Source organism: Acinonyx jubatus, chromosome B3 (assembly GCF_027475565.1).
Source record: "Acinonyx jubatus isolate Ajub_Pintada_27869175 chromosome B3, VMU_Ajub_asm_v1.0, whole genome shotgun sequence".
Lineage (NCBI taxonomy): Eukaryota > Metazoa > Chordata > Mammalia > Carnivora > Felidae > Acinonyx > Acinonyx jubatus.
In genome coordinates this window covers 107,610,175-107,842,380 of record NC_069386.1, presented here as the reverse complement: position 1 = coordinate 107,842,380, position 232,206 = coordinate 107,610,175, and the positions used below count along the sequence as shown (strand labels likewise).

The window sequence follows — 232,206 nt, the reverse complement described above, 5'->3', positions numbered from 1 at the left end:
ATAAAGAACCTACACTATCAGGGTGCCTGGCTGGCTCAGCGGATACAGCACACAACTCTTGATCTTGGGGTTGTTGAGTTCGAGCCCCATGCAGGGTGCGGAGATTACTCAAAAATAAAATCTTAAGAAAGTCTACACTAAAATTTTAAAGTCTTGTTTTTATTAAATAACTAGATTGATGAGGGGCACCTGGGTGGCTCAGTCAGTTAAGCATCAACTTTGGCTCAGGTCATGATTTCACGATTTGTGGGTTCAAGCCCTGCATCAGGCTCTGGGCTGCCAATGCAGAGGATTCAGTTTTCTCTCTCTGCCCTCCCACACGCTCTTGCTCTTTCTCAAAATAAACTCTTTATTAAAAAAAAAAAAAAAAAAAAAAAGGACAGGTTGGGGCACCTGGGTGGCTCAGTCAGTTAAGTGTCTGACTTCAGCTCAGGTCATGATCTCATGGGTCATAGGTTCAAGTCCTGCATCGGGCTCTGTGCTGACAGCTCAGAGCCTGGAGCCTGCTTCGGATTCTGTGTCTCCCCGTCTCTCTGCCCCCCCCCCGCCCCCCCCGCCCTGAGCTCTCTGTCTCTCAAAAATAAACATTAAAAACAGGTTTTCTTAAATAACCAGATTGATGACATTCTGCAGAAGTTTGTATAGTCTGACTCCAACTATCTTTTTATTATATCCTGCCAGTGATGAATCCCATGATTTAATATCACATGTGTCATTAGCACTGTAACCATATTCCAGAAAATTCATTTATTCTAGTGAAGTCAGTTGCCCCACTAAAACTAAAAAAAGTCAGTTTTGTTTTCCCATGAAAAATTTTTATTAAAGAAGTCATTTACTATTAAAAACATAATCTCTCTGAGATAGCTTTTTTGTAATGGCTTAAGAAAAACAGTTCTTCCCATGTTTCATTATTGACTCAGAATTGAATAAATACCATAAGCTGAGACATGTTAGAAACACTTTTATTTTCATCCAAATTAATAGGAACCTCTCGCACCACATAATTTTTTCTAATATTTGTTCCTTCAACTTTCCACAATAGTTTCTATTCATATTCTTTTTAGTGTATGTTACCTAAAGGAATGTGTTTTAGGGGTGCCTGGGTGGCTCAGTCGGTTAAGCGTCAGACCGTTGATTTTGACTTAGGTCACAATCTCACAGTTCTTGAGTTCAGGCTCCACATCTGGCTGTGCACGGCCAGGGCAGACTGCTCTGCCCCTCCCCTGCTCGTGCTCTCTTTCTCTCTCTCTCTCAAAATAAGCATAAATTAAAAAAATATATGTTTTGTCCCTTTTTAAAATTCTTTAAATTATTTTAGCTATTTAACTGTGGTAGAAGAATGATGTGTAATTAGTGGTAAATTGGTTTCTTTTTAGTTGTTGCTATTTTTTTGTTTTGTCTTTCATTGTTAGGAAACCTGGGAAGAAATCTTAGAATTCTAAACATTTATCACTTAATGTTACGTGAAATTGTATAAAGTATTGCATGGTCACATAATTTTAAACATCACTGAAAAGACTGCTGAGATTTAAGCTTCATATTCTGGATGCATAGATTTTAAATACCTTGCTGACAGTGTTTTACTTATTAGCTAATATTTCAAACCATTCTAGTCACTAAGGCAAGATTCACTTGCTAGAAAAGTGAATAGAAATCCATATTTCAAATAGTCTTCTTTATAATTTTACCTGACTTCTTATTAGATCTCATCAAGCTGCCATTTTTACCACATATTTTGACTAAGAAGAGACTGTGCTGGAAGTAAGAAAAATCTAGTTTGCCATTTTGTTGTTGCTTTTGTACTATTGATCTTTTCTTGTCTTCTTTTTGTGACTTTTATTTTTTTATTTTTAAATGTGTAAAAATGTTTATTTATTTTTGAGAGAGAGAGAAAGACAGAGCATGATAGGGGGAGGGCAGAGAGAGTGGGAGACACAGAATCCGAAGCAGGCTCCAGGCTCTGAGGTGTCACTACAGAGCCCGACTCGGAGCTTGAACTCACAAACCGGGAGATTATGAACTGAGGCCAAGTCAGATGCTTAACCAACTGTGCCACCCAGGCAGTCCATGAGTATTTCAAAAGTGTATGCTTATTGTCTTAGGCCAGGTTCTTAAGAAGCAGAGTTTGAGATGAGGATTCCAGTGATTCTTTTGAGAGTGATGTTATGATGAAACCTGTAAGGCAGTGAGAAAAAGAGAACAGCGTATGAGAAAGGGCTAGGCAAAGGTGTGGCAAACTTCAATTGAAGTTTATCCTCAGTCTGATCCCACAAGGAGCTTTGGGGTACGGATGGCAACAGGGAGTCATCTCACTTTGAGGAAAGGAGGCAAGCCTTACGTTTGGTCATCAGCTCCAGGTCTCCTGGGGTGTGGGTGGGAAGGCAGTGGTAGTGTCCAACCTCTCTGATTAGGTGGCCCCCATCATTTCAGGGCAATTCCCCCAGGCAGGAGGGATACCTATGAGTTGTTAGCAGCCAAGAACAGACAGCATATGGGGAATGGGTGCAATGACCAGGAAAGAGATCTTGCACCAATACCCATTTTGTGAGGTTAGTGTAGTTAGATGTTATGATTGGTAAATCTTTTTCTGTACCATTGTACAATGTATCGCAATGTGCTAAAAAGGAGCAAACACAGAAGAGTGACACCTGAATTCTTGTTCCTGGATACCTGCCACCTCATGTGACCATCTGACCTTTGGACTGAATGCAAGTGGCATTCTATTTATTAAATATTAGTAAAAATTAATTTCCTGTTTTTAGGTAAAAGGGAAATGTAATATTTATTTGGGGGGGGGGGAGGCAGAGAGAGAGAGAGGGGGAGACACAGACTCCAAAGCAGGCTTCAGGCTCTGAGCTGTCAGCACAGAGCCCGACGTGGGGCTCGAACCCATAGATTGCGAGATCATGACCTGAGCCGAAGTGGGACGCTTAACCGACTGAGCCACCCAGGTGCCCCTAATCTTTTTTTTTTTTAACACTTATTTGAGAGCGAGAGAGAGAGAGCAAGCAGGGGATGGGCAGAGAGAGGGAGACAGAGGATCCAAAGCAGGCTCCACACTGTAAGCACAGAGCCTGATGTGAGGCTTGAACTCACGACCAGCCATGAGATCATGACCTGAGATGAAATCAAAAGTTGGCTACTTAACCAACTGAGTCACCCAGGCACCCCTAGAACTGCCTATTTCCAGCATTGCCTTCCTATATAAAGTTTCTACAAATCGGGGGGAGGAGCTGGGTGACTCAGTTGGTTAAGCATCTGACTCTTGATTTTGGCTCAGGTCATGATCTCACAGTTGTGAGACTGAGCCCTGCATTGGGCTCCGGGCTGAGTGTGGAACCTGGTTAAGAGTCTCTCTTTCTCCCACTCCCTCTGTCCCTCCCTCCCTTGCTCTCTTTCTTTATTAATTTTTTTTAACGTTTTTATTTATTTTTGAGACAGAGAGAGATAGACCATGAACGGGGAGGGACAGAGAGAGAGGGAGACACAGAATCGGAAGCAGGCTCCAGGCTCTGAGCCATCAGCCCAGAGCCCGACGTGGGGCTCGAACTCACGGACCGCGAGATCGTGACCTGAGTGAAGTCAGACGCTTAACCGACTGAGCCACCCAGGCGCCCCATGCTCTCTCTCTTTCAAAAAAAAAAAAAAAGAGAGAGAGAGAAAAAAAGATTTTATATCTAAGTAATCTCTACAGCCAGCGTGGAGCCTGAACTCACAACCCTGAGATCAAGAGTCGCACGCTCCACCGACTAAGCCAGCTATGTTCCCCATTACTACATATCTTAAAATATATTATTCATAAAATGTTACTTAGGTTAACATGCAATAGGTTTAATATTGTTACTTAAAAATAGGCAAATATTTAAAATTTTTATTTTAATTTCAAATACAAAAGTATCGATAGACATATAAACAACAGCTCCGTGGGGTCCTCAATAATTTTTGAGTGTAGAGGGGTCCTGAGTACAAAAGTTTCAGAACTACTGGTCTGAAATGCTCTGTTCTTTACTCATCTTCTCTCTCTCCCAGCAACAGCACGTTCCTTCCTGTACATGGAGATTTGTGTACCTGTATTATTGCCTCTACCTGAAGAGAGAGCTCTTTGTATTCACCACGGTACTCAGCAATGCTCTGCATGTAACAGAAGCTCAGTAAGTATTTTTTTCAATAGGTATTTGCTGAATTCAAAAGATGAATGTTGCCTCCCAGTTTTCTTCTAAAATCTGCTCTCCTTTCCAAATTTATCTTTGCTTGACTCCACTGCTCCGTATAGGCAGCCATCGAATCATCTCTCATTTCCTTTTCATAAAACTCAGATGCATGCTTTTCACTTAGCTCCAAACCAACTGCGGTGACTCATCAGGTGTGGTGAGTCCAAGAGGGAGCCTTGCGCTCCTGCCAACTTACACACTAACCTTCCTTAAGTATTGGTATTGTTGCATTACTCTTAAGAGCCTACCGAGTCCCTGTTTACCACCTCAGGTCCAAATACCTCTGCCTGTTTATGCTCACAACTTTATCCCACGTACCATCCTCATCTCCCATTCACCCAACCTTATCTCTCATTCACCCAACGTACACCCTCTTTGTAAGCAAACTGATTCCCACACACTCTTTCCCAATGACAGACTTTTTGCACTGGCCACTCCCACCACCTGGCTAGATGTTATCCATCCTTTACCACCAGTTCAGTTCCCACAATCTCCATTAAATCTGCTTAGACCAATGTCTTCTTTCTTCCTGTATCATCAGAGCAAACAGGTGCCTTGCAGGTTTCAAGCTCTGAACTGGACCTCAGTGACAGAAGTTGAATCAAATACAATCCTTGTCCTCCTCAGGACTGCAGCCAATAGGGGAGGTTGACATGACCATCATAAACACTATGTTCTAAGTATTTACAGTGAATTATCTCATGTAATATTCAAAACAACCTATTCTATCTTATTTTCCCATCTAAGAAATGAAGCAGGTGGACACAAAGATATGTAGCCTGCCCTGTCACAAAGCTAGGAAGTGCCAGAGTCTTCTCCACTCCAGAACTGGAGTTCTTAATTGTTATCTCACAACGCTTGCTGAGTAAGAGAATCAAAGCACAATGGACAGAGTGATTGGAGAGCAAGAAAGAAAAAGCCTTTGTTTCTGGGAGGAGGGAGAGGGCAGGCCCAATAAGAGGAAGTTTCATGTTGTCCTTCTGCATGGCCAAAACAACCTCAAACACACAAATCAGCATCATCAAGGGCATGGAGCTCTAAGAAACAAACTTGTGCAACATGTTGCTCTTTCTTTTGGATTCCCATGGAACAGGTAGTTGTCTATACTTTTGTTTAAGCATCAAATGCATGGAAGTGCTTCTTTTTTATGCATCTGTTTCTGCTATTAGACCATTCAGTGAGGATGGAGAAAGCATCTTATTCGTCTTTCTACAGCCACTAGCTCACAGTAGGTGCTCAATCCATGTTCATAAAGGAATACATGATGGGTGTGCAGGATGTGTGAGGCTGGGAAGAGAGGGCTGATAAAGAGATCAGAAGGCAGGAGGAGGCCTGATTTTAGAAAGCAGGCTGTGGACATTTAAGGCATATTTGCAGGCAAAAGGGAGCAGGGAAGCTAGAGAGGTTTCTTGTTAATATTATTTACTGTTTTCCAAAGCAATAAAAGTCTATAGTTTTAGGGATGCCTGGCTGGCTCAGTTGGTAGAACATGGGACTCTTGATCTCAAGGTTATGAGTTCAAGCCCCACATTGGGTGTAGAGCTTACTAAAATAAAATAAAATAAAATAAAATAAAATAAAATAAAATAAAAGGCTATAGTTTTAAAAAGACATAATACTAAAAGGCTCACAATTCTAACAGTAGTTCCCTGCTGTGATCCCAGTCCTGCTTACCAGGTAACTATCTTAAATTCTTTTAGCTGTTTACCCAAATTTACAACCATATTTCTAAACAATGCTCTTATAAAGTTATTTTAAAATTAATTTTATTTATTTATTTTTAATTTATTTATTTAGCAGGCTCCTCACTACCAGTGCAGAGTCTGACATGGGGCTCAAACCCACGAAACTGGGAAACCATGACCGGAGCCAAAACCAGGAGTTGGAGGTTTAACTGACTGAGCCACCCAGGCACCCCTAAAATTAATTTTAGATATTGACTTCCCATCACAGTGGAGGAAGACTTCATTCCACCACAGTCCACCTCCCTCATTACTGTGGATCTTCTCCGTAGGCCCAGGATACTGACATTTCTCCATAACATACCTTAGTTGTGCTTTCTCTTTCCTCTTTGGGAGACACAACAATGACTCATATCCTTCTGTTCTAGGACATGTTTTTGTATTATTTCTTTGATAAATGGCAGCCTTCCATTTTCTTTCTTCTCTTTCTATACTTCATATTAACTGAAATTTCTGAATTCTTTAGAAAATTTTTTCATCTAAAGACAAATACCATAGGACTTCATTCATATATGGCATTTAAAAAACAAAACAAACAGGGGCACCTGGGTGGCTCAGTCAGTTAAGCATCTGACTCTTGACCTCTGCTCGGGTCATGATCTCACGGTTTGTGAATTTGAGCCCTGAGGCAGGCTCTGCGCTGACAGCGTGGAGCCTGCTTGGGATTTTGTCTCTCCTCTCTGCTCCTCCCTCTCTCTCAACATAAATAAATAAAATTTAAAAAGAAGAAAAGAGGGGTACCTGGGTGGCTCAGTTGGTTAAAGAAGCTGACTCTTGCTTTCAGCTCAGGTCATGATCTCGTGGTTCATGAGTTTGAGCTCCATATCGGGCTCTATACTCTGATAGTGTAGAACCTGCTTGGGATTCTCCATCTCTCTCTCCCTCTCTCTCTGCCCCTTCCGTGGCTGTCTCTCTCAAAATAAACAAACTTTAAAAAATTTAAAAAAAAGAAAAAAGAAACGAGTGAACAAAGGAGAAAAAAGAGACAGACTAAAAACCAGACTGTTAGCTATAAACAACAACCACATGGTTACCAGATGGGAGGTGGGTAGGGGGATGGGTGAAGCAGGTGAAACGGGGATTGAGGAGCGCACTTGTGATGAGTACGGAGTATTGTATAGAACTGCTGGATCACTGCACTGTACACTTGACACGAATACGCTTCCTGTCTTGTCCTCGGCGCTGCCTGTGGAGGTGGCAGCCATCTCTTACTCGGCATCACGGCTGCCCTTAACCTCTGGTGAAGCCCAAGATTGCTAAAAAGAGGACCAAGAAGTTCATCCGGCACCAGTCAGACCGACATGTCAAAATCAAGCGCAACCGGCGGAAACCCAGAGGCATTGACAATAGAGTGCGCAGAAGACTCAAGGGCCAGATCTTGATGCCCAACGTTGGTTACCGGAGCAACAAGAAGACAAAGCACATGCTGCCCCGTGGCTTCCGGAAGTTCCTAGTCCACAATGTCAAGGAGCTTGAGGTGCTGCTGATGTGCAATAAATCTTACTGTGCAGAGACTGCTCACAAGGTCTCCTCCAAGAATCAAAAAGCCATTGTAGAAAGAGCAGCCCAACTGGCCATCAGAGTCACGAATCCCAATGCCAGATTGTGCAGCGAAGAAAATGAATAGACAGCTTATGTGCATGTCATATTTGTGTTAAATAAAACCATAAAACTACGAAAGACAGACAGAAAGAAAGAAAGAAAGAAAGAAAGAAAGAAAGAAAGAAAGAAAAAGAAACAAAGAAACAAAGAAAGAAACTAATATAACACTGTAAGGGTGCCTGGGTGGCTCAGTTGGTTAAGCATCCAACTTTTGCTTTTGGCTCAGCTCATGATCTCACAGTTTGTGAGTTCAAGCCCTGGGTTGGGTGCCAGGCTGACAGCACAGAGCCTGCCTGGAATTTTCTCTCTCTCTGCCCCTCCCCTGCTCTCTCCCAAAATAAATAAACATTTAATATAATACTGTATGTTAACTATACTGGCATTAAAATTAAAAGCTTAATGAAAATGTTTTTTCTTCAACTTTCCATTTCATTGCTTTTTATTCTACTTTCTGTGAGATTTTTTTTTTCATTTTCAAGGGCTCTTTCTTGTTAACTAACATATACATTTTAAATATATCTAACATACATCTACATATTATATATGTTTAATGCAAATTATATAATGAATATCTATATATAATGTATATCGAACTCTTACTTGTTAACTGATATGTGTAGATATTATTACTTTTTAAAGTTTTATTTTATTTATTTTGAGAGAGAGAGAGAGAGTGCGTGTGGGTGCACACGAGCAGGGAAAGGGCAGAGAGAGAAAGACTCCCAAGCAGGCTCCAGCACTGTCGGATGGGAACCCGACATGGGGCTGGAACTCATGAACTGTGAGATCATGGCCCAGAGCTGAAATCAAGAATCAGACACTTAACTGACTGAGCCACCCACGCACTCCCATGTAATTAAATATTATATATTACATATACAGTTATATGTAACATTTATTAATAAGCTTGTTAAACATTTTATGAAATATACACCATATAACACATACACACATACCTTATTCTTTTATGGATGCAAACTCTTTATAATAGTAATTATTTTATAGTGTTCCCTACAGTGACCCTATTTTCTCCACATCCACTTTGGTTTTTGTTGGAGGTTTTCCTACAATGTCTGTAATTTTGGGCTGTCTGTTCATTTTTACGCATGAGGATCTGTAGGATGGGAGAGGGGAACTAGGATTTCAATGCCAGACTTTTGATGCTCGGTCTAATGCCATCTTGTGGACTTGGTACCTGTAAGTACTGAGTCTCTGAGGGATTCTTCAGAGTTAACTGTCTTGCTCTTCATGAACATTTCTCTCTTTTTTTAAATGTTTTTATTTGTTTTTGAAAAAGAGAGCATGAGCAGGGGAGGGAAAGAGAGAGAGGGGGACCAAGGATCTGAAGTGGGCTCTGTGCTGACAGCAGTGAGCCCAACGTGGGGCTCTAACTCACAAACTCCAAGATCATGACCTGAGCTGACGTGGGATGCTTAACCGATTGAGCAACCCAGGTGCCCCATTCTGATTTTTGTTCCTTAAATTGTTAGCTCCACCACCATGCTAAATCAAGTACCACTCTTCCATTCATTTTCCATCCTCTATAAATCCATTAGAATTTCTTTTCTTTTTTTTTTAACGTTTATTTATTTATTTTTTGGGGGGGGAGAGAGTGAGAGAGACAGAGAGAGAAAGAACACAAGCAGGGGAGGGGCAGGGAGAGAGGGAGACACAGAATTGGAAGCAGGCTCCAGGCTCTGAGCTGTTAGCATAGAGCCCAACATGGGGCCAGAAGCCACGAACACCGAGATCATGACCTGGGCTGAAGTTGTGACGCTTAACCGACTGAGCCACCCAGGCACCCCTAGAATCTCTTTTCTTCTCACTTGTTTGCTTGGTCCTTCTGAGTTAATAACTTTTTTCATTCCTTTACAACACTTTAGAAAATGTGAGGAAACAGAGTGAAACTTGTGTTACTCCACCTTTTAAAACCAAAGTCCACTGAAGGTTTAAGGAGAGTTAAGGATTTGCTTGTTTTAAAAGCTAAATAAAACACTGGTGGCTTTATAGAAAAGAGGCTGACAGAGAAAGAAAGAGGACCAAAGTTGGTTTGAGGCTACTGCAAAGTTAGAACAAACCATGAGGAACTGAGTTAGGACATTAGCAGTGGGGAAAACAAGGGTATGTGAAAATGTGGTTTCTTCCCCCAGATACTATCAATGTGTGACTGAACGAAGCGGGTTGAGGGTCAAAAATTACGTTAAGGCTTTCAGTGTGGGTGACTGAGACAGTGCAGCCATTGAGAAAGGGAACACAGAAGGTGGAGAAAATCTTATGTGGACCTTTGGTGACATTTACTTCAGGAGGCGGCAAAGGAACTGAAAAAGGACTAGGATGAAAGATGAGCAAAGGAGAGTGGTGTTTCACAAGATGGTGGGAGGGGTCAATGTTCTCAAATGGTAGGGATGTCCTCTCAGACAAAAAGACAGAAAGTCCTTGGATTTGGCAAGTAAGAGTTGACTTGTGACCTATGAGAGAAAGGTTTTCATGGGAGCCTAGAGAGTAAAACTATGTTACAGCAGATTGAAGGATGAAGGTGAGATGAAATAGAGGCAGTATAGAAAGTATTATAGAAAGTGGAGTAAATCAGGGGCACCTGGGTGGCTCAGTCGGTTGAGCGTCCAACTTCGGCTCAGGTCATGATCTCACGGTCTGGGAGTTCGAGCCCTGTGTCGGGCTCTGTGCTGACAGCTCAGAGCCTGGAGCCTGTTTCAGATTCTGTGTCTCCCTCTTTCTCTCTCCTCCCCCGCTCATGCTCTGTCTCTCTCTTCTCAAAAATAAATAAAGGTTAAAAAAAAAACCTAAAAAAAAAAGAAAGAGGAGTAAATCCATGGGTTGTCAGAGTCACAGTAAAAGTATTCTATAGAACAGAGGAGACTTACATATTGGTAGGAAGAAGGAAAAGGTAGAACTGGAGAAAAGGTGGAAAATAAAGTGAGGATACAATTGATTCAAGGCCTTGGCAGACATGTGATTAAATACATGGGCAGAGATCAACCTCAGAAAGAAGGGCACTCCTGAACTTCCTAGAATCTCCTAGCAACCTCTGCTCCCCTTAAAACACACACAGAGAACACTCACCCAAAGGTTTTTGTCTTGCACTAGGATCTGTCTCTCTATCCTACCAGTTCCATCTGTAGGAAACAATAACTCATTGTAACAAATATCCTAAAATATGAATTATTCGGGCCAGAACAGCACAAAGGAGGCTTCATCAGAGGAGTGTAAGGTTGCTGGGGGCGCCTGGGTGGCTCAGTCAGTTGAACATGCAACGTCGGCTCAGATCATGATCTCACAATCCGCGAGTTCAAGCCCCGAACCGGGCTCTGTGCTGACAGCTCAGAGCCTGGAGCCTGCTTCAGATTCTGCGTCTACCTCTCTCTCTGCCCCTCCCCTGCTCATGTTCTGTCTCTCTATGTCTCAAAAATAAATAAAAACATTAAAAAAAAATTTTTTTTTAATAAAAAAAGAAAAAGAAAAGAAGAGTGTAAGGTTGGCTTTGGCATTCCTAGTTCATGTCCCCACTGAAGCCTCTCCATCAGGGTGGGGTAAAGAGACATCTTCCATGCTCTCTGGTCATCCAATAGACAACTGTTGTAGAAATATCCACGTGTGTGTGCGTGCGCGCGCATAGAGACACTTCCCAAGGACACTGCCTTCTCAGAAAGAATACAGAGTTAATACAGCATTACTCGATCACTCTCCATCCTCTTAGCCTGCCCTATTTGTCTCCAAAGCACCAGGGCTGATTTTCAGCAGATATACTTTAGCATGGCTCTATCAATTGCTATAATATTGAAATGCTCTACTTCTGTACTGGCAAGGAAATAGCTGCTGCCCCAGACCCTGATGCATCCACTGTTTTTGCTATCCTAGCATCTCCCAGATCTTCCCATGATCCAGCAACTCAAGGCATAACACCAGCCACAACAAGGGTTAAGGCTGGCCCATGTTCCAACCGGGAGTGGAACACTCTATTGGGAAGTTCAATATCAAGGAAGTTAGAGTGTGCAGGAAAGGGAAGTAAGGTGGAGAAGGAAGAGAAAATACAAGGGAACACAAGGGGATGTGAAACCATACCAAATATCACAAGCTGGCCATACCAGTGTTAGATATTTGAATATTCCACCATGCATAGTACTTACAATTAGCTGAAATTACACTATATACTTTTTAATATATAGTTATTTGTCTGCCAACTAGAAAGTAAGCTGTATGAAGGCAGGGACTTTTTTTTAATATTATATGTTCAGGACCTAAGATATGCCAGGCATATATTAGGTGAGCAATGATATTTGTTCAATGAATGAATCATTTCATATCAAGGAGAAACATTTTCTAAATAAAACACATTTTTATGTAAGTTCCTAGCCATAACAGATTTAGTTCTTTATAATATTTTTGCAGAATGGTTTCCATTCCTCATTTTTTTATCCTCCAGTTTCCTTATCTTGCCCAGAGGCTGTCTTGTGCATAAGAAATGACCACATGGTGACCATTCCACGTTGGAGTCATCTGCCATCTGTCTACTCAAAGACAGTAAAACTTGGAAATCTTTGCTTTTCCTTTTCTTAGCTCTGATCAAACAGGCAGGCAAGGCACTGTAAGGGAAAAGGGAGATTTGTTTTCTCCTGCCCAGAGCTTTCTCCCAGGGATGGGGGGGGGCGAAGGTTCTAATTCATCTCACTTATACTTGGTATTTATGATTTTTCTTTTCCCTTTTTTTTTTGGTCTTTTTCTTTTATTAAAGTTTTTATTTCAATTCCAGTTAGTTCACATACAGTGTCATATTAGTTTCAGGTACACAATACAGTGATTCAATACATTCCATACAATACCTGGTACTCATCACAACAAACACACTCCTTAATCCCCATTCCCTACGTAACCCGTCCTCCCAGCCACCTTCCCTCTCGTAACCTTCAGTTTGTTCTCTATGGTTAAGAGCCTATTTCTTGGGTTACCTCTCCTTTTTCCCCCTTTGCTCGTTTGTTTTGTTTTCTAAATTCCACATATGAGTGAAATCATATGGCATTTGCTTTCTCTGACTTATTTTGCTTGTAATTATGATTTTGCTTTTTGAAAGAAACAGTTTTCTTTTCACTGGTCATGCTGCTCTGAGTAGTACTGTAAGTTTTAAAGAGTAGTTTGGTGTAATGTAAAAAATGATACGAAAAATTATCACATGCTACAAGTTTCAGTGGGAAATGATTATTGAAAGTAGCCACTTAAAAAAACAAAGTAGTCACTTTGTCGTACAAACCAGCAACTACCAAGTATTGATTTTCAATATTTGAATTTAAGGGTGGGAAATGCTAATTACATTAATATATTCATGACTGAGACTTAATCTACTTAATGTTCCTTTTCTCTTCTAAAATTTCACTTCATCAGCCTGAGGGCAATCATCTGTAATCATTTGTAATCATCTAATTACAAACTTATTCAAGCTGCCAGCTCTTGCTGTGACTGTATTTTATCTCCTTCATCATTACCCTGTATTTTTTAAAATGAAAGAAAACATGACTTCTTTGCAATGTGACACTATTATTGTTGCTCAGACATTAAGATGCTGGTAATCATGATCAGATTTATCTTTATAATGTTCAGCACAACTTAGGATATTCTATTATCTGGCAAGGAAATTTATTTAATAGAATGCTTAGAAAATTAAATCCAGCCTCCTACTGAATACTTTTCTAGAATAGAAGAGAAAGTAAATAGGTAATTCCAATATGTGAATCCAAAAAGATGAAGACAATGAGTAAGAACACTGCTATTTGAGTATGGGGGGGCTGAAAGTTCCAGAAATCCTACAAAAGAAAAGAGAAGGCTTTCATATTTCTTTATAGCTCAGAAAATTGTTTTTAATTTTTTTTAATGTTTATTTATTTTTGAGAGAGAGAGAGAGAGAGAGAGAGAGAGACAGACAGACAGACAGACAGACAGACAGAATGTGAGCAGGGGAGGGGCAGAGAGAGAGGGAGACACAGAATCCAAAGCAGGCTCCAGGCTCTGAGCTGTCAGAACAGAGCCCAACGCGGGGCTCCAACTCACAAGCTGTGAGATCATGACCTGAGCTGAAGTCAGACGTTCAACCAACTGGGCCACCCAGGCGCCCCAAGGAAATTGTTTTTGTATTATATCGTCACATACATTAGTTGGAGATCACATAAGAAATTCTAAGATAGTCATATAGTCTGTATTTCACATAAGTTCACATCAATTGTCTTTTTATTACTGGGCTTTACTTCGCTCATAACTTTGATCTACCTCATGTAAATGTCTTTGATTCTTGAGGTGCCTGGATGGCTCAGTTGGTTAAGCACCCAACTTTGGCTCATGTCATGATCTCACCACTCATGAGTTCAAGCCCTACTACCTGCTGTCAGCACAGAGCCCACTTCGGACCCTCTGTCTCCCTCTCTCTCTGACCGTCCCCTGCTCGCACTCTCTCTCTCAAAAATAAATAAACATTAAAAAGATTTTTTCCCAAGGATCATTTCAACAGTTAAAGAGCTCAGCAAACATCCTTTTTTTGGTCATTTTTTCCTATAGCTTCTCAGAGCAAGTAGTATAAGCCACCTAAGGCCAGAACTTGAATGTCTGCAATGTGGCGAGCACTGTGTTAGGTGTTTCAGTGATGTTACGTTAATCTTCAGAAAACCCCTGAAAGGGAGACATTGTCAACTGATGAGTAATTTGAGGTTTAGGGAGATTAAAGAACTTGCTCAAAATCACACACCTCGTTTTGAGTAACAGTCCTTATTAAAATATCTGCCTATTGAGGTTATGTTTGGAGAAAAAAAATCTGTTATTATTTAGTGATAAAAAGAGATACTTATAAGCCAAATGATGTCTGGGATAGGAGATCTAACAGGAATGTGGGTGCAATCGAAGTAAGTCTAGCCATCAGTTAAACTTGGGTGAATGGGGTCATATACGTAAGGGTTTGTGTATCATTTTTTCTACCTTTGTGTATGACGGAACTTTCCCAAACTGAACAGTTTTTAAAAGTAAGTAACCTGAAAAGTAAAATTAGTATAAATTGGGGGCAAGGAGGAGGAAAAATGAGGATGTAAATGTGTAATGACATTCACCTTAGCCTTCAGCTATGTCCATTTAGAGCTAATCTTGCGGCCATATGCTCTGAATCACTTCATATGCACAAGCAAATAGGTACTTTGGTATCTTATTCAAGAAAAAAGTGAACTTGTTTCTTAGCAATTATTAGATCCCAAGCTGTTGGTTTCAATCCTAATCATACTTGTCTGTGTAAAATAAACTATAATCATAATTATTAATTAAATAAAAAACCCAGACTAGTTTATCAAATACTCTGGCCTCTCTCTCTTCCCAACTTGATTTAGTGTGCTATTTCACTATCTGTTCATTCTTTTTAACGTCAAAGTGGCAGGAAGAGAACATACAGCTTAAACCAGCCAATTCACTTTTAAGCAACTCTGTCAAGAGGTTTTTTGGCAGTAGGTGCTGTTTCTGATTAACAGATAATTAACATGATTATCTGTTTTAATACTTTTCCTGCCTCGTCCCCAACTTTCATCAGTCTAAAGTAAAAGGAGAAACAGTAAAGCCCATCTAAAAACTAAGTTAAAATAGCACCACTGAAAAAAATTTGTCATGGTGACTGGTATAAATCAGCGGGCACCTATCCCAGGATGTCCTCATCGCCACCCCACCCTCTGGCTTCAATGGCAGTCTTGTTGCCATTTTCAAAAGCTCCACAGCTGGTAGCTGCCAGGAAGTACTCCTTACATGTTAGAGGCATGCATGCCTAGGCACATATATATTATTGGGAAACCTCCAAGGAGCTCTGGGATTCAAAAGTTGGACAAAGGAATATGGTGCTTAGGAATGAAACCAGAAGCTTCAGATACAGGCTGTTAGGCCAAGGTCTCAAGGACTAGCCAGTCAAATGAGGCAGAGAGTTAGAGAAGCAGGCTGGAACGAAGCTTGAAGGAGAGCTGTTCTTTTTAGACATATTTTACCAGAGTTGAAAAGCGGGTTTGATTTGTACCTTCTGTATGCTTAAATTAATCCACTCCCACAAATACAAGACACAATATCAAACACGGTTCTCTGGAATGACTTCCAAGCCTGAAACCCCCACTCTCAAAGGAGTGATTTGAAGTTCTTCATCTATGTGTTGCTGCGAAGGCATTTTGTAGATGTAATTAACATTCATAATCAGTAGACTTTAAATAAAGATTATCCTGGGTAATCTGGATGGGCCTGACTCAGGTGGTTTTCCAGAAGTTCTGCCTGTGGACTACAACTTCAGCTCATGCCCGAGAATTTCAGTTTGCCTTTCTTCACAGCCAGCTCTACAGATTTCACACTTGCCCCCTAGCCAGTCCCCAACATTGTGCAAGTCAATTCCTTGCAAAAAATTTAATATATATTTCCTAATGGTTCCATGTCTTTGGTTGAGCCTTGGTATAGTGATTGAACATAAGTATTTCTAAGTATTATGCATAATTTGTATTTAAAAAAATTTTTAACTTATTTGAGAGAGAGAGCCCAAGCAGGGGAGGGAGGAGCAGCGACAGAGGGGGAGAGAGAATCCCAAGCAGGCTCCATGCCATCAGTGCAGAGCCTGATGTGGGGCTTGAACTCACGAACTGTGAGATCATGACCTGAGCTGAGATGAAGAGTCATGGATGCTTAACCGACGGAGCCACCCAGGTGCCCCTGGACTTTGTATTTTAATAGCAAATACAAATATTTTTGTGTGTATATAGGAGAGTGTCTGTGGGGTTATACACATATACGTGTTCTTTTTTTGAGTAGGCCTGACCTTGGGCTCCCATGTCCTTCCTTATAATGTCCAATTCTAGTAAGAATGCTAAGTCAGTTTAACCCTATCTGACTGGGTTCCTCGCCTTCACTATCCCCCAGGTGAGGTCTGATTACCCTAGCCTGTTTTCAGCAAGAACACTGCTGATTCAATCTAGCAATAATCCTCCACACCCCAATGTTTCTTCTTCATAATTTTCCATCCACTGACCTCCACACCCTGCTCACTGGCTATAAATTCCTACTTATGCATTCAGAGTTGAGCTCAATTCTCTCCCATATTACAAAACCCCACCACAATAGCCCCCCACGAATAAAGTATGTCTTCCTGTCTTTAATAGTATCGTGAATATTTTTTTCTTTAACACTTCCAGACTATTTTGATCACATAATTCCCAGTAAAAAAAAATTTTTTTACCATTCATTCCAAACTGGATAAGCTAGATTTCAAGAAGTCTATACTGTTATATCATGTGCACAATTTTTTAAGACACAAAAATGGAAAGAAAAAAGTTGAGATTAAAAAGTAAATACAAACAGGTAGTAGTATTCTCTTCCTGTACCTCAAGACTCCTCTTGCATTTATCTCCCTTTGAGGCCATTGTTTAACCTACTTCCCATATAGACACTATATAAAAAGGATTCCAAGGTTCACATCTTAAAAGGCAGTAATGGCACCTGTTTCAATTTCTATCCTTACATTCTCAACAAATAACGATTTAAGCTCTTTAAGTGGGACACTCTGGGAGCTTCCCAAAGAGTGAGCACTTAGGACAGTTAATACAGATTAGCCAAAAGTGCTCACGATTCAGTCACTCAGTTGACTCATCACTCAGTTAAACACTGCTCCTCACCACACTAGTAGTCTTGACACCTGCAGTTCTTAATGCTTTTTTTTTCTTGGTCATCTGAATTTCATTTATATCCCAAATGTGAACCACTAATTTGAATTAGGAGGCAGGGGCACCTGGGTCGCTCAGTCGGTTTAGCGTCCGACTGCTGATATTAGCTCAGGTCATGATCCCACAGTCGTGAGACTGAGCCTTGTGTCGAATTCCATGCTTAGTGTGGAGCCTGCCTGGGATTCTTTCTCTCTCTGCCCCTCCCTCACTCACACATGCGCGCGCGCGCTCTCTCTCCTAAAATACATAATAAACTTAAAAGTAATAAATTAGGAGGCAAAAGGAAAAATAACACTAAAATGCTAGATAATGGAAAGCATTAAAACTTATAATTCTGAATTTTTGCCTCAGGGTAACTTTTATATTCACAGATTTCACTTAGTACATGATATAGAGTATTAAAAGGAGAAATGTTGATTACACTCAGTTTGGCTCTTCATTTACTGTGAATAAAAAGAAATATTATCTTCCATGGTGTATTTACAAACAATCTGATACTCTTGGTCATTTAGAAACAAGACACACAAAAAAATGATAAAAATAATTTGATTTTTTTAAAACAAAAATGTAATAATTCCAAACATCAGTCATAAAAGCAGTTTTTGCTTGGCTTTAAAATGTACTTAACTTTAAATCCAGAATGTGGAACTATTATACATCATAAAATCGTGTTTTTTTCTTACACAAATTAAACACTTCACATTACCTATTAATTAGGGTAAAAAATGTCGAAAGGGAAAAGGCCACTCAGGAGAAGTTTTTGGTATTTATACGTTGATTTTTACTTTTGCCAAACACAAAAGTGATGTAATATTACCAAATGGGCCCAGGGAAGTGAAAGTTCATGATTCAATAAATGTAGCGAAACCCTGCCTTAAACAAACATAATGTTTCCATGAAGATTGAAAATGGACTTCATAACGCAATCTTGAATAATGCACAATGCGTGTAACCTTCTGAGATTGGTCATGCTTAACATTTTAAACTATAGCACTATTTTCCTGTCATGACGGCAGCCAGTTCTTCTTGTCCTATCAACACTTGATTTATGTGAGCAGCTGCTACCCACACCGAAACAGTATATTAACTGCCAAATTTAGGGTACTTTTCAAATATTCGCGAATGTAGACTAATATGAAAATCAAAGACCGTTTTGTGGCAATGGCAAAATTTTTACAAACCAACAATCTTACTATTCACTTAATACGGTATTTACGAACATCTAGCACAGCGCCCAAGCACAAGCTGTAAAATGTTTCAAACACTACTATTTATCTTTACAACACACATCAAGTCTTTTCAGTTTCTCTAAGTGTCTTTCAGCTTTAACGGTGCTGATCGGTGAAAAGATAAAAAGCACAACGGAACACATCAAAACCACAGTAAACGTCAGTGGGTGTTAATCATAAGGAAGAACCTAGCAGCAACAACCACATTTAAAGCGACAGAACTTGAGCGTCCGGGACTACAAATCCTAGAGTTCCTTGGGGCGGAGGCAGAGCTACTTTCAAATTGATAGCTCTTTCGGCCAATGACACAGCCGACGCAAAAGGTGCAAAAGAGCAGTTTCTTTGCGTTCAAACACTTAAGTCATACTTAGAAGTTATGAGAGTACGTGGGTATTTCAGGACCCTAACTATTAAGTATTTCTTACTCACAGTAAAATCTTCGTAGTCATTGTAACAATTTCTCTACCTGAATTTGGCTCAGTGGAAGTTACAGCATCCAAAAGAAGGAAGTCACGTTGTCCAAAGTCAACTGAATGGCTCAGTCGCCCGAAAAAGAGGCGGAAACCGCTTTATTCTTGCCCTTTATTGGCCACGCAGCCAGGAGGCGTAAACCATCACAACCAATGAATCGTTGAAACTTCCGTTAACGTAACGTAAAAGGGGCCGTACTGTGCGGGGCTATACGTAAACTGAGTTTACTCGCAGTCGTCCTGTTTTCGCCCAATCCGGAGAGAGGCTGGCTCCTGGCACTTCGTTGTCCCTCCCCCCCTCCTCTTACGCTTCCCCGGAGCTATGGCCCGCCTCTCTGCTGCTGACCAATGCTCTGCATTTTCCTTTGCGCGTTTAGCCTATCGGAGACGTAGGGGGTGGAGTTCCGGTCGTAACGCTGTGCGCCTTGACAGACCTCGCGTTTCCTCCCGCGCCGGTTGAGGGCTTGCAGTTGAGGTATATTTCACCGGGACCGGTCGGGCTCTTTGACGGGCAGGTCTCTGACGGACGGCGACAGTGTAGGTTGAGTCTAGAAAGCCACAGTCGCTGATTCTGTAGCACGAGGAGTTCTGAGGGAAGTGGGGAGGGCCTGGGAGGAGAGAGACACGTGTTGAAGCTTCTGGTGCGGGGTGGGAGCCCCTGGACCGCACCCGTGCTGTCCCTGCTCCGCGTCCTTAACGCGGGTTAGGTTTTGGGATCGCTGGCCCCAGCGTCTCCTGTAGGTTATCTTTCGGTAAAAGCGAAGCGCCGTTCACCTAGTGTTCAAGAAAGGGTACCCAGGGCCTGTTTTTATTTTTCTCCTGTGCCTCACTCTTTTGTTACCTCTCGAGTTTGTTAATTTTCGAGGTCGGAAAGCAAATTTTAATTTGGGAAGAGCCGTCCTGTAACATATAACACAGACTGTGAGACCAGCTATGTTAAGCACTGTGCGTATATTTCATATAATCCACACAGTAATCTAAGGGGTAGTAGTATTACTGTTCTCATTTTCACGCAAAGGAACAGACTGCTTAGTAACTCGTCCACATGTTTTCTTCAGCCCGTCTCTTGACAAACTTGAGTGTGGCATTCGGTTTGCGAGGACATAAAATTAAAATATGCTGTTGTAAAATGTGGCATCTGTTTTCTTTCCGAGCTTGAAGTTATTTCAGAAGCCAGTGCAACAGACCCATAGGTATATTGATATTATCGATGTAAAAGATCATCTGGTAGAAGACCTTGGACTAGGAGCCGCTTCCACCTTTTCAGCCACATCTTCCTCAACTGCAGAATTGAAATCAATACCAGACATGACTACTATCTAGAGTTGTAAGGACCAAATTAGAGACTGGATATAATATATAAATTACTGATGTTAAGTTTCTATGTTTTTCTGCTTTTCAGATTCTTTCCTGTGGAGGCCAGACTAGCATTAAATAGCATAGATTTTTTTGATAGATATTTTTATATATTCTGTATGTGGTACAGTGGTAATATGCAGTGGTAATATGCAGCCTGCTATCACGTAAGCGTGAGCTATTTTTTTTTTTTAAGATTTCCCCCCCCCCCCCATTTAGTCTGCTGTTTTCAATCCCACTGAACCCTCAGCCTTCATAAATCATTTAGGTAGCACTTGATTAGGAATGGGAAGACCATTGAGAAAGACCAGGATGCTTTCAACCAGATTTTCCATCATCTGTTGTCTGGCTTGATGAGTAACACTTGCAATGCGAGGTGTCCATGATATTCTTCATCATCAACAAAGGATGACCCTGGCAGAGGCTTTGGTTGCATGGCTTCCAGCACTGTAGGCTTTAATAACCCCTGCTTGAAGAGCTTCCACCAGTGTCTCTCTTGATCGACTTCACAAACATTTATCAGCTTATTCATTTGACGTTTGTTTTGAAAGAGAAGGTGCGGGGGAGGGGCAGAGGGAGAGAGAATCCCAAGCAGGCTCCGTGCTGGCAGCGCAGACCCAGACTTAGGGCTCGAGCTCACCAACCGTGAGATCATGGCCTGAGCCAAAATCGAGACGCTTAACCGACTGAGCCACCGAGGCACCCCCATTTATCAGCTTATTGAGGATATGATAAAGCATATGACCTAACAGCCAGATGGAAGAGATGCATAGAGCAAGGTGTGCAGAAAGGGTGCGAAGCTTCCATGCCCTTTCTAGGTATATTACTGTCTCCAGTCTTCTCATGGTCACCAGTCTGGAAACTCCAAAATTCGTCTTAAGCCTGTATGGCCCCTCTTACCTATTTATTCAGAGTTCAGGACAGTGTTTCCTATAAATGCAAGTGTGTTACTCATCTGGTTTGTATTCTACCTTGGATGGGCATAGATAGCATAAAGTGAAAATAGCTCAGCTCACATAACTACTTTTCTCAGTGCCAGTTCCTCCTGGAAGATCTGAGCAGAAGATTCATTTCCTTGCCCTTTTCAGCTTCTTGTGGCTGCTTATATTACTTGGGCTTACGGTGCCTTCATCTTCCAAGCACGGAACTCCAATCTCTGCTTCCATCATCACGCTGTCTTCTGTGGTCAAATCTTTCTCTGCCTTCCTCTTATGAGGGCACTTGTGCTTACATTTAGGTTCACCTAGATAATCCAAAATAATCTCTCCATCCCAAGATCTTAGTTACATAACTCCTTAAGGATGGAACCATTTATAGGAATCAGGTTTTGGGTATCTTTGAGGGCCATCTTTTAGGTTTACTACAAAGGATATAAAGAAGGGTAAAACATCCTATTCTAGTGTGGCTTAAAGTCTAACAGGATGTGCTATAAGGGGGGAAAAAAAGACTTCCAGATTGCTGTGAAATGAACTAAGTTCATTTCATATAGGTTGGTACTTCTCCAACTTTTCCTCAGGAAAATAGTGGTAAATGAATATTCCAGTGATAGCTGAACACAAAGCCTGCATTAACACCTTCAAAGAATGAAATTTCTTTGAATTTTACCCTTCTATTTTAAAAATTCATGTGATTTTTGTATTCCACTTCATAATATGCCGTGTTTGATATTCTTCTGAATTAGTTGCCACATCATAACTTTGCTATTCTAGGGATTTAGACTTGTGGCTTATAATAGCCAGTTTACTCTAGTCATTGGTGTGTCCTCCAGTTTAAGAAGCATGACCTCAGATGATGGGGATTCATTATAAGGAAGCCATTTAAGCAACCCGGTAACTACTCTAGGTCCCATTGTTCCTATGGCTAGAATGTGCACTCGGCTTCATGGAGAACTGGACTGACAGTCCCTCATCATTGATTCTCTCCAATTCCCCCAGCAAGACAGCAGCTCTGATGACTTTAGGCTTTGGTCATATCTTCAGAAGAAGATAGCCCAACTGTTGCTCTTGTGTCTCCTTAGGAATCATAATTAGGAGACAGGATCTCATGAGTCAGGTTTGTTACCATTCAGTATGAATGAAGATGAAAAAGAGCCCAGCTCTGAGTAGGCATTCATTACGTAAGAACTATTCAGTAAAGATCTCTGTGCCTTGTGTATGGAGTTGGAAGGAGAAGCACATGTGGGCCATCTATATGGGCAAGGCCTGGAAGTTACCTATATTACTTTTTCTCATGTTGCTTGGGCTAGAACTCTGATACAAAGTGACACCTAATGTCTAGTTGTGTGCCTCACTAGTGATCTGCTGATGAATTAGTCTCTGCTATGATACTTAGTCAGCTGCTTAAGATTTGTTCTCAGCCCGCAGCGTTTAGTTTCTTCACCCTGTGAGCTCTCCATGGCAGCCACATGTCTCTAGACCTTATTGGACAAAGTACTTTTTAAGCTGGCCCCATACCAATGCTATCATAGGTCCGCAGGAAAAAGCTTCGTATCCTTTGCCCTGACAAAGTCTAGATGTACAGACCAATAACCATGTAATGCAGCCATTTTCTTTTGTTCTCTGAGTAGGTAGCCAGCCACAGTCTTAGACTTTGCCAAGTGTGGATTCTATATCCATAGTCTACAGGGGACCAGATCAAGATCTGAGTTTGAGCTACTCATGCTTGGGTAAAATGGGAACAAGGAGAGAATTCCACAATACTTTTTCACAAATAACTTCTAAAGAAATTCTTTTTTAAGCGTTTTCACTTTGGTGATTTTATTCCCTGTAAATGGACGTCAAGCTAGTGGTTGCAAAACTAGTTTTAGGTCATCTTCTTTGCGAGTCCAATGCGTGTCACCTGACTTAGGGATGTGAGGGTATAGTATACAGTTTATAGGCTAGAAAAAAAAATTTTTAATGTCTATTTTTGAAGAAGACAGAGAGAGACAGAGTGTGGTCAGGGAGGGTCAGAGAGAGGGAGACACAGAATGTGAAATTGGCCCAGGCTCTGAGTTGTCAGCACAGAGCCCGACTTAAGACCAGAACTCACAAACTATGAGATCATGACCTGAGCTGAAGTCGGATGCCCCAGGCACGTAGGCTATGAAATTTTTATTTTTTGTACAAAGTACAGTTTATTGGGCATTTTCCTGATGACTAATTATGTAACTGATGTTTTAAAAAATTCTCCCAGTAGGGCACTGAGTGACTCAGTCGGTTAAGCATCCAACTTCGTCATGATCTCATGGTTCATGAGTTCGAACCCTACATTGGGCTCTCTGCTGTTAGCACAGAGCCCACTTTGGATCCTCTGTCCCTCTGTCTCTGCCCCTCCCCCATTTGTACTATCTCTCTCTCTCTCTCTCTCTCAAAAATAAAAAGAATTAAAAGAGAATTATCCCAGTAATCCATTTTAAGTAATTTCACTTGTTGAATGTTCCTATTTGGTTCCCCCGCCCTTTCTGTGCCTTGGTTTGGTAATAATCAAATCTAGGTGAACTATCTTTGAAACTGATCATCTCTGGGAAGCTAGCATTTCTCAGAAAATAAAAACTTCCTTGGGTTTCCCAATCATCAAACAGAATCATTTGATTTTATAAGTTGCCTTATTTGGTGTAGAAGAAACTTAAATGATTGAGGTAAATGGTGGTTAGAAGTGATTTTTGTTTTTTACTCTTGAAAAATAGTACTATTTCAGGGTCACATTATTTCCCATTTAAGCATTTAAAATTGGATTCACTTAGTGTTTTTTTATTACGTTTTTTATTTTAATTCCAGTATAGTTAACAGTGTTCTATTAGTTTCAGTGTACAGTGTGCTGATTCAACAATTCTATACCCGGTGCTCATCACGATACGTATGTGGATTTATCTAACTTTAAATGCAGATTTTTTTTCTTGGATTTCAAGTCCATTTTGGCTGAGTTAACTGGTTCATCATTTCAGCTAGATATACTGTACATCATAAAACAAGATCTTTAGGAAAACTCTTACATTTTAAGGATCATAACCTTCATTATGTGCTCTTTATTATTTTCCAAATTTTCTTGCCTAAGCATTAATTGTCATGAAACAACTTGAAAAGCATAAGCATAAAGTTGTTGGCAGCATGATGTGATAGAAGAAGCACATGGAGTCAGACATCTTTCTATTGGGGTGCCTGAGGGGCTCAGTCGATTAAGTGTCTGACTTCGGCTCAGGTCATGATCTCACGGTTCGTGATTTCGAGCCCTGCATTGGGCTGTCTGCTGTCAGCACAGAGCTCACTTCAGATCCTCTCTCCCCCTCTCTTTCTGCCCCTCCCCATCTCTCTCTCTCTCTCTCTCTCTCTCTCTCTCTCTCTCTCTCTCAAAATAAATAAATAAACTGAAAAAAAAAAAAAAAAAGCTCTGGGGCACTCTGGGTGGCTCAGTCAGTTAAGCGTCCAACTTCAGCTCAGGTTGTGATCTCACAGTTTGTGGGTTCGAGCCCTGCGTTGGGTTCTGTGCTGACAGCTCGGAGCCTGGAGCCGGTTTCAGATTCTTTGTTTCCCTTTCTCTTTCTGCCCCTTTCCCACTCACGCTCTGTCTCCCTCTCTCAAAAATAAATAAACATTAAAAATTAAAAAAAAAAGAAAGAAAAAGCTCTTTTTATCTAGAGCATACAAAATGTTTAACTTTGCTGAACTTTAATTTACTTATTTGTAAGTATAATACTACTACTTGTCTTACTTAAACTCTCACAATTGTGACAATCTCATGAAATGACAAATACTATAGTCCTTCGCAAAATGTGATTCTTTTATTAAGATCATATTAAGTATTTACTGTACTTTTTTTAAGTAGGCTCTATTCCCAACATGGAGCCCAACATAGGACTTGACCTCACGACCCTGAAATCAAGGCCTGAGATCAAGAGTTGGACTTAGCTGACTGAGCCACCTAGATGCCCTCTGTTGTACTTTTAAAGGGTTCAAATTTATCATTAATTCTGTTGTGAGCTCCACTAGCTCATGTGATTTTTTTTTTTTTTTTTAGAGCTCTACCACAGTTTTTTTGCCTCTTCATATGTTGAATGGACCAAGAAATGATAAAAATCCTGTTGAGCAAGTCTCTTAAGTTAATGTTAACGAATATTAGTCTCCAAATGTCATTTGCTAACAATATCATTTCATAGGAAATTTTTTTAATATTTATTTTTTTATTTTTGAGAGAGAGAGAGGGAGAGAGTACATGCATGCGAGCAGGGGAGGGACAGAGAGAGAGGAAGACAGGATCCAAAGTGGGCTCTGTGCTAACAGCAGAGAGCCCAGTGCAGGCCTCAAACTCATGAACCATGAGATCATGACCTGAGCCAAAGTCAGATACCTAACCAACTGAGCCACAGGTATCCCAGTCTCACATGAAAATTAAAAGAAACCTCTTCTTTCAAAGACTAGTAAGCTTAGTGTGCCATTATAACTAAAACTGATAATTTATATTACTTCATTTATCATGTCAGTTAATATTTATTTTACATTTTCCTTAGTGTTAGTGTGGATGCCGAGATAGGTGATGACTCTATTCTCTTTGTGGGCATTCTTCGTGATCATTGTTATGATTACTTTTTATTGTCTTTTAAAAAAAAATTTTCACCATTTCTTGAATTATAGCAGAGCTAGCGGTTAAGAGCACAGATTTTTAAACCAAACTGCCTGAATTGAGCACTGACTGCAATTAGTAGCTCTATAATCTCGGGCTGTTTACATGTAACCCTTCTGCGTTTCAGTTATCTGTCCATGAAATGGGATAATTGCAAGTACTTCATAGGCTGTTCTGAGAATTACATGAGTAAATATTTGTGCAGTGCTTAAAACAGTGCCTGACAAACCCTATTAAATATCTTTCTCTGATTTTATTCCATATCATTCATCAAGTAGGAATGTGAAATAATAGCTAGGAGAGAAAAAGCTCTAGGTCAAGGCTTATGTGTTAAATTTACTATATCTTATAGCATATATAGATTTTAAATCCTTTTTTAAGCTTGTAGAAGTACTTGGAAATTTGCATGTCCAGACAACTAAAAGTTATGCTGAACTTCACATCATTTGATACTGCTTTTTATCTTAAATTTTTGCTGGTATTAAGACTTTCCACATGTGTATGCTTTAAACATTTTAACTGTATGTTGCTTGGTTATATAAATGATATTGATCCATTTGGTGCAGATGAGAATTATAATAACAACCTTACATTTGAGTGGCCATTTAAAAATGCTTTGTAGACCATGTCTTTTATATCATTTGGGGGTCAGCGTAAGAAAGCATTTAAGAGTGTGGGCTCTAAAATCAGATTTCAGTTCCAGTCCCTGCTATGCATTTGTGAACCATGTGATCTTTGGCAAATCACCTGCTGTTTCTAAGCCCCACTTTCCTAATTATGGGTAAATAAGGTACTTACTGTATAGGGCTGTCCCCAGGATTAAATGAGATATAATGCATAGAAAGCATTCAGAATAGCACCTTGGATACAACAAGAGTTCAATATATCTTAGTTACTATTAATATCGTTGATGGATACAAAAGAGCCAGTAAGAAGAATAAGTGGAAGTGTGAGAAAACCAAGATGCAGAATAGATTCAGTGATTTACTAAAGGTCATGTGCAAAAAAAAACCCCCCCAAAACAAAACAAACAAAAACATGCTCCCTCACTTCCAGTGCAGGTCTTTTCCCATAACCCCTTTTCAGCTCACTCATATCAACCAAGTTCACCACAAAGACATGTTCCTTTATTTCCCACTGTGTTTCCAATTCTTGGCCACTTGTCAGGATATTTTCATCTTGGTTCTTATTCAATTAGAGTCTTTCCCTTTCTTCGTGAATCCTTCAGCCCTGTGTTACTTGGGCTTTTAAGTTGTTACCATGCATGACAGGCATCTATTTTCAGGAAAGGAAGAAAGGAGATATTGAAGCTAAAGTTTTCGTAATGGTTAGGTTTTTTAAACTTGTGATTCCATTAGCCTATCATTTATTTGTATTTAACGTAGCACTGAATTATTTTTACAGAGCTACTTTATTCCCTGTAAATTCTCCCCTCTTTTTTCCCCCTAAGATTGTAAAATCAAATTGAACTTTTTCTTAGGAATTAAGAAAGGAGTTTGAGAATCACACAAATCCCTTGAGCCATTCTAAAAATAGGAAGAATACAATTTATGAATCATTGGGTTATTTTGGAAATCTTGAATGATTAAAATGTGGATGTATCTCTTTTTGGCATCAAAAACGTATGTATATAAGCAAAGCACATAGTATTTACTGCATTATTCTGGAAATTTGAGATAATTTGATCCTATAACTCATTTCGTGCAAGAATAGCATTTTGAACATAGTTTAATTCCAGAATTTGGGTATGTAAGAATATCTATTAAATTACATTCACACCAGCAGGTGTTTATTGAATGCTTTCTGCTTCTAGGGTACTATGTGCGATGGTAAAGTGATGTTCCCAAATCCCAAGCCTTTTCTTAGCTTCCTCAGTTCTCCCTTCATGGTGTTTTCTGTAACTTTATAGGTTGAGATGAATTGATCTCAAAGCTGTGGTTATGGGTATCATGGATGTCAGTGTTGATACTGTTTGATTTATTTCTTTTTCTTTATTTCTTTGCTTTCTCCAGAAAAGGGATGGCTGCCTCTGTGGCTTGTGTGTGTGTGTGTGTGTGTGTGTGTGTGTGTGTGCGCGCGTGCATCCTACCTTTGTTGTTGTTTTACATATCTGTGTAGTTCCTTATCCTTGCCTCTTTGTCCTCTATGGAGTGTGTTTTGTGTGTGTTTGTATTTTTATATACCTCTCACAGGAAGTAGGACTTTGTGAGGTAGGCTATAGAGTTAGCCTCAGGCTGGTAGAGGATTGATACTAGAGAATTGGAAAACATGGTTCATGTCCTTAAGAGATATATACTCTATAGTAGACAGAAACGAATATAAATATGTAAAACAGCTAGGGATAAATAACACTTCAATATATTTGGTATGCGATTACTGCTATGTAAATAACAGACAATATTTTGGCATTCAGAGTAAGTATAAACCTACTTTAGGTTAAGAAAAATGTACTGGTAGAATCTGAGCTTGATCTTGAAGCATGGGTATGACCTAGATAACTCAAGAAAACAATATAGGATTCTTGGAGAGAATGGCAACCTTTTTTGCAGTTTTATTATTGTAGGGAAGATATTTTACCCGTTAAAATACTGATATGTCTGGGGCTGCTGTAAAATACAGCATGGGATTCACAAGTTCAAACGACTGCAGCCCATGCAAAAACAAAAGAATGTATATGTCACTTTATAAAAATTAAGTAGTTTTATGTACTTAAAAAATGTTTGTGGCATCGCATGTTTACTTTTATTTTCCACTTTGTGTCAGGCTGAATGTCAGTGTTTTTTACAACATGAAAATAATTTCTAAGAACAGCGTTTTTTTATATGATCTTACTCTCATAGGAAGTAAAATTTGTCCTATTCTTGCCATCTTTTTCCAGGAATTAGAGGTTAAATTGAGTATTTCCTGTCCTGTGTGTGTGTCAGGGGTGTAGAGAAAACATATTTCAGTTGCAGATGAGGGGTAATGAAAACTGGATAAAAAATGGAGGATAATGGCAGGGTGAACAGTGATGAGATAGATGTGAAGGGCGATTTTCAAGGGAGGTTTTTTTAGTTCCTTGAGTCTTGTCCTGTGACTTTCTTTAATCAAAGATGATTCTGTGATGTTGGGCCTAGGTGGCTGAGAATACCATATCGTTAACAGAGATGAAGAATACAGGTGTTTGAGTTATATTTTGGGTATATTCATTTATTTTTTCTTTAATTTTTTTTCAACGTTTATTTATTTTTGGGACAGAGAGAGACAGAGCATGAACGGGGGAGGGGCAGAGAGAGAGGGAGACACAGAATCGGAAACAGGCTCCAGGCTCTGAGCCATCAGCCCAGAGCCTGACGCGGGGCTCGAACTGCCAGACCGCGAGATCATGACCTGGCTGAAGTCGGACGCTTAACCGACTGCGCCACCCAGGCGCCCCTATTTTGGGTATATTTAACTTGGAGTTTTGGCAGCATGTTCAGGGGTAGAGGTCTGGGCAAACATTAGAGCTATGGGGTTGGAATTTTGGAGAGAGATCAGGGTTGAAGATAAAATCCAGGAGTTCACATAGAGGTGATAATTTATGTTGCATGGGGAAGAGAGGAAAGAACAAGTAAGGAAAATTCAGTCTCACTTGTCATGATTAACAACAGAAATTTGAATAATTACTAATAAGTTATAGCATCTTTCTCTTTAGACTGTAGCTAAGTCCTGAATGATAAATATTTTTTTCCGTTCTCTAATTTTTGGACCTCTTGCTAGAGGGCAGTAGTAGTTAATTCCAAGGGCAAGGAAGGCAAGTATTAAAAGAGTTTGATGGCTTAAGTCTAAGCTAAACATATTCCTGTGTTTCCTAAACTTACATTCGACAGTACATTATTTTCAGTCCTTTTTATCCTTCACGTCAGATCTGTTAAGTGTGAAATTTTTTTTCTCTTAATATCCGGCTTTTGCAGGATGGTTCAAGAATTATGCCTTTTGTTGGTTATCTCTGATATCAGGATCTTTCAACATGTTCAGAAGAGAGGAAATGAGTTTAGAATTTAACTACATTCTGATCTTCCCACGATATGGCACAATGTAGTTAGGAAATCTCATCTGTTCTACTGTAACTTTACACAAGTACAAGACTATAAATAGTTATGTTCAGGGTTTTGCCATTATTTTGATTTCATTTCAGCAGATCCCTTTTGGACATTCACCCAATTTGGAGTATTAAATAGTGAATCTACCTTAAAATGTAAAGGAAAGTGTCAATCTATAAATATTTATAAGATATTGTCTGATTGTGTGAGATACATTGACATGATTGTAAGATATCCAGTGTCGGAATAACACTGGTTAACAGTGGAAACTTAAAGAATTATTAATATGTTAAAGTATCTTTCTGTTTGGAGACTTTTTTGGGGAACATTTCATTTTGTGAATTCACCTTAGAAGTATCTAGTCTTTCTCACTCTCCTGCCCCGTGTGTGCACATGCGCACGCACGCCCGTATGTGTATGCATTTTCACTTCAATCTCAGTTGTCATGATTAACAGCAGGGGTGTGTGTGTATTTGTTTACTTATACATAGTAGAATTTATATCTGATAGTGTACTCTGCAGGTTTGTTATTTGACACTATTGTATTTCTTTGAAATTTTCTTCTAGGGGAGCCTGGGTAGCTCAGTCGGTTGAGCGTCCGACTTCAGCTCAGGTCACGATCTCACGGTCCGTGAGTTCGAGCCCCGTGTCGGGCTCTGGGCTGATGGCTCAGAGCCTGGAGCCTGCTTCCAATTCTGTGTCTCCCTCTCTCTGCCCCTCCCCCGTTCATGCTCCGTCTCTCTCTGTCTCAAAAATAAATAAATGAAAAAAATTTTTTTTTCTTCTAGGTCACTTACTGGTCTTCTTCTGTATCAGGCATCATTCTGAGCATTTAGGATGTAGTAATTAAGTTATTCTTTTTAACAACCCTCTGAGGTTGCAACTGTTACCCCTGTTTGAAGAATAGGAAGCTGAAAGACATGTCTTGTGACACCAGGATTTGAACCTGGGCATATACCCATTCTTTTAAACTACCATGCAAGGCCTATTTCTCTAAGCCTCAGTCTCCTAGTCTAAAAAGCAGTAATAAACAGACCTAGCTTTTAGGGTTTTGGGTAGGGTTAAATGAAGCAATGCATATGAAGAGGCCGATGCTGGATCTAGATATTAATGATCAGTTACTATTAGCTGTTGGTTGGCCACTTTTCTGATTTTCCTCTGGTGCTTTTGTTCTTTGTCTCCCTTGTAGTTTATTCTTCGTCGGCCCGTTCTTTAAACAATGGTATTCTAGAGTTCCACTTTTGACCTGCTGTTTTATAGCATTCTGCATAATTTCCCTTCAGAAGGTTTATCCACTTTCCTAGTTTTTAACTACTGCCTACTACCTGTAATCTGATGACCCAATTCCATACATTTCCGCCAAGCTATAGCCTGTTGTAGCCAAATGTCTGCTGTGCATCCACCTTTGGGCATCCCCACGTGTCCCTTGCGCTTGATGTAGATAAAACTGGAAAATTTTTAATGTAAAATGGAACTGAAGGATACGAAGTGGAGAACCTCACACATGCACCCGCAGAAAATGGAACTCAAAAGACTGAGACTGACTTCTCACAAATAATCTGATTTATAGAGGGTTGAAATTTATCCTCTGACCAATGAGCATCCACCAAGAATGTCTTCCATCTTCAAGCCAGTGAACTTGCTGCTTGGCCCCTTGCTGGTCTTTCCCCTCTTACACTCCTTGCCCATAAAAGCAACCCAAGTAAAACCTTCAGCGGACTCCTACAGCTCGCTGACGTTTGAATGTCCCAAGTTGTAGTTCCTCTACTATTCCTGAATAAACTCCATTTCTGGCAACTCGACTTTGCCTTAGTTTATCTCTCTTCTCTTAGGTAGACATTACATGGTATCAAAGTGAGATCTGAAGAAGGTGATCACCAGGAACACCAACCTCCAGAAATAAGTGAGTTTCCTGCACTTGAGCCCTTTGCACTCATAGCTTGTACAAGTCAAGGTAACTTTCAGTTTGGTAAGTTTCCTCTCAGGTCTTGAGCTGCCTCCTTTGGTGGAGCTCTCTCACTTTATTTGGGATCTGGAGAAGGGCGGATTGTCCTTCTGGTATGTACTCTTATTTCTGATAATGGGATCCCAGTCATCTGAGTTTTCTAAGGGTGGCCCCCCCTTGGGGAACCCTCGCTGGTTTTATGTTAAAAAATTACAGCCCTTCCTCACACATGTTTGACTAAATCAGTTTTACTAAGGACAACCTAGAACTCCAGTGACCATTATGTGGAAACTTTGATCTCCCCAAACTTATTTTTCTCTGAACTGATTTAGAAGACCATGTTTACAATACTAAACAATCCAAGCGGGATGGTTATTTTAATTGGTATCTGGAAGCTTCCAAATGTGTTCAGGATTCTAAAATTGCTTCCTTACAAAATACTGTTGCTAAATTAAAGCAAATAAATAACTAACAATGTGTAAGAAGAAAACACCAGAGGCCTGTTCCTGCTGCTAACCAAGGTCTTTCCTAACCTTACTATTCTACCTCCTCTATCTTCCTGTTTGCCTTCTCTTAACCCTTTACCCTCTCTCTAAACTTCCTTTCTTTCCTATTATTGAAACCTCATCCACTGATCTCATTAAAACCTTCCCTTTCAAAATTAAACCTGAGGATTCTAAACCACCCCAGATTTCCTACACTCCATGGACAAAGGCCAAAGTTAGGACTATAAGAATTTTCCCAAGGTAACTGGGGTCTCCATGCATTTGTTGAGGAATTCATTATTGAAAGTATAACTCGCCAAACTGCTCTTCCATTTCTTATCAGTTAGCCCACATGCGTATCAGAGAAGGTCAAAGTGTAGCAATGGATTAAAACTGCTGTTTGGGGAAATCCCAAACAATCTCTAGAGTTTAAACTAAGTCAACCACCAACCCTTTTATATGATCAGGCTTGCAGACTGGACAAAAGGCCACATGAAGCCATTCCTAGGGCCTTCCCCAAACCCGTGGACTGGAACAAAATTCAGGCACACACTCAAAAGCCTACTAAATCTGTCCATGACTAATAAAGCAGACTCTACATCATTTTTTAAAATTCTGGACTTTCCATAGATGTTGAATCCACGCTGGTGGCTTTTAATTCCATGTTTGTGAATGGCCCAAACAAGGACTTCTTCTTGTTGCTCAAAAGAACCCATATAGAACGGGAGACAGTGTGCATCCCTGACTTTGTCAATCTGGCTAATCAATTACTTGCACCCTAGAGGATGACACCAGAAAAAAAGACAACTAATATTTTGAGTCTTTACCTTGGAAAGGTAACTTCCAAGGTTTCCAGTATGGAAACTCCAAAGCCATCTTCTAGAACTGTGTCATTACTGCAAAAAACCTGGCCATTGGAAAACAGATTGCTAGAAATGGACTCAGGAGCTACACTATCAGTAGCTACACTGAAAGAGTACACTACAATTAAAGAGTCTTCCTCTAAAATATGTATGCTCACCCAGGGGGCGCCTGGGTGGCTCAGTTGGTTAAGCGTCTGACTTCGGCGCAGGTCATGATCTCACGGTTCGTGAGTTCAAGCCCTGCATCAGGCTCTGTGCTGACAGCTCGGAGCCTGGAGCCTGCTTCAGATTCAGAGCTAGCCCCCTCCCTAGCTCACGCTTGCTCTCTCTCTCTCTCTCTGTCAAAAATAAATAAACTTAAGAAAAATCAAAATAATTAAAATATGTATGCTCAGTGAGGGTCTTTTGTTTTTTAAATTTTTTTAACATTTATTCATTTTTTTGAGAGTCAGAGACAGTGCAAGCAGGGGAGGGGCAGAGAGAGAGGGAGACACGGAATCTGAAGCAGGCTCCAGGCTCTGAGCTGTTAGCACACAGCCTGAATCGGGACTCGAACCCATGAACTGTGAAGTCATGACCTGAGCTGAAGTCAGACGCTTAACTGACTGAGCCACCCAGGTGCCCCAGATAGTGGGGGTCTTAAATAAACCACAATGTGTGCCTATTTCTAAGCCCATATGTTTTTGTCTGGGACTTTGGCAAGTTGAGCTACCCATTTCTCCTCAATGATTTAGTTTCCACACATTAGAAGGAGATTTTCTGGAGAAATCTAATGTTGCCATTTTTTTTCTCTCAAAAGGGAAATAACCATTGAGTTTGAATCCCAACACTTAGGAAAATTCCATCCTCTTTGCCCTTCCTTGCACTCTACAAGCCAAGGAAATCTAAACTTCAGACTCGTCCCCGCTGTTAAACCTGGTAACCCCCACTTTTTGGGCAAAATCGTTAACAGATGTAGGCAGAGTTCATATTGCCCCTCCCATTAAGATCCAGATTGACCCCTCAAAAAACTCTCCCAGCAAAAAAAACAATATCCTATAAATAAAGCTTACAGGGCATAAGGCTTATTACAGAGGATGGTAAGTCTCAAGGACTCGTTATCCTTTGCACCAGTCCTCGTAATACCCTATTTTGCCTGCAAAAAATCGAGTGGCTGAGGATGGAGATTTGTCTAAGACCTAGGGCAATAAATAACATTCTAAGTCCCTGTCTCCCCGTCATCCTTAATCTCCACATGCTATTGGTATCCATTCCTACTAGAAGCATTTTTTTTTTAACTTCGATTGACTTATGCAATGGATTTTAAAAGATCCTTGTTGGTAGGGATAATTAATATCTTTTTGCCTTTACCTGGGAAGGATAACTGTATTCCTAGACAGTCATGCCTCAGGGCTTCACTGAGAGTCTATCTTCTCACAAGTTTTAGAAGCTGACTTAAATGACAAAATTCTCTGAAGGCTCCATTACTACAATATGTGGACGATTTGCTTTTTTGCTTGCCCTTCCAATGCTCCTCACAAAAAGAGAGTGTTTACGTGTTGAAAATCTTAGCCATTGAAGGACATAGGGTCTCAAAGGAAAAATTACAATTTTTCCAAACTGAGGTTTGATATTTAGGACATTTAATCTCATAACAGGGACTGTACCTAGTTTAAAGGTTTCAAGACATTTTCAACTTTCCAAACCCTAAAGGCAAATGTCACTTACAGGTTTTTTTTTGGGCTGGCTGGCTATTGTCATAATTGGACCCCAAATTTCTCCTTGTTGGTTCATTAAGGAGTATTCCACATATACCCCATTGTTTGGGATGACCAAGATAGTTTGATCTTTAAGACCTTGAAGGAAAGCTTAATAAATCCCCCTGCCCTTGGATACACAAATTATCAGCTACCCTCTTTCCTTTTTGTATATGAGAGAGAAGGGAATGCCCTTAAAGTACTTACCCAAAAACGCAGGGGCTATCACTGACATCTGAGTTACTACACCCAAAAATTAGATTCATTTCCCTGAAGACACCCACCACACCTTACTTACCTACTACTGCCGCTTTAGTTAAAGCTACCAAAGAGATAGTTATGGGATCCTCTTTGACCATCTTTGTACCCTGGTCTGTCAGGACACTCTCACATTCACACCACACTTAACACCTTTCAGCAAACTATCTCACCTCCTGTGAAATCTTCATATGCACTGTCCCCCATATCACTCTTGTTCAAAAAGCAGAAGTTTTAAATTTCAATTAACAAGTTTTTCTTTTCTAGTACATGCTTTTTGTATTCTAAGAAATCTCCACCGATCTTATGGTCATAGGTTCCCTATGTTTTTCCTTGGAATTCTGTAGTTCTTGCTCTCATGTTTACATCTATGATCAATTTTGAGTCAATTTCTTATTCTGACTTCTCCTTTGTCTGGTATTAAGAAGCCACTGTAGCTTTCCTTTTATTAATGTTTGCATGGTATATCCTTTTCTATCCATTTACTTTTAATCTGCTTTATATTTAAAATAGTTTTCCTTTGGACAGCATATGGTTGGGTCTTGCCTCTTTCCCCTGAGAATCTCTGCCTTTCAATTGAGATGTTCAGATCATTTATATTTAATGTAATTGCTGATATGGTTGGATTTAAATCTACCATCTTGCTAGTTGTTTCTAGATTTTTTTATTTTTCTCTTTAGTTTTTTGTTCCTTTTTTCTTCTTTCTTGCTGTCTTTTGGATTAAGTGTTTTTATAATTACATTTTATCTCTACTATTAGTTTGCTAATTTTACCTGTTTTTTCCTTTAGTTGTTGCTCTAGGGTTTACAATGCACTTCTTTAACTTGTGTAAAGTCTACCTTCAAATAATGTATAATATCATATATATAATATAGTTATATATATAATATAATATGATGTCATATGTGTTATATAATATATATAATAATGTACTTCTTTAACTTCTATAAAGTCTGCCTTTAGATAATGTGATAACAAATTGTGGTGTAAGAACATATATTGCAGCATATGTTTCCATTTCTTCCCTCCCGTCCTCTTACTAATGCTGTCATGTATTTGACTTTTAATAACACTCTAATATGTTGTTAGTATTTTTTGCTTTAAACAGCCAATTGTTTTTTAAGGAGATTTTTAAAAGAAGAGCAGGGTCTTAAATTTACCCTCATATTTACCATTTTCAGTTCTCTTTATTCCTTCATGTCAATCTAGATTTCCAGTACTTGTCTGGCTGAATAACTTTCTTTAACATTTCTTATTTTGCACACTACTGGCAATGATTCCTCTCAGCTTTTTTCTGATTGTTTTTCTTTTAGCCTTTTTTTTTTTTTTTTTTGGAAAGGTATTTTTGCTGGGTATAGAGCTTTGTGTTGACAAATTTTCCTTTTCTTTGAATGCTTTAAATGTCACTCTTTGTCCACTGACTCCCATAGTTTTTTATATCTCTTAGCAGTCACTTCAAATTTCCCTCTTCCCCCAGCCCCTGGCAACCGTTAATCTTTTAGATGTACAAGTTTGCCTCTTCTAGACATTTCATATAAATGGAATCATACAATATGTGGTCTTTTGTGTTAAATATATGGTCTTAGCATAATGTTTTCAAGGTTTATCCATGTTGTAACATTTAGCAGGACTTCATTCCTTTTTATGGCAGAATAATGTTCCATTGCATGGGTATGCCATATATTGTTTATTCACTCATCCATCAATAAACACTTGGGTTGTTTTTTGCTATTATGAATAGTGCTACTGTGAACAATCCTATACAAATATTTGCATGAACATATGTTGAACTTTATGAGAAACTACCAAACTTTTTCACAGGCTGCTACATTTCACATTCCCACTGATATTGTATAAGGGTTCCAATTGCTTCACATTCTCACCATCATTTATTGTTTTTTGTTTGTTTTGTTTTTAATAGCCAATTCATGATCATTTTAAAGTCCATTATTTGGGTGATCTCCATGTCTTTTCTAGTCATTGCCTTATTTCTTGACAATTTGTTTTTTTCTTGCTTGTGTGCATCTCTTTTTTTTTTTTTCTTTTTTTACTTTTTTTTTTTTAATTGAATTCTGGGTATTGTATGTAGAAGAATAGTAGATACTGAGGTAAAAAATATTTATTCCTGGAAGTGGACACATCTCTGCTTCTATCAGACTGTTAGTGTTAAGGATTGAATAGTCTAATCAGTAGGTGAGCTGGCTTGGGTTTTGTTGTTGCTATGGTTACCTTTAGTACACTACAGACTTGAAATTCTTCAGCGGTGGGCTGTTAATATCTTGTGCTTAGTATTGCGCCTGGTATGCTGAAGAGTTTTCCTCATTGTTCCTCCTCCACTGTCAACTTTTAGCAGGCCCTGCTTACCTATGCCAAATAAGGGATTTCATGACACTTCTTCCTCTTTCAGCCATTGATGCTTTTCACTCAAGGTGAGAATCATGGTGGAAGCAGGGGGTCATTCTCCTCCATGATGGTTTGTTTGTTTTTCAAATGCATATATCTGTGCATAATCACCACCCACAAAGTTCTCCTGTTGTCCTTCCCAGTCCGTATCCCCCTCAAAAGATAACCAGTATTGTGATTTCTACCATTTTAGACTTGTTTTGCCTGTTTTTAAATTCTGTGTAAGTGACATTATAATAGTATCCTTCTGTTTCAGGCTTCTGTCACTAAACAGTTCTGAGATTCTTCCATTATCGTTGCATGTACCAGTAGTATATGGTTTTTTATTGCCATGTAGAATTCCAGTGTATTAATATACCATGGTCGATCAGTAAAGACTATTTAAGCAATTGGATACTTGTCTAATTATCTAATTAACCATCTTGTAATTTTCTTAAAAACTTGTGATTACCCTAAAAGTAACATGCCAACATTGGCCTTGTTGCTCAGGCCAGAAACCTAAGAATCATCCATCTTTGTCACCTCTCCCCATACCCTACTTGCAGTCTAATCAGGAAATTCTGTTTATTTCTCTTTCATAATTGTGGCCTGTATCCAGCCATTTCTCTCTTTTATATCTGCTGCCCAGAATTTTGCACAAACCTTTCACTTACTTCCATTCTTCCCCCAAGGTCTATGCTCTAGGCAGCAGCCAGAGGAATCCCTCCACAAACATCTCTCACGCTCTCAACTGGCTTTCCTTCTCGCTTAAGAATAAAATATACGGGTGCCTGGGTGGCTCCTTCAGTTAAGCATCTGATTTCGGCTCGGGTCATGACCTCACAGTTCATGAGGTCAAGCCCTGCGTTGGGCTCTGTGCTGACAGCTCAGAGCCTGGAGCCTGCTTTGGATTCTCCCCCCCCCCCCAACCCCCACCCCCGCCTCTCTCTCTCTCTTTCAAAATAAATAAACGTTAAAGATAAATAAAATTGAATGTTCCGACTGTGGCCCTGCAAAGCCCTTATTTGTCTCCAGCTACCTCTTTAACCTTATTTCCTGTACCACTTTCCTTCTCTGACTCATCTTCAGCTGCTGTGGACCACTTGCTGTTTCTCTCTGCCCAGGAGGCTTTTAGCCCACACCCTCATTTCCTTCTGGTCTCAGCTGAAATGTCACCTCATGGGAGAGATTTTCCTTTATTTATTTTTTGAAGTTTATTTATTTATTTTGAGCAGGGGATGAACAGGGGAAGGGCAGAGAGAGAGAGAATCCCAAACAGGCTCTGTGCTGTCAGTGCAGAGCCTGAAGCGCCAGGGCTCAGTCTCACTGAGTGTGAGATCATGACCTGGGCTGAAACAAGAGTCAGACCCTTGACTGACTGGGCCACCCAGACACCCCGAGATTTTCCTTTAATGACTGAATCCAAAAGGCTTGTCCTGCCTCATTTTCCTGGCCTTAACCAGTATTATTTTTCATACCACTTTGACTTTTCATTATTATAATTAGTTATTTGTCTAATAGCTGTCTGTCACCCCACTGGCCTCAATGAAAGCTAGGACTTTGCCTGTGTTCTTTGCTGAATCCAGTGTGTTCTAGGCCTTCATGTCATTCCCATCCTTCAAGATTTGGTTTTGAATTATTGAAAAGGGTCATTCTTTAGGACTTCTGAGCAGATTTAATGTTGATATTGCTTATCAATTTCTAACTATAATATAATATGCAAGTGGCCGGTTCTTAGATGTTAACATCATTCTGTTATGGCCTCTAGGCATTGGTTCTTTTTATCCCCCACCTTTTTTTGCAGTTATTAAAGAGAATGCATGTGCTTAATTTTTAAAAACGTCTATTCAGACTTATAAAAAGAAGTAGTAAACATATAGTACCAACTCAAAATTTTGGATTATTCCACACTGCTACTAACTGTTCCAAATTAAGACATCTGGTGACTGGGGAAGTTTGGTTTCTGTCTCTATTTGGTTAACCAGCTGGTTGTTCTGGAAAGGCAAACACAGTTAATTGTTCTTGTTGAAAGAAGCAGGGCGTTCATAGATTTACTTCAAAGCGTGACTTTTCGGTGGAAGATTTACTTGAGAAATTAGACAGCGCAGGATGTTACTGAGAAAAATGTCTTTGTTTTTAAAAAGATACTTGAATGTTATATCTGGAACTTGATACTTGAATGTTGTATCCCCGACTGCATGAGAAAGTGTGTGTGTCATTCCCTCATCCCCCTCCCCCTTTTCCTTGGTAACAGATTCCTGCACTTTAAAAACTCTGCTTTCTCTACGAATTTTAGTGTATTTAATGCATGAGATGCCATATGTTGTTGCAGCCAGTATCTTTGAACATTCCTGTGAATAAGAATAGCATATTCAGACTCACTAAGCAGGATTAATTTACAAAGACATTTAGTCTCAGTCATTAATGAATATGATATTTAAAATTACATCGAAGTTGTAGCAGATGTCAGTTTAGCATACCTTCCACTCAATATTCAGCACTTCTTCCCAATTGAAAACAAATGGCTCTTTGGCAAATTGTTTCAAAGCCAGTTCTGTGTTAGTTTAAAATACACACACAAATTTGTCTAAATTTTTGACATAAACGTTTTCTGAGAGATGTTCTGCTGAAGTTAAACCAATGCATACTTTTTATCCCAAGGTATTGTTTCCTCTAAGACATACTGATACTGAATAGGAGTGACTGTTACTATTTCACTCTTCCTGGTTTTTCTGAAATAAATATTAATAACCAGCTTCCTAAGTTTTACTTGTGCAGTTTTGCTTCAGATAGGCTGACATTAGGGGCACCTGGGTGGCTCAGTCGGTTAAGCGTCCGACTTCAGCTCAGGTCACGATCTCGCGGTCCGTGAGTTCGAGCCCCACGTCGGGCTCTGGGCTGATGCCTCAGAGCCTGGAGCCTGCTTCCGATTCTGTGTCTCTCTCTCTCTCTCTCTGCCCCTCCCCCATTCATGCTCTGTCTCTCTCTGTCTCAAAAATAAATAAATGTTAAAAAAAAAATTTTAACAGATACGCTGACATTAGATATGCTTGATAACTAATAAGCTTCTTTAATATCCAGCATAGAGATTTTTGTGGCTCCCATTAGATTTTTCATGTTTGCCATTAATATATGACAGTAGTAGCTACTCCTTCCAAGTGCTCTATTAATATAGTCTGTCCCCTTTTTAAAAAATAACTATGATATATGCTTACTATACAGCTAACATCATCTACCCATATTGTTTTTAAGTTTATTTATTTTGAGAGAGAGAGAGAGAGCATGTGTGCATGCACGCACTAGTGGGGCAAGAGCAGAGAGAGGGGCAGAGCCAGCACAGAGCCCGACATGTGGCCCAAACCCACGAACCATGAAATCATGACCTAAGCCAAAGTCAGGAGGTAGACACTTAACCAACTGAGTCACCCAGCCGCCCCCACCCTTATTTTTTAAAAATATGATATGTACTTGGGATGCCTGGCTGGCTCAGTTGGTAAAGCATGTGACTCTTGGAGTTGTGTGTTCAAGCCCCACACTGGGCATAGAAATTACTAAATAAATAAATAAAATCTGATGTATACTTATTATACATACGTCTATGAATAATGCACATATATGTATAATGTTACATATCTGTAGGTGTGCCTTATTATAGGGGAAGTATAATATAGGAGTTAATACTGTGGGCTCTGGAACAAGAATGCTTGAGTTCAGAAACCAGCCTTACTGTATATTAGTTGTTCATTATTAAAAATTTTAGCAACATATGGGGTGCCTGGGTTGCTCAGTTGGTTGAGCGACCGACTTTGGCTCAGGTCATGATCTCACAGTTTGTGAGTTTGAGCCCCGTGTCAAGCCCTGTGCTGACAGCTCAGAGTTTGGAGCCTGCTTCGGATTCTGTGTCTCCCTCTGTCTCTGCCCCTCTCCTACTTGCGCTCTGTCTCAGTCTCTCTCTCAAAAATAAATGAACATTAAAAAAAAAATTTAGCAATAAAGTACTAGAAAGACAACACACACCCCCATGTGCGTGCACATGTACACATATGCACTCCAGATATTTGAAATACATTTTACGAACATTATTCTGGAGATCTTTCTGCACATATATACAGATAGAGTGAGCAGAAATGTGCATAGGAATGATTTTATTAAAATGGGATGGTATATTATACATTTTCTCTAAGTAGTATTACATTTAATGTGGATTTAATAAAAAATAAATAAAATGTAAGTGCTGAAGGTCTGGTGTTTCTTTAGTATAAGAAATTAATTGCCCTTTTATTTTTAAGTTTATTTATTTTGAGAGAGAGAGAATCCCAAGCGGGCTCTGTGTTGTCAGCATGAGCCCAATGTGGGGCTCAGTCTCATAAACCACGAGATCATGACCTGAGCCGAAATCAGGAGTCGGTCGCTTAACTGACTGAGCCACCCAGGCGCCCTCCCCCCCACTTTGGATTTCACCTAAAGAAAATGTGAATAGTATTATGAGGTTGGGGTCATTTTGTTTTTCAGTTTTTTAAACTATATGTTTCAGATATCTACACAACTGATGGATATACTCAGACGTAGGTTTTTCTGGTGAGCAGGTAGCCTTTCATGTGATGACTGGAGGGCTCAGACCCTTTCATTTTATGGCTCAACCAGAGGGCTCTGAAGTCCTCTGCATCCAGCCAGCAGTTAGGTGAAGAGAAGGTGAAGACACACCACGGCCGGATCACCTGGCCCAAACATGACACGATGTACTTCCACTTGCAAAAACTAGTCACTTAGACTGAGGCAAACCTTGGGGGCCCTGGTCTCTGTTTTCTCCTCTGAGATCCGTACCAAGTCCTGGGTATATCCCACTCCTGTGAGCTGTTTCTCATTTCCCACAAGTAGCATAGACTTTAGAAATACAGTAAGCCCTAGCAGCCCTCTTTGCTGAGCTCCTGTGGTTTAGTAAGTAAGGGTATTTACTTCTTAGAGTGTTTCTGAGGTTGCCTACCTTCCTCCTCAATTGACTTCTTTCCAAATCTGGGAGTGTTAGATTTTATTTTTTATATTTTTATAATGAAAAGAGAGAGCTGACTGGGGGAGAGGTTGGTGGTGGCCTTCATGACTGGCCTGAGTTATCTCAGGTCTGGAATTGAGACTGACATAAGAGCTTTTTGGCATAGCAACATTCCTAGCACGTATGTATGCAAAATCCTTTCTTATTCCTCCAAACGTCCATGATGTGTATCAAGAACATTTTAAAAAAGTGTTTTTTGAATAAGATTTGGTTTCTAGGAGAGTTGCAAAGATACTACAGTTTCTATATACCCTTCACCCTAATGTTAATGTCTCCAAACCAAATTTGGTAACATTTACCCAAACTAAGAAATTAACACTGGTACAATACTATTGACTAAACTATACAGTTTGTTTGGATTTCACCAGCTTTTCCATTAATATCCTTTTTCTGGTCAGTCCAGTCAAGGATACCACATCCACATTTAGTTGTCAAACCTCCTTAGTCTCCTCCGGCCTGTGACAGTCTCTCAGATCTTGCTTATTTTTCATGACCTTGAAACTTTTGAAGAATACCAACCAGGTGTTTGTAGGATATCCCTGAATGTAGGTTTGTGTGATGTTTTCTCATGATTCCACCGGGGTGATGGATTAGGGGGAAGAATACCACAGAAGCGAAGGATCTTTCCCATCATGTCACACCAGGGGCACGTGACATCAACACGATTTAACCTTCATCAGTTGGGTAAGGTGAAATCTTCCAGGTTCCTCTACTTAAAGTTACTATTTTTTACTCTTTTCATACCCTATTCTTTGAAGCAAGTAATTAAGACTAGTCTGTACTGGAGGGGAGGAGAATTAAGCTCCACCTCCTGGAGGAGGTATATCTTCTTAAATTACTTAGAATTCTTCCCTTGTTTTAAAAAAAATTTTTTTTAACGTTTTATTCATTTTTGAGACAAGGAGAGACAGAGCATGAACAGGGGAGGGTCAGAGAGAGAGGGAGACACAGAATCTGAAACAGGCTCCAGGCTCTGAGCTGTCAGCACAGAGCCCGACACGGGGCTCGAAATCAGGGACCGCGAGATCATGACCTGAGCCGAAGTCGGACGCTTAACCGACTGAGCCACCCAGGCGCCCCTCTTCCCTTGTTTATTTACTTATATAGGCATTTATTTTTATCCGTATGGATTCATGACTATTTTATTCTTGAGATTATAATCCAATGTAACTGTTATTTTGCTGTTCAAATTAGTCTAGTGTGACCAGTGGGAGACCTTGGCTCTTGTGCCTTATTTATTTATTTACTTACTTACTTACTTATGTATTTAGCACTACTTTACTTTCTGGCATTATTTGATGCTCTCTGCTGATCTTCAATTTTCCCTGCCCCAGACCTAGAATCAGCCATTTGTTCAAGGAGCTCAGAGGGTATTTTTAATAGGTTAGATCTTAAGCTTTTCTGACTAGTACCTAACTAAAAGATAAACTTATAGCAGTGAAACTGTATCGTCTTATAAAACATGTTGAAGTTTATTTGCTCTTTACAAGTGTACTTTTCATTATAAGGTGAAAAATAAAATCTTAAAAAGCACCAGCTCAGTTTGATATATTAGTAGTTTATTCAGATTTGAGAATTATTTGTTTGATACTAGCGTTCATGAAATTTTGCATATTGATTCATTTTTTAAAAAAAGTTTTAATGTAAAAGTAACTGAGACTGCTTACCTATTTTAAAAGCTTTAAGAATTATAAATTTTTAAAATTTGAATGTAAAATGAAATAAAATGAATGCAAAGCACATGAAAGTTCATTAGAAGAAAGGAAATTAACATTTGTTGCTCATTTTCTTAATGCCAAGAATTGTGCCCTCTAATACTTGTGTGTTCCTGTATTCTGTGATTACCCCTGTTCTTATACTATATTGTAATTGTTTACTGTTCAGTCTCCTAACTTCTTAAAGACAGCAAATATGTTTTTGATCTGAATCTCCAGCATTTAGCATAGTACTTAGCCATAATAGGTACTCAATATTGAGAGTGTCCATTTTTATCTCCACGTTATTTTTTTTTTTTAATTTATTTAAGTGATCTCTGTATCCAACATTAGGCTTGAACTTACGACCCCAAGATCAAGAGCTGCATGCTCTTCTGACAGCCAGCCAAGCACTGCTCTATCCCTACTTAAAGATGGGGAAACTGAGGCTTAGAGAGTTCAGGTAATTTGTACTATGATGACTTTGCTAGTTTGTGGCAGAACTAGAGCATGAAATTAGGATGTTTGATTCTTTTTTTATTTTATTTTTTTTAAGTTTGTTTATTTTGAGAGTGAGAGAGACAGGTGGGGACAGAGAGGGAGGGATGGAGGGAGAGAGAGAGAGAGACAGACAGAGAGAGAGAGAGGAAGAGAATTCCAAGCAGGCTCTGCACTAACAGTGCAGTGATGCAGGGCTCGAACCCATGAACTGTGAGATTATGACCTGAGCTAAAACCAAGAATTGAATGCTTAACCGACTGAGCCACCGGGTGCCCCTGATTCTTTTTTTTTTTTCCCTTCTAATTTTTAATTTTTTTTTTTTTTTGAGAGAGAGGGATAGAGAATCTGAAGCAGGCTCTGTGCTCAGCGGGGCTTGATTTCATGACTGAAATCATGACCTGAGCTGAAATCAAAAGTCAGATGCTTAACTGACTGAGCCACCCAGGCACCCCAAAATGTTTGATTCTTTTTTTTTTAATGTTTATTTATTTAAGGGGGGGCGGGGGAGGGGCAGAGAGAGAGAGGTAGACACAGAATCTGAAGCAGGCTCCAGGTTCTGAGCTGTCCGCACAGAGCCTGACGTGGGACTCGAACTCATGAGCTGTGAGATCATGACCTGAGCCGAAGTCAGATGCTTAACTGACTGAGCCCCCCAGGATGTTTAATTCTTAAGCCTATTGCTTTTTCTGTTGTACCACACTCACAGTTTTTTGATAAGCTGAAAATAACTTCACTGCATTATTTTCAAATTGATAATCTCTGAAAGTATTCAGAAGAAACTGGCAATATTTGTTGCCTCCAGGGAGAGGAAAGGGGCTTGAGGACGAGCCAAGACATTAGTTTTGGAACCTTTTGAATTTTAAACCATATGACTATTTTAGATATTAAAAAATATAAATACATTTAAAAAATATACAGAAACTTACCAGATGGAGTTTTACATTGTTTTTAAACATTGTATCATTTCAATGGTTGTTTTTTTATTTTGTAGAGCAAATATAGATTTGCTCTGTATTAATGGTAGGATCCCTGATTCTAAAGATATCTTTTGTAGAGTCTTCTGGGAAGTTTTTTGTGTATTTTATTTTTTCCCTTTATTTTTGGACAAGAAATTTGAAAGATGGGGTGTGGGAGAGGATAGATGTTTTAAAGGGAACAGAAGATCAAGGTCCCTCTGTTCAGTGTGAATGAAATTTGACTTCTTAAAATATGTTCCCTAAATCTTCCTTTATAGAAGCCTCTTACCTTAAGTGAGTACTCGGTGATACACCCAAGACTTTATTTGATTATATTTAATTAGTTAGAGTGGTTTCGGCTGCATTAATAAAAACTCTGCTACAAACTGACTTAAGTAGAAAATGTAGAATCTCATTAACATGGACTAATGGAAGAAAAGTTCTTCCCATCAGTTGAATTGGGTCCACTTTAGAATTAGTGTTGCACATCTGAACAAACTATAGTTGGAAGGAGAATACTGAATAGATTGGCAAGAATATAAGTTTCTGAACCAAGGATAGAATTAAAAGGATAGAATTACTGGTTTAAAAGGATAGAATTACTGTGATTGGTTTAGGCTAATCAGGATCTGCCCCTGGAGCTAGGGTCAAGTCTTCAAACCATGTTGATGCCACATGGAGGAGGGAGAGAAGGATGAGTTGGAGAGGTTCCATCATACTGTCCACTAGAGCTCCTTAACTGCCTTTCAAATAATATATGATGTATAAGGGACCCTCCAATCCTAATCACAACTTTTGAGGAATGTAATTGTTCATGCTGGCTGATGGGTGCATATTCTCTACTCCATACAAATTCCATAATAAGAAGTTTAAAAAGAAAGAAAAGGGGGACACACAAAAATAATGAGTAAGTGATGGTTGCTTATTGTAATATTTTTCCAGGCCAGTATGTGTTTTTTTAATCCTCCTGCTCCCTTTCTTTCTCCGCTGCTTATATGTGGGGTTAACATGTAATTCCCCCTCTCAAAGGCTAATAGGCATGTTCCTTAATTATAGTTGACATTAATGCTTCAGTACTTATATTGAAGAGCAACAGCATAGTATTAGAGTGAGCACAGGTTCTCAGGTTTTTGTAGTTACAACTTGGGTTTCGAACCAAACTCCCCCCACATCCTCACCTTAGTGGCTGTGAGAGCATTGACAAGTACTCAGTCCCTCGGAGCTTCAATTTCCTCTGTAAAATGGGGATAATGAGTTCCTGGGTGGCTCAGCTGCTTAAGTGTCTGACTTTGGCTCAGGCCATGATTTTCATGGTTCGTGAGCTGGAGCCTCGCCATCGGGCTCTCTGCTGACAGCACAGAGCCCGCTTCAGGTCCTCTGTCTCCCTCCCTCAAAAATAAGTAAACATTTTTAAAAAATGAGGATAATAATCCCTATCCTGTAAGGTTAAATGATTATGATTTAAAAAAAGAAAAAACTAGTAAGTTGGTAGCACAGAGCCCAGCATTCGTTGAACTCCAGTTACGATTATTTTCTTCTCTGTGAGGCTCAGTTATCCTTGCCTAATTTGATAAATGCAGTGTAGCATTGTAGTTAAATTGTAAGTGTAGATTGTGAACTTATTAATGCCCATTCCTGAATGCCTTTTCCCCATTAAACTTTTCCCTACATTTGGGACATTTGCCGGACCTCTGCATCCCAGTCATCATAGCTAATTCCTTATAGTAAGTGGGCAATACTAAGTTTCAGCTGTGGGGAATTAAGTTTTTCTGACTCAAGTCTGATAAATTGTCTCAAAAGAAAACTAGTCTTATGTCCAACATATACTTCCCATACAACTGTTACTCTTCAGTAGTAAAAGTATAAAAGTATATATGCTTATGCTGTCAAATCTTTCACGTATGGTGAACATTCATACCTGCAAGATAGAAATACATGTATTTTTTTTTTTTAATGTTTATTTATCTTGAGAGAGAGACAGGGAGCACAAGCCAAGCTTGGAGGGCCAGAGAGAGAAAGAGAGAATCCCAAGCAGGCTCTGTGCTGTCAATGCAGAGCCTGATGCCGGGCTCAGTCCCACGAACCGCGAGATCATGACCTGAGCCGAAATCAAGAGTTGGACGCTTAAACAACTGAGCCACCTAGGTGCCCCAGAAATATATGTATTTCTAAGGATACCTCCATTTCTGATTTCATGCAAAATAATATGCAGAAGACCTTTGGTATAGTGCCTTTCATAGTCAATAGTTTCTTTTCTTTCTTTTTTTTTTTTGTAGTTTTTTGGTTTTATTAACACAAATATGATATGCACATAAGCTGTCTATTCATTTTCTTCGCTGCACAGTCTGGCATTGGGATTCGTGACTCTGATGGCCAACTGAGCTGCTCTTTCCACAATGGCTTTATGGTTCTTGGAGGAGACCTTGTGAGCAGTCTCTGCACAGTAAGATTTGTTGCACATCAGCAGCACCTCAAGCTCCTTGACATTGTGGACTAGGAACTTCCGGAAGCCACGGGGCAGCATGTGCTTTGTCTTCTTGTTGCTCCCGTAACCAACGTTGGGCATCAAGATCTGGCCCTTGAGTCTTCTGCGCACTCTATTGTCAATGCCTCTGGGTTTCCGCCGGTTGCGCTTGATTTTGACATGTCGGTCTGACTGGTGCCGGATGAACTTCTTGGTCCTCTTTTTAGCAATCTTGGGCTTCACCAGAGGTCTGAGGACAGCCATGATGCCGAGGTACAGATGGCTGCCACCCCATAGTCAATAGTTTAAGAGATGTAAAATATATGTTATTTTCTTTTTTTGCTTTTTATTTAAGTGGAAAAGAAAGCTACTTCCTCTTCCATTATAGAAATATTTAAGCTAGGCTGTCCTTCAGATTTCATACTTAAACTTAGCCAGCTTAGAATAAGAGCAATACCTAGTTGCAGCTAGATACGTTTGGGATGCACTTCATATACAGAAAGAACATTTTGTTGGTTTTATTTTAATAGGAAATAAAGTGAAATAGTATTTCAATTGATTAAAGAACTTAAATCTTATTAAGACACAAGTGATGAGGAATTCATACTTATGTTTAGGGATTTTGCTATTAAGTAAACAACTGTTAATTATCTCAGGACAATTTTTATTATTTTTTAATTTGAGAGAGAGAATCCCAAGAATCCCACAATCCTGGGATCATGACCTGAGCCGAAATCCAGGATCGGACGCTCAACCAACTGAGCCACCCCAGTGCCCCTAAGGATAATTGTTGAGATAAGAGATTGGTCAGCACTTCCATCTAATGTGTTCCAAGATGGCAGTTCATCAAGAATTTAATATTCTCACCCCCTTAAAACTCGTCCTGAGATGTTTGTTTTGGGTCGTCTTTATAAACATCTTCCACCCTCTGCATCATATTCAGACGTGAGAACTCTGTATCCCAGCAAGAACCACAACAGCAGTTTTGAGGTCCTGCCGTTTCCTGATCTGCACTAGGTGGTTCAAGATGAGATATTAGTAATTGTTCTACCTCCGTTCTCAGCATCCTTAGGCCCATATTTAAAGTGGCTATGATTGCTAGCTAACTGTAACAGGCAATCTTTGTAAAATGAAGAAAACTTCTTTTTAGCCATGCATAGCTTTAGACTTTACTAAACTTCCATTATCTGGATCTCTTCTTAGATTGTCTCACCTCACCTGTGTATGACTCCAGAGCTGGGGCAGTACCTCCCCCCTTCCCCCGCCTTTTTTGTACATTCCTTTTTCTCTGTTGTTCCCTTGTGGCTTATTTTCATTTCTTTTCTCCTCCATATTCTTTAGTACTCTTGTCTGTCCCCTTCTTTTTGCACCCCTTTCCACTTGGGTGTGTGTGTGTATATATGTTGACATAAGAAAGGCTCACGCGGCTGTCACTAGCCTGTTGAAATCTAGAATGCTAATCTTCCTTTTATGCATCTAATAGAAACAAATAGAGAAAAATTATGGTTAATCTTGTGTGTTCTTTTCATATGTTTTTGTTAGATTGAATCATATGAGGTTGTCAATATTGTTTTGATCTACAGAAATAGATTTAACTTAATACTTCCCTAAGCATCCTGCAGCCCAAAAGTAGGATTTGGAAATTGTTTGGATGAGAGGCCTGAGCAATGAGAATTAGATATCGCAGAGGTTCTGGCTTAACTGAGTAGATGAGAATGCTGTCATGCTGTTAATACCGTCGACCAAAGTGGAGACAATTGTGAAGTGTACGTTGTGTTTGTTTTTAAGGGGAAGGCTTGGCGGGGTTGGGAGGGGGAGCATAAATAATCACTTTTATTTTGGGGTGTAGTGGGATACAGTAAGGAGAAATGGCCAGTAGACAGAAATATAGATTTGTAAATAGATGAGATCATTAACATGTAGTGGTGCTTGAAATGTGAATGTGACAGGAGTTACCCAGCGAGAGTATAGAGTGGGAAGAAAAGATCCTATGGCTTCTCTTCAGGACTGGGAAGTGGGTCATGCCAAGAAACCTCAGATAAGGGCTATACGTAGAAGAAAAAGTATACATCATCTTAGAATGATTCATTAGTATGTAAAATTAAGAATTAACTACCTAGCCTTGGAAGGTTATATTTCAAATATGATTCACTTGCATATGAATGTGTTAAAACATAAGTAGAGGTTTTCATGTTTCCCCATAAGAGATTGAATTATTTTACTGTTTGTATCTGTGAATGAATATAAGCTCTATAGTTTGAGATTGTTGTAAGATATACCTACCTTACTTCTAATATCTTTCTTCTTCCTTCTCCTCCCTCCCTTTTTCTTCCTTTCTTCCTCTTCCTTCCTTCTTTCCTTCCTCCCTCCCTCTCTCCCTCCCTCCATTCCTTCCTTCCTTCTATCCTTATTTGAACAGTGTATCATGTGGACAACCACTGTGATTATTATCATTGCTACAGTCTTAAAGTGTTAAGTTCGCTGTAGTATTTAATCTGGGGTCCGCTCTGCCTGTCCCATCAACCCCCAGAATCCGTTGAATTAAAGCCACACAGGGAACTTTTCCAATGTGAAACAGACTCTCCAGGCAATGTACTGGAGGGAAGGAGTACAGCACTACTGTTCTGCTTGAGAGCATGGTCATAGTCCTACAAATTACTGTTAGCTAAAAGGCATGATAAACTTGGTTATTTAAAATTCTCATCAACCTAGGACACCTGGGTGGCTCAGTTGGTTGAGCATCTGACTCATGATTTTGGCTTAGATCATGATCCCAGGGTCATGGGATTGAACCCTGTGTTGGGCTCTGTGCTGAGCATGGAGCCTGCTTAAAATTAAAATTCTCTCTCTCTCTCTCCCTTCCCCCTCTGCCTGTCTTCCCTGCCTGTGCACTCTGTCTCTCTCTAAAATAAAAAAATAGCAGTGCTTGGGTGGCTCAGTCCATTGAGCAGCTAGCTGACTCTTGGTTTCAGCTCAGGTCAAGATCTCACAGTTTGTGGGTTTGAGCCCTGCATCAGGCTCTGTGCTGATAGCTCAGAGCCTGGAGCCTGCTTTGGATTCTGTCTCTCTCTCTCTCTCTCTCTCTCTCTCTCTCTCTCTGTCCCTCCCCTGCTCTCGTTCTGTCTCTCTCTCTCAAAAGTAAACCTTAAGAAAGAAAGAAAGAAAGAAAGAAACAAAGAAAGGGGAGGAAAGAAAAAAATAGACAATCTAGCGTGGTCATGAAGAGCACAGTCCTTGGACAGAGTGCCTAGGTCCACATTCCAGCTCCACCATTTACAAGCTACTACAGCCTGAGAAGTACTTCTCCAGAATTTCATACTGGGAACCCCTGTTGTATTGTTTCCTATTGTTGCTGTAACAGGTTACTACAAACTTGGTGGCTTGAAACAACACAAGTTTATTATATTATAATTCCGGGGTTCAGAAACCCAAATTAGATTTCACTGGGTGAAAATGGTGGTGTTAGCCAGGGCTGCATTTCCATCTGGAGGCTCTAAAGGGGAACAAGTCTTGGCCTTTTCTAGGTTCTAGAGGCCACCCATTAATTTTTTTGTAAATGTTTATTTATTTTGAGGGGGAGAGAGCAGCAATGGGGCAGAGACTCCCAGACAGGTTCTGTACCGTCAGTGCAGAGCCCTACTCAGGGCGCCATCTCACAAACCGTGAGATCATGACCTGAGCTGAAACCAAGAGTTGGATGCTTAACTGAGTGAGCCAACCAGGCACCCTGAGTCCAGCCACTTCTTGACCTTCTTCACCCAAACCAGCAATGTATCTTTCTGTAGCTGTAACATAGCAACACCTATCTCTGATTCTCATCATGTTCTGCCTCCTCCATTTACTTTTTTTTGTTTTTAATTTTAGAGTGGGTGGGGGAGGGGGGGAGAGAGAGAGAGAGAGAGAGAGAGAGAGAGGGAGAGGGAGAGGAGAGGGAGAGAGAGAGAGAGAATTTTAAGCAGGCTCCATGCTCAGCATGGAGCCCGACATGGGGCTTGATCCCACAACCCTGGAATCATTTCCTGAGCTGAAATCAAGAGTGGGACACTCAACCACCTGGGCCACCCAGGTGGCTCCTTCTACTTTTAAGAACACTGGTGGGGAGCCTGAGTGGCTCAGGCTCCTTCTACTTTTAAGAACACTGAGTGGCTCAGTGTCCATCTTTGGCTCAGGTCATGATCTCACAGTTTGTGGGTTTGAGCCCCACGTTGGGCTCTGTGCTGACAGCTCAGAGCCTGGAGCTGCTTTGGATTCTGTGTCTCCCTCTCCCTCTGCCCCTCCCCAGCTCTTGCTCTGTCTCTCTCACTTAAAAATAAGCATTAAAAAAAATTAAAAAAAAAACAAAACACTAGTGATTACATTGGCTCCACCCAGCTAATCCAGAATAATCTCCCTATTATAAGATCAGCTATAAGCACAACTCAGCACAGAAGCCAAATAATCCAAATGAAATGAGCAGAAGATCTGAATAGGCATTTTTGCAAAGAAGACGTACAGATGGCAAATGAATACAGGAAATGATGCTCAACATCACTAATCACCGGGAAATGCAAATCAAAACCACAACAAGATATCACCTTACACCTGTCAGAATGGCTAGAGTCAAAAAGACATGAAATAACAAGTGTTGGTAAGGACGTGGAGAAAAAGAAACCCTCATGCACTTTTTTTTTTTAATTCATTTTTTAAATAGAGATAGTGTGTGCAGGCAGGGGAGGAGGGACAGAGAGAAGAGAGGTGAGAGGAGAGAGAGAATTTTAAGTAGGCTCCACACTCTGCACAGAGCCCAACTTGGGGCTTGATCCCAAAACCTGGGATCATAACCTGAGCCGAAATCAAGAGTCAGGCACTCAACCGACTGAATCACCCACGTGTCTCCCTCACATACTACTATCGGGGGGAATGAAACTGGTGCAGCCACTGTACAAGACAGTATGGAGGTTCCTTTAAAAATGTAAAATATGAATACCAAATGACCCAATAATTCTACTACTGGGTATTTACCCAAAGAAAATGAAAACACTCATTTAAAAAGATATGTGCTCCCCTGTGTTTGTTGCAGCATCATTTACAATACTACCGAGCTACAAAAAAGGGAATGAGATCTTGTCATTCATGACAACATGGATGGATCCAGGGGCTATTATGCTAAGTGAAATAGGTCCAACAGAGAAGACAGATACCATATGATTTCACGTATATGTGGAATTTTAAAAACAAAAAGCAGAAACAGATCATAAATACACAGAACAAACTGATGGTTGCCAGAGGGGAGCGGTGGAGAGAGGTAGGCAACATGGATAGAGGGGAGTGGGAGATACAGGCTTCCACTTATGGAATGAGTAAGTGACAGAGGTAAAAAAGCATGGGGAATATATATAGTCCGTGGTATTGTAACAATGTATGGTGACAGATGGTAGCTACACTTGGGGTGAGCATAAGATACAGACTTGTGAGTCACTGTGTTGTACACCTGAAATTAATGTAACATTGTGTGCCAATTTTTTTAAAGGTCAGCTGATTAGCTGCCTCAATTCCTCTTTGCCAGGAAACCTCTAACATTCACAGGTTCCAGGGATGAAGGCTTAGACATCTTTGGAGGACCACTTTTCTGCGTTCACAACTAGATTTAAATTCTAAAAGTTACATTAAGGCAGCTAGGGCCAGGAGAAGATGATCCCAAAGTGGAGAATGCTGAGAATTAGGAGTACGACCAATAATTGAGTTTAAGCTGAAAGGAACTGCTGAGCAACACATATATATGTTGTAAAATTCTCTTACTGGCGTAAAGCATATATGGTAGATTCAGTATTCAAGACCGATTGAATCAGAAGGAGGCAACTAAGTTTTAGCCATATCATGGCAGGGAAAGATTAAAATATTAGAATAGATTTTATTTTTTTTTCTTTTGTTTTGTGCCAGCCCTAAAAGGGAAATGTTCTTGATTTAATCATAATTTTGAGAAGCTTTGGGTTTAATTTTAATTCTTTGTATTTTTCTTACAGATTTGTACTGCACTTTGAATACTCCTCCTGACATGGAGAGGATTGAGGAACAATTCGCTAACCTGAACATTGTTAAACGTTCCTCGGGGACTACAGAGCCTACTTACCTGCTGGGTATAGATGCATCAAAAACCGTACAAGCAGAAAAAGAAAGCTTGATTGCTGTTTTATGTTCTAACGGATCAATCAGAATCTATGATAAAGAGAGGTTATACATACTACGAGAATTTCGTGGCTATCCTGGGCTTCTCAATGGAGTCAGATTTGCAAATTCTTGTGACAATATATATTCATCATGTACTGACGGCACTGTAAAATGTTGGGATGCTCGATTAGCCAGTGAAAAACCTGTCCAGCTGTTCAAGGGTTACCCTTCCAATATTTTCATTAGTTTTGATATCAGCTGTAATGATCACGTCATTTGCGCTGGTACAGAAAAAGTTGATGATGATGCATTGCTGGTATTTTGGGATGCAAGAATTAATTCTCAGGATTTGTCTACTTCTAAAGACCCACTTGGAGCATATTCAGAGACACACAGTGATGATGTCACTCAAGTACGCTTCCATCCCAGCAATCCCAACATGGTGGTCTCCGGTTCAACTGATGGCCTGGTGAATGTATTTGATATTAGTATTGATAATGAAGAAGATGCACTGGTTACGACCTGTAACTCTGTTTCTTCCGTAAGCTGTATTGGTTGGTCTGGGAAGGACTATAAACAGATTTATTGCATGACGCACGATGAAGGATTTTGTTGGTGGGATCTTAATCATCTGGATACTGATGAACCAATTACACGTTTGAACATCCAGGATGTCAGAGAAGTAATTAATGTAAAAGGAGGCATTTTGGACTATTTGGTTGGTGGCCTGTATCACGAAAAAATGGACAAATTGTTTGTTGTTGGGGGAACAAACACAGGAATTATTCACTTACTGAGCTGTACTACAGCAGGATTGATTCATGTGACCAGCCTTCACGGAGGGCATGCTGCTACAGTCCGTTCTTTCTGTTGGAATATGCAGGATGATTCTTTGCTAACCGGAGGGGAAGATGCACAGTTGTTACTTTGGAAACCTGGAGCATTAGACAAGACATTTACAAAGAAAGACAGCATGAAAATAGCATCCTCTGTGTACCAGCGAGTTCGAGTTCACAGTAATGATTCTTACAAGAAAAGGAAGAAGCAGTGATGTGATGTTGGGAGCTTCCTTGAAAGGTTTTATAGTCGCAAGTAATTATCTTTGTGTTCTACCTGTGATAGATCTGTTTAAAGCTCATATGTAAAAACAAGCCAGTTAGCAAACAATCCTGGAAAAACGCTGAAAATGGTTTAATTCAGGTCTTCATGTATTCTAAAATTATTTTTTTTTAAGCTGCCAGTTGAGTATATAATCAGTGAGTTGAAAGTAAAATTACATTCCTCATTTTTAAAACCCATCTGTTGAGTTAGTAAATGTTGGGTTTCAAGAAATAGCTTTGATAAGGACTTTTTAGAAGTAGATGGCTGATATGACTTTAAAAAATCAGGTGGTTTGAGCTATATTTTGTAAGCTCAGTTTTTTACATTTTAAATCATCTTCATTATTTATAAAACCAAATCAGACTGTTTTCTGTCAGAGCTCCTACTTGCTTAATACACATAGATTATGTTGGAGTATTTAAATGTAAATATTCTAATGATTCTAAATAGTACTAAGCTTTTTTAGAAATAAAATGATTTGCATCTATTTAAAAATATATATTTAGTAAATATTTGCATCTATATTTTAAAATGGTTAAATAGTAAGCAGGTATTTCATTGAGGAAAAAGAAATTATCTTGCAAAATTCATTTTGGGTCCGTGGAAATATAACAATGAAAGTATAATAGCAGAATGACTTTTTTATTTCAAAGTAGTCTATTATTTTGTGATAAAATTTTCTTTCATAGTGCTTTAATCATATTTTTAAACATAAGAGCCCATGGGGAGTGGGGGCCATGCAAGAGTTGGCCGCCAGAGTTTAAAGGGGGACACCACCATAATCTAATTTAAACGTGAATTTTTGTTTACTGCTAATTTTTTCATCCTTCTACGTATTTTTCCAAGGTATCCTAATAAAAAGCTGGTCACTCTAAAGGTTTAGTATGTTCTTACGTTTAATTAAAAATAAAAATATCTTTTTATAGATAAAAATATTTATAAAAATATTTTAGAACGTTTTTATCTTTTGAACTAAAAATATGCTTGAAAAATACAAGCATTACTTTAGAACCTTTTACATTTCTCTTTAAATGTTAATAGTGACTTATCTCTGCAAGTAGCAGTGGGGGAACTTTTTATTCCATAGAACGATGCAACTTCTATTTAGGTATGATCTTGCTTAACTCACTTGAGACTGAACAATACGCATAGTTAAGTCACTCTTAAACATATTCAAAATGGCGTCTGGGTGGCTCAGTCGGTTGGGCGGCCGACTGCGGCTCAGGTCATGATCTCGCGGTCTGTGGGTTCGGACCCCATGTTGGGCTCTGTGCTGGCTGCTCAGAGTCGGGAGCCTGCTTCCGATTCTGTATCTCCCTTTCTCTCTGCCCTTCCGCTGCTTGTTCTCTGTCTCTGTCTCTGGCTCCGTCTCTCTCTTTCAAATAATAAACGTTTAAAAAAATTTTAAAAACATATTCAAAATAGATAATTCTTATTTGGAAAAATTCAGCTCTTCTTGCTGTTGTTCAAACCATAACCCGGTGGTTAATTCTGGACTTTATTCTTTCCCCCTAACCAGACGATCACCAAATCCTTTGCCATTCCACCTCTTAAAATCTGTCTTCTGTTCTTTTGCCTTTACCCCACCACTATCGCCTTAAATAAGAGTTTCATCATTTCTCACCTAGATTACAGACCCTGTCTCTCCAGTTTGTTCTTCCCACTGTTTCTAGGCTGACCAGAGAAAACACAGATTTGATAATGCCTCATGCTGCTTAAAATCTTTGGTACATTTTGATCTTTTGATGGAGTAAGCACTATATAAAAATGAAAAACCATATTTCTAAGATACTTAGGATTTGAGACAGTGCTGACGATGTAAGAGACCTTGCATGTATAACACAACAGGAAATGAAACAGTTATCAAAACAGTATAAGCTTTCAAAAATATTTAAAATTTAAAAGTAATTAATAGGGGGCCGCCCGAGTGGCTCAGTCAGTTGGGCGTCTGACTTCGGCTCAGGTCATGATCTCACGGTCGGTGAGTTCGAGCCCCACGTCGGGCTGTGTGCCGACAGCTCGGAGCCTGGAGCCTGCTTCGGTTTCTGTGTTTCCCCCTCTCTCTGCCCCTCCCCTGCTCATGCTCTGTCTCTCTCTGTCTCAAAAATAAATAAAAACATTAAAAAAAAAATTTTTTTTTTAAGTAATTAATAGGGTTGGAAGATGGAGATGAGGAAATGTCTTCGAAAGTAGACCCTCAGGGGCGCCTGGGTGGCGCAGTCGGTTAAGCGTCCGACTTCAGCCAGGTCATGATCTCGCGGTCCGTGAGTTCGAGCCCTGCGTCGGGCTCTGGGCTGATGGCTCGGAGCCTGGAGCCTGTTTCCGATTCTGTGTCTCCCTCTCTCTCTGCCCCTCCCCCATTCATCCTCTGTCTCTCTCTGTCCCAAAAATAAAATAAACGTTGAAAAAAAAATTAAAAAAAAAAAGAAAGAAAGAAAGTAGACCCTCAAAGAGACAGCAAGTGAGAGAAAAGGCAAAAGCCACAGAAAGTAAATGTAGGGGTCTAATATCAGGCTATCGGTGTTTACAATGTGGAAAAAACGTTTTTAAGGGAGTGGGAGGGATTATTAAAACGAAATAATATTAGAAGCTATCCCCAGAACTTTGTCTGTAGATTAGAAGGCCAACAGAGTGTCAAATGTAATGAATGAAAAAGACCCACACCAAGGCATAACACAGTGAAGTTTCAGAACTCCAAGAAGAAAGAGAAAATTGTAGAAGTTCCCAAAGGGAGGGGAGAAAAATACAATCATTAGGTACAAAGATAACATGTGCATTAGACTCTTCATTAGCAAATCTGGATGACACAAAATGCTGGATCAAAGTCTTCAAAGTCCTGAGGATAGTTTCCTGCTATCTGAACTTACGCTCTCCAAACTCACGAATCAAGTAGATGACCGTAAATCTTTTTGAGATATCCTTTACTAAGTGAATGTTTCCTATTTCCTCTCTGAAACTCAGGAACCAAATTTACTTAGCTAACCAGAATATCCATGGCTAAACAGACTCATTGGCCACTGAGGAATTAAAAGATTTGGATTTCAGGAGGTACTTGCCTTTTCAACCTATAATTCTGTAGGTCAAATTGTCCTCACATGTGAGGTTTAAAACAATTTTTCTTAAACATTTATTTATTTTTGAGAGACAGGGCAAGACAGAGCATGAGTGGGGGAGGAATGAAGAGAGGAGGCGGGGGCGGGGGGTGGGGGTGGACACAGAATCTGAAGCAGGCTCCAGGCTCTGTGCTGACAGCACAGAGCGGGGCTCAAACCCACGGACCATGAGATCATGACCTGAGACAAAGTCAGATGCTTAACCGACTGAGCCACCCAGGCGCCCCCTCACAGGTGAGGTTTAAAACACTTTCAGACATAAAAATTTCAGACTTTACTGTCTGTGGAGCTTTTTAAAAAGGATACTGAAAGATGTACTCCACAAAGGATAAGGGAGAAAATCAAGGAAGACAAGAGATACCAAGAATCAGGGCACCAACCCAACATAGTGGCAGGATAACAGCCTTATAGCAGGCCTGCAGTATTGAGTCCAGGTCGGAACAAGAGGACATAAGCTATCAGGAGGGAGATGTCCAGGGAGGAAAATAAACTTGACAGAGGTTTTCCAGTGCATTTGACCATGTGGAAAATGGTTATGTGCCTTAAACTCACCAATTGAAAGAAACCCTCATATTGAAAATGATTTAAAAATAAAAGTTTTTAAAAGATTAAAAAATAGAGGCTCCTGGGTGGCTCAGATGGTTAAGCATCTGACTCTTCAGTTCAGGTCATGATCTCACGGTTGTGAGATCGAGCCCCATGTCGGGCTCTGTGCTGAGTGTGGAGCCTGCTTAAGACTCTCTCTCTCTCTCTCTCTCTCTCTCTCTCTCTCTCTCTCTCTCTCTCTCCCCCCCCCCCCAAAATATAAAAAATAATCTTAAAGGGTTAAAAAATAAATACTTTCAGCGGTGCCTGGATGGCTCAGCTGGTTAAGTGGCCAACTCTTAATCTCAGGATCATGAGTTCAAGCCCCCTGTTGCACCCCACATTGGGCCCCGCCCTGGGAGTAGAGCCTGGGTGGCTCAGTCGGTTAAGTGCCCGGCTCTTGATTTCAGCTCAGGTCATGATCTCATGGGTTTGTGAGTTTGAGCCCCACGTGGGGCTCCCTTGTGGTTCTCTCTCTCTCTCCCTCTCTTTCTGCCCCTCCTCTCTCTCTCTCTCTCTCTCTCTCTCAGAATTAAATAAATTTCCAAAAAAAAAAAAAATAAAGACATAGGTTTTAAAACTTGAAGAATGAAGAAAGGCATACCAACCCCCAGAATGGGAGAAAATATTTGCAAATAATATATCACATGAGAACTTGTATTCAAAACATTTTTAAAAAATGTCACCACTCAATAAGAGAACACAGTTTTTTAAATGGTCAAGGGTGTGAATAGACTTTTCTCCAAAGAAGATACAGAAATAGTCAATAAACACACACTAAGATGCTTAGCATTATCAGTCCGCAGAGAAATGCAAACCAAAACCACAATGAGATACCACTGGGTATCTATAATGGGATGGCTATAATAAAAAAAAATGTTGGTGAGGATATGGAGAAATGGAAAGCTTCATATTCTGCTGTTAGGAATGTAAAAGAGTTTAGCTACAGTCTGTCAATTCCTCAAACAGTTACTATTTGACCCAGCAGTTCCACTCCTCGCCTTTTGCCGAAGGGACCTGAAAACAGAAGTCCACACAAAAACTGGTACACGAGTCTTCGTAATAGCATTGTTCATAATGGCCAAACACTCCAAATATCCATCAATTGATGGAGGGGTAAATTATGGTCTGTCCGTACAATGGAATATTATTCAGTCATAAAAAGAAAAGAAGTGCAAATACATGCTACAAGTTGGATGAACCTTGAAAACATGCTAGGTAAAAACAGCCGCAAAAGACCACGTATCATAGGATCCCATGTACATCAAATGTCCAGGATAGTCAAGTCTATAAAGAACACATTTGAGTGGTTACCTAGGGCTGAGAGGTGGAGGGGAAATGGGAGAGTTGGATGATTTGGAGGGGAAGGGGTGGTGATCAAAATTGATGGCGATTTTAGTTGCACAACTCTAAAAACCAATGAATTGTACACTTCAAATAAACGAATTGCACCTGAATGTTACCGACATGAAACTACTACCAAAAAAGAAAAAAAAAACAACTATTACCAAAAAACTGTTTGTCATACCAGACAAATATGAACCAAAAAGCCAGGGTGACAGTCTTAATAGTGACAAAATGGAATTTAAGGCTAATACAACCTTAATTCCAAAGCCAGATGAATATGAAAAAAAAAGTGAATCCACTTTGTTTAAGAATATATATTCCCCGTTAAAAATATTAGCTAACCAGGGGCACCTGGATGGCTCAGTTGGTTAAGCATCCGACTTCAGCTTGGGTCATGAGCTCACAGTTCATGAGTTCACGCCCTGTGTTGGACTCTGTGCTGACAGCTCAGGGCCTGGAGCCTGCTTTGGATTCTTTGTCTCCCTCTCTCTCTGTTCCTCCCCTACTTGCACTCTCTCTCAAAAATAAATAAAGAGTCAAAAAAAATTTTTTTAAATAAAAAATATTAGCTAACCAAATTCAATGGTGCATTTTAAAAAATATGACTAACTAAGATGGATCTCAGGATGACTCAACATCAGAAAATCTATGACAGTAATAGACAAAAAGGGGAAAAAAAATCATGATTATCTTAATTGAGATAGAAAAACGCAGTGTGGTTTTGCACCTATTTATGAAAAATGTAAACATCATGCTATTGAAAGAATAGTTTTTTAACTTGGTTAAAGTTAACATATCAAAATCCAGGGGAGACATTATTCTTAGTGGAGAAATGTTAAATTAAATACATTCCCTTTAAGACCAAGACTCAGGAAGTCTATCACAATAGTATGAATTCTGGCTAATACTATAAGGAAAGAAAAAGTATGACAATGTGTATGGATTGGAAGAAGAAAGGGGAAAAAAAAAACTCCTTTGCAAATGATATACACCTAGAAAATCCAATATGCAAATGACCTATACCTGGGTATATACCTAGACTTGTGTTTTCAATTCTCTTTGAACTATTAAAAGAGATTCAGCAAAGCTGCCAGGACAAGGTCAGCCTACAGAAATCTAAAGGATATTATTTTATGATAGCAGGAAATGTAAAAACTATCAAGGAATTAACAGAAATACCCAAGATCTATTTAGAAAAACTTTAAAATTCCGGTAAAGACATAGAAGATGTCCTAAGAAATACTCCTTGCTTCCAATGATGATAATATTTTAAAAATGACCATTCTGAATTTAATCTGAAAAATCAATATAATCCCCACCAAATTCTAGTTGGATTTTTTTGAGGAACTGAAACTTACTTTAAAATTTGTATGGACTAATGAGGTCCACAAATAAAAATAAACTTAGAAAAGGGGAACTTTCTCTACCAGACATTAAGACTATCGGATTCCACAAAATCATAGAAAAACTGTGATGTGTCCTTAGAACAATGTCGATGAATAGAGCTCAGAGAGCATGGGTATATAACAACTTAATACCTTAGAAAGGTGACAATGTAAAAGGGAGTTTTTTATTAGATGGTATTGGGAATAGTAGCTCACTAGATGGAGAAAAATAAAACTAGATTCCTTAAAAAAAATTTTTTTTTTAACCTTTATTTATTTTTGAGACAGACAGAGACAGAGCGTGAACGGGGGAGGGTCGGAGAGAGGGAGACACAGAATCTGAAACAGGCTCCAGGCTCTGAGTTGTCAGCACAGAGCCCGATGCGGGGCTTGAACCCACAGACCTCGAGATCACGACCTGAGCTGAAGTCGGACGCTCAACCGACTGAGCCACCCAGGCGCCCCACTAGATTCCTTTTTAAAAAAAATTTTCGGGGTGCCTAGGTGGCTCAGTCGGTTAAGCATCTGACTTCAACTCAGGTCATGATCAGTGAGTTTGAGCCCTGCGTTGGCTCTGTGCTGACAGCTCAGAGCCTGGAGCCTGCTTCAGATTCTGTCTCCCTCTTTCTCTGCCCCTCCCCCCCTCACACTCTGTCTCTCAAAAATGAATAAATGTTTAAAAAAATTGTAAAAAAATTTTGTTTAATATTTATTTTTGGGAGAGAGAGCACAAGGGGGAAGGGGCAGAGAGAGAGGGAGACACAGAATTGGAAGCAAGCTCCAACTGTCAGCATAAAGCCCAACTCGGGGCTCGAACCCACGAATCATGAGATCATGACTTGAGCCAGAGTCCGATATTTAACCGACTGAGCCACCCAGGTGCCCCAAAACTAGGTTCCTTAAATGGTAGATTTAAACGATAAAAGATGAAACCTATAAATTTAATACGAGGAAGTATGGGAAAATGCCTCTGTGGCCTGCAGGTGGCAAATGACTTTCTCAACTTCAAAAGTATGAAGTATAAGGCAAAAAAGAAATTCTATATCAAAATTAAGCATTTCTCGTCCCCCCAAATGTATAGATAAACAACAGGATGGGAGAAAATATATATGAAATCAACAAGTGGTTCCATTAGACTATAGACGGCATTGTAGATCTATATGGGAACACAGTGGCAATGGGAAAATGAGCAAAGAATATGCAAAGGCAAATTTCAGAAGAAACTAAAACGGTGGCCAAACTCCCTAGAAATTAGAGAAACGGAGACTCACAAAAATCACTTCATCCCTTTTAGAACTACAAAAATTAGAAAACTAAATGATGCCAAATGTTGGAAGCATTTGGGCATATAGGAACCATCCTGTACTGGTGATGGGAATGTAGGCACAGAGGCAGCTATTCTGGAGAGCCAACACATGTGTGTTGATGTACTCTCTGACCTAGCGATTGTACTGCTTGGTGTAATGTCTCAAAGATATTTTCATATAGGCCCATTACTGGGCATCATTTGTGATGTTATAGCGTTGGAAACAAAGTGGACATCCATCCCTGAGAGACAGGATAGGTAAAAACGTGTCGGTTTACACAATGAAGTACTCTGCAGTATTTACAAGCCACAGTTGAGATGTATACTGGGCCATATGGCTTGATCATAAAAATATAGCATCCAATGAAAACAGCAGGAAACCATGCATGTGTGGGGAAAGCCATTTATATAAATTTAAAATATACAAAGAGCTTCACATTTTGCACAAACAGAAAAGTTGTACATATTAATGACAATAGAGTGGTTGTGGGTATTGGGGGAGAAGGGACTGGAAGTAGATTTAGAAATAAAAGAGGAGGGGCCCCTGGGTGGCTAAGTCGGTTGGGCATCTGATTTCGGCTTAAGTCATGATCTCGCGGTTCGTGAGTTCTAGCCCCGTGTCTGGCTCTGTGCTGACAGCTCAGAGCCTGGAGTCTGCTTCAGATTCTGTGTCTCCCTCTCTCTCTGCCCCTCCCCTGCTTGCGCTCTGTCTCTGCCTCTCAAAAATGAATAAACGTTAAAAAAAATGATTAGAAATAAAAGAGGAATGCCGAATGAGCGAGGGAGGGAAGGGAGAAAGATAGACAAGAAATTTTAATGGGAAAGAAAAAAATCACGTTCAAAGGGTATTACAAATCGGTTGGAGAGTTTAAGAACTAATACCAGCCACTCAGAAAGCCATGCGTATGGGCAGGGGTGGAAGATTATTTTTAACTCCATAAGGTAAAAAATTGTGTAAGAAAAGAAATGCACTCAGTGCACTACGTAACTCTTAACCAGTGAATAATATTTATGAGGTCATGATGTAAGCACAGTGCTGATTTAATCAAACATTGTAAAACTATCGAGAGCAGGGAAGAGACAAGGAAGAGGTGTGCAAGTGTTGAACTACTACTCCCATAGTAGAAAGTCAATACTCTTTCTGTAGATAAATCAAACAAATAGCACTACGAACACATTATTTAGAAGCATGTAAGTAAACTGCCTGCCAAAAAGCTAAACAAAGTGAAAGGGATTCCCTTCCAGAGAAGAGCTAGGCAGGAGAGATGGGGGAGGAGACTGCTGTTTTTGTTCTTTGATATTTGTTATGTACTTACCTTGTGTACTTCTGGCTGCAAATACCAGCTCAATTCAAACGAACCATATAAGGAAACTAATACCTCACATAAGTTCAGGAGTGGAACATTTCCAGGGTTGGTTGTTAGGAAGAATGCAAATTCTTTCCATTTTTCTGCTCTGCCAATCTTCATCTTGTCAGCTTCAAGTTCACAAGATTGCTATAATCGGTAAATGATCACATCCACATTCAACAATGCCCAATGGAAAACAGACTGTTTCTTCGTCTGTGATCCTTTTTATTAATGATCACACACACACACACACACACACACTTTCTGAGAAGCCTCATAGCAAGTGTCATTGGTTGGAATTTCATTATGTGCCCATGCCTAAAATAGTCACTAGCAGGAGAAATGTGATCGCCACCAATTGGTCCAATCGTGATTCATTGCCTGTGGGGCTGAGAATAACATAGGCTCCTCTGAAGCTTGTGGGTTCAGGGAAGGATATAGAAATTAGATTGGGGTTAATGAGTAGTTGTTGACAAGGTGGCCACAGTGTCTCCTACAGGTACTACTTGACCTTGGTCATGTGTATGTATTTCCTCACAATATTTTTCATCTGAACATTGACTCAAATAAATGTAAGATATTTGTGAGGCAATAATTCGCCCGCACTGTGTTGCTTTTCCCTAATCACTGTGCACTAAATGCAAACTATTCTACCTTTACCGGATGATTGTTTAGAGGAGAGGTCGACATTTTACAAAAATTAAAAGGCAAAATTGAAAAATGTGAGTCAGATGATATTTGTTGTCCTTTCGGCAAAATTTATATAATCTTCTGCCACGGCAGTCAGCACTGTCATATTGAATCAATTTACTGTTCAATTACTGACCCATTTTACTAATCCATCTCTCAGATCCACACTCCAACTCAATTATCTAGCTTTGAGATTACTCACACATTATGCCTTTTGCACTTTAGCACTGCCTGGGTTTTGTGCATTTCACTGCCCGTTCTCCTTTTGATCATGTAAGGGGTCAGAATTAAAATCATATAACTTTGTAGCGCCATCCTCCTCCTTCATTCTTCCCACCTCACACTTTATGCATAAGCAAAACAAACAAACAAAAAACAAACAAAAAAAACTACTTGAAATCCTTGAATGCATCATTGGTTTCATTATCTGAAAAATAGAGGGAGACAAGAGGAAGAAACTCCTGTCTTCCATTATCTGTTCTCCCTTTCCATAGTTATCAAACTCCAAATCAGAGATGGTGATGTAATATCCAGAATAAGGACTATTTCCCAGAGTATTTTACAAGTCTTTGTGGTTACAAGACTATGTTAGGCGTAATGAGGTATATGTGGAAACTTCTAAGAATCTGCACAAAATGACGGTTGTTGAGTTCCCTGTGTCCCCTCTCCTGCTGTCTATGGATGTGATAGCTGGAGTTCTAGACAGCATCTTGGACTGTGAGGGAGGATAAAGGCCATGACTAGCTTCTAGACTACTTGGCTAAAATTAGTCTGGGACCCTGAGGTTTTGTAAAGAAAGAAAGAAACTGCTCTATTGTTTAAGCCACTGTTATTTTATTTTATTGTTTTAAGCTTATTTATTTTGAGAGAGAGAGAGAGGTGGGGAGGGGCAGAGAGAGAGGGAGAGAGAATCCCAAGCAGGTTCTGTGGTGTCAGCTCAGAGCCCAACGTGGGACTCAATCTTACAAACCGTGAGATACATGAACTGACCTGGGATCAAGAGTCAGATGCTTAACCGACTGGGCCACCCAGGGTCCTCAAAAACCATTGTTATTTTAAGTCTGTGTTACAAGCAGTGGAATCTAATTGATAGCATTGTTTAAACGTTTTAAGATTGTTGGCAATGTTACATGAGCTGACCCATGTAAAAGCTCTGAGAACAGTGGGGGTAAAGTAAGCACTAAGTAGTATTTATATATGTTATGCTATTTCCATGCTTTGATAAAGTTGCTTCCTCTGCCTGGTAGTTTGTTTCACTCCTGTTTGTCCTTATGACCCAGATCAATCATTTCCTCCTCTGTGAAACTGTTTCTGATCCTTCTTTCACTTTATACTAGCGCTTAATCTTGTGTTTACCTTTATAGCAACTTGGATATTTTTATTTACACATTTGTCTCCCTACTAAACCTCTCTTCCTCATTAAAAAAAAAAAAAGACAGCAAGAGTTTTCTTTCTTTCTTTCATTTTTTTAAGATTTTATTTTTAAGTAGTCTCTATACCCAATGTGCAGCTGGAACTTGCAACCCCAAGATCAAGAGCCACACACTCCACCAACTGAGCCAGTCAGGCGCCCCTACAGTTGTCTTTCAAGAAGCACATAAATTTCATGGCTCACATAGATTCTGATAGTGCCCCTAAACCTATGACAATATTCAATTTGCCAGTCTGGCAAACCACCACATCCTGATGCACACAAGGAGATGCCACAAAGGAGAAGAGAAAAGAGGGGTGGTGCCTGGGTGGCTCAGTCGGGTAAGCATTGGACTCTTACTCTCGGCTCAGGTCATAATCTCACAGTTTGTGGGTTCAAGCCCCATATCGGGCTCTGAGCTGACAGCACAGAGCCTGCTTGGGATTCTGTCTCTCCCTCTCTCTTTGCCCCCTGCCCCCTCATGTTCCCTCTCCTCTTTCTTTCTCTCAGAATAAATAAATAAACTTAGAAGAAAGATACTGACGCACCCCGAAGTTCCCGATGCATGCCAAAGATTCCTGTGCACCAGTCCTAGAGGAGACATATCTTTCCTCCCCTCTCCTGGCCCACTCATTTGATCAGCTGAGATACATATCTGTTGGGCTGGGCACTGTAGTGGATGATGCTGGAGAAAGAGGTTTGGGCTGGGCACTGTAGTGGACGATGCTGGAGAAAGAGGTTTGATCTCTGTCCTCCAAGAGTCTGCGATGTGCTAAGAGACACAGAGTTTCAAAATAATAACAATAGAAATATGAACAGAGTGCAAACTAGGAAGGAGGAAACCATTCATTCTGTTCTGAGCACAGGTTAAGAGAAGATGATGCCCGGAATGTATTTTGAATGAAAACTAGTTTACCCGATAGTCTGGAGAAAGAGAAAAAAGAGCAACAGAATATAACATGGTCAGAAGGAACAACATGTGCAAAAGCGCAGAGGCATAAGATACGTGCTTAATTTTCGTCCTGAGCATCGGACTCCGGTCCTTCCCAAGTTTCTGTGCAAACATATTCCTGAAACGTTTCTTAGGGTGATTTACCTCTGCAGATGGCTCCCTGCATCTATTATGTCTTGATTTCTCACTGTTTTAATTCTGAGGACAATGTTGCCCTGAGCTGTTGTCTAGACTCCGTACCACGAGGTGTGGCCAACGTGGTTAATATTATTATTCTAAAGAATCTCTCCTCGGAGCCACTTCAAGGCCCCACCGTTGACTCACCCTGCAGTTGTGGGCTTTAAGGAGCTCTTGCCTCTTAAAGGCCCATTCTTTTCTCTGACATTTGCAAGACTGCCTTGGAAAAACTTCTTGGTTAGTTTTTAGCTACTCATTTCTAGTTAACAGCACATTTGTCAGTTTTCTACCTTCTGTCTTTAGTACCTAGCCTAGGGGCAATGCTGCATTAATTTAACTTGAGTCTGGGTTGGTTTTTTTTTTTTTTTTTTTTTTTTTTTGTTCCAGTAACTTCCCTCGTTGATTAAAGTAGATTGTATGAAGTTGCCATCTGTGCCTTCATTTCTCTTCTCTAGGACAGAGGAAAAGCTCCATATAGCCTTAGGGGCTTTACAAATAATGCAGCTTGGCCCAGGAGTTGAATGAGATCCAAACAGGGGGTTTAACCAAGTGGTCTTTTCCCTGGAGACCCTCAGTAGCTCTGATTCCCACAGCGTCCTGAGCCTGGCGTCATTGTACTGCCTCTTGGCTGGATGGAGCCGTAGCACTCTGCCTGGCAATTCCTTTTAAAGTTGGATTGAGTGTCCTACCAGCCTTGAAGGCTGTTCCAGATCCATGCACTATCTGTAGGCACCTGCCAGGGCAGTTCTCTCCCTGCTTCCACAGGACTCAACACACATGCCTCTGCTGTTACACGTTTCGTTTCCATTTCTGTCTGTTCTGTCTGGTGTATGTAGCCATCAGCTTCCTGCCATTAGTATTGACCAAAGCCAAAGAACTGAATTAAAAAGAAGGCGGTGTCCCGTCTTGCGAATGCCCTTTCTCTTCACAACAACCTGCTTACTTGGCCACAGAGTCTTGGATTGAAAAGGCCTGAGTGCTGATTCTCAGCATCCATCCGCCGGCAAATACGCTCATTAATAGATGCTGAGCTCCTCCTAGATGAGGATTACCGTGCTCTGCCCCCATGCGGTCTTTTTGTTTTCCTTTACTGCTGCATCTGTTGCAATGTGATCAGTCACTGGCCCTGGGCTCTAGGTTTGATCCCCTTCCTGGCTTGGCTCCCTGATGCAGACTTGGAGATAATCCTCACAAACAACTCAGTGAAATAGGAGCCATCAATATACCCATTTTACATATGAGGAAACAGAGGTTGACAGAGGTAAAGTTACTTCTGACTCTACAACTGGCCCAAGAAGCAGTGTCAGCTTTGTGAGGTCAGTGGCAGCCTACTTCGACTCGTGCCTGAAGACGAATATTCTGTACTACTTTCATCCTTGCTGGCATTTTGGTGGCTCAGGTATTTGCTTATGGAAGTAAGTCATATATGTTACTCTTAGTTTCGGTCCTTAGCCCACAGAATGATAGACGCCACATAAACTACTTTAAGTATGGTACGGGGTACTTTATTGGCAAAGCAACTAAATCACCGTTCTTAAGATGTGTTAACGTGGCATGAGGAGCAATGTGGAAAACGTGGTAGAGTTTAGTAGGACTGGATAGAATGCCACAAATGAGCACCGTAGGGAAGACCAAGTCAAGGAGATCTATTCGTGGTGACAGAACAAGTATATATACATTTTGAGAAAGAAGGTGTTTTCCTGGTCATGATAACAATTAAAACAATGTTAAATGTTTTACGTTTGCTTCCCTGTATTTGGTATTTCAAATCAACAAAATTTAAACTGAAGAAGAAGAAGGAGGAGAAGGAGGAGGGCAAGGGGAAGGGGAAGAAGAAGGAGGAGGAGGAGAAAGAGGAGAGGGGGAGGTAACTGGCTCCTGTTAATGACGTCAGGGTTGTTTATAGGAGGCACCAGGTGATGTGGTTAAGAGTGTGGATCCAGCTGCCAGATTCCCTGGGTTAAATCCTGACTGTATTACTCTTTGCCTCTGTGATTTTGGAGGGCAAGTTACATAACGTTTTGTACTTTGGCTTCCTCATCTGAAAAAGTGGGGAAATTAATAGTCTTATAAGAATTAAATGAGTTAATATATGTAAAGCACTTAGGACAGTGCTTCAGACATGAAAATTGCACCGTAAGTGTTATTATTATTATTTTTTATCAGCAGCAGCAGCATCGTTGAAAACAAGGAGCCGGATAAAATGAAGTCCAGAGTCATTAGTCATTTTTTCACACCATTTTGTACTTGTGTTATGCTTTCCAGTGTTCAAAGAACTTTCATATTCATTATCCTGCGTGATTCCACCACCATAATACACTGTTGGCTGGTACAGCCAGTTATGCCGTCTTCATTTTAGAGATTCATTCATTTAGCTCTATTTATTGAGGCCCCTTATGTGCCTGGCACTGCTATGTTCTGAAAATTCACAGGAAACTTGTGGTTCCTGCTCTTTTGTTAATAAGAACTGTCTTGGGGAGTAGGTTTTGAGGGGGCCTTTCACTTTCTTTTAAAAAAATGGTTTTTTTGTTCTTTTTATTTTTTGAGAGAGAGAGAGAGAGAGTGTTTGAACGTAAGCGAGGGAGGAGGAGAGAGACGGGGAGAGACAGAATCCCGAGCAGGCTCCATGCTGTCAGTGCAGAGCCCAAAGCAGAGCTTGATCTCACGAACCATGAGATCATGACCTGAACCAAAATCAAGAGTCAGGAGCTTAACTGACTGAGCCACTCAGGCGCCCCTTACCCTCTATAGTTTGTTTGAATTTATATGATAAAATATATCACTTTTATGGTGGTGGGGGAAGAGTCTAATGGGAAGGCAGGCATGCAAATTACTAATCATAATACAATTGTCATTATGGCAGTATAGACAAGGGTCAGTGGACACATAGGAGTTCTAAGAAGAAAGTCTGAGTAGTGGCATTTAAGGCATGTTGAATAGAAGTTAGCCAAATTAAAAAAAGAAAAAAAAGGGAGAAGGGCGTTCAAGCAGAGAAAGCCTGAATGAGTGTGGTATACCTTGAGGAAATTACATATCGTTCATTATTACTTGACACGGATAGAGGGGGGAAATGATATAAGTTAAGCTGTTTAGGTAAGTAGGAGTCAAATAATGAAGGAATTTACTAGCCAGAGGTGGGTTCAGAGTTTGCCTGTAGGTGATGGGTGCCCATGAACAATTTTATGTTGGGAAATAACATGATCAGCTTTGTATCGTTCTCCTGGAAGTTGGCGGTGGAGACCATGAAAACTGATACTTTTCTGAAAGGCCAATACAGTCAAAGCAATACCAGTGTCAGAACTTAAGTCTTTTGACCTGAGATTAGCAGGTTTCCATTAAACTGTGCTGATTCCTCTATAAAGCAATATATAGGGGCACACTCTCTCTCTCAAAAATAAATAGACATTAAAACAAATAATAAAGCAATATCTAAACAAGGTCTCACTATTTACCGTATTGATCTGGCAGTGTGAATTTAAATTCATGACTAAGAGAATGGGAAAAGATTTCACATAATCACCAGGCAACCTAACCTTCCCTTTCATCTCTTTTGGGAGCCATGCCTATTAGAAGATACTTTTCACTTGAATTCCATCTCCTCATTTGAATGGAAGAGGGCTTACATTTCATTCACTCTTCAGATATGTGCAGAGCATAATTTCCACTGAACCTGGAGGTTCTAGGGCCTCTTTCCTTTAAAAGTTCATGCATTTTTTTGTTAGGTCTAGATTTAATTTTTACTGATACGGCATAATCCCATTTCCTCCAGTTCCTTTCATAAGGTTGTGAATCAAGTCCAAAGACGTATGGATAGCGGCCTTTGGAGGAGAGCTTGCTTTCTTTATGAGACACAATAGCTGTTCTCAGTTTGTTTAACCCTCTCTTCACTCCCACACCCCTCTCCTCATTAGAGGGCATCAGCCAGCCTAATGTGCAGCAAGCTGGTCAGCAGGAAATCTTCCACTTGGTGTGACAGTGCTTTTGCTGCCAATGTTCTCTAACCAGCGTCCATGCTGTCTGGCAGAAACGAAGAGAAATAACCGTCCTGCACTATTAACACCCTCTCTTGGCTTTTTCTACCTAGAGCTCTGTCCTATTAATCCAGTAAGACCTTATTAGAATTCCAAGGGTTTCCCAAGCTCTCCAAACCCTCATGGTTGGTATGATCCTGTATTACCATCAGAGCATTAGTCTGAATATATCCTAGAGATGGTATCATCCTTCTGGTGAAATTCCCGTCATTGAATGTCTCTTCGCCATGAATGTTTTAGTTCCTACTTGCTGGAACAAGAAGTGCTAATCTATTCCCTCTTATCAATGACAACACCCACTTCTAGGGGCAAGTTCAATTTTTTTTTAATTTTTTTTTTAACGTTTATTTATTTTTGAGACAGAGAGAGACAGAGCATGAATGGGGGGAGGGTCAGAGAGAGAGGAAGACACAGAATCGGAAGCAGGCTCCAGGCTCCCGACGCGGGGCTTGAACTCGTTAACCACAGGATCATGACCTGAGCCAAAGTCGGACACTTAACCGACTGAGCCACCCAGGCGCCCCTAGTTCAATTTTTTTTTGACTACGTCCAGCAACATGGTCTTTTATTCATGCACTCATTCCATTCATTGAACCATTTTTTGAAGGCTTATGATATGCCAGACACTGTGCTAGTTACTTGAAGTACAGTATCAAACAAAAGAGGTCCTTCCATCATGAATCCTCTCACCTAGTGCCCCTGATAACGGGGGGTCTGGGGTGAGGTGGGGGTAAAAGTGGAGAAGAGCTTGTTAACTGAGACTGGGAGGAAATGGAAGCATCAAAAGTTGCCAATGTTGTAATTGACTCATCTTAAGTAAGAAGTTCAAACATATTTTAATGGTTACATACAAGCATGACTGCTATTTTCCTTTTTTTTAAGTTTGTTTGTTTGTTTGTTTAGAAAGAGAAAGAGAGAGAGCAGGGAGGGGCAGCAAGAGAGGGTGAGAGAGAATCCCAAGCAGGCTCCGTGCTGTCAGCACAGAGCTGGATGCAGGGCTTGAACTCACAAACCATGAGATCGTGACCTGAGCTAAAGTCAAGAGTGGGACTGTTAACTGACTGAGCCACTCAGGCACCCCTGATATTTTCCATTTAATTAGAGGAAAGGCAATATGCTGTCTGTTAACATAATGTGGTAGAGTTTATGAGAATGACGATGTTTGTTTAGAAGTTAATACGGTTCCTCAAAAAATTAAATACAGAATTATGTATCACATGATCTGTCAATCCCATTCTGGGTATATATCCAAAAGAATTGAAAGCAGGATCTCAAAGAGATATCTGCACGTCCATGTTCAGTGCAACATTACCCAGTTGCCAGGGGTAGAAGCAGCCCAAATGTCCATGGACAAGTGAACAGATAAAGAAGATGTGGTCTACACACGCACACACACACACACACACACACACACACACACACACCACACTGGAATATTATTCAGCCTTAAAAAAGAAGAAATTCTGACACATGCTACAACATGGGTGAACCTGAGTGAAATAAGCCAGTCACGGAAGGACAAATACTGTATGATTCCACTTAAATGAGATATCTACAGTAATCACGATCATGGGAACAGAAAGTGGCATGGTGGTTGTCAGGGGCTGGAGGAAGGGACACATGGAGAACTGTTGCTGGATGGCTGTAGACTTGGAGTTTTACAAGATGAAAGATTTCCAGAGATCAGTTATAGAATGATGTCATTAGAGTTAACTTCATCAAACTGTACCCTTAAAAAATGGTTAAGAGGGAAATTTCATATTAGGTGGGATTTTCTTTTTTGCTACAATTAAAAATAAAATTAAAAAAAATTAAAGTTGGGGCGCCTGGGTGGCGCAGTCGGTTAAGCGTCCGACTTCAGCCAGGTCACGATCTCGCGGTCCGGGAGTTCGAGCCCCGCGTCGGGCTCTGGGCTGATGGCTCGGAGCCTGGAGCCTGCTTCGGATTCTGTGTCTCCCTCTCTCTCTGCCCCTCCCCCGTTCATGCTCTGTCTCTCTCTGTCCCAAAAATAAATAAAAAACGTTGAAAAAAAAATTAAAGTTAACACAGCATGGAAGCAGTTGTGCGTTGGAGAGAATGAGTGGCGGATTGGGGTCAACCAGAAGGCTGGGGTTGCAGAGCTGACACTGCCAGTTCCTAGCTGTGTGACCTTGGACTTGCTTGCATTTAACCTCTAATCCCCAGCATCCACCCTGGTAAAATGGAGCTATGTCACCTACTTCAAAGTTTTGCAAGGGTTAAATAAGATGATGTGTGGGTAAATTAGCAAACCTTAAAGCGCTATGCAAATGTAAGGCATTCTGACTGCAGATGCTGGGTTTCCCTATTTTCTGGCTTCACCACTCTTTTCCTCCATAGCAGGGCATGGTGGGAATGTTGAGGCACCAGCTCCAGCTTCTCTTTCCATTTGTCCTGTTACTTTCTCTGCCTAACCTGGTTGCTGATCCTCTTACCAGTAACAGTTCTTCCTGACGTCTCTCCAGACAAACTCCACTGGTCGCCCGTTGTCTTATTTCAGTTAACTTGGTCATAGAATTGGAGAGACCACATAAGACATAGGAGAAAACTGAATAGCAGTGCAAGCTAGTGGGCCAACTTCTGACTAGGATGCTTAGAGTAGCTGGGACCCCAGCTGGCCCTTGATGGAAGGAAAGTTTTGAATAAACAAAACGATGGGAATGGAAGGAAGGGTTGGCATTCTTGATTGGAGAGAACTTCATGCGCAAAGTTTGTAGGGAAAAAAAAATCAACAAGGAAAGTATTTAGTGGACAAGGCGGACACTGGCCTGCCGGAAAGGATGAGCCTAGAAGATGAGAACAGGTACAAAGAATAGGGGACTTCAGTAACAGGCGGAAGGTATTTGATTTTCTGCAGTGAGGGGGTTTAGTCATTTCAGTTTGAGAGTAGAGGAATGAGCTGTTGAATGGGAGTTTTAGACCCAAATAATTCTACAATAAAATCTCAATAGGTTATTTAGGGTACTCTACAAAATGACACTGAAATTCAACCAGATGAACCATCGGGTGAGAATAAGTAAGAAAAAGATTTAAAAGTATCATGAAAAATGACCTGCCTTGTCAATGAACGATGGTGGGAAAATTGGTTATTTATTTAAAAAAAATCAATTTAGGTTCCCATTTCACACAGTATAGCAAAATTAATTCAAGTTCAATTGAACAGTTCAGTGTAAGAGACAAATAAAACAAAAATTAGAAGACAATATGTATAGATAAGTGTCTGCACTCTGAATAGGTAAGAAGTTTTGAGAATGACAGAATCTCTGATATGCTGCTGGTGGGACTGTAAATCGGTGGGATTGTAAATATAGGAAAGCAATTTGCCCTGATCTTGTGAATTTGAAGAAGCACATACCCTACAACCTGGTTCCACTTCTGGATATGACACACAAACTCGAGAAACCATACACAAAGAGATGTGCCTAGGAATGTTCTCAGCACCACTGTTCAAAATAGTAAAATGCTGGAAACAATCCAACCATCACAAAGCAATATGAACAAACTGCAGAGCATTTGGAAATGGAATACTATGTAGCAGTGAAAGGGGATAGTCTAAAGGATCCCTATCAACATGGTTAAATTAAAAACACATCATTCTGGGGCACCTGGGTGGCTCAGTCAGTTAAGCATCCGACTTCAACCGGGGTCATGATCATGTGATTCATGAGTTCAACCCCCTCATCTGGCTCTCTGCTGTCAGTATGGAACCTGCTTCAGATCCTCTCTTTCTCTCTCTCTCTGTCCCTTCCCTGCTTGTGCTCTCTTTCTCTCTCTCAAAAATAAATAAACATCAAAAAAAAAAAATAAAAAATAAAAGCACATCATGTTGAGTGAAAAAGTAAGTTACAGAAGATAACATACCAATTATATACAAGCCTAAAATATGAAAAATGTACTACATGCTCCTTAGGAATGTGTACATATTTAGTAAAAGTATAACCTGTACATATTTAGTATAAGTTATGTAAAAGTATGATATCATGGGATTAAAAAACACCAGATTTAGGGTCATGGTAACCTGTGAGAAAGAGGAATAGGATGGAAAAGTTTACACAAGATGCTTTCACTGTGCTGGTATTTATTTCTAGAACTCGGTGGTAGGTGCCATGGTTAGATGTTATATTCCTTATTCTGGGGCTTTGTAAGTCTCAGATGTTTTGTGAAATAAAATTTAAAGGTAATATATATTCTTTCTAAAAAATTAAAACAATATCTGAATATATAATTTAATCACTACTTCCAACCTGTGACCAAAGGAGTTCACTGCTAACAATTCTAAGTACATCCTTCCAAACTTCTTCTGGATATTTACCTTTTCTAGATATCTATATATTTCATACATCATGTTTTTTCTAATATAATAGGGTACTGCTTTACAAATAATTTTGTAATTCTTATTTTTTTTTTCACTTAATACCATAGATACCTCTCCATATAAATACATATACAGGGCGCCTGGGAGGCTCAGTTGGTTTAAGCATCTGACTCTTGATCTCAGCCCAGGTCATGATCTCATGGTTTGTGAATTCGAGCCCCTCATTGGGCTCCTTGAATAATAGCGTGGAGCCTACTTGGGATTCTGTCTCTTCCTATCCCTGCCCCTCCCACGCTCTGTCTGCCTCTCAAAATAAATACATAAACTTAAAAAAAAATACATACACATCTCCCTCATATTTAATTGCTATATAAGATTCCATGGCACGAATATGCCATAATTTTACTACACCTCGGTTGATACATTCTTCGGTGCTTTCTATTTTTTGTTATTAAAATTATGCATTAAACACCCCTGGTGAACCTTAGAAGTGTTTTTGTTTAGAAAATTTTCAGGAGGAAGAATTTTTGAGGGAAAGACTTTTTTAAGAGTTTTGCTTAGCAATTAAAAATGAAAGCCATCTCCAAGGAATTATGGTATACTTCTCTATGTAAAATCAATACATAAAAAATTCATCTAAGTGAACCACAAAAGCACTAAAACTACAAGAGAAGCAAAGAACTCCAATAGATAACTGTGGAAAAATAGACATAAATGACTATTAGATGCGTGGAAAATATTTTAACTATTCCAGCTCTGTGATTGAAAAGATGAAAATGATACTTAGTTTCAAATATTTGGCCTGTACATTTGGACAGGATGAGAAAGGAAGTAATAGTGTTGGCAAAGTGGCAGAAATTAATCAAGAACTTAAAAATGTTCATATTCTTAGGTTTGTTAATTCTGTTATTATAAATTTAACTTGAAGAAATAAAGATGTTGTAAGTAGACAACCATTGGGTGTTATTTTGGGGCAATGGCTCCTTCTCTTCTTTTTCTTCCCCCAAACCCATGGAAACAGCAGAGAGCCCCCAACATTCATTTTATGCAACATGGCTGATAGCCAGACCACAGCTGACTGGAATAGGCATAGGTCCCTGACCTAAGCTGGGCCCTTGGTCAGAGCAGGGGACCCTACTAGAGATCTCAGCTGCTCTCTGAAATAAAGACAATGCAAACGTGAGAGCTTGATCTGCCATTTTGTACCACATGGCCTGTCCCTCAGAGAAGGCCCCTCTTCAGTGTGAGAAAAAAAAAAAAAAAAAAAAAAAATGGAGCACAATCACAGCAAAAGACAGAAAGCAAAAAAAGACCTCAGGGTTTTCCCGTCCTGCTGCTAGTCCCTGCTTGCTGAGGCTAACTGAATCCCTGCCCAGAATTCCAACAATTCCCCGCCTTTGCTTACACGGGTTCCCATAAGTCCCTGGTAAGGCTCCTGCTGTTCTGACTCAACTGAGAAGCATGGATTCTGCCCTGTTCCTCAACATCCCAGCACACAGAGAAGGATCCCAGCTCTGAAGGTGTACGGGGGGAAGCCAAGGAGGGATGGAAGGAAGAATTCAATTCTGGTGGAGCACTTATTAATTAAATGAAAATAATTTGTGTGACTCACTTTGGATAGTTCCTGGTCCATAGTAAAGAATGCCTTAAACAAACAAACAAACAAAAGCAAACAGGGTGCCAAGCCAGGAGGGAATGAGAATTCTGAGTGTTCCAAAGTTCAGCTTAAATATCATTTACTCTTTTTCCCTTTTTTTTTTTTTTTTTTCTATTTTCCCCTCCTGATCACAAGATTTTACACTGGCTCTGGGCTTCCATAATAATTAGCCCTTGATTATAACTTCTTATAAATACACCAGAGAGATAGTACTTATTATGTCTTACTCAGATTTGAATTTCCCCAGGGTACTTAAATGTTTGGAATGAATGCATTAGGGAACGATTAAATGCATTTATGAAAACTTGGTTAGGAAAGTTCTCCTATATTAAGTGTTTGAAAGGGCTATTGAAATGTGCTAACCATCATGACGATGAGGCTTTCTCTTGAGGTGGGGCACTTGCCATAGTCTGCCTATGAAACCAGTGACTTTTAGTTAATTATAAACAGTTTTCTTTGAAAGGTCAAGACAGCTAGAATTTTATACTTTGAAGGAGTCTTTTCCAATGCTTGTTTTTCAAAACTACATTTTCATAAATACTTTGTTCCAGTTGCCAACTGGTTTGTTAACCGAGTCACTAACCTTCCAAATCTGAGATTATATGCTTTCTTGACTTAGAAAAACCATCAAACAAAACAACTTCAACTACTTGAGGTGATTACTGCCATTATTCTTGTTTTCAAAGCTCTTTAAATCTAAATTCAAAAAAAAAAAAAAATCTCTCATGAAGAAGGTTGACTTGGGTCCATACTGCAACCCAACTCTACCAGCTTTTCACCAAGACAGAATGAGGGGTTCTTTGTTATTTTGGAGAGAGACAATTATCAAGGGAAATGAGTGTGGAAAGCCTTCATGTTTTCTATATATGCTACACAGGACTGTATACAGACCTGATTGTATAGATTTCCAGTGGGGCAGGAAGTAGAATAATTTAGGATTTCTGGACCTTTCTTCTAGTTTTAACTCCTTCCACTTACTAGATGTATAACCTTGAAAAGAAACTAAACTTTCTATATCTTAGTCTGCATCTGTAAAATGGGGCAAAAGTACCTACACCAACGTGTTGTGAGGTTAATACGTACAAATTGTCTGCCATAGTTTCTGGCTCATTAATGTTCAGTAAACGGGAGACCATGCTGCTGCTGATTGAAGACTTGGCCCATTGTTTCCACTTTCTTTTCTTTAAGATCTTGTGTAAGACATTTAACCTCTGTATCTTATAAATCTCTCCTTCTGCAAGATGGGAAAAGCAGTACCTTTATATTCAATTCTTTCGACAAATCATTAGCAACCATGGACTTAAAGAGGCAACTTGGTACAGTGTAAAAAGGTCTGGCCCTTGGAAGAACTGGGCTCACATTGTGGTTCTATTAGTTACTGGCTGCGTGACACTGGATAAGTTTTCTGATCCTCACGTTTCATATTTATAAATTAGAATTACTGTGTATAACAGGGGCCCCGGCTGGCTCAGTCGATTAAGCGTCTGACTTCGGTTCATGTCATGATCTCGCAGACCATGAGTTCAAGCCCTGCTTCAGGCTCTGGGCTGACAGCTCAGAGCCTTGGAGCCTGCTTTGGATTCTGTGTCTCCCTCTCTCTCTCTCTCTGCCCCTCCCCTGCTCACACTCTGTCTCTCTCGTCTCTCAAAAATAAATTTTTTTTTCAACGTTTTTTATTTATTTTTGGGACAGAGAGAAACAGAGCATGAACGGGGGAGGGGCAGAGAGAGAGGGAGACACAGAATCGGAAACAGGCTCCAGGCTCTGAGCCATCAGCCCAGAGCCTGACGTGGGGCTCGAACTCACGGACCGCGAGATCGTGACCTGGCTGAAGTCGGATGCTTAACCGATTGCGCCACCCAGGTGCCCCACGTCTCTCAAAAATAAATAAACGTTGAAAAAACTAAAAAAAAAATACTATGTATCTACAGAGTTAAGGTTCAAATTAAATAGTGCACACGAAAGTGAACTAACTTGCTATATGTATGTTCGCAGATTGTATATGTTGTATATGTTGTCCTTATTGGTTTATTTTGTTTTAATAACAGCACGTTCAGATTTAAGTATTTAAGTTTTCACCCTTTTTTGGTTGTCTTGCCCTTTTAGAACATTTTAGCAGTAATTTACCCTATGTTCATAGATTTTACTCTATTAATATCTTAAAAACAATGTCCTCTCTCTATAATGGAGAGATGAGAAAGAACCCTAGATGCAACATTCAACCATCGGCTGCATTTCCTAAAACCTGGCTTTGGTGTTTTAAAGGACACAGTAAAAATAACCTATTGAAGAGCCGTTTACTAAGAATAAAGCTTATTTTCATGTTTGGTAGGTCACTGCACTGTCTTTCCTCGTGTAGGTGTATTCTAGGGGGACTTAATTCTGAAAGTATAATGCGTTTTTTTATTTATTACTATTATTTTTTAATGTTTATTCATTTTTTGAAAGAGAGAGCACAAGTGGGAGAGAGGCAAAGAGAGAGGGAGACACAGAATCCGAAGCAGGCTCCAGGCTCTGAGCTGTCAGCACAGATCCCAGCACAGGGCTTGAACCCACGAACTGTGAGATCATTACCTGAGCTGAAGTTGGACGCTTAACCCACTGATCCACCCAGGCGCCCTTTTTATTTTTTATTTTTGAGAGAGAGAGAGAGAGAGCATGCACAAGCAAGGGAGAGGAGCAGAGGGGAGAGGAGGAGAGGGAGAAAGAGAGAGAATCTTTTTTTTTTTTAACACTTATTTATTTTTGAGAGACAGAGCATGAGTGAGGGAGGGGCAGAGAGAGAGGGAGACACAGAATCCAAAGCAGGCTCCAGGCTCTGAAGCTGGCAGCACAGAGCCCGACGTGGGGCTCGAACTTACAAACCGTGAGATCATGACCTGAGCCGAAGTCGGATGCTTACCCAACTGAGCCATCCAGGTGCCCCATGAGAGAGAGAGAATCTTAAGCAGTCTCCATGCCCAGCATGGAGCCCAACTCAGGACTTGATCGCAGGACCCTGGGATCATGACCTGAGCTGAAATCAGAGTTAGATGCTCAACTGACTGAGCCACTCTGGCACACCCTGAAAATATAATTCTATTTTATTTAATGTCTTTAAAAAAAAAAAGTTTATTTATTTATTTTGAGAGAGAGAGAGAATGAGAGAGAGAGAGAGAGAGAACAAGCAGGGAAAGAACACAGAGAAGGAGAGACTGAATCCCAAGCAGGCTCCACGCCATCAGCGCAGAGTCCAAATCGGGGCTCCAACTCATGAACCACGAGATCATGACCAGAGCTGAGATGAAGAGTTGGACGCTCAACTGACTGAGCCACTTAGGTGCCCCCTGAAAGTACAATTCTTAAGAATATCTGCTTTGAGTCTTAAAAACAAAAGCCAACAAATAAACTAGACTTGATGAATTATAGTAGGAAAGAATTCCTGACAGGGTCACTTTAAATGATTGCCTTTCATGCTTAAGATTAGATTTCATCTAAATATTTCATTTAGTTCAACTCCTAGAAAACCCCACATCCTGGGTCTAAGAGTAAACTGAGGCTTGGTGAGGTTAAGTGACTTGCCTGGGTGTTGTACATCCGGATTCTTTTGGGCATAAGTTATAGAAATTCAACTCCAACGTAGCTTAAACAAAAAAGGAAATTTACTGGCTCATATAATTGAAACTACTTTTGGACAGAGTTGAATCCAGCCGCTCCAATTGTGTTGTTAAAACCTGGCATCTGCCAAAGTTTCTTCCACAGTATTGGATTCCACCAGGATGGAGGGGGAGGAGATGGTAACACATAGGTCCAATTTTACCTCACTTCTGTGGTTTATGTTCCAAGAGGAAGAGAGGTATCCCTCTCCCAGCATGCACAGAGCAGATCTTGGGGAAGATCCAACCCATCTCCTTGTGTCTTGTACCTGTCTTTCGTGGGGAGGAAAGAGAGAAGCTGCAGGGTTACCAGTCCACCAGGATCACATGAAGTGAGGAGCATGGTCCTCCAAGAAAAAGAGGGGCGTGGCCAGGAAGCAGATACCGGCCACATCAAGTCTAGGCCATTACTCAAGGCAGGGCTAGGACAGAAACCAGGACCATAGTCCTAGTGCAAGAGAGGAAGAGAAATGGTTGAGAGCAAAAATAGTTTGAGCCTCTTTTAGAAGGAATACCAATTAGAAATGAAGATAAAGCTCTGAAATGATGTTAACTCGAATGACCGATTTTTTCACTTTTAGAAATATACGGATATTGTAAGATGCAAATTTTTGTTATTGCTAATGACTGCTCCCACACACTTCTATCATTTAGCATGGGAGTGGTCTGAAAGGATCTGATATTTGTCGTTCCCTTGCTTCTTGTTTTCTTCCTGTCACAGTGGGGTAAGCCAGAATAAAATTTCGAGGAAAAAAACTTTCTTGAAGTTTCTAGATGGATTAAAATACAAAGAAAGTGGACGATTATGGTCATAACCAGTATTTATTGAGCAGCTAACATGTGCCAGACACACGTAACGGAGTAAATGTATAACGTCACATAAATGTGAGGACTACCCTGTGAGTTAGGAAGCATTAGTCTGTTCATTTACAGGCCGGGAAACCAAGGCTGTGAGAAGCAAATAATTTGCCCCAGCTCCTGACTGTCTGAGCTGGGATCCCACCTCAGGTACATCTGATTCCACAGTCTATGTTTTTGGCATCGTGCTTATAATTAGTTATAGCTTTAATTCAGTTAATTGTGAAATTTAACTATTTTAGAAGCGAATTTGTTGCTTACGGTGTGTTATTTTGTTTTATCCTGTAATAACAAAGTGCATTTGAAGCTGGCTATCACTTCCCCATCAGTGACGTAGGGCCCCTCTTCCTGTCTTGATCCATCTAGGGCCTCTCACTGCAAGGTAGGGAACTGGAGCACCTGAACATTTTAAATCTTAGCCAATAATTGTACACATGATCACGTGGAAAGCCAGGAATAACCTACAACCCTGAGGCACATCTGCAAATCTAACTGTGCTATTTGAATTGCGACCCAAGGAAATGCCACAGCCGAGGGGTTTCCCAGTGTAGATAAACGTGGCTTGAAGAAGTGTTACAGCAGAGTCCCCTGTCTACACTAGCTGTGTGTATACTGATTTTCTTTTTTTTTTTTTCCCAAGAAAGCAGCTCTTGCCTCGGGCTTTTTCACTATTTTTCCCTCTCAGCCCAAAACCAGCTTTCAAAACATACACATTTTGGGCTAGTCAACTTCTAGGATGATATATAGGTCTTTTCCTCCATTACTGGTTGATGATTGGTTTGATACTTCTGCTTATTATCTTACCCTTCTTTAGTTCACCAGTCAGCTACCATTTGATAGTCTATGCCTTCTAGTCTCATCATATGACCAGCCTGCCAAGTAGATTCCAGCAGATTCGCGATAAGCTCAGCCTTGATATCTGGGAGGTGAATGCTTTCATCTGATACCAATGAACAGTTTTGTCACTTGATGATGGCTTCCCAGATGACTATAATGTATACTTTTGTATTATCTAGAGTAACAAGTCTCCAAACTTTTTTGACCATTCATTCCCATCAGTATGTTTTTTTGGAGGCAGTTCTTAATCAAAGATACGCATATTTATTTATAAAGTATAAACATACGCTTACATTTATAACTCAGCCACAATATACGCTTAGGGTGAAATTCATTGTTAATGACATGGATATAAATCCTCATTCACATAATCTCCTTGATGAATTTAACATTTTTTTTTAAAGCCAAAATTTGGTTAGATTTGTTAGATTGTTATTTTAACTTTGAAATGTGTCTGTCAAAGATCTGGTACCAGAAATTGCAGTTCTGCCATTTGCTTGTTTTCCTGTGGTTTCTTAGCAAAGGATTCTTCTAAAGTTGTCTATTTTCTACCGGTTTAATTAAACCTAGATAATATCATCAGTAAATCCACTTAGTCGGAATCTAGCAAATTATAAGAAGTCACTACAAGATGACAGGGACTGACTGGACGGGACCACCACTGCCCACCGTTGGAAATGGGTAACTTCCACTCTTCTTTGAGGAAATCTCCCTATGTTGTTCTAGGCCAAGAGAAGATTCCATGGTCAGAGTGCAGGTTCCCTTATTCTGTACATAAAATATTAATTGATCTTAATGACTTTAGTTTTCAATTAGAATTAAGCATAAGCAGATATCCTCATATTTTATTCTTCTGCATTCCAAATGGATTGCCTCGCCCTATTCCTGAAATATATACACCCCTGGCTTATGTGGACCCCTTTAGAAAATATTGTCCAAGGAACAATTTCTCACATAGGCAAGGATGTTCCCACTTTAAAAGACCTGCTCATTTCAGTTACCCAGCCATTTTATAGAAAATGAGTTTTGAAATGAATTCTTTATAGAGATCCATAATTTTCAAGCTAAATCTCCACTCTACAAAATGTGAAATGTTCTAAGCAGCAGCTGTGAGCATTTCCAACGTGCACTACTCCTTGACGGTCCAACTGTTGCCAAGGGAAATGGAGTTGGCTTTAAAATCTTCCTTGGTTTCAATTCTGCATTTCCCTCAATCAGAGAGCAAACGGGCTCTGCATGGCTGGGACACTCAACTTTTCATGAAGACTGGCATGTGAAATTCAGATGTAGAAATGCAGTTTCTTGAGGGTTGGAAGAAGAATGGTATTCCAGCCAGTTTTATAAAGCCTAGTGGTGGACTTTTAGAGCAAAAAAATGGGCACTATCTATACAGTGGCAAATCATCTGGAGTCAGTAGGGGGAACCGCTTCTACCAAGACGCCATTTTTTCCTGTTTCCCATTTCAGTTCAAAACCACCTTTTTTTTTTTTTTAAATCTTTCATGGCACAAAATTTTTTCCACTCAAGATCCGTTCCTGAGAGTGTGAATAAAAATTTGCAACACCTGAGTGTTAACACAAACAAGAAATGCAATGCATTTTGTTTTTGTTACTTGTATATATGGTACCTAGTTTTATTTCTTAACTGTATAGAAAACATGATAAAATGCCAACGGGGAAAAACTAGGCTCCAAAACAACACACACAATATTAAAAGAAAAAAATACCGGAGGGAAGTACATCAAAATGCTAACAGTATCTAAGTTAAATTTTTTCCCACAAGTTTTTAATAATTGATCTGATATTTGTAGTTAAGCATTAAGAATTTTCTTCCCTCTCAACCGTCCCCCGCAACCCCCCCCCCCCCCAATAAAGATGTACCTAGCGTGCATTCAGATAGAGTGACAGTCCCAATAATTCTCTGGAATTGCATCACTTGGGTTTGAGCTCACCAAAGATGCAAACACTTCCCTAAATATTTTATTACTTCATCTAGCTAGAGTTGAGTGAAGTCTTCTCCATAAACTCTTCTGGATCCAACTTGCCAATTAAAATCTCGCAAGCTCCTAGAGTCTGGAGCTGGGATGCCCCGAGCTCTGTGCAGCGGGAGGGCCCAGGTAGTTGATCGGGATAAATGATTGCAGAGCACAGAGACAGCATTCCCACCTGCATGAGCTACACTGAACTGGCCTCTATCAAGGCTTGCAGGAGTTTCAGGGAGCTGACATTCAAAGCAGAGGTTTAGGGAAAAGAAGACGAGGTGAGACAGATTTCGAAGCAATACCCAACCCTTGGCCCAGGCCCAGAGGTTCAGATTTCGGTGCCAGGTTCCACAAGGTTCAGCCGAGAGCGACTGCTGGGGGTTTCACAGAGGGCTGCAAGGGGCCCATTTACACCAACAGTGGCGCACAGGAGCGGGCAGGAGATCTTATTTTCTTCTCCGCTTATTTCAGCGCTGGTTCCCGTCCTAAGTGGGGGTCCTCCACCCCAGCCCAGAAGGACCACCCTAGGCGCTGAAGGGCGCGGATTCCAGGCCCCGGGTTCCCCCACCCTTAGCCGACCCTTGCCCTTGGACTCCTCTGCTTGAAGTCGACCGCCGCCCAGAGAAGCCGCATTGCGTGGAACCCCCCCCCCCCCCCCCCCCCCCGCCAACCCATTGATCTATCAGTCGCACACCTCCCGGCTTTCAGGAGCTCCGCACAGGCCTAGCGTCTCTCGTACCCCCCTACTTCAGCCTACTCAACCGCCTAGCGGAAGCCGCAGCGGCGCGGCCGGAGCTCGCGGCTGCATCCGGGTCCTTCTCGCCTCAGCCCAATCCTCGGCCTCCTCTCTTCCCACCCTCCGGATTCTCCGCCCCCCCCGCCGCCAATCCCAGATCTGCTCTCAGTCGAACCTGCTGGCCTGGGAGTGAAGGCGGAGGCAGGCCAATGAGGACTCGCTTCCCGTTTGAAGCCTCCAGTGAGTGGGCGCCGGAGGCGGGCGCTGTTGGCCAGAAGGTTCGGTTGCGCGTGTGCCATGGACTCAGCCGCCCGGTGATATTGACAATAGGAGAGAGAAAGGGGCATTGACGGGGACCCACCGCGGGTACCAAAGGGCGGCTCTGGCAGCGGCGGCTCCAGCTCCAGCGGCTCCTCCACCTTCTCCTTCCTTCTCCTGCTGCCGCTGCGGATCCAGTCTTCCTCCCTCCCTTCCCCCCCTCCCCACGTCGTCGCCGTCGCCGCCGGGTCCGGGGCAACGAGCAGAGGCGCCGCCCGCCGGGAATGTGAGCGAGGAGCCACCGGCTGAGCCGCTACGGGGTCGGTGCCGATTTGATGGGACGGGCCCGCGGGGGAGGTTCTTGAGGCCGCCGCCGCCGCCGCCGGAGCGCTGAGGTTCAGGTCCGGCCGTGAGGCCTAGAGGCGCCGCCGCCGCGGAACCGGAGGGACGCCGCGCCGGACAGCCGTCGCCCCGGGCTCCCTGCCGCTGTCCGGACCTCCCCCCGCACGTCCCGGTCCCGCCACCCGCCCCCGCTGCGGCCCTCTCGCAGGTCTCCCGCCCCTCGAAACCACAGATCATCTTCGGATTCTTCCCCAGAAGCTTCAAGGTAACTTCGTCCCTCCAGCACCTCGGCTCGCCGCTTCCTTTCCTCTTCCCTGTCCTGAGGAACCTGCAGGACACCGGTCTCTGGAAGGCCTGGCCGGGGCAGGCGAGGGGTGCGGTGGGGTGGGGTGCGGGAGAGGAAGCGCCCGTCCCACTTGTCCGATTTACCTGCAAATGCTTGTGATGATGCTTCCCATTCACTCTACCCTCCTCCCTCCTTTTCCCCTCACCTTCCGGCATTGGAGGCATATTCTTGTCCCCCTTTATCCACTGACGGGGGGCGGGGAAACACGGGGGGGGGGGATTGATGTAGTGTGGAGGATTCAGTAACAGCTTATCTTCTCCAGGGCTTGGGCGGGTGGGGTGGGGTGGGGTGGGGTGGGATGGGAGCAAAGAGTAATTTAGCATCCCCACAAGGAAACCCATTCCCTGTCTTTCTCCTCCACCCTGGTACCCCCTTCCACACCGCCCCCCCCCCCCCCCAACGGCTTGGATTATCCTGATCCCTGGAAATGCCCCGTGCCCGCTGCTTAGATGACGATAAAGCTTCAGACATCCTGGTCCAGGGCAAAACCTGTTTCCCCGGGCTTTGCACGGACCCACCGCTACTGCAAGTTCAGTTCTGCAGAGCTTTAGGGTTGAGATCCTTGACGTTTATTCTGGGCCGCGGGCAGAAGGGGCAGATGATAAAAAAAAAAAAAAAAAAAAATACTAGCAATAAATCATCTTTAGAGATGGGAGGTGAGGAATAAAAACGAGACAAAAAGAGTGATGGAGGAACAGGATTTACTGAAATCTTGCATTGTTAGGGTTAAGTGAAATTTAAATAATTCACATACCAGATTGGAAAAGCTGCCCCTAAATTTACAACATACAAATGTGATGTGGAGCTTCTTGCTGATGTAGTCATTGTGAGAAATTTTAAGTAATCTTACTTCTATAGTCATTCATAGCTTGCAATTCCATTTTGAATCTGTCACATGTTTTTTACGGTTAAATTAGATAGATTTCTAAAAACTTTTTTAAGAAAGACAACCTAACGACTTCAAAAATTCCAAACCTCAAGATCCTGTGGTTTTGTTTTCTGTTTATGTTTTTGTTATTTTTACCTTGTCGGAATCCATATAATCCAGATAACTTTTTATTCTTACATGTTCAGGAAGAAACTCCCTTACTCTTTTATTTAGAGGTTAAAAAACACTTGTCTTATGTATTGGAATGACAGGTGAGTAATTACATTTCAGTATTTCCCCCATATGCATTACTTTTATTCAAGTCTGCCATTAATCTTGAATGGAGCCTCAGTGCCACGGAAATGATGGCATCTGTTTAAATTGGAATATGAAATTGAGCTTACGGCTTGTGACTTTTAGGAAATAGCCTTCATTTTAATAATTTGAGAGGTTTAAAATCTCAAAGAACTGTTCAGTTCTCTCAGTTTGATGGAACGAAAACTAGTATTTGATGATGAACTTAAAGGGAACTCAACTTGGTTGTGTAAGTAGGGTGTGAATTTATGTTTTCATTTCAACTTTGATGCACGACTTCATCATAATTTTGTGTATTAAGCTTTATTAACTTAAGATGGCTTCATTCAAAAAGAAGACTTCTTTGAAATGCTTTTAATTATGCCCTTTATGTGTTCTGTTTACAGTAATCTAACCTGTCCTTATTTGTGGTGTGGTTTAGTTTATCATAGCTAACACAGCACATTGCATTAAAAGTCATGCCTAGATAGTTTCAGTAGTTGTAAATTTCACTTTGCTGTGATACATTGGTGTAGACTCTTGAAGTACATTAAGAGTTTTAACTCCAGAACCCATTCATAATATTAAATATCTTGTGAAAATGTATTGATGGAAGTTTTCCAGTGGCAGAGTAGCTCTAAAATTACTTCAGGAATCTCAAGATGAGAAGAGCTTTGCAGTCAGAAGATGAATAGATGGCTGAGAAGAGTTCTTCAGGTATAAATGAGCATCTTTAATGCTCATTATCAGAGTGGCAGCAGCACAGCACATTAGAACTATAATATTGCTTATGTGGTACTTCTGTTACTTCTGTTTTTTCCAAAATTTCATGTCCCCCGTTGAACGTACGACTTTTCTTGATTGATTTTATTTGCTTTCTTCATCACATAATCCCGTTTTCATGAATATTGTATATGGGGGTTTTAGAATTTGTATAATTCACACGTATGCTTCCACCCTGGGGATATGTTTATGATGCCTCTTTCTCTTCAGTAGGGATATGTCCTCAGCACCAACTACTCCTCCATCAGTGGATAAAGTAGACGGATTTTCTCGGAAGTCCGTCAGAAAAGCCAGACAGAAGAGGTCGCAAAGTTCCTCACAGTTTAGGTCTCAAGGCAAGCCTATTGAGTTAACACCTCTGCCGCTGCTAAAAGGTAAGGCTCGTGGCCAGGTGATGGATTCCTTTCCAGTTGATCTTTTTGTATCCATATATATAATTTTCTTTTCGTGGTATTTCATATTTGTTAAAGTTATGTGTTGCACATTGAAGGGATGGGAGATTTCAGACACGTTGAAGTTACAGCCTTTTTAAAGGGCTCAACTTAATATAAATAGCTGTGGACACATGAAAAGAAACTTATTATCAAGAGGATCTTTCACACTGATAAATAGAAAAACTGAATGCCAGAGAAACCCGAAGAGGCCTAGGTCTGTGTTTTTCATTTTTTCTTCTGTTGACATTTAGATATATACATCATATGTGATAACAGCTACATATTGTACAGTTTTAGTCACAACAAGTAGACCTAGTAGAGGAGATGGTACCATTAACTTACGTATAGAAAATGTTTGAAAGAATTCGGTTTTAAAAATCAAGAAAAAAATGGTCAGTAATTGCTTACATGCATTCTTGTTTTCAGATAGTACAAATAGGAAACATGATGATCATAACTTGTTCAATACTACTTTTCTCTTTCCTTTGGAATGAATTCATATTTTAATATGAAACTGCTTTTCCTGAATAGACTTTTCAATTTTTGTTTGGGTATGTGGATACTTTTTTTTTGTTCCTTTTAATTTCCATTGATGTTTATGAACAGGCGTGTTTGAAGAGCATCAGAACACAGCATTTATAGCATGGAAACTATCAGAATCTACCTCTGAAGGTTGATTTCTGTTTGCTGAACACTTGAGAGTGAGGAGAGAGGGAGCACGAACAACATAGTGTACTTCGTGGCTCAGAGGAAGTCAGAAAACCTGGTGTGCTAGTTCATTAATGAACATTTACTTCTGTAACAAGTTTGTGAAATTAGAAGGTATTATAAAGAAAAACTGGAGATCGATTAGAAAAGGTCCTCAAAATGTAGCCTAGGATATTTCAGGCTTCTGTTTTTCCCCATGTGAACTTTTTTTTTTTTTAAAGTTTATTTATTTATTTTGAGAGAGACAAGAGAGAGTGAGTGGGGGAGGGGTAGAGAGAGAGGGAGAATCTCAAGCAGGCGCTGTGCTGTCAGCACAGACTCCTATGTGGAACTCTAACTTACGAAACTGTGAGAACGTGACCTGAGCAGAGAAATCAAGAGTTCCACGCTCAACTGGCTAAGCCACCCAGGTGTCCCCTCCCCCCCCTTCTTTTTTCTTAAGGAGGGGAGAGTTGTAACGCAGATTCTCATGTTTGTACTTGAAACTGGTAGAGACTAAATGAATTCTGACGACTATAAAGATGATATATCTCCTAGTTCTTAAAGATGAGCTCTTATGAGTCTGATGGGGGAGAAAATTTTAGCTAAAGGTTTTGCTAAAATGGAGAAGTCTTTCCGAGATTTTAGAAGAACAAGGAAAAATTGTAGAAGTGAAACTAATCATGCTTGAAATACAAAGTTGAGAGATGCATGGATTCCTTAGTAATTTATTTAATCTGAACTAGACATATAATAGCAATTAGCATCTTTATCTGGCAATGGACTTTTTTCTGAGGAAGTAGATTAAACTTTTTTAGGTTTAGAAAGAATTTTAAACTTTATTGTTATACTCATTTCTTGGGGCTTATGGTAAATATTTAAATTAGAACTGAATTGACCACTCGTTGGTTTTGTGGGTAGTGAAGAGGCATGCGTGAGAAGAATTTGACACATTTTAATATTTTGTTATTCCTTTTATTGTGGTAAAATACACCTAACAAAACATTGACCATCGTGGCTATTTTTAAGTATGCGTTAAGTGTGACAGTACATTCATGTTGTGTTCATCCATCACCACCATCCTTCTCCGGAACTTTTTTGTTTTCCCCAAATGAAGCTGTGTCCCTTTAGGGGCACCTGGGTGGCTCAGTCGGTTAAACGTCCGACTTCAGCTCAGGTCGTGATCTCACAGCTCGTGAGTTCGAGCCCCGCGTCGGGCTCTGTGCTGACAGCTCAGAGCCTGGAGCCTGCTTCCGATTCTGTGTCTTCCTCTGTCTCTGCCTCTTCCTCTGTCTCTGCCTCTTCCCTGTTCAAGCTCTGTCTCTCTCTCTGTCTCAAAAATAAATAAAACATTAAAAAAGAAAAAAAAAGAAACTGTATCCATTAAACACTAACTCCCCATTCTCCCCTCCCCTCAGCCCCTTGGCGAGTAACCACCATTCTACTTTCTGTCTTTGTAACTTTGCCTACCCTAGGTAGCTCATATAAGTAGAATCATATAATATTTGTCTTTTTGTCACTGGCTTATTTTACTTAGCCTGCTGTCCTCAAGATTCACCCATGGTGTAGCACGTGTTAGAATTTCCTTCCTTTTAAGGCTGAATAATATTCCACTGTGTGTATATGCCGTCAGTGGACACTTGGATCATTTCCATCTTCTGGTTGTTGTGAATGCTGCAATGGACATGGGTGTACAAGTGTTTTCTTGAGCCCATGCTTTCACTTGCTCTGGGTACATGCCCAGAAGTGGAATTGCTGGATCATATATTTAATTTTTGGAGGAATTGCCAGACTGTTTTCCACAGCAGCTGTACCATTTTACGTTCTTACCATCAATGTACAAGAGTTGCAATTTCTCCGTATCCTCACCAGCATGTTATTTTTTGTTGTTTTTTTTGTTTTCGATAATAGCCATCATGATGTGTGTGAAGTGGCATTTCATTGTGGTTTTGATTTGCATTTCCTTTATGGCTAATGAATGATGTGGAACATCTTTTCATGTGCTTATTGGCTATTTGTCTATCCTTTTCTCATTTTTAAAGTGAAGTCTGGTCATATTGAAAAATTTCCAAGAGCTCTGCTCTCCAAGAATGGAATTTTTGTGAACTTGTGTATTTTGCCAGTGTGGGAGAATTGGAGAGTAACAGGACCATACAGTATTAGATACAGCCACAGCTTACTTCCAGACGGACTAAAAGCGATTGTTGTGTAGTAATCATGTAATGGGGAAATATTCTGGAAAGCATCCCACAAATTAGATTTCCGTATCTATAGAACAACAAAGAAGTATAGTCAGATACAGACTTCAGAAATATTCCTGATTTTTATAAAATGCTCCTGATTTTTATTACAAATTTGTTAAATGACATTTGATTGTCTTGTAATGGATTGAATTTTATTTGTGTGTTGTCTTCTCACCAACTTTAGGAAGTAATTTATGGAATGTAAAGAAAATATAGGAGGAATTTCTTTTTCTTTTTTTTTTTTTTTTTACCATTTCCTTAGGAGAAACCAGAGTAAATTATGTGTGCCTACCAAAGGATAGTTACTGATTTAATTCTGTAGTATTGCTTTGACCACATTGGAAGGTTTGAGTTAATTTTATTTGGTGGTATAATATAAATGGCAGTTGGATTTTGTGGGTTGCATTGTAGAATAAAGTAAAAATCATGTCCTCAAGATCTTTAATTTTAGGGGAGTTTGAAGATGGAAATTGTGTAATTTTGTTAGTCATCCTTTAAAAATGTAATTTTTGAGAACTCACACATTAGGCGTTCATTAATGATCACTTGTTTTGCATGTATGCATTATCAGAATGGTTATTATATGCATCGTATTTGACTGACTTGTAAGTAATACTGCCATTAACTCTTAGCGTTGTAATATTTATTTATTTTTTGGGAGAGCTCAAGCAGGGGAGGGGCAGAGAGAGAGAGACAGAGGATCCAAAGTGGGTTCTGTGCTGACGGGCTGACAGCCGCAAGCCCGATGTGGGGCTCAAACTCCTGAACTGGGAGATCATGATCTGAGCCAAAGTCAGGTGCTTAACCAACTGAGCTACCCAGGTGCCCCAACTCTTAGTGTTTTAAAAAAGTCTCTTCACTTGCAGAACTGTAACAAAGCGAAAGGAAAGTTTCATCTATTTTGCCTCTTTTCTAACAGGTGGAGTTTTCAAATTTATATCAATGATGTTATTTTCTACAGAAAGCAATGCCGGCATGTTTCTCTGTATATATGCGTGATAAGTTTCCCGGCTTTTCCTCTGCTGTTTGTAGTGACATTGTAGAATAAACCTTTGAAATAGAGACATTTGAATTTTCTCCCTCTTTACAGACTTCTGAAAGTGTCTGCAGAGAGTCCTAAAGTCTTTGAACTTGAAGGACCCTTACTCAAGGGAAATTCAGTGAAGGTTTTAGTGCCTTTGTGCTTGATAAGAAGGTAAAGACTTGGACACTTTCCTTGTGCCTACACGGCATGACACAAAGCAAGCTTTGATGGTTATCTGTCTCAATAAGGATGGTTAAACTAAACAGGTTGGGGATAGACACGCACATTTACAATAATAATAATAGTAATAATAATTAGTAGTAGCAACAGTAGTGTACTATCTGGTTGGGTGATTTGTTCTCTCCCCACCCCATCCTCCTCCCGTGCCCTGTTTCCTTTTTTGACTTTAAAAGATTACATAAGTTTAGATTTGAGTGAAATGTTTTTGAACAGTACTGCCTCTTTGAAGATGGGGTTATGATGAGAATGACGTCATCATTTCTAGTCTCATAATTCGTTATACGTTTTTGAGGCGTTTTGCTAATAGTTTGGACCTTCAGTATTAAACATTCCAAAAACTATAACGACTTGAACGTTTCAGCAGAAATTCTGCCTCTTGGTGTTAAAACTTTTACATCGGTAACATTGTGTTTCTACAACATTCTTTCTTTAGTTAAAATCTTTTTTTTTTTTTTTTTTTAAGCTCTAGGCTTGTGATTCAGCTTACATTTTTATTTTTGAGGGTGACAGTCTGTGAGGACTTTATTCAAAAGTTTGTTTTATTTACTTAGAGAGTGCTTGTGTGGGTGTGTGAGTGGGGGAGGGGCAGAGAGTGAGGGAGAGAGAGAATCCCAAACAGGCTCCGTACTGTCTGTGCAGAGCCTGATGCGAGACTCAGTCTCACAAACCATGAGATCATGACCTGAGCCCAAATCAAGAGTCGGATGCTTAACTGACTGAGCCACCCAGGGTCCCTAAGGACTTTAAAAATCCCAATTTAAAACTAGTTTTTGTGGGGGCGCCTGGGTGGCTCAGTCAGTTGAACGTCTGACTTTGGCTCAGGTCATGATCTCACGGTCTGTGAGTTCGAGCCCCGCGTCAGGCTCTGTGCCGACAGCTCAGAGCCTAGAGCCTGTTTCAGATTCTGTGTCTCCCTCTCTCTCTCTGACCCTCCCCCGTTCATGCTCTGTCTCTCTTTGTCTCAAAAAACTAAATAAACATTAAAAAAAAAAAAATTAAAAAAAAACTAGTTTTTGTGCTTTTCTAATTTTTGGATAGGCTGATTCTTTTTCATCCATATGTGCCTTGTGTAGTGTAAAGAAGGAATAGGCAGAAATAGTTCTCGATTTTTATAATGGGTTAGTGCCCTAAAGCGTATTTATAATGAGACTAGTTTCTTAAGGAATGGCGTCCTTTATTTTAGTGTTTACCATCTTCCTTGTACTGTGCAGTGTCCCGTGGGGAAAGTACTTGGGCTTTGCCACCTGCCAGAGTCCTAGCTCATTCACAACTTGTGTTGTCTGGGGCAAGTATGTCAACTCCTGAAGGCCTTGGTTTTCTTGTCAATCAAAGGGGGGTGATGATAATAATCAAGAGCTGTGGCAGTGCCATATTCAGTAAATACTAACTATTGTTATTTAACTGGGATTTGAGAAGTTAAAATGTGAATAGTGTGGAATTATTTCACTTTTTATATTTTTTCAGCAAAAAGTTGGATTGGAAATTTCTCAGAAAATTATGAAACAAGACCATAGTTTTGCAGTGATGAACCTTTTCCACCAAAAAATTGGAAGAAACAGTTTACCAATGTATTGAATTTGGTAGACTGGTTATTTTAAACACCTTTGATTGGAGATTTTCACCTAATGCGTTGGTATGCTGCTACATTTTTTAGCGTAATGCTTTTATTTTTAATGTATTCATTTATTGAATAGATAATACAGTTACATGGTTCAACTCTCAAAAAATACACAGGGATGTATAGTGAAAAATCTTCTTCCTGATTTGGTTCTTCCACTCGCCCTTCCCTGGAGCAACCAGTCATGATATTCTTCTATAGAAGGTATAGACATTCTTAAACCCTTGATTGAATATGAAATGTGTTTTGCAGCCTGAAATTATATGCACATTTTGTATGAGTATGTCCATTGTTTAAATGGAAGGATTCTGTTATATTTTTCAGATTCTCAAAGGGGTTTTTGAATCAAAAAAGGTTAAGAACCATTGATCTAGTTTGTATCTTAGATTAATGATGCATGTTTTTAGACAACTAAATTGTCGTGTGTGTGTGTGTGTGTGTGTGGTTTAAAGAAATAATCATAAGCTTCCCTTTTAAAGTGGAAGCATGTCTGTAAGTTAATAGGTGTTAACATCCAGCTTCGCAGCCTTTGAGACAATGTGGCAGTGTTTTTCTTTTGGGGAAGAAATTATAAGATCTTGCAGAAAACCGAGTGTCAGTTGCACTGTTTTCATGTGTGAAAGATGATATACTCAGTTGTAGTGAGGAGGTATTTCATTCACTCTTTAGGGAGAAATATTTTTTCTTTACCTGATAGTTTATAGCATAGAGAAAATTCCCGTACAGAGTTGTACGTGGGCCAAAAGATATTAATAGTAAGCAGGGGCACCGGCGTGGCTCAATTGGATAAGCATCCGACTTTAGCTTAGGTCATGATCTCGTGGTTCGTGAGTTTGAGCCCTGTGTCGGGATTTGTGCTGACGGCTCAGAGCCTGGAGCCTGTTTCAGATTCTGTGTCTCCCTCCCTCTCTGTCCCTCCCCTGCTCATGCTCTGTCTCTCTCATAAATAAACTTAAAAAAAATAAGCATACCTGATTTATTAATCATCGAAAAGTAGGATAGCAAGGTGCCTGGTTGGCTTAGTCGATTAAACATCCGACTTCAGCTCAGGTCATGATCTCACCGTCCGTGAGTTTGAGCCCTGCGTCAGGCTCTGTGCTGACAGCTCAGAGCCTGGAACCTGCTTCAGATTCTGTGTCTCCCTCTCTCTCTGCCCCTCCCCCACCCTCTCTCTCTCTCTGCCTCTCAAAAATGAATAAACATTAAAAAAAATTGAAAAAAAAAGTAGGATAGCAAGTTACATTCATATCACATTCTTTTTGAGTGTGATAATTACTGTGTAGTTCTTAACCTTGGGTTCGTGGATTTCTGGTTGGGGATAGGATGTGTGCATCATGAATGGACTTTGGGGTTCTTTTTTTAATGTTTATTTTTGAGAGAGAGTGCATAAGCAGGGGAGGGGCAGAGAGAGAGGGGACAGAGGATCTGAAGTGGGTCTCTGTGCTGATAGCAGTGAGCCCAATGCGGGGCTCGAACTCATGAACCGTGAGATCGTGACCTGAGCCAAAGTTGGACACTCAATTGACTGAGTCACCTGGGTGCTCGGGGCTTTAAGGTTCTAAGACCCTCCCAAAATTTTATGTAAAGTTTCTGTGAGTGTGCATTTTGTTTTAGAACATAGTTCACTGCATTCCTCAGATTGTGGAAGATTTAGCCCTACCATTCTTGCTCTTTCCTCATAGGTAAGAGCTTTGGAGTTAGACTAAAAGACTGGGAATTGTTAATATCTTCTGAGTATTACGTTAGCTGTACATGTAAACATACGCTTTATGCACTTAACACTAAACGTGATAAGCTATAAACAGAAGTCATCATAACGTGGATCTCTCCAGGATATAACCCAGCCCAGGCATAAAATATTGAGGTGCCAAATGAATCTTCTCATAAGGTGAAGCGGCCTTTTGTACCTAGAACTTTCTTCCCCCGACTTCGTGTCATTCTTCAAATTTCATCTCACATGGAACCATCTTAGGGATCATCCTTCCTGACTCTTAAGACTGATCTTCTTTGAAGTTGCTGTCAGTTTGTTGTTTCTCGTTTTATATTTATAATCTGAAATTATTTTTTGTTAGTTGGTTCACTTGTATGTTATCTGTTTCTCCTCCCACATTAGAATAGAATCTTCAGTGTAGAAACCTTGTTTTTCTTATCTCCAGGGCTTAGATCTGTGCCTAGTACATAGCCGGCCTTTGATAAATATTTGTTAGCAAATTAATTAACATTGTTAGTTGACATTTCAGTTGTTAGTAATGGTAGCATAGGCATTTGTTTTTTCTTCCTTAAGTACTAAATTATTTTCCCCGCAAATCCAACTCATGCAGATTTTGTGTTAGCTTTTAATTTATACAAAGTCATAGACTTGTTTAATGAAGACTTTTTATTTTTAAAGGATCAAATTGCCGAGTGTTCTCTTAAAATCCTGAGTGAGGCTTTGTACTTTGATATTTATGCATGTTTCAGGTTAGGAACAGAAGTAGTATCTGGTGAAGGGAGGATGGAGTGGATTTTAATGTATGACATACTTTGGTTTCTTTTACTTGGAGGATTCATCACTTGCGTGTTACAGCAAATGTTAAATACAGTGGAATGCCTTTTTTCTGCTGATGTTTGAGGACTGAAGTATGGGCTAATCAAATCACCAGCCTTTCTTTCTTTACATAGTTTAAGAGGGAGTAACATATCTGAATATCATAATGGATTTTCAGAGCAGGGTTTTATGGTTAAATTTCCTCATCGTTCAAACTTTTATTTTGTAATAATGTTAGCTCTTAATATTAGATGTTGTAGTGCTTACAAAAGAACAGTGAAGTTTCTAGATAGTTCTAAAATGCTGGCTAGGGTAGTTCTTTGGTTTGTTTGCAAATGACGCCATGATGTCCTTTTCTACTACTTAAAAATACTTGTCTGCCCATTGTATTTGAAGATTTTCTGAAAACAAATATGGGATCTTATTTTTATGTTACAGTAGAATTAAGCCTATGATGAACATATTGCTTGGACAATATGTTATTTTTGCCTAATATGTAGTAATATATTCCTAATATATATATATAATATATATTACCTAAGTGGGGACTTCTAAGTGTTTTCTTTTATCTTCAAAATTGGGAGAGTATTATAGCCTACCTCATAGAGTCAGATGAAGTGCTATAAAGCAGATAAAACATTTATCTCAGTGTTGGATACATGGTAGGGGTTGAAGAATATTAACTGTTATAGTTAATATAACTGTATAATAACTACAGAAAATACAGAAAAACTGTATAATAGAAAAATGCTTCTTGGGGGGGCCTGGGTGGCTCAGTTGGTTAAGCGTCCGACTTCAGCTCACAAGTTTGAGCCCCATGTCGGGCTCTGTGCTGACAGTTCAGAGCCTGGAGCCTGTTTCAGATTCTGTGTCTCCCTCTCTCTTTCTCTCCCTACCTGACTGGCCCTCTGTCTCTCTCTTTCAAAAATAAATAAACATTAAAAAAAAAAAAAAGGAGAGAGAAATGCTTGCTAGTGTTTTTCAGTTGATTTTTATTCTCTTAATATTTTACATGGATTATTTCCATTTAAGGAAGAAAAATATGGAGCATGTAGAACTGTGAGAATCAGACTTTTAAAACAAAAAGAGCTAGTTTTCTTATGGAACATTCTCAGCATTACTATTTGGTTAACATCTGTTTCAAACTGGCTTCTCATTTCAGGAATAACCTAAAGGGGGGTGGGGTGCCTGGGTGGCTCAGTAGGTTAAATGTCCGACTCTTGATTTTGGCTCAGGTCATGATCTCATGATTCATGGGTTTGAGTCCCACATGGGGCTTTGTGCTGATAGTTCAAAGCCTGCGTGGAATTCTCTCTCCCTCTCTCTCTGCCCCTCTCCTGCTTGCACGAGCTCTCCGCTGTCTCCCCTCCCCCATCTCTCTCTCTCTCTCAAAATAAATAAATAAACATTAAAAAAAAAAAAGAACATAAAGTGGCTAATATAATTATTTCTAGAGGAAATTCCATTTGTAGGAAGTCACCAGGTAAAATTTTTGTCTGATGAACTTGTTTTGGAAGTCATCTACTGGGACAGGATCTCCAAACTTTTTTTTGTAATTGTTTACTCATATCAGTAAAAATAACATATATATTTGTTTATACATGTATACATGTGCTCTTATACAAATATATAACATACATTAAGAAAATAAACAAGTACAGAAACTTAAAAAGCATGATAATGAAATATAAGATGTATAGATGTTTTAGTATTTAATTTTGGTACCTCCTTTTCCCTTACCCATACCCCCAACACCTGCACTGGCTCTGAGCACATCTTTGTTTTGAGATTTTGCTTTGAAGAGATAACCACTTCAGCTTCAGAGTCTCGCAGCATTTTGTTTTAAGCCAGAGAGAGATGTGAAGGGTGGAACGAGAAAATCTTCTTTACATTCTTGAGGTTTTTGTCCAGGTTTCTGAATTTCTTGCACCTTAAAGAAACAAAATCTGAATTTTGCCAGTTTAAGAAGTATCATAGATCGTTCTTTGTCGAGGGCTCTTATCTTGCTGCTAATGGGTGGCTTTCAGAGGGCCCTTGACTCTCTTGAAATTCCAAGCTATATTTTGTGTCTCTGGGCAGATTGTCGTTTTTCTGGGCAAGGGTTTAGATCTTTCATCAGATTCTGAAAGGAGTTTCCCCCAAGGCTGGGAGCCACTGCTTTGGGTGATGGGCATTTGGTTCCTCACTTAGAGCAGAGAGAGAGAATTTGTCATATAGTCCCTTTCTGTAGAAGGGAGATTAAAAAAAAATTTTTTTTAACGTTTATTTATTTTAGGGTGAGGGAAAAAGTGAGAGACAGAGCATGAGTGGTGGGGGGGCAGAGAGAGAGGAAAACACAGAATCCAAAGCAGGCTCCAGGCTCCGAACTGTCAGCACGGAGCCCGACACGGGGTTCCAACTCAGGGACCGTGAGATCATGACCTCAGCTGAAGTCAGATGCTTAACCGACTGAGCCACCCAGACACTCCTAGAAGGGAGATCTTTCAACAAGAAGTTTCTTCTGTGTGTCTCTCCTAATTTTTAATTCTTTTTACTACCAAACAGAATTTTTAAAGGTATTTGAAGATAGAAGTTAATTACATGACTCGAGCCATTGTGGTTGTTTGGAGCTTTTTGATCCGTATCATTTGAAAAGTTAAGCTGAGTGAATGAATACTATCAATGGTAAACTTGAATGTGCCTGTCAAAAAACATTTATTCTGGAGTAGCTGTGGACCTGGAAGAAGCCAGGAGGAGAGACCCAGATTTTCTTTGCTGGTAAAGAAATTGTTGAGCAACCAATGACAGAGAAGAGAAGCAATGTCTATAGTTGTGTACCAGGTGATGTATTATTTGGTGTCACCTTGAAGCTTCCCAAGAAACCAAGAACAAGGGATGTTTGTTGTTAATTGAGGGCTGTGTAACTTGCCTCCCCCTTTAGACAGAGCCAGGGTCGGGACCCCGGGCCTGTCTGGTTCCAAAGCCAGGGTTTATGGGCATGAACGTGGGTGAGCCCCGGAGCTAACCACCATCTTGATTGTGCTGTGCTGGGATGATCTCCCCAGTGAGCCATTTTACTGCCTCTTGCAAAGAACCTTGAAAATTGTGAGGAGACTGAAGTGGTGAGAGAAGTGGAGAAGAGAAGGGGGCGAGCAGCCAGGCCAGCAGCAACACGGGGGGTGGCGGGTGATGATGGACGGAACCGTGGAAGAACAGCCGGCTTCAGAGTTGGCTCCTTCGAAAGGCCCGTCAGTGCTGCCAAGAGGCAGACAGAAAGGGTCACCGACACTTCATGATGGCAAGGGCTGGGGTGGGGAAGATGCCACTCTGGATCCTGCGGGGTTCGAATGCTGTCATGAAGAAGTCATGCCGGTCATGGAGTGGTTTGGGTTTGGTAAACTGGTGACCGTGTGGCAGCGGTTTTCTTTATCATCTGTCTTTACGTCTTTGGGAAGTAGCTTAAGTAGAGGAAAGGGTGTGGGTTCAGGTCTCGGTGATAATCCCGGCTTTGTGAACTGAGGTTAACTTATTTAACATCTCAGAGCTTTAATTTCTACTTTGGTAACATGGGGCTCACACTTGCCAAGGTGGTTGTGAGGAGTGTGATAATGCGGGGAGGCTGCCTAATGTGTGGTTTGTTGTGTGAGAAATAATTCCTTCCCTTCTCTTTCTGCCATCGATCTTTCTTTGAGTCACTCCAGAGGACCTGGATCTTGTTTCAGATCTTGTGAGGGTGGAGATCTGGCAAAAGTTCATCCATTTATGCAGGGCATCATGACAGACTTTCACCTTATGGTGATGTTACATTTTTTGGATTTAATTAATTCATGGTTGCTGGTGCCTGGAACATTGTTCAAACATTAAAACACATGGAGAAAATGGGGACTTGGCAGCATTTCAGGAGAAGTACCATCTTTGAATAAGGTAGATATAGGCTTCGGATTAGCCTTTTACTGAAGCGCCTTCAGAAGACGATGTCTGGAAATGGAAGGAGATCACTCCTTTGCCGTACATTGTAAGGAATTCAGAGTGGGTTCGGGCTCCTGAGGAGCTGTCTTATATTAGCAGGTGGGAAATCACAGCAGAAAACACTTTTCTTTTCAAATGAATGAGTATTTTGAAATCAAGGACGTTTTGTAGCAGAAAGGAAGTTCCTTTTGAGAGTCACAGGGCCTATTCGAGCTTTGTCTCATCAAGTTAATTTTTCAGAGTGATAGTGATGCATCCAGAGGTCTGGTGTTTTTCCCTGATTTCAAACTGACTTAAAATAAGATGTGTACAGAGGACTTTTTTTGTTTTGTTTTGTTTTGTTTTAAAGGTAGGCTCCCTGCCCAATGTGGGGCTCAAACTCACGACCCTGAGATCATGAGTCACGTGCTCTACCGACTGAGCCAGCCAGGTGCCCCTATACAAAGGATTTTTGAAAATTAAAGGGAGGTGTTAGTACTCTGTTCTGCCCTGTCTTCATGCATCCTTCTACCTTTGCTTCTTTAACTCCGTCTACAACTGCTGTAACTGACTAGTATTCTTGATGGTAACCAGACATCTAGAAATAATATTCATTTCACTTTAAGAAAACGTAAAGACATCATTTTAATCAAAAACAGTTGAGTTGAAGTTCTGAAACTCGGTAGTTGTGAATTTGTCTGGCATGTGGCTGGATCTCAATGGAGGAGAGCATTGCAAGGTTTCAGGTAGGAGTAAGTAACTTCGATGGAACATTTGGCTGCTGAGGAGACTGTTTTACCACCTAGATTTTTTACCACCTAGGTAGGTTTTGGATAGAACTCTATTTTTGTTGTATTTAGATTTACATTGTCACATCATAAAAGGCATTTCAACTAATGGTGGAATTTATTTAGGCTTTTCTGGTTTAGTAGGATGTTCTAGAAATGGTATATACTTTAGACACCATTGGGCCTAGGAGTGGTAAGACTCTGTACTCACACCCCTGAGTTACGATGAGGCTTACATGAAAGGAATTGTGTGCAAATGCTTTTCAAAGTGCGTGGGAAGCAAACGCACAGCTCTGAAAGGAGTCTATATATGACCTGGCTAAGTAGCCTCCTCCAAGGGCCTTATATTCTCGGTTTTGTAATTGGTCTGTGGGTTGTGTGGTTCAGTTCATTCACTCATCAGATTTCTACGAGCGGTATGATGCACCAGGCACTTCCCTGGCAACGCAGTGGTGAGCGAAAGAGGAAGGTTGATACAGTTCTTCTCAAAAGGCCGTTGTAGCTGGAGGTCAGAGATTGATGGGGCTACTTAGGTTGTTGGAACCAAAACCAAATCATTCTGGTTGGGTTAAAGTTTGTCCTTGATCCTCAGAGCATTTTTTCATATCTGTAAATATGTGATCACTGAATATATCAATCACCCATAAATTCCCTACTCAGTCATGAGGAATAATATTTTCCCTCATGTTTATATATTCTTGTGTTAGGTGTAATTTTTTTTTTTTTTTTTTGGTCTATATGATACCCGACAGTATTATGATTACACCGAGATGGTCTTACTGTTGGAGTTGGAATTTTAAAAAGTTGTCTTGTTATGGTAACATTGTTATTTTATATAATACTGAGGCAAAACAACATAATCATTGCTTGCTTGAAAAAGAAAATATTACCAATTTACTTTTAGGCTATAAACATGAAATTGTACAAACTGTAAAAAGCATACCAAGTCCCTTTAAAAGTGAGTACGGTCCATCTGTGGGTTCTAGCTCTATGCTCTCTAGACGGCACTGTGTAATTAAAGTACACGATCTTAAGTCTTCCTGGGTTTTAATTCACTGTTTTATGAACTGCTGCTTAGGAGAGTGGGGGACATAATACAATAGATTTAATTCACTAAGAGAATAAAAGTTGAGAAGATTAGAGCTAGAATTAGTGGCAGCGCCAATTGATGTTTATTAACTGAGAATACAAGCAACAGTAAAACCACAGTTAGGCAAAACAGTGAACACTGGTGGTGTTATGGTTACTGTGAACACTGGAAAAATAAATAATTGCAAGTATTTTAACTGTGGCAAATCGAATGAAGTTAAAAATTGAACCTCCCTCCTTGTCACTGGCTAATTTTAAAATTTCCCGAGCTATTGTGATTTAAATTATTGAGCCTTATCTGAGCCGCATTCTGTGGGCGGTAAAAATTGAGTGGAGTGTGTGCTTTTGGAACCAGTGCTCGAAGTAGAGCTGGATTTGTGATGGTTTACATAAGGAGGAAAGCATCATCTAGGATTATCTCAGACGCTGACCTGTGGGAGAGTCCAACAAAATAAAAAGACTGTATTTAGAGAGAGTTTGGAGTTCGTGATGGTCAGTACTTAAATGGCCACCCTTGTACCTTAACAGTTACTGAATTTCAGAATGATTTCAGAATCATTTCATGGTCAGTCAAACAATGTGCATTCCTACGAGTGCATATCTGTATTTAATATTGACAAAATCTGGGTGAATTCATATTTCTTTACAGTTTTACTTAATGGAGTATTATTTTTCTCTTCTATGTAGGGAGGACACTACACCTACATTTCTTGGCCGGAAAGACATTCTCCGACCCCTTTTTTGAGCCAGGCTGTTTGTAATATTGTACCATTTATTAAGAGAATAATTTCTTCGCATTAGGGTATCATAGTTCATGACCAATATTCTTTTGTCTCCATAAATGCAAGGATAATTGAGTAGTTACTTCTTTCTTGGTGAGATGGTCATGAAGTTTTGCTTGACTCATTTGCAGATGAGAGATCAAGAACCTCTCTATAGAGTGGTTTTCACGATTGCATGATTTAATGTAGCTAATGGTTAGAGTGGGACCCAGATCAGAGTAAGTGTTATATACATGTTAACTACCTTTGTCATTGTTGTTGCTGTTATTGTTACGTATAAATGCTACTTAATCTGTATCTTATGACTTGGATCCTGTAAAGATGATCTGTTTTTGTGTACCCTGTTTAGGAAAATGGGTGTTTGAGTTTTAAAATCCATTAAGCCTATTCATAAATTAAATTGTTTACGTAAAAGAATATATCACTATCTATTACAGTTGCTAATGAGCTTTAAAAAGCATTTAGAAAGCGTTGCTGAGTGAAAGTAACATTTGGAAGCTGTCAGAGTCAGTACGTTTCAGAACCCAAGGACTAGTCTAGGCAAGTGTGAGTTGTGTTGCTTTATGACGGATGTTAGAGTGTTGTGTTCACCTGTCTCCCCCAGCTGGAGTGTGTGGTGCTGTGGGAGATGGGGGAGTTGGATGTGTGCGATGACTCTGAACGTTGTCACTGTGAGACATCGGGAAGGGCTATTGGTGGCCACTAAGTGTAGTTAAGAGGTTGCTACCTGGACAGATAGGACGTGGCCATTAACCTTACATCTTTGATTAAGTGGCAGCGTTGAAAAATCTTTAAAAAAGAAAAACAATTTGCAGGAATTTCTAGGAGTCTGCAGAAGTATCTTTGGTGCAGGTGGCTTACAATATGAATTTCATGTGTGTTAGAAATTTTTTCTTCATCTGTGAGTTTTTTACCTAAAGCTATTTTTATCAACTCCAATTATGGATTTGTTGTGCGCCTGTAATTTTGATTGGCAGGGAAGCCTGCATTTACTCTTTATTCGGACCTAGAAAGGTTTTTTTTGTTTCCTTTTTGTCTCTCATGGGAAGTTAGTCCGAACCACTCATTTCTCATACTTAACCTCAAGATAATGAGTGTCGTCGATCTGTCTTCAGTTTCCATCGAGACAAGAAAATGTATTCAAGCCTAGTGCATTTTTTCTTTCATGATGAGTTTAAATAAAATAAGTGACTGAGTGAATATGTTTACAAAAGCAACATGTACACGTATTTGAAGTAGGTACGTAATGAGGGAAACCAAGGTCCCAAGAAATAACTGGCAGATCAGAGTTCAGTAAGTACAGTTGAATAGGAATGTCAGTCAGAATTCTCTCTTCCAAGTTATCTTCTTGAGCTGGTAGATGATGATGTTTCTGTCGTACCTTGAGTTCTTACATTTTATCCTAGAGATTTTAAATAAAGACTCAAAAGGCTGAACAGTGAAAGCTTCAGTCAAGGCAGGGCACTTTAGGTGTGTATACTGTTTGACGTTAGCTGTACTGAAGCAAGAGATAGTCCCTTATGGTTATTATTTTTTTCCCCTTCCCATCATTTAGCATTTTCTTTAAAATGAATTTTTGACATTTTTTTCTTCTCTCTGTATAGTAGCTCCTCTAAACTACAGATAGTAATCAACTCTCTATATATGTTTAAAAATTTTTTTTAAATGTTAATTTATTTTTGAGAGAGAGAGCATGAGCAGGGGAGGGTGGAGAGAGAGGGAGACACAGAATCCGAACCAGGCTCCAGGCTCTGAGCTGTCAGCACAGAGCCCGACCCAGGGCTCGAACTCATGAGCTGTGAGGTCATGACCTGAGCCAAAGTCGGAGGCTTAACCGACTGTTTTTTTTTCGTATACCTGCACACCTATGGTTAAGTTTAATTCATAAATTGGATACAGTAACAGATTAACAGCAATAACATTTATGACAACATACCATAACAAAAGTTATGTGATTGTGGTCTGTCTCTCAAAATATCTTTGTACCGTTCCCCCCCACCCCCCTTCTTGTGATGATGTGAGATGGTAAAGTGCCTACATAATTAGATCAAGTGAGGTGAATGACGTAGGCTTGTGATGTAGAGTTAGGCTGCTGTTGACCTCCTGATGATACGTTAGAGGGAGGATCATCTTCTTCTGGACCACGTTTAACTGTGGGTAACTGCGGAAGGGGAAACTGGGTAAGTGGGGACTGCCATACAGGTGGGTTTGCTTAGGGCCATTTAGAGCTGTGGCCAGGTCAGAAATACAGAGGTAGCATGGGAAGCTCGGGAGGCTGACGATTTAGACTCAAAGAAGTTGCCTGTCCAGCAAGGTAGAGTTATGGAGAGAGGATAGGTTTGTCAGCGAGCTAGCCAGCCTTAGAATTCCAGCCAGTTTTCCTTGCAAGCTGGGTGACTTTGGAGAAATGATCTTCTTAGAACCTCAGTTTGCTTATCTGTAAAGTGATGATAATATCGTCTGTCTTGCAGGATTAGTTTGAGAGGCAATGTATGTGAAATGCCTAGACCAGTACTGACATGGCAGATACTTGGTAATTGATAGTTATCATAATATTTCTGTCCTTGAGGTCAGAGACCATGTCCATTTATGATTGTATTCCCATTGGGCAGGATTGTGTCCCCCCTCACATCTTTACGGCTCAGAGAGTACCTGCTGACTGAAACCATCCTTTCAGGTAGGAAGGGAATTCTTCATGTATATGAGGCACTGCTGACTCATAATACCACTTCCTAACTCAATCCTTTCTTTTCTGATTTATGTTGTCTTAAATATTCTTTTAAAGAATATATTTTTTTAAATGAGAGTTTTGTAAAGTTTTTTTTTTTAATATTTAATTTTAGAGAGAGAGAGTGTGAGTGGGGGAGAGGGGCAGAGGAAGAGAGAGAATCTTAGGCTGTACACTCAGCGCGGAGCCCGACACAGGGCTCGATCCCACGACCCTGGGATCATGATCTCCGCTGAAATCGAGTCGGATGCTGAAAAGACTGAGCCAGCCAGGTGCCCCAAAGAGAGTTTTTGTGTGATAAACCGAACATAGCTTTAAAGACAAAGGTTTATGATTATGGTCTGCATTGCCTAGCTGAAAAGGTGTTGCTTTGGACAGAAAACAGCCTCTGAAAGGCCCGTGATTATCAAAGGTTGCCAAGTGCTTTGAAAGGCTCTGGGCAAAAGTTTTCATTTGCGGTTTTATCCTCAGTCTCTTGTGCCGCAATGGAGAGCTGGCAGAGTCTGGAGCGAAGGAGACATGGAATGAGTGTTTACTGAGTGAATGGATTAATATGGTGATTATTCAGATCTCAAAATTCAGTGGGGTCTTTGTTGGGTAGTATTTATTTGATCAGCTTTGGAGGGCAGAAATAGTATACAAACGTTAAGTGGATTTTAGTGAGTCTTGACAATAAGAGCAGCTGGGTTTGCTGTCACATCTCGGGTTTAGACCAGAGACTTACTAGTTCACAAGAATCGCAGCTGGCACTAACCTGGCACTTTGCTGCTCTCTCTTCGAGGTACATCATAGAAAACTTTTCACTGGGCGGGCACCCAGGATCCGAAAATCAGCATTAACTTTGTGTAAATCTCCTCTGGGGGCATTCGCGGGGGATGTGTAAGTAGAAGAGTAAGCTGCCGGAGAGAGTGAGATAGTCTAGTCCTTTCTCTTGCTCTGGCCCCCCTTGCCTCATGGGGATTTATGTCAGCTCAGAGGCAAGTGGTTTTGGCTCAGCACAATTAATCAAAGATGAGTGCTAAAAAAGTTACTACTTTGGTCCTCTGGGTAGTTTCTCGTTCTTCTTAGATGGGCTTTTCACCCAGTCTGTCTTTACTTTTTTGTTTGATGTGTATTCAGGAGATTTAAAAAGCTTATTTTAAATCTAGCCTTCAGCAAACGTAATTAAAAAGGAAAAGTTTCTGTTTGCTGTTGCAGGAAGCCTGCTTCCCTTCCCCCTCACCCCTACAATTGGTACATTTCTTAATACTCAGGAAGAAGTGAATTTTAGGTTATCCGTGTTTCTATCCCTTCATTAGTGAGTATAATGAAGAGGTGCAAGGATTTGATGTGGTTTGCCAAATTTTTAGGGAACACAAAAAGCACACACTTAGTGGTTCATAGTTTTGAAAATCTTTGTACAGTATTTGGGAAGATTTTCTTTTACTAGAAACCTCATTTTCTGGGCTCTTCATTTTGCTATGCATAATTCGAGAAGACTCTATCTATCTATCTTTGTCCTTGGTATTTGAAGGATATGCAGTATATATTCTGAATAGACCGTCATGACCCTGGGAGGCCTTTCTTTGGTTAAGTGTATCTTCAGAAACAGAGGTAATCAAGATCTGTCTCCAGGAATTTTCTTTCTTTTCAAAGCCTCATTTTCACATGTCAAATATAATAAAGGCGTATAAACTCTGGCGAGTGCTTTCATTTAACCATCCAAACAGTTTCTGTTTCAGTTCCAAAAAAGGTAATTTCTCCTCCTCCAATTAAATACTTAGGTTTCTTTCTTTCTTTCTTTCTTTCTTTCTTTCTTTCTTTCTTTCTTTCTTTCAGGCAGAATGGAGTCATTCATTGCTCTTGAGTTCTCTTTGGTGTTAATAGATGGGGTGTTTCAGAAATCAATCCATTTAGCATATATAATAAATACCACTGTTAGATTTTTATGGAGTTTGGAAAGCTCTTATAGAAACACATATAGGTAGGAGTCTACTTGATTTATTGGGGTGGCTTGAAAGAATTATAAATGTTTTGGTATTAAAAGTTGCCATGTCAGACATAAGACTTTGAAAAGACTCATAAAGAGATGCAAAGAACCTGTTAACGGTGGATATCTTTGGGCAATAAAAATAGGTTTCACTTTCTACCTTGACATTAAAAAAACTAATTAAAAAACAGAAGGGTAGTCATGTGTCTGTTTTCCAAACTAATGGAAGTAAGTAAACTGCTGGGAATAAAATGAGCCATTGACCATTGATGATCATTAGATTAAGCCTTTATGGAATCAGTTGGAACATGAGGAAATATACACAGGATTCTTTTCATACAGCATAAATGCTCAAAGTAACTAATAAAGTATTAGTTGACGTATGTATGTTTGTCCTTCTATCTTTCCATCTTCCGTTGACCCATCATTGTTCTACCCATTTGTGATACTCAAGGAAAAGAAATTTAGCGTGTCATCTCTTTAGTATAATTGGTTTCTTTTTGATAAGGAAAGAGCTTTAATTGCTCATCTATTCAGATAAGCTTGAAAAAGCATTATTTTTGATGTTCAGCAGGAGGGTAAAGTACTTAATTTTCAGAAATGGTATATGGGGTACTGAAAAGGTAAATTCTGTTGGTGTAAAGTCTTTTATTTTCACTGTTTTCTGAGATACAGTTCTTATCTTGGTGATTTTATTGTGCAAAGAACTCCGCTTCTTGGCTGTCATACACCACACTTTAATGAGCTAGGGCTACACAATAATTTGTGACTTGCGCTATTTCCTTTTCTAATCAACTCATCAACTCATCAGTATCATGCCCATTCTGCATCAGTTTACTCTGGAATTGACAAAAATTTTGTTTCTTTTTTTTTGTATTGCCGTAAGAGAACCAAGAGAGCTTAGTGGCTTGCATTCCGTTTGGGGGATAAAAAAATATTGAATTGGCTTTTGCTGCTTAAACCACTCCAAAACTTGGTGGCTTAAAACAACAGACAGCCATTTATTTAGCTCTGCATCCTGTGGTTTGGCAGTTTGGACTGGGTTCAGCTGTGTGAGGGTCTTGGTCTCTGCTGGACTCACTCGTGCACCTGCAGTCAGCTGGCGGCTGACGGTCTCATTCACACATCTGATCATTGGCTGACTGTTGGTTGGTTGTGGGTACCAGGGTGTCTGGGCCGTGAGAGTCTCCTCATCCAGCCCGGTAGCCTGCACCTTTTTACGTGGTGGGTTGTGGGGTTCTCTAGAGCAGTAAGAGAGGGCAAGCACAAATACTTTTCAGGTCTGTCCTTGCATTGTGTTTGCAGTTATCCCCTTGGCCAAAGCAAGTTACAAGCCGGTTGAAATTCTAAGAGTGGAGAAAGACTCCATCTCTTTGTGGGTGGAGCTCCAAAATTATACTGCCGTGGCATGAATACAAGGAGGGGAAGAATTTGTGGCCGGTTCTGCAACGTGCCATGGATATTCTGAGGACTTCAGATCTTGGTTCAGTGGATATTGTCTCTGTTTTGAAATACATCTAACTACTCACTTTCTCTTGTGCTGCCTTCTGAGTCCAAACCACTCAGTGTGTGCCTCCTTACAGGTTCCGTGCTTCCCACCCTTGCCCCCTGTGCTCCCCACGGCAGCCAGAGCAAACTTTTCAAATTAGAAGTCAGAGCATGTTCAAAACCTCCCATTGGCTTCCCATTTCATTCAGAATAAAATTTAAATTCCCTACTGAGGCTGCAAGACTACCTGACATGGCCCTTTCTTTGACCTCATCTCCCCGGACTCTCTCTCATCCTGTCCCAGCTGCTCTTCCCTCCTTGCTGTTAGTCAGACACGCCAAACTTCCTGCCTCAGGGCTTTGCATTGGCTGTTTTCTCAGCCAGAAGTTCAGCGGCTCCCTCCTTTCCTTCCTTGGGGTCTCTCTTTATAAATCACTTTCTCAGAGAGGCCTTGGTTGATATCCCTGCATAAAATAACATTCTTTCCTACCAATTTCTCGCTTGCCTTGTTGTACTCCATGGCACGTATCACCACCTGACATTTGTTTATTTTCTATCTCTTCCATGAGGGGTGGTGACTTTGAGTGTTATCCCCAGTGCCTCCAACGGGGCCTGGCGCAGAGTTTATGTTCCCCAAGCTTCGGTGGAATGACTGTAAAGTGCAGTTTATCACCTAGTCTTAGTGGTGGCTCTTCTCTAGAGCTGGTGAGGTCTGTGTTCCATCAGTCTTGGGCTAGAGGCAACCTGTTTTCCCCTTGCCCGATGCTCAGCTGGACTGGTGTAATGATGCTTAATGAGGTGTTCATCCTACTCCTCTTTAAAAATTTTCAGCAATTTTAATTCGGTGATTTTGGGATCATTTTCCTTTATAGAATAGATTTAGAAGTATAATCATTCTATTATATGCTGATGGTCTGTGTAAATGCACAGCTATACATATGTATGTTTTTTTTTTTTTTGCCCAAGAGTGGCACACAGCAAACCCTCAGGCTAGCCCTGGAGGCTCAGGTAGTTGTGGTCTTAACACCGTCTTCACGTACTCTTGAAATTCCTCAGTCCCCCAAGCCTCTTTTACTCAGGCCTATGTACCAAATTGCTGAGGCCCCACTGGGCCTCTGACTTCCTCTGAGCAGCTCTGAAAGGTGCTATTCTTCAAGTGTAATTTGTGTCTCGGATGGCTTTCCTATAGCTGCTTCTCAGGCTTTGAATCTGAGTTCTGTTAGTCCACGGGAGCTGACCATTGCGGGTATATGTTCGTAACAGATAGTCAAACCTCTAATTTGGAAAAATGAAATGGGACAGAAGTGAGTAGGAGGAAGGGCAGTCTAGCTTAGTAAAGCCCCTGAATCACAGAATATTTAAAAATAAAGACAGTTCTATGATTTTTAAATTACAGTGCACATGATAGACTAATACATAACTGGGACATAATGAGCCATGTAAGCAGCAGCAATGGAAATATTTACAATTCACAATAGGCCTACTGAATAAGCTAAGAAATTTAAGCAGCAAAGTCTGGGTAAGGGTTATTTGACTCAGAATTTGAGGGCTAACCCAAAGAATGTGAGGAGTCAGTAACTTCTTGAATGCTTCGATTGGAAAGTGTTGTCGATTTTTATATTGCATTTTCCCAATTGGTAAGGACCTAAAAATGTGCAGGTGCGGACTGACTCGTGCTTGCCTAGAATCACGTTCTTCTAAGTTTAGAGTGGAAATATGGAAGAGGAGCTGAGACCTGCTTTGGCTTTTACCCTCTGGCTGTTGAGGTTAGCATTTCAGAAACATCTTCACCCATCCTAGAAAGTGGATGAGTATGTGTTCATTTTTGTTGTCCCGATGCTGATTGAGTTAGAAAGCTGGGAGACAAAGCGATGGGGTTTCAAATAATTTAGTGGAAAGAGAATGCTGATAAGTAACAACAGGGATTGTGGGACCATTCTGGATTCTGGCCATCATGACAGGAAGGGCCGGGGTTAAGAACATGTACTTTGGAGGCAGACAGGCTAGGGTTTTGGTCTAGTTTTTGCCATTTACTATTTGAATGGTCTTAAATAAGTTATTTAACCTCTCTACATCTCAGCTTCCTTTGTGATAAAAAAGGAGGTCCTGGGGGTCCCTGGCTGGTCAGTCGGTGGAGCATGCGACTCTTGATCTCTGGGTTGTGAGTTCAAGCCCCACTCTGGGCGTGGAGCCTACTTAATTAAAAAAAAAGGAGGGGATGCTGACAGAGCTTGTCTCTTAGATTTGTTGTAAGAAATAAAGGTTATGTATGTCAGAGGCTTAATACTAGAAAAGGCATACAGTAAATGCTCAGGAAATGTTTGCTGGAGAAGGCGTACTTTCTCGAGAATCTAGAAAAATGCTGGTACCAGAAGGGCTTAAATTGGCACCAGGGCATAGTCTTGTGTGGTGTTCTGGCCCCTATGAAAATACTGAATACATGCAGTCTGTGAGAGGGACAGGATGGGGGTGACTGGCAGAGGCCATAGCATTCCTAAGGACTATAGCTTGGTGGGGTGTGGGGAGGGTGGAGCTAGTGAGTGGGGTGGTTTGGTGAGGAATGGGCAGGGCCTTTCACGTGTGCACAGCAGCTCCAAAGAGAGGAGCGTGAAGTGTGTGAGGAGGGAAAAGCATACACCTGGTAGCGGAGGCCAGAGAGCCACGGGAGCAGGAAGAGGACACTGGTGTGTACAGGAGAGTGTTGGGGACAGGGGTGCCTGGTGAGTGGAGTGAGGGCTTGCAGGCTTCAATTTGGCAATTACATTTGTTTCCAAGGCAATTAGGAGCCACTCAAGCTAAGCCTCTGCAGAGAGAAAGGATATCACCAAGGCTCTGGAAGAATAGGGTTCTTCCTGTTGGGTGTCTGACAGTTTCCTAAGATGATGCTCAAATTTATCCACTCAGGTATCCTTAGGAATAAGAGAATTGCCAAAATCCTGCAATTTCTTTGAAGTCTCGTATTTCTGCTTTAAAAATTCATAGATTTTTGCATTTCATAATATATTAGCTTCATTCTAGAAGTTGGTGTTTTAGTAAACGTAATGGCTCTGTTTATCCCGTGGCTTCTGGAAGGTACTCACACTGCTGTCCTCCCGATTCATCCAGGAGCAAGATAATTAGGAGGTCGGGTATTTAGACTGCCAGGGCTGAAGGGCTTTAGCAGGTGCTTCCTACTCACAGCCGACAGACGGTCAGAAGGTGCCCCTTGTTACTCTTGGCCCAGGCCTTGTGGGCCCTAAATCCTTTCTTTCTGCAAGGCATCTTGGGAGTTTTTGAAGGCCCCATTAACAACAGTCGTTTAGGCTCACTGCTTCCTCATCTTATTTTTTCTCTTCCCCTGGCCTAAAATACCTAACTTCTTTCTTACTGTTTTTTGTTTAAACAATTTCATTGAGATATCATTTACACACCATACCATTCTCCCATTTAAAGTGTTCAGTATATTTGCAGGGTTGTGCAACCATTACTGCTGTCTACTTTTAGAACATTTTTGTTCCTCCTAAAAGAAACTCTACTCGTTACTGGTTACTTCTCCTTCTCCTACCTCCACCCCTGTCACTCCTAGCCCTAGGTGACCATAATGTACTTCCTGTGCACAGATTTGCCTATTCTGGACATTTCATATAGGTGGAATCATATACCGTGTGGCCCTTTGTGACTGATTTCTTTCACTTGGAATAATACTTTCCAGGTTCACCAATGGCGTAGCATGTATCATTCCTTTAAATTGTTGAACGAATAGTAATTGTGTTGTACCACATTTTGTTCATCCATTCATCAGCTGGTGAACATTCAGGTTGTTTTCACTTTTTGGCTATTATGAATAATGCTACTTTGCTTTTGTGTGGATGTGTTCTCACTTCTTTTGGGTAATACTTCAGGAGTGGAATTGCTGGGTCATATGGTAACTCTATGTTTAACTTTTTGAGGAACTGCCGAGCTGTTTTTTTCCAAAGTAGCTACACCACTTTGCATTCCCACTTGCAATCTAAGGGATCCAATTTCTCTACATCCCTGCCAACACTTGTTATTTTTTGTCTTTTTGATCCTAGCCATTCAATTGGGTATGATTTGCATTTCCCTGGTGGCTCATGATGCTGAGCATCTTTTCATGTTTTCATTGGCCATTTGTGTATCTTTGGAGAAAAGTCTGTTCAAATCATTTGCCCATTTTGGTTTGTTTTTTTGTTATCAAATCGGAAGAATTCTTGAATACAAGTCCCTTATCAGATATATGATTTATAAATATATAAATTTATATATATATTAAAAAAATTTTTTTTTACTGTTTTATTTTTTTTTGTTGAGAGAGAGAGAGAGAGAGAGAGAGACCGAGCATGAGCGGGGGAGCAGCAGAGAGGGAGGGAGACACAGAATCCCAAGCAGGCTCCAGGCTCTGAGCTGTCAGCACAGAGCCTGACGTGGGGCCCAAACCCATAACGATGAGATCATGACCTAAGTGGAAGTCGGGCACTTAACCGACTGAGCCACCCAGGCACCCCTATGTAAATTTATATGTATATAAGTATATATAAATCTGCCATTCAGCAGTTTATCTTTTCACTTTCTCGATGGTGTCCTTAGAAGCAGAAATGTTTTTGGTCTTGCTGAACTCCCGTTTATTTTTTTCTTTTATTGCTTGTGCCATTATTACTGCTTTTTAATCCCTAGCTATTTTGCAGAATATTGGGCTAGGAACCAGAGCACCTGGGCTTTGCTTTTGCCACTAATAAGCTGGTTGACATTGGACAAGTAACTGCTTGCCCTGCCTACACCATTTTTTCCCCCACAAAAGTGATCGTTTCCTAATAAATCCAAGTTGATCATATCACTTCCTTCTTCCTAAATGCTTATTGGTTTCCTGTTGTCCATAACTGATAAAATCTTAACAGTTATGTTTGGCATTTAAAGCTCTCCCACAAGCTGGCTTGCTCTTTTTTTTAGCATATGCTCTCTGCACTCTACTCCAGACATGCTCACAATTTCACACACATAGAAATCTCTCATACCCCATTCTTAGTTCACAACTCTACATGTGCTTTTTTCTTGGGGAAGAATGCCTTCCCTACCCCCTACTCTGCTTTATGGCATAAGCTCCCCATTTAGTCTTTGAGAATCCAGGGCAAATGTTCATTGTTGTGTCCATGCGGTGCCTGGCAGATAGTATATGCTTAGCAAATCTTTGTTAGGTGAATGCACAGTTGAAGAAACACTGCCTTTTCTTGATAGCCTTGCTCGGCTTTTTATACAAAGTTGTCAGTTGCTCTCTTGGATTCCTACAGTATATACTTTCTCATACCTGTTACACTCCTGCTCTCTTTTGTAGTTTGTTTTGCTGTCTTTATCCCCTGCCCAGTGATTCCTTGGGAGGCAGGTGCTATATCCATTATGTTCCAGGCCCGAGCTTCTGGCAAGTGTAGTAGGGTGGTAAGTATAACTGTTGGCCTGTGAATGGATGAGTTTCTTTGGGGAGTTCTGGAAAGTGAAAGAGGCGATGCATCTAGTCTAGATTATTGGTTTTCAGCTTTCCTGAACCTGTTTAGATAAGATTGTAGAGTATATGCAGACGGACGTGAGGAGTTAACCTGAGGAGTTTCTGAGGAGTTCCTCAGAAAAAGAGATTTTCTAGGTGCAGTCCAAACTCTGACAGAGTGGAGATAGGCTGGCTCCATGACCTCTGCTTCCCTTGCCTGATGTTTTGAGTGTGGGGGGATGGTGTGGGGAGAGCTGATGAACAGTGAAAGATTGAGTGTGTGAGCAGGTTGTTCTTGCTTTTTCATAATACCCACTGTCCATGTGGATTTCCTCAGTTTTAAAGTAGTTACCACCCTGTTTAATTCTTTTCTTAACCTTTGAGGTGCAAAGCTGCTTTTGGTCTCTTTGGAATTGTGCTTGTTGTGAGTTACCAGATTACATGATTCCACTAATGCTTAATGCTGTAAGACTTCTTGCAGCTCTAAGATTTCATGGTTCAAGACGTTGTCTTCCCCATGAAATATTTCTTGATGACTTTAGTCCTCAGTGATTTCTCTTTTCTTATCGTATGTCATGTAAGACATATTCATGTGTACTGCACCCTTTCATTCATTCATTCATTCATTCATTCAGCAAACACTGTACTAGGAACCTGGAAATGCTGGAGTGACAAAGGTGACTATAATAGCATTCATTTGAGTGTTTAATGAACACATATTTTAGGCTCTGCCCTGCGGATTATAATGTGAAGAAGACATGTGGCAAAGTCTCTTGCATTTCGAAAGTTGCTGCTTTTCATGGGTGTTGGTTTTCTGTCCCCAATTAGACTATGTTTAGACTATGTAAGCTATGTTTTTAATGTAATTTTAATTTTAATTTTTATGGGGGCGGAGGGGCAGAGGGAGGGAGAGAGAGATGGAGAGAATCCCAAGCAGGCTCCATGCTCCGCACTCATTGGAGTCTGGTGTGGGGCTGGATCTCATGACCAGAAGATCATGACCCAATCCAAAATTAAGAGTCAGACACCCAACTGACCGAGCCAACCAGGTGCCCCTAACCTATGTTTTTTATATTTCATTCCCCTGATCATTTTAATATGCCATATAAATAGTTCTCAAGAATTACTTGATTGACTTCTTGGATGGGGTTCTTTTGACTGCCAAGAAAAACCTCTGTTGTCAAGAAAACATGAGGCCTGTTTGGTGAAATCAGAACTCTGAAGTTTATAATCCATATAATATGTACAGGTCTCACAAGTGGTTACTTGAGGAAAGTGGTAGTGTGGCTGATTTCTTTTTTTTTTTTTTCCTTTTCCATTTGGAAGTAGATGGGAGAGTTATTTAGAACTAACTTCTCATACTCCCTATTCATTTCTGAGTAATGAACTTACATATTATAGTTTTGAACTTAGGATGCTGGCTTGTGATTTTTGGTACTGCATGCTTAATCAGAACTTCAAAGAGTTTTTCTGTTTTGTTTTGTTTTTGGAATCAGGACTGTGCCCTTCCTCGTAAAGCAGAATTTTGTTTGTTTGTTTGAGTTGATAGGAGTTTTTTCCAAGTGGTTTTCTTCACATTCTGCCATCTGAGCCTTTGTAATAAAGGCGTTCAAAGCCCTCATGCAATTCTCATAGTTTTACTTCATGTAGAGGAGTCTACTTCATGTAGACTATGATATTTAGATGAGAAGCTCATTAAAATACGTAATACAGTAACATGATTTTGGAGAATGAGAGTAGTCAGGAGTATTAAAACAGTATCTTTTAAAACAGTTGTCTTCCTGGGGTGCCTTGGTGGCTCAGTCGATTGAAGCACCTGACTCTTGATATCAGCTCAGGTTATGATCTCACTGTTGGTGAGATCGAGCCCCGCGTCGGGCTCTGTGCTGACGGCATGGAGCCTGTTTGGGATTCTCTCCGTCTCTCTCTGCCCCTTTTCTGCTCATGCACACACTCTCTCTGTCTCTCAAAATAAATAAATAAACTTAAAAAAAAAATAAACTGTCTTCCTTGCAACATTTAAAATGTGACTTAAATGTACTGGGTTTTGCCCTTACTGCTTTCATTATGTTACTTCCTTGCTGGGGAACAGTTGTTTTCAAACTTCAGTGTGCCAAAGAACCACCTGAGGAGTTGGTTTGTGCTGTCACTTCTCCCCATCTCTCCCCAGTGGTTCTGATGAGATCTCTTCTGGACACCTGCAGGCCAGATGGTTCGGAGGCTGCGAGCCATGACTGGACAGTGGTTTGGAAGCGTCACAGTGTTCCTTTCTAACCTCTTATCACTCCTCCCACACAGGCCAGTTGGCCTGTCCTCAGCCTGCTGCCCCCTACCCCATGTTCTTTAATGGCCTCAGTGCCTTTGCCCTGTCATTATTACCCAAGTTGGAAATGCATCTCCTGTCTTTCTCTCTTTTTATTTTACATATGTATGTATGTATGTATGTATGTGTTTTTATTATTTTTTTAAAGACTATCTTTTTTTTTTTTAAGTTTACTTATTTATTTTGGGAATGAGAGAGAGCAGGGGAGGGGCAGAGAGAGAGGGAGAGAGAGTCACTAGCAGGCTTCCCACTGCCAGTGCAGAGCCCCATGTGGGGCTTGAACCTATGAACTGTGAGATCATAACCTGAGCCGAAATCCAGAGTCAGATGCTTAACTTGACTAAGCCACCCAGGCGCTCCTCTCTTTTTTATTTTTAAAGATCGTATTTTAAGTAATGTCTACACCCAACGTGGGGTTTGAACTCACAACCCCCAGAGCATGAGTCGTATGGTTCACTGACTGAGCCTGCCAGGCACCCCCTCCTGTCTCCTTAGAGCTCAGCTTCTAAGCTGAGGTGGGCTTCCCGATAAGCTGTCTTTTCTAGTTTAGTCCACCCTAATGGTTCCTTCCTCTAAACTCCTGTGTAGATATGGTAGTTTTAAAAAAATTGCCAACATTTAGATATCAGGAACTACTTATAAAAAGTATTTTTAACTCTCACGGTAAGGACTGGTTGGAGCTGATTTGCAACATTTGTTACTTTACAGTTTTTAAGTCTTGTCCCCTTACCTCCTTCATTTTGGACAAGGGTCATTTGTTCTTTACCTTCACATTTGTGCTGCTGCCTTATTTTCAATGAGCTGGTTTTACTCATAATCTTTCCTTTTTTGGATCTTGTGAATATTGAGTGTGTAATTCTTGATTTACGGTCCGTGTTGCTCATTAGACCATTCCTGGATATTTGCCTGCCTTACTTAGTATATCTTTCAGGGCTCCCATGTACAGCTTCACAGGTTGTACACTGCATGATAGTATGTGCTGGCCCTGTGTCTTTTAATGTAAAAATATTCTATTTCTCAAAATAAGATTTTAAATGCCTTGAAATAGGAATAATCCTAGGCTTCCATATTCTCCATAGCACACAGTAACTATATTTCAACTTACTTCTTCTAATACTTGGTGTCAATTTCATATACTAGAAAAAATGGTGGTACTATTTTGTCTCTTATTTAGAAAGGAACTGTCATAAAAAATGATTTAAGATTAGCTACATAGTCTTAAACTTAATGAATGTTCTTTTTTAATTTTTAGAGTTATTTTTCTGCCACTGCTTTACGTTATAACTTAGTAAGTTTGTGATAAGTAATATATATATTTTTAAAGTTTATTTATTTTGAGAGAGAGAGAGAGTGAGAGAGCGCACGCTCATGTGTGCATGTGAGGGGTGAGGGTCAGAGAGAGGAGAGAGAGAATCCCAAGCAGGCTCCAGTGTAGAGTGTGACATGGAGCTTGATCTTACGAATTGTGAGATCATGACTTGAGCCAAAATCGAGTCAGATGCTTAACTGACTGAGCCATCCAGACACCCCAGTAAGGAATATTTTAATTTAAAGTACTATTGATTGACTTGTCTTAAGGAATATACAGTTGCTAAAGGTGATTTTGATGTAAACATTCCATTTATTTTATTTTTTTTGAGAGTTTTATTTTTTTAACTCATATCCAAGTTCGTTAGCATATAGTGAAACAGTGATTTCAGGAGTAGATTCGTTAGTGCCCCTTACCCATTTAGCCCATCCCCCCCCCACAGTCCCTCCAGTAACCCTCTGTTTGTTCTCCATATTTAAGAGTCTCTTCTGTTTTTCCCCTTCCCTGTTTTTATATTATTTTTGCTTCCCTTCCTTTGTGTTCATCTGTTCTGTGTCTTAAAGTCCTCATATGAGTGAAGTCATATGATATTTGTCTTTCTCTGACTAATTTCGCTTAGCATAACACCCTCCAGTTCCATCCACATAGTTGCAAATGGCAAGATTTCATTCTTTTTGATTGCCGAGTAATACTCCATTGTAGATATATACCACATCTTCTTTATCCATTCATCCATTGATGGACATTTGGGCTCTTTCTGTACTTTGGCTATTGTTGATAGTGCTGTTATAAACGTTGGGGTGCATGTGTCCCTTTGAAACAGCACAGCTGTATCCCTTGGATAAATACCTAGTAGTGCAATTGCTGGGTCATAGGGTAGTTCTATTTTTAATTTTTTGAGGAACCTCCACACTATTTTCCAGAGTGGCTGCACCAGCTTGCATTCCCACCAGCAGTGCAAAAGAGATCTCTTTCTCTGCATCCTCGCCAACATCTGTTGTTGCCTGAGTTGTCAATGTTAGCCATTCTGACAGGTGTAAGGTGGTATCTCATTGTGGTTTTGATTTGTATTTGCCTGATGATGAGTGATGTTGAGCATTTTTTCATGTGTCGGTTGGTCATCTGGATGTCTTCTTTGGAGAAGTGTCTATTCATGTCTTCTGCCCATTTCTTCACTGGATTATTTGTTTTTTTGGGTGTTGAGTTTGATAAGTTCTTTATAGATTTTGGATACTAACCCTTTATCTGATATGTTGTTTGCAAATATCTTCTCCCATCCTATCGATTGACTTTTAGTTTTGTTGATTGTTTCTTTTGCTGTGCACAAGCTTTTTATTTTGATGAGGTCCCAGTAGTTCATTTTTGCTTTTGTTTCCCTTGCCTCTGGAGATGTGTTGAGTAAGAAGTTGCTGAGGCCAAGGTCAAAGAGGTTTTTGCCTGCTTTCTCCTTGAGGATTTGATGGTTTCCTGTCTCACATTTAGGTCTTTCATCCATTTTGAGTTTATTTTTGTGTATGGTATAAGAAAGTGGTCCAGGTTCATTCTTCTGCATGTCGCTGTCCAGTTTTCCCAGCACCACTTGCTGAAGAGACAGCCTTTATTCCATTGGATATTCTTTCCTGCCTTGTCAAAGGTTAGTTGGCCATACGTTTGTGGGTCCATTTCTGGGTTCTCTATTCTGTTCCATTGATCTGTTTGTTTTTGTGCCATAAACATTCCATTTAGAAGCCTTGTAAACACACACAGACACACACACACATACACACACACACAAATTGTTCATATGTGAATAGTTGAATGTGTTTTTGGTCTTTTTCCAAAAAAGAGGAGAGGAAACTTTTTCTTTTTTAAAATGTTTATTATTTTTGAGAGAGAGAGGGGAGAGAGAGCGCGTGCGTGCGTGTGCATGATGTGGGCTCGAACTCATGAACCACAGATCATGACTTGAGCCGAAGTCAGACATTTAACCAACCGCCTGAGCCAACCAGGTGCCCCAGGAAACTTTTGTAGTTATAAAAGTCATGCGTGTATTATCACAGTATATATAGATTAACATTATGAAAAGATTAAAAAAAAATCATCCCTACTCTCAGCTCCAGAGATATTTCAAACATTTTGGTGTGTATTATTTAAGTTTTTTTTAGGGCGGTAGGGGGTAGGGTTGGTGGCGGTGGCAGCTGTATTTGTATGATTCATAGTTTTGAAAATAATTCTGAATTTATTTGTTAATAGTCCAAATAACTTTCTTTTGGAAGGGTTTAGTTATTTCCTATCCCAGTATTATAACTAACCTGGTGAACGTTTTTGGTTTTTTTTTTTTAATTTTTTTAATGTTTATTTTTGAGAGAGAGAGAGACTGGGGGAGGGGCAGAGAGAGAGGGACAGAATCTGAAGCAGGCTTCAGGCTCTGAGCTGTCAGCATAGAGCCCGACGTGGGGCTCAAACTCACAAACCATGAGATCATGACCTGAGCCGAAATGGGCCGCTTAACTGACTGAGCCGCCCAGGCGCCCCTGACCTGGTGAAAGTTTAACAAGTCATCATTATGGATAATTTATATTAACTTGCCTTTTTATCATGTCAAATTGAGTAATTGGCTTCTCCAACTGATAGTACGCCTCCTGATTAGATTCGTGCTTGTTGAATCACAAGACTGAAATACAAAGAATAAAAAGTCGTGCTCCTAGAGTATTGGGTGGTATGTGTTCCTGCTTCAATCAGCTGTGTATCTATTCAGTTTGGAGACCCACTGAGGTTTTTTTTTGTTTATTTATTTATTTTTTCCCTTGTGAAAACTGAGCCCGAGCATTACTTGCTTGTAGTTTGAGGAAGGAGAGTGTTCATGTTCGGCTTCCCTGCGTTTTGAAGAATCATGATTTATGACACAATGTGTACTTTTCTGCGGTTCCCTTCTCATCCTTTCCAGCTTCCAGGTAGAAAGAATCAAAATAAGTGCTGGCTAGTGGCAATAAAAAGGTTTCTTGTGTTCATAGAAGAAGCATGATAGAGTGGAAGATCACAAGCTTTTGGGATATGCGGCTTTTTACCTGTGTGTGACCTTTAGCTTAACCCCTCTGAGTCACAGTTAGCTCACCTGTAAAATGGGAATAAAACTCGAAAGATTAATTTGGCGGATAAATGAGATAACTATTGGGGCGCCTGGGTGGCTCAGTTGGCTAAGCGTCCGACTTCGGCTCAGGTCACGATCTCACAGCCTGTGAGTTCGAGCCCCGCGTCAGGCTCTGGGCTGATGGCTCAGAGCCTGGAGCCTGCTTCCGATTCTGTGTCTCCCTGTCTCTCTGCCCCTCCCCCGTTCATGCTCTGTCTCTCTGTGTCTCAAAAACAAATAAACGTTAAAAAAAAAAATTAAAAAAAATTAAAAAAAAAATGAGATAACTACTTTCTCCCTAAGTCTCTAGTCTTATCCTGCTCCATTCCCCGCTTCTTCTCCACACCCCACAACGGACATACCTCCTTTGTGATGGCCAACAGACATGAATCGTCCTGAACTTTGTGAACTTTCTGCCCTGTCTCTCATCTTGTGTGCATCTAAGTGTTTCCCATCTTATTTCAGTGGAGAAGGGGTTCTGTTCAGTAAATTCATTTTTCCGTCTGTGCTCTGGATTTATCTCCCCTCTTCTAGTCTTTGCTCCCTTGATCATTCCTTCTGTTATTCTGGCTCTTCTTCCTCCTCCTTTTCTTCTTGGTGGACTCTTCTCGATCTGACAAAGTGTAGCTCAGATGTCACCTGCAGGAAGCCTGTGACCCTCCCTGGCCTCAAGGAGATACCCCCACTCTGTACTCTCACAGTGTCCTCAACATTCTTAGAGCACTTGGCATTTGGGGTGTGTTTGCCTGGTTTCCTCATTACAGGGTAAGTGCCCTGAGGGTCACAACTGTATCTTACTTGCCTTGCGTAAGGGCCCCAGTGAATGAGTCAAATAAATGAGTCTCAAAAAATGTTAATCATTTTCATTTTCAGAGTAGTGTCCATACTGGGTTAGATTAGATTATGGACTCAGGGGCCAGTGTGCTTAAATCCATACTGCAGCTCAGCTACTTGTTAAGTGTGCACCTTGTGGCAGGTGCCTCGAATGGGGCTAATAATGGTAGTGTTTATCTTATAGGCTTGTTGTGAGAATTAAGTGACGCAACAGATGAGTAGTGCTCTGAACATTGTGGCACACAGTGAGTGCTCACTAAGAATTAACTGTTTATTATTATTACACTATTACTATGTTTCTTGAGCTTTCATGTGCCTTTTTGGGATAATTTTCTTGTAATCTTTCACTGATATTTTGATTTTATAAAATCTCAACATGGTAACATTTATTCTTCCTATAGGTGGCATTTGATTATTTCATAAGCATTTTCATTACGTCGTGTTTCATTTGGTCCTTTTGGCAAATGAGGGAATGAGAATGAATGTTATCAACCTCATTATTTACATAATTTATAGAAGGGAAGTTATGGGCGTAGGGCCAGGACTTCCTGCCTCTAAATCCGGTGTCTTCTACTCTATGCCGTTGTTGGTTTCATTAAAAACAAACAAACAAACCCAAAACTTAAAAAAAAAAAAAATTTATATTTAAAGTTGCAAAAATAGAGAATTCAAACTGCTTTCCTAGCAAGTTGCATTACTGTCATCTCCTTTTTTTTCCTGTTGAGTGTGGTTCAGTTTTGAATATATCTCACCACCATTTTAAAAAAAGCAACAACACAGCTTTATTGAGATATAATCATGTACCATGCAGTTTACCCATTTGAAGTGTACAATTCATTTGTTTCTAGTATATTCACAGATTTGTGTAGCCATCACTATAGTCTAATTTTATAACATTTTTATCACCTCAGAAAGAAACCCTATACTCATTAGTAGTCACTGCCCATTTCTCTCTCTGCCCCTCCAGCATCCCCCCCCCCCCCCCCCGCCCCCGCCGTCCTCCTCCTTCAACCTCAGGTAACCACTAATCTTTGGGTTTGCCTCTTCTGGACATTCGTGTAGAATTTACACCATCTTTATATCTTGTTAGCATTTTCTATGCAGACTCTGGAGCTCCACTGCCTGGGTTGAAATCCTGGCTCTCTGATGGTGCACTTGTGATTTAATTTGTCTCTTTCTTGGTTTCCTAGTTTGTAAAGTGGGGATAATAGTATCTGCATAGGGGGTTGTAAGAAGTAAATGAATTATCATGTGGAAAGCACTTAAAGCTGTATTTTTCCCCAATAAGTACTCTGTAAATTTTAACTGTTGTTATTTTGTGATGATATTTCTAATTAATTCATTGTGTAGTTTTCCATATGGGTATTTACTGTCTTTGCTTTGTCAACAACTAACCTTATACGTACATAAAAATTATTTAGGTCCATTTTAGTATTGTGTCCTAAATCTTGAGCTTAGAGTTTAGTCATTATAAACTTTCTCCTGTCATAAAGACTTAGTTGGTGAAAAAAAACTGTAGCATTTGGCAGTGTAATTGTGCATCTCATTTGGCACCTTGGTGTATTTATTTGAATGGGAGATGATACACCCAATCTGATTTAGTTCAAGTAGAAATAAATTTAGGGCATTGGCTTCCGAAAACCAAGTCGTACTTTCATTAACGTAAGTTTGTTTCTTGAAAAGTTGCACTTGACACTGACTTTTTAAAACACATTTATTTGTCATAGACTTCCAAGATCAAAGAGGAGATACGTTCCTGTAAGAAAAATTCATAGTACCCAAAATATATCCACCACCACCTCCATAGATGGGAAAACTCTGAGGATCTGTTTAAATGATCTGCAGGATAGTAAAATGAAGTGTGAGAAATGTCTGTTCAAAATAGCTAGCACCGTCAAAATAATTTTCAACATAAATGCGAATCCCATCTAGATTAGGACACAGGAGAGGCATTGTGAAATACCAGGTAAGACACTGGAGATGCTGGGCTGGGAACCGGAAGTTGGGGCACCTGGACTTCCGACCTGTCAGCTGAATGCCCTCCAGCAGCACGCAGCTCCAATTCTTTGGCCTTCCGTTTCCTCACTCGTAAGATGAGGCAGTGGCACTGGGCCAGACAAATGGTCTCTGGGGGCCTTCCCAGAGTGGAAATTCTTTGGTTTATTTCTCAGAACCACAAACAAGATCTACTGAACATCAGTCAGTTCTCTCTGCGCATTAGTGAGGGAAGGATATGGAAGAGAAGTCTCTACATTTGTATTCTTACTGCTCTTTTTCCTGTTCTTTCATTACTGCCAGGACCCTTCTAGTTTCTCAGTGAGATTGCTGTTTTACTGTTTGTACTTTTGCATTTCTGCCACATGTATTCGTCTCTTGCAGGCCACTCTGACCTGTGGTACCTCCAAAATCTTACTGAGATTTTAGTTACAGATGCTCCGGCCGAGCTCGAGACTAAAATCAGCCTTCCCTCCGTAGTGGTGGAAATGGAAGCTGCATGTCCTGTGTTCTCGTGTGTCCCGAGGCCTTTTTATGAGTAATTGCATTTTGTTTTTAAATGTTATTTTTTTTAACTTTATTTTTTATTTTAAAAAATTTACTTCCAAATTAGTTAGCATCTAGTGCAACAATGATTTCAGGAGTAGATTCCTTAGTGCCCCTTACCCGTTTAGCCCATTCCCCCTCCAGCAACCCTCAGTTTGTTCTCCATATTTATGAGTCTCTTCTGTTTTGTCCCCCTCCCTGTTTTTAGATTATTTTTGTTTCCCTTCCCTTATGTTCATCTGTTTTGTCTCTTAAAATCCTCATATGAGTGAAGTCATGATTTTTGTCTATCTCTGACTGACTAATTTCACTTAGCATAATACCCTCCAGTTCCATCCACGTAGTTGCAATTGGCAAGATGTCATTCTTTTTGATTGCCGAGTAATACTCCAGTGTGTGTGTGTGTGTGTGTGTGTGTGTGTGTGTGTGTGTGTATACACACACCACATCTTCTTTATCCATTCATCCATCGATGGACATTTGGACTCTTTCCATACTTTGGCTATTGTTGATAGTGCTGCTATAGACGTGGGGGTGCATGTGTCCCTTCGAAACAGCACATCTGTATCCCTTGGATAAATGCCTAGTAGTGCAATTGCTGGGTCGTAGGGTAGTTCTATTTTTAGTTTTTTGAGGAACCTCCATACTGTTTTCCAGAGTGGTTGCGTCAGCTTACATTCCCAAGTAATCGCATTTCTTAAAAATTGTCTATGAGGGAAATGTTTGTGTATAAATGATTTTTGTGACTAATTTTGATTTTAAATTTGGCATTGTAGTTTCATAGGGGAAAACATAATGGCACCTGACATAATAGATTTTCACTTAAGATTCCAAGTATTAAAAAAAAAAAAAAAGATTCCAAGTATTATTTTAAAGAACCTTTCTCTTTGTTAACTAGGCAGTTTTATATTTCATGTTCTTTGCCACTGGCTCTCAATTGTGGGCTCTGAAACTTGGAGAGGTATATACAGTTATTGTAAGATGTTTAGTCATCTACACGAACCCCTCACACTGCAGACTAGATAAAAAATAGACCTGGGGCATAAATATACTATTGTTTTTCAAATGTATGTAGATGCTTTTGGTTAATAAAGCACAGATTTATTTAAAAGCAGTTAACTAAATTCCTGAAAATTTATTGTCGCTGTATTTTCTTTAATGTTATCAGTGATAATCTAGCATGTAATCTAAGAACACTTAAAAACTTTCCAAAGGCTTGTATGTATGAAGCTTAGAAACATTCTTCTTTACAACTATGTCAAGAAGGTAGTGAAATGGTCAGAGGAGCCACCTGATGTTAATACATTTGTTTAGAAGCATGTCTATATTAAGTAGTTTCTGTTTTGAGTAAAACTTAAGGAGTTTAAGCAATCTCTGCTTTTTTCACTTAATAAAAACCGCATTATTTTTCTCTTTAATGAATTTAGGGCATTGGGTTTCAAGGCAAAATGAGTCCAAAAGCCCTCAAGATTTGGTTGATCTTGAAGCAATCGAACTCACAAGGAAAGGATAATTGACTTTATTTCTGGTAAGATGATTAGTTTGGTTGACTGACTTGTCATCCTGCTTAAAATAAGACAGAAGCTACAGAAACGGAATTCAGCTTATTGCCAGTTCACCCAATACATTACCTTCTCCTATGTGGATAAGAAAAAGAGATTTATTGATATTTGTGACAAGAGAAATACTGAGCAACAGAAGTGTGTGGTATACCAGGTGGTGCCACTAACTTGAGTGTGTTCCTGGCCAGGAAAGGAATAGTGTTCCGTGACAGCTCGCAGTGGTCATTGATCTACCTTTTAAGATTCTGGGTAAACTTTGAACAGGCTCGCGTGTTCATACCCAGTTCCTTACTCTGTATACTATTAGTTGGGCAGTTTGGAAGGGCAAGGGGTGTGGTTTATTCAGGCATGGTGCTTGTCAAGAAAGAAAAGCATTGTGGCCTTTTGATGTGGAGCCAAGTTTTCTGAAATCCCGCGGAGACAGGCTTCAGATCCAGGGTTCTAATTGAATAAAGACCTTCAAGGTTCTTTTGTTGTATTGTTCCTTCAAAGGAAAGGAAGTACTATCACATTCACATTTATGTATCCCTGTATAAAGTGTTTGGAAATAGTTACATATGGATATTGTATATTTGTGATAACTGCCTGTGTAGAGGTTAAAATGTCAGGGAAAAATGGGGAAACTGAAGCAGGAGGAAATAGATAAAGTTTATTTTTAGTAATTTAGAGTGTTCTGTTTAAAAGCAGCTCCACAGGCTGGAGCTGTGGGCAGGGGGAGGGGTGCTAGGGTAGTTTAAAGGCCATCGCTATTATGGTGAGTGTCTGACATTTTGTTTTGAAGTATGTCTGCTCATTTATTTTAGAACCAGGGAAATTTCTTGGAAAATTGCCTTTTTCACTGCACACCCTGATAAAATAGTTATTCCAAATGTAGAATTGAGAGTGTAATTTTTATTAATTGTCAGCTCTGTCATTCTTCCAGATGTTTGACTTCTTTGGTTATTCATTCAAGATTTCAGGGGGAGAGGAAAACCCACATCAGTAAGTTGTGATCATTTAGATCAATAAGTCAGTAAGTTGTGATCATTTAGATCAATAAGTTGAAAAGGAGAATCAGAATCCTTTAAATATGACTGTATATGATCAGATTCGGCTGAATTAAACAATAAACATATTAAATATTTCTTAAAAGTAAGCAGTCTACTTACTAAAACTACTACTCTCGGAATATGTTCTTAAGTCATTGATTGGTCATGCTTCAAGAGGGCAGCTAGGTAAGTTTTCCTAACTGTCTGAAATTGTTTGGCAAATTGAATTAAGTCTTATGTGATTCATTTGAAGGCTCACCAGTGTCAGTGTAATTAATGTTGGTGGAAAAGTGGTGAACACCAACTGTTACATCCCAATATATGGTATGAAATTATCCACAAACCTGGATTTATAGAAGTGACATTTATAAAAGAAAGCTTTTAACCCTTAAATTTGAGAATTGAAGATAGCCAAAGTCCACTTTTAAATCCATGTCTTGAAAAATATTGTTAACTGCTTAAGAAAAACACATACTTGTCAAAAGAATGAAAACAAATTGGTGTGTATTCCTTTAGACTTTTTTGTCTACATCTACATATGTTATGTATATATTTTTAAACAAAAATGGGACCTTATTCTCTCTCACTATATCTTTATCTTTGAACATTTATTTCTCACTTTTTTTGTTATATTGTTGCTTTTTTAACAGCTATACAGTCTTCCAAGGTGTGAATGGATAGTAACTTATTTAAAACCATTTCCTTATTAATAACGTTTGAAGTATTTCCAGTTTATTGCCATTATAAATGTGCTGTGGGACCTGTTTAATACATACCTCTCCTTGTGCATAGGTGAGTCTGTCTGTGGGACTGATTCCTGCAAGTGGAATTTTTAGTACAAAATAAAGTCTGGTGGATGCTGCCGAATCGTTTTACGAGGAACAACTTACGTTCCTGGCAAGGGTATCTGAGAGTACCTGTTTTCTCACAGTCCCTGAAAGTTCTCAGTCCTGTTAATCTCTGCTAATTATATAGATCAGAAAGTGGTATCTTATTTTTATTTTAAAACTCTATTTCTTTAAAAAAAATTTTTTTTTCTTAATGTTTTTATTTATTTTTGAGACAGAGAGAGACAGAGCATGAGCAGGGAAGGGGCAGAGAGAGAGGGAGACACAGAATTGGAAGTAGGCTCCAGGCTCTGAGCCATCAGCACAGAGCCTGATGCGGGGCTTGAACTCACAGACTGTGAGATCATGACCTGAGCTGAAGTTGGATACTCAACCGACTGAGCCACCCAGGCGCCCCTAGAACTCTATTTCTTAAAAATAACAATCTGAGTTTGGGAGTTGTAACCTCCTGTCTTCTGAGCAGTTGATCTGATCATTACTGGTTAATCTGCTGGGGGGGAAAAATGTTAACCAACTAAATTAGTACTGAGCCAGGAAGCTTTGCTTCTACTGGAGTTGAAGCATCTTGTGCCCCAAGACATTCGGCTGGTTCAGTATCGCTAGAATACTTCATTATGTTGTTACCTATATTGTTTGAAAATATCAGAAAGTTTGTGAGAAATATTTCTTATCAGGTGTGCAAGCCAACTGCTTGAATACAACTTGCTACCCTGGATACAGTGTGCCTTTGCCTTGGCTTGCTGCTTGCAAGTTTTTTCAGGTGTTTTTTGCTCTGAATACCATTGATTCTCAACCTGGGGCAGTTTTGCCCCCTCCAAGAGGCATTCGGCAATGTCTGGAGACCTTTTTGGTTGTCAGAACTCTAGGGGTGGGATTGGGTGCAGGAAGAGAGGTTGTTACTCCCTGTATCTAGTGGTAGGGAGACCAAGGATGCTGCTAAGTCTCGTGTAATTCCCAAGACATCTGCCCACAGTAAAAATTGTCTGGGCCAAAATATCAGTAGTGCTGAGGTTGAGAAACCTGTCTCTACACAAACAAAATTAGGGTGGTCAGCCTTACGACTTTCTCATTCCTTCACTTACACTGATTCTTCCCCATTTCTTGGAGCCACATGCCAGCCTTATCTGCGGTATGTCAGGATTCCTTACCTAGAGTGACTGGCAGGTGACTGTGGCTACCCTTGGTTACCTTGGGGACTTTGTTGTTAGAATTTCTAGCTTTTCTCACATTTTGCTCAAGGGTAGAGACAGACAGAGTTAGATAGGGCTTGGCAAGGAAGGCCTGGTATAAAGACTCAACTTCTGAAATCTGGTAAGGATTCTGGTAATTTCTGGGCCAGAAAAAGTGGCTATTACTATTTTGCTAGTAAGTACCTTTCCACTCAAATGGAGAAGTCAAACAAACACTTAACCTCCTTCCCTCCAAAACAAACAAACACCCACTCACCCACCCACCCAACCAAAACAACAACAACAACAACAACAAAAACAAACCCCCAAAAAACCCCAACCCAACAAACAAAAACAAAATATCTGATGAACAAGAAGAACCTAAAGTAATTTGCCTTATTCCGCATTTCAAGTTTGTACTTGACCTGGGCTAGCATAAAGAAAACTAACTGGTATGACTGTCCTGAGTGCATTTCCAGTGAAGAGGCTGGGAGAGTCCAAAAGAATGTTTTGAGTCATCAGATCCTTTTAAAATGCCAGATTCTTTCCGTGGGGTTAATTTAAACCTGTTGTAACCCTTTAAAAATCTTCACAAGAGGCCTCAGGAGCCATAATGACATGGAATACTGCTTGTGTAGTGGAAATCTTTCTAAAGGGCACCTTTATATTTGGCCATAACTTTTATATCATCAGCCATCATGTAAGAGAAAAACAGATAGGAATTTTTGGGTCCTTAACAGGAAAGAATAGCTGTTTGGGGCAAGAGATTCTCGTGAAGTCATTTCCTTCTGAATTAGAAGGAAAGCTCTCCCGTTGGAAAATAAGGTATATTCTAATTTCTTTTTCCTGAGAATTTAGATTTAGGCTAAGCATATGAATTGTATATTAAGGTGCAAAAAATTCAGCGTGCTATTTATTTAAGATCTGCCTGTAATTCTTGTTCAGAGGTAGTAAGTTGTAAGTCAGGTGATCGAGGAATAAAGGATGATGATTGGGTTTCTTGTATGACCACAGAGTGAGCTATTCCAGGGCCCAGCAAACAGGAAGTGCCCCCTTTGTTTTTGTTGTCATCCTTTGCTCCCTTTGTTTCTTTGTTGTTATAGTTTAGTGCTCATCCTCAAAAATATGATGCAAGCCACCTATGTAATTTGAGGTTTTCTAGTAGCTAGATTAAAAAAAAGTAGAAACAGATGAAAATAATTTTAAAGTTTTCCTTAATTCAGTATATCTAAAATACCATAATTTCAATATGTAACCAATATAAAAATGAGTTATTTTATATTCTCTTTCTCTCATACTGAGTCTTTGGTTTAAAAAAAATTTTTTTTAATGTTTATTTTTGAGAGAGAGAGAGACAGAGCGTGAGCAGGGGAGGAGCAGAGAGAGAGGGAGACACAGAATCCAGAACAGGCTCCAGGCTCTGAGCTGTCAGCACAGAATCCGATGTGCGGTTTGAATTCAGGAATTGTGAGATCATGATCTGAGTTGTAGTCAGACACTTAACTGACTGAGCCACCCAGGCGCCCTTCTCATACTAAGTCTTTGAAATCTTATGTGTATCCCAGTTAGGATTAGTCATATTCCAAGTGCTCAATAGTCATATGTGTGTTAGTGGTTGCCATATTGATGTATGACTGACAAATAAATATTGCGTGTATTTAAAGTTTACAGGAGCTCCTGAGTGGCTCAGTCAGTTAAGTATCCAGCTCTTGGTTTCAGCTCAGGTCATGATCTCGGTGGTTCGTGAGATCCAGCCCTCCGTTGGGGTCTGCACTGACAGTGCGGAGCCAGCTTGGGATTCTCTGTCTCCCTCTCTCTGCCCCTCCCATGCTCATGCCCTGTCTCTCTCTCCTTCTTTCAAAATAAATAAATAAACATGAAAAAAAAAGTTTACAACACGTTTTAATATATGTATGTATACAGTCGAGCTAATTAATGTATCTGTCATCTCACACTGTTACCATTTGTGTGTGTGTGTGATGAGAACATTTGAGATCTACTTACCAGATTTCAAGTATGTGATACATTATTTTTAACTATAGTCTATATTCTCTATATCAGGTCTTCAGAACTTACTCATTTTATAGCTGAAACTTTGTTCTCTTTGACCAACATCTCGCTATTTCTACTACCCTTCCATACAGCACAGTCTTTTACATTTAAAAAAAAAATTTTTTTTTTTTTAACATTTATTCATTTTTGAGAGAGAGTGTGGGCAGGGCAGAGAGAAAAGGAGACACAGGATTGGAAGCAGGCTCCAGGTTCTGAGCTGTCAGCACAGAGCCTGATGCGGGGCTCAAACCCACGAACCATGAGATCACGACCTGAGCTGAAGTCTGAAGCTTAACCAGCTCAGCCACCCAGGCGCCCCTTGTACAGCACAGTCTTAATTGGTCTGTTTCAATTCTGCAATAATTGTTACTACTGATGAGTTACAGGACATTCAGACTAAGGTGTTTGTATACTAACGTATAATAATTTAAGAAACAAATTGTACTTGGTAACTTCAACCACTCTGTTATTTTTTTAATTTTACTGGTTTTTGTGAGAGAGAGAGACAGAGAGAGACAGAGCGTGAGTGGGGGTGGGGAACAGAGAGAGAGAGAGGGAGAGGGAGAGAGAGAGAGAGAGAGAAAGAGAGAATCTGAAGAAGGCTCCAGGTTCCTATCTGTCAGCACAGAGCCTGATGCGGGGCTCAAACTCACAAACTGAGAGATCGTGACCTGAGCTGAAGTAGGATGCTTAATCAACTGAACCACCCAGGCACCCGTCAGCCACTCTTGTTTAAAATCAAAATATGTCATTTTTCAGCATTGTAGTTGATGGCATAGATTGGCCCTAACTTCATTATATTTGTGGCTGCTCATAAGCCAATTTTCTAGTGACATGTATTCTTTGAAAACAGGCATATAGCTGAGAGAAGTGTCATCCAATGAAAAAGAAAATGACTTTTACTTCCATTAAGTTGTAGTGTATTCTGATAGAAGCATTCTAAACCTAAGTGCCATCAGGAAGCTTGTTGATAATTGACGTTAAGAATTTTGGTATTTGGTGACCAACATTGAGTGAGGTGCTATATGAACCCATGAAGAAGAAAATGGGCTTTATCTTTATTAAAAATTGACAAATTGAAGAGGACTAAATGGGATGTAAACTAAAACTCCAGTAAATGAAACTCAGTTTTGAGAAATACAGTTTCTATTGGGTGAGGGTATATGAGAGACTGTGACACTTTAAAAGTGAATCAACAGGGGTACTTGGCAGGCTCAGTTGACTCTTGCTCTCGGGGTTGTGAATTTGAGTTCACACCATGTTGGGTGCAGAGATCACTTAAAGATAAAATTGACACTGCTATTTCTTAAAAAATAAATATAAGTGAATCAATATTTTATGCTCACTTTTTAACTTTCCAAATGTTTGGCAGTGAGCCTGTATTTTTGTAATCAGAAATAAACTACCCCCCCCCAAAAAAAAATTAAAGAAAAAAAGAAACTAAAGGAAAAAGGAAGCCCAAAACCAACAAGCCAAACTCACCAGTAGTACACAAAAGTGAAGAGATTTGAAGATCTGGATTCTAATCCTGGTTCTGTCATTAACCATCTATATGACTTTGGGCAAGTCAGTTAACCTCTACAGATTTCTTCATCTGTAGAACCTGAGATTATAATTGATTAGGTTCTTTGGGTTTTTTTGATCATATGGCAATGCAATTCCATGATAGTTTTCACGTGAGACTTTTGGAGAAGTTTTCGGAAGGAATATATAGCTTGCAGAGAGTCTAGGATCTTCTCCTGAAATCATACACTGAATGAATATTTTATAAGATGCCTCCTAAGAGTCCAGCAGTGTCCCTTAGCTCTAAAGAATTTGAAAGAAATTGTCCTAAGAAGGGGTGGGGGTTGAAGTGGGGATGGAAAAAAGGAATGAAGCAAAAAGATGAGAATGAATAATAGAAATAAAGTGAGTCTGTACATAGTATGGTATAATTTAAAAGGTGCTTTCCTGTTTAGTATCTCATTTAACACCATTTAATATTTTGGAGACATGAGGGAAGTATATAAGGAAGCAGTTGGGATGACGTGAAAGATAAATAAGGAAGAGGAAATTAACGAAGCCTTGAGAATACTGTAATAAAGCGGTATTTAGAAGAATGTGAGAAAAGGATATTTGGACTAATTCTGAAAGTACTTAAGAAAATGTGATTGGGTTGCAGTGACATTGTGAATATGGAACCCCAAAATTAAGCCTGAATGTTAGAAACAACAGGAAGGATTCTTTGACATAGTAAATACATAGAGGGTATACAGTTGAATTTGTTGCTGGGTTTAAAGATGTTTTGAAAGCGGAGTGACCAGTTTTTAAAAATTATTTATTTTATTTTGAGAGAGAGAGACAGACAGACAGACACGGGACAGAGAGAGAGGGAGACAGAGGATCTGAAGTAGGCTCTGCACTGACAGTAGACAGTCCGATATGGGGCTCAAACTCTGGAACTGTGAGATCATGACCTGAGCCAAAGTCGGATGCTTAACTGACCCACACGCCCTGCAGAGTGACCAATTTGTAAAGTAGAAAAGATTACAAGTTTGATAAGACCTTCCAAACATAGCTATTCCTCCTAGGTTTATGTTGCAGTCTCTGAAATGTTTTTCAGAAGCCATTGGATTGATTTTCAAATGCTCCCATCATTGGCCCTGACCCTATTTCTCCGCACTTATTCCTGTCCTTCCCTTCTGCTTTTGAACAATTTTCAAGCTCCTTTTCAAGTTCCTTCTCCAAATGACTAAGCTGAAGGAGAAAAAACATCTGTTGGCCCTGGAGAAAGACCAAACAGAAGAGTTTAAAAGAAAGGCAGGATAAATTGTTGTAATTGTTTAATTCTTTTATTTTTTAAATCTGATTTCCTAGTAAAATGTATCATTTTTCTGTTATTTTAAAATATCTTAACAACTTGAGCTAATATTTGTTTTCACTTCAAGTAATGTGTTTAGTTGATGGAAACCCAGGCATTGTGTTAAAATACTCAGAGACTGGTTTCGTATTACTTTTTTGGACGAATGACTTCCTCTGATTCTTTGTAAGGTAGGAACTGTGCTTGTTAAAGGGCCTGAGTACAGGTGGGGCTTTATGGGCAGCTGTATTTCTATTAAATTATTTGTTAGAGAAACATGTGGGTTTGAGACAGCTCAGCTGTATTCATGTTATGTGTTGGTCTGTGAGGTGCTACAGGAATACAAATATAATTAAATATAACTCCAGGAGGGCAGATATTATTGGGTCATGTAATCTAGTTAAGTGTGTAAGAGAGGAATAAGCAAGGGACCCTTGCAGCTCACAGGTAGGGAGCGATCACATCAGGCTGCGAGGGTCACCAGGAAACGCTTCATGAAAGAAGTACCATTTGAGAGGGACCTCTAAGGATGGCTGGAGGTAGAGGCTGGAGGGGGAAGGGGCATCTGAGAGGACCAGAGCAGGGAGAATGAAGGCTTGCATAGATCATTTAGCTGAGCCACAGGTAGCAGTTTGAGTGGGGCTTAGAGTCTGAAAGAAGGAGGCAGGAAAGCAAATAGGCTAGGAAAGAAAATGGACAGAGAGGGAAATGGGGGAGTACCGTGGATCTCCTTCTTCTTGAGTTTTATATCCTGGTGTGACCCAAGTGATGGTGTTGCTAAATACTTTGTGATGAGACCGTGTGCAATTTAGCGTACATTTCAAAATAAGAATATTGGCATATGTACATAATAGATCCTTATGTATGAGCGTGTGTAATTTATTCTGGAAAAGAGTGTTTCTTTTGGGATTTGTGGAGAACCCGTCATTTGTGCAAATGTTTCTTCTTGTGAACATCGTGGAAAAAAAGATTCCTTCCTGGTGGAAGAATCTGTGTGCACGTATGTGTGTGAAACGGAAATAGAGGGGAGGAGAGGAAAGTTGGGAGAGGCAAGGAGGAGAGGGGAGGAGAAGAGAAAAGTGAAAAGCGATGGGGAGAGCAGAGCTAGAACTATATGTAATCAGGGCACATGTTTGAGAGGAAATGCCTTTGGGGAGGCTTCTCCATCACAAATGTACAACCGTGCAGATTGCAACAAACAATTCCAAGTTATATTTTACTAAAAATGAAAATGCCTGTAGATTTTTATGTCTTTTTTTCTTCCTTAAAAAAAGTAAGAAAAACATGGAAGAGGGCATACATATTTCATAGTTCATCTTGTTGCTAGTATGTTTTTATTCGAATACCGTAACAGTACTCGCTCTCCTGTGAATTAGAGAGAGCTCAGCCCAGAAATCTACAAAAGGAATTGATGCTTCATTTGGATAGAACATTTACTTTTGTAAAAACAAAGCAGGTGAAAAGGCTATTTAAAGAAACAAACTGTTGAGTGAAGATATAATTGCTTCGGGAGAAAGTTTTTCTTTTTCTTTTTCTTAAAGTGCCCAAACGTTATTTATTTTTAAAATGAGAAGCACTGTCACATTGTTCCTTCCTATTGGGAGTTGTCAAAAGTGCACCCTCTGAGGAGAGATGAGCAAACTTGCCCAGTTTGCTGGGAATAGCTTTTCTTTGCTTCCTTGGCCTTCTGCAAATTTATTTATTTATTTATTTATTTATTTATTTATTTATTTTTCAACGTTTATTTATTTTTGGGACAGAGAGAGACAGAGCATGAACGGGGGAGGGGCAGAGAGAGAGGGAGACACAGAATCGGAAACAGGCTCCAGGCTCTGAGCCATCGGCCCAGAGCCTGACGTGGGGCTCGAACCCACGGACCGCGAGATCGTGACCTGGCTGAAGTCGGACGCTTAACCGACTGCGCCACCCAGGCGCCCCAAGCCTTCTGCAAATTTAAAAGAAATGATTGGCTTATATGTTTTCGTTGTGAATTATTGAAATACTAGGCTGTAAAAATTGAACTCTCTGGTGGCCTGGTCATGTTTTTGAACTTCTCTTCTATCTTTTACTACTCTGAGAAAATTGTGAAGGACTTAGCAAATATACTTAGCCTAGGTTTAGAACCTTTTTTGTGCCTGGCCTTCCTGATCTTTTTTAATGGGTCCTGAGTACTTCTGTTTGGTTTGAATTATACCATTGTTTCTTGTGGTTCTGAAAACTATCTGTAATAGCCTCATTCTTGTCATTGGCTCATTTTTAGGAGCTGCTTTTTGCTTTTGGGCAATCGTGGGCATTTGATGCAGTGCATGTTTGGGACATATGAAAAATATTAATCATAGTGTTGATGCAAGCTAGTTCTTTCTGAAAAGGGGAATGATTAGAAATCCTCAGTGGTCTTTTTTATACTTGATATCGTTTGTGTGTGTGTGTGTGTGTGTGTGTGTGTGTGTGTTTGTGTGTGTTTGAGTGTAAGAAAGAGAAAGGGAGAGAGAGAGAGGGAGAGAAGGAGAGAAAAGGATCACCTATTCTGGTGTCTTCCACTCTCTCTGAGTACTCAGTCTTTATTTCCAGGCTAGCATTTTCTCCAGTCCAGACCTGCGTTTCTGGCTACCCCTTGGTTGCTCTCACAGGCACTTCAAATTCCATGTGCCCGAGATCTCTCTAGAATCTCTTCTTTTTGAGTTTCCCCATTTTAGTGAGTGGCACCATCCCCTCCTTTGCGGCCCAGGCCCTGTCTGTTGGAGCTCCGAGTCTTTCTACCTCCAGCTGCTTAATAGCTTTTTGAGTCTGTCCTGCCTTCTCCTTTCCCCGTCGCTGCTTTGCTCTTTGGTTTCTTGCCTGGTTTCTTGTGAAGTCACCTTTTAGAGTTACCTGCGTGAGCTTTGTGTATCACAGCTCTGTGGTAGAGAGCTCCATTGGCTACCCTCCTCCCGCATAGAACATGGAAACCTTCTGATTGGACCCCTGCCTGCCTCTCTCCTGGCTGCCTCCTCCCCCTTAACATTCCTAGGCTCCATCCAGGGGACGCTGCCTCTTCCCAGTGTTCTGGGCCCTTGGTCTTCTGGGTGCCCTCACACGTGCTGTTCTCTGGGCGTGGAGAGCTCTTAGTCCTTTGTGCCTCTGGTCAGCTTCTCTTATTCTTTTAACCATTGGCTCAGATGTCACCTCCTCCAGGAGGCAAAATTAAGTCCCTCCTCCTCCACATTCTCAGGGAAGCTTGATCAAATCTTATGTGGTACTTATCCCCTTGATGTCATAATCATGTAAATGGCTATCTTCTGGCCCCTCTTTGTGTCCCTTTCCTTGCTTTGCTTTTTCTTTTTCCTATTGCTGCTTAACCTCTTTTAACATACCATATAATGCTCTTATTTATAATATTCCCTATGCCCCCATGCTGGAATTCCACTGGGGTAGGGATTGTTGTCTCTCTTGCCTGATACATAGAAAATATTGAGAAATATTTGGTGAAGGAATGTGTACTTGTATGTCAGCGCCCAGCTCACAGCAGGCAGTGGATAAATTAAATTGTTGATGAGCAGTTTATTCCGTTAGACTTTCTAGGGGGTGTGATGCTTTGTACCTTTGTCTGGTACTTAGATGTAAATTTAATTAAATACTTTTTAGGATTTTCATGTGTTCAAATAAATGTGTCCTTTTGTAAAGGGTTGGCTTACTCTGTGTATCAGTTTCAGATATCCTAGTCAGCTAGATGTCTTTTGTGCCCCACTTATATCACTGCCTTTTCTTAGATAATCAACAACTGAACAACTGAGAAAATATTTCATCAGAGTTTAAGCTTTCAGAATACCGTCCTTGTAGAGTCCAAAATCATACATGCCCCAAGGCAGCAGTTTCGAACATTTTTGCTCATATAAGCTCGAAAGAACTTTGTAAGACAATGAATTTTTGCACTGATTCGAGAAGTTTTTCTGGTATGTTTAGATAATTGCATAGCATGTAACTTCCAGGATATGGTAGATACTGGCATTTAGAGAATGTCAGAGAAGCTGGGTGGTGCATTCAGAGAAGGTACATGGGGGTTCATTATACTGGTCTTTCTACATTTGAATGTATTTTAATATTTACATAACAAAAAGTAAAACAAGACAAAGCAAACATACTTTGTAGAAAGGGTTCCCACGTGTGTTTTCTGATTTGAGACCACTGTCCTTTGATGCTACTAATAACATTAGTCTTAGTGCTTTTAGCGAAATAAGGCATGCTTTTATGTAGAATCAAGTGAAATTTCCAGTATTTGACCATCTTTAACCTGTAAAAATGACAGTTTCATATGATTCAACCTAATAATATTTGATTGGATGTATTGGTTTTTCCCTTTGCATCAGTTTCGTTTCACTCATTGGAACAGAGCTTGGTGGTTCAAGGAGAATTTTTTCAGGCTCTTTAATCCTCAAACACTATCTTTTTTAGTTTTGTCAAAAAGCATTTTCATTTGCTGTCAGTACAGTGTTGGGTGCCATTAAGACCGAGTTAAACATGCAGCCACTTCTTCCTTTATTGTATCAAAGACTTAAGTTGCATTTTGTTCAGCTCTTTATTCCTAAGTGTGGGCAAACAGACTGGTCAGTTAATGTAGTGACGTGTTGAATGAACAGAAGAGAATGTTGGGGCCAGACAGATGGAGCTGTCACCTGAGTAGTACCTGACAAGTTGACTTTAGAGAGAAATTAATCTTCTAAAGAGCTCAGAATATGTCTCTGTGTTTTTGTCTTTGTTGCGAAGTATCGGAATGACAGACTGGGGACAGATACTTAATGTTTTTTTTTTTAGCAGAAAGAGGTTGGGATCTAGAGAAGTTAAGTGATTTAATCTGCTGTCATGGTAAGTCAGTGTAGAGTCGGGTTCTCGTGAATTCTTGTTCATGCCACATACCCTAGACTAGTCGTTCTCAAAATGTGTTGCCCTGGCTGGCTTGGCCGTTGTCACCCAGAGTTTTCTGTCCCTCTAGTTACATGTGTTGATTTTATATTTGTTAATTTAATAGAGAATATTAAGCATTTAATGTACTTTTTGCTGAGTGAGGCATCACCCACCATAAATTGCAACAAAACTCTGGCTCCTGTGTTAAATAGATCTAACCTCTGAATGTTCTTTTTGGAGAGCTCAATGAAGAGTTTGTCCAGGGTACAGTATGCTTTGATACTTCACCCTCACTATAGAGAACCTCATATATGTTCTACAATTATTTTATGGTGACTCACAAAGTAATTATGATGTTTGGAAATGGTCTTGAATTCATAGTAATTTTTATGTTTTTGAGTGGGAAGAGAAAAGCTGCCATGGTTTATCACTACTAAGCTGTGTGATTTTAGTTTCACCTGAGTTTGGTAGGAAGACTTTCTTGGTGCAGTTCTGGATGTATGTGTCAAGCTATGGGTTTCATGTAGGTACCATACCAATAGATACAATTAAGGCTGGGCAAAGATTTTTCTCTTTTCATGATTTTTGATACAGATATATGTACATCTCAGATCCCATTTAGTTAACATACCTTTATTTCACCTTTAAGGAAATATGCAAGATCACGTAACAGTAAGACTGTCCTGGAAAATCTAGGATGCTGTTTTTCTGATTGGTGCTACTTGCAGTAAATTCATTTTACATCCTGACTCCCAACACACACACACACAATTGCAAGGGTGTACATGTAACTAGTATTAAAGTTAAATGAAGTAGAACATAATTGTACTTATTATGTTAGATGCACTTGTTTCTTTTATGTTGTATTCTCTCCTACATTAAAAAAAAAATACGGTGTTAAAAAATAAAAAAAAAAATATGATGTTGTAGCTCCCTGAATTGAGTTTGAAAAAACAATGAAACAGGACATATTGTTATTGTACGTATGGTATAAGTGCCTTCTAGAAGGAATTTTGGCAAACTGTTGAATATCATTTCTTCTGCTGATTAATTCTGTATAATCTCTCCTTTGTTCTTCCCTTCCTCTGGTATTTAAGGGCTAGTCTGTGCCAGGCCCTGTACTCAGTGCCTAAGGCAGATACAGTCCCTACCCCCTAGGAGATTGTATTCATAATCATGACAATGATAACTGTCACCTACGGAGCCACCCACAAGGAGATTATAGTAACAATACCAATAGCTACCACTTATTAAGTGCCTATTACTTGCTAAGTGTCGCACATTCTGTTTTATTTGTCACCAACGCTTGCTAGGAGGGTGGTGTAATTCTCCCATTGGTGAGGAAAGGAGGCAGCATTTAATCAGTGAGGGAACCAGGATTCTCCTCCAAGTATGTCAGATTCCAGTATGCTTTTTGCTTTCCACTGGACTGTTCTGCTTCCTTGTTGAACTTCTCTGGGTTTCAATTTCCCTGTTCTCACAAAAAGAAAGATTGGGTGTTGGATATTAGGTTGCTAAGGACCAGAGGTGGTCATTTGGCAGGCTGTTGTTTAACAGGTTGTTTGAAAACAGTAGTCTCCATGTTCAGTGCTACAGGGTAGGTATCTACATCATAAAAAAAAAAAAAAAAAATCAGTTTGTCCTTCTTTGGTCTCCTTATTAGATGACCAAGTATCAAATGAACCAAATATTAAATGACTGAGTCATGTCTTTTTTTTTGCCGCTATTATTTCCACATTTGAGGCAGGAAAACCGCTTAAAATGCGTATCAGCTAAATCATAATGATTCATTTGCCCTTGTTTTGCTTAAGAGCAATCCTAATTGGAATTTATCGTTTGTCTTACATAGATTTTTTTTTGGTTTTTAACTGTAGCGTATGTGTTTATGGAGCACTTTTTCAGTAGGATCCATAGTAGTGGATAGGTTAGAGACTCCTGGCCTGCCTTAAAATGAAGATTTGCGTTTATTTGGCATTTGATTTTTACAGATAGATAATGTGTTAACTTCTCTTTCCCTCTTTTTCCTTATTTCTTCTTCTCTGATCCCATGTCCTTTTCCTGTCACCTCATTTTTTTTTAAAACATAAATGAATCCGTAAAATGATAGAAAAATATATAAACACAAAGACTATAACACAAACCTTTGGGCAGCTGTCATTTAACTTGCTCACTCTTTCCAAAAGCTTTGAGTTTCTTTTTCTTTTGGAAGTATTGCCTGTTGATCTATTTCCTGCCCTCTTCCAGGTTTTCTTTTGCTCTCCTCATTCTGTTTTCCACCGTTTTCATTTTACTGGATTGTTGTGAAGATCGAATAATACCGGTAGTAACTACCAGTATTTATGGAGTGTTTATCATGTGCCAGCCGTTGTTCTGAGCGCTTTACTTAAATTAGCCCATTTCCACCCGCAAACGGTGAAGAAAGGCTGGTGCTAGGTTTCTCCCTAGCTGCCACTGTGACTTTGGGCAGAATAGTTGGTCTCTGTAGTTCCTTCACTTGTAAAGTGTGGTGTTGTGAGATAACTTCTGTAAACCACATAGAACATTGCCCGACTCACCATCCAGGCTCAATAAATGCAAGCAGCCGTTATGTTTTTTGTTGTTACTGTTGAAGCAGGTTGGCAGTTCCTGGAATGTATTGAATGCTCAGTATGTGGTAGTTATTCATATTATTTAATAATACTGCACTGCATATTTGCTTTTAGAGGATGTATTGAGTTTGGCTGAGACAGATGTGAAGTAGTAATATTCTTATATGCTGTCTTAATTTCTAATGAGAATGGTTTTCTTTTTTATGAAGTGATACTGATGCTGATATTCCATGGCTGTGATCCAAATACTTAGTAGATATTGTGGACTTTCATAAAGGATGCTTGAGAACAGCCCATTGTATTAAATGAGGAGTGGAGAGAAGATTTGGTGCTTACAAATAAGCATTTTCTTTCTTTATTTCTTAAATATTTTATTTTTAATGGGGCACCTGAGTGGCTCAGTCAGTTAAGCGTCCGACTTCGGCTCAGGTCATGATCTTGCAGTCTGTGGGTTCGAGCCCCGCGTCAGGCTCTGTGCTGACAGCTCAGCTGAAGACTGCTTCAGATTCTGTGTCTCCCTCTCTCTCTGCCCCGACCCCACTCACGCTCTCTCTCTCTCTCTCTCAAAAATAAATAAACGTTAAAAAAAATTTTTTTTTAAATATTTTATTTTTAAGTAATCTCTATACTAAAATGTAGGTCTTGATCAAGAGTCACATGCTTTACCAACTGAGCCAGCCAGGCACTCTGAATAAGCATTTTATTTTTTTAATTAAAAAAAAAAAAGCTGACTTATTTTTTTTGAGAGAGGGGGTGCTTGGGTGGCTCAGTCCCTTAAGCGTCTGACTTCAGTTCAGGTCATGATCTCATGGTTCATGGGTTTGAGCCCAGTGTTGGGCTCCATGCTGGCAGTGAGGAGTTTACTTGGGAATCTCTCTGTCTCCCTCTCTTTCTGCTGCTCCCCAATTCACACACTCTTTCTCTCTCAAAATAAATAAACTTAAAAAAATAAGTATTTATTTTGAGAGAGAGCTTGCGCACACAAGTGGGGGAGGGGCAGAGAGAGAGGGAGAGAATCCCAAGCAGACTATGTGCTGTCAGCACAGAGCCTGATTCGGGAGCTCTATCCCACAAAATGTAAGATCATGACCTGAACTGTAATCAAAAGTTGGACACTTGACTGGTTGAGCCACCCTTGCACACCCCTCTAAATAGGCATTTTAAAATGGAGGTGTATTAGGGGCGCCTGGGTGGTTCAGTCGGTTAAGGGTCTGATTATGATCGGCTCAGGTCCTGATCTCGCGGTTTGTGAGTTCGAGCCCCACATCGGGCTCTGTGTCGACAGCTCAGAGCCTGGAGCCTGCTTCAGATTCTGTGTCTGCTGCTCTCTGCCCCTCCCCCACTGTGTGTGCATGCTCTCTCTCATGCTCTCTCTGTCTCTCAAAAATAACTGAAAACATTAAATTTTTTTTATAAATTCTGTTTTAAAATCATTTTTTATGTTTAAAAGTGTTTAATACTTCGCAGTCTGAATCCATTCATCTTGTTCTTTAATGTATCATAGAGTATCTTTTTACTCAGGTTAGTGTTAAATATAGGATCTTATTTATGAATGTCATGAATAGGTAACTTATACATTGCCTTATGGCTACTAATTGTCAGTAGGTTTGACATCCATGGAACTTCTGAGATATGATGGAAACACAGTGACCACTAGCAGCCTTATAATGGGATCTGTGTACTCATTAAGGAAAATAATACAGTAACATAATGAATGAAATGTCAAAATTGGTTTTCTAATAATATATCAGTATAGTAGGACATCAGGTGCCTTAGAATTGGTAATCATAGCATGATTAATATTAATATAACTTGAGTGAATAGTTGAGTCTGTTTTAAAGGTTCAAATGTGGTATGTGATATTTGAACCAATTCCAGCAGGGATTTGAAACCCCTTTATCAAAGGCTGTATTAATATAAATGTTAGTGGAAGGAGCAGCGGACTTCTTGTAGTGCCTAAGACCTAGATTTGAATGTGATCGTTGTGACTCTATGTATGATTTTGAGCAAATCACGCATCTTTGGTGCAGTTCAGGTTCCTCAGTTGCAAAATGAGTGTCGGACTTAGCCAGCCCCACTCATAGGTTTGTTGGGATTGTTGAGTGAAATAATACCTTTCGAGAATGCTGGAGAAACTTAGGAGTACTCTACAGATGTAAATTAGCATCAGTTCTACCTTCAAACGTAAGGGCATTGTTTGCGGAGTGCTCTGTCTCCAGCTTGTGTTTATGGTTTTACTTTTTTTGTTTGGGTTCATCAATGGTAAGTACAAGCTTTAAGAATCATAATCATCTATTTTTTTGACCACTAATTGAAATGAATAATGTATGCATTTGTGTCTAGCTGTGTAGACATAGGCATATGATAACAGTGCTGTTCATGACACTACGGTCAAGCATTTGTCAGAGTTTCCACTGTAAACTTCCTTCTGGATGTTTTTTCATTTTAGCTTGGCTTTCCTGTGGGATAAAATTACAGGGCCTGAATGTTTTGGGATGGAAACTTTTTTTCTTTTTTTAATAAGGAATGAATGCATGCTACTAAAAACTATGTGCGTTTTCTTGCATTTTATAACATTTTATCATAAAAGTCTTAAAAGTACTGATATGTATTTTTTCTTTCTTTAGTGATTAAAAATATATTAGATGTTGTGACTCCATACTCATAAAGTTTTTCTTTGGTGTTGGAGTTTCTCCTCTTAAAATGACCACTGTCTTCAATGTATTTATCCAAGTTAAGAGAATGTAAATCATTTTATGAGCTACTGGAAAATACAGAGAGCAATGATATCTTGAATGAACATATGGATACCTATACCAAGTTAAGAAAAAATGAACTGCTTATAATTTATACGCTTAATCCTTAGACCTTCATTAGTAAATGTATTCATTGGTCTTTGTTTTAAATTTTAGTAAAGTGTTTTTGGAGACAGGCCAAGACTTAGAAGACCCCTCATATCCACTGACCGTCTTCTAATGGATGACTGGTTTCTTGTCTCTGGTCTCAGATGACTGGACTGAGTGGCCACTTGACCCAAGACGATCCAATCAATAGGCAGGCCTTTGGTTTTGGCAGTAATCTGGCCCAGAGACTCTAGTCAGCAGAGATGAGAGTGACTTGATGTACCAATCAGAACACTAAGTTTGACCTTGGCATAGAGCCATTGAAGGAAGGAATAGAAGCTGAAGACACAAGAAAAAAGAGGGTGTGTTAGTGCTGGGGTCATAGCATAGGATTCTGCAAATTCTTGCTGTTATGTGGTTCTGCCTTTACCAATGCTTTACTGAAGTGACTCTTATCAAGGTCACCTCCAAATCTGATGGACTTATGTCTGTTAGCAGCATTTGATACTTATCTGCATTCTCTTTGTGGAAACCTACTCTTCTTTGGCTTCTGTGATACTACTTAGGTTTTCTTTCTACATCTGGTGGTTTCTTCTCATTCTCTTTGATAGTTCTTTCTCCTCTTCTCAACTTGTACGGGTTGGATTTTTTTTTGGGGGGGGGAGGGCTCCCTGTGCTTCATTTTCTGCACTCTCACCATGGGTGATCTCATTTATCCCGTTGGCTTTAAGGCCATTTATATACCGCTGGCTCTCATACTTCTGCCTTTAGCTTTGACCTTACTTACTTCAAACTTTGGTCTTATATATGCAATTACTGACTGGACATCTTTAGGTATATGTTTCCAGACATCTCCAACTTAACACATTCTCAGTGGAACACTTGATTTCCCCACCAAACTATCTCTTCTTTTACTTGATAACTCCTCTATTCACCTAGCTGTTCAAACCAGACAGCTGAGTCATCTTTGAGTCCTCTGTGTGTCTTGCCTTCTATTCACCGTCATACTTTGCCCCAGAATCATTACTTTCAGCAAGTACTGTTGCTTCTGCCTCCAGTAGTTATCTCTAATTTGTCCACTTTGCCGTTATTGTGACTCTGTAGCAGTAGTCCCCAACTGGTTTCCCTGCTTCTCTTGAATGAATTGAGTTCATTCAGTTCATAGCAAGCAGAGTATCTTTTTAAAAACACAAATCATATGCTGTGTCTCTCCCTCAGGTTTTAATGCTGCCATGTTTTTTCACTGCATCTGCAGTTAAACCCAAACTCCTGACCTTTTAATATTCTCTTCATCTTGGCTTTTTTCACACAATTGTCCTGACATTGCTAATTAAAATTTAATATTAAAATCAAATGCGTATGGGTTTATACTTCTGAGTTTCCAAAAACTTGAATGGACTTGGTTTTTCCCCCTTTTATCTTTTCTCCTTTTTCTTATTCTTTCTCCTAATTTAATAAAATCACACCTTCCTTGGGGCACCTGGCTGGCTCAGTCAGTAGAGCATGTGACTCTCGATCTCAGGGTTGTGAGTTCAAGCCCCACATTGGGTGTGGCGCCTGCCTACATACATACATACATACATACATACATACATACATACATACAAAAATTACACCAAAAGTGAATCACAACTAGCTCTTAGCTGCCCAAGTCTTTGAACTGATTAGGTATCTCTCAGACCTCCTTGATAACTGGATTGTTTCATTAGTGTCAGGGGAATTTCTTCAAGGCTACTGGAGAAGTTTTTCTGATTAAATAGGTCATACACTATTATCATTGGAAGAAGCATGGAACTGTGTGTGTGTGTGTGTGTGTGTGTGTGTGTCTTTAAGTAGGTTCCACGTCCAGTGTGGAGCCCAACGTGGGGCCCAAACTCATGACCCCAAGATCAAAACCTGAGCTGAGATCTAGAATTGGATGCCCAACTGACTGAACCACCCATGTGTCCCTACTTTTTGTTTTTGGTGACCATTCATTCACCTTCTTGGTTCTGTGTCCCATTACACACTGAGCTTTCTGCCTCATTGTCAGGTTTTCTTCATTTTGTCTCTAACTGTCCCACGGTTCCATTAAAAATTTTATTTTTTTAATGTTTATTCATCTTTTGAGAGAAAGAGAGAGTACAAGTTGGGGAGGAGCAGAGAGAGAGGAAGGAGCAGAGAGAGGGAGACACAATCTGAAGCAGGCTTCAGGCTCTGAGCTGTCAGCACAGAGCCCTACGTAGGACTCAAACCCACGACGGCGAGATCATGACCTGAGTGAGCTGAAGTCTGATGCTTAACCAACTGAGCCACCCAAGCACCCCCACCATGGTCCCATTTTTAACCTTCTGTTCTTTGTTGTCCATTTGGTCTGTTATTGTTGTATCTGTTATTTGCTCTATTCCTTTGGCTTTCACCTTACTAGGAAAACTCTAAAATCTCTACTCTCAGAGGCGCGTGGTGGCTCAGTTGATTAAGCATCTGACTTTGGCTCAGGTCATGATCTCACAGTTTGTGAGTTTGAGCCCGCATCAGGCTCTGTGCTGACAGCTCAGAGCCTGGATCCTGCTTCGGATTCTCTGTCTCCCTCTCTGCCTCTTCCCTGCTTATACTCTCTCTCTCTCTCTCTCTCTCTCTCTGTCTTTCTCTCAAAAATAAATAATAAAATATTTAAAAGAAAGAAAAGAAAGAAAAGAAAGAAAAGAAAGAAAGAAAGAAAGAAAGAAAGAAAGAAAGAAAGAAAGAAAAAGTAAATCTTTCCTCCCTAGGTTATAGCCCCATGTTGCCAAAACTATCTTGCACTAATCTGCACAAACTGTCTTGTTAAACTGACTTCTCTGTCATGGGCTTCCATTTTTACTAGCGTATCATCCTCCAAACCTGGAAGCATTAGTAATTTTTGACTACCTTTCCTTTTCGTTACATCTGATATGACAAAATATCCTCTTGCTTTCATCTTTTAAAGGTATCTCAGACTTCCTTTTCTAGTGTTCATCCACTGCCATCAGCTTAGGATAGGCTCTTGTAATTCTTCACGCTTGGCTTTGGTGACAGTGTTTTCGCACATTTGACTGCCTCCCTCTGAAGCTCCCTACAGCACTTACTTATTACTAGCCCAACATATCTCTGTGGTCACTACATGAAACCTAGATTAGTCCGCATTTTTTAAGGTCCTTCATGGCCGGGTTTGTTTGAATTCTTCACTCTTGTTTCCTCTTACCCCCAGTCCACTGTCTCCTCTGCCTAGGCATGCATATCTTCTCACATTTCACCTTGTAATGTGCTCGCTCTTAACCTCCAAGCTCTTCCTGCCTAAGATGTCTTCTTACATGTCCTGTGTTTATCCGTTGTCCTAGTCATGCTTCCCTTCAGTCCCATTACTGTCTGGGAGCAGTTCAACCTACTTCATGTCTTCTTGACCTTAGGCTGTGCCAGTGACAACAGTGGGTTGTTATCAGAATGTAGAGGGGATCAACAGATATCAAGTGTTCCAGAACAGTTAAACAGCTAAACCTCTGTGTCCTTACATTTCCTTTAAGTAAATTAAATCCAAACAGAAAGAATGTTGAAGTCTTTACATAAAGTAAGGCAGGTTAGGCGCAAAGGAAAATGTTGGAAGGCCATAGAAGACTTAAAGTCATCAAGTGTTTGAGAGACTTACCACCGCCAAAAGTATTAACAGAAGTAACAAGCCAGCTAGAGCATCTGTATAACCCCTTGTAGCTGCATTTTACTTGGTGCAAAGTGGAGGGAGATGACTGAACTCATGTCTGATTCTGTTTGTATCATAGGCTCTATTAGGAAGATTAACCTTTCCAGATGGTCCCTCTAGTGTATGTTGTAGGTATTAAATGAAAAAACAGCAGTGGTTAGTGATAAGCAAACTCATGTTACCCTTTAGCAGAGGTGATAGAGTTGTACAAGTTGCAGATCGCCTGGGTCTGAGGCTCAGCAGGGCCCCTTTCTAGCTATGTGAAAGTCACGAAATACCTCCAGGACTCAATATACGACACGTAAAGTAAGGATGATAATAAATCCCACTTCGCAGCACTGTGGAGAGGATTAAATGAGTTAATACATGTAAACTGCTTAGAACAATGACTGTCTCAGAGTACGTGCTTATTAAGTTTTTACTATTATTACGTATAGATGATATGACTGGGAAAAGATGACTCATTCCAGATTTTCAGAAAGGACTATTTGTTGTGAAACAGGAAATGGCTCTTCCGAATGTGTGTCTTTTTTTCATGCCTGATCTGTCCTTGGTGCCCCTTGTTTATTTTGACTTATCTATTCATTAACAAATATCTTGTAACATTGTTTATAGTGTTGCAGATCCTTAAAAGAGCAGGTTGTAGAAGGTCGTGGTATTTTCAAAGAGGACAGATGCTGAAAAAGACTGTAGTGAGGGTTGTGTGAATGAGGGTGTCCTGGTCCAACTGGAGCGCCCCCCCCCCCCCCCCCCCCGCTAATATCTGTTGATAAAGGTGCCTTATGATCCTGTGAAAGTAGATTAGTTGTCGCTTGAGGGGCTGTAAGTAATTTGCCCATTTTATGTCTGAAATTCCCATGGTTAAAATTTGGCCATCAGATGAAGCTATTTTGTTATTGTTTCTGTGAAGTCTTTGCAAAATTATAAATACGTTTCTTTGGAGGGATAAATGCATTGTCCTTTTAGCAGCCAAGGTAGTCAGCCAATCATATTTTCAGAAAGCAAGTGCAGATTTTTGTAGGTGTGGAAAGGACATGAGCACAGGTGTGATTGTGGTGGAAATACTGGGTGCCTTGTGGGGGAAGGGGGTTGGAGGTGGGCTGTAAAAAGGGAGGTAGAGGAGGGGGACATTCATTGCTCTGACGTCCACATGCTTACCGCCACCTGTGTCTGTCTAAATCAATGTCAAAGAACTATTTTATTTGATGTAAAATTTACCGTACTTTCTGGTTCTATGTGATGCAGCTGCTCTACACCATTGCTAATAAAACTAAATCCCATGCCGCCTCAGTTTTTATATCTGTAAAATGAGAATATTAATGCCTACCTTGCGGGATTTTTATAAGGCTCCAGAACACTGTAGGTCCTCGCCAAGAGCTTTTTCCTTTCCTGTCTCTCAACTTGGTCCATGAAATTTAGATACTTAATAGCATTTTCTTGCTCTTATTTATATTATATATGTTAATCTTACTGCCCACCAGACTGTAAATTTCATTGTGGATAAGTACCTTTTCTTCCCCCTCCATTCTGTGTCTCATGTGCTCTTATAGTGCCTTTTACTTTTTTTTTTTCCATTTATTTTCCTTTCATTCTTTCATTCCTTTTTTCTGTTTTACAGTAATTTATATGACTATTTAATTAGATTTTCTTCCTTTTTGGTCTGTAAGCTTCCTGAAGGCTATTATCTTATTTGATTTTGCTGAGAAATGTAAATTACAGCCTAGACCCATGCCTGGCATGCAAAAAGTGTTCTGTAAATATTTGTGGAATAAATGAACGGATGATTGATCATTAAGTTAAACATAGTAGGTTCTAAGCAAATACTTGTTCTGGGAAGGTTGAAACTACCTATCATACTCCTTCCAGACGTAGCCTGAAGCCTTGTAAGAGGCTGTAAAAATTTTGCAGAATTTTAGCTAATGCCTTAGATCTTTAAATAACAGGGTGTGTGGAAAAGAGAAAAGGTTTACAGAATACTTTGAAGTGGTTTAGTACTTCATGATATTTTAGTGGGAGGTCAATAATGTTTGTTATGAATATGTTATAAGAAACTCTTAAGTGTAAATTACTATTATTTTAGTTAAGATTTAGAAGTATTAACATCTTTGAATGCTAATATGAAAATTTAGATTCGAAGGACAAAGCTGTCAAACATTGTTTTGTTTCCTTTGCAAACTTTGCATCAGCCTGATTATATCTTTAAAAAGTTAAAAAATATTTTTTTAATGTTTTTAATTATTTTTGAGAGGGAGAGGGAGAGAGAAAGAGAGAGAGAGAATATGCAAACGGAGGAGGAGCAGAGAGAGAGGGAGACAGAGAATCCGAAGCAGGCTCCAGGCTCTGAACTGTCAGCACAGAGCCTGACGCGGGGCTTGAACTCTATAACTGCAAGATCATGACCTGAGCCGAAGTCGTACACTTAACCGACTGAGTCACCCAGGCACCCCTGAAAAAGTTTATTCTGAAAGAGAGAGAGAGAGCATGCATATGCACGAGTGGTAGAGGGACAGAGGGGGGGGGGGTGAGAATCCCAGGCAGGCTCTGTGCTGTTAGCAAGGAGCTGTACACAGGGCTTAATCTCATGAACTGCGAGATCATGACCTGAGCCAAAATCCAGAGTTGAACGCTTGACCTGCTGAGCCATTCAAACGCCCCCAAACCTGATTACATCTGAAGTGAGGTTTGAGGATGTCTGAGAACCGGGTGTGTCCTGATCTTGGCAGTGCTTCTCCAGACTGTTGAATTCTTCATAAATGTTTGCTTTTCTGTTCCGCAGACTCTGTTAGTCTGTCATTCATTCATCCAAATGCTATGTCCCTTCGTCCTCCAGGACTCTGGCACATTGCTGGTGCATGTCCTGGCGCCCGAATTACCCACACATCAAACTGAGTCAGTGCCTTCACCTTTCCTATAGTCACATTACCGTTTTACTTGGAAGTAATCGCACTGGATATTAGTAGGATGAGCCCAATCTTTTTTTTTTTTTTTTAATGTTTGTTTATTTTCGAGAGGGAGAGAGCAAGAGAGAGAGAGAGAGAGAGAGAGAGAGAGACAGAAAAGGAGAGAGAGGAGAGTGTGGGGGAGGGGCAGAGAGACACATACAGAATCCAAAGCAGGCTCCAGGCTTTGAGCTGTCAGCACAGAGCCTGATGTGGGACTGGTTCTCTCATGAACCATGAGATCATGACCTGAGCTGAAGTTGGACGCTTAACCAGCCGAGCCACCCAGGTGCCCAGGTTGAGATCAGTCTTATTTTTTTTTTCAATATGGCTTGCACAACTGGATATATAAACAAAAGAAGGGAAGAAGCCCTATATGCATCAGCACTTGCTGTTGTTTGTTTGATAAGTGTTTTTTTTTAACCTGACATTTATTGAACATTTTCATGTACCAGGCACTGTGTAGAACATTTTATGTATGTATTATCTCATGAAATTCTCAAGCTATGTCTGTGACAGAGCTACTATTCTTAGACTCATTTTGTAAAGGACACAAAGGCTCAGCCGTGCTTTTTAACAACAATTTACTAACTGAAATTTATTGAGCACCTAATGCGTTCTGAATGTTATTCCATGTGTTTTTATTTTTATTCACTCACTTAACCCTTAAGTCAACCAAATGAGGTAGGTACTGTTATTATGCCCTCATTTATACACGAGCAAACTGAGGCACAGAGATTCACCTATGGTTCCCCAGAAGGAAGTGGCAAAGCCAGACTTGGAATCCAGGCAGTCTGCTTTTGTAGCCCATTGTCTTTCACTGTCACACCACGTGCCCCAAATTGTCTGGCTGGTACATGGTAGAGAGTGTATCCAGCTCAGGCTCCCTGACTTTAAAGTGTGGGTGTGTGTGACCGTAAGAAGAGCTTCAGCGTCTGGAAGAATGCAGAATGGGTTTACATTTTTTTTCAAGTTTCCCAGTTGTGCTAAAAGAAATTGACCTAAGTTGTAAATGTTTCTGTGTTTCTCCAGGATAACAACGGACAGACTTTTGAGATAGTGGACTTCGTTGCCCAGCTTAGTTTGCGTTTTATTACTCTTAATAATGCCAGATCTTATTTTTTATATTTGGTCTGGCTTCTTAAGGAGGAGATACAGTTATTGAATATGTTTTCTGAAAGGGAAAGTCATGGTACAACTGAAGAGAAAATGTTTGTACTATTTGGTGGCATGTTTAGCTAAGCCCTAGAGTACCACATTGGGCATAGAATGCGGACTTACATCAGGCTTCAGAAAAAAGGCTTGTGTTTGGAATCGCCTGATTAGCATGCAGATCTTTAGATTTCAGTGACTTTTTCTACCCTTGCTGACAGCCGGTTTGTGGCCAGGAAGGCAGTAGCAAAGAAAGGACTTAAGTTGTGGACATGCTGGCTTACACTGGTATCCTGTCTTACCATTCAGTGTTTTAAAATGCTTCTTTGCTCTGAAAGTGTTAAGCTTTCCAGACACATATTCTTTGTCTTTTATAAAATGTTTGTATTACTGTTGTTTAAGTTTCAGTTTTGGAGTCATACACTCACAATTGTGCATACCTGTATAACACATCCATAAATACATACTTGTAAGTCTCCACCTTTCTACCGCTATTATTTTTATACATCCTGGAAAAATAAGGTTTTAAAATGGACTTCATTTTTCTTAGTATGATGTTTCAAATGTGAACTTTGGATTTCGTCAATGCTTATATGTGGGCTACGTTTATGTTTAATTTATATTGTAGTATGCCTTGTATGAAGCATACACGAATTCCACAGTAAGTGGTGTCTCCTACATGCTGTCCCTGGGTTTTGTTGCCCAGATTATGACTTTAATTATAAATGTACACTCTTTATTACTCTTGGGATTAGAGGTCATTCCATCAGTGTAGTCCCTCAGTCCTGTCACTCTCAGGAGCTTAAGGGCTCATATTTAAAACTCCCAACGGAGGTTCAGAAATAGCATCTCTAAGCTGGCATTGCAGCATTGGATTGACTCTTTTTTATGCTTTAAATCTTTTTTTTTTAAGCTTAAAGATTTTGTTGGTGTCAACTTACGTTGTGAAATAATAGGCAGTGGGCTTAATTGATGTTAATGTGATATCTGTTTCTCTATGCATCTATCTAATTTGTTTTTAAACCTTGTATCGTATTGTTAAAGTAGCTGCAGGTTCATCCCATCCTGAACTGATTCACATTGATGTTAATCCTCAAAACAAATGGAAAGTACACAGGCCATTTTTTATCCCTTGTAGAAGTAATCTCTGGGGGAGGGGAAGCCCTCAAGTACCTGAAGTACTTGAAAATAATGTGATCTTTTATTTTATTTTTCTCCCTTTCTTTATTCCTTCCCTCCTCCCTTCCTTCCTTCCTTCCTTCCTTCCTTCCTTCCTTCCTTCCTTCCTTCCTTCCTTCCTTCCTTCAGCGGGAGTGCTTGCCGAACATTTGTAATTCCATTAATTTATTTCTTTACCTTATAACCACAACATAAGTAAAAATAGTCTTTTTGAAGGTTTTTTTGGCTCATACTTTGGAACTCAGCTAGAACAACAATGTTGACTCTTGTGTACATCTTGGGAGTTTGTTCTATTAATTTCATTTTTTAAAAAGTTTTTTTATTAAAAAAATTTTTTTTAATGTTTATTCATTTTTGAAAGATGGAGACAGAGCACAAGTAGGGGTGGGCAGAGAGAGAGGGGACACAGAATCTGAAGCAGACTCCGGGCTCCGAGCTGTCAGCCCAGAGCCCGACGCGGGGCTCGAACCCACGAACCGTGAGATCATGACCTGAGCCGAAGTCGGATGCTCAACCGACTGAACCACCCCAGGCGCCCCCTATTAATTTCTTTTTATCAGATTATGATTTTATGACTTTCTCCTGGTCTCAAAAGCCAAGTGCGGAAGAGAAGATGAATTATGGTGTGTGAGGGTTTTAAATACTATAGATGGCCTTTGTTTGATTAAAGTTTGATATTATTAGAATAAAATTTCAACAAAAATTTAATATTTCTAGAAGTGCTTCAGAATTTATTAAGTGGTTTAAAAATAATTTTAAAGCTATGCCAAAAATGCTAAATATATTTCTATACAGAAAATAGTTTTAATGAGAGCTATGAAACAAGGAATTGATTCTATGCTGTATGTTATAGGTACTTGATAGATGTGTGTCAAATGAGTGACAACTTTGTGAACAGCATTTTCCATCCTACAAATGGCTTTTTCACTTAATCCTCACTCAACCCTGGGAGGTACATTTCCTCAATTTTATGGATGAGGAAACTAAGGCTCAGAGAAATAAGTGGCTTGTCCAGTGTCACCTAGTAAACAGTAAAGATACGATTCCAGCTCAGGACCAGCGTCGAGGCCAAAGTCTAAAAGCGATTCACAAGGCCCAAGATGACCTACGCTACTCATACCTCACTCTTCTGATCCATCTCCCCCACTTTTCACTTTTCATGTGGATCCAGCCACGTTTGCTTCTTTGCAGATGCTCAGATTCACCAGCACGCTCCCTGCTGCAGAGTTCCTTTGCACTTTCTATCCCCGTTGTTGGGCCCGTTTTCCCCCAGATGCCCTTTGGGCTGACTGCCTCACCTCCTTCAAGTGTTTGCTCAGATGCTGTCTTCCAGGTGAATACTGTCCGCCCCCAGCATACCACTGCTCAGCATACTGGTTTCCCCCATAGTGTATACCATATAATGTATTCACTCGTTCATTCATTCATTTACCCGTTCATTTTTTTTAAGTTTCTTTATTTTGAGAGAGAGAGTATGAGCAGGGAAAGGGTAGAGAGAGAGAGAGAATCCCCAGCAGGCTCTGCACTGTTAGCACAGAGCCTGATGTGGGGCTCAAACTCGTGAACCAGGAGATCGTGACCTGAGCCGAAACCAAGAGTCAGACACTTAACAGACTGGGCCACCCAGGCACCCCGTATTTATTTTTTTTACTTGCAATTACTTGTCTTCTTGTGCTAGAATGTAAAATTCTTTGAGGGAAGGAATTTTAGTGTCTTCGTTATGTTATCCCAGCAGTGCTTGGCCCTTCGTGGGATTTCATTGAATATTTGGTGAATGAATAAGTGAATGCAAAGCCTATGCCATTTGCACTAAACCTTCCAACTTTTCTTTTTTCTTTTTTTACTATTTATTTATTTTTGAGAGAGTGTGAATGAGGGAGGGTCAGAGAGAGACGGGGACAGAGGATCCGAAACAGGCTCTGTGCAGAGAGCCTGATGCAGGGCTTGAACTCATGAACCATGAGATCATAACCTGAGCTGAAGTCAGATGCTCAGCTGACTGAGCCACCCAGGCACCCCTAAACCTTCCTCCTTTTCATTTATTAATGGCACACTTGGCAAAATTATCAGGTTATTTTTGCTGTGGAGGGCATTCCAGATTATACTGTTTCATTAATGTTGTACATTCATCTTCATTTTGAGTCTTTTTCTCTCATCCTTGAGTAAAAACTATTCTGTTTATTTTAGAAATCAACTAAATTAAAAAAAATTTTTTTAATGTTTATTTTTGAGAAAGAGACAGACACAGCGTGAGCAGGGGAGGGACACACACACACACACACACACACACACACACACACACACACACACAATCTGGAGCAGGCTCCAGGCTCCGAGCTGGCAACACAGAGCCCGATGTGGGGCTTGAACCCATAAATTGTGAGATCATGACCTGAGCCGAAATCGGATGCTTAACTGACTGAGCCACCCAGACGCCCCTCAACTAAATTTTTTTAAAAGAAATTTTGCCGACACTTTGCCTTTTTTTCAAAAAAATTATTTATTTATTTTGACATAGAGAAAGCATGAGTCAGGGAGGGGCAGAAAGAGAGGGAAAGAGAAGGGGAGAGAGAGAATCCCAAGCAGGCTTTGCATTGTCAGCACAGAGCCTGACAAGGGGCTCAAAGCCATGAACTGTGAGATCATGACCTGAGTTGAAGTTGGGTGCTCAACCGACTGAGCATCCCAGGCGCCCCCCAACTAGATTTTTTTTAATGAAGTGTTAGAAAAGAAGACATTATTTTATTAGATTGGTAGGGGGAGGTGATATTTTCAAGAAACTAAGGACCTGCCTTTTTTAGCTAGTTTTTTGTCAAGGAACCTGGCCTATTATTTCCTTTTTATGCTCATAAATATTGTATCATTAAAAACCATCCTTGTCTGTCTGTCTTTTCTTCCTTCTCTCATTCCTTCCACCTTTTTGGAAACGTAACTGCCATGTAACATTGTATAAGGTGTGTAAGCATGTGGCTAACACTTCCATCTGGTCACATAATTACTATTTCTTTCTTGTGGTGAGAATGTTTAAGATCTCTCTAACTTTCAAGTGTATGTTATTATATACATAGATCCTGAAACGTACTCATTTTATAATTGGAAGCTTGTTCCTCTTTGACTAACGTCTCTCCATTTCCCTCACCCTCGAGGCCCTGGTAACCATCATTCTGGTCTCTGTTTCTGAGAGTTCGGCTTGTTTACATTTCACATATAAGTGAAATCATATAGTATCTGTCCTTCTCTGATTTACTTTGCTTAGTCCATCTTTCCTTAGGTGTTTTTTTGTTTGTTTTATTTTGTTTTGTTTTGTTTTTTGAGAGAGTGCAGGGGCATGAGTAGGGGAGGAGCAGAGGAAGAGGGAGAGACGGTCCTAAGTGACAGGAGGCTCAGTCTCAATCTCAGGACCATGAGTTCGTGACCTGAGCCAAAATCAAGAGTTGGGCGCCTGACCTAGAGTGAGCCACCCAGGCACTGCCATTCTTACCCGGGTGCCCCCATTCTTATTTTTTAATTTTCATTTTATGACTTGGTATTAAAATATTGGAATAATTCATTTTATTTAATATTCATATTGAACCTTTCCCTCTATCCTGCAGTATAATTTTATTTCTAGAGGAATAAAGTTCTAATTTACAATTAGAAACATGGAGAAAGAAGATTCAATATGTAGAATTTATTGATTAAACCTGTGTCTGTTGTGTACTTACCATATTCTAGAAACTCCTCCTTGGATCTGGGTATTTAAAGATAAACAAGACACGTGTTTGATTCACTGGTTTAAAAAAAAAAAAAGTACCAGTATAATGTGGCAAGTTCTTGACTGGAGGTGTGTATAAAATTTTGTGGAAATTTTTATCTTAGGTAGTTTCTAAGGACTGCATGGCTGCCGTAAAATGAAGAGCTCTACTATTGTGGGTATGTGTTATCTTCTCAGCTTTTCTGGTCATCTAAACACAGTTGAAATTGGTATGTCAGTATGGCTAGAACTCTGTTATCCATGCTACAGACAGGTGTTGGAACAAAGTGGCGATACGGCCCAAAGGTCCCCAGATACAGGCTGTGGGAAAGTTGTTCCTGGTGCCTGGCAAAGTGAGCACTAAGTAGAGGGAAGGAAGGGCAAGGCAGAGAACACACGATGATCTGTGCATGGGCACGTGCCACCGTCCGTTTTGAGGAAGGATTGTCTTTTATTCTGAGATTGCCCTTCTCTTCTTTTATTATTCAAAAGAGCTTTCTGTTTATGAAATTATAGTGAAAATATGGTGGCTACTTACTGTTTTCATGACTTTATCTGAAAAACAATGTTAGCTTGGTCTTTTTTGTAATTGTATTGATATAGAAAATCCTCAAAAAAGGGAATCATTGACAAAGATACTTTTGAACGCTGTGTCCTGCAGCCCTTTTTTGGGGGTGGGGGGTGAAATAGCCCAGCATGCTACAGGAGTTTCTTGTGTTCAGAGGCCCTGGTTCCATCTCTGGAAATAAGCCCTTAGGTGATGAATTAATAATAGACTTATGGGGTGTCTGGGTGGCTCAGATGGTTAAGCATCCAACTCTTGATTTTGGCTCAGGTCATGATCTTGCTGTTCATGAGTTCGAGCCCAGCATCTGGCTCTGTGCTAACGGTGTGGAGTCTGCATTAGCCAGAGGCTTTGGTGGCTTTGGTCCTGTGGGTGATTTTGGTGGCAGGAAAGTAATCTACACCTATAATTAGGAATTGATCAATTTTTAAATATTTTATTTCTTGTCCTGACAAGTTTCAGTGACTGCCTTGGCATTAGAAGGTAAAACATGAGGGATAGCTAATATGAAGGGTTGGGAACAGAAATATTTATTAGAAGTTGTGTTCAGGGGCGCCTGGGTGGCTCAGTTGGTTGAGTGTCTGGCTTCAGCTCAGGTCATCATCTCACACTCCGTGAGTTCGAGCCCTGTGTCGGGCTCTGTGCTGACAGCTCAGAGCCTGGAGCCTGCTTCAGATTCTGTGTCTCCCCCTCTCTCTGCCCCACCCACCCACTCATGCTCTGTCTCTCTCTGTCTCAAAAATAAATAAAAACATTAAAAAAAATTAAAAAAAAAGTTGTGTGCGTATGCATGTTTTGTATGTGTGGACATGTGTGTGTGCATGTATGTTTTTCTCTCTTCTGATTGGAACATAGTGTCAAAATAATATGAGAGCCTTGAATCCTGTAATTTTGCTGCTGCAGCCACTGGTTTGCATCAGTGGTGACCTTTGGGTTTTGCTTATAAGTGGAGAGCAGGTATTTTTCAGCTTTTGGGAAAGGAAAACTGGAGAGATCCACGGAAGAATAATAACAAATACATGTTGATTGTCCAAGCTGAGCAGAATAATTAATATATTGTCATTTAGAACTTTAAGTTACCTATCTACCATTGATCACTAGTTCGGTTCTGATTTTATGCTGTTTACGTTTTAAAATACCTAAATGCTTGTAGAAAAGTCCATCAGATTTTCCTTTGCTTTTTTTAGATTACAGCTCCTCTTAAACAAGTGTCTAACCATGACAGCTTATCCGTAGAGCTCCAGTGGCGGTGGTGGTATTGATCACAGTCACCATCACCACCATCGTCGTCGTTACTGGTGTGGGCTCTGGGGTAAGACGACCTGGATTCGCATCCCAGCTGCAGCCCTTAGTAGTGGGTAATGTTGTGCAAGTGATTTAGCTGTTCTGGTCCCCAGTCCTTTCTTCTGAAGAACTGGGATATTAATAGTGGCCACTCATAAGGTGTTCTGAGGATTAAAGGGGGATGATTCCTGTAAGGAGCTTAGTATAGTGCTTTGCACTAGTCTGTGTTCATTATCATTGTCATTCTTTTTACCTTGAAGCATCAGTACTGGCCTTTTCTGCTTTTCAGTTTATTGCTTAAACTTGTTTAATACTCACACCCTGGTCTCATTTTTTGGATACTGGATACTGTTTCATCTGTGTAGCCATTCTATGAGATGTACTTTTTACTTATTTTGTTTTTTAAAGTTTATTTATTGATTCATTTTTTTTTTTTTGAGAGAGAGAGAGAGAGAGAGAGAGAGAGAGAGAGAGAGAACGTGGGGGAGGGGCAGGCAGAGAGAAAAGGGAGAGAGAGAATCTTAAGCAGGCTCTGTGCTGTGGGGCTCCCTCTCACGTGAGATCATGAGACGTGTTTTGAACCTGTGGGAAAAGCACATGCTAGTAATCAGCCAAGTGTTTCCTATCTTATTAATAAATTGGAAGGAGTTCTAAAAGCAGCCAACTGTACATTCACTTCTTTATGGCCCAGGAGAGGAAGGAATGCTTTCACTGTTGTAGATATTTCCAGGGACCTTCCTTTTCTTGGAAATGGCAAGTTTTCACAGTTAGTTTTTTTTTTTTAATTGCTGTTTTTATCTTTTTTTTTTTTTTTTTTGGAGAGGGAGAGAGTGAGTGGGGGAGAGGGAAGAGAATTTAAGCTGGCTCCACGGTGAGCCCAACATGGGGCTTGATCCTATGACCCTGGGATCATGGCCTGAGCCGAAATCAAGAGTGAGATGGCTGAACCGACTGAGTCACCCAGGTGCCCCTCACGGTTAGTTTTCAGTGAACTAAAAAGAGAAAGAATTTCAAAGGTGAAGAAGATGAGAGAAGGATTTTGTAGTTATTACTTTAAAAACTGGCCTCACATTGAAATCACTTGGGATGCTTTTAAAAAATACAGATATATAGTAGTGGAAATACCACACCACCACCACGGTCATCAATAGCAGAACACACGTTTTTGAACCCACTGCTTTGAATACAGTAATAAAGTAATTGGAATGGTGAAGTCTTCACTACTTTAACTACTGTGTTAGTTTCTTTATGTTGAAGTAGCTTGTGCAATCAACATGTTACAGACTAGTTCATAGGACATGAAGCCTCATATTATTACTTGGTTCATTAGAAAGACTTAGAGTTTTCTCTCCCCGTTTTGATGAAATATAGCTGGTTATATCTGCAATTTTGGGGGTGTCAAAAACAATTCCTAATTTAAACATAGTTCACTAATAAAATAGAATTCCATTTAGTTTTACCAAAATATGTGCTACGAGAGGAGAATGCCTCTCGTATCTGTGTTTAGAAGTAAACTAGGTGGCAAGGGTTTGGACAAAGCACATGGACAGTCAGGCAGGCATTTTACTGCTGGTACTAACATGCCATGCTTCAGTTCATCAAGGACTAGTTTTCTGTAAATGCAGTTTCATATGCTTTATGCAAATGAAAGTCTCGTTGACTTTATTGAAGTTTTAGAGGGTTGTATGTGACAGGGGTGGAGATTTACATACTTTAGGGAAAGTTGTAAGGGTTGAGGTGGGAGCTGGGATCAAAGACCATGTTTATATCCTCTATGTTGGTAACTTGATTTTTTGTGAGAGTGGGAGAACTGGATGTAAAAGGGCTGAGGAATGGCTTAGGACATTTTCAGGTGAAAAGCATTCTTAATTCTTAGTAGGATTTTATTGCAGATCTTTTGAATTAACATAATTGGTCATAAATATTTTTCATCAGGAGCTCAAGTAATGTTACTGCTGAAGCTTCCAATGCAAACATCATTTTAGAGAAATGTTTTTTCATTATATTTCCACATTCATTTTAATAGCCTATGTGTGAGTAAGTTACCAGCCCATGTCTTTTTTTAAAATGAATTTGCATTTTTTTCTGTGATGATATGACTAATAAATGTTATAATGATGTAAACCTTCTTTATTTATTTGATTGGTCTGTTTGCAAAGTGTGAATTTAATGTTCTGATTTTCACCAGCTTCAGTTGAATGGAGTCTTAGAGCACTAAACCCAAAGGACACCTAGTTTATGTTTTATTTCTTGTACTTTTGCTTTTTTTTTTTTTTTTTTTTGCTTTGCAAAGTCCTGAGTCAGGCCCTGCGGGAAGATGGGCCGATATTGGATCCATGATCCTGTGCCCCAAACATTAGTTGGGATGGAATAATGGAAGCTTGTTGACTAGGGAGGAATGAGTTTATTTTGCTAATTACAGACAAACACTAATAAACCGTCAGCTCTTGAAATCATAGTAAGGGTGAGGGGAGGTTCATGTGTGTGTATGTGTGCCCGTGCACGTGTGCAGGTAATGCGGAGGTGGGAGGTTGGGCTGTGTGGCTAAAGTGTATTTACACTCCTGTTGACTGTTCTTTGGACACAAGGAGAATCTTTGTCTCTTAATTTGAGCTTGCATCCTCCCTCTACTGTGGAATTCTATGTTCGTTTTCCCATTCCTTCTTGTTACTTGTCAATTTTAAAATTATTTGGGTATGAACACCTTGGAAGTGGGAGTAGTCCTTTTCCCTAGCTTATTGATGAAAATTGGAAGGAGGATGCTGAGAGATGCAATAGAAAAGGCATATGGGAGAAAATGAATGCTAAAAGAAAAAGAGGGACAGTACAGGGAGTAATGTAACTGCCAAGTTGATTGACCACTTAGCTGGTCACTAAATTATTTTCTTGGGTGAGAAACATATTCTGGAAATCAACATAATTTTGAGAGTTGTTCCAGAGCAGTAGAATCTGATTTTATGAATCTTATCCAAAACTATGAGAATTGATTCGGTTATCTCCTTTTTAAAGAAATACTAACATTGGTTGGATGGGTTGTTGTGCTCATGACCTTCATGGTATTATATAACCACTTATTGATTCCTCATTATTTATGGTTATGATTCTGTGGAATTCTTCTCCTGGGGGCAGGGGCAGCCTGTGTAGACCAGAGGTGTCCATTAGAAGAGAGACGACACAAGCATCCATCCACTGCCTGGTCTGCTTTGGGATTCTAAGATGACCTTTAATTTTTCTAATTTACATTTATTTCTAAATGTCTGTAATTTGTAATTTGTTTGTTTTCCTTCAATCTGAGTTATTTCAGAAGTGGTTAGAGTCTCAGGTGGCTTGCATTTGGGAGGTGGGTGACTTTGAACTGTTAAAATCTAGTGTTATTACATTATGGTTAGAATGCATTGCCTATGTGATTTCTGCTTTTTGTCATTTATGATCTTCTTTTTCCGACCTAGTACCTGATACTTTTGATTAACGTTTCTTTAAAAGATGTTTGTTATCTGCTTCTGGGACCGGTTCCATAAGACATTAAACTTATATCATTGAAACCTTCTGGGCTACTCAGAGTGTTTCTTTTCCGATACTGGCTTGTTCTACCTTTTCACATTACCCGTTTTCATAGCTCACTGGGATTAGGGAGATGAGGGCAAGGAGGTTGAGAGCAGCACAGCTATTTGAGGCAGTCAGAGGACCAGACAGTACAAGAGCCCTTTGCTCAGGCTGATTTAGGTCCTCCTTCAGTGAGAATGAAAAGAAATTTTTTTTAAATTGTTGCTGTAATTGAATTGTCTCTTTCAGGAATACTCCTCCCTCTTTTTCTTTCAGTCAGTCTTGATTACTTCTGTTATTTAAGTTAAGGAGAAGAGATCATTCAGAAGAATTTAGCCTGTGATAAAGAATAGCTTATTGCTGTGTGTGTTAATCTCGGGAATGGGCTAGAGGGAGGATAGAGAAGGGGTTCAGCCTGATCCTTTATGAATGGGGCATGTTGGAGATTACTTGTTGATTTCTCTGTGTTCTTCCTTTTCTTATCTCTTTGCACACACCCCATTTTATGAAGTCTGATATTCCTCTTGTCTTTTATTGAGTTTCATGGTTGCACGATGATGAACAGTCCTTGCTCTGGAGCCAGTGTGCCTGGGTTTGAATCCTGTCTTTCTGCTTGTTGGCTGTAGGATTCTGGGCAAGTCACTGAATTTCCTTGTGTCTTGATTTTTTCATTTGTTAAATTGGAAATAGTACCTACTGCATAGAACTGTTGTGGTATTATGTGAGATATAATACTTGAAAATGCTTAGAATAGTACACATAAATGTACCCAGTAGTGCTTAGTAAATGAAAGCGATTATTATTCCATTAGGCAGATGGATAGCCTGCTTCACATTTGTCTATGACATTACGTCAATTTGGATTAAGAATAAATTTCAACTGCCTAACATAAAAAAAGAGACCAAATGTTAATTGCCTGAATTTTAAAAATAGCCAAATATATGAATCTCTTGAGGTTTTTTGCAGCGACCACAATGATTAATCACTGTTGTCACTACTTGAATGATGGTTTGCTTTTTGGAGGAAAGGCTGTCACTTATAGACGCTTTCATAATTCGTATGTGCTGAGTTATGCAGTTCTCCATGTAAATGGTCTGGTTTTCAAGCCTTATTAAAGTTACTGTATCAAAAATAGGATTAATTAAAATCTCCTTTAAAGATTTTAACCTTAATGTTACAGTAATAAGATTGTTTTGTTCCCTGTGCAGCATCAAAACTTCCATTCAGCTTTGAGGTATGAGGTCTGACTTAGAACTTGCAGGACTATAGTCCTTAACCATCATGGTCCTATGCATGTAACTAGTCATTGGCTATGGATATATAGCCATTTTCATAAGCTGCTTAGTTTTGTTTACGTATTAATTAATTTTGAATGCTAAAAGCAGGTAGCAATTCAAGAGAAATTAAACTGATTAAACTCAGTTCTTATACTCTTTAGACTAGTTTTAATGGTATTTATTTATTTATTTATTTATGAAGGAGAGAGAGAGACAGAGCATGGGCGGGGGAGGAGCAGGGAGAGAGGGGGACATAGAATTTGAAGCAGGCTCCAGGCTCTAAGCTGTCAGCACAGAGCCCGATGCGGGGGCTCGAACTCACGAACTGTGAGATCATGACCTGAGCCGAAGTCGGACGCTCAACCGACTGAGCCACCCAGACGCCCCAGTCTTTAGACTAGTTTTAGACTAGATTTAGACTAGACTAGTTTCAGCTAGATTTTTTTTTTTTTTTGAATGTGATTAAGTCTAGGGACATAGAATACGATATCTCACAGCTTAAATCCCAAAGTCTTTGTAATACATTAGGCTTTTAGGGACCCATGGGGGTGGTGGCAGGGGAGGAAACTTACAGGTTAAGAATAATTTCTAAATTTATAACTTGTTTTCACTAAGAATAGCAGTGATGCTCTACATACCTTCAAAAATACTGACTACTTCTTGTTCCTTTGTATCTGGTAGGAAAATCCTGTGTTTTCAGGTGTCCTGCCCACTCTCATCTAGGCTTACCTGAAAGTTGATGTCAGCAGGCAGTGTTTTGGGAGAATTATCTCTGAGGTCCCGGGTACTTGGACTAGCACTTGGGTTGTGGGGTGTGAGCAGGGGAAGAGGGTTGTGGAGAGGAGTCACGTGGACCCTTTAAATAGGAGCCTGCCCTCACTGCCTTCTGCTAGGGCCGCTGGTGTTGTAAGGTGAGTGCTGCTAACTGTCGCACTTACCTCCAGAGAATAGGTGGCCTGTGCTTTACGGCTGCTGGAAAGCATTTACTGGGAAGCTGGCAACTGAAGGTGCTTGCAAGTGAGTGGCCAAACATTGTTAAAGTCCTTCTTGAGTGGTACAAAGGGAGTGTGGAAATGTGGTGGGAGACCTGGGCGCTGGGCCCAGCTCCGTAACTTATTCATTGTGGGACGACCTCAGTGATAGTCTCTAATTTTCTTTTTGGGAAAATAATATCATGCCACCTGCTTACCTTTAAGAGTGTTTTGAGGATTAATGAGTTACGTACCTTGGATGAAGGCAGGAGCCTGGTCATAATTTCATTGCCTTTTTAGAGAAGATCCAGTTTGGGGAATAAAGTAGTGAAAATAAAGGAATGGAATGGGCTGTCTACAACTTGATGTGTTTCACGTCCAGCTGTAAATCAGGTTTTCATTCTCACTGAGGAATTTTAACTTGAAATTTTTATATATTTTTTAGAAATGACACCAAACCACATGTCTGACCTGCTGTTTGTGGGAAAAGAACAGATGTTTATTCTGAGAACATACTAATGAAGATGTTAGTGGTTTTCTCGCACTGTTAAGGGAATAAGATGGGTCATAAGAGAGAGCATAGATTGAAGTATAGTTTGCTCTTATTGTCCCATCACTGGTGTGTTCTTTTTGAGAGAATTGATATTACTTCATTTTGTTGGTTTTCCAAGTTTCTTTGACAAAGAAACTTCATAGATGTCAAGCCAAAACAAAACAAAAAATATAAACACACATACAACAGTTGCTTTAAATACCAAGGATGTCAGCGTGAAATTAAAATGAATTTACTGACATTTCTGCTTTGAAATTTTTTTAGTAAAACTAATTTAAACCAAGTGAAAACTTGTGGCTTTACCTTATAATGGGAAGTTTGACCTTTTTCAGTGCTTTTGGCTCAGGGGTTTTGACATGGGATGTTTTTGGTTAAAATTTGCTTCAACTTTCTAATGGCTCTTGGGATTTTGGTCTATCTTTGGTTGGAATAGATATTTGGAATAGCAAATGCTGTCTATTGTGTTGGTACCACGCAGCTTTCAAAGACAAGGTCTCCTAAGTAGTGGCTATGGTATCCCCTCCCGCCCGTGTGTAATTGTTAAAAAGAACACTGTTGTCATGTGAATTCTTATTTTTTTGAGCTTGCCTTTGAAGTAACTTTCACAGAGAATTCCTGTTACCTAGAAATTGATGACAGACTTACACCATTTCCTTTTTTTTTCTTAGACGTTCCGTCCTCAGAGCAGCCTGAACTGTTCCTAAAGAAACTTCAGCAGTGCTGTGTCATTTTTGACTTCATGGACACGCTATCTGATCTTAAAATGAAAGAATACAAGCGCTCCACTCTTAATGAACTGGTGGACTACATTACAATAAGCAGAGGCTGTTTGACAGAGCAGACTTACCCTGAAGTAGTTAGAATGGTGAGTTTCTTTGTTTCGCCGCGGACACTTTTAAGCACCTTCCATAGCGACGTACAGGTGTAATTATTGCAGAGTCAGGTCACTGGAGGTCACCTCCACAAATGAGAACCAACCTTCTGAGAGCTAAGCTAAAGTAGTCGGAACAATACTAGAATTTGAAGAGTATGATTTCATGAGAATGAAATCCACAACTTTCCACCTACAACAGTACTGGAGGAACCAGCGACTTCAGAGTATGAAGCCAGGATTGCCAGGGTGTTCTTGGATTTCTGGCGTTGGGAAAAGAAAAGACACAGGAGAATCAACATAAGTTTTAGATCTGTGTTTGAAAAATACTCAAGCCTGTTGGATGTCTTGATTTTTTTTTTCCCCTCCCTGTTCACTGTGGTAATTTAGAAATGGCTTTAACCTCAATAAAATTGTGATTTGTAGAATCTAGTTAAAGCCTCTCCTGGCTTTATAAACTAATCATTCCCATTATAATCTTGAAATCTGGGGTGATGTCTTTCATTATTTTTGAACAGTGTCTTGCACTTTGTGTGGTCATTAGGAGTTAAGAGAAGAAACATTATTAGCATAATAGAAGTAATTATGTTCTTTTTGGGTCAGTAATTATATTCGTTGTTTTTTTTTTTTTAAAGCTGAGCCAAAATATGGTTTTCTGTTGGATTTCTATGGGAAGCTTGCCTTCCTTGGCATCCCAGAAGATGTTGGATCTAGAGAGTATGTGCTCTTTTGGGGGAGGTGGGGCTCTTCCACTAATTGGTGAAATTATGCTGCAGAAATCCAGAAGGGTCAGTGCAACCACTGGGAAGCCCCTTGGAGAATCTGGCCCATTCTCTCTGTACTGCTGAAAACTGTCTAGCTTTTCAGTTCAACTTTTATCATTTGTATTCAACAAATACAGAAAAGAGACCTCCGTGATGAAGTAGATGTAGTTAAAAATGAATAGTTCAGATTTGGGAAGGGATGTGAATGATCATAACTTGAGAAACTGTGACTGATGTCTGAAGATCATTTCAAAACAATGTCCAGTGTATCCCTCAGATATGTGTTTGAGTTTATGTTGCATTTGTTGTTAATTTATGAGAATATACTAGTAGAATGTTTCGTAGGTGAACTATTAACATTGTAGCTCTTGAGCAGTGGTTCTCAACTAGGGGTGGTTTTGCTTCCCAGGGCACTTTGGCAATGTCTAGAGACGATTTGGCAGTCACACCCAGGGGTGGGGAGGGGCATGCTACCAGCATCTACTGGAGAGAGGTCGAATTGCAGCTAAACATCTCATGATGCACAGGACAGCCCCCTAACAAAGAATTATCTGGCCCTAAATGCCAACAGTACTGTCGTTGAGAAGTCCTGCTCTCGAGTTTGCATGCTATCTGAACCTCTTAACCTGACACCTAAGGTTTTCTCTAGGCCATCTGCCTTCTGCAAGTTTTGGTTTTAACCTACCCATTGGTTTTAACCTACCCCTTGGTTTTAACCTACCCATCTCCTCAGCCAACAGAGGTATCCACTGTGTATAACTTCCTTCTATATCTCATTCCATGGGTTGTCCATTAATATGTAAGCACATATAAGCATATAGATACAAATACACAAGTCGTGGCATACTATACACACTTATCTGCACCTTGCGTTTTTCACTTAGCAATATAGACTGTATATCAGTGCACATAAAGCTGTCTCATTCAGTCTTACAGGTGTGTAATACTTCATTGTGTGGGTGAACCATAATTCATTTAACCACTATCCTATGAATATCCTTATATACCCTTCAGTTTACCTTTGTGTGAGAACCTTTGTATGTTTACTGGTTTGTTTTTTTTAAATAGCCTTTCTTTCCCCCTGTTTCTGGACCTTCATGTGTTTCTTGGGCCCCATCTCTGATTCTCCCCTTCCTTTCAAGACTTGGCGTCAGGTGCTACTGCTGTTTCCTGAAAAGCTCAGAGTTGTCCCATACCTTCATTTCCTTCATCTCTTGGCAATTCATCCTTTTGGAATTTGTTCACTTGCTGCTCTTTAATTTTTCACACCTTTATTTGATTTTTCTAATTAGACTATAAGCACGTCTAGGCAGGAACTATGTCCTGCACATCTCTGTGGCCTCCAGAATACCTCCTAGTGCAGGTCTATCAGGAGTTCGTTGAACGAGTGAATGAATTCCCTCTTAAATGTGAGTGTTTCAGGCTCTCAAATTATCTCAAATTAAGATATTGAATGTCATTGGGTTATATTTAGTTTTTAAACCCAGTATTTGGCATAATCAAAAAATTCTTTTATTCCTGTGAAACCAACTTGGTTCTAAATGAGCTTTGGTCTCTTAATGGAGACTATTTTCCCTTCTCCCCTACCCTCCCCCAACCCCCTTCCAAAAATTGTTTTAAAAAGTCTCCCGTCAGGTGAGTTGTGTATGAATGTGCATTTTAAAATATACTGGAGGCCTACCTTAGGAGATGTTAAATCTGTAGCACGCGTACTGTTCTAGGGCATTAGAAAATTAACTTTCCAGATGGTGGTTTAGGGTTCTCAGGGGCGTAGTTTATTTTTCAGATCTCATGATTTGTGAAATTGTAACCATTAATTTTACATGGTTCTTAGGCAGTCTGGGGCATTTACAGAGAAGGAGTTAGTGTGGGAGAGTCTGAAAGAGAAGAGACTTTGGAGCCACACAGACCTGGGCTCAAGTGCCAGCTCTGGCCGCACTTACTTGTTTCATCACCTTGGATGGAGTCCTTCCTCTGGGGCCTCAGTTTTTGTGTGGTGCTAAGAGGCACATGGGATCAGGCGAAGGGTGACCATAGTCCTACCTCCGCTGCTCCATGAATACTCTGCCTAAGTAAAGTGCTCTGCACGTAAAGTCCTCACCTCCTCAGATACAATCTTGCAATACAGTCTAGCAAGCTGGCCGCTTAACCACTCCGTAAGAAGGGTTGGAACCCAGTCCCCACTTGTTGCCCTCTATTCCCTTCCATTTTGCCACCTCGGAGGCCCCTTCTATATAGAAATTCTGGTGCTGCTGCTGCCCACTTTCCTCATCTGTATCACACCTGCCTTTTTCTGGCCTTTTGTGAGGATCGGCAATATCTGTGTACAAAGCTCTTGGAATAGTCCCTAACATATGGCAAGCATTAGTTCAATAGTGCTATGTTTGGACGATTCTGTTATTATATACTTGATTTTACAATCACTGGTGGAACCCAGCATTCCTTTTGTGGACTTGAGGTGTTGTCAGCTGGATGTGTCGTATTCCATTGCCTCGATGGTTCTCAAATTCTGTAACTCCAAGATGATCCTGCCTGTTGAACAAACATCACTGTCCCCACCTATTCTTTCTTGTTATTGTAAAATGCAACCACTTTCACTAGGATTAGTGAAGGAAATGGTGGTGCTTTTAGTGAAATATCAGTAAGTGATAGCCAGGTTTTATAAACGAGGATGAGTGATGACTTACAGCGACAGGTTCTGGTGTTAGCACTATTACCAAAAGCCTTTGATCCAACCTGAATCTGTTAGGGGAAGGAAAGAGTGACCGATAAAAGTAATCTGTGAGTTGTGGAAGCCATTTTTAGCATTTAAATGAAGTCTAGATACCACCTCCAGGCTGCTAGAATTCAGAAAGCAAAGCAGCTCTTGATGTGTAAACAGGATAAAACAATGTAGTGCGTACCTTCCCTGCGGGAGAGTTGTGTGGGCTGGTGGAGAGAGCCCGAGACCGAGAATGTGGAGGTCACCGTCCACTTGATTGATGGTGAGGTCTCGCAAATAATTAATTTCCTCTCAAGCCCCGGTTTCTCCTGTGTATAAATGGAGGGGATCGGTGACGATTGCTCCCACCTTCCAGCTCTGAAAACCACTGATTCTTTCAGTCAACACAGTCTAAGAAATTGAGAATGGATTCTGCTTCCAAAATAGTAGCTTAGGTAAGTGGTTTGTTTTCATGTATTTCACCTGAGGGCAAATCTGATGGAAAAAACGAGAATCAGGACTTGTAGTTCCTTGAGGCTTTGGCTCATTCTGCTTTGTATCATCTCAAGTGTCAGGCTTCTGTCCTTGAGTCAGTATTTTTACCACATTATGCTAATGTTTTTTCTCTTTGGTTCTGTTGCCATGCATCCATTTGAAAGACTTTTTAGAATTTCTGGCTCTCCCAGTAATCTTTTGCTGTTTTTTTTTTTTAACCCAAACTCGAGCTTTTTGTATTTTATGCTCTTTATATGTGCACATCTTCCTTTTCAAAAACGTCACTTTTGGGTATAGTTCGAATGTGAGATGGTATCTCATTGGTGAAGACGTTATTTTAGCTAACTCCAGGTAAAGTTTACTGAATGACTTAGAACCACACTTTTACATTTTGATAATAAAAAAAAGGCTGGGTCCTGCCCTGTCAGCAAACTTAAAATCAGGTAGAAGGGATACTCATGAACAAATATAAGAAAATGTCATACGTGTATTAATAGAGGTGTATATACAAGGCAAGAAAGGAGTACAGAGGGTGAGTAGTCTGAGGTAAGTAGAGATGGTTAAGGAAGGCTTTTTACAAAGGAAGTAAAGCCTCAGTAGGTGTTAAAAGGTGAATGTGTGTTTTCTAAGTGGCTGAACTAGTGTTGAAATGAAGAAGAGAATTACATGATGCAAAGGGATTTCCCAGCCCCATGATAGATTCAGAGAAGCACAAGTAGTGTTGTCACAGCATTGTGTGTGAGTGTGTGTGTGTGCGCGCGCGCACGTTATTGGGGAGTTCGAGGAGGTGAATGGTGGCAGTTGAAGCTGCAGGTGTGGGCCCGTTCTTGAAAGAACCTCACAGACAGTGGATAAACATTGGAAAGTTTTAAGCAGTTGAGTGACATGGTCAGATTTGTATTGCACTGGCAGTGGGCCAGATAGATTGGAGGGCGCCAAAATTGAAGGCGGAGAGGAATCAATTAGGGAAGGGGTGTTTTAGAGAAGCTGTGAAAGCCCTAAGGCAAACAGGTATGAAGGTAGAGAAGGAGAAGAAAGGATGGCATTTGAGACTCACATAATATTGAAGCCACTTGGCATTTGTGTGGATGTTTGCAGTGTGAGAGAGAGGAAGGGGTGGTGAGGATAGCTTTGGGAATTAGGTGGTTTGTTATGCCACTATTTGAGAAAGGTATAGCTGGAGGGCGAGTGGGTTTTGCGTGGAAACCGAGCAGTGGACTTTTGGTGTGTTAACTTGGAGGTTATGGGAGACCTAGATGTGGAAAGGTGAAGACGGAGATTGGGAATTGTCGGTGTGGGAGGAGAACAGGAGAAAAAAAGAACGATGATGGAATTGCCGGTGGTACAGGGAACCACTGTGCTTTCGAGCAGTGGTGCAGGTGGGAGCTGGGGGGTTGAGGAGCGCTCAAAGTATAAGGAAGTTGAGATGATGCCTGTAGATGGTGATTGCACGTACACTGATGGAATCTTGGGCATACTGCCTTCATTAGAATACAGTCTTATGCCTTCTCTTGCAGACATTATACCTTGTTGCTGTGGTTGTTTGCCGTTATTTATTTTCATATTTTGTCTTTATGTCTTTACTTTTATTGGTTTCAAAGTCTGCCCTGCTCCTAATCTGTGGTTAAATTTCTGTATACCTCCCATTGTAGAATATGTGATTTTTCCAAAGGTGATATAGTTTTAAGATAAAATATTTAGAACATTTTTTTTTCTTTTCTCTTGAAGTCTTTCCTTGAGTCCTAATTATTGTTTCTTGGCCACCATTAGCTTTGTTTTTCCTATTCTCAAATTATACCCTGTCATTTGGTTATCTGTGTGTTGTATCTTTTATATATCCTTTGATTTAACGGGAGATCACAGCTCTGGTTTGCCTCTTAATAGAAAAATACGGTTCTGTAGAAAATAATGAAGTTGCAATTAAAGGTCTCAGAGTCTGCCTACACAGACTTATAGGAGTGCTTTGTTAATTTCACTACATGCTTTATTGGCTGAAGGACAGACAGAGTTTCTTTTCATAAAATAACAACTATCTAAAAGTGCCTTGGGAATGACAAGTACCAGGGGGAAATGTGAAATTTCCATTTTTCATCTTCTGGCATCTGATAAGGAATGTAACCATACATCCTGGCCAGGATTTGCCTTCGAGGTGACTCTTGAGACTGGAAGGAGATAAGATCTGACCCATGTGGAGGTGCCTGGGTGGGGGTGATGGTGGTGGAGATGGGCTGCCTACGCTACTGAAAATATAAATAAAGGAAGAGAATTGAGTGATGTCTGGGAAGGGCATCTAGGAACTGAAATTATTGGCAAATTTTGAGAATAGGAACAGGACCTGAGAATTAAATTGGAAAGTGAAGGATTCCTTGTTACTTAGAAAAGAATTTAAGGTTACGATAATGAAGATTATCAACAGACATTTTTAGAATGAGATCCGGAAGAATTGGCCGCTCAAGGTTAGGAGCGTATTGTTACCATTTGTAATTTATCAGAGGGTAGAGAGACTGGCAGGCACTTTGTCCTTTCTTTAATTACTGTAAATCTTAAACAACTGCACTGTGCTTCTTTAGTTAATGCCCACTTAATAATATTCATGTAGCATACTAGGGTGTCTGTAGATTGTTTTTATAGTCAGTGGACCTTCTGATGTTGACTGCAGAATTTTGGGTATTTTGTGTTTGTTTGTTTGCTTGCTTGTTCGTGTATTTATTTATTTAATTTTGGAGCATGAGAGGGGGAGGGGGCAGAGAGAGAAAGAGAAAGGGAATCCCAAGCAGGCTCCATGTTCAGCATGGCAGACTCAGACACAGGGCTCCATCCCACAGCCCCAGGATCATGGCCTGAGCTGAAATCAAGAGTTGGACGCTCAACTGACTGAGCCACCCAGGCACCCCTGTTTTGTGTATTTTCGTGGTAGAGGATCCATAGCTTTTGACTGACTATTCAAAGACATACCTGACTCCACAGGGGTTTAAGCTTGATTTTACCACACGTGCAATGCTCTGCTAGATGCTGCTCTCTTGGAAAATACACGATTGGAAAGGAGCAGAGTCTTCCCATTCATGGCAGTAACTACAGATGAAAAATGAAGTTGTTAGAATGATTTCACCAGTGAAACCATCTGGGCCCGTAGTTTTCTCTTTCAGCAGGTTTTTTCTGGTAGTGCATTCAGTTTCTTAAATACATGTCTGACTCTAGATTTTCCGTTTCATCTTGTGTCAGTTTTGGTAGGTTGTTCTGATAGTTGCACAATTTACAGTTGTAGTCGTATACTTAATCTTTATAGCATCTTCGCAAAGGTGTGTGCTCATAAAAGATCACCAGCACTTGTACAGATTCCATGGTTAGCAGCACAATTGTCTGCAGCACCTACCGTATATGAGTTAATTTAGTCTTCACAACAACTCTGTGAGATCGATAGTAATATTATGTATATTATTTTATAGATGATGTGAAGGAAGTAGAGAGAGGCTGTGGAACTTTCCCAGAGCTACTTACCTGGGGAACAGGCAGGGCGGATTTGAATCCAGGCTCTTTGGCTCCAGAGACCATACTCTTAACTGCTGTGCCTAATGCTTTCCTGGAATCATCCTTTACTATAGGAATGAGGACTAAACCCCAAAGATTGGACTCCTGCCTCTGAACTGTGTCCTTTTCCTTGAGCTCTTCTAAATAAATAGGTAATAAGGGTTTTGAATAGCCTTTCCCTGAATCTTGCTGCTCCTCACAAGACCAAACCAAATAGCAGGCTTCAGGATTAAATGTTCATTGTTGCTTAAGAAACAGCTTCCCTCTCCCGCTCTCTCCCCTCACCACTTCACTACCCCGCCTTTGTGTTATTCTTGAATTAAGAGTGCTTCTCAACCTTGTTTTCTCTGCTCTCCCCCTCCCTTCCAGTATGGGAGAGTGAACGATGATTGGGAGGTGAAGAGGAGCTCAGGAGGAGGGCTGTGTAGTTCAGAACTCTCCTCTGTTCCACCCAAAGTACAGTTCTTGAGATGATCCTATCTCCTGAGTTCATGTGCTCCCCCCATATCTCTTTTGTCTGTCCCACCATTAGAAGCAGGTAAGCTCTACCAGCAGTCAAGGCATCCTTGCGTTACTTGCTTAGCTTGAATTTGGAGCAAGGGAGTTAGATGATGGGAACATCCCTCCGTCTCCATGATGGTCCCCAATCAGCGCTTACATGGGTACAGTCTCCTTTTTGTTGCCCTTGCTAGGTGAGTCCTGCCACTTAGACGAGTCTTCCCCTTTTTAAGTGTGTGATGTTGTAAGGTTGTTATGATGTCATTATCGCTGTCTTTAGTCGTGATACCACCTCTACCACCCCTGTTAGACTCCCCTTTTTCTTTAGATGGTTTAATCAGTTTTTCTAGCTAGCTACAGTGAATCTTGAGAGGCTGAAAGCTTTTTTTTTTTTTATAAGTCTCTGTAAGGTAGCTTTCCATATCTTTTCTCTGTTGACTTAAAATTTTAATTTTTCATGGGAAGTTTCATCTCCAGGTCTTTTTTTTTTTTTTGAAGACCCTGTAAATCTGCATGTGCCTGTGTGGTTAGAATTAGATATACATGCATATGTATACAGCCCTTAGTTTACCTGAATAAGATTTTTCCTGATACACTTGCATATTCATGTCTATACTATATTAATAATTTACCATTTCTCTCCAGCAGACATTCTCTCTTAAGGAATCTGACAGGGATTTTAATGGGTTTAGTTTTAATTTAAGTGTACAAAGGAGTGGGTTTTTACTCAGGAAACAACTGAGCTACTCATGATTGCTATTTGCTTCATTTACAAGCTGTATCCTTCTGGCTTGACTGCTTTACAGATTGTTCAGAGTTTTCAGTATACTTAAAATTGTTTGACAGCTGTGACTTGTCTAGCGCTGATGTATCCAATACTATCCTTTCTCTGTAACGAGAACGAGAACGCTCCCTCTCTCTTTCTTTCCCCCTCCCCTGAAACTGGCTGCAGAATTGTGCAGGATAAGTCACAGAAGTGCATTCAGGTTTTGGTTTCTCTTTTCTCCTACCTTTTAATTTAACCTTGAAAATGAAAATATGATTAGAGGTGTAAGGAATGCTTCTGGAAAAATCTACCGAGGAAAATATGTGATAAAAAGGTTGGGAAATTGTTACCTGTGGTTTCTATATAAGTAGGTCTTGGATAATTCTAGCACTTGCTGTTAGTTTATGTAGTTCAGCTGTCTCTCTACTGAGGACAGAAGTGAGAGAGGAAGGGACTTATTAACTGATTCTCTAAAGAGAAAGCTGGTTATACCCCAGTGATGCATTATGAGCAGGAAAAAACAGAGAAAATGAGTGTCCCCAATGTGGAATTCTCTGAGACGGTAATGCCTGAGGCAAGAATTTGGCAAGAAAACAACAAGCAGGTCATTTCCAGGAGGTTGCTGGCTTCTGACCAATATTAAAAGCCAAACTTGGTCTGTAGGTGAAAACAAGAAGAAATACGCTATCCAGTGACTTCTGTGGAGGAAGTTGCCTCTGGAAAATGAGGATAAGATAAGGGACTTCTAGAGTTAAAATGCAGTTTCAGGAATGAATAGAGAGAGGTAGGGATTTGCTGAGCAGTGAAGGGAAAACTAGAAAGACCAGAGCCTCAGGCAGCTGTGGGTCCTGGGCAAGGAGCAGCATTGCCAGGAAGGCAGGGGTGACACGTGGAGGAGAGGATGTTTCGGATGTTTCAGGATAAAAATAGGACTGGTTATAACAATTTGGTGAGTTGGAAAGCAAGTTTATCTTTTAATAAAATGGATAAGCAAGCCATGTTGGAGTATATAATGTCTCTTCATTCTTCAGAGATGTAGGTATCAGACAGGGAGTGGGGGCTGGGCAGATAGTGTTAGGTACTTACTAAATGGGCTGCTTTGAAATACTGTGGAATTTCCTTTCCTGAAGAAGGTAAGGCCTTTATGAGAATAGGGTAGAACACTCTGGAATAATGCAGCCCACTTCCTTTTGTGGGGACTTTTGGCCTTTTCTCTAGAAGTATTTGTTGAGTTTAGACAATAGAGAAGGTGCTAGAAAATTGAGTGTGTATTTGTGCTGTCCATCAGGTACAAACTGGGGAGCCTGTTGTGCCCTGTTCTGGAAAGTAGGAGGAGTAATTTGAGGGGCAAAATAATCAGAAGGCAATGATCTATAAATACACATTTAAAACGGAAGCTAACAGGGTTGGTGGGCAGTTCCTGTCCCGAGAGCCCTTTCTTGGTTTCTTTCTGAGGCACTTACACCCACACTCCAGCCTCCCCTCCAAGATGAGGCCAGCATGCCTCCGTGAGGCCCGTGAGGCGGGTGAGGGACGGTTGTCTGCCTTGCCCTCCCTTGGTGGCTGATCTTACTCAATTCGTTATGAAGTTGTGTGGGTAAAGAGTGATGTTAATCTGTGATCATGTGTTCAGGTGCGTTTTTGTTTTCATAGCTCACCAGCTAGCTCAAGGTTTGTTTTACTAATGAAGGGTCACAGAGACCGAGAGACAAACCAGAATAAGGGACAGTGATAGCGTGGGCAGCTTCCTGTTTATTTTTAGTGATTTCAAGTGAGAACACATACTCAATAGCCGGAAACATACCTCAGAAGCCTCAAGTGCTTTGTGTGTTTTTAAAATTCAGAGTTTAATTTTTCTTTTAGCATTAGCTGATTTTGAACCGAGTGTTCAAAGCAGATGTTAGAATATAGGTGTCCTCAAAAAAGCCCCATGTTGTTACTGTTTTATTAACTTGTGCACTTTGGATTTTACAGAAACCACTTAATTTAGCAGTTTTAGTACTTTTCTAGGATTGAGGACCCAAAGTCCATGCACAGGAACACGTGGTAGAACCCTGCTGTTGCATGGCTGGCCTCTGTGTGGGGCGTGCGCACTCGACGGCAAGCGCCAGCCAGTACGAGGGCCTGCTCTGCGCTAGGACTGTTGCAGTGTTTACACCTCTATTTTTGGATTCTAAGATTTAATATCAACAGTCTTCACTTTTGGATCCACTGCTACGTTTCCAGTTTTGGAGACAGTGTAATGTAGTTGTCTCTGTGTGTGAAATACCATTTCCCTGTGATGATTTTGTGCGGGGCTAACAGACTAGAGAGAATTAATTTAACATTACCGTCACCACTTCAGCAGGTAAAAAGCTGCCTCTTATTTTGAGCAGAGTTTAGTCTCGAAATAGAAGCCTGATGGGAGTGGAGGGTTTCATGGTTGGAATTTGTGAGTAATAGGGGGAGAGGCGGGGATGGGTCTGGATTACGGAGGTCTTGGCAAGCCAAGTAAAGGAGGTTAGACTTAATCTGAGAGACTGCAAGCGGAGGGCTGCTAATAAGGTTTTTGAATGGGAGGTGAAATGTACATGATACTAGTTTCCTTTCTCCAGCCCCCACCTAGAAAGTCTGTACCCTTCTGCCAGCTCCTTTCAGGGGGTGTAAGGCTGGCAGATTTAACCCAGGATGGCTGATGGCAGAGGGCTGTTGTCCTACCGTAGTCAGATGGTGACAAAGAAAGAGGAAGTGGAGAGAATATATAAAGAACTCCCCATCCTCCTGTATTTTCTCCTGTGCTCATCAAAGAAAACTTGAAACCAAAGAGAAAAGATTATCTATAGTTTCATTATTTAAATGCAATCAGTGTTCACATTTTAGCCAGTTTCCTCCTAGCCTGGTTTTTAAATGAGGCTTTCCCTTAAATTAAAAAAAAATCCAGATATACTTAACATCAACACAGATTTTAAGAACAGATCTTAGGCAGTGAATCTTCAATGAATTTAATAATTCTCTGTACTCATACAGCCGTAACTCCAGATCTAGAACACGGCCATCACTCTGGAAAATCTCCTTGTGTTCCTTTCCTGTTTTTCTGTATTAAACATTTTTCCCCCTAAGGGAAAAAAAAATAAATTATTTCATACTAATCTTATTATACAATTACTTATGTTACTATATGTATAATTTGAACTAAATTTTTTTCTTCAGCATTGGGATATAAACATGCTTTCACGTAATTAACTAAATTTAAAAGCATCATTCTAATGGCTGCCATAATGTTCCATTATGGGGATATATGATTGTCTGCTTAACTATTTTGGGACATCAAAACTATTTCCAAATTTCCACTATTAAATATAATATCACCGTTAGCACCAAAGAGATATTGTGAAGGCATAAATCAAATGACCTGTTGATAAGCTGCGTAAAGCAGATAGATACAGGAGAGGAAGAGTTAAAGGAAATTCTAAAGGCTTAGACAGAATGAGGAAGGTGAGAAGAGAACTCTCTTCTAGAGGGAAGTGGAGGTCAGTGAGGATGAGATTGGTTTTGACCAGATTGAATTTGAGATCGAGGGAGGTGTCAGAACTGCTCTGTATATAGCTGGAAAAAACAGAATTAAGGACATCCTAGTGCCTTGGAAACAGAAGTCATAGAAGAAGGGACAGAGAACTGAGTATTGAGAGAAGAGCATCATGCCATAAATTCAGCTTTGCTCTACCTTGAGTTCTAACGCTGACTTTTTTTTTTTTTTTTTTTGGTAAGGATTTGTGTTGTTTGTTGGGTGAAGTGATGACTTTGAGACATGCGTTTAACTTCTGTATTCACAGTCTCAAGATCCAGAATGTGCTTTACTTTCTATTTTGCTTCACACTCAGACCTGTTAACATGGTTGGTGTTAATTCTGAGAAACAGAACTGTGGTGGGAGTATCGCTTTTATCAGGTTGGCACAACGGCCATTTGGTTTTCTGGTGGTTCTGCTGGATTCTTTCCCACTAAAAGGGATTGACATGTTTGCATAAGGAAATTAAATTACTTGAATTAGTAGAAGCTACTGGAGAATGGAAGAAGTAATTTAATAGGAAATAATTGCTAACTTTTGAGTTAAATGGGGAGACTTGAACGCATGCATGTATTTATTTACTTTTACCCCCCGAGATCAGACAGATTACTGAAAAGAAATAAAACCCACAAAAACAAAGCAAAATGGAGAGGAGATCTCAGAGTCAGCATCTTGGGAACTAGCAAAGCACATGAACTGGTGGTCACTGCGTTGGCAGATGAGAAAAAGCGGAGCCGTAAGCAGCAGCAGGGAGAGTCTGGAAGTAGCCCACTCACACCACATTAACTGCGGGAAGCTTCAGAAAGATGCCTTTCTAAAAGTAAAGGTGCACAGAGGCCAGAAGAGGAGCCTTGGTGGAAAGTCTGTGTAAGCAGTAGTCAGAACTCCTGATCCCACCTCACTCCCCCTAAACCAGGCAGCGAAAAGACTGGAGGTTTTCTCTCTGGAGAGGCTACACTGGAGGGAAGCTGGGCTCATGGACATCAGGCACTGCTGACAACAGCAGGCGCCTTTCTGAAAGTAGCGGAGCACGTTGAATGGGAAGATCCTCAACCCTCTTACCACTCAGCGCTCAGATCCCTTATGCCTGTAATCAGGAGAGGAGAATCAAATAAGCTCAAAGGAAAGACCTAAAGGCACCAGCTAAAGGAGAGTTCTTAGGGGGATGGTGGTAAGGACGTGGCCCAGCCAGTCTGCCCACAAGCCCACTACTCTGTCACTCAGTGCCACCGTCTCATACAGAACTCCCATTTTAAGTACGCCCGGATGTGGCACTGTCACAAAGACACAGACTTTCTGGGTTTGAATCCTCTCTCCTGACACTGCCCTGGCGTTAATACTGTTAATTAGTTTTGTATGATTTTGAACTTTATATAAATGTACACGGACGAGACTCAACTCAGATGCCTTCCATCTTTCCCTTGCATCCTTACCCTGCGCTCACCCCATTTCTTTTCCTGCCCCTGTGGCACTTTCTCATCTGATGGGCGTACAGTAGGTGAAAGAGAGTGGAACGGAAGACAGAGTACTTTCTTTCACACATTTTTCTCCTGTTTGTCTCCTTCTAACTAAATGTTGATGTACTCCTCAAAACTACCTTGTATGTACTTGGATCTGTACTCAGATTCTATTGATTCTCTGTTCTTGATCTCATGGACAGATTCTTTTCTTCCATACAGTTGTCAGTGCTCTAATCCTTCTAGAAACTGAACATCTAAAGGGATCCAATTATTTTCAGAAACAATCAGTTTTTGTTAAATACAGTTGTACCAGTTGATGATAACAGTTATCAGCGGAACCAACCGCAGCGGCAGCAGCAGTAATAACGACAATGAAAATGGATTATTTTAGTCTGTATAAATCTAAACGGTGTGCATAACTAGTAGATTTTGGAAGAAATACTTGCTAAAGGAAATATAAGTAAAAGTGACATCTTTGTGAATTAGGAAAATAGCACATGCCCAAGATTTCTCTGACTTTAATCTTGTCTTTCAGATTTGACTTGATGTTTTAAAATTCTAATTGGGCAACATAAGTTCTTAAACTTCCTGTTTTGTTTGTTACTCCCTTTCTCCAAAGGACTGCTAAGCTGCTTTTGTCATTTTAAGATGTTCCTTCTGCCTCATTTCAGAAATCAGTTATCATAGAACAGTGCCTATGTCCTAGAAAGCCCGGCTCATACAGATTAAATGTGCAACAGTAATAAGGTTGAAACCGTCAACTTTAGAAATCGTTTAAATCCTCTTCTGGATTTCCGGATGTTGTAAAACAGATCAGCTGTCACAAGTGCATGTTTCCTAATCACATGTAAACAGTGAATACTGTCTTTAGTTCTGGTTCAGTGACTCTCTTCTCCTCAGTATAGAGCGACGTCCAGAAAGGTGGTTTTACGATAAAAATGTGGGCACCCTTGGTGGAGTAGCTTGACCATACCTGTGTGTCACAACGTTCTCGCCCTCCTTGGGTTGTCGCAACCTCTGCTTGTTACAAACAAGAGCATTGTGGTGATTCTTTTGCCTCAAGGAATTGTATTTAACTCAAGTGAACGTGTTTGTAATAATAACTTCTGGAAATTCTTGCCTGAAATTTTTAATTATATTGATAATATTACATAGTAGTGACAGTTATGTATTTAGTGCGTTAGAGAATAAAGGTAGACCTGCAGTGGATGCCTCATAATGTAAGAAGTTGTCATACTGATTTCGTTAAATTTCTCTTTAGATTTAGTGCTAAGGACGTGTCCTTATGTTAGAATAAGGGATTTTAATGGTTTCACGTGTTCAGATAACTTTTAAACAGCTGTGTTCATTCACATCGATGGCGATGGCGAGGTTTAAAAAGAGACTAGTGGCAACTACAGTAAACTTATTATGATAATTAAAAGACATGGTTTGGCTTTAGAAACAAATTACTGGTTGAACAAATTGCCAGTGAGTTAAATTAAGTGCTAATTGAAAGTTTTAAAATTTTGCCATTTGTTTCTTAATCAAAGTACGAGCTTAAAAGATGTATATCTGCTCTGATTCTAAGTTTCTTGAGCATAATTACAAAATGTTGGGAGTTTTCTCCTGGTTTTATATATCAATAATTATTTATAATTACTTTACAAGGGGCTGAGAGATTTGATGGGGCGCCTGGGTGGCTCAGTTGGTTGAGCGCCCGACTTCGGCTCAGGTCATGATCTCACGGTTCGTGAGTTTGAGCCCCATGTCAGGCTCTGTGCTGATGGCTCAGAGCCTGGAGCCTGCTTCAGATTCTGTGTCTCCCTCTCTCTCTGCCCCGACCCCACTCACGCTCTCTCTTTCTCTCTCTCAAAAATAAATAAACGTTAAGAAAAAATTAAAAAAAAAAAAAAGGGTCTGAGAGTCAGATTTGAAACGTTCTTTATCACTAGGACTATTAAGAATTTTTAAATTTGGTGTTACCAAAGGTACCTTGACATTATATGTGGGTTTAACATTTATTACTTTTATGTTCTAAAACATAAATAGCATAGCAAGGTATCTAGGCATATCTGTTAGAATTTTAGTTCTTTTTCTTAGAGTTTGAATATGTAATACTAATTCTAGTGTGTTTGGAAATTGTCTTCTCTGTACAAATGTCTGATTTAGAGATTTAAAGTAACTTTTGCTTACTTTTATACGTTTCATCATGTTTATTTGATACATTTACTTTGGACTAACACAAAATACTATGAGAATAATGCATGCTGACATAGTTTCAACATTGCATTTACTGGGGCTTCTCTCTGGTTCTAAATGCTTGAGTAAATAATTTTGTTTCTTTTCAATACATGATGGATTATAGAATTAACGAATGGATGAACTGGATAAAAAAAAACTGAGGGATATCATTGAAATGGTTACTTGCATAAGATCTTAATACAAATAGTGCTAGAGGAATAATGGCACTTTTCAATTTGCTTGGATGTTCTCTATTTAACATCATTTGTATTGTCCTTTTTTTTTTTTTGTTAGAAAATCTACTTTATAGATGAAATTTCAAGAAAATGCATTTTATAGCTGTGATGTCATTATTTTTGTATTTATAGTCAGTATACTTGCAATATTGCATGAAATTACAGTGTGACAGATAAAAGAGGGAGAAAGGTTCATGAGGTCGACTAGTTCATCTGCATTTACCCAAGATGATAACCTACTCATCTAGAAAGTAGTATTGTAAAACAGAGGCAAGATGATTTAAGTTGTTTTGTTATACTGTAGTTACAGGTGGTTTTCCGAGTACATTGTATGTCTGATTTTTACCCAGACCTTCGGTACAAATGGTGCTCACAAATACATAACTAAAGGGAACTGAAAGTATTCATTAGTTGTGTTTTTTTTTTAAATAATTCACTATATTGTTCTTACCTTTTGTTTTGTTCATTGATAATCTTGGCAGATATTTAATAGTGAGTAGCTCACAGGTGCTATCCACATTCTGTTCTTTTATAATGTGCTAGTCATTTTCCTTAAACAACAGCAAAATGTCAACCAAAATCAAGGTGTAAAATTAGTAGTAGCATTTCCATGGAGATCAAGAGATTCAGGAAAGTGAGAGGTTTTTTTTTTTTTTTCCTGCAGTAGCTTAAATAACTATTTAAAAATATTAAGAGTTGTATTTTGATATTGTAAGTCAAGAAACAGTAAGATGTTTGTTTAATCAAAACCTGATTAAGATATGCCTAGACACTTCTTCTTTACTTATGGGGCCAGGCACTTAGGATCCTGTTAAGTTGTCTCTTTCACATTTGGCCAAGACGTTGAGATTTACTTATTTTTGCACTATAGTTAATGGTAATCAGCAATAAACTAAAGAGTTGAAAAAGAAGAGAGCAGCTAGTCCCCCAGAGCAGGCATCTGTTGGTGCCAGGCCTGGCCTGAGGCAGTATCCCCCTCCTTCACCCCCCATCCCTCCCCGGGTGCTATGGTGCGAGTGCTCACCGGGTCACAACTGAGTTGTATCCAGTGTGGGTTCTTTCTTAATATTAGTGTTATTTTAGAGTTGTCAGTTTTAGCAAATAAAGACACAGGGCACCTAGTTCAATTTGAATTTCAGATAAACAACGAATACTTTTTTTAGTCTAAGTACGTCCCATACGACATGTGGAACTCTAGCTCGGGGAGATGAGAAGAAGGGATGTGAGGAATAGGAGCACCGGAGAGGAAACTTGGCAGTCAGTAATCAGGACGTTTGAGGATGGAGGTCTGAACCAGACGGTGAGGCTGAAGAGATTGTTCTGTTTTTCTTCTAATGCTGAGAAAGGTCAACATAGTTCTGAATGTTCACGGCGGTGGGGGGAGACAGTGAAACCGTGTCCGTGGTTGCCATTGAGGGCCACTGGAGGGAGATCATGGGAAAAGAGAGATGAGCAGTCAAAAAACTGATAGAAAGAAATGTGGTGGGGGAATCAGAGGAGAAAGAGAAAGAGACGAAGAAGTCAGGTCCATGCATGGTCTTCAAGGATGGGATGGAGGTGGTGCGCCAGAGAAAGGACCCCGAGAACCATCCGTGCGTATCATGGTGCTGTGTTACCTTGCAAAACTCACAAGCTGTTTTCTTATTGGTAAGAGGAGGGAGCTGGATGAGAGAGAGTCTCTAACATGATTGGATTCTAGAAGCAACATGGAATTCCTAATCCTAAATTTTCTATCTTTAAGGAGGGGTTATTTAGATTTTAATACGTGTTTCTCCTCTTCCCTCAGCCTTGCTTTCTGTCCTGATAGCCATTTTCTAGAGTCCAGCCCAGTGCCTTCAAACTTGTAGTTCGATTCCAATATTCAACATTTATTGTATTATAATGCCTTTGGAATGAAAGTGAATCAGATTATACCTCAAAGACACTTATTTCTTAAACTTCTTTTTCTTCACATTGATACCAGTGTAGATTAAAATAAAATAGTTGGAAACCAAATCCTTGTAATGTACTGTAAAAATTTCTTTTGTTCATTTTGGAGAACCCATTCCTGAATAAATAAAATAGACAGCCTACGACTAGAGCCTCATGCATTTAAATACATAATAGAGACGGTTTTCGAGACCTTAGCGATACCGTGTTGCATTTCAGTGTAGCCACATAGACTCCACAAAATTGCTCTGTGGTGGGGAGTGTTGCCCGTGGCTACTTGTAGTCATGACGTTTGCATAAGCATAAACCTGCTGTTGGCTATTTAATAACGTTACCTATTTAGTAATTCCTTTAAAGCCTGGACTAGAAATCAGAAGTGGCTGTCAGTGATAAAAAAAGATTTAATGGAAGCAAATTTACCATGTTGGATAGCGGTTTGGTTTTTTTTAATGTTTATTTTTTGAGAAAGAGCATGGGGTGGGGAGGGGCAGAGAGAGAAGAAGACGGTGGACCTGAAGAAGGCACTGCGCCGTTAGCCTGCCAGCGCAGACTCACATACGGGGCTCAGACTCCGCAACTGTGAGATCGTGACCCGAGCCCAAATCGAGTCGGACACTCAACCGACTGAGCCCCCGGATATTGGTTTTTAACCATTTTTCGATCTTGGAAATCTTTTGAAAATAGGACCAGGGCAACTAGATCTTTTCCTAGCTCGGACTCACACATGTTAAATGTTGCGGCAAAGTCAGGGGATTTGGAGGACCACCTCCCCTTCCCCACTTCTCGCTGTGGATAAACCAGTTTTAAACTCCCGATTTTGGAGTTCAACGGTATAGTTACACTGGTCCATTCATTGAGTCTTTTAACCATTCGTTCCTGAACTAGGCTCTAGGCATTGTAGGAAGCTCTGATTTTTAACTCTCTCCTGACAGTAATAATCTCATTCAAACAAATTCAAGAGCCCGTTTTCATATTGAAATTAAAGGCATGACTTATATACCGTATGTCTCTTGCTTAGGCCTTCTATAGATTTAGGAATTACTTCGTGTGCCTCAAGAGGAATGGCAGCAACTACCTAGTTTATCATCCATATTCCTCTTGCTTTGCTACAGCTTTTTAAAATTTTCCTTTAGATATGCATTTCCATCCTGTATGGTTAAAGTCTCATCATTTTCAGTTGTCTTCCCCCTAAATCTTTATTTATAAACATTTCTTTGTGCTTCTGTATGGCCATCATCTTTAATGCTGCACAGTATTCTGAGTTGATGTACCTCTTGGATGTTGGACATAAAGATTATTTCTAATTTTACACTTTTTGTAGAATGTTGTCAATGACTACTTTAAGTGGTTTTTTCAGGAGTGCCCTGGGTGGCTCGGTCAGTTGAGCGTCTGACTTTGGCTCAGGTTGTGATCTCACAGTTCGTGAGTTCGAGCACAGCATCGGGCTCTCTGCTGTTGGCATGGAGCCTGCTTTGGATTCTCTGTCTCCCTCTCTTTCTGCCCCCCATCCCCAACACATGCTCTTTCTTTCTTAAAAATAAATAAACATTAAAAAAATGCAGAAAATACTTTTTAAAAAGTAGATTTTTCAGACTTGTCTTGGATTAGTTTTTCACAATAGATTCTCAAGGATGAGAGCCATGGTTCATCCATTCATGACATTTTTATTAAGCACAGTGCCAGCCTGGGTCAAAAGCTTGGCCATTTCCGTGACACTTGATATGCTTTGACATTCTTTCCAAATCTGCTAGCAAACTACTTAACCGACTGAGTCAGCTTGTAATTGTCCAGCCCATTTGATCTGTGCTTCCTCATTATTCATGTGGTGAATATTTAGAAGTAAACTGAATAAAGCATTATAAGGAAGGCAAATCTGAAGAAACAGCAGTGTGTGGCTAAATGAGATGTGCATGCCTCTAAAACCACTCGGTGTTTGGATTATTTCCATACCTGACATTCTTTTGATGTGATAATTGAGAGATGAAGCTTTGACCAAATTAGAGGTTTAGATGAACTCTGTACAGAGTTAACCATTTTAAGTTAAATAATCTAGATTTATTTAAATTACTCAGAAAACTTTAAATTGAAATTTTAAAAAGCAAAACCAAAATACACAAAACCAAAATGTGTCCAAGTTTTTATTTTGTGAACATTTATTGGATGCCTCGTATGTGCTAGGAAAACAAATATGAACGTGACATTGCATACTCTTCATTAGGGGAGAGAGACAGACAGTTATGTAAACAATTGCTGCAGCACGTGATGGGCACTTTAAGAGAGTATATATGTCCAAGAGTATAAAGGAGCAGAAGTTTCTGTGTCCTTTTAGTTTTTACTATACAGAGGCCCACTCACTTTTTAACTTTTATGGTTTATTTTCACATTTTGGAAGAGGAAAAAAACTGTTACAGAGTACAGTAAATATGAATGATTTAGTTGGCATGAAAATTCAGTTTTTGAAATTTATGGTTTCAAAAGCAAGGAACTGAAAGACTTTTGCCCCTTTGTGTGTCTTGTTTCTTAAATATTATTTATTTTGAGAGAGAGAGAATAAGAGCACACTTGCACAAGTGGGGGAGGGGCAGAGAGAGGAGAGAAAGAATCGCAAGCAGGCTCCGCACTTGTCAGCACAGAGCCCTACAAGGAGCTCGAGCTCCCAAACTGTAAGATCGTGACCTGAGCCAAAATCCAGAGTTGGACGCTTAACCAACTTAGCCACCCAGGTGCCTCTGCCCTTTTGATTACAGTGTGGCTGGCTGGTTGCAGAGAAGTCATTGGTTGATGGCTTTCTGAAAACTCACTAGTTTCTTTGTAAATGGAATTCCTAATAATCATTGGAAGGGACAAAAATAACATGATAGACCTACGCGTGCTGTCATTGGCTGTGGCAGAAATGGTATAATCGAATGATTGTTTTCAGTCATCTCAGCTAAAGTAGAGCAAAAGAAGTGGTCTGCCTACTTTTCTAGAACACTGCGGTAGAGCCTGACAGCCTGGGTTCAGTTGTAACTGCTGGTTACTGAGTGTAACCTCAGATCTTCTCAACACCTGTGTTCCTACTTCCTCAGTGGTAAACTGGAGATAATCATAGTATCCACTTCATAGAGCTGCCGAATCCGAAAGGTACTGCTCTATGCGCGTCTCAGTCAACCTCAGAGCAGCACTTGCTGCTGCTGACGTCTTTGTCCTTCCTAAGATACCCTTAGCTCCTGAGACCCTAAACTAGTTCTTTTCTTCTCCTACTTTCTTTCTGTTCCTTTTCATTTGTGTTGTCTGGTGGTTCTTTTCCTGTCTCATTTCTGAGTGTTGGATGCCTGAGGGTCTTTCTGTTTACTCCTTTCCACGCTGATCCGTTACTCTCACGGCTTTAAATATCATCTGTATGCCAAAGAGTCCTTATATGTCTCTAGTCCTGACCTGTCCAGCTTGGAAGTCCAGATTCATATGTTTGATCGCCTCCTAGATATTGCTTCTTTAACGCATTCCTAACTGGATCTCTGGACCTCTCCACCCACACACGTAAACAAAAAAAGCTTTCACTTTCCCAGCCGTCTCCATCTTGGGTAGATGGCCTTGCATCTATGACTCATCCTTGATTCTTTCCTTTTCTTCACCCCATATATCCAAGCCAACAGCAAATATTACCTCCAGAGTATATTTTGAATCGATCTATTTCTGTCTCCTCTGCCACCATCCCAGTCCAAGCCATCATCATCTCTTGCCACCTTCAGAGGCTTCTAACTTGTCCCCTTCCTGTCTGTTCAATACAGAGCTACCAGAATGATTTTTTAAAAAGCAAAAATCAAATCATGTCACATTCCTGTTTAAGATCAACTAATGGCTTCCCATGACACTTCAAATCAAATCAAATCAAATCTCTTTTCCATAGCTTATACATCTGGGCTCAGTTTCCATAGTGAGGAAATTGGGGTACTTAGGGGTTTAAATAAAACATAAGCTCCTAGAGGGCACAGACTTTTTTGTGCTTTGTTCATTGTTATTTTTCTGGTGCCTGGAACAGTGTGTGAACATGATGGGCATTTAGTAACTATTTGTTAAGTAAACAAATACATTTGGATTAATGGGACCCCAAAAGCCTTTCTTCTTCTCTCTTCCAGAGCAGCGTGCTATATTTAGTATTTTCTGCATTATACAGAAAGTCCAGCAAAAGCTTCTGGTGCAGTCTCCTTTCTTGCCTTGTACACATTTTACCCCACTGACACCTCCTCTCCCCCCTCCTCCCATTTTTTCTTCACATCTGAGGATATGTTTGGGTCATTGAGAGAGGATGGATGACTACGTGGGGCAAGAAACAAATCAAAAAGGAACCTCAAGAATAGTACCAGCCGCAGTTTTAAATTATTTTTTTAATGTTAGAGAGAGAGGGAAAAAGAGACAGACAGAGTTTGAGCCGGGGAGGGGCAGACAGCTAGTGACAGAATCTGAAACGGGCTCTAAGCTGGCAGCTGGCAGCATAGGACCTGACACAGGGCTAGAACCCACAAGCAGTGGGATCATGACCTGAGCCAAAGTCGGACACGTAACCGACTGAGCTACCCAGGTGCCTGCCGCAGTTTTAAAATAAGCATTTTACTACAGAAATCTTGGAACATGTGCAGAAATAGTAGACTGGCATAATGAGTCCTCATGCCTTCATCACCCAGTTTCAATAGTTATCAACTCCTGGCCATTCTTTGAGCAACCAGCATTTAATTTGGAAATTGCCGATGGTAACGGAATACCTAGTCAGTTCACAGAGATTTGTGTCACAGATACAGCTTACTCAGGGCATCATTACTGCTTTGTAAACCAACTGAGAACAGGTGAAGGATGATTTCAAGTATGTTAGGTTTGGAAATATCTTTTCTGATTTGCTTTTTGTAAATGCCTGGGATTTTACCATTAGTTCAACTGTTAATTTGCAAATCGTGAATAAACCTGGAAAGGGAAGTACATAAAGCCCATTAGCCCATTAATTATTTCTATCTTAGAAGCATGCTTGCCGGGTAAGTAAGCACGAGCAGGCTTTGATGGGAGGTCTAAAATCAAAGGGGCCTGGGCAAGGAGTACTGTTCAGGAGGGCTGGAGGTGCTGCTCTACTACTTTCTGGCTTTGCCGAGAGGTGGTCTTGGCCTCAAAGCCCGTGGAGAGAGGTCCCCGTTCCAGTTTGATGGTGTTCCCATCATCTGTCATCTGGGTTCCCTTTGGCTGGCTGCAGACCTTGTGTACGGCTGCCCAGGAGGTGCTTCCAGCTAACTCTGCTGCTTGTTTATTTTTAGGTGTCTTGCAATATATTCAGAACTCTCCCTCCTAGTGACAGCAATGAATTTGATCCAGAAGAAGATGAACCTACCCTTGAGGCATCATGGCCACACTTACAGGTACTTTGAACTACCATTTGTTATAAAAGAAAGATCCATTAACTTATTAGCTGATTAGCATGGGAGTTTCTTGAAGGCCTTTATTCACCCGGAAATCAAATTAGAGTACATTAGTTGAAAGCTTAGAGAATGCTTTCTGTGTTTCTCACCCTTGATAATTAGGATGCCAAAAGAATAAAATAGTAAGTTTCGGTGTAATGCTTTAGTGCGGTTTCTCCCAGGTTGCACAGTTCTTGTTCTTTTATTGGAGTTTCTTTGTGATCCTGCCTGCTGCAGCCTCCAACAGGAGCTGAGCTGTTTTCACATTATTAGTTAGATGTGATTAGGTCACAGTCTATATCTCATTTTCAGCAGCAGGTATCCTGGGGACCTTGAACTCCTGTCTTCGTGATAACCACAGATGTGTTTCTATAGCCTAGAAGGGCAAAAACGAATTGCAGTAGCTGCTACATCGTGCAAGAAAGAGCAACAGCTGATAGAAAGCTTGCGTGAAGGCCAGTTTTGTTCTCTTGCACTGAGAAGGCCATGTTTTCCAGTCCTACGCACGTGCCGGGACAAATCAGGGCCGTCCCCGCATCTCTGCTCCCGGCACCCGGCCCATCTGTACTGTATGTACTGTTCCATACTGGTCTCCTGGCTGCTCGCGCTCCAGGCCCACGTTTCTCAAAGGAAGAGAACAAGGAAATATGAATGGAATGGTCCCCAAGGCTATCTTTCCATCGAGTTAGGATGTCCTCAGAGGCCAGATGACAACCAGCCAGGAGGGAAGGGATGGAGAGAGGGAACAGAACCTCGTACATCAGTCACGCAGAGGCAGAAGCCCGATATCGCATCTTTGAAGTGTGCTCACGGCTACTAGTTGACTTTCTAAAGAGCAGAAAACTGTGCAGCAGCGCGATGAGGCCTAGAGATATTCTACAAGTTTATTTTTTCCCCACGTCAGAATTTTTGACATCGATTTGCAACTTTCCCTGTCTTGCTTTGGCAACTCAAGGTCGCTACAGATACATATGTATGCTACTTCTCCTAGTTATGAGGAGAGCTTTCAGGGGCTGTGTTTTCTCAACTCTTACCCAGGCATGTTATACATATGTATCCCTGCTATCAATGCCAGGATTGAGTAAATTAGTTAAAACAGTGTAGCTGATTTCCTGTTTTAGCTGCTTGATATTTTTTTTTTTTTTTAAGGTGTCAGACATACTATCTGCGATCTAAGAAATTTGGAAAATTATTTGTGCTTTTCCTGGTACATCCCAAATGGTGACAAAAATTAAAAAAAAAAAATTCTTTCGAATAGGTGGACTTCTTGTCCTGTCTTATTCGTAATGCTCACCAGTCATAGAAGTACAGTATAGTCTGGAAGAAATTTAAAAAACAAAACAAACAAGATAATCTCAGGGAAGCCCCACGTCTCACCGTGGAAAAGACAGAGAGATGTCTTCAAAGCTTCAATTTGTCTTCTCCGCATCCCAGAGACAGTAGACCACTCTGGCCATTTGCAAGAGCTTTTTGAATACTCTAAATCGTGATCACCAAAGATATAAATTTCTCCTAAAGCACAGTCAAGTTTAAGTATTTCAGTTAATCCTTTCTAAGCTTAATGACTTTATAAATACAGGACCAAATTAATTTCTAAAGCTATTAAACTAAATTCTGCCACCAAAAATCTCTAGCTTACCCTGTGTCATTGCTACTGGAGCATTAACTGTTAGTTCACCTGAAACTCGAAAACCGAAGCAACGGTGAGGAACAGCAGGGAGAGCTGTCCCCTTCTGGATGTAAAGTCACAAACTGTATCCCAGAACGGTGTGGTTCCATCTGTGTTGCCACTCTGTTCAAGCCTATAATCGTCTCATCCCTTCTTTAGCTCAGGGGGAAATATGACTTAAGTTGGATCAGATAAAGGAAACCTACCTTTAAAATTCACAAATTGACGGGGCCTCTGGGTGACTTAGTTGGTTAAGCGACTGACTGCAGCTCAGGTCATGACCTCTCAGTTTGTGAGCTCGAGCCCCTGTGCTGACACCTCAGAACCTGGAGACTGCTTCGGATTCTGTGTCTCCCCCCTCTCTACCCCTCCCCTGCTCACGCTCTGTGTCTCTCCATCTCTCCATAATAAATAAGCATTAAACAATTTTTTTTTTTAAATTCACAAATTGGCCTTTATTCCTAGTAAAGGTCAAATCAGTGGGCACCCTCTGTTGCCTTCAGCAACTATTCCTTTATGGAAGTCTTTGTACTCAAGATTCCTGTGTTTCTCTTATGTATTCTGACTCCACAAATTCTTCACCTTTCCATTTTCACTGATAGGTGGTTTTTAGTACTGACGAGCACTCTCTGAAGGTTCAAGAAATCTCTTTTTTCTGTTCATGATAAGTCATGCATGTTATAGTATAGTAAGTTATCACGAAATTTAACATTTGACTTTTTCATCGATTCAGCTATTTTTCTGACCAAAACACAGCTCCGGCATTTATTAGCTCCAGCTTTGGCAGCGTGCTTCTTCTTGTGGACCACATTTTATAAGGAAGCAAGGTGTTCATTATCAAATATCTGATAATAGTAGAGAACAACCAAATTGCATTGAGATGTGGTTATTGATTGGGTAGACTGCTTCTGCACACATCTTGTCTGATTTAAATTTGTGGCCCATACAAGATTACTCATAACAAATCCTGGCTCTTTGGAGAGATTTAAAAACAGAAAAATGTTTAAATCCAAATTTTTAGCTTAAATATATCAAAAGTTCTACTATATGTATGTTACTTGATCTTTTCCATTACCTGCATTGGTATCTTTTAAACTGGTATCCCACAGTTACCATGGCTATTCTTTGTGTATTTTCTGTATTTGGGTGTGTATTTCCAGTAGAATATGATTTTGCAGGACTTCCATTTGCAATCAGAGGGTTGTTTTTGGCGCCTCTACACTTGAGACTGAAAAATAGAAATGCTACAGTTTTTTTACTCATGTTCCTTGGAGAATTCATTTATGTGACCTTGAAAAGTAAATTATTCTCAGTCCCCAGTCTGTCTTTCCCTTTGGGAATCCAAGAGAGATTTTTGATTCTGAGGTAAAAATGTGTCTCGTAAGTGTGGAGAACATTTATGCTTATTAATAAATGTGTCTGAAGTGTTTCCACCCAAGTGTTTTAAACCATAACTGCTTTCAAGGGACCAGAGTGGGGAGAGCGTTTTGCCAATCTTGCTGGAAAGTCCTGCCAGCCCACAAGTCAGGCCTGCAAGATGGGCCACTTGTGGGAATTAACCCCCCTTTTATGGTTATTTGAATAAGGCGACATTCTGTTTGTAAAAGAGAGTGGAAAACCTAGTGTATGAAACAAGAACAATTCTTCTAGAAGGTGTTGGGACTCAGTCACATTATGATGCCAGAAGTGCAGCTTGACAGAGGCACCTGGGTGGCTCAGTTGCTTAAGCATCCAACTCTTGATTTTGGCTCAGGTCATGGACTCACGGTTTGTGAGACTGAGCCCCACATCGGGCTCTGCGCTGAGAGCACGGAGCCTGCTTGGGATTCTCTCTGTCTCTGTCTCTCTCTTTTTTTCTCTCTTTCTCTATCTTTCCCCTACCCCTGCTCTCATGTGCATGCGTGCTCTCTCTCTTGCTCTCTCTGAAAATAAACATTAAAAACAAAAAAGAAGTACAGTTTGATAATGTTCAGATCATTGGGCAAGAAGTTTTTCCAAATTCAGAATTTCAAAGAGAAAAACAGTTTTTTACTTTAAAGTAAAATCCTAATGTGCATACCTAATTTAAGCGTTAAGCTAAAGTCTAAAGTCGTAGGTAAGGTCACTGTATGATGCTTTTAAGTTAGTGGTCTCAGCAGTCCCTTGGGGGGACCCTGAGACCTGATTTTCAGGCCTGCAAAGTCAAAACTGGTTTTATAATAATACTATGCTGTTTGCTGTTTTCACTGTGTTGACATTTGAAATCATATTTGCAAAAGCGTTGGTGGTTCAAATTGCTGCTGCCTTAGCACAAATCGCAGCGGTTGTGGCACATTGGCTTAGTAGATATTCTTCACTGACATGCACTGACAAAAAACAGCCAGTTTCAATTAAGAATGTTCTTGGAGAAGCAGCAAAAATTATTAAACTAAGTATCATTAAGTCTTGACTTTCGAGTACACATTTTAAGAAATATTCTCTGTGACAAAGTGGGAAGTATGCATAAAGCCCAATGACTGTATACTTAAGTATACTGATTGTCTTGTGTGCTAAAACATTTGTGTGATTGAGCTACAGGCTACACTAGCTGTCTTTCCATGAGATGATCAGTTTTGCCCACAGGAATGTCTAGCAAACTGTGCTTGCTCCAACTTGGGTATTTGGTAGATGTTTTTTTTGAAAATAGACAAAGAAAATCATCGCCAGTGCTGATTAAATTAGAGCATTCCAGCAAAATTTAGAATTAGAATTTTGGAAAACTTGTCTTTCTGCTGAACTTTATAGCTAATTAAAGCTTAGACTTTTTGATGAAATTGGAGATATTAAGGAATGTGACTTTTTGATACAATCTAGTAAAATTTGTCACCATTTGAAAAACGCATAACTCAGGGAAGCAGTATTTTCCAGTGAATGATGTTAGGAAACCATACATGGTAAAGACCCATTCAAGAGTACATGACAGACCATTGGAATTTAGTGTAACAAAGTATGAAAAACTCATTGATTCTGGTTTCAGATTCTGCAGTGCAACTCCTATTTGAGAAACAACTGTCAAGTTTTGGTGTAGTATCAAAAAAGAATATCCACAATTGTGTGAAAATACTATGAAAATACTCATCCTTTTTCATACTGTTAGATCTGCATGAGGCTCAATTTTGTTTACATACTTCAACCAAAACAGTATGTCACAATGGATTGAATACTGAAGCAGATATTAAACTGTTTTCTAATATGCAATTATAGATTTTTCAAAAATAAAAATAATGTTTCTCAGTAATGATTTTGGAAAATATGGTTGTTTCCCACAAACATACATTATTTATGTTAATGTGTAATGTGTTGTTTTAAAATGAAATAACAAATACATATTTGAAATTTTCTCATAGTTTTTCTGACTTTATATATATATGTATATATATATATGTTTTTCATATTTATCATATAAACAAAAGGTTTTGGAGTCTTCAACAATTTTTAAATGTAAAGGAGTAGGACTAAAAACTCTTGAGAATGCTATTTTAGGTAATAGTGATAATGGTGATATGTATTAGTTACTGTGCGCAGTGCTTTATATATATTATCACATTCGGTCTTAGGGATTATCATCCTCATTATTCAGTTGAAGAAACATAATTTTAGAGAAATTAACTTGCCTAGGGCTACACAGTAGGGGACAGAGCTAGACTCCCAACACAGTGTCTGTCTACCTCTTACAAGTTCTGTTTTTTATCAACTGTTGTATATTATACCAGGATCTCATGTGTACTTTTAAAAAATTTTTTTAATAAAAAATTTTTTTTTTAATGTTTATTCATTTTTGAAAGACAGAGAGAGACAGAGCACAAGCAGAGTGGGGTGGAGAGAGAGGGGGACACAGAATCCGAAACACACTCCGGGCTCTGAGCTGTCAGCACAGAGCCTGACGTGGGGCTCGAACTCCCGAACCGCGAGATCATGACCTGAGCCAAAGTCGGACGCTCAACTGACTGAGCCACCCAGGCCCCCTTATGTGTACTTTAACATAAATTTATTTTGCCAAGAACATAAACAATGATCTTCTACTGTTTATTAGAACAGTTATTTCAGATTGATTCTGCAGATGAGAATATTCTCATTCCTTGCAGATGAGAGTTTTCTGCTAAACCATCATACATTGCTTAGAGGAGTGTAAATTGCCATAGATTTTCTGAAAGGAAATGTGGCAATAAATGCTGAAAATCCCGAAATGTCTGGATATCTTTTACTCTAACGTTGCCACTTCTAGAAATATTTCCTCATGCAATAATTGAGCAAATGCACACTGATGTATATTACGTGATACACAATGTGGCATAATTTGATAGAGAGGTAATTGAGAAACTATTTAAACGTCGAAGCATAGGAGATTGGTTAAATTGATTATGAATAATGGAATTATTCATTTAAAAATTATGTATAGTGGACTCTGTAGCTACTAAGAAAGATGGCTTAGTTAGTATTGACAAATTGTATAGAATATATTGTTCAGATGGTAAAAGTAGTTTGAAAACTATATAAAAATATATTTATAGTTCACTGGTATGTTGTAGAAGTATAGAGAAAAATGAGGAGATTCGTACATTAAATAGTTGACAGTGGTTATCTCTGAGTAGTGAGGCTGTGGGGGAATTTCTATTTGCTTTGTTTGGCTGTATTAGATTTTTAATTTGACAAGTTAAAAAACATAATAGCGACTGTGAACCACAAGAAGGGCTGGTGTAGCTTGTAATTGATATTAAAACTCAGTTTTCTAAGCCCTGTCAGTTTTAGTGTTACAGACTTTTTATGGTTTTTGATACTATGCTCAGTGAAGTACAATTTGAAATTAATTATAATCTGTTTGTTGCAGCTTGTATATGAATTTTTCATACGATTTTTGGAAAGCCAAGAATTCCAACCCAGCATTGCCAAAAAATACATAGATCAGAAATTTGTATTACAGGTAAGCACATTTTTGTGGTTGCCCGAATTTGTCATTCAATTGCTAACACTTTATCTTATTTTCTCTTGATTGTTAAAAAATCTTTCAATGACAGTTATATCACCTTTTAAACAAATGTATTCTGTATATATGTTAGTTCCCATTATTACCTGTTAAAAGTGACAAGTACCTGTTTAATTTATTATTTAATTTATTGCTGGACATTAATTACATTTTAAACAACAAGGAATGCTAATGCCTAACTCCCTGCAGTTTTCTTGCTTAAAATTTAATTATAAAGGAATTTCGTGAATATAACTCTGGTTTGTGTGAAACTTTATGTAGCTTGAAAACTCCTATTTGCATAAGGGTTCTTAAAGAACCATTGCTTAGGTCTGTTAAAAGTGAATAAGCATGGCCTAGAGCAGAAATAACCTTCAATAAATAATCAAAGTCAGATACTGGTGAGCTTTCGCAGTAGGAAATAGCACAGCCTGACAATTTAAAATTCCCATAAAGGGATTAACTCTCACCTCTCTGTTTGGAACTTCTCAGGGTATGTATTCTTCCTGACTTGCCACTTTACATTTTATAACTATAGATCACATCTTCCTTCTTACATGGGACTTGGGAATGTTCATGACATTGAATTTTTAGGTAACGTGTTCTTGCTCCTGTTGTTGACATTCCTCTCTAAAAATGGGTACTTGAGCCAACTGGTGTATGGACTGGTGTAGCTCCTTTCTGAATGATTAATGAGCACCAGGGGAAAAAAAGAATTAGTATCTATCTCCTAGTGAGCCAGTAAGCAGAATTTAAAATTGAAAACATTATTTTAGCAAGCAGTTGATCTTCTGTGCCTTTCCTGGAGAAAGGTTGATCACCTTTGTGATGACCTCATTTCCCCTCCTTAATTAAATTAATGCATTTAGAATTCTGGATATATTGGGTTGAGAGGCTTTGGAAAAGTGAGGTTTGAGTTAGAGACGGAGAGGTAGGTAAATAGGTGGATACATGGAGCATTCATTGGTTGGGCAGATAGGTAGACTGATCCAGATTCTTCTACCAAGGAAGCAAAATGCATTTGAGACAAAAAAGCAACACGTAATCAGTCTGTGGTGTTTTGTACTGGAAGGTCCTTGCATTTATATAGCACTGTACAATTGTCAGAGCATCTTTACATGCATCGTTTAATTTAGTCTGTACAACAGTCTAGAATAGACACAGCTAAATTTTAGTCCCATTTTACAGATGAAATACACTGAGGTTTGGAAGATTATCAAGTTTCCCCAGGCAGTTTCCTGTTCTGGTTTTCTGTCCATTATGCCATGATGCCTCCTTGTGATTCCCCTCACTATAACTTGGAATGACTGCAGGGCAGGAGTAGTCCTCACTTGTCAACACTAACGAAATATTAAGGTTTCCTTATGTTTATGGTAAGTTAAAGTACCCAAGAGGATCAGATAGTGAAGCCCGTGTTCAGTTGACATGGAAATAGTACACCAAAAGCTTGCATGGCCCAGCTCAGTGTGTTCTTCATGGTAGATGGGTACTGATGATAATGAAGCTCATTAGATTAAAACATCAGAGAAACCCAGACTTGAAGGGATGTTTTGCATGTCTGTTCTAGCTCTTCACCCAGTGAATTAGTCTCCTTTGGGACCCTGAAAAGGGGTGACTCCCATTTATTCTTTTTTAGTGAAGGAGGACCATATACTTGGGCAGATTATTCTGTTTTTGTTAGAAAGTTCTTTTTTTATTGACCCTCCCTATACCGTGTACCCTCTGGCCTTATTTCCCCAGAATAGTCCTTTAGTACTCACTGGCTCAGACACAACAGTTCAGGTCTTAGACCACAGCGTTTGTGTTTACCTCTTGGCTCTTTTTCCCTAGAACAGCAGTTGTAACTCAAATGCTTCTAGGCTCATTTATGGTAAGTATGGTGGCTAGGTGTCAGATAATAGGAGGTAGACAGAGTTCTACTAAAGGGAGCTTTGGCTACCCCTCTTCTTTCAGTTATTGGTAGACTTTTTTTTTTCTTTTCTTCCCTCGAGAGAAACAGAAATCCAGATTATTTGTGAAGTTTTCTCATAGTTCTAAACTCCTGCTCAGGATGAACTATGCCCATCCGCCTTCTGGATCCAGCCGAGCCACTGTCCGTATGCTCTCTTTTCTAGACTTTGTCTTTAGTTCTGTGGACCCTGTCTCATTTGTCAGTTTTAGAAGGCTTCTGTCTGTGTCAGGACATAGTGCCCTGAGCCTTGTCAGTCCAGCACAGCTTAGAATTGGGTTCTCCGCGGGTGCCAGGTTTCTTAAAGGGGAAGAAGTCTCATTAGCTCTTCCTGCTGTTCCATGGCACTGTTAACTTGTGTTAACATAAGTTGTGTTAACTTGTGGTCTTTAACTGATTTCTAATTTAGCTTTATGCATAATGTAAAGCCATGTTTTCTCTTGTTCTCGTTCGTTGTACGATTTGCCGTAGGATTTGACATGTATTTCTGCAGAATATCATTTCGCCCCAGACTTTTGAAGTCTTTCTGTATCTTGAGCCTGTCATCCACCGCATTCATCGTGCCTTCCATCTCGATCACATCTGCGACTTTCTTAACTGTGCTAGTAGCTATTGGCTTCATCTCAGGTCATTGACTGAAGAAGTTGTGAAAACAGCCAGCACTGATGATAGAGGCCTTTGGCATGCCTTTAGTGACTTCCCTTTATTTAGCACAGCTTCATTAATCAACAGTCTTTGAATTCCATCCTTAAACCCGTTAGAAATTTACTCTAGAATGTCATCATCCTTCTTTCATTTTAAAATTTTGTTCATAAGGAGAGTGTAGAGACTTTGTCAGATGCCAGAGTAAAAGCCAGGACTGTGTGCTTACAGCATCCCCCTCATTTATGGGCCATGAGACTTTATCATAAAAAGGAATGCCATTCATCTGCCATGGGACATTAGTGAACTTCTAGGGGCTCCTGCTCCTTATTGGTAATGATACCCTCAGTACTTAACAAACCATGCGATTGATCATCTGTCTCCCGAGTTTTTGCAGAGACGAGAAACTGAGTATACATAGTGAAGTCCATGTACTAATGCTTTGTTTTCAGCCCTTGCCTCATTTCTACAACTTTTGCCTCCTTTACCTTCCCTCTGCTGGGTCTGTTGATGAACTCAACCTTCACATGAGGGCTCACCGCAGTTCCCGAATCAGTCAGCAAAGGGACAGGCAGAGTGTTGGCAAAATCAATAACACCACCGAGTGGTGCTTGAATGTAATCCTGTGACTAAGCAGAGCATTAACTGTCATGTTGGGGATAAGCTCTGGGTGCCAATTAGCTGCCATTTTCCAGAACACCCGTTCGTTCTTGTTGCCAACCTGTAAAGCGGGCCTCCTGCCTCTTTTCATACCCCTTAGTCTGCTGATGACTTACCCGGGATCCTAGCACCTTGCAGGAGTGGGGGCTCAGTCCCCAGTGTGATTCTCCTGAGCTCCCTTCCTGGGTTGTTTGTTTCTGACTTGGGACCTGCTTGGCCTTTTGGAGCTTAAGGCATCGTGCTGAGATTACGCCCTGCCCCTACACGCCCTCCTTTTCCTCCCGCCGCCATGCTTCAAGTATCCTGGAGCTGGCAGCTCCTTCATTTGTGTACCATGTAGTTCGCTCATTCGTTATTTACACCCCCTCTTCCCCCTGCTTGTTTCTCTCCCCACAGCCTCCCGTGGCGCCACCTAGTCCTGGCGTGTTTTGTACCTAAGCCTGGTCTTCTTATGACACGGGAACCCTCCTACCTTTCCCTTTTGCAAATCAGGATGACATTTACCGCATTCCTTTTCTTGGAGCAGATGTTTTGTTCTCTGTAGATTCTCAGAGGATCTCAGAAGGGATTTTTGGTCATCTCAACTTAAAACTTTTTTATTGAGTTAGGCATAATGTATCCTAGCCATGAGATTTCAACCTATTTTCTATAGCAGCTAGCTGTATTCTTCACAGTCTATTTTGATTCTTGTTTCTCCTGTCAGTAAAGACACAAGCAAAATTAAGAATTGAGCTATTTTAACATAAGGTAGTGGAAAGAAAGTTAGCAAGCTGTGTATTTGCAGCCTGACTCCCCTGTGTACTCTAAGTAGTAGATTATTGGGCTAAAATATGCACCGTGGGGTAAGAAGGAACTGCATTAAAATAGGCTTTTCTGCCTTACTTGGCAGTGTGGTCTTCAGCCAGTTAATACACTTGCTGTCCGAGCTTGAGTCTCCTCATTTGCACCATGAGGTAATAGAAAAAATGAGATTTCAGTACATAGGATGTATACCCAAACTGACAATTGTTACATATGCTTGATTGAGTTGGCACTTTGGATACAAATATAGGCTCCCTCCCTTCAGTTGTAAGCATGTACTGGAAAACTCCGGGCAGATTTTTTTTTACTCTTCTGAACCTCAGTGTTTTCTTCTCTAAATGGCTGTAATGTGGACCTCTCTTACAACAAATTATAACAAGTAGGCTTGTTATGATGATAAAATGGTATGACTTGTAAAAACTGCAGATAATCATGCATGGATTATAGTAGTCGCTCATTAAATACAAATTCCTCTTTTTATACCTCCTCATATTATATTGTTTACCCACATTAGTAGTCTTATTTTTTTTATTCCAATATTAATTTTAAAACCTCCACCTTTTGGGGGCACCTGGGTGGCTTGGTCAGTTAAGCATCTGACTGTTGATCTCAACTATGGTCTTGATCTCACAGTTCATGAGATCAAGCCGTGCATTGGGCTCTGTTCTGGGTGTGAAGCCTACTTAAAATAAATAAATAAATAAATAAATAAATAAATAAATAAATAAATAAATAAATAAAATCTCCACCTTTCGAAATGAAATTTAAAAGTTTATGTGAGCGGTGCCTGGGTGGCTCAGTTGCTTAAGTATCCAACTCTTAATTTCAGTTCAGATCGTGATCTCACAGTTCGCAAGATCAAGCTCCGTGTTGGGCTCTGCACTGATTGCAAGGAACCTGTTTGGGATTCTCTCTCCCTCCCTCCCTCTCGCTCTCTCTGTCTCTCCACCCCCCCCCCCCAACTTGTTCACAAGTGTGTGTGGATGCTCACTCTTGTTCAAAATAAATAGACATTTTTTTTTTTAAAAAGTTTATGTAAAACTTACAAGAAAGTTTTGCAAAGAAGCCTTGAACAAATGACATATTCCTAGATGGGAAACTTGCCATCATAAGGATATCCATAGAATCTCCAAGTTAATATACACATTTAGTGCAATTCTAATTACAATTTCAGGGGTGCCTGGGTGGCTCGATCAGTTAAGTGTCCGACTTTGGCTCAGGTCATGATCTTGCGGTTCGTGAGTTCAAGCCCTGCATCGGGCTCTGCGCTGACAGCCCAGAGCCTGGATCCCGCTTCAGATTCTGTGTCTCCCTCTCTTTCTGTTCCTCCCCCACTCGCACTCTGTCTTGCTGTGTCTCAGAAATAAATAAAGAATAAAAAAAAATTTTTTTTTAGTAGTTTATTTGAAAATTTCAAAGTTTATGAAATAAATTTTTGAAATAGAAAACTAAAGATCCTTTGCCTATTAGATATTTATTCATAACCATGAATGTACTATATTAAAACTATAAAGGCACATGAATTAAAACAGTGTGGCATGGGTACAGGAGACTGGAACTTAGCAGAGGCTTGAGTGGAAAACATAAACCATAAATAATGTACCAATGCATTGGTAAAAATCCTCCGGAGAGGAAAGCTGGGAGGATTCTGTTGGCTTAAATTTTATCCACTGAGCAATTCCATGAGAAATAGTCAGGTGTGTACACAAAGATATATGTACAAGCATGGGGAATGCATCATTGTTAATATAAATTGGAAACAGTTTAAATGTTCCTCAGTAGGGTGTTGGTTGAATAGACTGTGGACATTCATCTAATGGGATATTCATCATTTTGTAGAAAGAATGAGATAGAGCTACACAAGATCTGTTTTGAAGTGAAACATGCATATTATGGAACAGTATGATGTTTTTGAATTTGAGTCTCGTATTTTAGGGAAAAGGAATATTTGTATATGCACTTAAAGTTTTGGAAAGCAAACTGTTATTAATTGCCTGGTAGAATGTGATTAAGTGTGAAGAACGTTACTTTCTGATTTTTTGTATTTCTCTAGTTTTTACATTTAAAAAATGAACATGTATGTTATCAGCAGTGATTATAATTACGTTAGTAATTTTTAAATTTTATTTAATAAAATTATAAATAAGGTATTTACTAAGTCTCACTTTGTTGCGTTGCATTTTTCATCAACCTCAGCTGACTCTGTGCATTAGCCTTCGTAAGACTGTTTTTGTAAGACTACACCATTCATTTATACTTAACATTTGTTTTCATCACTTGTATGTGTCCTTTTAAAATCTGACGCTCAGTGGAAAACTTCCAGTGTTGCCCCAAGAACCTTTCTCAACGCTACTCATTTTTCTTCCTCATCAGGAAGCAGTATAGATTAGAGGTGAAGTGGATAGACTGGTTTGAATTCAGGCTCTGCCATTTTTTAGTGCATGACCTTGGGCAAGTTATATAACTGTGTTGCCTCTGTTTCCTCATCTGGAAAGTAGATGCAAAATATCCACAGCATAATCGTAGTTTTGTTGAGAGGTGGTTGTGGAGATTTATTAAGTGAATACATGCACAGGCACTTAGAACAGTTCCTGACAACACTAAGAATCTTCTTTCATCATATTTTCTAGAATAGCCTCAGTCTGTGAAGTTACATGGTATTTGTCTGTCAACATCTTAACCCCCATGTTATGAATTTTTTTTTGAAATTCGACTTTTACCTTTATAAAAGTCAAAAAAAAGAAAAAACCCTTTGGACTCTGGCTATTCAGATTTTTTTCAGGTGTTAAATGTGGTCTCTCCTGTCCTTGGATTCATTTCACCAACTCATTTCTTCCAGTGTTAGAAGTGAATGTGTATTAGTGCCAGGAGCATAGACTTTTAATAGGTGAGAAGAAGCAGAGGTGCCTGGGTGGCTCAGTCGGTTAGGCGTCTGACTCTTGATTTCGGCTCAGGTCGTGATCTCACGGTGTATGGGATCAAGCCCCACATTGGGTTCTGTGCTGATAGCGTGGAACCTGCTTGAGATTCTCTCTCTCTCTCTCTCTCTCTCTCTCTCTCTCTCTCTCTCTCTCTGTCTCTTCCCTTCTCCTCCTCATGCTCTCTCTCTCTCTCAAAACAAATATATAAACTTAAAAAAAAAATAGGTGAGAAGTAAAGATAGGACAACTAAATATTTATTGAGGCCAGACAAGTGGTACAGAATGAAGTAGTCTGAGTGTGACAGGAAGGAGTGATGGAGACAGCAGTGACCTCAAGAGGTCAAGAGAACCCAGAAATCCAGATTTTTGTACGGGCCAGACAGAACTCTCTGTAACTTGTACCTTTGAAGGGTTTGCTGTTTTTTATTTAAGAATGGTATGACTGAGTGGCTTGCTTAAATTTCACTGTAATTTTTATTAAATCTAGATTTACATAACCTTTAGCATTTCTTATATACTTAATCTAAGTCTTTATAAAAGAAAGCTGTCAGATTTATCTAGAGAGTCACTTGATTGCATAGTACACTTGTGTCTATGGTCATGTTGATTTTAGACTTAGCAACTGCCTTGTAGAGCTACAGGTGTGCAGGCTGACTTTGGCTTATGGAACACACGTGTCTATTCCCAATAAAGATAATTTTCATCTGTGTTAGGACAGTTGGGAAAGTGGTTTCTTTATGATCTCTCCTTCCACCACCCGATCAAAAAATGAGTTGCCAAACCTTGAATTATTTCGTTGGGTGTATTATCGTGGCAAGAGTTTAGTAGCATTTAGTAGCATATTTCTAAAGACTGCTTTCAACCACTCTGCAAATCTGAAAAGCAGTCAGTGGTTGCTAAGAGACATACTGTTCAAGTGTCCCCGTAAACATATGTACTGCTGGAGATTGCGACTTAGTAATTTGTGTTTCACATTTGCAGTTATATTTAAGCTGAAAGGTGCGATAATTACCATGCAAATTATGCAAATCATTTACCCTGTCCTTAAAAGTGACGTTTCGTTATTGTGTTTTAAAAACTCAAGACAAATTGGACGTGACACACAGCAACCTGTTAAAAACTTTTAAGTTTTAAACTGAAATAAATTTCATGAGGCCTTGAACGTCAGCTCTGATACAAAGAGCTATTTTCCAAACAAGTTCCTTGAATATGCCAAAATGTTTACATTCTCTCTCAGAGGCTGTAGCATATAAAGCTTTAGAGAATTTATTTCTATCAGGAATTTTATCAGGTAGCCATTACCGATGAACGGTAAACTACCTCTTCACCTCATCCCCTCCAGTGCAACCTGTAACTTAAGAACCTTGGGAAAGGGCTTTCCTGCCCGGACTCCTGCATTCAGAGCCAGCTTTCTGGTTGTGCAGCTTGGGCGATGACACGGGCCCCAGGCTGAGAAGGGCCCTGTTCTTGGTTTAATGCTTTGCCATTGTGGTCTTGAAATTCTAAATGGTTTTTAATTTTTTTTTTAATGTTTAATTTCTATTTTTGAGAGAGAGAGAGACAGCGAGAGACAGCATGAGCAGGGAGGGGCAGAGAGAATCTGAAGAAGGCTCCTGGCACTGAACTGTCAGCACAGTGCCCCGACACTGGGCTCGAACTCACAAGACGCGAGATCATGACCTGAACCGAAGTCGGTTGCTTAGCCCACTGAGCCACCCAGGCGCCCCAGAAATTCCTACTAGTTTTTGAACAAGGAGCCCCACATTCTCATTTTGCATTGGGCTCCACAAATTATGTGGCTAGTCCCTGCCTGCATCATTATGTAGAGTAACAGCTCTTTCTTGAAGTGCTGACCAAATTGATTGTCTTAAGATTTTAAATTACAAGGTTTTGTTGAGGGAGAAAACAATGGACTTCTCTAGTATGTGGGAAGAATAGAAATTAGGAACAAAATAAAAGCATATGACTTGACAGAGTTGTTCGTGTTTGTGTGACTTCCACCTTTGAAATCTTTATACTGAGTTTCCATCAGAGTCTTGAAGTCAGAATTGCTAGAAGCTTACAGCGTGCAGCCTTTCCACCCCTTGTCCCCACCGTGCTTTCAGTGGGTGCCCCCAGATGAGCTCATTTCATACGTTGGTCCTCTTGAGTTGTTCTCATTCATTGGAGTCAGGCTGCTGTTGGCTCTCGTTGCTTGGTTCTGGGCTGTTGTCTCCACGTGCATTACCCGGTCACAGTAAAGGTGTTCAGGAGATATCATTTTTCAGGTTGTAGAATAGCTAAAGTTAAAAGCAAAGCCAGAAATTTGGAGACCTGATTTTAATTTGGATGAAAACATTTAGGATACCAATTACATTGATTGTTCACTTGAGCATTTCTGATATTCTTTACATTTAATATTTCTTTACATGGAATGGAGGGCAGGGTAGTTGCTTCTTTATCCTAGTAGAGGGCAGTTGGACGTTTTGTTTCAAACCTTTTGCCCTGAATTTTGAAAAAATAGTTTTAATTAACAAAGTAATGCCTATTAAGTAATTCAAATGTATTTATATGATTTATAAAGAAAAATAACACTCTTCTGACTCATCCTTCCCCAACCCAGAGTCTCAATCCCCAGAGGTAACCACATTCAAGTCTTCTAGCAGTTTACATGTATTTCCTTGTATGATTTCCATTTCTCTAAATTGCATTCTTAATGCTGCTGTTCCTTGATTTTTTTAAATCTTTTCCTGCTGTATATCTTTATATGTCTCCCTCTCTATCTCTTCCTTTATATCTCAACAATGTAGTTGTGTCACAAAATTTAATGAAATTGTAGTGTTTGCATTAGTGTACGTGTTGTTCTCAGCCAAGGCACATGTTATGCTATAATTGTGTTTCTTCTCCTGTAGAGCTTTTTTTTTTTTTTTTTTTTAAACCCCCTGGAATTAATAGTTGCCTTATTTTTCACATGCTTGCTCTTCTGGGCATTGGTTACTAGTTCATCCCTCCGTTCTTCTCTGAGTGCAATGTACAGCTTTTCTCAGTCTGGCCCACACATTGGCTAGTCTGTAGTTCCATTGTTTTCCCTGAAGGTCTCCTTCCCAGAGCTGGAGCTCTGGGCATCTTGCTCTGGTTGGCACTGGTGGCTTCCTCTAGGCTGTATCCACCGTAGTTATCCTGGGATTTCCCTTTGCCACTCTTCTGCACTCTGCTTCTGCACTCTTTGCTTGCTTATCTACCTCTCTTTGATTTTGGCAGAATACATCTTCTAGATGCTTCCTAAGAAGGTATGAATGGGTTGTAAGTTTTCGAGACCTGCTTCTCTGAACATGTCTTTATTCTCCCCACACACTTGATTGACATTTTGGCTAGGGATAGCTTTATGGGTTAGAACTCATATTCTCTCAGATGTTTTAGGGAGTTCTAGATTGTCTTCTACTTCCAGTATTGGTATTGAGAAGGCCTGCGCCAACTGGGACTCCTTATCCTTTATAGTGACCTATTTTCTCTCTCCGCTTTTGAGATCTTTTCTTTGTCCCCAGTGTCCACATAATTCAAACTGATGTGCTTTGCTGTAGGTCTTTGTTTATTAATTGTGCAGAGAACATACTGGCCCTTAGCGGTATCGAAACTCATGTCCCCCTTTCCTGGAAAATTGCATTGAATTCTTTCTGAGATAATTTCATGTGCTTTGTTTTTGTGTCTGTGTGTCTGTTCTCTGTGCCTGTTTGGAACGTGTTGGACCTTCCAGATGGATCCTCTAGTTACCTTCTTTCTTCTATATACTATCTTCTTCTATACTTTCAGGATAGATTTGCTCATTGTAATGTTCCAGTTCTTCTGGAAGTTTTATTTCTGTTACATCTTGAATTTCCAGAAGTTCTTTTTATTTTCTGAATATCCATGTGTAGTTGCTCTGTTTTGTTTCAGGGATCCAATAGGTTTGTTTATTTCTGGGGATAAGTTCTTTTTTGCAGGGTTTTTTTTTTGTTTTTTTGGTTTGTTTCTTTGCTTGCATTGTGGCTCTTTCCTCTGATGTCTTTATGATTGTTTGTTTTGGTCTCTTTGTGTTAGAATGCTGGTGATCCTTGGCTTCATAGTTACATGTTAGTCATCAGAGAGGCTTCTTAGAACCATTGAAGAGCCTTCTTAGAGCGCGCATGTGTGTGTGTGAGCACGCGTGTGTGCATGCATGCACACAAATGGGAGACACTTAGCACATTGGGCAGAGACCTTGCTCTTTCAATGACAAACCCTCAAATATCTGTATCAACAGGTGTTTCCTCTTGAGGTTGTCAAGAGGCTGAGGCTGAGGTCCCTCAAAAGGGACCTTCCTATCTCCTACCTCATCCAGGATTTTGAGGGCTTAGGCAAAGGGACCGGCAGAAGTCTCATGCTTCAGCATGCTGACTGTTATTTAATCCCCCCCCCCTTTTTTTTTTAATTTTTCACTTAGCTGTGTACAGTGTCTTGAAGATGAGAGACTTGGGTGCTTATTCTCTCCAGATTTTGATTGTAAATCTTTAGTCCACTGCTTGGGACACGGATCTGGGAGGTCTTGTTACTCTTTCGACAAACTTTCAACCAGCCCTCCTGTTTTTAGCTCCCCACACCCTTGCCATCAAATATATCTGGTGTCTTCAGTTCTTAAGCCTTTTAAGGGTTCTCTAGTGTGAACTGGCTTGCTTCTTGTTGGCTCCCTTCCTTGCTGGCAGGATGGAAAAACACTTAGCAGAGTGGAGAAAGAGGAAACCTAAGATAGTTACCCCTTGCCATCCACTTTCCATCTTTGAAAAATGTGTAAATTTGTCTCATCTGCTCTCCATTCCTCTTTGCCCCGTGGGTTTCTTCCATTTTTATTCTTTTATTCTAATCTCAGGGGGGACTCAGGAGAGAGTTTCAGTCTCCCATGTCTGATTGGGAGACCCTAACTGCCTTTTTCATTTTGCCCTTTTCATGTCCCTGGAGATTTATGATTAGGTTCAAAGGAGGGTTCTTTGGCTAAATCACTCCCCAGTTCATCCCTGTTTGTGAGCTTCAGGAAAGCTGGCTTTGTAAACTAGGAGTCAGCATGTTGACAGGTCTATCTTTGCTCTGTAGTCACCTTGGAAACTCTCCAGCTTTTCTCTGACAACAAGTTGCCTGCTATATTGTAGGGAGTGCAGTTCAGTAGGCATTTACAGATGCTGGATGAGATTTCTCATTGCTTTTTTGTGGGCCGTGTCTATATGACTAAGCACAAGTGTGTCATTTTGTTTTGGAAAGCAGAGCTCATCCCTCTCCTCCTTTTCTCAACTTGTGTGTTGTTATACTTTTTCTTTTGTCTTTTATATCATGAACTCACCAAAAATGTGTTCTATAGAGCTGCAAAAAGTAATTTATATAAAGTAATTTGTCTTTCATTCTCATAGGGCATCGTATATGATGATACTATTTGTGGCTTTGTAAATGACTTAAGTTAGATGCCTGGTAATGCATGGTTTTTTGAGTGCCTAATGAAAACACAAGTTAAATAATTTTTGCTTAATTATATTTTCATTAAACTCTTAAGATTAATAGTACATAAGCATAGTTGATTCAGGTTTTGCTAACAGTACACCCCCTCAAACCTTCTCTTATGTTGGTTGCAAATTACCCATTAAACCCTTTTATAACACCTAAAAATAGAAACCAGATTAAAAAGTAGAACTTAAAAGGTTAATTATTTCCATTAACAAGGAGTAGGATGAGTAGGTTAGAGATCTTATGTCATTTTGTGTGTGTGGTAGATAAGAGATACTGGGCCCCTGGGACCTTTTCGCTTATGGGGCCACATACCTTTCCTTCTTAGAGTGTTCCCTGTGGAAGTGTTTAGTCGACTTGCTCGTTGCTTTCCCTGTGGGCTCCCAAGTTTTTCACTAGTGTGTGTGTGTACAGTAACAAGGACAGTTCTTGGCATGTGCGGACATTGATTGATTGGTTGATGGACTGCATGGCTGACGGGGCAGAGAGACGGCAGGTGTCTTAACAGCTTCTATTCTGATGGGCTGCTGGTGAAGGTATGTGCTGTTGAGCCTGCCATGAACGCTCTCCCTCCACTTCAGCCTTCTCATTTCTTCATGGATCTGTCTGGATGTCACTTCCTCCAGAAGCCTTCCCTACCACTCCACTTCTCCCCAGTAGAGTGGATTTGTCTGCTGTGTTCATATTAGCATCCTAAACCACGTATGCTGCCCGTTCACCGGTATCGCTCATTTAGACTTGGCTTTGTGAAAGCTGATTGTCTCTGACACCTTGCCCAGTGGCTGGCTCTGAATAGGCAGACATATTTATTTGAGGTACTTGATTTTTGAGTGGACAGACGGGTGGACAGATAGATAGATGGATGACATTGTGTAGCCAAAAATTGCATTTCTGTCCCTGCCCAATTTTGAAGATTCTCCTTCAGTTTGTACTTCCTGCCGTTATTTGAAGGGCCATTCTTTGTCTGTAATTGTGTCTTTGTTCAACGAAAAGCACCAAGCAAAAGCAGATAATTTATTTGATTACTGCCCACTGAGTTATTCTTCTGCTGTCAGCCTCATGTCTTAATCACCTGAAATCATGCTTACGTGTGTCTTGATAGCTTTTTTGGTAATTAGTGTAGTCTGTGTTCATTTGTATACTGTCAGTATGCTCTTGAAATGTTTTGCTGTAAAGTCAACTTTAGTATAAACTGTGAGTCTTGTTTTATTGTGATGATAATGAATGTATGAGGAACTCTGTAAAATTCAAACCAGTCTTCAAGTTTGTTCTTCAGCTGGAGGAACCTGTCCACTGTCATTTAAAAAAAGAAAAAAGAAAGAAAAAGAAAAGCTTTATTGAAATATAATTCACATACCGTAAAATCCACCCTTTTAAAAAAGTTTCCAACTTAGTGTTGTTTAGTATATTCACCAAGTTGTGTATGCATGACTGCTATATAATCACAGAACGTGTTTTAGCATCCCTCAAAGAAACACCATACTCCTTAGCGGACATTCTTCATTCTGCTTTCTGTCTCTGTGGATTTGCCTGCTCCTACAGTATGTGGCCCGTGTGTTTGGCTTCTTTCACTTAGAATGATGTTTCAGAGGCTCCTCCGTGTGGTATCAGTACTTCATTCCTTTTTGTGGGCTGAATAATAGTCCATTGTAGCACATTTTGCTCATCCGTGCATTAGTTGATGGCCATTAGGGTTGTTTCCACTTTGCGCTATTGTGAATCATGCCGCTGTGAACGTTCATGTACAGGTTTTGTTGTTGACATAAGTTGATATCTTATCAGGATTCAGTTACTGACTGTAGATTACAAGTGAGTGGAAGTTCAAAGAATGTCATCCATGTATAATAAACACACAGAAATCATAAATGTTCACCTCAGTGAGTGTTTACAAAGTGAGTACACCTGTGTAACAAGAACCAAGCTCTACAAAGAGAACACTGCCAGGATCACTGGGGGCTTTTAGATGTTGGCTTTGGTTTAGGTTGATTCATTTACCTGCATGCTCGGGTAGAGCTGAAGGCTTATCCTAACTGTATGTTTGGAACATGAGCTCAGTAGGTAGTTTGTTGTAGGAGTGCGGCAGCTGAAATCACAGACTCTAGGGCATCGGTTGTTTGGTTTCAAACCCCAGCTTTGCCATTTATTAGTGTGAGACCGAGGGCAAGTTGCCCAACGATCTCTGAGCCCCAATTTCCTCATCTGTAAAATGGGGATAACACTACTTTATAGGAACGATTAACATAAGTAGATTGCTTAGAAAGTTGCATGGTAATCGTGCTAAGTGCAGTATGTGTGTTACCTCTTACTGTTGTTATGATGATTATTATTGTGTTTATCTCTTCATTAGAATGTAAGCCCCTTGTCTGACTGATTTATCTTTGTATTTCCAAAGACTAGCACTGTGCCTGGCCCATAATAAACTTTTGAGGAAGGAAAGGAGGGAGGGATTTTAAATCATGAGTGGCAGAACTCCTAAATCCTTTCCTGAAACCACTTCTGACTTCTACTCTGTCTTTCATTTACAACAGCTTTTGGAGCTATTTGACAGCGAAGACCCTCGGGAACGGGACTACTTAAAAACAGTCTTACACAGAATTTATGGCAAATTTCTTGGTCTTAGAGCATTTATCCGAAAACAGATTAACAATATTTTTCTAAGGTAAGTGAAGGGTGGGGGGGAGGATGAGTAAAATTGGTGGTTTCATAGAAGTGTTAAGTAAACATCAAATATTTGAACATCATGTACTGACTTTATTCTTTCTTTCCTTTTTAAAAAAGGTTTGTTTATGAAACAGAACACTTCAATGGTGTAGCCGAACTGCTGGAAATATTAGGAAGGTAAGCACATTTTTAGCTAATTGCTAATCTCAGGTGAATAACATTTTGCAAATTAGATTCAAGTGGCACAGGGCAACTCTGACCTAGATCTCTTGCTGTATGTACATCGGGTACTCTAATTTGTGCCTTAGCCTATTTCCCAGCTGACCCTACAAGACGTGATTTCTTGTTCCCCCTTGTTCCACAATTAGGCATTCCTAATTCTACCGGAATGACTGAAAGAGCTAACAGTTTGTTCATTGCTACAGAGACAGTACATCTGATTGCAGCCAGGCCAGTTACTCCCAAACACCTTATTCTTTCTTGTTAGTTTCTGGGCTACCTGTCCTTTGCCGTATCTTTTGACCACAAGTTCAGATAAATTGGAAGGATTGCCTTTTTCACAGGAGCCATGTACCCAGGTGTAGTTCTTGAACAGCTGCTGCCTGGACGAGTTGAATGAATTGGAATGAGACAGCTGTTGTGTAGGTTTCTACACACAAGGGAGGTTAATGTAACTGGACAATGTGATTACTTAGTCTCTCCCCCTAATAGGAGGAGAAAAAGAAGGTGGAGTCCCATGGTTTTTTCTGTGATTTCCCCAGGCTGGGCTCTATATCTGTGGTATTCTTGGTCTGAGAAGAAATTCCAGGAATGATGTCTACAAACGGAAAGGGTCATAAGTGAGCAGTTTTAGGGGGAAGGAAAAATAAAGAGTCTTTGATCGAACAGCTTTCTGTTGCTCAGAATCATTTACTCGGTTTAAGAGCATGAGAGCCCATGCCAGGAGATCATCAGCAAATTTTCTTTAATTTCCTTCCTGCTTAAATGTGCTCTTTGAAGTAACTGGGAAATCTTGGATGCCGCTGGGGTGGGGTTTAGGTTGTTCTGGACCCAACAGAAACTGATTCCGATTTAACCTGGTCCTTCCATGAACAGGTGGTCTCGGTTTAGCTGGTTGTGATCACGCTGCTAATTCATGTATCTTTTTTCTTTTTCCTAGTATTATCAATGGCTTTGCTTTACCTCTTAAGGCAGAACACAAACAGTTTCTGGTGAAAGTGTTGATCCCTTTACACACTGTCAGGAGCCTATCACTCTTCCATGCCCAGGTAGAATTTTATGCAAGTTCTTTTGGAAGCAAAATTAAAAGTTTATCCTCAGTGTTTCTTTGATATTGATATTTCCTTACGTAAACAAACAAACAAACAAACTCGTTCAAGTATAAAATACTTCCCAAGGAAAGTTAAAATGTGTGTTAATGTTTTCTATGCATAAGGGAATCATGGGAGTATTTTTCAAGAGGGAGGAACATCTATTCCGCCATCTCATTTTACAGAGAACTTTAATGACTTGACTAGTGCACAAAATTATATATTGAACATAGAATAAAATATGTGTGTTTTCCAGATTTAGATCTCTGGACTTGTAATCGTTTTTGAGTGTTCTGGAATATTTGATCTCATCCTCATTTGCATCAGCCTGTCACTTGCTCTCTGCCCCCTCTCTTGGTTAATTCACTATTTCCTTCTCACTTTCTCCAGGCAAATAAGCACACTCCCAAGTAAACAAATCAATCAGTACTTTCACATCTTTTTATTTTTAGCCTCTATGACTTTAAAAAGCATCCTCTGTCTTGTCCCAAGTCTGGTTTCCATGCTAACACTGCCTTGCGTGGTACGTGTGTCCCTAGGGGACAGATAAATGATGTAGTGGCATTTTAATTTTAGTATTCCAAACCAATGGGAATGTTTTGAGTTTGCATAAAAATGTCACACATTTTTCTGAGCAGTGTTCCTCTTTAAATGTGAAATTCTGTGTTTCGAGGAAAAATTAGTCCATATGTTTCTAATTTCGAACACCATCAAAATGTTGTTTCGCAAGGGTGGATTTCTTGTCCAAAAATCTTTATGAGCCCTTTTACAAATCTTGCCTCTGGTTTTTGAAATCACATTTCATGATCGTGTAAAAGAATTCTTACCTAGCTGGGCTAGCATCAGATGTAAAACTTCACATTTCTCCCGGTTCTAACTGTGGCAGGTACAACCTTTTATCTCTTCATGAAACCGCTTCAGCCTGAATGGGCCACTTTAGGCGGTCAGCAAGAGGTTTAGTAAGTGCCTGCCTTTCGTGTAGGACTCTTCTGGAGCCACAGTAAAACCCCGTGCTGTTGATGTTGGCACAGAGAGAAAGGAAGCCCATGCGATGTAGCTTAGACTGTATGTAGATGAGATACTTTCAGAATATACTAATGTGATTTTTCTGCTTTTCATTAGCTGGATACTTCATGTCTCAGTATCCTTTTTTTTTTTTTAACAAAATTCCCCTGGGGTGTTATTAGTGTCAGTCTTTGGCTTGAAAAAGTAGCTTTTTATTTCATTTTATATATATTATATTTTTAGGATGAATTGAACATGAAATTACTAAAACCAGAGTCTAGAAACTTTGTAGGAAGTTTTGATGTATCTTTGAGCCCTTTTGAGTATATAGCATTTCCAATTTTGTCTTTCATTTTTCTGTTTCTCCAGCTGGCATATTGCATAGTACAGTTTCTGGAGAAAGATCCTTCACTCACAGAACCAGTAAGTATTTTTTCCATAATTTCAAAAGACTTCAAAATGACTAGTTTTCATAGAGTCTATGTGGACAATTAAGTACCATTGTTTTTCTCCTTTTCATTTTAGGTTATTAGGGGGTTAATGAAATTTTGGCCTAAAACATGTAGTCAAAAAGAGGTAAGTGCTTAATGTCAGCGTGTTAATAACTTACTAAATACTTTGTAGAGTGTCAGGCTCTGAGCTGATAAGTATGTGTAAAAATCCATGATCTCGTCTAATCTTCATTTTATCTCTGTCAGGCAGGTCTGTAAATATTCACATGTTACTAGTTTTAAAATGGAAGCATGGAGAGCTGAAGTAGCCTGCCTGAGTAGACGCTAAGTGGAAGGGAGTGGGTCAGAATCCGCCACCCTGATTCCTGAGCCCTGAACTTTTATCACGCTCCGCTCAGTCCCAGGGAAGCCCAAGGCAGGCTCTGGTCACGTGCCCCACTGTCTAGCTTTATCGAAGTCACCTTTCTAGTGGCCACCCTCATGGTGTGGAGGTTTTGGTGTTGCTGTAGATAGGTGCTAAAGCCACCAGCCCAAATACTCCCCATTTTAAAATAGAGTATAGATGGGATCTTACTGTCTACAATTGTAATCTATGTTACAGACCTCTAGTTCCAGCTCTTCAGAAGTGGCCCTGGAAATCCCTGACCTTCAGTCATTTGTACTTTTGCTAAGACCTAACCAGCCATGTGCCCTGTGAGGAGGTTGTAGGGGAGGAAGTCTCTTAGCTTAGCTGTGAGCCTAGCTGGGTGCCAGACCTGCACTCACTCTTCTATAGAAACCATGTGGAAAATGGCCCAGCAGGAAAGGTCATCTGTTAGCTTGACATTTTGGGAGACTTGGGGGAGAACTCCTCTATGTGTCTTGACAAATGGCAAGAGTCAGCTGCCTACTTTGTATTACTTTTAACAGAAATACCCTCCTTTTCAAATCCGTTTCAATTCTCCAAAACCCTACTTTATACAATTTCAAGAAGTCTTCTGACTTTTTAATACCTGTTAGACAAAATTAAACTCTACATTGCTGCCCAGATGCACCTCAAGATTTGAAAACGTTGTCATATGTCGTATTTTAATTGCATAGTTGATTTTTTTTTAAGGTAATTATTTTTCCGTGCCTAAATGGGTAACTCTTTTATTTCTCTGTAAGTTTTCCGTTGTATTTAAAACAGTCGACTGTGCTATTGATTTGGCTCCATTTTGTGATCTAAAAGCTCAGTTTCTTGAGACACATAGTGCCAAGGCTGAGACTCGTTGTGCTTTATGGTGGACAGTTGTGCGCGCTTACGTGTGTGTGTGTACGTAAGTGTGTGGAGGCGTGGAGATGGGCTCAGTGCGTGCTAATGGGATTAAAATGGTACCTGCATGTGGGTGAACCTGCTCATTGGTGTCTCTCCGTCTCTGTTAACTGGTGAATCCTACGGGAGCACCTAGCACGTAGCAGGGGCTGAAACACTTAGCAGATACCTGCATGTGCCACTGTGGACCTTTGTTCATCATGCAGGAGGACTGCTTTTCCCACTGTTTGAAAAATAAGAGTAGGGAGGCAGATGCTAGCTAGGTGAGAGCAAAAGAGGGGAGAGCCCCAGGGACATTGCTGTTTCCCAAGGGCCCTGCCGCCACATGTAAGTGCTCCCTCCCCCCCCCCCCTCTTTCTGGGTTAGATGTAGCACGTAGAGGAATTTTTCCAAAGTAAATGGAATCATATTTTCAAAGCTATAGGGACTTTGCTTTTCATAAGTACCCTCTGGTGAATTCTTTATGAAGTGAACATCTAACGTAAGACAATGCCTAATTTTTTCCTGTTTGGTTTTATGTGTAAATTTTTCTTAAAACATTACAAACTCTCATGACTTCTCATCATTCATTTGGATTTTTTAACGAAGTACCTGAGGTTTTGCGTTTTGTATGTACTTACAGGTCATGTTCCTTGGGGAGCTGGAAGAAATATTGGATGTGATCGAACCCTCCCAGTTTGTTAAAATCCAAGAACCTTTGTTTAAACAAATTGCCAAATGTGTATCTAGCCCCCATTTTCAGGTTAGTAATAGAGGATGAGCCAGAGTGGCCTGTGCAACATATGTTATTTGGTAAAATTTTATTTGTATTGAAAGAAATGTAATGGACACTAGCTACCTGTGGTTTTTTATTTGCTATTTTCTCCTATGATAATAATTTTAATAATGACCTCCTCTATGTTGAACACCTGTAATAGGACAGCCACTGTGATGATGCTTTCTGTCTAGTGACTTCAGTGTTCATGATCACTCTGCAAGGAGGGCATTACGAGTTTTACAGATGTGAACACTGAAGTTCGAAGTGGTAAAGTAATTTGTCTCCAGTAATATGGCTGAGTAAGGGGTGGACTGGTAGGGTTCCTGCAGAGTGTAAGAGAGAATGCGAAATAAAGCTTAAGAGACAGAACACACACATTCTGTACTGTGCTAGACGCTTTACATGCATTCTTTGTAAACTTCAAATTCTCCTACGGGGCTCTCCCCACCCCCTCACCCTCCCTGCCTGCTGTGTTCTAGAAGAAAAAATTGAAATTCAGAGAATGATTTGCTCAAGGCCCTGAGTTCATAAGGAGGGAAGTCCCTTCAGTGTAGCTTCTTGTGAACGTTGGTGACCTTCCTGTGGCACCAGTCTGCCTCCTTGTGGCCACTCTGGGGGAATCACAGGGAAGCGAACCCAGCCACCTTTTCCTCAACTGGGCCTATTGCTGCAGTGCTTCAGAACCCACACAAGAGGGAAGGGGGTGACCTGGAGCGAAAACATGTTAGGTTTTATGCCCTTTCACTGTTTCACCAAGGTCCACATCACAGACCTTGAAGATTAACTGTTTAGGTGCTGCCTGTTGACCGGAACAGATTGTTCAGATTGTAGCTGGTAGCACAGAATCACACACTGTTAACATGGTAGACTTGATGGTGAACTTTTCCCCTGAGCTGTCAGTATTCTGAGTAGGTAGGAGACAATTGGCTGTAGTTGTCGTTTTAATTTTTGACCCAAAGACATTAGTATGTTAAGGCAATGATCTTGTGACAGTCTAGCGATTATACCACAAAGCCAACCCAGAGAAAAAAAAAGTGGAAGCCATTTATATGAACCGTTACGTTGCATTCAGATGATACAACACATGTCCAGAAAAACAGACCAAAACACAATTGCAGGATACTGTGTCGGTGTTTGCATATTACGCATGGCCTGAGTGCTCAGGCTTCTGGATTGTCTAACTTACTTTTCAGATTTCATCAGGACGTTTGACATTGTGGAAAGCAAGGACCAGAACTGACTGATTGACACTCTCTCTCTCTCTCTCTCTCTCTCTCCTTTTTTCTTTTTTCTCCCCCCTCCCCCATGTCTTTTAAGATCACCAGGGAGCCTTAAATGATGCTCAGAAGCTTTAGAAAGGAGACAGTGTCTAGTCAGCTACTGCTATGTCCATTCAGGCTTCTGTAACAAAGTACCACAGACTGGGTGGCTAATGAACAGGAGAAATTTATTTCTATGTTTCTGGAGGCCGGAAGTGTGAGATCAGGGTACCGGCGCAGTTGAGTGAGGCCTCTCTTCGGAGTTGCAGATTTCTTGTATCCTTACTTATCAGTGCTGTTGTATAAGCACTAACCCCATTCATGAGGGCTCCATTCTTACCACATTAAGTACCTTTCAAAGGCCCCCTGTACTCATACCATCATCTTTGGGGCTTAGGATCTCAACATATGAGTTTTGTGGGGACACAGGCATTCAGATCACAGGAGGCTTCTATAACAAAACACCACAGACCATGTGGCTTAAACCACAGAAATGTATTTCTCACAGTTGTGGAGGCTGGAAGTCTGAGATCAGAGTGTCGGCCTGGCCTGCTTCTGGTGAGGGCTCCCTTTCTGGCCTGCAGATGGCTGGCTGCCTTCTTGCTGTGTCCTCACATGGCCTTTCTTTGGTGTGTGTGTGAGGAGAGAGAAGATCTCTCTCTTCCTCCTCTTAAGACCACCAAGCGTATTGGATTAGGACCCCACCCTTATGACTTCTTTTAACCTTAAGTACCTCCTAAAAGTCCTGTCTCCAAATACACCCACACTGAGGGTTAGAGCTTCAACATATGAATTTGGCCAGGGTGGGGGGTGGGGGGGGGGCAGGGGGAGGCAGTGTAGTCCATAGCAGAAAGAAAAAATAATTCAAAATTATTTGACAGAAGTAAGACTTAGAACTAAAGAAAGAAGGACAGTAAAGAGGTTCTTCTTTTTCTTTCTTTCTTTTTTTTTTTTTAAATTTTTAAAATGTTTATTTATTTTGAGATAGAGTGCGCACTTGCACACGAGCTGGGGAGGGGCAGAGAGAGGGAGAGAGAGACAGAATTCCAAGTGGGCTCCATGCTGTCAGCGCAGAGTCCAACTCAGGGCTCGATCTCACAAACCATGTGATCATGGCCTGAGGCTGAAACTGAGAGCCGGACGTTTAACCAACCGAGACACCCAGGTGCCCCAAAGAGGTTCTTATTTATTCATTTCCTAAGTGTTCCTTGGTGTATCCAGCAAACATTTTTCAAGCGCCACTGTGTGTAGTCACATGCCTTTCACTACTTGCCCACCGTGTGGCTTGGAGGTCAGACGGCTCCCACTAGAGACCACTCCATGTGCAAGGAGGACCGTGGGTCCCAGGAAACTAGTGGTTCTGTCCTAGTGTTAGACATGCTAATTTTTGCTTTGCATAAGCATTGCCTTTCCTCTTTAAGGGGCTTTGCTGGATACTGACTTTCTGTAAGTGATTTTGCATAGTAACACATACATCCATTAAAATACTTGTTAGCATTAACTAGCAGGTAAACATTAGACTTGTAATTGGATGTAGGAAAATCCTAGGTTTCTCCTTCTGTACCAGCATCCTCTGGTGGGCTCTTCAAAAGTTCTTCCCTTTGGTTGTAAGTTTCAGAGCAGCCTCAACCCCGTTCCTCCTCTTGTCCTTGGCTCTGCCTGCCTCAGCCACGCCTTATGCTTCACGGTTTCTAGACCCATTGTCCATGTTAGCACTTCTGCCGTACTTTCCTGTGATTCCCTCCACCTGGAATGCCTTATCCTTCTTTGCTTCATCCTTCAGAGCCCCATTTAGATGCTACCGCCTGTGTTACATTGCTGCTACTCCTCCTCTCCCTCAGGTCATCCAGATTGTTCATTCCACTCTTTCCTCGGGCTCTTTGTTTCTTCTTTATCGGTACAGCATCTGTCACGGGTTACATAGGATAGGCCCGTAGATCCCCCCTTCCCCTGCTGGCATATGAGCTCCAAGGGGATAACAGAGTAAAGAAGTTAAGAGCAGGGACTTTGGAACCTGCCACTTGCTAGCCATGCGGATTTGAGGCAATGGCTTATATACTCTGGGCTCTATTTTCCTCATTTGCAAAATGGAAATGATGGCGCTTGTGCCATCGTGAGGTCATGAGGATTCAATAAGGTCGTGTGTGTGTGAAACACGTAGCACGGTGCCTGGCATGTACTAAACATTCAATAATGACTGTCTTTTTTGTACTCTCAGGGTCTAGTGCCTCATGAGGCCCGGGATTTTTTTTTGAAGCAAGTTGAATAATGTAAATGGAAAGGCTTAATTTCTCAGAGTCTATTGGTGGGTACATCTTGTACCATTTCATTAAATTATTAAATTTAAATTTAATGTAAATTTAATTCATTAAATTAGAATGTAATTTTTTAATCCCTCTGAATGAAAGAAGCCACTCTTTTTTTTCTTTTTCTCCAACTCTAAAAAGCACCCTTGTCAAGATTTTAGCCTTTTTGAGATTTGGGGTTTGGTTATTCTTATTTTAGTTTCCTTTTGAGATTGTTTAGGTTATTTTTTTTTTTTGCCTTCCTTTGAATTCATAGAGTCCATTGGCTAGCATGGTGGTCAGAGAAAAGGGACCTGACATAGCAAGCAGGTGTCTGCACAGCCAGTGTCCCTAAGTCCAGGAACTGAGTGACTTTCTCCTGGCTGATGCAGTTCAAAGGAAGGGACCAGAAATAAACTGTGGAAAGAGTGTGGTCACGAGCCTGGAGTCCCAGTGCTCACCATTTACTGGCAATGTGAGCTTGCCAGGTTGTTAGCCTCTCTGAGACTCAGTGTCTCCATCTCTGCAAGGAGCACACGACCTTACTCCTCGGACGGTGGCAAGGATGGGACGTCCTGTGTGCAGTGTTGGCACAGTGGCTGGGCCAGGGGACGAGCTGAGCAAATGTGACTGGCCTGTGGGGACGGGTAGCTGGGTGATTCTCAGCAGCTGGTGGCCGAATGTCAGCCACGTGCCGGGCCCTGGGGTTGGTCTGAAGTGTGTAGGATGAAAGAAGGGAGCCAGAAGAGAGTTGAAGACTTGAGGAAGGCAGTGTGCATTAGAGAGGAAAGGTGTTTGGAGTGTTGGGAGGGAAGATGTGAGCTCAGATGAAATGGGCAGTATTGAAGGAGAATACAGAGAAATAATAGGTAGGGAAACTTTTTTCCTTCCCCTAATTGATGAACCTTTTGGGAACTCTCTAAAAGATTTGAAATCCACAACAATGTAAAGTGTGATTAATACTTAATTTCACATTTGATTGAATGATATAAAAATAGTCTTAAAATATTTTTGTTTGGAGAGATTTTAATTTTGTTTTATCTGTCTTTTTTGCTCTCTTAATATTTTCTTTTTCTTTTCCTTTTTAAAGGTGGCGGAAAGGGCACTGTATTATTGGAATAATGAATACATCATGAGTTTGATAGAAGAAAACTCGAATGTCATCCTTCCCATCATGTTTTCCAGTCTTTATAGGATTTCAAAAGAACATTGGAATCCGTAGGTTTTCAGTTTCTCCCCTCTTCTTCCTATTCTCCCTCCTCGCCCTTCCCTCTCTCCCTCCCTCTTTCTCTTTTGCTTAATAAAGTCTTGCCATGTGCCAGATGCTGTGCCTGTTGGTGAAGACGGATATGTGAAAACTCCTGTCTTTTAGAAATTCACTAACTGGTTGGGGAGACCCACAAGTAAACATATTTTATAAAACAGTGTTTTTTAAGTGCAGTTACATTAAAATCTCTGCTTCCATGAGGGGCTCCTGACTTGTCTGTGAATGTAGCAGAGCTTTTTGGGGGGTGGTCTAAAGTGAGAGGAGAGGGTTGCTGACATTGACGAGGGGGTAATGCTCAAAAGGATTCTTAAAGCAATGTGGCAGGTGGATGGGACGGGGAAGCCCTTTCATAGTGAGTCTCATCATCACATTAAAAGGCACAAACACATAAAAAGCACCTGTCAGGTTCTGAAACCTGCAAGTTTGGGAGGGCTAAATTACCAGGTCTTTGGGGGAGGTGGCTAGAAGATGGGGTGGAAAGGGAGAGTTCACCTCCCTCCCCACATGAACCTTCACCAGTGGATGATAAGGAAATACTAAGGAGTCCTAAGGAGGAAAGTGCTTTGAATTGATTTGCATTTTAGCACGATCCATTTCTTAAAAACCCAAGTCTGTCATTACAAATGTTCTCTAGGAAGACAAGTTTAAAATCACTGAAGGATATGTTTAACATCTAGTCCTATGAAGGTTAAAGCATTCTGTATTTGAATGGCTTTACATGTGTCTCTGGAATAGAAAGAAAATTTAGTGTGGTATATGATATTAGTAAGATGTAATTAAGTATATTCCTAGTATGCGTTTAGAAGTTTTGCATACAGCTGTAAAATATCACATTTCTTATTTGCCAAATTTTGTTATTAAAACTCATAAAAATAAAGAACTGGTAAATAATTCTCATTATGCAGGTAGTCTCTTGGGGACGTAGAGAGTGGTTTTGGCAAGTGTCTGTAGCTGCTCAGTGCACTGTATCTGGCTCTTGTCCATCACTATCCATTGTATGTGAGAAGGTCATTTCCCTCAACAGAAGGGAGCTTAAGTTTTCCTTTTAATAGGCACAGGGCAGAACGACACAGCAGGTACATTTATGTTTTGGAAGCATCAAACCCACGGTTTTTTTGACCTATGGCCTGACTTTTACCAGTGCCTTCTTCAGTGGTGTTGGTAGCAGATTTGTTGCAAAACAGAAGTAATGGGCATTTTTGCAAAGGGCAGTGCTGTTTAGACTCTAGTCTGAAGATATCGAGCCCATCATGGGCATAGTCCTGAAGACGTCAAGAGCTTATTCTTCCACTTGATGAATCTATGTGCCGCCATTTTGGCCATTTAGCTATGTTCCACAGCTAACGGCAGCCATCACCAGCTTGCCGGTCACCTCAGCGACACTTGTGTTGGGTTGGCGAGGGAACTTAGCAGGAGTGAATGGACTGAACCAGATCACAACTAGAAACTCAACTCATTAAACTGCCCAACTTACAGGGGTTCGGTATCCTGTCTTTGAATATGAATAACATACATATTTGTTTCCATGAGAACAGCTTTTGATTTTGATGAATTATGTATATTATCACTTTAAAAATAAAATTCTGTGCAAATTCTGGTCTCTAAGGTTAGTCCTACCACAGGTGCTCCTTTTTAGGGTGAAGTTGCTTTATTTTTATTCTTGCCTTTGTATTAAATGAAGTTAACAAGTGCCCACAGACAAGTCTATTCTGGGTACCAATAATTAGAAGGGCAGAATTAGATTTTTCTTTCTCTAATCCTGCCAACCCCTCCGAAAGATATCTTGCCCGGAACAGTGAAGAATGGAACTCTCTTGGTGTGGAAATGAACTGTAGGTCGTTTCTAGTTGTAGCAACTGAAAAGGGATGGAGATTTTGCAGTACAAGGAGCTTGTTCAGACACAGGTTCCACTCTCCCTCTTTCCATGCAGCTCCCATTATGTAAGACTAACCAACGTGTTCTCTTGTCTCTGTGCTTCCCAGGGCTATCGTGGCGCTAGTGTATAATGTGTTGAAGGCATTTATGGAGATGAACAGCACCATGTTTGATGAGCTGACAGCCACATACAAGTCAGATCGTCAGCGGTAACTTTTTAAAGCTTTTTTGTCAGCTGTGCACAAAACTGTTGAGTTCTCTCCTTGCTCTTTGCCGCAGTTGCCCGATCGCACCCGAAATCATAAGCAACACACTTTTATTTCTTTCTGTGTTCACTTTTGCATGCTCATTTGCTGTGTCTTTATTGGTGTGCCACTAAGGAGCAAAGGGTCAGTTTGAGAAAGGCTGCTTTCCTCCTTCCCTTCAGTCATGTGTCTCTTCTACCTCAGAGTTAAGGGCCTGGCATGTAACTGGTATTTCAGGCCCATTTAAGGAATCCATCAGGTAGTTTGCCATCCGGGTTCACTCCCATTCTGGACTTATTTGAGCTAGAATTGGGCAGATCTTGTATACTTCGCTCTAGCAAGAGGGGTGAGGCACCATTTTTGTTTAGCTCTTTGGCCCAGAACTTACTTTCTGCTCTAGAACACAACAAATTCATTAGGACATAAAGGACAGTGAAAAGAACATGGAGGTGAAGAGTCTGGTATTATACAAATTTTGAAATGTTTGTGACCAAAAGGGAGCAAAAACCAGTTGAATTCTTTACATAAATGCTTATGGCTTAGTAAAGCCCTTCTTGATTTCATTTATGTGTGGTTTTTCAACTTCATTATTTCTTGTTCAGCATGTCTGACTTTCTAAAAGAGTTTGTCTTGGTCCGTTTGGTTTGCTCTAACAAAATACCACATATGGGTGTTTTATGGGTAGCTTATAAACAATAGAAATGTATTTCTCTGAGTTCTGGAGGCAGGAAGCCAAGATTATGGTGCCAGCATGGTAGATAAGGGCCCTCATTTCTGATTCATAGCCAGCACCTTCTCACTGTGTCTTCACATGATAGAAGGGACAGAGAATCTCTGTGGGATCTTTTTTACAAGGTCACTAATACCTTTCATGAGGGCCCCACCTTCATGACCTAATCTTCTCCCCAGAGGGTAGCTACTGAACCCATCACCTTTGAAGGTGAGGATCTCAACCTAAGAATTTTGGGCAGGATGGGATGCAAATATTCAGACCTTGACATCGATATACTTGGAGAACTTGAGGAAGGTCTAGAGAGCTTGTTAGTAGTTGGGCTTCTGGTTTCGCTTTGATCCAGAAGCAAATGTCAGCTTTGTATAGTATGGACTTTGTATACTATGGACTTTAGAAGATCCCAGGGGTGTGTACGAGCATTCAGACCCAAGACCTTGCTGAACCTCCTGAACAGAGCTATGTGTGGTTCCCTTGCTTCTTTGCTTTGCCTGATTTTGCATGTGTTACTTACATTTTACTGATAAAAAGAGCAATGAGGGGAAAGGTTTGGTGGCGGGCAGAGGACTATCATAGTGATTTTTTTAAAAAAATTACCAGAATGTGGTTATATTCAAAAGCAAATTTAATTATGGAATATGGCAAGTGGTTTACCTGTAGGCAGAAGAGGCTGGGGTATTTTATACAATATTGGGATAAATATCACTTATGGGATATGTTGTGCCGTACTTGTAATTTAAGGAACTTTCAATTTAACTGTTTACAGTTGTTGTAAATTATTACGTTTATAACCCTCCTTGGCTCAAACTCTTAAAGTCTTTATTTAAAAGTGTTATTTAAGTAGAGGAAATAAAGGGCACATTCTCATACTGTGGCGTACCATTAAAGAGTGTGTTTTACATAATGTCCTTTTCTTTTATAGCAACTGAAAACCCGTAATTATTATCCTCTTTCAATAAGGATGAAAGAAAAATCTGTAGAATCCCATTAAGAGAAATAAAGACCTTATTTCTAAAATATTTAAATTGAATTAAATTAATTCATATGTATTGAATTTTGGTAGCTTATCATTTAAACTAAATAGACCAAATCCTTGAAAAAGATACCTATTGACCAAGGGGCCCAGGAATAGACTTGGTGAAGTTGATTCTGAAGATCTGGTGTATTAGAGTGACTTACTATGAGCGGACTTTAAAAAAAAAAAAAAAATTTTTTTAACCTTTATTTGTTTTTGAGAGAGAAAGACAGAGCACGAGTGGGGAAGGGGCAGAGAGAGAGAGAGGGAGGCACAGAATCTGAAACCGGCTCCAGGCTCTGAGCTGTCAGCAGAGAGCCCGATGCGAGGCTCGAACTCGGAAATGGCAAGATCGTGACCTGAGCCGAAGTCGGTCGCTTAACCAGGCGCCCCCGGACTTTTTTTAATGAAAGAAGAACTTTTTTAAAGTAAGGGTAATGTTTTGTTAAACGATCAATAGAAGATTGTACTGAATAGATGGAAACGTTGGCTGCTCCCTGGATGTGAGACTAGGGAAAGGGAAGAAAGAGATTTATTTGCTACTATTAGAGAAGAGCTAAATGGAAGAGTTTACTTCTAGATGGCACCAAGTTTAAGTGTTTCAGTTTAGATAAATTTTTTAAGTATTACAAATCTGGAAATGGTGAGTGGAAGAAATAACTAGCATTGTTATATGCATATGCTAACATTAGTGCGATGTGAAATTGAAATTGGAAGAGAATTTGACAGTAATCCTAGCATGACAGTATGGTTAAGCTTTAAAATTCCCACCTACAGGGAGAGAAAAAAGTAGGAAAGAATGGAATGACAGTAAACTACATCAGAAATATTTAGAATATTTGAAGGTAAAGTTGTCAGTATAAAAGATGTTTAATAAGTCAGCATAAAACTCATCTGGAAGAAAGCTCCACAGGACAAATTGTATTGAATGCCATAAAACTTTTATTTTTTTAATGTTTATTTATTTTTGAGAGACCAAGAGAAAAGTGTGAGCAGGGGAGGGGCAGAGAGAGAGGGAGACACAGAATCCAAAGTAGGCTCCGGCTCTGAGCTGTCAGCACAGAGCCTGACCCCGGGGCTCAAACCCATGAACCGTGAGATTGTGACCTAAGCCAAAGTTGGATGCTTAACCGACTGAGCCACCCAGGCGCCCCAGCCATAAAACTCTTGATCACAGATGTGAATGAAATGCTTCAGGAACAAGGTGATGGGTGTTTTAATGACGTCAGCACTTAATTTAAAGTTCAAATTAGGACAGTGTGAACCTAACATATGTTTAACCTGTGTTTTAGTCAGAGAGAGTTCCTGGGACCCCTGGGTGGCCCATGGTTTTGTGAGTTCCAGCCCTGCTTCGGGCTCTGCACTGAACCTGAGGAACCTAATAGGAATTATTTCTCTCTCTCTCTCTCTCTCTCTCTCTCCCTGCCCCTCTTCTGCTCACACACACTCTCTCAAAATAAATAAATAATTTTAAAAATTAAAAAGTTCCTAAACCCTTGCTTAACACCTTTTTCCCCCTCCAAATGAAAAGGCCATCAGTGTTCTATGGTAACATTTATTTAGACCTAATATTATTCCTAAACCTTACTGAAAAACCAAAAATGATTAATTTACCAAACAGCTTACTTACAGTTAAGAATTTGGAATTCATGATTGGAGGATCATCCAATTTAGTCTCTATTGCCCTGCAGATATAATTCTTAGAGTCAAAATTACCGGATAGAGACCTGTTGGAAAAATTGTTATGCCCATTGGAATTCATATTGTGCAGATTGTATTTGAAACAGCTGACACTAGTCATAGTATAAAGGCCTAAATTATCAAAATATTAATTATGAAATGATAATATTAATTATTATACTACAGAATCAAATATTTCCTCAAGACTAGTAGAATGAGAATATAAAATTAAGTACTTCTAGAGATTGGGGTTAATTTGTATGGCCGTAGATATCAAATACTTTTTTAAAACTTGGGGATGACATTAAAAAATATGAGGCATTGGAATTATATACAGCTTTCACTTAACCTGTGTGGATTTCCCTGAGTGCATACTGTACTGTAACTGAGGCTAAGGCCTGGCTAGCTAAAGTGGCACAGGGACCATATCCCCATGGCTGAGATGGCAGGGCCCCCACTTTCAGGAAGGATCAGATTCACAACTCTTACCTGAGTCTGCTGTTTACTGGTTCATCACAGTATGAGAAAGCTAGGGATAGCAGTGGATTATTTTTAATAAATGGGAATGTACTTAATTTATGGTATAGTCCTATATTCCTTGATTTTGTATTTTCTATCTGGTTGATGTTAAAATTAACATCCTTTGTTTTATCAAAATACGGTGATATAAAAGGTCCTTGGCAAAAAAAATGTGTTGACCCTATTTTGGACGTCCAGTTTTTTAGTAAAATTTATCAAATTTACCAGTCAAATTGGTATTGAGCCAAATTTGAAGGCTTGGAACATTAAAAATTTGATTCATGATACTGTCAACGAAGTTCCTTCCAGATCGTTACAACTCAAGTCACAAAAGAAAGAACATTTTATTTGGTTGTATATATAGGTATAGAATAAGTTAATAACATGGATTTTGTGGTTGATTAATACTTGTAAGAACAAGATTCTGTTAAAGGATTTACTACACATGGTGTAGGGAAAATAGATAATAATAAAGGGAAAGTATATTTTCTTGACCTACTACTTGCTCTGCATCAGTATCATCCCTAGCATCCCTTTTGAGAAACTCTTTGGAGGCAAAGAGAAAATTAGATTTTAACTAGGTCCCCAATAAAAATCACTTAATGTGTCTTTGGACCTTTAAGATAATGGATACATAGAAGTGACCTCTATTTTTGTTTCTTGGTCATTTTGAAGTTAACTTTCATTGTTAGGCTAAGTAAAAACGAATATTAATTTGAAATCTTAAAATAGTCTTGTCATCTCTTGCTCAGTACATTAATACAACGTTTCTGTGTATGTAAGTATGAAAAAAAAAAAAAAAAAGCAAGAGAAAAACCGAAATGAAGAAATACCCACAAGCTTAATACCAAACTTTTCAAAGACTACTTCTAAAATATACATGGGGGAAGAGTAGGGGCAGTTACGGTTAGGTAATCTTTCCCGACTTTCCTAGTTGTTTACCTTGTATTCTGTTTTCTCCCCAGTGAGAAAAAGAAAGAAAAGGAACGTGAAGAATTGTGGAAAAAACTGGAGGATCTGGAATTAAAGAGAGGTCTTAGACGTGATGGCATAATTCCAACTTAACAGAAATAACGACAGCAGCATCACTAACCTGTGGAGTCACACATTTATGTAGTAGAAGATGGGAGGAACAGTTTTCTGTATTGTGCACCTTTGCAGTAGATTTCACATTTGTTTCATTATTACAACAGCACTGTATATACCTGTCTCTAAGTAAAGGAAAAAAAAAAAAAAGGACTTCAGTCCAAAGTTTGGACAGTAGATGGACTTCTCAGAACTTTGCAAACATAATCATTGTTCTAACCCTCTTTAAAAAAAAAAAAACACAAAAAAACAAAAAACAGTCTTCAGAGATCTGTTGATGAAATTGCTATGTTAAAATTCTATTATCAGGAGTTCCTTATTTATCCTTAGCAGAGAGTATGAAACAATTTTCAAATGTGAACAATCTTAAATTTAGCTTGTCTTTCTGCTAAGCTGTTAAATGTATTTATAGTAATGGAAGAAAAAAAAAACTGTCATTTCCTTATCAGTTTGTATAACATCCTCCTCTGGGTAACTTGACTGTAATTTAACATCTTTTCCTTTTGCACATCTTCATGAGTTGAATGTCCATGTGGAAGGGGGCCAAGAATTGTGAAGGTCCCTGGTAAAAGTTTTGTTTACTGGAGTGAACATCTTTCCAGTAACCAGGTAGTCCTGGTACTCCTTTAGTTTTAAAATTAGGAGTAAAAGAGAAGAGGTGATAAACATAGTAGGGAAGGGAATTTTGGGTTCATGCATCCAGTTTATGGTGGATCCAAATCAATGTCTTGAATCCTTTGAAAACAGGTACTGGGACATCATAGGCTTCAGTACCTGACCAGTATTAGTTGCATCCATCATTGAACACACATACCAGAGATGTTTGAGAAATGTCAGAAAACATCCTTTTGGACCATTTTGTAATAAGAAAGACAAACACTAAACAGTACAACCATGAGATTGATCACCAGGATTGTGAATCTAATTGGGAAGAGAGTTGAGCAAACAGCTTGGACTGTTTGGAGTTGTTGCCTTACTTTTTAATATGTATTTATAAAGTATTCCAGCAAAAGAGGATGTAGCCTCTGGGAAAAAACAAACATATTACAGTGTTTTTTGTAGATTCTCGTTCTATATCTCATCATAGCGCCAGCCCTGTTTTTAGCCAGAAAGGATTCAGGATAAACATTATTATGCATTCTGAATTGGATGCATATTCCTAACTACTGTATTTGTTACCAAAAGTGGTTCTACAAATGCTACTGAAAAAAAAAATCTGGAAATCCCTAATGTCCTGAGTATTAATAATAAAGTTTAAAAATGCTTTTATATCAAAGGTGCATTGTGACCAAATTGTTTAAGAAAAATCAAAAACAAAATTTAGGGCTGTATTATAGATCTATACCTTATTGGCTCTCTGCTTTGTATTTAAAAGAGGAATCTTACTACATCTTGGGGAGATAAGATGCTGATGAAATTTGTGTCCAGTATGTACTTAACCTGATGCGGTTGCATTATTATGTACTGACAGATACGTGTTTTGGAATTTATTTTCAGGATGCTTTTGCTTGTTATGGACGTGGCAGCAGTGAGTTGATAATCCTAAACCTTCACCTCCAGCAGTATTCGTGGCATAGGGCTGATTCTGTGTTCATGTATTGAATTGTGATAGTAGCAAACATGAACATATGAAATGTTGTTGCTCTTAATAGAAATATAATATCAATATGGACTTGTATATTTTCTTCCTTCCACTTAAATATAAAGTAGAATATGCAGTTTTATCGTTTCCAAGAAAAAAGGAAAATAAAAGCCGCTGACCTTTCTCCCCTATTAAGTGTTTCAGGATTATCAGGTCACAGTTTGTGCGTAAAAAAAGTCTGCAAATTATGGATATTGTCATCTCAGTAACTTTGTAAAACAAAAACAAAACTTGGCTATGTTAATTCTGAAAAAGAAACAGCAGTAAAAGAGTCATATGCAACACCCAACACAACATGGTTTAATTGAATGAAGATTTTTTTTTTTTTTTTTTAAAGAACGTTAATGGGGATTCAATGTAAAGCTGGCAGAGGCTGCTGAAATGAAACAACTTACTTTAAAAGTGCTGGAGCAAAGGTGCAAGTTCAAACACTAAAGATAAAAAATAAATTTGTAACAAATCATCTCCTTTAGCTCTTTTGATTTGAGCCCCGTTAGTTTTGAGTCTGCATTACATTTGTTTTTGACAGTATAAACTTGTTTGCCATTAATTCATCTTTTTAGATAGAGGACGTTTAAAATCCCTGGTTCATGAACTCTCTGCCCATTACAACGAAATGCAGTCATTTGCGATGAGAAAAACGAGGATCCTGTCGTGCACCTCTCCCTGCCTCCGAGCAAAGGTGAGGACTGCACAGATACCCTTGATGTTAAATCTGGACGTCGACCATTCCAAACTGAGAAGAACAAAGCCGAATTTTAGACATATGTACAGAAGCAATTATAAATTTATGTCTAAAATGTATAGGGCAACTTCTGAGAAGAAACGCTGTCTTTCCTTTTTTAAACCGGAAGTGACAATGTGACATCTGTCATGTTGTGTCCGGTGGCGCAGAGTAACCGAGG

At 40.1% G+C, this 232,206-nt stretch overlaps 4 protein-coding genes across 12 annotated transcripts; 3 read left to right on the top strand and 1 right to left on the bottom strand.

Annotated features, from left to right (window-relative positions):
* Positions 1–7,187: 7,187 nt before the first annotated feature.
* LOC106971301 (60S ribosomal protein L32-like) lies at positions 7,188–7,648 on the top strand (the record flags this gene model as incomplete). Its single annotated transcript, XM_053225101.1, has 1 exon — positions 7,188–7,648. A coding segment is annotated over one exon (393 nt), but the record flags the coding sequence as incomplete, so codon positions are not given.
* An 11,659-nt stretch (positions 7,649–19,307) lies between these two features.
* On the top strand, positions 19,308–57,387 carry WDR89 (WD repeat domain 89). 7 transcript variants are annotated; one of them, XM_015068129.3, is made up of 4 exons: positions 19,318–19,448; positions 20,128–20,300; positions 31,821–31,891; positions 54,325–57,387. In XM_015068129.3, the coding sequence occupies exon 4, from the start codon at positions 54,357–54,359 to the stop codon at positions 55,518–55,520; it is 1,164 nt and encodes a 387-aa protein (XP_014923615.1). In that variant the 5' UTR covers positions 19,318–19,448; positions 20,128–20,300; positions 31,821–31,891; positions 54,325–54,356; the 3' UTR covers positions 55,521–57,387. The 7 variants fall into 7 exon arrangements, with proteins under 7 accessions (XP_014923614.1, XP_053080520.1, XP_014923615.1 ...); XM_015068128.3 differs by lacking the exon at positions 20,128–20,300 and having other exon boundaries at positions 19,308–19,448; XM_053224545.1 differs by having other exon boundaries at positions 19,314–20,300.
* LOC106971320 (60S ribosomal protein L32-like) lies at positions 48,119–48,610 on the bottom strand. Its single transcript, XM_053224548.1, has one exon. The coding sequence runs from the start codon at positions 48,584–48,586 to the stop codon at positions 48,179–48,181; it is 408 nt and encodes a 135-aa protein (XP_053080523.1). The 5' UTR covers positions 48,587–48,610; the 3' UTR covers positions 48,119–48,178.
* Positions 57,388–86,232: 28,845 nt separating the features above from the next.
* PPP2R5E (protein phosphatase 2 regulatory subunit B'epsilon) lies at positions 86,233–229,918 on the top strand. Of its 3 annotated transcripts, none has more exons than XM_027065874.2 (14): positions 86,233–86,818; positions 89,055–89,218; positions 167,346–167,542; positions 190,973–191,074; positions 197,629–197,721; positions 212,748–212,878; positions 212,998–213,057; positions 214,040–214,148; positions 215,565–215,618; positions 215,721–215,771; positions 217,564–217,683; positions 222,333–222,460; positions 224,492–224,578; positions 229,539–229,918. In XM_027065874.2, the coding sequence occupies exons 2-14, from the start codon at positions 89,062–89,064 to the stop codon at positions 229,636–229,638; spliced, it is 1,389 nt and encodes a 462-aa protein (XP_026921675.1). In that variant the 5' UTR covers positions 86,233–86,818; positions 89,055–89,061; the 3' UTR covers positions 229,639–229,918. The 3 variants fall into 3 exon arrangements, with proteins under 3 accessions (XP_026921675.1, XP_026921674.1, XP_026921673.1); XM_027065873.2 differs by having other exon boundaries at positions 86,235–86,818; positions 89,058–89,218; positions 224,492–224,593; XM_027065872.2 differs by having other exon boundaries at positions 86,235–86,818; positions 224,492–224,593.
* The last annotated feature ends 2,288 nt before the right edge of the window (positions 229,919–232,206 follow it).

Coding starts and splice junctions, on each gene's coding strand:
- LOC106971320 (XM_053224548.1), bottom strand. CDS start 48,586: ATGGCTGTCCTCAGACCTCTGGTGAAGCCCAAGATTGCTAAAAAGAGG.
- WDR89 (XM_015068128.3), top strand. CDS start 54,357: ATGGAGAGGATTGAGGAACAATTCGCTAACCTGAACATTGTTAAACGT.
- PPP2R5E (XM_027065873.2), top strand. CDS start 89,062: ATGTCCTCAGCACCAACTACTCCTCCATCAGTGGATAAAGTAGACGGA. Junction 191,075..197,628: donor CATCATGGCCACACTTACAG/GTACTTTGAACT, acceptor TGTTTGTTGCAG/CTTGTATATGAATTTTTCAT. Junction 215,619..215,720: donor ATCCTTCACTCACAGAACCA/GTAAGTATTTTT, acceptor TTTTCATTTTAG/GTTATTAGGGGGTTAATGAA.